The 205,344-nt window shown below is 35.1% G+C and overlaps 3 protein-coding genes across 8 annotated transcripts; all 3 read left to right on the top strand.

Annotated features, from left to right (window-relative positions):
* The first annotated feature begins 231 nt into the window (after nucleotides 1-231).
* On the top strand, nucleotides 232-111,803 carry N (neurogenic locus Notch protein). The gene is made up of 10 exons (XM_073977964.1): nucleotides 232-1,527; nucleotides 35,349-35,424; nucleotides 54,301-54,569; nucleotides 58,315-58,519; nucleotides 72,293-72,423; nucleotides 102,120-102,282; nucleotides 102,354-108,315; nucleotides 108,391-108,640; nucleotides 108,713-109,183; nucleotides 110,733-111,803. The coding sequence occupies exons 1-10, from the start codon at nucleotides 1,410-1,412 to the stop codon at nucleotides 111,071-111,073; spliced, it is 7,986 nt and encodes a 2,661-aa protein (XP_073834065.1). The 5' UTR covers nucleotides 232-1,409; the 3' UTR covers nucleotides 111,074-111,803.
* Nucleotides 111,804-118,835: 7,032 nt separating this feature from the next.
* On the top strand, nucleotides 118,836-119,421 carry LOC141397397 (UPF0729 protein GD16342). The gene has a single exon (XM_073973544.1). The coding sequence runs from the start codon at nucleotides 118,965-118,967 to the stop codon at nucleotides 119,235-119,237; it is 273 nt and encodes a 90-aa protein (XP_073829645.1). The 5' UTR covers nucleotides 118,836-118,964; the 3' UTR covers nucleotides 119,238-119,421.
* Nucleotides 119,422-121,201: 1,780 nt separating this feature from the next.
* On the top strand, nucleotides 121,202-182,605 carry Rip11 (Rab11 interacting protein). 6 transcript variants are annotated; one of them, XR_012411829.1, is made up of 7 exons: nucleotides 121,202-121,850; nucleotides 169,746-169,890; nucleotides 169,953-171,793; nucleotides 172,338-172,486; nucleotides 172,551-172,711; nucleotides 177,981-178,147; nucleotides 181,818-182,605. XR_012411829.1 is itself a non-coding variant. In XM_073977961.1 (6 exons), the coding sequence occupies exons 1-6, from the start codon at nucleotides 121,820-121,822 to the stop codon at nucleotides 181,822-181,824; spliced, it is 2,334 nt and encodes a 777-aa protein (XP_073834062.1). In that variant the 5' UTR covers nucleotides 121,202-121,819; the 3' UTR covers nucleotides 181,825-182,605. The 6 variants fall into 6 exon arrangements, 3 of the variants coding, with proteins under 3 accessions (XP_073834062.1, XP_073834061.1, XP_073834064.1); XR_012411828.1 differs by having other exon boundaries at nucleotides 169,953-171,805; XR_012411830.1 differs by having other exon boundaries at nucleotides 121,390-121,850; nucleotides 169,953-170,593.
* Nucleotides 182,606-205,344: the final 22,739 nt, after the last annotated feature.

Raw genomic sequence — 205,344 nt, 5'->3', positions numbered from 1 at the left:
TTGGCAATACTACAAACCAATCTGGCAGCCACCCAGCCACATAGTTGTATTTTTCTCAGACGGTTACTCACAGCCAAGTACTTGGCAAAGAGAGTAACCAGATAAATATCAAAGCACACCACCAACAATACGATCGAGAGAATTCACTGGTACGGTGGGAGAGTGAGAGTAAAAAAACAAGGCACAAATTTCCTTCAAATTTATTTAAAACTTCAAAACGAACGGATGTACGAGAAACGCGCGCACGAATTGCAAAAAACAACAACAACAAGCAGCGCAGCATAAAAAAGCATAGCTGGGAAAACGAATGAACGCTTGCGCCGTGTAGAAAAGAAACAAGGAATTTAAGAATAAAAAAGATATTTATTGTGGAATAAATTAAAGGAAAAATTACAATACGAAAACATAAACCGTGGAAAGTGTTGTGGAAAATACAAAAAAGAGACGGGATAGATAATTGGTATATGGAAATTGCAAATTAAAAAAAATATGTGGCGGTTTCTAAACAATTTCAATTCGAATTTTAAGTTTTGTTAAACGAAATCGAAGTAAATAGAAATAACAAAAATACAAAAACAAAATGTTGAAATAAAAAACAAAATAAATTGTTGTAATTTGTTAACAAAAAAAAACGGAAAACTGTCGGGGAATTAAAGGAAGAAGAAGAGAGTACTGTGAAACCACCAACAACTAATGGAAGTTGTTTGAGCCGTAAAGAGAGAAAAAGAGAGCTCAGGGGGAGAACGACGAAACCAAACCTGAAACCTGAAGAATTGACCATAATTTCGAAAAAGTGGTTTATATCGTACATCGTTCGTTGTTGTCTGTCGTGTCGAAGAATCTTTTGCGCTGTGCTCTTTGCTTACAACAAAATAATTGCCGTCTTGTTGTACTATAAGTTCGGTTTTGTGTGTGAGAACCAAGAAAAAAATTACACAAATTAAACTTTAATTATTAAAGTGAACATAAAACAAAAATAACTGCGACAAAGAAATCAAAAGAAAACTAAAGATATGTGGCTAGTGGCCACTTTCAAGGAACGACTTAAAGTCGTTGAAAATTTCATGTGAATTGGAAAATATCGAAACAAAAGAAAAGAATTGTGGAATTGTGTGGCGAAATTTAAGGATTAGAGAAACGTTTTTTGGAGAATAGAACAAATATGATAAATAATTAAGTAAATTGGAAAAAAGTGCAACAAATTGTTCTTAAAAAATTATTAAAAATATTAATAAAAAAATTGCAAAAAAATAATACAAAATCGTTTAAGCCTTAAACTAAGCTTAACGCTTCTTCTATCCGTGGGTTAGTTTAAAAGATTCCATTGGATACAGAGCGGCGGCGAACGGCTATTAACTCCTGTTGTTTCTTTCACTCTACACCCAAAGCAGCCACAAAACTGGATTATAATGTGGCTACTGGTTAAAAACCACACCTTTGCAAAGTCTGATATATTTTGGATAAAATATTTAACATTATGGTGCCTCCTGATACCCTCCCTACTGATACAAGGAATTGCCGAAGCGGGTAAGTAATGGAAATTTTCCTGATTTTATTTTTATTTAAATTTTTGGTTAAGGAATTGCTAAGTGTATCTCTTCTTCTTCGTTTTCTTGCTATTTTTTGTCATTCCTTGAAAGAAAAAAAAATCACATTTAATTGTTCTCCATTTTGAAAATGCAATACATAGGTATGCCTGTATGTGTGTATTTGTATCTTGCTTTGAAATCAAATCCATAAGATACTTTTTTTTTGCTCAAGTCTCCTCAATCGTCCAAGAAACAAACCAAGATACACACGGATACACGTATGTGTGCACACAACTACAAAGATAATTTACTGTTTTTATTGGTTTTGTTTTTCTTGCAACTGCCACAACAAGTCTTTAAGAAGAAATACTCAAACTCACAACAACAACGGCTTCACACAAGTCTTGAAAATCCCTACACACCGCAGTATAGGCCGCCGCGCCACTGCTCGTGTTGTTGTTGTTGCTGTGCTCAATGATCATTGTAATTCCTTTGTATGTCTCTTTTGGTGTGTTGCCGTATGTCTCTCTGTTACTTGTTTCGTTTTCTTCCTTTTGCTTTTTCTGTTCTTTTTCAAGTACGGCTGGAATGGATGGCCGTTTGTTCGTTAGCCAAGACACTAACCACCACCACCCAAAGCATGGCATAGGTAATGGATGGACGGATACCTAAAACATGCAAGAAGGGAAAACCAACCCGATTATAAATCGTTGTCTTCGTTGTTGTTGTTGCCATAACTCTATTTGGTTAAAACACAAGAGACGACTTGAGTTTTTTTTAATTCCCTGCCTGCCAGCCTGTGATAGATGTGTATCCGTGTGTGTGTGTATGTGTATTTGTGAGGAGTGTAATTTTGTTGTTGTTTCCTTTCGTTTATTTTCCATCATATTTCCTTTGAACCCTGTTTTTGTGCCACCACTGCTGCTCTTTTTTTAAAAGCCGAGATCATCATGGCTGTTAAAAGAGAGTTGTGTTGTGTTCTGTGGAAATGACAGGGACTGCTGAGAGAGGGTTAATGAGGATGTCACTATATGAGAGAGTTTTACCATGAAATTTGTTGGAATTTAAAGTTGTTTAAGAAGGATATTTGATTGTTTTTATGATGAAAATTTTAGGTTATTATCAAAAAAAAAAAATGACTTAAATGTGGTTTAGGGCCACCTCTCGTATTGGGCTGATATTTTAACTATAGGCAGTTCTTGTTATTCTGATCATAACGATATATAGTTTTCCGGGCGGAAGTCCATAGTTTCCGAAATATGGGTGTAGACTTTTTTTGGAAATTTGTAACTTTATCAGTTTCTATGTTATTTAGGGGCACTTATTGGATCGGCATGAAATTTGTACACATTTTTCACAGATTTCAAGCGATTCTAAGCATTCAAAATGTCGAAGAATTCTTAAAATTTCGAAAGCTATTACGTGTCAAATGACGAAGATCTACGCAGATTGAACAGAACAAGAGAACCCTCTTAAGTCACATAAAAAAGAAGAAAATTTTCATATCTTGGACATATAATTTTATTATTTATTATGGCATGTTTATTTGCATCTTGTAATAAAACTTAGCCTATTCACAAAGATTATTTGTATATATTTTCCATTGATTTCTGTCTCGAGCTATTGTTCTAAGTTCGCTAAAAGATTTAGATGTTTCTTGAGTCACTGATCTGCGCCAAGTAGATTTAGGGCGTCCTCTTTTTCTTTTTCCCTGTGGATTCCACTCCAGAGCTGCATGAGTTACATCGTTAATGTCCTTTCGTAACGTATGTCCAATACACCTGCATTTTCTGCGTTTTATCTCACGTTCTATTTCAATTTGGTTCGTCACTTGCAATAATCGCTCATTACCTATAGTTCGTGGCCACCATATTCTTAGAATTCTACGTAGGCACCTTTTGACGAAGCACTGTAGTTTGTGAGCTATCGCCTTTGTTAAATACCAGGTCTCGCGTCCATAGATAAGAACCGATTTCACACACGCATTGAAAATTCTGATTTTGGTGGGCTGTTTAATTTTTTTGCAGCTCCACACACGACGCAATCGAGCAAAGGAGATTTTTGCTTTCCGCAGACGGTTGTCAATATCCGCTAGTGTTCCTCCGACGTCGTCAACAGCACTGCCTAGATATTCGAATTTGCGAACATCTTCCATCTCTACGTTGCCTATAGTCAGCGTGTTATCGTTGTTATCGTTAATGCGCATACTTTTTGTTTTGGTTGTGTTAAGTTTTAGGCCAACTTTCTTAGCCTCGTTAGCAAGTAAGGTAACTTGTGTTTGCATATCCTGGTATCTATTTGCTAGTAACACGATATTATCAGCGTATGCCAGCTCGCAAAGTTTTCCACTTAGTGTCCAATTAATTCCCATATTCGCTTGGTTAACTACTTGGGATAAAGCGCAACCTTGTTTTACACCGCTGATCGTTGGAAATGTATCGCTGAGTTGTCCTTCGTGCACAACTCTGCATAGTCCTCCGTCATAGCTATTTTTAATAATGTTAATAATTTTTCTAGGGATGTCTTTGAATTCTAGCGCTTTCCATATACATTATCTTTTCATTGCATCAAATGCTTTCTCAAAGTCTACAAATGTTAGATACAGACTTGAGTAAAGTTCGACGGGCTGCTCTATGAGAATTCGTATACTGTTGATATGGTCTGTGCAAATCTTGTTTGCTCTAAATCCAGCTTGGGTGTGTAAGATATTGTCGTTAAGCGACTCTTTTATTTGGCATAGTAATAATCTATTAAAAATGTTTGTTACGGACGGAATAATTGACATATCGCGCCAATTGTTCCTGTTCTTTAAATCTCCCTTTTTAGGTATTTTTATTACTAAATCTTTTGAAGGAGGGGCAGGAACAGCTGTGCCACCTTTTGTGGATCGACCTTATAACATTCTGTAGGTATTGCATCTGCTCCGGCCGTTTTACCGGATTTTTGAGTCGATATTGCGTCCACAATTTCATCGAATGTGGGTGGTTCGGTAGAAATATCTAATCTTGGGCTTAGTGGATAGAATATTTTTAGTTCCTCCTCAATTTCATCGTGCATAACATTTAGTGTTCGTTCAAAATGTTGCTTCCACGCAATCATTTGCTCATTTTTATTTGTCAATAGAGTGCCGTTGTCGTCTACAATCATATTGGAACTTCTGGTCTTGGTTCCACTTAGTTGATTTATGATTTTAAAAACATCCTTAGAATTTCCCTTTGCAGCAGCCTTTTCCGCATCTTTCCCGGGGTCGTCCATATACGTATTTTTATCAGCTCTGGTTTGTTTCTTGATTAATTTGTTTTGCCTCTCGTAATGTCTTTTAAATATCTCATATATTGCATCATTATTCTCTTCTGTGGCTAGCATTTTCCGCTTTACTTCCCGCCGATTTTCTATTAGTTTCCAACTCTCTTCTGCTCGGATTTGCTGTATCCAAGGGTCGATTCGCATGCATTCCTTAGGTCATTTTTTAGCCTTTGCCATATCTCGTCGTTGGTGCTGTCATCATAATTGATATTTATTTCCTCCACTTTTCTTCGCAGTTCATTTCTCGTTGCATCATTTTGAAGCTTGTCAGTATCAAATCTTCTTCTTTCTATAAATGTCGCAAGTGTCATAATGTTTCCCAATAAAATATTAAAAAATATGTATGTGTATAATTATGAAGTTAGCTGTAAGAAAATAAGATTAGAAAATGAATTGAAATAAAACTTTAGTTGTGTTGAATACTTAACCGCCAATTGCAAGCGTCTTCTTCTCAGCCGTTCGAAATTCCCAAAACTAAATAAAAATAGATAAAAGTTATAAATAAATTAAATTTGTATTTTTTCTATACTTCCCTTAAATTCAAGTAGAAGCTGTTGGTGCCGAAACCCTGGACTAATAAACCAAAATTTGTTATTTTGTTGCACTTAACCGGATTAACCCAGTGGGTTTGGGTTTCAAATGTCAATTCCATAGCGCAAACGTCAAATAGAGTATGTGTACTTCAAAGAAGCTTTCCTGGACCACTTCTTTTTATATACATATGTACATCCGATATGCCAATACCTTATGTGTATATTTAGACTTTTAATGAAAATAAAGACTACATATTTAGGTATTTCAACTTTTTATCGGACGTTTCCTTGGGATTTTTCAAAATCATCAGGGATAAAGTTTTTTCAATAAATAATCTTTCGTCAGTTTTCACATTTAAATATTGTCAAAATATCCCACACAAACCAAACATTTTTATAAATAATATTGAAATGCTTCTTTTGTTTTGGTTGAAGTTTCAATGTCATTTGATTGCTTTTAAGTCTGGAGCATTACCCCAATGGCTTAAACTTCATCATTACTTTCTGTTACAGAGAGTAATGTTTTTCAAAACGAACTGACAGTGTTGCAAAATTTTACTGATCATGATTTCGTGCCGGCGAAGGGATTATTAATTGGCTTTTCAATGATGCCTTTGGATTTGAAATGACGCCTTTCTAAGCAAAACCCGAACTCTTTAAGTGTCTAGTATTCTCAAAAAAATGAGAATATCACTCACTTTTCAGCTTTCCTAAAAAACATTAGAACAAAAATATTTGCAAACTATAAGCAAGTATCAACTAAAAACTCGAGCTCTGTAAGTTAAAAAAAAAAACTCACCACTGTTGCATGTGAGTGATTGTTGTTGGAATTTATTTCAAATTCCCCTGTGCATGCCATCCCCTGTAAACTACAAGTAAACTACTTTTATATAAACAAATTATATAAGCCATATGGACATATGGCATTCAATTATGGGGATGTGTAAATCGACCCGATATTAAAAAGTTAAAAAAATAAAATCCTACGCTCCATGGTACGAAAATCTGATCTGTACAGAGATCTTCCTATAAACTTGTCACAGACGAAATAGAACTACGAGCTCAGACGTATGCTATCAAACTTCGTCACCATACAAACCCAGATATGACAGGTATCTGTCATGGAACTGTAGAAGGTTTACAAGAAGAACTTCTATGGATTTAGTCGCTTAAGTCTAGAAAGCTTGATCCTTAATTACTGAATTCCATACTCCCATAACTCTCACAATTTACAAACCCAAACAGGTTAAATTTGCTTTAATTGGGAAAAATAACTGTCTGTTTGGGTCGGATGGACGAATTAAGGTATGGCGTATAGCATAAACTTAAAATTGCAACCGTAAAGCACGGTGGAGGATAACATCACATCTCAAGTATAGGAACCCTGAAAAATGCCTTGCATGAAGATTGGGGAATAATACAGATTTCTTGCACCGAAAATTTAGTTAAATCTATGCCAAAAAGGCTCAAAGCTGTAAATGAGAACAAAGGACATCATATCAAGTACTAAACACCTAAGAAATCCTTTTTTTTGAATTTTAGTGTGGATACTTTTCACAGTGAGGTAGAAATCGATGTTGTTTAACAATTTTTATTTTTTTAAATTTACTGAAATTTACCCGAATTTGCTAATTTTATTTTATTAATTTTAAGTTAAGACACTAATGTAAAAGTATAAAAAAGGACAAAAACATTTTCATTAATTTATTCTTAGCAATCGCAATTTTAATGAAAGAAACTGAAGTGGATATTTTTGACTGTGACTCACTGTAATTTATTGTAACACTTTTGGGCTGTTCATTCGCCTTGGAAATATTTATGTTTTGCTGTTCCAAGTCGAAGTCTTTAGCACTTTAATATGTTTTAGGTTGATTCTAATTGTATCTCTTTGGTTGTGAATAGCTGAATAGAACATTTTTAAACATTAACTACTCTGAAAAGATCTTTTCCAATTGATTTTAGTGCAACCAATAGAACATAACTCTCTCACAATGCTTCAAAAAAATTTCTATTATTTTTTCTTGATAACGGAAAGTTTTGTAACAGCAAGAGCCAAAAACGATTTCTTAGAATCAATATTGAAAGCGTTTTGTAAAGCATTTTAAAATAAATTTTCTCATGTTCCTCAAATATTTTATTACCCCAAATACTTGTAAATTCGGCGATTTATTTTATTTGTTGTTTCGCTTTGTATAAATTCTTGCCACCGACTTTTCGATTCCAAAAAGAATAAAAAACAATCAAATCTACTGTTGTTGTGTCCCAAAGTTAACATTGTATTTTCTAATTAAAATCTTATTTTGGGCGAGTAATAAATTTCAAAGACAAACTGGCCGTTAATTTAATTATCACTTAAATGCTAAAGAAATAACTAACTTACTTAACTTACTTAACTTCCAAGATTCCAAGATTCCAGATTCCAAGAAAATATTCTTGAAGAAATCTCAGGGAAACAAAACAAACTAACAAATCATGACAAAATGCAGTAACAAGAAAAACAAACAACAAACTTACAACTTCCATAACAAGTATATATGACATTTCATTACTATTGTTGTTGTTGTTCTAATTCAAAAAGCCAATAAAAATAACATAGAAATACAGGGGAACCGAACAGAAAAATTTCCTCACATGAAAATGGAATGTTTTTCTTTCTTTGCAAGAATAACCAAAGTCAAGCTCGAAGCTTCATACATTTCAGTAAAAGAGTTGCTTAACAAAATGAATAAATAAACATTATTTGTAATTGTGTGTGTGTGTGACGATCTAAGCCATGTGTACCAATAACTCACGCACAATACAGGCCCATTTGTATTAGAAAAAGATGACGGACGGACCTCAACACACACACAAGTTATAAGAAACATTGTAAGGACAGACAATCTTGGTAGAGGGTCGTTCGACTGACTGTTCATTTGACTTGGCCAGTCAGCCATCCAGCCATCATTTAACAAAAGCCAAACCTACCTACCAACGTACAAACTCGTACTTCGTTCGTCTTTCTTTTATAACATTTATGATGCCGCCGCCTCAGCCAAACAAAACCTTTTTAATGTTTGGCCTTTTTTAACGTCTTTTTACTACTTCTTCTCCTTTGTTTTTTCTACTTCTCCTTCTTCTTCATTTACTTTGACTTTGTCTTCTTTTTGGTGGTGAACAATATTTTGTTTATTCCTCGTCATTATTATGATCGGACGGACCAACCAACATTGCCGGGTTTGTCATCTACATCTTTTGGCTTATTTCTTGCTTTTTTCACATGTACACAAAAAAGCAAATAAACGTAGAATTGTCGTTGGGAGGAAGGAAAAAAATATAACCATATCACCGATCATATCGGCGGATATTTACCAACAATTAACCATTATACAAGACATGGTCAACAAATATGAAACGAAAATCGTGTGTGTTATTTAGAGTAGGCATGCCTTAGAAATTCACTTTTTTCCTTTGCATCTAAGCGGCAAAAATAGGTAAATATTGAAACAATATCAATTCAAAAGAGGTACTATTCAAATGAATTCCATATAATACCGAGAAGGAAAACCGGGCCTCATCGACCAACAACCCGACATATTTTATGTTTTCCTTTAAACTTATGATTAAGTTCGAAGTAGGACTATAACGGTCCACTGTTGGAAGTCATAGAAGAGTTCTTACGACAAAAAAACGTGATAAATAAACTTTTGTCAACCATCATTCTTCAGCGAATATCCCAAGTAGTCGAAACCATCCTTCGTAAAGAGCAAGCAGGATTTAGACCGGGGAGATCATGTGTGGACAATATAAACACTGTTCGAATCCTAATAGAGCAATCTATTGAATATAACAACAGTCTCTAACTCCTGTTTGTGGACTTTGAACGCGCGTTTGATACTGTGTCCCGACCCCAGGGTCACAGAAAACCTGGCAAGCCTAGAAACACATGGGTTCGTATGGTTAGAAACGAATGTCAATCTCGTAACATGACATGGAACCAAATAAAGGTCCTAGCAAATGACCGACCAAGATGGAGAGAGTTTGTTGACGCCCTATGTTCAGTATGAACTTTTGAATTATTCTTTTTTCTTGTTTTAAACTATTGTTCGTAGTATAAGACATTAAATCAAATAATTTCAAATAAAGGAATAAAAAAACGCAATAAAAACTCTGGAAAGATTGTAGGCCTGTTTCATTACCTATGCTGACAAGTGAACATTTCGAACCAGGTAAAGAGTTCTCTATTTAATTAATTTCTCGTTGGAATCGAGCTTAATGACCTCAATTGCCTTACATACAAGCCGTAGCAGCCATAGTGTATGTTATGTTGGGAACAAGACCTTGGATTCCTTTCAAGAACCTTATATAACACACCAAATGAAGGTATTACCCGAGAGAAAAGAGTTTTCGCTACACTTCTGGGACAATAAATCATGGAATATTAGAAATAAATTGGCTCAAAAAAGAGAGGTCCAGAAATATAACTGTATCAAGGCTAAGCCAAAGATAAATCATGGTAGCAACATCTACAACTGAAGCAGAAATTGTTGCAGCTTCTGAAGCAACAAAAGATGTAATTTAGATACAACGCTTATATTCCTAATCGATTGCACTAAATACTAGAGTTGGGCAATCTAGTTCCCGGAGCGGATCGATCTTTCCAGTTCCTTTTCCCAAAAGGAACTAGTTCCTTAATATAGTTCCATAGTTCCGAGAGCGATATAGTTCAATGAATATTTCTCTTTCCTCGTTCTTTCTGTCCCTTCGTTTCAAATAGTTCCGAGAGCAATATATTTCCATGAATCTTTTTCTTTCATCGTTCTTTCCGTTTCCTGTATTCTAAATAGTTACGAGATCGAAATAGTTTAACAAATGTTTCTCTATCATCGCTCTTTTTCATTGTTGGTGAATGAATTGACATAAAAATAAGTAGATTGCTGCGATGTAAAGTGCATGCGATTTACGTTTATTTTACAATGTGGCCGCATCTGAATAAGGAGTGTGGAATTAAAGTAAGAAAGGAATTATATGCACGAGAGGAACTATATGTACTAAAGGAACTATATTAACACAAGAACTTGATATAGTTCCAATAGTTCCTTGTCCGGAATAGTTCCTTGGAACTAGTTCGTTCCGGAACTACACAACACTACTAAATGTCATTCCAGTGTTATATGTCGATAATTTTGCCGCAGTATGTTTGGCTCAAATCTTGAATATCACAAACGAGCAAAGCATATCAATAATAAACATTTATTTATGCGAGAAAAAAGATAAGCTTTATGTTATACAAATACCTACCCAGAATCAATTAGATGATTTTTGGGAAATGACATCAGATCTTCTCGAAAAGTTATTTAAGATGTAGGACTACTAATTCTGACACCTTCCGTAGAAATTTCAAAATTTTAACCTTTGAAACAGAAAACAGCAAATTTATAAAATCACATTGAAAAGAAAAAGTTCACGTCTTTCACTGTATTTTACAATGCCGCAAATCATTAATTCAACGTCCTGGAATCCCGATCAGCGCAGAACAGAAAAATAATGTATAAAATCAGATCGAAAAGTAAAAGTTCGCATCTTTCACTGTATTTTACAACTTCGCAAACGTTCCGGAATCCCCTACAATACAGAAGAGGAGAATAAGGAACTTGGAAGATTACTTAGAGAGACAAAAAACTTCAGATGCAAAAAAAATCTTCGATCATTCAGCTCAACTCCAAGGAGAAATTAATATAACAAATGATTTCAGATTGGAAATTAAAAAAAGTTCTCATCTTTCACTGTATTTTATAATGTCGCAAATTATGTCAATATCGTTGTTAATTCTATATCTAAAACGGATATGCAAATAAAGAAGAGGAATCTTCTGGCATTCAGGTAATTTCGAAAGAGAAAAACAACTAACGAAATATATCGGTTACAACCAACTACTTGCACAACTTTCTAATTTGAATTTTCCCCAACAAAATATTCAATTTTTAGCGGATTTCTCGGTACAAAAGAATAGTAAGAGAGAATAGAGATAAGTTGAAACGACAGAAATACAAAACTCACGGGGAATTTAATATACAGTTGAACCTCGATTATCCGTGAATCGATTATCCGGGAACCTCCATTATCCGTGATAGAAAAGAAATGTTGGATTTTTTTCCATTTCTTCTATTTTTCGTTATAAACTTCATTGCCCGGGAGTACAAACACACTTTCCAATTAATTTGGTTAAGCAAATAAAAGGTAAACAAATGAAAACTGGAAATTCTCCCGTATTACACAATTTGTGTATTTATGGTATCATAAAAACCATGGGACAAAGTCAATTCAGATGAATCTGGTGATGATGATATTATGTATCCTTCTAAAGTTTGGTGGATTACCGTAAAAAATTTAATAAAAATTGCAGATTTTCATATTATTGTACAATATTATGCCATTTTTACTTAAAAATATGTTCAAAAACTGCATAAAAGCATTGCTCCATTATCCGGGAAAATCGATTATCCGTAATGCCTTCGGTCCCGACCATCACGGATAATCGAGGTCCGACTGTAATTAATACAGAGCTTATAATGTTAACATCTCTACGATTTTTTTCTTAAGAAACTTGCATTTTCGGTTGTGTTGAAAACCCCTCACTGATAAAAACTTAAATTTCGATATAATAATTGGTCCTAGCTCAATGAAATTTTACACAAAGATAGCTGACAATATTGTTTAATTTTTAAGATTATTTTCGTATTTTGTTTTCTTAACTTATAGTTATTTGATTCAAAGTGACAACTACTGGGACATGCCGACATTAGGAGCACTTACCCTATGAAGTCATTTTGAAATTGAGTGCATTAAAATAATTTTAAAATATTGCATGGCAGCAGCCCAAGGCTACCAAAGGTTGTTTACAACTGTAGAATTTGTAAACTTCCTCAAAATCTCATATACATATGTACATATGTACGTACATTTTTGTCTCGAATAAATTAAAATGAATGTCATTTGCAATGACATGGAATTTATCTTCACACCTTTTTTGTAAGCAAATGAAAAATGTAACACCTCTCTGTAATATAACTGTATTAAATTTTTTTCACAACATACAACCTGTCTTACAATAAAATTTACATATAACCATATAGCACATAAAAAAATGTCACATGTTGTGCAAAAACCTAACAAACATGTCAACGAAAAAAAAATCGGCCATACAATGTCGGCTTCTTCATCGTTTTGAGCCAAAACATCCTTATAAATCATTATTTTTAGGCTTTTTTTTGTAATTTGAGATCATTTTAATGATGGTGGAAGGGGAGAGGATAAGAGGAGTAACGATCTTTATATTTCTTATTTGTTGACATGGCAAATTTCTTAGCCAAAGAAAAAAATCACTACCCAAAAAACACACAGCTTAATTTGGGCCACTCTTTTTTTACACACAAAAAGTAAGGATGGCTGATCAACAAAAAAGATTGGCTGTAAAAGTATCAAATGTCACCGTAATGGTAAAACACTTGCCACCATATGTTTTCAAAAAAGCAAGTTGTTTTTAATAACATCATTTGTTGTTGCTGTTTTTATTGGCTGCTGCTGGCTGGTTATGTGGTAGCTGTTTAAAAATTTTGTACTTGATTGCCTTTTTGTGGTAATAATTAATTGCTTATTATATTTTTTGAGCAAATACCAGTATTCGACAACTACAAACAAAGATCGATCATCTTATAATGCTTAAGATTAAGAAAATGTGTCAATGTATAATAACAACATGTTGAAATAATTTTATTTTCCATTAATTAAACGGGAGAAATTTAAAATGTTTTCCTCTTAGACAGCTGATGCTTTGGTACATAGAGGTACCCTTTTTGAATAATAAATTTCAATAAAAATGTCTTTGCCACAACAACAACACTCACATACACATCAAAAAAGAAGTAAAGAAAGTCTCCTAAGGATGCCTGCGAAAGAAGCAGGAAATTATCTTCTAATTTTAACTTGAAGGTCATAACTATTTAATATTTTTTTCCATAACCCCTAAACCATGCATGAAATATAACAACAACAACAGCAGCAACACCAAATAATGCATGTGCATAAGGATATTATTTTAACAGGAAACTACATTTCACAAAAACAAACACACATGTACACTCGCATTTGCCCTGACGAGAAAAACAAGGCAATTTGATACACTCTCCTCTATAGGTAAATTTCCGTAAAGAATACTTAAAATTGTAAGGGGATATACCCACATTACTGCACACAATCACTCACAAACTGTGTGTCTCCCATACCTATAACACAGACACACAAAAATATTACACTCTGTTCCTTTTAGTTGTGTTGTTGCTGTTCTTGTTTTATTTTTGTAACCGTCAAAAAAAAAACAAGCCATACTTTAACTCACCTCACTTAACTGCATGCAGCGACCGACGGCGGCGCACATGTACACAAAGGCGGCTTAGTAGTATTCTCATTTATTCTCCCCGAAAATTTTTGTACACATGAGCACCACACTCACAATAATGTGTGATAGATACACACGCACACTCACACACGGAGAGGAAGAGACACAGATACTCGGTTGAGTAGAGTGGGCACTTAACAGGCAAAAAATAAACAACATAAAAATGCTTACATATGCATTACACACAATCGTTTGTTCGTTTGTTTCCCGAATAAACACAACAGCTGTCGTTTTTCCTGAAATACAGTAACGGCAACAACAACATCAAGGATAATGAAAATGTATATAATTCGTTTTTCGGGAAATAGATAAGGACCTTTGCATTAGTAATTTGGATTGTTATTTAAGTGTTATGTTATTTTCAAGTGAGAGAGAGGGGGTGGGGAGTTTTTGAACAGAGGGAAATAGTGGTGGTGCTAATGCAGTTTGTTGGTTCATGTTGTTGTTTTTGTTGAGGTTAATAGAGGTAGGCTTAAAACAGCAAATGTTTGGAGGAAAATAAAAAAACGAATGTGCACGAATAACGGAACAATCTTGTAATGACATAAAATATCAAAGAGAGCGGGGAGAACATATGGATAGATCTCTGAGAGTAGCAATTGAAGTCAATTGAAAAAAATACAATTTTTAATGTAAAAAGGGATAAAATAAATTCAGAAATTAGAACTAAAAATGCAAAGGAAACTGTTTCTGTAAATTATGGCTAAAAATACAGAAATTTATGAAATTTTTAAGGAAAGCAATTAAAAATGTTATGGGGATGGAAGAGGTGATACGAGTATGTGAAATGAACTTACCTATATGAATAATAGGATAGAATAATAGAAAAAAATTTCAATGACAAGCTACCCAGCAAACCAATCGTACAGATATAGTAACGAAATCGGTATGAGATTCTGAAGCTACGTCCGATGTCGGATCCGAAATCGTAACGATTTCTTAACGAAAGTTGTATAAAGTGGTTGACAAAATTTCGGAACGAAATGTAGAGAAATCGGATCAAATTCGGTCTGATTTCGCAACGAAATTGGATGAAAATCCTTGGGAAATTCGGAAGGGAAATGTATTTCCGACATTCGCTCCGAAATCGCAATGAAATCGATACAAAATCTAAACGATTTCTCCTTCCAAAAAAGCGTGTTGTAATCGGAACGAAATCTGTAGTGCTTTTCTCTAACTCATTTTTTGAGTTAGCGACAAAAATCGATAAAATTAAAACGCAAAATTATGAATGAAAAGTTTAAATAAAAGTAGACAACACTCTTGCTATCGGTAATACTTCCTTTTGGTCGCTAACTTAGCGAATAATAACGTTAATTACCGAAATTATAAGCATTTTAATTTTACCGACATTTGTCGTTAACTCAAAAAATGAGTTAGAGAATCGCACTACTGAACGATTTTGCTTCCGAAAGTGCTGGGTACATATGAGAGAAACTTATGAATGTGTGAGATAGATCATATTGTGGCATGGGAATTGACTTGAGGCATAGGAGGAATATCTATTAGTTTTTTTTATCGGAAAGGGATAAATACTAAAAAAATACTTTTTAAATATTAACTCATTTGGCGCCGAGATTTTTTTTGCGAGAAAACTTAAAATTTTATATGAAATTCATATTTTTGGAATTTCTGAAAAAATTTCTAACACCTTCTGACTATAGAATACCTTCCAGAGATCTTCTGTCTATCTATAGAAGATAGTTCAAAGGTCGTCTGTCTAAAAAAGATCTTTCAAAGGTCGACTGTCTAAAGAAGACCTTTCAAAGATATTCCGTCTATAGAAGACCAGGTCTTCTGTCTATTGAACAACTTTCTAAGACCTTATAACTATAGAATACCTTCCAGAGATCTTCTGTCTATCTGTAGAAGATAGTTCAAAGGTCATTTGTCTAAAGAAGACCTTTCAAAGGTCTTCTGTCTATAGATGACCTTTCTAAGGAATTCGGTCTAACATTTGTGTACCATACTGGCGCTGCATAGCTTACCATAGACCGGTCTATTGCTTTGTAATAGGTTAGCAACCAAAGTTCTGCGGTCAGCGACTTGAAAACCTTGTTCCTACTTCTGATCTCTTCACAAATAGCTTTGGCTTGCGTGGACGACTTCAACATGATGTCGAAAGATACACCCAATATGATTCCCAGTACTAACTACCCCAAGTTTAATACTGGTAATCAGGACACCAGTGACCAATATGTTCAGTAGGCCGGGAAGGGGGCGGCTTATTTCAGCCGTTCAGCTGGTGAACAGTGTGGTAGTGGTTTTAGCTGTGGATATTTTCATATCCCTCAGATGGAAGAAATGCACTAAGCCAGCTTCGAAGACATTTAAACTATCACATATGTCATCGTCGGTGGGACCCGACGCCAAAATCGCACAATCATCCGCTTATGTTACGTTCAATATACATGGAGGGTGCAGAATTTCTGAATGGTTGAGGTTAAGCAGTTCCGTAGATATCACCACGTCTTGGGGAACTTCCTTTTTCACTCAACGGGTTTTGGACTTCTTATTTCTGGAGCCCACATATATAGTGGATTATTAAATGTTTCAAACACGGTTTAAGGAAAGTTTTCCTTCCCTATATCCTCGATCAGGTTGGCATGATTGACGGTCTAGAAGTCCTTCGAAACGGTCTGTTTTAGTTCAATCCCCTACTGATATGTGTGGATATGGCGTATAATGCTGTTGTGGTGCTATGTATTTTCGGAATCCATGCTGATCTGGTGTATCATGGGGAGTAGAAGTGCCTCTAGAGTCTTTGTTACTTGCGCCAAGACGGAGATCGACCTGTACGATTAACCTCAGCTGGCATTATTGCCTGGCTACAGTAGCGGAACCTCCCTGGCGCCTGTTATGGGTGGCAAACGATAGATTGAGGACACTTATTAAATGACGTCAACGATTTCCCTTGTGCAGGATTGATAAATTTTCAGGACGCTGAACAATTAGGTGTGATGTTAGATGCTGCGATTGTTGTTGTTGGGGAGACTGCTGGGGTGTCTCTATTCGAGTTCGAGACACACTGGGATTAAATCTGGCGAAGCAAGCAATAACAAAACTCTTATCGCAGTAGTCCTGGAGCCAACTAAGACCAGAACAGTGTAGCTATCGGAAAAGATCCGGGGTTCTTCTCTATCCCTAAATATACCAAAAAGAGTTCGGAGCTACCATGCTAAATAAAATAGCCGCTCCCATGCTGAAAAAATATACCAACACAAACACATAATTGTTGAGGTAACGGAATATGACCCAAGACTCCTTTGAGTGAATCCTGGGTATGGAACCTGTCTCCGTGGGATAAAGGCGGCAGTTGGATCACATGACCAGGGGACCTTCTCCCAAAAGACCAAAGTGGGTAATCATTGTTTGTTTTTGCATGTTTTCTTGTCATTCTATAGCTGTGGGTTTTATTGCAAAAATAGATTCTCATTAATTATTATCTCGGCTATGCGAATAACTTCAATAACTCCAAATAGCTTCTATTACCCGACCATATTTCCATGTTCCATGCCATTGTGGTTACAGATTACAACATTTGTGTAACTTTAGCCATAGCCATATGTAAATTGATCCAAAAACAATAATTATTTCTCACATTCAGCAACTCATGACAAAAAAAGAAGATGGAAAACCAGAAGAAGTCATAGATGAAATTTGCAATAATTATAGAAAAATATTCTCATCAAATGACAGTTGGCTGAGTGGTTGACTGGCTTGACTATCACATCAATGAGATTAATTAGTATTCATTAGACATGGATGCGCAGAGCTCCATGAGAACTTCGCAAAAACTAAAGTGCATTCAGACAAGATTTCAGACCATTTTTCAAACCACATGCTCTGGTGAACCAAGTAAAGCATCACTTACTCAATATGTGTAATATTTCAAAACATTGAAACACCATAAGAAGAGTGTTGTTTGTTTTTATTTACAAAATTCACTAACCCTTGATGAACTATTTTTGTTTTTCGTTTCATTTAACCAGTATGAATGATATTTGCAAAGAAGTGTCAATTATTGTTATTATTGCTGTTGTTGTTGTTGTGGTTGTGCTAAACCGGAAGCCCTCTAACTGCTGATGTCTATGGATTCAATTGAATGTGGAACCATTACACCATCATCAACAGCATCAGCATAGCCGCCACCACTTGTAGTTTGGTTTGGTTTAGTTGCTCTTGTTGCTGTACCATCACAACAATAACAGCAACACCAAGAACAGATCATTGATCTGTTGTTGTTGTTGTGCAATAACAATACCTTCCACTTCATTTTGAGTACTTCTGTATTGCCAGACCAGCCATCATTTTTATAGTCGTAGAGGCAGGCAGACAGATCCCGACCGTCATTGTCATTACATATTATTGTTATTATGGAACAGCATCCCTGTTTTGTTGTTGTTGGTTTTATCCTATACACGCACACTTTTGTAATAGCCAATATATTATTTACATATGAGTGCATTTTTACATATGGATGGATGGGCAGAAAAAAAGTACAGATGACAAGTGAGATACTTAGCAACAGCATAGCGTTGAGTGGCTACGGTGGTGGAGGAGTCGGCGTTTCATTCTTTTGCAAGTGTTATAGAAATATGTTTTTTTTTGCTTGCCATAGGCGGTTTATTTTGAGTTTTTGAAAAAAATACGAGGGCCATTGGACTTTTAAGGACCGGAAATGCTATTTTAAATTAAGAGAAAATCTTCTTATTTAAAGCACTCCAGAGGCCTGAGGTTTTCTGTAATGAAGACTAGAGACCTTCTCTATGGAGAACCTAGAAGACCAGATGTCCTTTCTGCAGAAATCCAGAGATCTTCTCTATAGAAGACCACAGGTCTTCTTTATAGAATACTACAGGTCTTCTCTATAGAAGACTACAGGTCTTCTCTATAGAAGACCACAGGTCTTCTCTATAGACGAGTACAGGTCTTTTCTGTAGAAGACCACAGGTCTTCTCTGTAGATGACCCATGTCTTTCCTGTAAAAGACAACAGGTCTTTTCAGGTTTTTTTCTGTAATGAAGATTAGAGACCTTCTCTATGGAGAACCAAAAATTCTTCTCCCTAGAAGACCAGATATCTTTCCTGCAGAAATCCAGAGATCTTCTTTATAGAAGACCACAGGTCTTCTCTGTAGAAGACCACATGTCTTCTCTCTATAGGACCACATGTCTTCTCTATAGAAGACCACAGGTCTTCTCTACAGAAGGTCACAGGTCTTCTCTATAGAAGATTACAGGTCTTCTCTATAGAAGACCACAGATCTTCTCCATAGAAGACCAGAGGCCTTGTTTTTAGAAGACAAGAGGTATTCTCCATAGAAAACCAGAGGTCTTCTTCACATAATGGTCGTCCTTATGGAAGACAAAAGGTCTTCATTGAAGAATTGAGGTCTCCTTTATAAAAGACCGGAATTCTTTTTTATAGAACACCAAAGTTCTGCATTATAGAAGACTAGAGGAAGTCTTCTGTATAAAAGACCAGAGGACTTCTTTGCGGATCTTCTTTGTAGAAAACCATATGTCTTTTTTCGTTTTAGAAGACCAGAGGTCTTCTCTATAGGAGACCAGAGGCCTTCTTTTTAGAGGGTCAGAGGTTTTCTTTATAGAAAAGAAGAGGTCTTTTTTATAAAAATCCAGATGTCTTTATAGTAGACCTGAGGTCTTATTCTTAGATGAACAGAGATATTCTTCATAGAAGACCAGAGGTCTTCCTTATAGAATACCAGAGGTCTTCCTTATAGAATACCAGAGGTCTTCTTCCTAGAAGACCAGAGGTCTTCCTTATAGAATACCAGAGGTCTTCTTCCTAAAAGACCAGAGGTCTTCTTTCATAGAATCTGAGGTTTTTTCATAGATGACCAGAGGTCTTCTGTATAGGCAACCAGAGGTGTTCCTTATAGAATCCCAGAGGTCTTTTTTGTTTCTTCATAGAAGACCAGAGACTTCCTTAAAGATGATCAGATGTCTTTTTTATAGAAGCCTATAGGTCTTTTTCATACAAGACCTGAGGTATTCTTCTAAGAAGACCAGAGGTCCTCTTTATAAGGGCTAGAAGTCTCTATATAGACGACCAGAGGTCTTCTTTGTAGATTGTCAGATGTTTTCTTTATAGAAAAGCAGATGTCTTCTTTATAACAGATAAAAGGTCTTTTTTTATAGAAAACCAGATGTCTTCTGCCTTCGGGTTTCTTCTTAGAAGTGCAGATGTCTTCTTTATATAAGACCAGAGGTCTTTTTATAGAAAAGCGAGGTCAGAGGTTTTCTTTATAGAAAACTTAAAGTGTTCTTTATAAAGGCTAGAGGTCTCTTTTATAGAAGACCAGTGGTCTTCTTTATAGAAAATCGGGGTCGTCTTTATATAAAACCGAGGTTTTCTTTATATATAGACCAGAGGCTTTCGTTATAGAAGACCAGAGGTCTTCTTTACCGGTAAGAGGTTTTCTTTATAGAAAACCAGAGGTCTTTGTAGCAGATCAGAGGCCTTTTTTATAGAAGACCAGGGGTCTTTTGTATAAAACCGAAGTCTTCTTTATAGAAAGCCTCTTTTATAGAAGACCAATGGTCTTCTTTATAGAAAATCTGGGTCTTCTTTATAGAAACCCCGAGGTTTTCTTTATAGACGACCAGAGGTCTTCTTTATAGGTCAGAGGTTTTCTTTATAGAAAACCAGAGGTCTTCTTTGTAGCAGACCCGAGGCCTTCTTTATAGAAGACCAGATGTCTTCCTTATAGAAGATCAGAGGTCTTCTTTATAGAAAGCCTAGGTTTTCTTTATAGAAGACCAGAGGTCTTTGTATAAGGTCAAAGGTTTTCTTTATATAAAACCTAAAGTTTTCTTTATAAAGGCTAGAGGTCTCTTTTATAGAAGACCAGAGTCTTCTTTATAGAAAACCGAGGTATTCTTTCTAGAAGACCAGAGGCCTTCTTTATATAAGACTAGGGCTCTTCCTTTTGGAAGACCAGAGGTTTTCTTTATAGAAAATCGAGGTCTTCTTTATAGAAGGTCAGAGGTTTCCTTTATAGAAAACCAGAGGTCTTCTTTGTAGCAGTCCAGAGGTCTTCTTTTTAGAAGACCAGATGCCTTCTTTATATAAGACCAGAAGTCTTCCTTATAAAAGACCAGAAAAAACCGAGGACCGGATGTCTTCTTTATAGAAGACCAGAGGTCTTATCCATAGAAGACCGTTGGTTTTCTTCATAGATGGCCATAGGTCTTCTTCATAAGAGAGAGACACCTTCTCATAGAAGATTAGGTGTGTTCTTCGTATAAGACCAGAGATCGATCTCCATCTTTACTAAAGACCACAAGTCTTCTTTATAGGGAACCTGACCATAGGTCTCCTTCATAGAATACCATAGGGCTCCTTCATAGAAGACCATAGGTCTCCTTCATAGAACACCACAGGTCTTTTTCGTCGACGAATTGGTCTGTTTTACTTTTTTACACCAGATGTTTAAAAGAACAGGTGTCTTCTGGTGGTCCAGAGGTCTTGTTCGTAGAAGACTCTTCGTGTTCCTGCGAATATTCTTCATAATAGATCAGCAGTCTTCTTCACAAAATATCAGATTTTTCTCTTTGTAAAATTGCAAAACAATTTTTGAGAGGACATCCTGGCGCAGTTAGGCTTCTTAGAGAAATTGCTGAGAAGACGGAAGTGAAGTTTTTGTTTTTTTTAGAAGAGCGGAAGATGCGATCGGAAAGGAGTTGAGGGGAGCTTTTATTGAAAAAATTGCGGTAGAAGAAGAGAAGGTAGCATATTTAGACGATCTGAAGGAAAAAAAATCGGAAATTAGTTTTCATAGACAAGGGAAGGAAGGATCAAAGGGGGATCTTATAGATGACCAAAAGGTCCCCTTATATATTATCAGATGATCTTCTTATATAATATCAAAACGATTTCTTATAGAAGACTGCAAGAACTTCATGTATAAAACCAAAAAGGGTTATTATTGAGAACCCAGAGGTATTCTCATAAAAAACAAAATGTCCTTCTTATAGATGATCACAAAATCTTCCTATAGAACTCAAAGGATTGTCGTATAGAACCCAAAATATCGGATGTGTCTTCAGTTTCGTCATATTTGCAACGTGTAGTTTTCAATACGTTCCTTTTTATAACTCCTCATTTTCCCAATCCTTTTCATTCCATCCCTCGTCGTTACATCAATTGATGATGTATAAAATATAAACAATATTTCTAAATTATTTAAATAAACAATAGTTTGCATTGTGTCATAAAGTGGAAGAGTTGTTCACCACCACCCTTTTTTGAGGCCCGACACAATGCCTTCCTCACTGTCTCTCCCTCACACTCTTCATCAGTACAAGTTGTCTGGTATTATGTTGTGGTTGAACTTTATTCCAGAGCGCAATATCAATGTACTTTATGTACGTGCAAAGCTTACGTAGAAACCGAAGACGAAGTAGAAACTGAAGAAGGGGGTGGTGGTTGTGATCAAGAGCCAAAACAAGCTAGCTTAGCTATGCTGCTATGTTTCCCACGAATATTTCTGCTTCATTGAAGTATAAACAACAACAACAACGAACGGCAACAAGAGCAAACTATGAAGTGGAGTGTTTTTGGGTTGGTGGTTGCTTTGGTGGAGTAGGAAGGAAGGCAATCTCATATCAATATTGGTTTGCGGGGCATTTTGTTGTTATTATTATTACAACAATTCAAGTGTTATGTTAGTTAGCTGGGCGCATTGTGCTTAACTGAATCTGAACTGAACTGTTCCAAACACCCGCTTGTTTTTGAGAAATATTAACAAGTAGTTTAGTTGTCCATCCGCCGCCTTCCGCCTGCCGTTTCCCTTCTCAACTCTTTTTCTTTGTAATCATCTTTTTTGTTGTTGTATCATTTGTTATTGTCTTTATGGGCTAAGCAAGCGCAACATTATTCAAGCCTGTGCGAGTACTTGAAGAATAATTGAGTTTTGTGTGGCGTTGGCGGTAAAGTGATAATGTCATAACCCGCTTTAATTTGGTTGTTGGTTTCGTTTTGCTATCAATATCATTCATCGTCAATGATATTGAGATTTTCTAAAAGGCGGAAGGGTTTTGAAAAGAAACCACTTGGAAAAAAAGAGAGAGGGTTGGGAAAAGTGGGGTTTATTGGTTTGCCTGCCTCTTTCAGAATGGGGGTGATAAGTCGGTGAATAAAGCTTCTTCTTCTTCTTCTTCTTTATGACTAAGCTAATGTATGGATTTGCAACTTTGTTTTGTGCCAATAATTGCTGCTGAACAAATTTTGATTTTTAATTGGGAGTCATTCCTTGCGATAATCTTGTGGTCAGGCTTCTTATCATATCTACTCTGCCTGTGCTCCTTCTCGTGTTAGCAATTTCTGATTAACTTGTGGCTTGATTAGCGGGGCTTGCATTTTCTCGAATCATGTTGGTGTTCAATTTCTAAAAAGAAATCTAACCTCCAAAACCCCAATTCCTTTTATTACTCCTCAAATCCCCACTGCAATCTCCAAACCACTTGATTCCAACTCTTGCTTGTGGGTTTCATTCTCATATCTAATTAATTATATTTCACATTAAAACCACCAATTGTTGCTGTTTTGTTTTTTGCACCGACCCCAAGGGACTAATTGAAATGTTTCAAAGTGTCCGGGTAGGTTATCGCTTTTTTGAGATATGAAAACAACAACAAATACATTAAAATGTGGTAAACATAATAAAATTAAATACAAAAATATGATTTTGTTTCAAGCATGTTTAAACATGTTTATAAATATTATTATTTATTTTAAAACATTTCATGATAGGCGGCAAGTCAAACACCCGTCACTTTTTCGTCTCCGAATAGTGGCAAGTAACCACAATTAGAAGGGGTCTGGCGGGACAAGTGTCTCATAATTAGAAATGAGAAATAACAATTTGTAGTTCTTTCTGTGATTCAGATTACCCATGTTGCAGCATGCCACCGCCGCCAGCCAGCCAGTAACGTCATAAAGTTTATCACAGTTTTATGTTTTGTTGCTGCTGCAGATGTCCGTCCTTCCAGCTAGCTTGCTGTCGTCGTCGTCGTTTAGCAGCTCTGATGATGATAAGAGCGTGAGAAATTTGTGGTTAAAATTCATTCCATTTTTCAATGTTTCACATTTGTTGTTGTTGTTGCTGCAGCTTTCTTAAATACATCCGAGATGCGATACCCGTTTGAAGAAAGAAAAGTGGAACTCTTTTTTTTTGTTTATTTGTGTTGTTGTTTTTGTTTCTGCTGTTCGACGAATTTTTGGGTGTGCTTCTGATAAAGTTTTGTTTTGTTTTTCTTCTGGGTTATGGTTCCCATATATTTTGTTGGTGTTGTTGTTGCTGCTTTTGCATCGCTATCCATAACAACAATCGATTAAAATGCAACAACCACAAAAACAACAACAATGAATTGGGTTTTGTGATCCAAAACAGCTGTTGAGCAGAGAAATTGTCACATAAAATACAGATAGGGGAGGTGCAGGAGATATTTCCAAAGATTTCATAGAAGTCTGAGAAGTATAAGCTTCCTAGGAGAAGGGAGTTTTTTTTTTTAAGAGAAGTTGCAGAAATGATCGAAAGCAAGTTTTCGCTTCTGTAGAAGATTACTACTAGACGCCTTAATGCTAAACTTTATGGGGGAAGTTAAAGGTGTATTTTTAGATGAGTTAGAACTCATGGGTTTTATAGACTTGCTGAAGGAAGTCTTTATAGACGGGCTGAACGATCTGAAGGGACAGAAATGTGGTGTTCTCACAACACTGGACTGGTTACAGGCGACCAACCAACGCCCCTTGCACCGTAGTGAGGTACCTATTGCGTTCAGGTGTTAGAAGAATGCAACACCATTCGAGTTCTACGAATTCTTTCCGCGATTTTGAGTAACCACAGCCGCCACGATACTCCCCGAAGTCCGAGACTGCATTCCCGAAGGAAAGTGCTACAAGGACCAGTGGGCTTGCCGCCACCCGTGGTCCCAGAATTAAGTCTCTGGTACAACCTCGTAACCATGAAATATACTACCAGTTGGTCCCCAAACGGAGCCGGGACTGGTGGCCCGGGATCTGAAGGGACCGAAAATTTGTCTTCATAGACAATCGGAACCCGCTAAAAATGCGTATAATTACTTATTCGTCATATCAGAAAACGCCATATCTCAGATTGGGAAAATACAGCAACAAACAGAGAGGAATGGAAATATTTTCTTAGTTCGGCTGATGAATCAAATGTTCTGTAAAAGGCCAGCTAAGTAAGTAAAACAATTGGATATTTAAAAGGCGATATAAGGCTGCATTTTATGGAGAACTTGAGGAAAATTTATTTATGGGCAGCACTTATAGATGTTATAGACTTGTAAGAATCTTTATAGTCTTTGTAGGCGGAGTTGAGCATTTATAAGTGAAGTAAAGAAAGTCTTTATAGACGACCAGTGGTGCGATTCTCTAACTAATTTTTTGAGTTACCGACAAAAATCGGTAACTTTAAAACGCAAAATTATGGTAGAACTTTACGACTACCTTCTTCTGGTCGCTAACTTACCGAATAATATCGTTAATTACCGACATTATAAGCATTTCAATTTTAACGATTTTTGTCGTTAACTCAAAAAATGAGTTAGAGAATCGCACTACAGAAGGGTTTCTTCATAGAAAAACTGAAGGTGTTTTTTATAGCCAATCTTAGTAGACAAAAGGGAGTCTTTATAGACTATAAACGGGGAGGTTATAAACTCCCAACTGCGAGATTCTAGAGATTTGAAAGCAGTCTTTATAGACTAAAACAATAGTGTCTTTATGAGTGACCAGATTGGACTGTTTATAGACGAATTGACTTGACCAAATATACCAAGGAACAGGACGGCTTCTTGTATAATAACAGGTTCGACCAAATGGTCATCACATAAAAGGTCAGAATAGGTCTTTATAGAAGATCATGCGGTAGAAAACCACAAGGTCTTTAAAAGTCCACAGGATGTTTTTAGAGAAATCAAGGAGGTCTTTCTATAAAACCAGAGGTCTTCTTCACAGAAAGGTCGTCTTTATGGAAGACAAATAGGTCTTCTTCATTCAAGAATTGAGGTCTCCTTTATAAAAGACCAGAGTTCTTCTTAATAGAACACCAGAGTTCTACATTATAGAAGATTAGAGGACGTCTTTTGTATAAAAGACCAGAGGTCTTCTTTATAAAAGACCAGAGGTCTTCTTTATAAAAGACCAAAGGTCTTTTTTTAAGAATATCGGAGGTCTTCTTTGCGGATCCTCTATATAGAAAACCAGAGTTATTTTTTCTTTTTAGAAAACCAGAGGTCGTCCCTATAGGAGACCAGAGGTCTTCTTTTTAGAAGGTCACAGATTTTATTTATAGAAAAGCGGAGGTCTTTTTTATAAAAATCCAGATGTCTTCTGTCTTCATATCAGACCTGAAGTCTTCTTCTTATAAGACCAGATGTACTATCCTTAGCAGATCAGAAGTCTTCTTAGAAGAGCGGAGGTCTTCTTCCTAGAAGACCAGAAGTCTTATTTCATAGAAACTGATCTTTTTTTTCATATCGGACCAGAGGTCTTTTGTATAGGGGACCACAGGTGTTCCTTATAGAATCCCAGAGGTCTTTTTCGTTTCTTCTTTGAAGACCAGAGACTTCCTTAAATAAGACCAGATGTCTTCGTTATAGAAGCCTAGATGTCTTCTTCATACAAGACCATAGGAAGGAAGGAACAGGACGGCTTCTTTTACAATAACAAGTTCGACCAATTGGCCATCACATAAAATGTCAGAAGAGGTCTTTATAGAAGATCATACGGTAGAAACCCACAAGGTCTTTAAAAATCCAAATGATGTTTTAGTGTAATCAAGGAGATTTTTCTATAAAAGTTCATAATAAATTCTTGTAACAAGTAAGAACAGCGTAAAGTTCGGCCGGGCCGAACTTGTTATACCCTCCACCACGAGCTGTAATACAAAATTTCAGCAATTTCGGTAAAACAAACGAACGGGGGTATTTCAAAACGTCGATCTATACCGACAAATATCTGACGGAAAGTTTTTAGACTCAAAGAAAATTCAATACCAAATTTCAGCCATTTTGGTGGAATATTGAAGCCACAATCTTAAAAATATCGAAAATCGGGAGGTACCTTTCCATGGGGGCTATACGAAAACCCCCAAACGATGTCTAAATACCAAAATTCAGCCTTTTCGGAAGAAAGTTGAGGCCACAACCTTCAAAATGCCGAAAATCGGGAGGTACCGTTCTATGGGGGCTATATGAAGGCATGGACCGATACCGACAACATTCTGGAGGAATGTTTTATATCCCCGTAGACGTAGACTAAGTACCAAACGTAGACGTAGACTAAGTACCAAATTTCAGCCATATCAGTGTGATAATGAAGCTAAAACCTTCAAAATACCGAAAATCGGGAGGTACCGTTCTATGGGGTCTATATAAAGGCATGGCCCGATACCGACAACATTTTGGCAGAAAGTTAAATACCCCCAACGAAGACTAAGTACCAAATTTCAGCCATTTCGGTGTGATAATGAATCTAAAACTTTCAAAATACCGAAAATCGGGAGGTACCGTTCTATGGGGACTATATGAAGGCGTGGACCGATACCGACAAAATTCTGGGGGAAAGTTGTATACCCTTAAAGAAGACTAAGTTCCAAATTTCAGCCATTTCGATGTGATAATGAAACTAATACCTTCAAAATACCGAAAATCGGGTGGTACCGTTCTATGGGGGCTGTATCAAAACGTGGACCGATATAGCCCATTTTCAATACCAACCATCCTGCAAGTAATAAAAACTTCTGTACCAAATATTGGATCTCTATCTTTAAAATTGCGAGCTTTATCTTGATTTCAACAGACAGACGAACGGACAGCCGGACATGGTTAAATCGACATAGAATTTTATGCTGATCAATAATATATATATACTTTATGCGGTCTCCGAAGAATATTTCGATGTGTTACAAACGGAATGACAAATTTAATTATACCCTCCATATGGTGGAGGGTATAAAAATGTCTTCCAATTTACCAATACCAAAGCATATTCTTAGAGATCTCAAGATGATCTTGCCATTCAAGACTGTCCTCTTATAGAGGATCAAAAGCACCACTCTTTAAGACTCAACATTTTTATACAACATCAAAAGAAGGTCTTCGACTAGATCATCTTGTAACAGACCCGGCGTTTGGATGGTCTTCCAGAAGACCAAAAGTCCCACTTGTAGAAACCCATGAGGTTTATTTTAAAATACCCGGAGCGAGCAGGAGGTCTTCTTATAAAATTTCAAAAGAAATTAATTATAAAATTTAGAAGGTCTTAAAAACCAAAGAGTTTTCTTAGAGAGCTTGTCTTGAAATTGAAGATCATCCTCTGATAGAGGACCAAAAGCAACTCCTAGAGACCCAAAATGTATATACAAGATCAAAATGCCTTCATCTAAAAGATCCTGAGGTATTAAGGAGATCATATTGTAAGAGAGCGGGCGTTTAGAAGGTCTTCTTAAAGAAGTCCAAAAGACCAAAGGTACTACTTCTAGAATCCCATGCGTTTAGATGGTCTTCCAGAAGACTTGTAGAAATCCATGAGGTTTGTTTTTGAATTCCCGGAGCGAGCAGGAGGTCTTCTTATAAAATTTCAAAAGAAAAGTTTTCTTAGGGAGCTTGTCTTGTAATTGAAGATCAGCCTCTTATAGAGCAACAAAAGCACCTCCTATAGAGACCCAAAATGTATATACAAGAGCAAAATTCCTTCATCTAAAAGATCCTGAGGTATTAAGGAGATCATATTGTAAGGGAGTGGGCGTTTAGAAGGTCTATTTAAAGAAGTCCAGAAGACCAAAGGTACTACTTCTAAAATCCCATGAGGGGTTATTATATACAACTACGGGATTTTCTTACCCAGGGAAAACAAATCGTCCATGTTGAAACCTTTAAAATCAATACCAAAAATGATAGACGCCCTAATAACAACTTAAAAGTAGTATTGTACACATTGTTGGGACAACAATATTTATTTTTGCAATACCTTTTTTTTCTAAATAGATTTCGAATATATTAATCCTTCTCTGCGTGATTGCCGGATATACTTGTTTTACTTTACTTTAAAATCTTAGTATAATTTTTTCTGTTCTTAAAGATTCAGACATATTTAGTTGGTCTTCCAGAAGACCAAACGTCCCACTTGAAGAAACCAGTGAGGTTTATTTTAAAATACCCGGAGCGAAATTGAAGATTATCCTGTTATAGAGGACCAAAAGCACCTCCTATAGAGACCCAAAATGTATATACAAGATCAAAATGCCTTCATCTAAAAGATTCTGAGGTATTAAGGAGATCAGGGCGGGCGATTAGAAGGTCTTTTTAAAGAAGTCCAGAAGATTAAATCTACTACTTCTAAAATCCCATGAGGGGTTATTATATACAACTACGGGATTTTCTTACCCCGGGAAAACAAATCGTCCATGTAGAAACCTTTGAAATCTTCTTATAGGGGAATAAACAACATTTCCATAGAATATCAGAAGCCAGAAGGGAGTGTAGTGATATCGGTTGTTACCGTTATTCACACCTACAGATCCCTGTAGATCCCAATAATCACATCTGTAAATCAATGTAATTATCAATCACTAGATCCCTATAGATCCCAATCATCAGCTGTTTCAATCATATGTTATTTATAACAACAAATACTGTTTATATTTAAGGATGATAGAAAAAAAGAAAACTAGGATTAAGAAAATAAGATTAGGAAAATACCGTTATGTATAATATATAAGGACTGAAATTTGTCGAATAAAATCGATCAAGTTTTTACTGCCGATATGTTGGCAACAAAAAAACACTTCCTTATCGTAGACCAGGAACCCTTTTTATTGAGAATCATGAGGTCTTTTTCTAAAATCCTAGGGTGTTGTCTAATATATGTAAGTCCAAAAGATCAATAACTCTTCTTACGGAACCAAAAGAGAGGACGACTAAAAGGTTTTCGTAGAGAAGACCAAACAACCTTCTTTCGAAAGTCCCCCACAGAGGTTCAAAAGGCCTTATTAATGAAGTCATGATGTCTTCATAGTATTAACGACTGAAGAATGTTTCTTATAGAAGAAACAAATATCTGATCATAGAAGACCAAAAAGTACGTATAGAAGAAGTATAAAATATATATTATTGCCTTAAACATAATTGTGTTGTCTAAGACAAGGCAAATGGTTAGTTACATTACCCTAATTTGCTCTCAAAAATAGATTTAAGCTGAAAACACATCCAACGTTTGAGTAAAGTTTTGTGTCATATCTGGTAGATGAATAAAAATCAAAGTGCTGCCAAGTTTAAATATTTCTCTATTCTTCTACAGAAATGACACAAAACTTTACTCAAACGTTGGATGTGTTTTCAGCTTCACTCTGACTTCTATTCTCCTTGTTCAACCTATGACTAGATGATTATATTTCGTTCTATATTTTCCTATCAAATTTCCGCGCTAAAATATTTTCCCACCCATTTTCCAAATTTCGATTCTTTTTAAGTGGTAATACAAATTAATTGTTGTTAAACAATTAAATTATTAAGAATTAAGCATATTAAGTTATTACACCGTCTATCTAATTGCCTATACATGTTCATGTCGGTTATATTTAAACGCTTTATGGCAAGCCAAAAAGCATGACGTTTACGTTTACACCTGTCATCATCAGGTATTTGCCGTGTAAATTAAACATTGTTACACTTCACAAAAAAAAAATGAATATAAAATCGTTACGATTTCAGGCATCAGCGATAGAGCGTTAAAACATCCAAGCACTGCATACACACACATATGTACGTATGAGTATCTGTGATAAATGGCCGCGGCCACCCACTTGGCTCAACAAAGTTGCTTGGATGAGTTTTGTTTGTAACTTATTTGGTGGAGCATAACAACACTTTGCTTTTCCATTGAGTGAAAAGTTAGAACATGTATGTATGTATGTATGTAGATATAAATACATACTTACAGGTATGCTAGGAAATATCTGTAATCAGATATGTGGCAGCAACTAATTCATAATATGCTGTTTAAGCATGTGTAACCCTCCAAAAAAAAGTAATGTGTTAAACTGATTTCCACTAAGCGTATCCATTCTAAATGGTAGCAGGTAATAATGTTTAACATTGTGGCAATTAAAAAAAACTATTTGAAACATCAAATCATCAGTTATACGGTTGATATGTTTGTCAGTACGTATTGCATTGTTGGGTGGTAATTGAATTAATTAGAAACTGTTTAGGACGTTGTGAAGAGGTTTGTTTCTTTACTTGTTTTAATGGTAAAAGAGAAAACTGTCAAAATTGCTCTCTCATGTCCAAACTTAGACCATGTTCCAAGATGGACCATATCGGTCCACTCCTTATGAGTTGCAAATTTTGCAAAAAATGGTGCGTACCATAACTCCCGAAAGGAGTAGCCGAATTGATCCAAACTGTGTAATATTTCTTCCAGACATACATATGTATGTATATCAGGTTTTGTCAATGGAAAATGTATATGAGAATTATATACACCCAATATTAAAAATTTCAGTATTTTTTGTTTTTTATTAGAAAAAAATTCTGAGTCGATTTATGCATGTCCGTCCGTCCGTCTGTCCATGTGTTTTTGTTCGCAACGTACAGTTCGAATTTTTTGTCCGATTCAGCTGAAAATTGGGGAATATAATTTTTTTAGCCACAGGAAGAACGCCATTGCTTTTGGTTCAGATTTGGATATAGTTCCCATATATATTTTCGGCCGATTTGACATAATTGCTGCACCAAACACGCTATATACCTCCGATTTTGATTAAATTTGGAAAGTGTGACTGAATTCGGTCTAGAAATAAGTATGCCAAATTATATCGAAATCGGTTCATAGTTGGATATAGCTCCCATATATATTTTCGACCGATTTGGCGTATTTGATGCACCAAAACGCGCTATATACGTCCGATTTTGATTAAATTTGGAAAGTGTGATCGAATTCGGTCTAAAAATAAGTATGCCAAACTATATCGAAATCGGTTCAGATTTGGATATAGCTCCCATATATATATTCGCCCGATTTGGCGTATTTGATGCACCAATCACGCTATATACGTCCGATTTTGATGAAATTTGGAATGTGTGACTGAATTCGGTCTAGAAATAAATGTGCCAAATTATATCAAAATCGGTTCAGATTTGGATATAGCCCCCATATGTATTTTCGCCCGATTTGACATATTTGCTGCACCAAACACGCTATATACGTCCGATTTTGATTAAATTTGGAATGTGTGACTGAATTCGGTCTAAAAATAAGTATGCCAAATTATATCGAAATCGGCGCAGAGTTGGATATAGCTCCCATATATATTTTCGCCCGATTTCACGTATTTGATGCACCAAACACGCTTTATACGTCCGATTTTGATGAAACTTGGAATGTGTGACAGAATTTTGTCTAGTAATAAGTGTACCATACTATATATATATATATATATATATATATATATATATATATATCGATATATATCTCGTATATATGTATATTATATATTCACAGTGGTGTAGGGTATCATATAGTCGGCCTCGCCAAACTATGATCCTTTCCTTACTCGTTTTAATATTAATTTTAATTAATATCTCGTTGTAGTCGAGCTTAAAGACCGATGATATTTTGCAAGTGAAAACGGGAAGCCGAAGGTTCGAACTAACACAACCACCATTATGTGAACGGTTTCGCCGTTGGTAGCGGCTCATCAGACATATCTGCTGTGGAGCGGCTTCCCTGTCATAGAACTTTTTCCCTTTGAAAAGCAATTTGTTTTTACAGTGGTGGATATTTGTCCACTCAATCTGTATGTATCGGGGTCTGTTGATATGGAGGAAGCCTTCCCTTGTCCTCTCAAAAAAATATTTACATTTTAAGGGCCAATTAGGGGAAAACCCCAGCTTGAGTTTAACTGATGTCAGGTGAAAAAAAACGAAACGCATTGAATTGTCAATAATAGCAAAATGTTATAATGGATGACATGCTTTCTTAGAAATTTGTTAATCAAAATTAACAAATAAATAAAAAGAAACAAAACAAAAATGCCCCAAAAAGATCTCTGGACAAACATGTGTCTGTCTGTCTGTCTCCACTACGCGGTCTATATACGAGAAAATATGTGGAACATTCAATTCCATTCAATGATAATCTATCTCAACAGCGATGGCAACAAAACAATGCCTGACAAACGATGACAACGTCAACAAAATGTCAAAACCTGTAATAAGAGAGATCTCACTCAATCAGCAGTGCAGTGCAGCAGAGCACATGACAATAATAAAGTCAGTCAGTCGTCAGGACAGACAGACACATGGTGTTAGTCTGACATAGTTTTGTAAGTTTTTGTGTACAAATCAAAGAGCAGTGGAGAAGAGAGTAGAGGTAAGTAAGCAGGTAGCCATGCAATGCAATCAAATCACAATTAAATGTTGCAGCACTTTATTACATATAAGATTTTGATTTACGAAAAAATAAAAAAAAAACTAATGCACTATATTTCAGTTTGCGAACAGTGTACACCTCCACCGCCCCTTTTTTCTCATTCCACTTGCTGGCTTTTAGGTTATGATTTTGCTTTTGCTTCTTTAAAAAGTTAAGTAAAGTTACTCACGCCATATGCTGATATATTTTCTCGTTGCCTCATATTTTTGCGTCATTACTTACAAAGTTACCAACTTACCTCTCAGGTTAGTTGTCTTTAGGAGCTAGCTACTTGCCCATAATTTTTATTTAATTCACAAATAAGTTTATGAATATTTATTAGTTGTTATTTCTAAATAAGATTGAATCAGATTTAATTTTTGCATTGTTTTATTTTGTTTTAGTATTATTTACTGTCATTGTTGTTGTTAGGTGTCAACAACAGAATGTGCTAATCTTTTCGATTTCGAAGTAAAAGTAAGATTTCGTTTCGAATAGCGTGGGATAAATTGAATGCTTTTTAATTATAATAAAATGGCAGTTTGGTATTTAAGACAAAGGAAATGGACTTACGTCACAAATAAATATGTAATACCCCATATATTAAGGCTCAAGACATGATAAGCTGCTTAACAATCAATCATTTTCAATGCCTTATCCTGGTGATAATATACATAGCTTAAACCGAAAAATATTAATCACAAAAAAATTTAAAAATAATCATTAATATCGCAAAAATTACACCTAAAAAGTAGTATTTTAAACATTGATTACTGCAACCATACATTTTGTGACTGTCAACATAATATGGTTGGGACAACAATATTTATTTTTACAATACCAAAAATGATTGCCGACATAATAACATCTTAATAATAGTATTGTAAACATTGTTTGCTTCAACCATACATTTTGTGACAATCAACATAATATGGTTGGGACCATAATATTTATTTTAACAATGCCAAAAATGATCGCCTCCATAATAACAACTAAAAAGTAGTATTGTAAACATTGTTTGCTGAAACCATACATTTTGTGACAGTAAACATAATATGATTGGAATAACAATATTTATTTTAACAATACCAAAAATGATTGTCGCCCTAATAACAACTTTAAAGTAGTATTGTAAACATTTTTGCTGCAACATACATTTTGTGACAGTCAATATAATATGGTTGGGACAACAATATTTATTTCTGCAATACCAAAAATTATCCCCGCCCTAATAACAACTTAAAAGTAGTATTGTAAACATTGTTTGCTGCAACCTTACATTTTGTGACAGTCAACATAATATGGTTGGGACCACAATATTTATTTTTACAATACCAAAAATAATCGCCGCCCTAATAACAACTAAAATGTAGTATTGTAAACATTGTTTGCTACAACTATACATCTTGTGACAGTCAACATAATATGGATGGGACAACAATATTTATTTTTACAATACCAAAAATGATTGCCGCCCTAATAACAACTTAACAGTATTATTGTAAACATTGTTTGCTGCAACCATACATTTTGTGACAGTTAATATAATATGGTTGGGACAACAATATTTATTTCTACAATACCAAAAATGATCCCCGCCTTAATAACAACTTAAAAGTAGTATTGTAATCATACTTTGCTGCAACCATACATTTTGTGACATTCAACATGATATAGTTGGGACAACAATATTTATTTTTGCAGTAGCTTTTTTGTTTTCAAAATAGATTTCGAATATATTAATCCTTTTCTGCGTTATTTGTCGGATATTCTTTTTTTCTTTACTTTAAAATCTTAGTATAAGTTTTTTTTTTCTGTTCGAAAAAGTTTCAGACATTTCTCTGGAAAAATGCAACATGGTCTGGAGCAAAGAGTGTCAAGTCACACATGAACCTTTAATGTTTCGTTTGAACTTTAAAGTACCCTTACCTGAGAAATTTTGTATACTTTTCGCCTTCTTATTTTTTTCTATTCTTGTCATGCGTTTTTTTTATTTCCCCCCAAAAAACTAACTACAATTATATCATTTTCATTTCTTCTTTCATTCTCACCTTCTTCTTTCTTCTGTTACAGGTTCAACATGTCTTACGGAGGGCTGCAGAAATGGCGGTACATGTATAACGCATAAAAATGGTGTTTCCACTTGCAAGTAAGTACAAATAACAACAACAACAAAATAAAAAAAAAATACAACACACAATTAAAACTACAACAAACATGAAGTTTTTATATTTAAGTGTTATTTTTGTTACGTGTGGCATATTTTTAATGTTCTACGCTTTAAACCGAACTATTTAAATGACTACGAGACGACGGCTTCACCTTAAAATTGTCGGCCGGGTTTTTTTCGGCTTTTTTGGGTGATAAGAAGAGCTCAACGTAATATTAATAAACCTTCTTTTGTTTTTATTTTTATTTTGTAAATTATGACACTTGTATTTTGACATCTCTACCATTTTTGGAGGTTTTTTTTTTAATTTTAATTTTTATCATTCCTCGTTTTTTCGTTGATAATTTCATGCCTTGTTTCTTTTTGCTTAATGACAAATACGTGTGAGGAATATATAATTTTCAAAAAAAAAAATAATAATCTATTTGACTTTATATGAAATTCAAAATTTTCATATTTCTCTTTTTATCGACAGCAGACAATCAGGTGACTCAACCGCCAAAAATATTGCTAAAATTATGACTTGAATATTTTTTTCTTTGTATGTTTTTTGGAAGGATTGAAGTGTGAAGGAGGAACAAAAAATTATCATTTTTTTCGAAATCATGAAATGATTTATAAATCACTTTTATATTGACAGTAGATGGATGGCAGAGATAAACGTTTATATTGACAAGAGAATAACTTAGGTGGTCGGTCGTGAGCAAAGTCTGAGAAATCGCTATTAAAGCCAGGAAACTGCTCGTGGATTTTTAAAAATATTTTTAAGGAAGCTACAAAGGCTCGTAGATTTTTTTTTAATATTTCCAAGGAACCTACAAAGGCTCGTGGATTTTTAAAAATATTTCCAAGCCACCTACAAAGGGTCGTGGAATTTTAAAAATATTTCCAAGCCACCTACAAAGGCTCGTGGAATTTTTAAAATATTTCCTAGGAACCTACAAAGGCTCGTGGATTTTTAAAAATATTTTTAAAGAGCCTACAAATGCTCGTAAATTTTTAAAAATATTTTTAAGGAGCCTACAAAGGCTCGTGGATTTTTAAAAATATTTTTTAAAGAGCCTACAAAGGCACGTGGATTTTTAAAAATATTTTTTAAAGAGCCTACAAAGGCTCGTAAATTTTTAAAAATATTTTTTAAAGAGCCTACAAAGGCTCGAAAATTTTTAAAAATATTTTTTAAAGAGCCTACAAAGGCTCGTAAATTTTTAAAAATATTTTTGAAAGAGCCTACAAAGGCTCGTAAATTTTTAAAAATATTTTTTAAAGAGCCTACAAAGGCTCGTAAATTTTTAAAAATATTTTTTAAAGAGCCTACAAAGGCTCGTAAATTTTTAAAAATATTGTTTAAAGAGCCTACAAAGGCTCGTAAATTTTTAAAAATATTTTTTAAAGAGCCTACAAAGGCTCGTAAATTTTTAAAAATATTTTTTAAAGAGCCTACAAAAGGCTCGTAAATTTTTAAAAATATTTTTTAAGGAGCCTACAAAGGCTCGTAATTTTTTTCGAAATCATGAAATGATTTATAAATCACTTTTATATTGACAGTAGATGGATGGCAGAGATAAACATTGATATTGACAAGAGAATAACTTAGGTGGTCGGTCGTGAGCAAAGTCTGAGAAATCGCTATTAAAGCCAGGAAAATGCTCGTGGATTTTTAAAAATATTTTTTAAAGAGCCTACAAAGGCTCGTGTATTTTTAAAAATATTTTTTAAGGAGCCTACAAAGGCTCGTAGATTTTTAAACATATTTCCAAGGAACCTACGAAGGCTTGTGGATTTTTAAAAATATTTTTTAAAGAGCCAACAAAGGCTCGTGAGTTTTTAAAAATATTTCCAAGGAACCTACAAAGGCTTGTGGATTTTTTGAAAATATTTCCAAGGAACCTACAAAGGCTTGTGGATTTTTAGAAAATATTTCCAAGGAACCTACAAAGGCTTGTGGATTTTTAAAAATATTTTCAAGAAACCTATGAAGACTCGTGGATTTTTAAAAATATTTTTAAGGAGCCTACAAAGGCTCGTGGATTTTTAAAAATATTTTTGAAAGAGTCTACAAAGGCTGGTGGATTTTTTAAAATTTTTCCAAGGAACCTACAAAGCCTCGTGGATTTTTAAAAATATTTCCAAGGTACCTACAAAGCCTCGTAGATTTTTAAAAATATTTTAAGGAGCCAACAAAGGCTCGTGGATTTTTAAAAATATTTCACAGGAAACTACAAAGGCTCGTGGATTTTTAAAAATATTTCCAAGGAACCTACAAGGGCTCGTGGATTTTTAAAAATATTTCCAAGGAATCTACAAGGGCTCGTGGATTTTTAAAAATATTTCCAAGGAACCTACAAGGGCTCGTAAATTTTTAAAATATTTCCAAGCAACCTACTAAGGCTCGTGGATTTTTAAAAATATTTCCAAGGAACCTACAAAGGATTGTGGATTTTTAGAAAATATTTCCAAGGAACCTACAAAGGCTTGTGGATTTTTAGAAAATATTTCCAAGGAACCTACAAAGGCTTGTGGATTTTTAGAAAATATTTCCAAGGAACCTACAAAGGCTTGTGGATTTTTAAAAATATTTTCAAGAAACCTACAAAGGCTCGTGGATTTTTAAAAATATTTTTAAGGAGCCTACAAAGGCTCGTGGATTTTTAAAAATATTTTTGAAAGAGTCTACAAAGGCTCGTGGATTTTTTAAAATATTTCCAAGGAACCTACAAAGCCTCGTGGATTTTTAAAAATATTTCCAAGGTACCTACAAAGCCTCGTAGATTTTTAAAAATATTTTAAGGAGCCAACAAAGGCTCGTGGATTTTTAAAAATATTTCACAGGAAACTACAAAGGCTCGTGGATTTTTAAAAATATTTCCAAGGAACCTACAAGGGCTCGTGGATTTTTAAAAATATTTCCAAGGAACCTACAAGGGCTCGTGGATTTTTAAAAATATTTCCAAGGAACCTACAAGGGCTCGTAAATTTTTAAAATATTTCCAAGCAACCTACTAAGGCTCGTGGATTTTTAAAAATATTTCCAAGGAACCTACAAAGGCTTGTGGATTTTAAAATAATATTTCCATGGAACCTACAAAGGCTTGTGGATTTTTAAAAATATTTCCAAGGAACCTACAAAGGTTTCCGGACTTTTAAAAAAATGTCCAAGGAACCTACAAAGCCTCGTAGATTTTTAAAAATATTTCCAAGGAACCTACAAAGGCTTCCGGACTTTTAAAAAAATGTCCAAGGAACCTACAAAGCCTCGTAGATTTTTAAAAATATTTTTTAGGAGCCAACAAAGGCTCGTGGATTTTTAAAAATATTTCCAAGGAACCTACAAAGGCTTGTGTATTTTTAAAATTATTTCCAGGGACCATACAAAGGCTTGTGGATTTTTAAAAATATTTCCAAGGAAACTACAAAGGATTGTGAATTTTTAAAAATATTTCCAAGGAACCTACAAAGGCTTGTGGATTTTTAAAAATATTTCCAAGGAACCTACAAAGGCTTGTGGATTTTTAAAAAATATTTCCAAGGAACCAACAAAGACATGTGGATTTTTAAAAAATATTTCCAAGGAACCTACAAAGACATGTGGATTTTTAAAAATATTTCCAAGGAACCTACAAAGGCTTGTGGATTTTTAAAAATATTTCCAAGGAACCTACAAAGGCTTGTGGATTTTTAAAAATATTTCCAAGGACCCTACAAATGCTGGTGGATTTTTAAAAAGTTATTTAATTTACTAAATTAAATAAAAAAAATTTGTACTGAATTCAAGGCCAAACCAACAACATTTCCTCCTCTAATTAGAGGTTAGAGATGACAAATTTCTTCCTTTTCTTCTCTCAATCCCCCATGACATTTGGAATATTAGTAACCCATATTTGTTTATTTTAAAATGAATTTTTTATTTTTCTTTATTTAAAATAGCCATTAAAATGCTCACGAAAAATATTTTATCTTTTAGAAAATTTCCCAAATAAAGGCAGATGTTAGGCAGAGCAGCAACAACACACCTGTAACAAATCAATGGAAAAAAGTATTCATTACAGAGACATCGACAGCGAGGCAGGTTCAGGTTTAGATGATTAGGTTTTTCACAAAAGAAACAAACACAAAAACAACAAAGAAAGTATAGCTAGCTAGAAAACAGGTAGTAAAATTAGAAACATAAAGGTGTTCTCTCCATGATGATGGCAGCAGGGAGGAAACATCATCGGCCAGGCATGTATGTATACGCTTAAATAGTTTATAATTTAGGATTAGTTATGTATCCAGAATCCCAACCAAAGAAAACATGGTCGTCATACTCATATTTCACAAGAAGAAAAATGCAGCAGCAACAACAATAGCAATAACAACAAATACATAATGGCCAAAGGTGCAGCATCATCAACATTAGTACGGCATCTATGCAACCAACAACAACAATGTTGTTGTTCTTCTTGCCTTCTGTGTCATTACTCTGTGAAAGAATCTCAAAAATGAAATGTTACAAATACAGCAACAACAACAACAGTAACATAAAGAATTAAAAATAGAAAGAAAGAAATGACAGCAACAACAACTTATTTAACACTAATTGATGACTTAACTGGAAATACAGCCATCATTGGAGGTACGGAGAGAGAGATCGAGAGATGGTCGAACGTAACGTAATATTAATGACAGTTCACATATATACAGATATGCATATATTTGTGTATGTATTTGTTTATAGTCCAAGCTTTGGTAACACCTTATAGTCTGGCCTGGTCAGGCAAGTCACCAGGTAATGCCATAAGCATTTCCGCTTTTTTACCAAACGCCGCTACCTCTTTTTCATGAGTCTGCGAGAGATGTGTCTTTTTGTCGGCATTGTCGATTATTTCCACATTCTGAGATAATGCATTGAAAACCAGATTACGCATTGATACAAATCAAAATAGTCAACCACGTACAGTGGAACCTTCAAAAAGAGAAAGAAAAAATATTTTTGGTTATTATTATTATTTCTAAAAATATTTCCAAGGCTCGTGGATTTTTAAAACTATTTCTACGCTACCTATAAAGACTCGCAGATTTTTTTAAAAATATTTCCAAGGAACCTACAAAGGCTCCTGGATTTTTAAAAAAAAAATCCTAAAGAACACACAAAGGCTTGTGGATTTTAAAAAAATATTCCTAAAGAACCCGCAAATGCTTGTGGAGTTTTAAAAATATTTCCAAGGAACCTACAAAGACTCGTGAATTTTTAAAAATATTTCCAAGAATCCAAAGGCTCGTGGATTTTAAGAATAATTCCAAGTATCCTACAAAGGCTCGTAGATTTGTAAAAATAATTCCAAGGAACCTACAAAGGCTCGTGGATTTTTAAAAATAATTCCAAGGAACCTACAAAGGCTCGTGGATTTTTAAAAATATTTCCAAGGAACATACAAAGGCTCGTGGATTTTTAAAAATAATTCCAAGGAACCTACAAAGGCTCGTGGATTTTTAAAAATAATTCCAAGGAACCTACAAAGGCTCGTGGATTTTTAAAAATAATTCCAAGGAACCTACAAAGGCTCGTGGATTTTTAAAAATAATTCCAAGAAACCTACAAAGGATCTTGGATTTTAAAATATATTCCTAAAGAACCCACAAACGCATGTGGATTTTTAAAGTAATTCCAAGGAACCTACAGAGGCTCATGGATTTTTAAAAAATATTACTAAAGAATCCACAAGGGCTTGTGGATTTAAAAAAAAAAATATTTCCAAGGAACCTACAGAGGCTCATGGATTTTTAAAAAATATTACTAAAGAACCCACAAGGGCTTGTGGATTTAAAAAAAAAATATTTCCAAGGAACCTACAAAGGCTCATGGATTTTTAAAAAAATATTCCTAAAGAACCCACAAACGCTTGTGGATCTTTTAAAGTAATTCCAAGGAACCTACAAAGGCTCGTGGATTTTTAAAAATATTTCCAAGGAACCTACAAAGGTTCGTGGATTTTTAAAAATAATTCCAAGGAATTATTTTAAAAATAATTCCAAGAAACCTACAAAAGCTCGTGGATTTTTAAAAATAGTTCCATAAATCCTACAAAGGTTCGTGGATTTTTAAAAATTATTCCAAGGAACCTACAAAGGCTCGTGGATTTTTAAAAATAATTCCAAGAAACCTACAAAGGCTCGAGGATTTTTAAAAATAATTCCAAGAAACCTACAAAGGCTCGTGGATTTTTAAAAATATTTCCAAGGAACCTACAAAGGCTCGTGGATTTTTAAAAATATTTCCAAGGAACCTACAAAGGCTCGTGGATTTTTAAAAATATTTCCAAGGAACCTACAAAGGCTCGTGGATTTTTAAAAATATCTCCAAGGAACCTACAAAGGCTCGTGGATTTTTAAAAACATTTCCAAGGAACCTACAAAGGCTCGTGGATATTTAAAAATATCTCCAAGGAACCTACAAAGGCTCGTGGATTTTTAAATATATTTCCAAGGAACCTACAAAGGCTCGTGGATTTTTAAAAATATTTCCATGGAACCTACAAAGGCTCTTGGATTTTTAAAAATATTTCCAAGGAACCTACAAAGGCTCGTGGATTTTTAAAAATATCTCCAAGGAACCTACATAGGCTCGTGGATTTTTAAATATATTTCCAAGGAACCTACAAAGGCTCGTGGATTTTTAAAAATATTTCCAAGGAACCTACAAAGGCTCGTGGATTTTTAAAAATATTTCCAAGGAACCTACAAAGGCTAGTGGATTTTTAAAAATATCTCCAAGGAACCTACAAAGGCTCGTGGATTTTTAAAAACATTTCCAAGGAACCTACAAAGGCTCGTGGATTTTTAAAAATATCTCCAAGGAACCTACAAAGGCTCGTGGATTTTTAAAAACATTTCCAAGGAACCTACAAAGGCTCGTGGATTTTTAAAAATATCTCCAAGGAACCTACAAAGGCTCGTGGATTTTTAAATATATTTCCAAGGAACCTACAAAGGCTCGTGGATTTTTAAAAATATTTCCAAGGAACCTACAAAGGCTCGTGGATTTTTAAATATATTTCCAAGGAAACTACAAAGGCTAGTGGATTTTTAAAAATATTTCCCAGGAACCTACAAAGGCTCGTGGATTTTTAAAAATATTTCCAAAGAACCTACAAAGGCTCGTGGATTTTTAAAAATATTTCCATGGAAACTACAAAGGCTAGTGGATTTTTAAAAATATTTCCCAGGAACCTACAAAGGCTCGTGGATTTTTAAAAATATTCCCAGGAACCTTTGTAGGTTGTAGGCTCGTGGATTTTTAGAGAGCCTATGGTCGGGGCAAACATATATTGAGGTGGAAATAGTGTATGGCAACTATGTACAAATCTAAATTATTCAAGAATCCATTTTAAACATTTACGATGTCGACCTATTTTGCTCACAAAATGTGTTTGCTCTCACTCTACTAACGGAGAGAAATCAACTGTAATATCCGCTTCATATAAGTATAAGTATCCGTTCATATAAGTATGTATGCCCACGATTCATTTAAAATAGGGTTTACTGTAGACAAGTTAATTAAAACAATGTTGCTGGTGATAAATTTCCAGCTTTAAGGTTCATAAATAACATTAGAAAATTGCTGTATATACATATCATAGTTTCCTCAATACTCCACAATACACCCACTCTCGTTTCGAAACTCTTTTCACCTTACACATGTATATCTAACATACCGCTTTACTTTGATTGATTGAAATATCTTCTATGACAAAACCCAAGACAAAAAAGCTTACTAATTTTTAAATTATAGTGTAAATTAAATTATAACCTTCTCTTATATGGCGGTTGGTTGCCGTTTATTCACATTTTCATTCACAAAAAACACCGCAGCACTTAACACACTTCGGTTAAGTGCTTCATTAATTTTTTTCTAGCAAGTTTTGATTTTGGCGGAAAGTAGTGGTCATTTGTTGTTGGTAACTTCTGTGATAAAGTAATAAAATTTGTTAAAAAAAAGAAACAAAAATGCCGCCACCACAACAAATTTTGTTTAATAAATTTTGGCATTTTTGTTTGCTGCAATTAAATACTCATAGAAGTCAACGCTGTTTCTTTTTCAATTTGACATTAAAAAGCCGCCAAATAAAGAAACACAAAAAAGAAGACATCTTCAAACAAAAATATGACAGTAATTACTTTGAAGAGTACCATAAGACAAATTGAGATTTTTTGCTACCTAATACCAAAAATGATTGATGGTATAATACCTATATGATACACACATACAAACAAAAAAAAAATAATTATGTTGTTTCTTTTGTGTTTGGGCCACCTTGCAAATTTTATTAGAATTTGTGAATAGAACATAAAGTTTATTTTGAGAATTTTAGATTATATCCAGATATCAATATTCAATACCTAGGACTACCTATGGTGAAAATACAAAGCCGATTCGAATATTTCCAAGGAACCTACAAAGGCTCGTAGATTTTTAAAAATATTTTCATGGAACCTACAAAGTCTCGGGGATTTTTAAACGTATTTTTATGGAGCATAAAAGGTTCGTGAATTTTTAAAAATATTTCCAAAGAACCTGCAAAGGCTCGTGGATTTATACAAATATTTCTAGCGAACCAACAGAGGCTTGTGGATTTTTAAAAATATTTCTAGCGAACCTACAATGGCTCGTGGATTTTTAAAAATATTTCTAGCGAACCTACAATGGCTCGTGGATTTTTAAAAATATTTCTAGCGAACCTACAATGGCTCGTGGATTTTTAAAAATATTTCTAGCGAACCTACAATGGCTCGTGGATTTTTAAAAATATTTCTAGCGAACCTACAATGGCTTGTGGATTTTTAAAAATATTTCTAGCGAACCTACAATGGCTCGTGGATTTTTAAAAATATTTCTAGCGAACCTACAATGGCTCGTGGATTTTTAAAAATATTTCTAGCGAACCTACAATGGCTCGTGGATTTTTAAAAATATTTCTAGCGAACCTACAATGGCTCGTGGATTTTTAAAAATATTTCTAGCGAACCTACAATGGCTCGTGGATTTTTAAAAATATTTCTAGCGAACCTACAATGGCTCGTGGATTTTTAAAAATATTTCTAGCGAACCTACAATGGCTCGTGGATTTTTAAAAATATTTCTAGCGAACCTACAATGGCTCGTGGATTTTTAAAAATATTTCTAGCGAACCTACAATGGCTCGTGGATTTTTAAAAATATTTCTAGCGAACCTACAATGGCTCGTGGATTTTTAAAAATATTTCTAGCGAACCTACAATGGCTCGTGGATTTTTAAAAATATTTCTAGCGAACCTACAATGGCTCGTGGATTTTTAAAAATATTTCTAGCGAACCTACAATGGCTCGTGGATTTTTAAAAATATTTCTAGCGAACCTACAATGGCTCGTGGATTTTTAAAAATATTTCTAGCGAACCTACAATGGCTCGTGGATTTTTAAAAATATTTCTAGCGAACCTACAATGGCTCGTGGATTTTTAAAAATATTTCTAGCGAACCTACAATGGCTCGTGGATTTTTAAAAATATTTCTAGCGAACCTACAATGGCTCGTGGATTTTTAAAAATATTTCTAGCGAACCTACAATGGCTCGTGGATTTTTAAAAATATTTCTAGCGAACCTACAATGGCTCGTGGATTTTTAAAAATATTTCTAGCGAACCTACAATGGCTCGTGGATTTTTAAAAATATTTCTAGCGAACCTACAATGGCTCGTGGATTTTTAAAAATATTTCTAGCGAACCTACAATGGCTCGTGGATTTTTAAAAATATTTCTAGCGAACCTACAATGGCTCGTGGATTTTTAAAAATATTTCTAGCGAAACTACAATGGCTCGTGGATTTTTAAAAATATTTTCAAGGAACCTACAAAGGCTCGTGGATTTTTAAAAATATTTTCAAGGAACCTACGAAGGCTCGTGGATTTTTAAAAATATTTTCAAGGAACCTACAAAGGCTCGTGGATTTTTAAAAATATTTTCAAGGAACCTACAAAGGCTCGTGGATTTTTAAAAATATTTCCAAGGAACCTACAAAGGCTCGTGGATTTTTAAAAATATTTCCAAGGAACCTACAAAGGCTCGTGGATTTTTAAAAATATTTCCAAGGAACCTACAAAGGCTCGTGGATTTTTAAAAATATTTCCAAGGAACCTACAAAGGCTCGTGGATTTTTAAAAATATTTCCAAGGAACCCAAGGAATCTATAGAATGGTAACAGATAATGTCTCCAAATTTTGGATGTATGAAGGAATTTGGTCTAGAAATAAATTTGCCAAATTATTTTGAAATCGGTTGAGATTTGGGTATAGTTCCCATATATATTTTCGGCCGATTTCATGCATTTTATGCATTAAACACACCATATGTATGTCCAATTCCAGGCCGCCCATAGTTCAAGCTGTGATGATTCATTTTCCTCAAAAGCTTAAAACCTTCATACGTAGTGAAAAAACGCTTATGTTAGTAAATTTGACTTTGTTTTTCCTTTTGCTTCTTATTCTCCACTTCTTGTGTTAATATCAGAGGATCATAAAATAACAAAAGGCACAACACAGGCAGAGAATAACATTGAAGAGAGTTACGACCGAATGCGAAATTGTAAAGATTTTTTGTGGCATGCCCGAGGGGAACAATGTCACAACTACATACCAAAAAACAGTTCCCTAGATTGATGATCAGCAGCATTGTTTGCAGCAGTTATTGTTCTGTTCTGTTCACTGGATATGTAAAAAGCAAAGAAGAGAGTAGTAGAATATCACTGTATGGGTATCTTTCCTGCCTATCTTTTTATATGATTTTTTCGCGAACTTGTTTTATTTTTTCATTGTTGTTGTTGTTGAGCTAATTGAAATTCTTCTCCATGCTCATCAACAAACCTCGAACCCTATATAAAAAACAACAACAAAATTGTTTATTTTTTCCTTTTGGATTTTTTATGTTTATTTTTTTGTTTGTTTGCAATTTTCGTTGATATGTAATCTTTTGTGCTGCTACATAACACGGACATGTTTTCTACTTTTCTTTCATTGTCCAAGAAAACTTTCCTTCTTCTACGTCTTTCTACATGCCCGGTGATTATGATACATTTGTTACGATAAGCAAAAATCGAAACTAAACTGTAATCAGCAACAAAGAAAAGAAACCGTTTCGGACACACACTTCTCCGACCAGATTTGTGTGTTTAATCCACCATGGTTTTGTTATTAAGTCTCTGTTAAGCTGTTATCTGATCCCTGTCAAATAATGGCATAGATATGCGATTTTTGTTTTTATGTTAATGGGTATTCTGACTTTTTGAATGAATTGAAATTTAGTTAGTTGTATGACAGTCACTGAAAGTTTTATGTGATTTCATGAAAGTGATTGAGAGGGATCAGCGGCTTCATGATACCTTTCTTCGAAAAAACACAGAAACCCTTTTGAAGAAATGTTTCGGATGTTAATTATACTCTACATACAGGGGGAAGAAATACTTCTCGAAATATAAAGGTTGACTTTTCGAAAATGTCAAGACCATGCACTGACCCAGTAACAGCTCTCAATACCACAACGATATATAATTTTCCTGAGTATGGAGATCACATCCCATGATATGGGTCTTGACATTATCGTAAATGATTTATTTTATCACCGTTTACGAATGGTAAAAAATTTCAATACGACCCGAATGGGGTCCAAAACGACACTTGTTTAAAAATCTTTGTGACAGTAGGAGTCCTCGAAACATTAGCGCCCCTTATATCTGGATAGTATGAATTATCACCCACATATATACAAATATCAAAGTGAATTGAGAAGGATCCGTCCTTAAACTGCAATTTAGTGAACATTTTTAATTAAAAAAAAAAACAGTTGGTCCAAACCGTTTAGAACTATATGCGGTAAAGAATCTAAAATAGATTCGAACAACCTTTTAACTGCAGGGTTAAACATTTGTAACATGCTTAAATATTTGAGAAGTATGCAGGATTTGACATTTCGGGAACATAAGCACACTTTTTGTATTTTGTGAATTTATTAAATAAACGAATTGATTTTGGCAAATTTCGAGTGCACCATAAACTAGTATAAACAAATATCTATCAAAAATATCAAATATCAATCAAGTGTGCGGCCTTTAACATTTCTTGAAGATAACCTCACTTTTTGTATTTCCTGAATTTAATGAATAAATGAATTGATATTGGCAAATTTTGAGTACGTTATAAATAGAAAATATCTATCAAAATTTGCATATCTTGCTGAAGCGGGAACATAACCTTACTTTTCGTATTTCGCGAATTTGATGAAGTAACGTATTGAAAATGGGAATCCTAGAGTATATCATAACTGCTAATTCAAAAATCTACTAAAATGTGCATTTCTTGGTCATATGTGCAGACTTTGAGATTTTGCGAACATAACCTCACTTTTTTGTATTTTGTAAATTTAAAGAAAAGACAAATTGATATTGGCAAACCTGGAGTAAATCATGAATTGCTGTTAGAAAATCTACCAAAATTTGCATATCTTGGTCAAGTGTGCAGACTTTGAGATTTCGTGAACATAACCTCACTTTTTGTATTTTGTGTATTTAACGAACTAATGAATTGATATTGGCATTTTTGGAGTACGTTACAAATAGTTAGACAAAAATTTACCATAAAATCCATATCTTGCTTAAGTGTGCAGAATTTGCGATATCGTGAACATAACCTCACTTTTTAATTTTTGGCCATTTAATGAATAAACGAATTCATAATAGGAAAACTCGAGTAGACCATATATGGCTATTCAAAAATCTATCAAAATTTTCATATCTTGCTCAAATGTGCAGACTTTGAGATTTAGTGAACATAACCTCACTTTCTGTATTTTGTGAATTTAGTGAATAAACGAATTGTTAATGGGAAAACTCGAGTATAACATAAATGCTTATTTAAAAATCTACTAAAAAGCGCATAACTTGTTGAAGTGTGCAGACTTTGAGATTTTGTGAACATAACCTCACTTTTTGTATTATGCGAATTTAATGAATAAACGAATTGATATTGGCAAACCAAGGGTAAACCATAAAAGTTAATTATAAAATCGACCAAAAATTTTATATTTTGCTCAAGTGTGCAGACTTTGAGATTTTGTGAACATAACCTCACTTTTTGTATTTTGTGAATTTAATGAATAAACGAACTGATAATGGGAAAACTCGAGTATAACACAAATGCTTATTTAAAAATCTACCAAAAAGTGCATATCCTGTTGAAGTGTGCTGACTTTGAGATTTTGAGAACATAACCTCACTTTTCGTATTATGCGAATTTAATCAATAGATGAATTGATATTGGCAAACCAAAAGTAAACCGTAAAAGTTTATTATAAAATCGACCAAAAATTTTATATTTTGCTCAAGTGTGCAGACTTTGAGATTTTGTGAACATAACCTCACTTTTTGTATTATGTGAATTTAATGAATAAACGAATTGATATTGGCAAACCAAGGTTAAACCATAAAAGTTAATTATAAAATCGACCAAAAATTTTATATTTTGATCAAGTGTGCAGACTTTGAGATTTTGTGAACATAACCTCACTTTTTGTATTATGTGAATTTAATGAATAGACGAATTGATATTGGCAAACCAAGGGTAAACCATAAAAGTTAATTATAACCTCATTTTTGTATTTTGTGAATTTAATGAATAGACGAATTGATATTGGCAAACCAAGGGTAAACTATAAAAGTTAATTATAAAATCGACCAAAAAAATTATATGTTGCTCTAGTGTGCGGACTTTGAGATTGTGTGAACATAACCTCACTTTTTGTATTTTGTGAATTTAATGAAGTAATGACTTGATATTAGCAAACTTAAAGTTCACAATAAAGAATTAGACAATTATCTACTTTGTGTATTTAATGAAGTAACGAAATGATATGGGAAAATTTAGAGTACCTAACAGATAGTTAGACAATAATCTGCCAAAAACTGCATATCTCTGACTTTGAGATTTTGAACATAACCTCACATTTTCCATTTCTTGAATTTAATAATTAAATAAATTGATAATGTCAAACTTTGAGTACAACATGAATGCCTATTTAAAAATTTACCAAAAAGATTATATCTTGCTCAAGTGTGCAGACTTTGAGATTTTGTGAACATAACCTCACATTTTGTATTTTGTGATTTTAGTGTCTTTATCTTCAAACCCACCCACAACCTCAAAATATCCATCACATATTTTGGTTTCAATATCAATAACTTGTAATACACTTTTGTTTCTAAATGGTTTAGGTTTCTCACATACGGAATCTATTTGTGAGAAATTATAACTAAAATGTCGTCACATATTTCCCATAGAATTGTAAGATTTATTGAACTTGTTGCGGTTTCCATAATCACGCAACCATCCTGCCCACCACAGCGCCATTTATTAATTGAGCTTTCTATAAATTTTTGTTGCACTGCGGTTTTCAGCGTTGCTCTTTAAAAAATATTACATTTAATTAATAATAGAATGTCAGAGAAGAATAGATGGTGGGTGGGGAGACATGATTTCCCATTCACCATACAATATAGAGAAGTTTGGAAATATTTCCCAAAAGTTGTTGCTGGCAAACAAACTGCTGTGATACGACTTTGTCGGTTGCTGTATCATTTTATCATGCATGGCGCTTTGTAAAGAGTTACGGTTTATGGTTCAAGATTAAAATCTTTGGTTTTTTATGCAACTCGATTTACAACTTTAAGTTTAGTGAATGTTTCTTTGTTTTTTTGTATTTTTCTTCTAATACCACTGATCGATCTCAATTCAAGCCACACCGCTTCCAATGACCGTAAGAGTGTCTAAATGTGTGCGTAAACTGCTAATGCATCTTATGCATAAACATAACTTAGAAATGCTTGGAAAAAAAAAGATGAAGTGAAAATAAATAGCGGGGCTTATGTTCTGTGTGTGTCTATCTCATGGAAAAACAAATTACTAGATTAACTCAAACATGTTGCAGTTGCAGTTAGTTGGCAGAGACGTGGCTAAGAGTAGCAAACACTTCTTTCTAATGACTCCTCCCTGTAGTAATGGTTGATGTCACAACATTTGATGGGTTATTTTAAATTTGTTGTCATTTGGCACCCCTCTCTCCAAATTAGCTACGCCACTTGGGCCTTGTCACTTTTATTAGTAGCCGCCTTTAAGTAGCTACAGTTATGTTGTCCGTCAGTGTGTGATAAGAAATCAAAGAAAAAAAAACAGGTATAAATCTTTAAAGTTGGAATTTACTTTAAGCCAACTGTTGTATAAGCCAGCCATCTAGCCATGATGCTAAGCAACCAAGAAATCTGAGGGGAGATTAAGTGTTTTACCTTTACTCGGTGTAATATTGATCTGTTTTTTTGTTAACAGATGTGAGGTGGCCGGCTGATGTTACATGTATGTATGTATGTATGTGTGTGTGTGTGTGTGCGTGTCTCTCCACCAATATCGATCAGAGTTTATGGTATTTTCTTGAGCGGATCTTTTCATAGCCTTCTTTTTTATGTTTCACTTTAGATTTTGTATGTTATCAGCAGCTTTTCGAAGTTGTCGTCCATCTAAAGAAGGAATGGCATGCAACACATTAACAAGACACCAAACACACACACACAAACACTCACATTTATGTGGTGAAATGAATAAAGAAACGAAAACTTGTCCAGAGATGGGCCCACGTTTTAGTCCAATCCAATGCATTCTGCGCCTGCGGTGATGATGATGAAGATGATGAGGGGAAGAGTTTTTTACCAACAAAAACTCACCTTCGTTATGGCCAACAACTCGATCGATCCAATCGTTCGATAGCTCGCTTGATGTTGATGATGATTTGCTACTGAATCTCAACAAAGCCTCAGCAACAACATTGTGTTAACTTGAAACAGAGGAGAACTCTCTGTTGTTGTTGTTGCAATAGTGTTTTAGTGCATTTGTATGTTTTGTGTATGGCACGCATGCTTCCATTGCTAGCTAGCCTGGCTGGCATACAAAATAAAACCAAAACTTACAAAAGTGCGTACGTAGGCAGAGTTGTTGTTGTTGGTTGTTGTTTTACTAGTTCCGAGGAAATCATACCAAAACGTTTTATAATTAGCGTTGATGATGTTTTCTCAGGAGTGAGTTATACTCCAAGTCCATGAAAGAAAATCCATTTTTTGTTGTTGTTTGTTTCTAGTGGCTTGACGAATTGCCGCGAAAGGCTTGCAACAACAACAACAATAACATTGGGTAGTTAGTTAGCAGTGATTGAAAATACATATTGACTTACACTCAAGCAAAAAAAAAAAAACATTATTTAAGGCTTTTAGGAAATGGACAACGGCAAAGACAACGTCGAGAATAGGATTAGCATTTTTTGAAACATAACCTCACTTTTGAAAAATTTGATAATGGTGATGATACAAATTGATATTGGCAATTCTGGAATACATCATGCATGATTTGTAATTAAAAAAATCTATCAAAAAATTCATAAGTTGATCAAGTGTGCAGGCTTTGAGATTTTGTGAAATGAATGGACATTCAAAAATCTATTAAAAATTGCATATCCTGGTGAAGTGTGCAGACTTCGAGATTTAGTGAACATAACCTCACTTTTTGTATTTTGAGAATTTAATGGAAAAACTAATTGATATGGGCAAATCTGGAATACATTATGAATGGCCATTCAAAAATCTATAAAAAATTTCATATTTTGGCCAAGTGTGCACGCTTTGAGATTTCGTGAACATAACCTCACTTTTTGTATTTTGTGAATTTAATAAAAAAACGAATTGATATTGGCAAACCTGGGGTATATCATGAATGATTCTTCAAAAACCTATCAAAAATTGCATATCTTGATCAAGTGTGCAGACTTTGATATTTCGTGAACATAACCTCACTTTTTGTATTTTGTAAATGTAATGAAAAAACTAATTGATATTGGCAAACTTGGAGTACATCATAAATGGCTATTGAAAAAGCTACTAAAAATTTTACATGTTGGTCAAGTGTGCAACGTTTGAGATTTCATGGTACATAACCTCACTTTTTGTATTTTGTAAATTTAATGAAACAACTAATTGATATTGGCAAACTTGGAGTACATCACGAATGGCTATGGAAAAAGCTATCAAAAATTGCATATGTTGGAAAAGTGTGCAGACTTTGAGATTTCATGGTACATAACCTCACTTTTTGTATTTTGTGAATTTAATGAAAAAACGAATTAATATTAGCAAACCTGGAGTACACCACGAATGGCTATTGAAAAAGCTATCAAAAATTGCATATCTTGATCAAGTGTGCAAACATTAAAATTTTGTGAACATAACCTCACTTTTTGTATTTTGAGAATTTAATGGAAAAACTAATTGATATGGGCAAACCTGGAATACATCATGAATAACCATTCAAAAATCTATTAAAAATTGCATATCCTGGTGAAGTGTGCAGACTTTGAGATTTAGTGAACATAACCTCACTTTTTGTATTTTGTGAATTTAATGAAAAAACGAATTGATATTAGCAAACTTGGAGTACATCACGAATAGCTATTGAAAAATCTATCAAAAATTGAACATCCTGGTGAAGTGTGCAGACTTTGAGATTTTGTGGACATAACCTCACTTTTTGTACTTTGTGCCATTTAATAAAAACACGAATTGATATGGGCAAACCACGAGTACACCATGATTGCCTATTCAAAAATTTATCAAAAATTGCAGATCTTGTTCAAGTGTTCAGACTTTGAGATTTCGTGAACATAACCTAACTTCCTTATTTTTTAAATATCATTGTAAAATGAATTGCTCTTACTTACCTATGGGTATCAGATAATTTGGCATACTAATGTCCATCAAAGAATACACATCTTGTTGAAGTGTGCAAACTTTGAGATATCGTGAACACAACCTTACTTTTAATATTTCCTCAATTTATTAAATAAGAATTGATTTAAAAAACAATGACAAATTGTTACCTACTATTTCCCCTATTTAATTTTATTTTTCAAAATTAAGTGCGCCACATTTAATTAACTAGGGAAACTTGATATTTAGTGATTATAACCTAACTTTTTATCACATAACCTTACATTTGTTTTTCGAATTGATTTCTTTTGATGTAAAGTGTAGAACAGATATTTTGTGTGAAATATTGTAACTCTTTTTGCCTGTGAATTATTAATTAATTTTATATTTATTATTTTATTATTTAATTTAAGTTTTTATATGAATTATTTTATTTGAGTGTACTATTTCCAAATGTCGTCTAGTATTACCGTATTATATACTTTACAACACTTTCTGTTAGTCAACTTAATGGACCAATATTGTCCAACATGCCAATGTGTGGAGGCATGTTTCCTTTGCAGCGCTGCGCTCTCTATCGGTTTCTTCCTCCTCTTTCTTTAAACTTCAAAAACTTGACTTTTCATTATGGAAAATGTTGTCGACAATGTATGTGGTGAATGCCAATTATAGTCTACCGTAGAGGGTTGGTTGGTTCGCTGGCAAGGTAGCTGACATCAGACAACATGAAGTCCAGCCAGCCAGCTACTAGCAAAGCTAACTAACTGATATCTAAGCTAACAGACAAACAAACTGATGACTCTGAGAAAATTATTTACCCACGCAATATTTATTGGAAATTTACACATTGCAAATGGAAGAAAGCAAAGAAAGTTATTCTTTGTTCAATTAGAAGCAAACTGCTGGTTCTTGGTATGATTTTTCCAATTTGCTGCTGTAGTTCTTAAGTTTTCATTTATAGTTTATGTTGTCAATTTAAGAAATGATTTACTAATGACTAATATTTCATTTTCTTTGCCATTTATGGCATTTTCTTTCCTTCTATTTACAGTTGCAATTCAAAATATGTTGGTGATTTTTGTGAATATCAAAATCCCTGTCTAACGGGACCGGGTCGCTGTCAAAATGGTGGCACCTGCCAGGTTTCATATCGTAACGAAAGTCTGGGCATTACTTGCATCTGTCCATTGGGTTTTGCTGAATCTTTGTGTGAAATCAAGCTGCCGAATGCCTGTGATTCATCACCGTGCCAGCATGGTGGTACGTGTAATTTGAAAACTCTGGATGACTACACGTGTGCTTGTGTCAATGGTTTTACAGGTAAGAAGAAGAGATTTAACAAATTTATAATATTTAAGGTAGGAAGTTAATGAATACATCTCTAGGTATGGTGTGGGCAATTGTAAATTCTGTCTAATGGGCAGACTTTGAGATTTCCTCAACATAACCTCACTTCTGAAGAATTTGAAGAATTTTATAAAAAAAATATATTGGGAAAATTCGACTATATGTGTAAAGGGAACCTAACCTCACTTTCTTCATTATTCAATTTTATTGTGAAACGAATTGATATTTATTAAGTACGACTTAATTCAGTTATGTTGAGTTTTCAAAAATATGGCTTTTTTTCGAAACGAGAATTTTTTAAAATGTTTTTTTTGTGAAACGCGGATTTTTTAAAAACATTGTTTATTTTTTTTTAATAAAAATAATTGCCTTTTGAAACGATATTTTTTTAAATATTGTTTTTTTTTTGAATTTTTAAAAAATTTTTTTTCGTTTTTATTTCTTCGAAATAAAGATTTTTAGATTTTTAAGCTTGGATTTTTTAATTTTTATTCGGAATTTGATTTTTTTACAAATATATTTTTTCGAAACGAGATTTTTGTTTTAAATATTTTTTTCGAAACCTGGATTTTTTTAAACATTTTTTTCCAAACTTAGATTTTTAATTTTTTTCTGAATCTTAGATTTTCTAAAAAAATTATTTCGAAACGTGGATTTTTTAAAAATGTTATTTCGAAACCTGGATTTTTTTAAAAATATTTTTTTCGAAACTTAGATTTTTAATTTTTTTGAAACGTTGATTTTTTAGAATATTTTTTTTTTCGAAACTTACATTTTTAATTTTTTTGAAACGTTGATTTTTTAGAATATTTTGTTTTCGAAACATGGATTTTTTGGAAATATTTTTTTTTTCGAAACGAAAAATCTTTGCAAATATTTTTTTCGAATCTAAGATTTTTTTATAATTTTGTTTTTCGAATAGTAGATTTTTCAAAATACTTTTTTCGAAACGTGGATTTTGTTAAAATATTTTTTTTTTTCAAAACGTTAATTTTTATATTTTTTAGAACTTCGATTTTCATAAAATAATTTGTTTTTTAAACGAGAATTTTTTTGAAACTTAGTTTTTTTAAATATTTTATTTCGAAACGTGGACTTTTTATAAAATTTTTTTCGAAGCGTAGATTTTTAAAATTTTTTCGAAACGTGTATATTTTAGAAATATTTTTTCGAAACGAGAATTTTTTACATATATTTTTTTAGTCTTTTTGAAACGAGATTTTTAAAAATATAGTTTTTTTTTGAAACTGGAGTTTTTTAAAAATATTTTTTCGAAACGCGTATTTTGTAAAACGTATTTTTTTCTAAACGTAGATTTTATTTTTTTTTCTAAATATAGATTTTTAATTTTTTTGGAGCTTAGATTTTCTGAAAATATTTTTTTTCGGAACTTTGCTTTTTTACGAATATCTTTTTCTAAATGAGAATTTTTTAAAAATAAAATTTTTCGAAACGATATTTTTTTAAAATTATTTTTTATTTCGAGCCCTTTTTAAACATTTTTTTTTGCGAAACGTAGATTTTTAATTTTTTTCGGAACATGGATTTAAAAAAAATCTGATCTTAGATTTTTTAAAAATATTTTTTTTCGAAACGTGGATTTTTTAAAAATATTTTTTTCGAAACGTGGTTTTTTTAAAAAATTTTTTTTCGAAACGTGGAGTTTTTAAAAATATTTTTTTCGAAACGTGGATTTTTTAAAAATATTTTTTCGAAACGTGGATTTTTTAAGTATATTATTTCAAAACGTGAATTTTTTAAAAATATTATTTCAAAACGTGAATTTTTTAAAAATATTATTTCGAAACGTGATTTTTTTAAAAATATTATTTCGAAACGTGGATTTTTTAAAAATATTATTTCGAAACGTGAATTTTTTAAAAATATTATTCTAAACGTGAATTTTTTAAAAATATTATTCGGAACGTGAATTTTTTAAAAATATTATTCGGAACGTGGATTTTTTAAAAATATTATTTCGAAACGTGGGTTTTTTTAAAAATATTATTTCGAAACGTGGATTTTTTAAAAATATTATTTCGAAACGTGGATTTTTTAAAAATTTTATTTCGAAACGTGGATTTTTTAAAAATATTATTTCGAAACGTGGATTTTTTAAAAATATTATTTCGAAACGTGGATTTTTTAAAAATATTATTTCGAAACGTGGATTTTTTAAAAATTTTATTTCGAAACGTGGATTTTTTAAAAATATTATTTCGAAACGTGGATTTTTTAAAAATATTATTTCGAAACGTGGATTTTTTAAAAATATTATTTCGAAACGTGGATTTTTTAAAAATATTATTTCGAAACGTGGATTTTTTAAAAATATTATTTCGAAACGTGGATGTTTTAAAAATATTATTTCGAAACGTGGATGTTTTAAAAATATTATATCGAAACGTGGATTTTTTAAAAATATTATTTCGAAACGTGGATTTCTTAGAAATATTTTTTTTTTTGAAACGTGGATTTCTTAGAAATATTTTTTTTTTTGAAACGAAAATGTTTTGCAAATATTTTTTTCGAAGCGTAGATTTTGTTAAAACATTTTTATTCGAAACGTACATTTAAAATTTTTTTCGGAACTTGAATTTTTTAAAGACGATTTTTTGAGGACATTGATTTTTAATAAAATGTTTGTTTTCTAAACGAAATTTTTTTTCGAATCTTAGATTTTTTAAAAATGTTATTTCGAAAAGTTTATTTTTTTTTAAACCTTTTTCGAAACGTAGATTTTTAAATTTTTTCGAAACGTTGATTTAATATTTTTTTCGAAACTAGAATTTTTTACAAATATTTTTTTGAAACATAGATTTTTTTGAGGACATTGATTTTTAAAAAAATGTTTGTTTTCTAAACGAAAATTTTTTTGAATCTTAGATAGAAATGTTACTTCAAAACTTTTATTTTTTTAAACTTTTTTCGAAACGTAGAATTTTAAATTTTTTTCGAAACTAGAATTTTTACAAATATTTTTTTTCGAAACGTACATTTTTGTTAAAATATTTTTTTCGAATATTTTTTTAAAATTTTTGTTTTTTTAAGGAGAATTTTTTATTTATTTTTTCGAAACGTGAATTTTGTAAAAATATTTTTTTTTCGAAACGTCGATTTTTTTCGAAATATATATTTCTATTTTATTTTTTTTTGGAACTTAAATTTTTTGAAAATATTTTATTTTCGGAACTTAGATTTTTTTACAACTACTTTTTTCTAAATAAGAATTTTTAAAAAATATATTTTTTCGAACAGCTTTTTTAAAAATATTTTTTTCGAAACCTGGATTTTTTTGATGACTTGTTCGAAACGTAGCTTTTAATTTTTTTTGAACTTGGATTTTTTTAAAGTGGAGCTTAGAATTTTTAAAAATATAATTTCAAAAATGAATTTTTTAAAATATTTTTTTCGAAACGAGAATTTTTACAAATATTTTTTTGGAAACGTAAATTTTTTTGAAATATTTTTTCGAAACGTAGATTTTTTTTAAAACATTATTATTCGAAACATACATATTAAAATTGTTTTCGGAACATGATTTTTTTAAAGAAATTTTTTGAGGACATTGATTTTTAAAAAATATTTGTTTTCTAAAGGAGAACTTTTTTCGAATCTTAGATTTTTTAAAAATGTTATTTAAACATTTCTTCCTCTTTTCTACACTCATTATTAATATTTTCTTTGTTTTCTTTCTCTTCTTCTTTTACAAATTTAGGCAAGCATTGTGAAACGAAAAATATCTGTGCCACCTCTCCCTGTCACAATGGTGGCACATGTACATCGATTGCTGGTGTCAGTAACTTCAAGTGTATATGCCCTGCAGGATTTAGGGGCCCAACATGCAGTGATGATGTCGAAGAATGCAACAATAATCCCTGCAAGCATGGCGGAACCTGTGTCAATACTCATGGCTCATATCAGTAAGTAGTTAACCAAGTTGTAAACATACTACATATGTAAGAAGCATCATAAGTCCATAATGGGTAACAAGCGGACACTTTTGCCCTAAAGCCCAGAAAGACAGACAGAAAGAAACAAGATTTAAATATCAATTTTTGGAGTTAAACGTTACGAGCTTGAATTTTTGTAGATCAAAAGAAGATGGTAGTCGCTGAAATTAATGGCTGTTTAAAAACCATTTATCTTCTTGTATTGAATCTCTCGTGTTTAATAACATTTACATATGAATAGCCTTAAAAATGAATTGATGATGATGACAAAAAAGAGATCAGCAGCTCTGGGGAGTAGGGCGGGGTGAAATAGATTTTGTTATAATTTTTTATTGAAATTGAAAAGTCGAAATGTTTAACAAATTGACAAGACTAATTTATGGCGGCACACTCACTTAGATGGCGATTTCTTCTTTGTTCATTGGTCCAATCGCTCGTTTTTTTTTTTTTTTTTTGCCAAAACAAATAATCAAATGACAGGCTAATTTATTTTATTTATTTAAATTTGATTGTGAACAACTAATTAGAATAAATAAAACATTTAATATAAATCAAATTCAAATGTGGACGGACGATCAGCGCTTTTGTTTAGACATTTGTTTTAATTTTCTAAAACCAAAATATTGATTCATCAAACGCGAAACAAAAATGACAACAACAATAACAATGGCCCTTGAAACTGGCTCTGATTTGCTCAATGTTTTCATTTAGTCATTTAAACACGCTCAAACATGCCTAGATTTTTTTTGTTGGTCTGATTTGAAATGTTGCTTTAAATTCTCACATTGATTTCAAACCTCGGTTTCCGGTCGTGGTATTTGTTTTTTGCTGGGTGTTATAAAACACATGTACCACCTTTGCGCCGCCTGGCCTGTAGAAATAGTAACGTTATCAGCAACAACAAAACAACGAAATTTGCATTTTTAATTTTCAAATATTGAAATTTATACAAAATGATAAAGAAAAGTGTACACATAAATTTCAAGTGAATTTGTAGCGTCTTCATACGTCAGGCAAAGCAAACAAAGCTTGTTCGTTTGCTGTGGCTTCGGTTGTTTTGCGGTCAAACTTTGAAAAAGTCCCATTGGGGTGGTGCTTCGACTTGACATATAGAAAAAGAAAACACAACACATCACAGACAATTCCTAATGTCGGGCTCATCAATGCTGCTGTTGTTTGACTGACTTGCGATATTAGTTCGCCAGCAGAGCGAGCTATCCATCCATTCAGTCGTAAAATGTTGAATTTATTCTACAGTAGCTGATTTCAAATGACGAACTTAATGGCAACAATTGACATTTTTATAACTGTGGACAAATTTTTGTTGTTAAATAGAAATTTATTTGAATGTAAATAACAATAACAACAACATGTGATCTAAAAAAGATTTAGTTAACTTACGCATAGAATTTGTGTAAAACTTCGGGCCTGACTATAAAAAGTAGGTCCCATATTCAATCGAGCTAATTTGAAACGGGACGCAGTTATTAATGTGAAAGAAGCCTCCCTTGTCTCTCCAGGGATGTTTGTGGGAACATATGTTTTTATGTATGTGTTTTTGTCATTTTTAATCCTATGTGCACTTCAAAATCAGTCATTTCGATATGTCCGTAATATATTTTGTGTATAATTTGATAATAATAATAATAAAAAAGAGTCACTGAATAGTACGTTTATATATAACTGGATTTAACAAACCCACTGGGTTTCAAATGTCAATTCCATTGCTTATATTTCAAATAAATCCTCATAAAGAAGGTTAACCCTGCAAAAGGCTATAATATAAACATGGTCTTAGTCAATTAATTAGTTCAGTTAAAAATCAAGCTTTCAAGAGGGCTGAAGGGATTATCTTGGGCAAACGGGTAATTCATGGGCGAACTAGTCCTGTTGAACGATTAACTAATTAGGTCTTTCGATTTAGTTCCTTGCAAGGACAATTAAAAGTCTTATTGCAGAAGTATAGTAAAAAATAATTTAAAAAAATAAATAATAAGCAAAAACTAAACATTGGAAAAATTTTCTGACATAACACCTTTGATATTTTTTTCGAAAACTAATATATTTTATTCGAAAACGAAAAGTTTTGAACAGTTCTTGTAAATTTGAATCTTTCAAGGTTTTTTTTTTTTTTTTGAAAACGTGGATCTTTTAATTTGATAAAGTGGATTTTTTTAATAAAAATTGTTTTATTATTTTTTTTTTTTTTTTGTTTTTAGAAGAATATTTGTTATTTTCTTTCGATAACGAAGATTTAATAAACAAAAGGTTCTATTTTTTGTATTTGAAAAGCCTGTTATTATTATTTTTATTTTTAAAGTAGGTTTTTTTTTTTGAAAATGTGGATTTTTTTAATAACGTTTTTGAAAACGAAAGTTTTATTCGAAAACGAGGATCTTAAAGATCTTTCTGAAAACGTGGATCTTTCAATTTTGATGTGATTTTTCGAAAACGTTGGTTTTTGAAAGTACTTCTTCGAAAAAATATTTTTTACTTACATATATTCTCGAATACGTAATTTTTTATATATTTTTTATATATTATAATTTTTATATATTTTTCCCAACATGTAATTTTTATACCCTACACCACTATGTGGTAAGGGGTATTATGTGTTAGTGCATTTGTATGTAACATACAAAAGGAAGCGAGATAGACCCATAGTTCCTTCTAGGGATATACATAGAATCACTTTCTGAGTCGATTTATGCATGTCCGTCCGTCCGTCCGTTCGCAACATACAGGTCGCATTTGTTGACCGATTTCGCTGAAAATTGGGGAATACCATTTTTTTAGCCGTCGGAAGATCAAGGTCGAAGATGGGCTATATCGGTCCAAGTTTTGGTATAGCCCCCATATAACGGTACCTCCCGATTTAAGGTATTTTAGGGATCTTAGCCACATTTTTTGCCCAAACTAGCTGAAATTTTACATTTGAGGTTCTCAATGGCCGCGAAATTGCTCCACTAAAAATTGTCAAGATAGGTCCACGGTTCGGTATAGTCCCCATATAACGATACCTCCCGATTTAAGGTATTTTAGGGATCTTAGCCACATTTTTTGCTTGAACTAGCTGAAATTTTACATATGTGGTTCCAAGTGGCCACGAAATTTCGCCACTTAAAATTGTTAAGATAGGTCCATGTTTTTTTGTAGCCCCCATATAACGGTACCTCCCGATTTTAGGTATTTTAACGATTTTCCCCAAATATGGCTCCAATTTGCGTATTGGGATGTATACTAATTATTCCATTTTTACATATTTCGACTGGTGTAGGGTATTACATAGTCGGCCCGCCCGACTTTGGTCTTTTCCTACTGGTTTATTCTTGTTTTTGTTTTAACGTCGATTTTTAGTTTTCAAAGGCTGGATTAAAAAAAAATACTTATTATGGAAATGCGGATTTTTTTATTTCTGATTATTCGATAACTTATCTTTTTCTTTTCGAAAACGTTGATTTTTGAAGGTACTTTTTCGATAAAGTATTTTTTATGTATTTTCTTGAAGACGAAATTTTTTTATTCTTATTTTCCAAAAAACGTCAATTTTTATTTTTAAAGTCTGGATTTAAAAAATAATTAATTTTCGAAAACGTGCATTTTTTAAAAATATTTTTTCGAAAACGTGATTTTTTTAAATTTTTTTTCGACAACTTTGTTTTTTAATATTTCTTTTCAAAAACGTGAGTTTTATTATTATACCCTATACCACAATGTGGAAAAGGGTATAATAAGTTTGTTTTCCCAAAAATTCATGTAACGCCGCGAAATATTCGTCGTAGACCCCTCATGTGGTATACCAAACTTCATATCTCGACGAGATAAAGCGATTTAGCGATGTGTGTCCGTCCGTCCGTCTGTCCGTCCATTAAAAATTGTAATCAAGCTAGAGGCCGCAATTATGGACCGATTGTCACGAAATTTAGTATGGTGGTCGGGTTTGGACCAGAATAGAACTGATTAGTTTTTGGCGATGATCGTGAAATGTTAAAGGGATGAAATGGACCAAAAACAAAATTTTTGCTCGATTTTGTAGCCGCTCTGTAGGTCGCAATAATAGTCCGATCGGCGCGAAATTTTAAACGTAGTTTTGGTTTGAGATGAAGAAGTAGCGTGCAAGTCAATGGTATGATCGGATAATATTTAGCGGGTTAAATTGATCAAAACTTTTGTGTGAAAATTGGTAAATTATCAAAAGCTAGCCCGGAAAGCTAGTGCACAGGGATAGTGGTATAGGGTATCACATGGTCGGCCCCGTCCGACTATAGTCTGTTCTTACTTGTTTTTTTTTTTTTTTTGAAACATTTTTTATATTTTTTTTAAAAATCCGTTAATATATATAGAAAATGTTCTAAAAAAGTGATTTTTTTATTTTTTTTTTCTTTTTAATATTTTACAAATATATATTTTTTAAAACAGTGGATTGGAAAACAAAATCTTTTTGAAAAATCTGGATTTTTAAAAATAGTTATTTTGAAAACGCTTATTTTTTTAATTCCGTTTTTCCAAAATATGGATTTTTTAATATTTTTAATTTGAAAACCTGAATTTTTAAATATTTTTGTTCGAAAACATGGATTTTTTAAAAACTATTTCCCCTGGATTTTGTGTTTAAATATTTTTTTCGAACACTCGGACCTTTTTATTTTAAACAAATATTTTATTCCAATTTGGATTTTTAAAACCCTGATTTTTAAAAATAGTTGTTATTTTCAATTAAACCATTTCTTTTTTTCGAAATTGTGGATTCAGTTTCAGAAAATTAAATGAAACGTGGACTTTTAAAATATGTTTTTAAACATGGACTTTTTAAAATATTTTTTTAAACGTGGATTTTTTAAAATATTTTTTTAACGTGGATTTTTTATTTTTAAACTTAAATATTTAAACGCGTTTTTTAAATATTTTTTAAACTTAAAAATTTAAACGTGTTTTTAAACGTGGATTTTTTAAAAATATTTTTTAAACTTGGAAATTTAAGAAAATGTTTTTAACGTGGATTTTTTAAAATACTTTTTTAAACGTGGATTTTTTAAACGCAAATTTTAAAAATATTTTTAAAACTTGGAAATTTAAGAAAATGTTTTTAAACGTGGAATTTTAAAATACTTTTTTTAAACGTGGATTTTTTAAAAATATTTTTTAACATTAGAAATTTAAGAAAACGTTTTTAAACATCGATTTTTTAAAATATTTTTTTTAAACTTGGAAATTTAAATATTTTTTTAAATATTTTAAAATCCTTTTTTAAACTTGGAAATTTAAATATTTTTTTTTTAAATATTTTAAAATATTTTTTTTAAACGTGGATTTCTTTTTTAAAAATTTTAAACGCGTATTTTTTTAAAAATATTTCTTTAAACTTGGAAATTTAAGAATACGTTTTTAAACGTGGATTTTTTAAAAATATTTATTAAACTTGAAAATTAAAGAATATGTTTTTTAACGTGGATTTTTTAAAAAAATATTTTTTAAACTTTGAAATTTAGGAGAATGTTTTTTTTTTAAAAAAATATTTTTTATAAACTTGGAAATTTAAGAAAACCTTTTTAAACGTGGGTATTTTAAAAATATTTTTTAAATTTTTAAATTTAAGAAAATGTTTTCAAACGTGGATTTTTAAAAATATTTTTTGAAATTTAAGAAAATGTTTTCAAACGTGGATTATTTAAAAATATTTTTTGAAATTTAAGAAAATGTTTTCAAACGTGGATTATTTAAAAATATTTTTTTTAAATTTGGAAATTAAAGAAAATGTTTTCAAACGTGGATGTTTTAAAAATAATTTTTCGAAAACGTAGATTAAAAAACGAAAACGTGGATTTTTCAGAAATAATTGTGCGAAAAAGTCAATATTTTAGATTCACTTTGGCAGTTTTGTTGTGATGTGTGTTTACTTTTTATTTTTAAAGTAAGACCCAGCTTAATCACAGATTTGTTGTTTTCAAATTTTAAAAACAACAAGTTTTTTAAAGTGGGGTAGTTAAAATTGATTTACTTTAGGGAAGGTCAGAGAATACTAGTTTCGTCCAACGCCACTTGGACTCATCAGTTCCCTTAGTTCTTTGCATTGCAGCAAATAACTCTTCCCTAATTTTATGACGAAAAAAAGTCAATACTTTAACCAATATTTTTTCAAAAATGTGTATTTTTATAATATTTTTTCCGAAAATTTATTTTTTTCAAAATTATTTTCAAAAATTTGAATTTTTTTCAAAATATTTTTTTGAAAATTTGAATTTTTTAAAGATATTTTTTCAAAAATATTAATATTCTAAAAATATGTATATTTTTTAGAAATGTGAATTTTTTAAAAATATTTTTTTCGAAAATGTCAATATTTTAAAAAAATTTTTTTTCGAAACTTTGATTTTTTTAAAAATATTTTTTTTATTATTGTTTCTTGTTGGTATATCAGGATTTTTACGAATATTTTATCCATATACTAAAAGATCCCAAATGGTGGATATTTTACGAATATTTTTCAAGGACTCAAATAACCAATATTATTGTGGGTGTTTTTTTTTAATTTTTTTGGAAATATTTTTCGAAAATATTAATATTCTAAAAAATAGCTTCGTTCCCGTACTTTTTGATAGTAAAACTCGTAAAAGAGAGAACTGCAAAAAATTTGTTCTCAAACACAACTATTTTGAAATAGTTCGGGAACGGAAAAATGGAAAATACGTCAAAAAAACTGGAACAAATGTCAAAGTCGGCGTATCAGCCAATCAGACGCCGGCAACCATGTTACTATTTTTTTTACTCGCCCAAATTTGTCGTGTAAAATGTTTTTAAAGAGAGCTTCATTCAGCGCCATTTTTGTTTAAAGAGAAGTGAACATTTTACAACTTTTTTGTGTACGGGAACGCTTTTTCGGGTAAAATGTGTAAAAGTCGTAAAAATTGTAAAAACTTTTTAGTTCTGGAACAAAGCTAATATGATTTCTTTTCGAAAGTGTGAATTTGAAATATATTTTCTGGTAACCCTATTTTTCAATGCTTTATTACAAATACTAAGGCAGCTTTTTTCCACCTTTATTTTATTTGTTCTTCTGTATCAGAAGATTTTATTATTAAGGCGAAGGTCATTTTTAGAGTGATATTTGAATTAATTCTCTTTCGAGTTGAGCTATTTAGACCTAATAGGTACATTGAAAAATTAGGAATCCACCGAAGTCCCACACATTCAACCACTATGCTACGTTTTACGGGTGGTTAGACCGATCATCAGGCATATTGAATGGTGTTTTTTAGTGGGTGGACGAAGGCTAAGCTTGGAGACTAGCATTTATATCACAAATCATTCGAAATTTGTATATTCAAATTATTTATTTATTTTAATGTTAGTCATTTAATTCCAAACCTTTCCTATAATCCGACTAATATTTTTTCGAAAATTATTATTATATTCATTTTTCTAAAAATATTTTTTTTTTCGAAAATTTGGATTTTTTTAAAAAATATTTTTTTTTTTTTAATATTTTTGTGGTATATCAGGATTTTTACGAATATTTTATCCATATACTAAAAGATCTAAAATGGTGGATATTTTACGAATATTTTTCATAGGCTCAAAATTTTTTTTTCGGTAATGGAGATTTTTTTCTAAAATGTGTTTTTTAAAAACATTTTTTCCAAAATTTGAATTTTTTAAAAATATAAATTTTCTAAAAATATTTGTTTTCGAAAATTTGGATTTTTTTACAAATATTTTTCTGGTATATCAGGATTTTTACTAATATTTTATCCATATACTAAAAGATCCCAAATGGTGGATATTTTACGAATATTTTTCAAGGACCCAAATAACCAATATTATCGTGGGTGTTTTTTTCTTCGAGAATTGAGAATTTTTTAAAAATATTTTTCGAAAATATTAATATTCTAAAAATATTTTTTTTTCGAAAGTGTGAATTTTTTAAATTTTTTTTTTCGAAAAAGTCAATTGGTCTATTCCAGAACTGCAAGAACCTACTTATTTTTACTATTTTTTCCGATAACATAAAGGATAAAATGTTATCGTAGTAAAAAATAGTAGCTTCCTGCAGGTTCTGGAACAGAGCAAATATTTTACAGCAAAATATTTTTTCGAAAATGTTGTTAACTGCTATTATTCCGGTATAAAATATTCAATTTTCATTAAAAAAATGTATACGTATCTATCGCAAATTATGCAAACAATTTTGATTATCACAAACATAACCTTATTTTTTCAAATTGTAGGTGGTCCTACAATAAACTCCTTCTCATTTGCCACACTATTTCCACTTGGAGAATATATTCTCCCCTCATGTTGTGCAAATTAAATTATGAAAAAGAAAACATTAACATTTGAAAATTATTACGATTGTTTTTGGCACATTATGTTTGTACAGTTTTGATTTGTAATTCTTTCGTTGTTGAACTTAAAACAAAAACCTAATCAAATCAATACAATATTATATTAATATTATTGAAACTCCATAGGTTGCTGGTCATGTAGCACTCCAAAAAATCAACTCTTAACACTTAATACGATTGGCTACACTTTAGTTTTTTTGTGTTTTTTTTTTTTTTCATTTTTTTCGAAGACAACGAACGCAAAAATATGATCGCACATAATAAAAAAGCCATTTAAATTTAAGAAGAGGAGGTATTATGGAGTATGAAAGTGAGGAGATGAGTGAGTGCTTTGGGAAGACGCATAATGATATATTGATATTTAATGATTGATGTTACATGGTGTACGAGTATGGTTGAAAATACTACCAATTTATCGAATCAAATACGAATACTGTTTTTTAATAACTTTGCCTTCCGTCGTTGTTGTTTGTGTCTCATAAGAAGTGGTATTACCAAAATTTATGAGAGTTATTTTTGTTGTTGTTTTTGTTTAAACTTAATATGGCTAATGTTAGTTGTTAGACTCATCACACTCTTACATACTAACATATCGGCTTAATGACATCGAAAATCTGTCTATATTCATATTGAAAAATATATGAATTTGATGGATAGTCTAAGAAAGTGCGTTTTTTTTCTTTAACTAAAAAAACCATAGCCATTAATGTTGTTTTGTGCTTATTAAGTTATATTGAAGCGGATCAACTTTTATTATTATAATTTCCCTTATGTATATATTTTATTTTAATACTTTACGTATATGTTTTCACTAATTCAGTTAATATTACGCAACATATGTTTAAATATTTGAATTTAACAGCTAAAAATGCAACCATGTACATATTTTGTAAATAGTACTACTAATTACATCTTTGATCTTAGTACCATTTTGTGCAACTAATACTATTCGCGTCTCATCCTAAGCACTTAAGTAAATCGAAATTTCAATAAAATCGCTCTCATTCTTTAGCTAGAGTTGAAGGCTTAACATCAATACCACGCTTGCCCAAGTTGATGGACCTAGATGTTTTGCTGGAAATAATAGCTAAATGGAGAGTCAAGTAACATCTTAAATTAATTTTGTTGTTTTGTCCTTTATTGACGCCCAACTCGTGGCCATGTAACACGACCACTCTATCATCAACAGCCGAGGACAACAACAACATTGAATGCGAAGCGTACGTATCTGGTGAAGATCAGTTGGCAACGTTTACAAAACTTATCCAGGCAATGCGTTATGATGGCAATCCCATGCGTTTTGTACTAGGCGATCCCAGAAACATAGAGATGTCTCTGTTGTGTATCAGTTTTGAACAACATCCATCGACAATCATCCGGATTACGCAGCAAATTTGTGGATTGGCGTAAACAAGAACGTCAACTCCTTCGATCAAGCAAAGGCATTGATCAAAAACACATTTACGTACAAGTATGAATGCAAGCAGCAAAGACGACGCAGGCACATTCATCTGTATGAAAATGAGGGTTGAAAAACAACATTGTGATGATGTACTACAACAACCACACACAAAACAGCAAGAAGAAAACGCACAAGCAAGAACAACAACAACGTTCCCACCCGTCAGCTCAAAATGTGCGTAATCTGCTGATAAAATCAACGCTTGCTTAGCAGCCAGAAGATTCGCAGTTGTTATTCAAGATTCTGTTGACTGCCAACCGATGACCTTAACATATCATAGCTTTTTCCGACGAGTTTTACCAGGTTGTTTGGAGAACCAACAATTCGTGGAGCAAAATAACTCTAGAAGGAGATTATGAGGAGTTTTACCAGCTTGTTTGGAGAACCAACAAGACTTGCGCAGCTTTACTCCAGGGGGAGATTTCGATGACAGTCCGTTACATAGTTTGGACATGTAACAACAACGCCATCTACACACCATTATTGCAGTATTATTGAGGACATACCCGATTCAATAACCCATAATAATAATGCAGTTTACCGCAGCAGATTCAACAACTCATTGTTTCTGATGCTTAATCGGGACGATTGGAGCATCAGAAGGGGGAGACTGAAGCGGATCAACTTTTATTATTATAATTTCCCTTATGTATATATTTTATTTTAATACTTTACGTATATGTTTTCACTAATTCAGTTAATATTACGCAACATATGTTTAAATATTTGAATTTAACAGCTAAAAATGCAACCATGTACATATTTTGTAAATAGTACTACTAATTACATCTTTGATCTTAGTACCATTTTGTGCAACTAATACTATTCGCGTCTCATCCTAAGCACTTAAGTAAATCGAAATTTCAATAAAATCGCTCTCATTCTTTAGCTAGAGTTGAAGGCTTAACATCAATACCACGCTTGCCCAAGTTGATGGACTCAGATGTTTTGCTGAAAATAATAGCTAAATGGAGAGTCAATTACAATTTTAAATTAATTTTTGTTGTTTTGTTCTTCTTTAATATAAGGTTTTTAAAATGATTATTGTTGTGTTGTGTTTTTTTTTTTTTGTATTTTTGAGTAAATATAGGTTTTCTGGTTTTAATTATAGTTAATTTATAAAATTAATTATGCCCTGGAGGTAGTTTATGGGATCAAATGTAATTTGTGATTTGTACAATATTTAACTCAGGACATATAATTCTCATACACCTTGTTTCTTTTGTGATCTTGGGGAATTGATGGAGGCATTTTAGGGCTCCGATATAATTTGTGAATAATATTTAACTGAGGAAAAATAATTCTCAGACACTTTGTATCTTGAGTGATCTTGAAAAAATGTTTATATAGATTAATACTTAATAGTTGTTATTTTGAAAATGCTGATTTTTTTAATTCCGTTTTTCAAAAATATGGATTTTGTTAATAATTTTTATTCGAAAACGTGAATTTTTAAATATTTTTGTTCGAAAACGGTGATTTTTTAAGAACTTTTTCCCCTGGATTTTTTCTCTAAATATTTTTTTTCGAACACGCGGACCTTTCTATTTTAAACAAATATTTTATTCCAATTTGGATTTTTAAAACCCTGATTTTTAAAAATAGTTATTTTCAATTAAAAAATTTCTTTTTTTTCGAAAATGTGGATTCAGTTTCAAAAAATGAAATGTTTTTAAACGTGGATTTTTTAAAATATTTTTTAAACGTGGATTTTTTTAAATATTTTTTAAACGTGGATTTTTTAATATTTTTTAAACGTGGATTTTTTAAAATATTTTATAAACGTGGATTTTTTAAGATATTTTTTAAACGTAGATTTTTTAAAATATTTTTTAAACGTGGATTTTTAAAATATTTTTTTAACGTGGATTTTTTAAAAATATTTTTTAAACTTGGAAATTTAAGAAAATATTTTTTAAACTTGGATTTTTTAAAAATATTTTTAAACGTGGATTTTTTAAAAATATTTTTTAAACTTGGAAATTTAAGAAAATATTTTTAAACGTGGATTTTTTAAAAATATTTTTAAACGTGGATTTTTTAAAAATATTTTTTAAACTTGGAAATTTAAGAAAATATTTTTAAACGTGGATCTGCTCGAATAATTATTATACCCTCCACCATATGGAGGGTATAATTAAATTTGTCATTCCGTTTGTAACACATCGAAATATTCGTCGGAGACCCTATAAAGTACATATATTATTGATCAGCATAAAATTCAATGTCGATTTAACCATGTCCGTCCGTCCGTCTGTCTGTTGAAATCAAGATACAGCTCGCAATTTTAAAGATAGAGAGTCAATATTTGGTACAGAAGTTTTTATTTTTATTTTTAATTGTAGGATGGTTGGTATTGAAAATGGGCTATATCGGTCCACGTTTTGATATAGCCCCATAGAACGGTACCACCCGATTTTCGGTATTTTGAAGGTATTAGCTTTATTATCACACCGAAATGACTGAAATTTGGCACTTAGTCTTCTTATAGGGTATCAAACTTTCTCCCAAAATTTTGTCGGTATCGGTTCACGCCTTCATATAGCCCACATAGAACGGTACCTCCCGATTTTCGGTATTTTGAAGGTTTTAGCTTCAGTATCACACCGAAATGACTGAAATTTGGCACTTAGTCTTCTTTTAGGGTATCAAACTTTCCCCCAGAATTTTGTCGGTATCGGTCCACACCTTCATATAGCCCCCATAGAACGGTACCTCCCGATTTTCGGTATTTTGAAGGTTTTAGCTTCATTATCACACCGATATGGCTGAAATTTTGCACTTAGTCTTCTTTAAGGGTATAAAACTTTACCCCAGAATTTTGTCGGTATCGGTCCACGCCTTCATATAGCCCATAGAATGGTACCTCCCGATTTTCGGTATTTTGAAGGTTTTAGCTACATTATCACACCGATATGGCTGTAATTTTGCAATTAATCTTCTTTAAGGGTATACAACTTTACCCCAGAAATTTGTCGGTATCGGTCCACGCCTTCATATAGCCCCCATAGAACGGTACCTCCCGATTTTCGGTATTTTTAAGGTTTTAGCTTCATTATCACACCGATATGACTGAAATTTGGTACTTAGTCTACGTTTGGGGAGTATAAAACTTTCCCCCAGAGTTTTGTCGGTATCGGTCCATGCCTTCATATAGCCCCCATAGAACGCTATTTCAAATTTTCGGTATTTTGAACGTTGCGGCCTCAATATTGCACCGAAATGGCTGAAGTTTGGTGTCCTCAACTTTCCTCCGAAATGGCTGAAATTTGGTATTTAGACATCGTTGGGGGTTCTCAACTTTCCTTTTTAAATTTGTCGTAAAGGTCCACGCCTTCATATAGTCCGCATAGAATGGTACCTCCCGATTTTCGGTATTTTGAAGATTGTGGCCTCAATTTTCCTCCGAAATGGCTGAAATTTGGTATTTAGACTTGGTTGGGGATACTTAAAATTTGTCGGTATAGGTCCACGCCTTCATATAGACCCCATGGAAAGGTACCTCCCGATTTTCGGTATTTTGAATATTGTGGCTTCAATATTCCACCAAAATGGCTGAAATTAGGTATTGAATTTTCTTTGCGTTTAAAATTGAATTGAAACTAATTTTTCCATTTTACTTCAGTACATTTCGTGGTGGAGGGTATACAAGTTCGGCCCGGCCGAACTTAACGCCGTTCTTACTTGTTTTATAATTATTTTTCATGCCCTTTATTGGACTTTAAAAGGACGGTTGCTATTTTTTTGTTACTTATTAACCTTCAATTATCATATTAAACAAGCTTTGCATTTTTATATTGTTATGTTATCCCTTTAATATTTTTTTCTATTTTATTTTTAAATTCCAATCGAAAATTTCCTCATTAATTTTTTTACCAAAACATTTTATTGACCAGTTTTTAGTAAAGAAAAAAATTACCTTCCTTATTTTATTTTTAGATGCATATGTCCAGCTGGTTATACTGGTAAAAATTGTGAATCAAAATATGTACCATGCTCACCATCACCGTGTCAAAATGGTGGCACATGTCGATCAAGTGGTTTAACATATGAATGCAAGTGTCCAGAAGGTGAGTAGCCAAGCGCATTTTTTAACACTCCTTTTATACAGACACCTTAAATTTAAGAGGAGGGAATGGTAAGGGGAGTGTTCCATCTGAACCAACCATGGTATGCAACACGTTCCATGACAAGGAACAACCTGTGTGTGAGCGCGCAAAAAAAAAAACTGTGGGAAATTTATGCCAATGATTTCTTATGGTTTATTATCATCAACGAAAGGAAATTGCTGTATTTAAATTGCTCTTTACCAAGTTTCTTTCATCATCATCAGCGACAGCAGCAGCAGTAACAGCAATTGGAGTTTGTGACTCCTTTTCCTTTTGCCTACATACTTGATTTGGCTTGGTCACATCAGCAGATCTAAATGCTGTTGTTGTTTTATGGAAATCAGTTTTTTCTCTGCTAAAATTCATTCATTTGTGGTGTAATTTTTTTCCTTCTTTACTTTGGAAAGAAGGTGATTTGTTTTTTTTTTTTTAATCATGTTATGGTTATGATTGTAATATTTATGACAAGTTGTTGTTGTTGTGGTTTTATTCCACCAAAGAGATCGGTTTAAGCTTTTTACCAGATTTGCCATTTAAATGTCATTTACACGTTTCCAATAAAAATAATTATTTTATTGGTAAATAATAATTTACAATATTTTACAACAAAGAACAAAAAAAAATGGTCATTAGTTTTTGAGTTAAAAAAGTCACATTATTTTGTAACACAGACATGGCACAAATTTAGGAGGGTTATAATGAATAAAATTTCCCTGTGGGTTTTGTTTTTCCGCCGTTGCAACTTAAGGGAGAAAGTGAAAAAATTCACGGAGAATTGCCGTTCATGACAACCCTCATTAAATATGGCAAAAGTGTGTTGGAAATAAAATCCTTGCGTCACCTTTATCAGTTACTTTGTTCCAATATAAATTGAACACTTCTAGGAAATCTTCCGCCTGTATATCTACGTCCCTGGCCGCCCTATCAATCAATTATTGGTCCTTGTAACACCATCATCACTTTGTTACTCCTTCAAGAAAACCTTCCATACCTCCTCTGTATCTACGTCCCTGACCCCATCACGTTTCTCATTGGCCCCAGGTAACATTAATAATCATTACCCCCAAAATGAGTAGGCAGCAGCCTGTCACAGAAAAAAAGACACCGAAACCTGCCAAACTAGGCCGCAGATTAAACTAAATTGAAAAATGATTTACAATTGCATGTTTCTGATTGCTTTAATGCGGGATTTTGATGTGTACTCAAGCAGAGGTCCCATCCCATATCAATACTTGTTTTTGTAAATTTCATATATTTTTATTCCCTTTTTTCTCTTCGCGAAGATGCAACAACAAGGGTTAATTAAGGGTCTTGTTGTACATATTTTGTTAAACTTATATTTATTTTAGCCACGCAAATAAGGCTAATTTTGGAAAGAAAGTGAAGGTAAATAAATGATGTTGTCCGTTTTAAATCAGCAAAAAAGTGAGGTTGGGGAAGATGATGAAAAACATACGTAATCAAACTAACTAGGCGTTTACACACAGAAAGTATTGGCAAGACAATAGTAAAGTTACAAACCATTTTCACCAATACATTCATACTTTTCTCTATACATATTTAAAAATTTATTAATGTACTCGTATTTGTGAAAAAAGTTTGTATTTTTGCTATTGTCTTGCCAATACTGGCATTTGTAAACGCCGGGTAAGACAGGTCTGGGTGGAAAAGATTGGTTCAAAGTCTTCGAACAAAACTGAATTTCAATTTAATAGTCTCTTGATCACCCTGAATTTGAATCATATGAAAAAATTCAGTCTAAATTCGTAAGCAGTATGAATTAAAAAAGTTTGTTTTTGTACCCCAAGTTTGAGGGTTAAGTTTTATGGGTATATATCATAGTGACCTATTTCTTTTGTTCTGGGACTTATAATAAAATTTACCATAGAATATTTTTTCTTTGACACCAATCCCCCAAAATGAAGGATTATGACAGAATTCGACCAAAACCCAAAAAGTGTGGCAATAACCAAAGTAAATCTTTATTTATATATTCCTAAATTTGCACTGATATTTTTCTTCATATGTATTAGGGCTAGCGATTTCTTTTAGTCTGTGACATGTAGTGAAATTTAGTGTAGAATATTTTCTCAATTGACACCACCACCCTAATACTGAATTTTATACGATAAATCGGCAAAAATTCGGAAATAGTAATAATTTCACTTAAAAAGCATTTTTTGTTCCTATATCCCATTTTTAAGGTTAAATTTTAGAGTTTTACATCACCGGTGCAGGTTTCTGTTGTTCGGTGACCTATAGTAAAATTTTGTGTAGAATATTTCCTTCATTGGCACCAGTACCTTAATCCGGAATCTTCTACGAAAAATCGGCAAAAAATCGGAAATAGTGATAATTTCACTTAAAAAATCATTTTTTTTCTATATCCCATTTTTAAGGCTTAACTTTAGAGTTTTACATAACCGGTACAGGTTTCTGTTGTTCGGTGGCCTATAGTAAAATTGGGTGTAGAATATTTCCTCCATTGACACCAATACCTTAATCCGGAATCTTCTACGAAAAATCGGCAAAAAGTCGGAAATAGTGATCATTTCACTTAAAATTTTTTTTTTGTTTCTATATCCCATTTTAAGGCTAAATTTTAGAGTTCTACATCCCAACTACAGGTTCCTTTTGTTCAGTGTCCTATAGTAAAATTGGGTGTAGAATATTTCCTCCATTGACACCAATACCTTAATCCGGAATCTTCTACGAAAAATCGGAAAAAGTCGGAAATAGTAATAATTTCACTTAAAAAACATTTTTTGTTCCTATATCCCATTTTTAGGGCTAAATTTTAGAGTTTTACATCACAGGTACAGTTTTCTGTTGTTCGATGACCTAAAGTGAAATTGGGTGGAGAATATTTCCTTCATTGACATCAATACCTTAATGCGGAATCTTCAACGAAAAATCGGCAAAAAGTCGGAAATAGTGATAATTTCATAATTTTGTTCCTATATCCCATTTTAAGGCTAAATTTTAGAATTTTACATCACAGCTACAGGTTTCTTTTGTTCAGTGACCTATAGTAAAATTGATTGTAGAATGTTTCATCCATTGACAACAATACCTTAATCCGGCATCTTCTAAGAAAAATCGGCAAAAATTCGGAAATATTAATAATTTCAATTTGAATAACTTTCTATATATTCTCAAATTTGCCCTACCATTTGCATGATATATATTATAGCTAGCGATTTCTTTTTGTCTGTGACTTGTAGTGAAATTTAGTGTAGAATATTTTCTCCATTGACACCACCATCCTAATCCTGAATTTTATACGAAAAATCAGCAAAAATTCGGAAATAGTAATAATTTCACTTAATAACATTCTTTGTTGTTATGCCCCATTTTCAAGGCAAAATTTTAGAATTTTACATCTGAGTTACAGGTAAAATTAAGTGTAGAATATTTCCTCCATTGACCCCAATGTCTTAATCCGGAATCTTCAACGAAAAATCGGCAAAAATTCGGAAATAATTTCACTTAAAAACATGTTTTGTTCTTATACCCCATTTTTAATTTTTGAGTTCTACATCCCAACTACAAGTTTCTTTTGTTCGGTGGCCTATAGTAAAATTGGGTGTAGAATATTTCCTTCATTGACACCAGTGTCTTAACCCGGAATCTTGTACGACAAATCGGCAAAAAGTCGGAAATAGTGATAATTTCACTTAAAAAACATTTTTTGTTCCTATATCCCATTTTAAGGCTAACTTTTAGAATTTTACATCACAGCTACAGGTTTCTTTTGTTCAAGTGACCTATAGCAAAATTGGGTGTAGAATATTTCCTTCATTGGCACCAGTACCTTAATCCGGAATCTTGTACGAAAAATCGGCAAAAAGTCGGAAATAGTAATAATTTAATTTAAAAACATTTTTTGTTCTTATACCCCATTTTCAAGGCTAAATTTTAGAATTTTACATCTGAGCTACAGGTTTCTTTTGTTCAGTGACCTACAGTAAGATTGGGTGTAGAATATTTCGTGCATTGACACCAATACCTTAATGCGGATTCTTCAACGAAAAATCGGCAACATTTCGGAAATATTAAAAATTTTACTTAAAAACACTTTCTTGTTTTTATACCCCAATTTGTTTGGTTATATTTTAAAGTTATATATCATAGCTACATGTTGCTGTTGTTCGGTGACCTATAGTAAAATATGATAAACAATATTTCATACTTTGAGACCGACCTGCTTTAACAAACGATTGTAGTAGAATTTAATCAAGATACAAGAGGTGTGAAATTAACCAAATAAATCGTTTTTCTATATATTCCCAAATTTGCCCTAACATTTGCATGATATATATTATAGCTAGCGATTTCTTTTTGTCTGTGACATGCAGTGAAATTTAGTGTAGAATATTTTCTCCATTGACACCACCACTCCAAACCAGAATCTTATACGAAAAATCTGCAAAAATTCAGAAAAACTAATGATATATAACCTGGTACCTTTTTCGTACATCTGGCAACCCTCCTGATTTAATTATTCTAAAGGTAATATTTATTTTAGTTGATGGCAATCCATCCTAGTGAACTAAAGAAACTCATAAAACGTCTTAGTTTTCAGATAATCCCGATTTAAAACCAATAGGACCCTGTTTACATGTAATATGACCTGGTACTCCATTGGTCCATATGGTAACCCCCCTTGTACGGATATTCGATGCCAAATATTGTTGATATTTGTTAGTAGTTACTCCCTGTTAAAAATAAATTGTTCTGATTTTCAAGTATTTACGGAAAAAATGGGGTGTATTGGAACCTCCATTACATTTCGAAAACATTTATTTGACAACTTACATTACATGCAGTTATTGGTTTTCGTTATTTTATGTTGGACTACTTGGGTTAATTTTGTTTATTTATACATCCTATCTTGTCTTAAATAAGTCGTCCAACTAATTTTTGCAAGAAACCCGACATTTTTATCACAATTATCAGTAATGTTTTTATAAATTAATACAGAAAAATGTTAGTTTTCTTGGTTCGAAAACAATTATTTGACAAACTGTATTTCTTCCTTTGACTTTAACCCAAAAGGATCGTCCGTCCCACTGCTATTATAGATCCGTTTTTCATATTTACTTAATTTCCCTCCGTTCATGAATACCATTATTTCTGATTTTGATAAATGTACCTCCAAGCTCCACATTTTGCAATACATCCCCAATTTCTATATCCATATTCTGTAGTACTTTATATCATGTGCTAGTTTGCTTATAAAATATGTCACCGACAAACAACCCACCTTCGAAGTGATAGAAGGCATCCTTGTTTCAAGCCCTTAGCTGTTTCAAAATATTCGGAAAGTTATCTTCCATCCCACACTGCACACTTAGTTTTTGTATAAACTTTGTCTTCTCAGGCTAAAAGGTCAGTTTCAGTGAAAATAAAGATTATTTATTTCATTTTCTTATCCGACGTTTCGCTGGTATTTTCCAGCTTCTTCAGGGATAATATTTTATTAAATCTGGCAACGACAATATGAAGTAAACAGAATTATAATTACATTTTGCTTTTATAAATTTCTAAGAAAAGTTGCACTTACATTTAATCTTTCGTCAAGTTTTACATTTAATTTACTAAATTTGAAGGTTTTTTCTTACACAACACAACAAATAAAATAATAAATAATTGCAAAAATAATCAAAAAATCAATGTAAATATCACAGTTTTTCTTAATATTACGGATCACAGGCATTTGAATTACAACTAAAATATTGCTATTGTATAAATTGCATTGGTGTTGTCTTTGTCTTCTTTTCTATTTATTGCATATTCCGTTTTTTGTTGTATCCTTAGGCTCTATAATGTATATCTTTTATTCTCTACTCCCTCTTTATCCAAAATTCTGATGTTTGTAAAATCAGCTGAGTGATCTGTGTCAAAGCAGTGTTGTTTATTTTCTTCAGTTTTAGGTTAACTATAGATCGTTGAATAATTTTTCCGGAACTTTGTTTAGTTTAGACCCCCCCCCCTGAATAACGGTGGTGTGCACTAATCCTATGTTTGCTACTTATTTTTCGGATATTTCCCTTAGCAGTGAAAAAATTGGGCATGTGATTTATTTTTGTGGCTACTGCTATTTAAAATGTTGTAAAAAAACATCTGCAGCAAAACAGCATTTTGCAATGTATCAGAGCTTGAAATTGTCTTTAGATTATGCCTGTTTTGTGTAGGAATTCAGGAGAGAAAAAAGCGACTCGCTACAACACAGAGAGCCCTAGGGATTTTATTGTGTTTTACGTTTATTCATGCACTTTATTTTCCAGGCCATTTCCCACAACAAGTTTAGAGGGACAGAGAGACACAGATTTAGGGGAAAACAAGTAGCAGAAAAAAATTGTGACCACGACGTTTGTCATTAAATAGTTATAACACTAAGACGGGCAGGTTTAGTTTAATGGCTGCTGTTTTTCGATGCCAGCTACTGCTGTGATTATCTTTCACAAAGAAGTTCTAACTTGTCCTGACAATTGTCGTTAATGAAAGCTAGATTTGATTATTGGGCAAGCATCCATGGCAGCAACGGCGGCGGCCGCCTAATCACAGATAATTTGTCTCTAATAGTATCCGAATACCATTTGTTAAGATTGCCATTCACTTCTACTTGGTTTCTTTCTCTTATTCTTCTTTCCCCCCAACCTAATGATTGATGAATTTTCTCAGCATTATTGAGATATTATGATTTGCATTTCTCGATGACCCCAAAACTTCCTTTTTTCCCAGGAGTGGTATAACAAAAAACAAGTAACAGCAAAAATTGCATAAACACGAACCCAAATGATGTGAATCAATGAAATTATTAGGCCTATTTTGTTACTTCAATTTCTTGATTGAATTTCTCAAAATGAATGCTTGCTCGCTCTTCTTGATTTCATGGCAAAAGCTTTAAGATATTGCGTGTTGCGCATCCCGACCCGGGCACAATGAAAAATGCTAATTCAAACGTGATAACCTGAGGGTGTATACCGCAAAAATAGACAAGCTAAATAAATTAAGTTAGCATTGAAGAAGAAGGAAATATGAAAAGAGTAACCACAACAAAACAATAAGCATTTATGTGAGATGGTTATGTTCAACGATTCCTTTGAGCCTAAAAATAGTTTATTAAATCCAATATTTTTCTGCTAGCTTTGCTTTTCATTACAATTTATTATTCACTGAGCTTGTCCATGTTAGAGCCCTTTCGCATTGCCCCGCACTATTCATGTACCCTGTTTTATAATTACCCAATTAATGCCAACAAACATTTAATTTTCTAAATTGTGTTTTCTGCAAATGGCAGGAATTTTCTTTCTTTCCTTATTAAAGTGGCGCGCAGACTGCTGGCAATGACAGTTGGGTTATAAAACTGCCTGCATTACAGCCTTCTCCATATGCAGATGAATTGAATGGAATTCATTAAGACTGATGATGGTCATTGTCTATCTTAAAAGGGCATTTCCAGGGATTAGGGATGAGAATGAATGAAATGGGGAAATTCTGAAAATTGACATATTTATTTTCCATAATATATTTCCTTCTCTTTCTAGGAGTAAAAGTAAAAAATTGGAAGTTTCGGATGGTCAAAACCATGAATTTGGAATTCATGAAGAAAATAAATCAAATAGAAATTAGAATTTCAAGCAACAAAAGCTGTTATTGAAAACATTAAGCCTCTTGTAGAATTATATGTCATTTTAATTTTTTGAAATCCTCTCATTTGAATTGCCCCTATCATCACTTCGTTTATACCATTTGGAAGACATAATTTCTTCCAAATTGTCAATTTTTGGATAAGATGGAAGAAGCTGCCTTATACTAGGTGAATTTTTTAAAAAATTTGGGAAAGTTTTTCAAAAAAAAAAAAAAAAAAACATAATATTGAGAAAAATGCATGAAATCTTTATTTGAATCGATAGTACGGTCCATACAATTTAATGTTTGAAGATTATTTCATACAAATGTTGACCGTGACTGCGCCTCAAATGGTCCAGCCGCTTATTCCAATTTTGGCATACTCTTTCCAACATTTCGGCCGGTATTTCGTGAATAAATGCATCAATGTTGTCTTCCAATGCGTCAATTGAAGCGTGCATGTGTTTATAGACATGAGCTTTAACATAGCCCCACACAAAATAGTCTAAAGGCGTTAAATCGAACGATCTAGGCGGCTGAACACAATTTTTCGATAAAAAAAGTGGATCTTCGGCCAACTTTCCAAGAGCCCATTCACCAAAAATTCTACGTTGCGGTATGTCGTTCGGCTTCAATTCTTGTATTCTTGCAAGCGTTGTTTGTTTGTAAGACGATTCATTGTTAAATTATAGACCAAACTGAAGATGTTTGACAGTGAAACAAAACACGAAACGTGCGTCAGCTGTTTAAACCAAATGTGTTCTTCTTTGACACAGCGGTGCCGAAGTTTTTCGGCAATTTACCCGAATGCATAGAAAGAGCATACGAAAAAGAGATAATGTTTTGATTTGTTTTTGTTTTGTAGCGTGCGTGCATAAAAACACACTAACACACAGTCATAAGTTGCCAATATAATATAAAAATCACCCGTTATTTTATCCATCTCTTAGAAAATCATTATTTTACAGTAAAAAATGAATTAAAATAAAACAAGGCACAGTGGTGTTGATAATAAAGAAAACCACAAAGGACTTCGTTACCTCCAGATAGAAATTCGTCCCAGTTTCACTGATGGCACGCTGCTAGGCCCAATATGTGCCCTTGACCTTTCTTAAAAGATAGGCAATATGTCGAACGAATTCAAATTTACTATGTAAAAAAAACGCCTAGGTATTTAACCTGGTCTGAATAGCGGATAACTTGCCTGGCGCTGCAGTATAAAGATTTGTTCTTTCCGTTGAATGTTATCGCTTCAAACTTGTCAATATTTAAATGCATTCTCCAGATTTGGAAATATCCTCGATAGTATAGTGCTTAGTATCCCCGCCTGTCACGCTGGAGACCGGGGGTTCAATTCCCCGTCGTGGAGTGTATTAAAGTCAAAATTATGTTTGGGTGCCACCGTGGTGCAATGGTATGCACGCCCGCCTTGCACGCAGAAGGTCGGTGGTTCGATTCCCCGGCCAGGCAACATCAAACATTTCTCATTCATTTGGCAAAATACCCCTCAATAATTTTGGCGACATTTCCTGAGTATTTCAGCCTTGAAAAACTTCTCCACAAGTGGTGTCTTAAGACACGCCGTTCGGACTCGGCGATAAACAGTAGGTCCCATATCATTGAGCTAAATATTAATCGGGGTGCACTCATTGATATGAAAGAAGTCTCCCTTGTCACGTATGGGATGTTGTGGAACAATGTTTTTTTTTTTCAGATTTGGAAGTATCCAGATTTTAAACTATTCCTATAATCACTGCGTTTATATCTATTTAAAAGACATACCATTCTTCTAAATAGTCAGTTTTTGGGGGCAAGATGAAAAACCTTGCCAGCTTTTTGCTGCCATCTCGGACTTGGTACTTTGTTTTAACCTCTTCCATTCTCTATGTTCATTCCTAAACGGGCTCATAAATTCTCACACATAAGAATTACAATAATTTAATATTCCACGAGAATGTTTCATGTTGGAAAGAGGCTACTCCTTCATAATTTCCCCCTTTCCCTACCATACAATTAATGGCAATGCCTATTTTGTTATACCCTCAGCCTTTAGGCTAAGGAGGGTATATACACTTTGATACGATGAAAATGTGCCTCATCGAAATAATGGTTTTAGACCCCAAGTATGTTTGGACGAAATGTGTTTCAGACAATTTTGAGTCGATCTAGCCATGTCCGTCCGTCTGTCTGTCTGTCTGTCTGTCTGTCCTGCTGGCTGGAGCGCACGATAACTCTCGAACGGATGAACCGATTCGGTTCAAATTTTGGCTTTCGTAATATTGTGCCCAAACTTAGTTTAAGTTCGAAGATGAGCTACATCGGTCCACCCCTTCCGATACCTCCCCCACAAAAGTTCAAAAATGTTCGGAAAGTTTGTGCGCACGATAACTCTTGAAGGGAGTGACCGATTTGGTCCATACTTTGTATAGTGTAAACTTTCTACCAGAGTAATATGAGGTTCCAATATGGTCTCAATAGGTCCACTCCTTCGGGTACCTCCCACACAAAATTTCGGAAAAATTCAGTTTAGGGCCATCTCTCGAATCGCTTTGATTTTTGTTTTAGCAACTTGTATTCACTGCCCTCCATACGACGGTACAAGTTTAATCAGGGGCAAGTCCATACTTCCTGAGAAAATAGCATGAAAGTTGCAAAAAACCCCTATGACACCGTGTAAGGTGGTTGGAGCGCACGGTAACTCCCGAACGGATCTGCCGATTCGCTCCAATATAGGGTCTTAGTAATATTTTGTCCAAACATAGTTTAAGCTTGAAGATAAGCCATATCGGTCCACTCCTTCAGGTACCTCCCCCACAAAAGTTCAAAAATGTTCGGAAAAATTGTTCGTACGGTAACTCTTGAAGGGAGTGGCCGAATTGGTCTATACTTTACACATCCTAATATATCTACCAGATATAGATCAGGTTCAAATATGAACTATATTTGTCCACTCTATCCGGTACCTCCCACACAAAATTTCGGATAAGTTCACTTTAAGACCTGATATCGAATCAGTTTGATTTTTTTGAAGCAACTTGCATTCCCTGCCTCATTTACGATGTTAAAAGTTTTTTAGGGGCAAGTCCATACTTCTTGAGCAAACAGCCCGAAGAGTGTAAAAACCCCCTGTGGCACCATATGTTACGTCTAGAGATGTCGATCCATTCCTTTTAGTATCTCCTCCGCAAAACTTTTAATCCTAATCAACATTTTTGTCTGTTCAAACGCCCAAAATTTTTTAAACCTCCTAAAGACATATGTACGTATTTTGGGAAAAAAATTGTTTCAATATACACATGCTGAGGGTATATCTCTGTCGGCAAAGCCGACTGATACGTTTTTACTTGTTTTTATTTGTAAATTTTATTTTTTTTGCCATATTCATCAGTTCGTTTGTTGATCATGGCTGGTATGTATTTTATAGAATGGTTCTCTTCTTGGTTTCCATAACTCTCTTCTCCCCCCTCTCCTTTACCCAAAAAACCACAACAACAACAACTATCTATAATAATAGTTGTTTAAGTGACGTATGTTGTAGCTTCGTTTTGATTTCGATTAATGCCACACCACACAACAAACCGGTCGTGTAGACTGTGGGTCAAAAGGGGGGGGGAACACGGTGCGAAGTGTAAACCCAAGTAACTGCAACAGGAATGTTGATGATTTTCTTCAGTTAGTTGCTCTGAGTTAAGCTCTCCACTCAAAAGAGCAACTAGTATTGGAAGAGATCATGCAACCATTGCATGGTGATTTTGTTTGGTGACCAATATTTCATCCGCCATGTCCACCGGTGTGCCTGGTCGTGTAGACAAATCACCGCAGTCGTTGTTTAGAGATCCAATTATGTTCGGAGAACGGTTGTATATTCATTGACATTTTTTGGCATCTACGTACATATACTCACATCTGTGCTTAGTTAGAGACCTGAGCGAAAAGCGTTCCCCGAAACATTATCAATGTGGAATAAGAAGGTGTAAAGGGGAGTACACACTAACAGTCAAAACTGACAGTCAACGTACTTTTAGGACAATTTTCCGGCAAATAACAACTTTTATTTAGGTAAAAACGTTTGAAATACAATATTTACGGTATTATTTAGAGATTACAAAAGAAAATTTTCAGTTAGGCTTTGATATTCACGAAATAGACCTCGATGACTGTCAGTTTTGCTTGTCAATGTGTACTATACTTTACATCAAATCAAGTCCAACGCAAATTTGCTCACAATAATGCTTTACTGTGAATTGCTTGTTTACATTTTGTATGTGATTTTATTCACAATAACGCATTTTGACAACTGGTATGAAGATCAGCTGTTTTTGGCGCTACACCTTATTATTCCACCATGATTATTATGCACATCGCTGTTGTTTGGCTCTCCCTTTTCAAAATTGTGACTTTCATTTCCCCCACAAACTATCAACTCTCTTTTCTGTTTAAACATTCAATATTTATTCTTAAAACCACAGAAATGTTTGTGTCGGACATCAAAAACACAAATAACAAACGACGAACTACGATTGAACGAACGAACAACCGGTAATGTTGTTTATTGAACGCCCCAACAATAAAACAATGAAGAAAAAACCCCAACCAACAAACAAACATTGTGGACACAAGAACAGCAGCAACAACAACAAAGAAAAATCAAGTCAGTACCAAACCACCACACATTGAACAACAATTCATTTTTGTCTGTCCTCTGTGCTGTTACAATGCCAGTGTTGAACCTTTTTCTGAGATCGAGGAGTGGTCGCTGCACAGCAACAACATCAGCAGTAGAAGTCTGGCTGGCTGACTGCCTGAGAGTGGGGCTCCACCATAACTGGTCACACGTTCAATCACACACAGACATGCATACCTACCAACCAATTTATATTATTACAATAGACCCGGGCCAAACACATTAAGAACACACAGAACACAGTGTTCTTTGGAGAAATCCAATGGAACGGTGAAAACAAACAGACCCCCAATATATTGATGATTCACAGTGGGTTTTATAATAAAAAAACTATAGAAAAATGTTGTATTGTTGTCGGGCTATATTTGTTTTTAATTTGTCAGAACTCAGGACTTAACATCTTCAGAAAATCCTCTTTCATAAATTATTCTTTACAATTTTTCGTTCCCGTTTATTTAATGATATACTTATGGCCTCAATGAACTGTCTGCAAACTGATAATAAAATTGGACTTTAAGCAACAAAAGCTGTTCTTGAAAACATGGATCCTCTTGTATAATTATTGCCCGGAATTCGATATTCTGGAGGACATCTAAGTGATGCTAGAGAGGCACCTCCAAAAAAGTATCAAAGGTTGAAACATCTCACAGAAAATAATTGGTTTGCAACCAATAAACTACGGTTGATAATAAAGGAAACCACTGAGGATTACGTTAGTTCTCGATGGCTGAATATCTCCTGATAGAAAATCCCCTTCAAAATGACTATTCTATGAACGCTTGAAATATGAAGCGAAGCTATATTTAATGATATTTTTATTACGTCAATCAAATGTCTGCAAATTGCCTCAATAAATGTCTGCAAACCGATAATAAAATTGGACTTTAAGCAACAAAAGCTGTTCTTGAAAACATGGAGCCTCTTGTAGAATTATGGCACGGAATTCGATATTCTGGAAGACATCTAAGTGATGCTAGAGAGACACCTGCAAAAAAGTATCAAAAGTTGAAACATTTCACAGAAAATAATTAGTTTCCAACGAATAAATTAGGTTGATAAACAAGAAAACCACTGATGATTTCGATTACTGAATATCTCCTGAAAAAACTCCCCTTCAAAATGAATAATCTATGGACGCTTGAAATATGAAGCTTAGCTATATTTAATGATATTTTTATTACCTCAATCAAATGTCTGCAAACCGATATTAAAACATTAAACCTCCTATAGAACTATATGTAAACGAGGCAAATTATGATCATAAAAGTTTTTTTTTCCTTTTCATATTTAACCTTTTTTCTATTGCCATCCTTCTAAACATTCAGAAAAAATGTCTCGTCATTTCTATACCCAATTGGTCCCACTGTAGCCTAGTGTATTTTCTGTAAAGAGGCTACCTATAACTCTCTTATTCATCTTGTTCCCATGCTCTCCCCATTGCTTGAATGTTGTTGCATGATTGCATCCAATCCAGTTTTGTTTTTTTTTCATTCCACTTTGGTTATGTTCTATTAATCGATCAATGGCAAGCAAGTCTTGAATTCCCTTCCCCTGTTGTTGTCCCCCAAAACAAAACTGGAAGAAGCTGAACAAAATCTCTGGTCGGTCGCATAATATGCAGACATTGTCGGTTTGTTCGCCTAGCTAAACCTACAAAATTTCATAGATAATGGCATGCAAAAGGAAAATTGTAGTTTGGTGGGCAACTGTTTGCTGTAGAATACATAACTAGCCCTAGCTTTTGCTTGTTGTGATTACCATTGCTTCTGCCTGGTTGAAGATAAGTCAGTGTTTTGGGTCTGGAAAATGTTTCTTTAAACATCTGCTTTCAATATGTGTTGTTGTTTTGTTATGGTAAATTAGGGAGGAAGGCGGTGGAAACTAGAAAAATAGATGTGTGTATGGAAGGAAGGTGGTTGCTGTTGCATGACCATAAGACGAGATTTTCCAAAACATGTGGTGGCTCCTTGGCAGTATTATCGACACATGTAACTTGGACAAAAAACAGAAATCCCTAAACACACACGATTTTGACAATCTTGTCGTGTTGTTGTTGCTGCTGCTGTTTCATGCCTCATTTGCTGCCACTTGAGTAGCAAAACTACCAGCAGCAGCTAACTATTTCCACATGTGCGTTTGTAGTAGCACCTAAAAACATCATTGCCAACATTATTTCTAGTAACAGCACAATAAACCCAGTCACATAGTGACCTTCGCCACACAAAATAGCAACAGCAATACAGCACGAACAAAAACAGCAACAATAACCACGAATTATCATCATCACCAAAGGAAAGTAGTTTGAATGATTCTATTTTCTCTCTCTTCTTTGTATTTAGAATTCTATGAAATTCAAACAGTATGACTGACGGCTGCATTTGTTTTGTACCTAATTTTTTGCTATTTTTTTACTTGTCCACTCAGTCATATGATTGTGGGTTAAATTTGTTATTGCCGTTTTTTTACATGTGTCCCATTTCTTTTCATCACACACGAACAATAGGTAAATCATGCATAATCGAGATTGCCCGAATTACACATTTACCTATGCCAACTTGTTCTCTAATTAAACGACGTCCCGCCGCCTATTGAGGTTGCCGTGTAAACAAGTCACTCGTATTTTTAATTTCTATACTCTTTGTGTCAAATGCAAATATGGTTCTCAACAAACGAAACATATGATATGTAAACATCATTGCCCTCTCTATGTGACAAGTTGTTAAAGCTCTCAATTTGAAGAGAATGAAAATTTTTGCAAAGTCCCGGTCCACACTAGAGTAAATTTCATTAAAAAATTCATGAAATTAGGTGTACTTAGGCCGAATTCCCCATTACAGCATGATTTTACTCTACTATGGAACTCAATCTAGAGACTCACAATTTCATGTAAAAATTTCAGTGAAATTATTCTAGTGTGGCCCGGGACAAACCTATAATAAAATTGGATTTTAAGCAACAATAGCAGTTCTTGCAAACATTGAACATCTTGTAGAATTATGGACGGGAATTCGAGATTCTGGAAGACATCTAACCGATGCTAAAGACAGATATGCCTTTGCAGAGATCCTGAACATGTATGAAATTTTAAACTAATAATTAATTTGTGTAATATTGTCTTGGTCGCCTATGATTCGAAAAACGAATTGACAAATAAAGAATATAGAATTATTGGCAAACGAGCACATTACAAATAAAAGGGATTGCATTTTTAAAATGTGTAGCAAATTCAAGTTCCTATCAAAACTATTTTATAACATCTTTCAAAAAATTCATGACTGCATGGTACGACACATTTCGCAATAGAACATTTTCTTTAACAATGGAGACATATAGGAGATGAGTTCATTATCCAAATTTAGGACATTATCGGGATTTATTTTTATGAGAATACAAAAATAAATCCCCTTATTGACTGGATTTGTTTTCAATCCGCCACAATTCCTCCAATGATGTCTACCGATGTACGTTAACATGTAAACAAATCACAAGTCCGTTATTTAGAGAACTGTAGTTCTTTAACAACAATTTTTGGCACAATAGGTTCGTTGCATGGCACAATAATAAGGTACAGCGCCAAAAACAGCTGATTTTTAGACTAGTTGTCAAAATGCATTATTGTGAATAAAATCTCATACAAAATGTAAACAAGCAATTCATATCAATGCATTATTGTGATCAAATTTGACGTTTGGTATGATTTGATGTAACACCTTCTTATTCCACCATGGTTCGTTGTTTAGCACCAAAAATTTAGACTCAAATTATTCTTCTTTTACCCAAAGTCTGGTCTCTACTTTGGGAGAAAGAAGACATACATTTTGATGAAGAAAATGCAAATGGTCGTTCTGTAGACAACAGCTATGTTCCTTTACGTTCAAGAATCTTCAAGTTTTACCACTTCAGACACAATACAATTCATATGGAAGCAGTTTGCAACTTTTACTACTTTTGCCGTTTTTACCATTTTCAATAGTAAAGGAACAGCCCAAACAGTTGTTGTTCATAGAAAGTTATTTATAGTACGTTTACATTATACTATATCTAGAAAATATATACATATATAATATAATTTAGATTCATTGGATGTTTAATTTCTGTAGAATGTTAATTCGTTTCAAAATCAAGGTGTGTGGTACTTTCGACTTCTTCAAATTTTATAGAGGCTCACATGACCCTTGGTAAGTCATTTAAGTCTACTTCGCATTATTGTTATGACCGCTTCATTTAACGATATAGTTATCGCCTCAATCAATTACCTTCAAACCAATAATAAATAAGAACTTCAGTCACCAAAAGCTGTTCTTGAAAACATTAAGCCTCTTGTAGAATTAAATGTAAACGAATCAAATTGTAATCTATATCATAAAAACCCTATTTTGAAAAAATAATAACTTGGTTCCCGTATTTTTTACTAGTAAAACTCGTAAAAGAGAGAACTGTAAAAAAAATTATTCTCACATAAAAGTTTTTTGAAATAGTTCGGGAACGGAAACATCTAAAGAAAATACAGTCAAAAACCTGGAACAAATGTCAAAGTCAGCGTACAAGCCAATCAGACGCCGGCAACCACTTTACTATTTTATACACGCTCAAATTCTTCGAGTAAAAAGTTTTTAAAGAGGGCGTCATTCAGCGCCATTTTTGTTTAAAGAGAAGTGAACATTTTACAACTTTTTTTGTGTACGGGAACGCTTTTTTGGGTAAAATGTGTAAAAGTGGTAAAAATTGTAAAAACTTTTTAGTTCTGGAACAAAGCATATTGCATTCTTAAAGTAATAGTACGTTTACATATAACCATATTTAATAAACCCACTGTATTTCAAATGTCAATTCCATTGCGTGTATGTCAAATAAATCCTTATAAGGAAGGTTAACCCTGCAAAAATCTATAATATAAACAGGCTATTAACCAAACAGGTATGTATGTGATGGAAGCCGATTCGACTTGATTTCCAGTAAATAGAAATCATATATATTTCCAGTTTTAGTGAATATATTACTGAAGCTGTGATTGATTTTTAAAATATTATTCAAATAATGTACGTTTGTGAAGCAAAACTTTATGAAATTCGAGATTAGGTTTTTATCACATACCTGAAGTTTCTATAATAATTATTCTAAAACGTCTTTACGGACAATGCATGAATCTTTAGAACATCATGGACAGTTTTCGTTGAATAATACGAAAAATTTCCCAATATAACATTTCTTTTCACGATGGAGACGATTTAGATATAACATAATAATTGTTCCACAAACATCCCATACGGGACAAGGGAGACTTCTGTCATATGTATCAATGAGTGTACCCCGATTCATATTATCTCAATGATATGGGACCTACTGTTTATCGCATAGTCCGAACGGCGTGTCTTAAGACACCACTTTGTAGAGAAGTTTTACATGGCTGAAATACTCAGGAAATTTCGCCAACATTACTGAGGGGTATTTTGCCACCGCTGGTTCAATTAATTAAATTGAATAAATGGACAACGACTGGCTTGATAACATAACCAAAAAAGTGATGTTTATTTTTTTATTTTTTCCTGTGGTTTGATTAGATCAAAAGCAATGTGGAATAATTCAATTACGATGTTTGTTGTCTAGAAAGTCGGACATAGTCAACTCTATACCCCGTTTGCCCTTAACCGGATTAACCCTGTGGGTTTGGGTTAAACGTCAACTAAATCCTCATAAAGGATGTTAATCCGACAAAAAGCTCTAGTGCAAACGCCGTTCTAGTGATGTTTCAATCATTCTTTGATAAAGGCGTTCCGTGAAAAACAACTGATCATCGTAATACATTATTGTGAATGAAATGACATACAAAAGTTATTATGTTTGGCCAGTTTAACTTTCTTTATAAGGATTTTTTGACGTATACCCAATGGAAATGACATTTGAAATCCAGTCGATTTATTAAATCCGTAAATGTACTGTAAGGCTCTCACAAATAAAATAACAAGTCCCCAACTTTAGTAAATATGAAAGGCATAAAGAGAATCACTTTGTTTAAATGTTAATAAATGACAACTGACATAGCTATTTAGATGGTATTTTTGACTAAGAGTATGTTTACATTGTAGTGAATTTAGTAAATCTAGTGGAATTGCATATAAGTCATATAAATCCTTAAAAACTTTTAGACTTAAGTCACTTTGCCATTTCTCCAATATGCCTTGTACAAACATTGTACATACATGTATGTACATACGTTAAGTTATACCCGTTTATATTATAGCTTTTTGTCCTGTTAACCTTCTTTATGGGGATAGAATTGACATTTGAATCCCAGAGGGTTTATTAAATCCGGTTATATATAAATGTAGTATTAGTCTCTCATTTAAGAAGATACATTAAATTTATTTAGTTATTATGAATGGTTTTTTACTTCCACCATGCATGTACCAATATATTTCAATGAAAACACAAAAGATTTTTAAAGAAAGTGAAACAAAAATTCCTTTACCTAACAGCTGAACGAATTTGTTTACAAATAGATGTGTAAACATGCATAAATTTATGTCATAATAAAATGACAATTAATTAGGTAATTTTTTTGTTTTTGACCATAACTACCTATTCCTGTACCTGCCATTACCTTTGTTGTTACATTGTGAAGGAACGAACACCTAATGGATTTTTCTGAAAAAGTCTAATTGTCGGTTAATTGTGGTTAGTTCTTATTGTCAGCTTCTAAAGTGAAGAGTTCAACTCAGTTAAGAAATAAGAAAACCAAAGTATATTTTTTTAAAGAAACATAAAATGGAAATAAATCACAGACAAGTTTTGGAAAAATTGCAACGAATTTTTACTTCCGGTAAGTGAATGAAAAATACAGTGAAACTTTTCTATAACGTAGACGTTGGGAAGGAAAAGTTAAGGCGTTATTGAGAAACTATTTCGTGTGAGAGTTGCATTTTCGTCAATAAGACAATGTGTACGAGTTATAGTACGTTTACATATAATACCCCGTTTAGACTATGTTTGGTTTAGCAAATCCAGTCGATATAAGTTGTCCCTTTCATACAATATATGTCAAATAAATCGAGATAAGTGCATAGTCTTAACCAATTTAAACTTTATTTATTAAATCCAGTGGGTTCTAATACGCCAAGTTGCTATATGTAATAGTACGTTTACATATAGCCGGATTAAAAAAACCCACTAGGAAGAAATCCTCATAAAGAAGGTTAAACCGGCAAAAAGCTATAATATAAACAGGCTATTAGGTGTGTATTGCTCTATTTTTTAAATATTTAATTTTTTAAATTTGCATTATGGGTCAAAAGCTTGCCAAAAATTACAGAGATATCGCCAACAATTTGCAATCGTAGAAAATGTAGCTTACTTTTAGAATTTCTAGTTTGCCATTCGTTATAAGCTCACAAAAAAGTCAATGAAAATTTATGCAGAATTCTGAATTTTAGTTGATTTGACTTCTATTCTCATTCTCTACTTGAACCTAATAGTGCAAAAGTTGTGAATGCAATTTTTCATTTTCTGTTTTTTCTTCGTTTTTTTTTTTTGTGGTTAAATTAATTAAATTGAATATAATTGAAACAAATTGAACTGAATAAACTAACAGCCAGCTTCCAGTTGTCATACTCCCGCTCATTCCTCGTTCCCCCCTTTTTCGCATAAATTCGATGTGACAACTATGACCATCACCAGAAATTCATTCACATGTGAATGCATGCATGTCGTAGAACAGCAGCAGCAATAGTTCAACCCCATTACGGAACGATGATGATGTCTTGGCCTAACCTCACCTCCTCCAATGAACGCCATGCTACCAGGCGACCAATCTAATCTATGGTTGACCAATACTACTGCCTGCTGCATCAAAATACAACTTTCAACTGGACAACATTTTGCCAGGCAACCAACCAGTATGTATTAGTAGTATTCTAAACTATCTGAGGCAGCTGCACATGATTTGAATGTTCACTCACTCATCTTGCTTGCATACATCATATCTCAATGTTGGCGCGGGTGTCTTATTGGTTTGTTTAGGAGGTGACAAGGGGGGTAAGATGGAGATTTGATCTGAAACACTGGCCGGCTTTCTGTTACTGTACTGTGCTGGTGGTGGCTTGGGCTTACCCCCACCTCTCTCCATTATTTGCATTAATTAGAAAAGTTCATAACATGCATTTTGTGCATGTGTATGCAGTTTTTTGGAATTTAATTTTGCCAAGAGTATCAACATTTGCCAAAGCAGACTTACGATTTGTTTGTATGCCACATTGGCAGATGGACAGACAGATAAAGGCATAAATGGACAACGACTGGCTTGATAACATAACCAAAAAAAGTGACGTTTATTTTTTACTTTTTTCCTGTGGTTTGATTAGATAAAAAGCAATGTGGAATAATTCAATTATGATATTTTGCATTGAAAGTAGGGTGAGAGGGATCTTTTATAGGGGATTTAAAATGTTTGTTGTGTAAAAAGTCGGACATAGTCAACTCTAGTCTTGTTTCCATCACTCTTTGTTCCGTGAAAAACAGCTGATCATCATAATACATTATTGTGAATGAAATGGCATACAAAAGGTATCAGTTTTTTTTATTATTCGGACTTAGCGCATTATCTGGATTTATTTGCTAAATCCGGCCATAGTCAACCAGATTTAAACTAAATTATCCTCCTATTGACTGTGAAGTAAATGGTGAACAATTGATATCTGAGATGGGAAGTTTGAATTGTAAAATTTAAGATATAGCCTGTTTAAATTATAGTTTTTTTTTCGGTGTTAACCTATGCGGATTTATTTGAAGTTGAATTGACACTTACTTGAAACCCTGTCGGTCTAATAAATCCGGTTAAATATGTAAATGTACTATTATTTTCTCTTTTAAAAAGATAAGTCCATATTTACTTTAGGCAATTTCCCTTGCGGCAACTGTCAGTCAGCTGATGCATATGGTAACCTTTGGCTCTCAACACCCTCTCTCGGAGGGACATAGTCAACTCTAGTGTTGTTTCAATCACCCTTTGATAAAATGATAAAAGCGTTCCGTGAAAAAAACAGCTGATCATAATACATTATTGTGAATGAAATGACATACAAAAGTTATCCGTTTTTTACCAGTTTAACTTTCTTTATGAGGATTGTCTGACGTATACCCAATGGAGTTGACATTTGAAATCAAGTGGATTTATTAAATGCGGTTAAATGTAAATGTACTGTAAGGCTCTCACACATAAACTAACGAAGTCCCCAACATTAAACTTTAGTAAATATGAGAGGCATAAAGAGAATGAATGAATGACAACTGACATAGCTGTTTAGATGGTATTTCTGACTAAGAGTATGTTTACATTGTAGTGAATTTAGTAAATCTAGTGGAATTACATATAAGTCACATAAATCCTTAAAAACTTTTAGACTTAATTCACTTTGCAATTTCTCCAATATGCCTTGGAATCAAATGTACATGCGCCTGCCCAGAATGTGACTACGTTGTTGGTCTTGTTCTTCATATGCCATTATAAGTAGTTAGTCGCAATTTTTTAATTGCTGATCTGTGCGCATTTTATTGTATGATCATGATTATTTTTCTTTATTGTTTATATGCTCACAACTGCAGCGGATTGCATTACAGCTCCCTCCGCATAGTCTATTTTGCTTAAAAGAGACTCTGCTAGTGCAGTCATCATTGCACTTAACTCTTGTTTTAATTTAGGTGCGGTTTATGCAAGGCAAACTTGTCTAATGTGTTTTGTGTCTTTGCTGCAGCAGCAAAAGCCAACGAACGACACAAGCAAACACCGCCCTCTCATTATTTCAAAACGTTATCGATGAATTTCTAAAGATTTGCAATGTAATCTCATCAAACATCACCTGCTGGCTTGGCTGGCTGCTGCATTCAGCAAAATGCATCCGGATTTGCTACAGTGTAATTGTTTTTGTTTATTTGTAGTTTTTTTTCTAATTTTAATTTAAAATGAGAGTACTCTGTGAACTTGAGATTGTACATGGGTGGGCTTGGTGTCATTTGTTTAATTGTTATTTGATTTGTAATTGTTTTTTGAGATGTTTAAGGGGTTGAATAGCACATTTACATTAAGGCCAGAACAGAATCAATCGTCGCTTGCTTCCCAAATGCCAAATTATAAAGGAATGCCAGAGCCTCCTAAAGGAGAACGCAGGCGGAGTTGCAAAGAGGCTCTGGCATTCCTTTATAATTTGACATTTGGGGAAGCAAGCGACGATTGATTTTTTTTCTGGCCTTTAGAGCTTTTGGCCGGAGGATTTATTGGTCGTGTATGCAATGGAATTTACATTTGAAATATACTGGATTTACTCAATCCAGTACAATATAAACGTACTTTAACGTCATGTTTACATCAGAGGTCTTTACCGGGTTATAACCTCCTTTATGAAATTTAAATTCACTGCATTTTCTAAATCCTTTTATATGTAAACGTACTATTAATTTGCTATTTAATTTAGATTACTAGGCATTTACACCAGACAATTTGTCTTCAAATGCAACTCTGATTTGCTAACACATACATACATTTGTCGGATGTTTCCCAGCTGTCCATAATTGTTTTCACACATGGTATAAGTAAAGAGGTAGATTTAAATGAAAAAAATCTATAGAACCCTTGTTTTTCTTGAATTCCTAAAACTTCAAAATATGAGCAACAAGTGGGTTTGTTTACAATGCATTTTTTGAGCATTTTATAAAAAACGCGAAAAATGAATGAAGAATTAAGTTTTCTCCACATAATCGAGTTGTGAATATGATAAACTGATTGTTTCAATGCAAATCTCACCAATTTCTTCCATAAAAATGGTGTAAAAACAATTTTAAAAATCATTGAATTCGATTGTTTTTAAAATTGTTTGGCATATTATTCAAACACCACACACACATACACAGTTTGTTTATATTATGCCTGTCTGCGTACTCGATAATTTGTAATAATTATTACAAATGTTTCGAATTTTGACAGTTGTATAAAGGAAAAGTTGCTGAAAAAATTGTTTCAGCAACATTTAGTAAGTAAAAAGACACACCAATTGTTTTGAAGTTTTAGGCATACTCGAATGAAAAAATTTAAATTGACATAAAGCTTTGGCTAACCTTTCTTATTGAACCATGTTTTCACAGGCAGTCGGGTTAACAAATTTTTGACATTTTCGTAAAAATAAGTAAGATAATAATTGAAATGTGTTGAAAACAAAAGAACGTGAACAAAAACAATGTGTGAACGAAAAACAAAAAGAAATCGACAATTTTCATTAATAATTTTACAACTGTTTTTGCAGTTGTCTGGACGCCTACGTCACACAGGCAAGTTTTAGGTTATTGACGATCAATACATGTTCTCAACTGTCCTGTACATATAACAGGAGTTAATGAACCCACTGGGTTTCAAATGTCAATTGCATTAGGTATACGTCAAATAAATCATTATTTTTCGTGGCGATGTACCCTCTACACCAGACATGACCAAAAAGAGAAAGGAAAAAATGTAAATGTATTCAAAATATTGGCAACTTATATCAGTGTGTTAAGTATAGTACACATTGACAAGCAAAACTGACAGTCATCGAGGTCTATTTCGTGAATATCAAAGCCTAACTGAAATTTTTCTTTTGTAATCTCTAAATAATACCGTAAATATTGTATTTCAAACGTTTTTAGCTAAATAAAAGTTGTTATTTGCCGGAAAATTGTCCTAAAAGTACGTTGACTGTCAGTTTTGACTGTTAGTGTGTACTCCCCTTTAGTAAGTTTGTATTCACGCAAGCTACAAAACAATAACAAATCAAAACATTTGTTCTCTTTTGTACGCTCTTTCTGTGCATTCGGGTCGTGTGCATGTAAATCAGCGTCAGGCGATTAGGCGCCCGTGTGCGCTCATTTACCGTTTCCCTCTCCACACACACATTTCAACCCATTGAAAAAGCATGCACTCACACAATGACACCCCGTAAAGTATGCAATAGAAAAGTATGGTGCCTGACGCTGATGTAAATTGCCGAAAATCATCGGCACCGCCGTGTCAAATGTGCCCATGCTTGCTCTACACCTCTCATAAAAGAGAGTTCGCCAAATTTCCCTCTCTTTTCTACCCCTCTCTACCCTATCTTCCCCCTTTTCCTTTTACTGTCCCAGTTTCCAGTGAATTTAAATAAAAAAAATCATTGTGAAGAATGTTACTTAAACGGCATTTGCACTAGAGCTTTTTGCCGGGCTAATCTTCTTTATGAGGATTTATTAACCCACTGGGTTAATCCGGTTAAGTGCAAAAGAGGTATTAATTAGATTTTATTTATAAATATATTTTATGTTAATTTTAAACTTTTCGATAAATCTGTTTGATAATTTTTCTTATTTATGTATGTATTATCCATCACCACATTCCCCCATTTGACATTATCTTAAATCACTCATTTTCCCCCTTTGAAAGCTCTCATGTTATTCGAATTAGATTAGAGATTATCTTTTATCGCAATTAGTTCTCCTGTCTTGACGAGACATTAGTGAGTCTTTTGACCCCATTAAATTGTCCCATATTTATTTTTCTAGTTTCCATGTTTTTTGTCATCGATGATGGCATCTTAAATCATCGTATAGTCAATAACAGATGACAGACAACTATGACAGATAGGTAGTACCTATTACCTATATATACGAACGACGACACAACCACAACCTTTTTTCCATTGGCCATTAGCAATTACATACATACAAACATATTTACATAAAACACAACAATGACAATAATGGCCAAAAAAGTAGTAAGTACCTCCAACAACAACAACAATGACACATGTTTGCTTACTTGTTAGTTGTTGAGACGACGACGAGACCTAATCGCGAGCACCAGATCAATGATATCGACAAATGTGCTGCTCATGATGTACGACCGATGACGCTGCTGTGCTTAGTTTTCGTTTTGGGAATATTACATGGTGAATACAACAGCAACAACAACTGCGATCTAATAACATCTAGCTACAGAAAAAAGCAGCCCAGAGATACACACGTTCCGTTCATATGTTGTCAACTATTTCAAATTTTAATTGTTTAAATCTCGTTGTTGTTGTTGTTGTTTTTCCAATATACTATTATGGTTACTTGTACTCCATCCATTAGATCAATGTTTTAAGATATCTCATCTCTTCTCCTCTTTGCATGGTTGTAAGAAAATAAAGGTGTGTAAATGTGTGTGTATGTTTTCTTTGCGACATTATGGTAACATAGCAACAACAACAATATTAGTTGGTAATATTGTGACTGCAATGTTTCCCTGGTAGGGAATGAATGACCAGCCAAACAAACTAAGAAAGTCCAAATGGATTCCATCAGAGATGGAAAGCTTTAATGAATGTTCTAGGGGGCATTATTTTACTAATCTCAATTTACTTTATCCCATCTCTGGATTCTTGTCAATGAGCTACCGCCCGCAAGAAAAGGAAAGAACTATTATGCTGAATGTCGTTGCAATAAAAGATGGATTCGATTATATAAAACAACAACAAGAACATGCAATGAATGCATTTCGATTGGACAACAACACCATACTATAGTGTTGGCCGAGTTTACATATAAGACGTCACGGTAATTCTCAAAAAACCGGAATTATGTTATGTTGTTGAGATTATAGAATTGCGAAAAGAGAGTCAGTTAGAGAGAACCTGTATTTTATGACATTTCTCCTTTATTCCTTTATGAATAATAGCCTGTTATAAGGATTTAGGGCACAAGACCGTATTTTTGCCTCACACCATACCTTACTTAGTTCATCCCATGGCACAATAATAAAGTACAGCGCCAAAAACAGCTGATTTTCAGACTAGTTGTCAAAATGTATTATTGTGAATAAAATCTCATACAAAATGTAAACAAGCAATTCACAGTAATGCATTATTGTTATCAAATTTGACTTTTGGTATGATTTGATGTAACACCTTCTTATTCCACCATTGTTCATCCGACCCATGGTGGAATAATAAGGATTAACGCCAAAAACAGCTGATCTTCATACCAGTTGTCAAAAATCGTTATTGTGAATAAAATCTCATACAAAATGTAAACAAGCAGTTCACAGTAATACATTAGCTTCGTTCCCGTACTTTTTAATGGTAAAACTCGTAAAAGAGAGAACTGCACAAAATTTGTTCTTACACACAAGTTTTCTGAAGTAGTTCGGGAACGGAAAAATGGAAAATACGTCAAAAAACTGTAACAAATGTCAAAGTCGGCGTATCAGCCAATCAGACGCCGGCAACCATGTTACTATTTTTTTGCTCGCCCAAATTTGTCGTGTAAAAAGTTTTTAAAGAGAGCGTCATTCAGCGCCATTTTTGTTTAAAGAGAAGTGAACATTTTACAACTTTTTTGTGTACGGGAACGCTTTTTCGAGTAAAATGTGTAAAAGTCGTAAAAATTGTAAAAACTTTTTAGTTCTGGAACACAGCTATTATTGTGGGCAAATTTGACGTTTGACATGATTTGATGTAACACCTTCTTATTCCACCATGATCCGGCCCAAACAAGTTAAATTTGTTTTCATTGATAAAAATAATAGTCTATTTGGGCCGAATGGGTGTGGAGCAAATACGGTCTTGAACCCTAATCACACAATTCGAACTGTAAAACACGGAGGAGGATATGTTATGGTATACATGGGGTTGTATGAGTGCTTCCGGTGTAGGGAATCTTTTTTTATCGAAGGAATTGTGGATAAGATGTGTTATTTAAACATTCTGAAGGATATTTTGCAATGTAGCGCTGAAAAAATGGGATTCCGGACAACATTCCAATTTTATCAAGACCCCAATCACAAATAACACATTGTTCGAGAATCGATGCTATATAGGAATGGAATTGGCATTGACCCATTGGACGTACTCCTCAGGTAGGGTCCGGGAAGATATAGTGTCAATTAGAAAATCTGTGTATGAATATTTTATGATCTTTGTTCATCATTCTTTTACGAAAATAAAATCAAAATCAGGAAAATGTAAATAAAAATAAAAGAACGAAATATACAAAGAAGTTTTTAGAAGACAACAACAAAACTTCAAATTTTAGCCTCAAGAAAAGAAAAATCATTAGTAACACAAACGCACATTCATACATCCATAAGACCCCGTACTCCGTACAACATAAAAAACAAACCCACCCGAAGAGCAACATAAACAACAAACGACCGGTCAAACGAACAGCATCGTCGTTTGTATCTTGAATTTTTGTTGCCGTATTTTGAGTTCGTTTTTCTTTACAACGAAATAATACGACGAAGACAACAACAACGAATAAGAAAAAAGGTTGGTCGAACAACACCTTTAGATGGGGGGTTGGAATGGGGGGATATACACACCGTATGTGAGCTGTCGACTGCGCATGTGTAAACGACGACGGTGGTTTTGTTGTTATTGCTTTCTTGCCTGGCCTCCCTAACCATAACAGTTGGGCATAAAGCATAACAGCAACAACATACTAAAACATACAAGATATGAACCGTGGGAAAGAAGATCTCAAGACGACAAACTTCGTTGATTTGCTTGTTGTGTGGTTGTTGTTGTTTTTGTTGATGTATGTATGCTAGTGGTTTTATTCGTTTCGACAAGACAGCGTTGCCATTTCGTTTGGGGGGAAATTTTGGGAGGGAATTTCACTATGTGTGTTGTGTATTTTGAATGTAAACAAAAGAAATTTGAACATTTTGTTGGATTTATTTGCTATATTTACAGGAAAAGGGGAGTTATAAATTTTTAGAGATAGTGCATTTGAGGCATGGTGGAATAACAAAGTGTTACATCAAATCATAACAAACGTCAAAATTGTTCACAATAACGCATTGCTGTGAATTGCTTGTTTACCTTTTGTATGTGATTTTATTCACAATAATGCATTTTGACAACTAGTGTGATAATCAGCTGTTTTTCCCGTTGTACCTGTATTATTGTGCCATGATTTGAGGGATAGTGGTTATGTATAATAAAAATTAACATTTCTATATGAAAGTCAGCTTCTAAGGCATCACTAGTTATTAACATTCAGCTTAAAATTAGCAGTCAAGACCTGGATGTTCTGAAAATTCTGTTTATATCCGAAAAAATAAAAAAACTTCCTTTTCCCCAAATTTGCAAATACAAATTTGGCAACACTCTGCCTTTTTTGCCTTTGGCAAAAATCTACAAAACTCCGCACACAAAATTGAGTACAATTTTGGTGGTATGTACTCCAGTATGCCTCGGTGTATGTGTGTGTTTCGTATTTAAGGCTCTTTGGAACGATGATCATCGAATGTATCAGCAGTGGTCAATCCATGTGTTGTATCTACCGCCTGTTTACCTTAAAGTGCCCACAACTACTACTGTTCTTACTCACTTTGCTCGCCGTACGTTTTCTTGATACTACTGAGGATTTGTTTAACGAATAATTTGATATGTAGGCACTTATTGTTGTTGTTGTGTTTTTTTTTTTCGCTCATACTTTGCATTTATGTTGGTAAATTAAACCAATATCCCCCCTTTTCAATGATTTGAGTTATTTTTTCATGGTTGATGGTAATGGGTTATTAGGCCTATGGTTATTATTTGTTTTTTTTTTACAAAATTTTGCTGTGTAATTGGTCATCATCAATGATTTTATTTAATTTTCGTTATAAAAAGTTGTTTTTTTTATTTTAGTCAAAACTTAGCCTCACCTGACAAGGCCTAATTTTGATTATTTTGTCCTTAATTTCGGCTTTTGTAAATCATGTTTGGTTTTGTTGGTAACCAACAACATTATTATTACCAAATTATTTATAATTTCCTGTAAATTGGACTTTTTTTCATCGTTTTTCTTTTCATTTTGTAATAAATTTGGTTTGTCTTTTTACGTACTGAACTTTACTGAACATTTTTTCTTCAGTAAAGTTTTGACAATTGTATAATTGAAATGTTGCTAAACATTACTGAAGAAACAATGTTCAGTAAAGTTCAGTACGTAAAAGGACAAACCTATTATTACCAATAAATGTGATTCCTTTGTACATTTGCAATGTACTTTAATTGTTGTAATTTTTTTTTTTAATTTTGTATTGTATTGTATTTTTTATATTTTCCTTCAATTTATGTATCCATATAAGAGAAACATTCTTTGCTTATTCGTTTTTACTCTCTTTCTCGCTCGCCTGATCCATGTGTGTAAGAGATTTTATCTTTGCACATGATTTTTTTAGATAATTCTCTTTACTGAACACCTCTCTTAAAGAGTAGATCAAAAAAAGTGTTGCAAATGCCAATAAAACATAAACACGCTAAAAATATTCATATCGCTTATCTCCTCCTTTTTATTATTATCTTTCCAGGTTATCAAGGTAAAAACTGTGAACAAAATATTGATGATTGTCCTGGGCATTTGTGTCAAAATGGTGGCACTTGCATTGATGGAATTAACAGTTATCGCTGTGCCTGTCCACCCAATTATACCGGTGACAATTGTGAAAAGGATGTTGATGAATGTGCCATAAGGTAAGGACGAAACAGTTTTACCATAAATTCAACATTTATCTTAAAAACATTTCTTATGTTACTTCTTCCAGACCCTCGGTATGCCAAAACGGAGCCACATGCACCAATACCCAAGGCTCATATTCCTGCATTTGTGTTAATGGTTGGGCCGGTCCGGATTGCAGTGACAACATTGACGATTGTGCCAATGCTGCGTGTTTGTATGGAGCCACCTGTATCGATGGTGTTGGTTCATTCTATTGCCGTTGTTCGCCCGGCAAAACTGGCCTTCTCTGTCATTTAGATGATGCTTGTACCTCAAATCCATGCCACTCAGATGCTGTATGCGATACCAGTCCCATAAATGGTTCTTACACCTGTTCCTGTGCCACCGGCTACAAGGGCGTTGATTGTTCTGAGGATATTGATGAATGTGACCAGGGTTCACCATGTGAACATAATGGTGTTTGTGTCAACACTCCCGGATCTTTTCGCTGCAACTGTTCACAAGGTTTCACGGGACCACGTTGCGAAACGAACATCAATGAATGTGAGTCGCATCCATGTCAGAATGAAGGCAGCTGTCTCGATGATCCCGGTACCTTCCGTTGTGTCTGTATGCCAGGCTTTACTGGTACCCAATGTGAAATTGATATCAATGAATGCCAATCGAATCCCTGCCTGAATGGTGGTGTTTGCCACGACATGATCAATGGTTTCAAGTGTTCCTGTGCCATGGGTTTTACCGGTTCTAGATGTCAAATTAACATTGACGATTGTCAATCCCAGCCATGTCGTAATGGTGGTATATGTCATGATTCCATTGCTGGTTATACCTGTGAATGTCCTCCCGGTTATACGGGGTTGTCGTGTGAAATCAACATCAACGATTGTGACTCGAATCCTTGTCATCGTGGCAAATGCATCGATGGTGATAATCGTTTCACCTGTGTTTGTGATCCTGGCTTCACTGGCTATTTGTGCCAAACCCAAATCAATGAATGTGAATCGAATCCCTGTCAATATGGAGGTCACTGTGTGGATCGTGTGGGTTCGTATGTATGCCACTGCTTGCCGGGTACATCGGGTAAAGATTGTGAAATCAATGTCAACGAATGTCACAGTAATCCCTGCAACAATGGAGCCACCTGTATTGATGGCATCAACAAGTATACCTGCCAATGTGTGCCCGGCTTTACGGGTGTCCACTGTGAAGTGAATATCAATGAATGTGCCTCAAACCCATGTGCCAACAATGGTGTCTGCATGGATTTGGTAAATGGTTATAAATGTGAATGCCCTCGTGGCTTCTATGACTCGCGTTGCCTCAGTGATGTGGATGAATGTGCCTCAAATCCCTGTATCAATGGGGGTCGCTGTGAAGATGGTATCAATGAATTCATCTGTCACTGTCCTCCTGGCTACGGTGGCAAACGTTGTGAAATCGATATCGATGAATGCTCTTCGAATCCCTGCCAGCATGGTGGTTTCTGTGTCGATGAACTGAATGCCTTCAAGTGTCAATGTATGCCTGGCTACACAGGTCTAAAGTGTGAAACAAATATCGACGATTGCATCAATAACCCATGTGCCAATGGTGGCACCTGCATCGACAAGGTCAATGGCTATAAATGTGTTTGCAAAGTTCCCTATACCGGTGTCAACTGTGAGTCCAAATTGGATCCTTGTGCCACAAATCGTTGCCGCAATGATGCCAAATGTTCTCCATCCCCGAATTTCTTGGATTTCTCGTGCAGATGTAAACTGGGTTACACTGGCCGCTATTGTGATGAAGACATTGATGAGTGTAAGCTGTCTACTCCCTGTCGCAATGGAGCCACTTGTCACAATGTTCCTGGCTCGTACCGTTGTATATGTGCCAAAGGTTACGAGGGTCATGATTGCGCCATTAATACCGATGACTGTGCCAACTTCCCATGTCAAAACGGTGGTACTTGCCTGGATGGCATTGGCGATTACACCTGCCTGTGTGTAGATGGTTTCGATGGTAAACATTGTGAAACTGATATCAATGAATGTCTCAGTCTACCTTGTCAAAATGGTGCCACTTGCCGTCAATATGTCAATTCCTACACCTGTACCTGTCCTCTAGGCTTTTCGGGAATAAATTGTCAAACTAACGACGAAGATTGTACCGAGAGTTCATGTATGAATGGTGGCACTTGTATAGATGGCATCAATAGCTATAATTGTTCCTGCTTACCAGGCTACACTGGATCCAATTGCCAATATAAAATCAACAAATGTGATTCCCAGCCTTGTCAGAATGGTGCCACATGTCATGAGAATGGTGATGAATATACCTGTCACTGTTCCTTTGGCTATACCGGCAAACAGTGTACCGATTATGTGGATTGGTGTCACAAATCACCCTGTGAGAATGGAGCCACCTGTACCCAACATAAAAATCAATTCAGCTGCCGTTGTGCTCCCGGTTGGGCGGGTAAATTGTGTGATGTAGAAATGGTGTCGTGCAGTGATGCTGCCATTCGTAAAGGAGTTTCCCTGGAACAGTTGTGCAACAACGGAACATGTAAAGAACACGGCAACATACACAGGTGTATTTGCAAACAAGGCTACACTGGAAGTTATTGCCAACAGGAAATCAATGAATGTGAATCGCAGCCATGTTTGAATGGTGGTACTTGTCGCGATCTAATTGGCTCGTATGCCTGTAGCTGTCGCAAGGGATTCCAAGGCCAAAATTGTGAACTGAATATCGATGATTGCTCACCAAATCCTTGTCAGAATGGTGGTACCTGCCATGACTTGGTAAATGCCTTCAGCTGCAGTTGTCCTCCCGGTACTGCGGGTTTGATATGTGAGGTGAATGAAAATGACTGCCAACGTGGATCGTGTCATAACAACGGTACCTGCATCGATCGTGTGGGTGGATTTGAATGTGATTGTCCTCCTGGTTTTGTGGGTTCCCGTTGCGAAGGTGATATCAATGAATGTCTCTCCAATCCCTGCTCAAATGCCGGTACCCTGGATTGTGTCCAATTGGTGAATAATTATCACTGCAACTGTAAGCCAGGCTATATGGGTCGCCATTGTGAAAATAAGGTGGACTTCTGTGCCAATTCTCCGTGTCAAAATGGCGGTATATGCTCGCCCAAACAAGGTGGCCACCATTGCTTGTGTACCGAAGGTTTCTATGGTAAAAATTGTGAATTCTCCGGCCATGATTGCGACTCGAATCCTTGTCAAGCTGGAACCTGTGTCATTGATGATGGCGGTGGCTATCGTTGTGAATGTCCTCGCGGTACTGAGGGTAGACATTGCGAACGTGATACCATGGATGAATGTACGCCCAATCCCTGTCTGCAAGGAGCTGCCTGTGATAATCTACTGGGTGATTTTGTTTGCTTCTGTCCAGCCAAATGGAATGGCAAACGTTGTGAAAGCTATGATCCCAGTTATCCCGGCTGGGTAATGGATCCCTCACGTGGTTTGCAGAATAAATATTCGAAGGACTTGGCATATCAACGGGAGATGTGTGTAAAGCGTGGCTGTGAAGAAAAGAAAGGCAATCACATTTGTGATCCCGAGTGCAACACCTATGCCTGTAACTTTGATGGCAATGATTGTTCGCTGGGCATTAATCCATGGGTCAACTGTACCGCAAACATACAATGTTGGCAGGTCTTCATGGATGGTAAATGTAATGAGGAGTGTAACAATGCTGCATGTCTCTATGATGGTCGTGATTGTGAAAAGAAATTGCAGCCCTGTAATCCCATCTATGACGCCTACTGTTCCAAGCATTATGCCAATGGTTTCTGCGACTACGGTTGCAACAATGCCGAATGTAACTGGGATGGTTTGGATTGTGAAAGTGAAGCGGAGCCACCCAATTTAGCTGATGGTGCCATTTCTGTTGTGGTCCTAATGGATGTAAAACAATTCCGTGAACAACAAGTGGTCTTTCTGAGAGAAATGGGTCGTCATTTACGTACCACGGTGCGCATCAAAAAGGATCACCTGGGCAATGATATGATATTCTCCTGGAAGGGTACCCAACCCATTAATGACATTCAAAATACCGATTTCGGAAGGAAGAATAAGATTCTCTTCACCGAGAGGATTGGTCAGACTGGTATTCAGGTCTATTTGGAAATTGACAACCGCAAATGTACCGAATGTTTCTATCGTGCTGCTGAGGCTGCAGAGTTTTTGGCCGCTTCTGCTTCGAAATATACCTTGTCCTCGAAATTCCCCATCTACAGTGTTAGGGGTGTACAGAACCCAGGCGAAGATATGATTGAGACACCCACCAATGTGAAATATGTTACGCTGGGTATAATTCTGGTGGTCTTGGCCTTTGCCTTGTTTGGTGTTCTTGTGACGACCCAACGTAAGCGTGCTGCTGGTATCACCTGGTTCCCCGAAGGATTCCGTACACCCACCATTAATCCACAGCGCAGACGCCGTGATCCCACCGGCCAGGAAATGAGAAATTTGAATAAGAATCCTTCCATGGCCTGTATGAGCAACGATGTGAATATGAACTCCGGACATATGGGTCACGCGCCACAATGGTCCGATGATGAATCAGATATGCCACAACCGAAGAGATTGCGCAACGATCATGGTGGTTATGCCAGTGATCATACCATGGTGACCGATTATGAAGAGGCCGACAATCGGGTGTGGTCTCAAGCCCATTTGGATGTGGCCGATGTACGATCTTCGATTATGACCCCTCCAGCCCATCAGGATGGTAAACATGATGTTGATGTTCGTGGCCCATGTGGCATGACACCTCTAATGGTGGCTGCAGTGCGCGGCGGAGGCATTGACAATGGCGAAGACATTGAAAATTCTGATGATACCACAGCCCAAGTGATTTCCGATCTATTGGCTCAGGGTGCTGAGTTAAATGCCACCATGGATAAAACCGGAGAAACTTCGCTCCATCTGGCTGCCCGTTATGCAAGGGCGGATGCTGCCAAACGTTTACTTGATGCAGGAGCTGATGCCAATTGCCAAGACAACACAGGACGTACTCCCCTGCATGCTGCTGTTGCGGCTGATGCCATGGGTGTATTCCAAATACTGTTACGGAATCGCGCCACCAATCTCAATGCTCGCATGCACGATGGTACCACACCCTTGATCTTGGCTGCCCGTTTGGCCATAGAAGGTATGGTTGAAGATTTGATTACTGCCGATGCTGATATAAATGCTGCCGACAATTCGGGTAAAACGGCTCTTCACTGGGCCGCTGCTGTCAACAACACTGAAGCCGTTAACATACTCCTCATGCACCATGCCAATCGTGATGCCCAAGATGATAAAGACGAAACACCACTATTCTTGGCTGCCCGTGAAGGTTCCTATGAAGCCTGTAAGGCATTGCTGGATAACTTTGCCAATCGTGAAATTACCGATCACATGGATCGTTTGCCACGCGATGTCGCCTCCGAACGGCTACATCATGACATTGTACGCCTACTCGATGAACATGTACCACGCTCACCCCAAATGCTGGCCATGACACCACAAACAATGATTGCCTCACCGCCACCCGGTAGTCAGCCACAAATGATTACCCAGCCTACTGTGATCGCAGCCGGTAAAAACTCAAAGGCTGCACAAAATAAGGCAGCCAAAAAGGCCAAACTATTGGAGGGTAGCCCGGATAATTTGCTCGACAACGGTGGCAGTCTAAGACGTAAACCGAGTTCAAAAAAGGGTTTAGGCCACCAGCCGGCATCAAAAAAGGGGGCAAACAGCAACAACAATCAAGGCAACCTTACGGCATCACAGTTGCTGAATGGGCTGGCTGGTGGCCCGACGGCACAGGGCCCCGGTTCGGTGGAGAGCCATCAACAACAGCTGCTGGATGCAGCTCTCAGTTCAGTGGATTCACCGCCACCGACGGCGCTCACAAGTCAGCCGAGTCCCTACGATGCAACGTCGATGTATTCGAACGCCATGAACGGGGGCGGCGGCCCCAACAATCATCACAACGATCTGCTGGGGAGCAACAATGTGAAACACCCACCGAGCTATGAGGATTGTGTTAAGGTAAGTTAAGGGGAGAAAGGAGGTTGCTTCGAGATTATGAAAATGGAGTATAAATGTTTTTGTTTCTCTTTGCAGAATGCCCAATCCATGCAATCTTTGATACCCCAACAAAGCCATGACATGATTAAAATGGAAAATTATGGTTATTCCATGGGTTCGCCATTTCATCAGGACCTCATGAACGGCAATCAAAACAACAACAATGGTTTAAATGGCAACAATGTAATGGGTGGTCATGAACAGGGTTTGAGTCCACCCTATTCCAATCAATCGCCACCACATTCGGTGCAATCGAATATGGCATTGTCACCGCATGCCTATTTGGGTAAGATAACATAGTTTTTATTGCAAATGAAGTGGATTTTAATGTTCAACATTTTTTGTTTGTCTTTTTTAGGATCTCCTTCACCTGCCAAATCACGTCCCAGTTTACCCACATCACCCACCCATATCCAGGCCATGCGCCATGCCACCCAACAAAAGCAATTTTGTGGTAGTAATTTAAATACCCTGCTTGGTGGTGGCAACGGTAATGGTGTGGCAAGCGGTGCTTCCACATTACAAACACAGAATTCACCCAACAGCATGAATTTCCAAACGCCCAGCAGTCAAAATTCCCCTGTCAGTTTGGGTATTATTTCGCCAACAGGCAGTGATATGGGCATTATGATGGCCAACCAGCAGCAACAAATGCAGCAACAACAACAACAGCAGCAGCAACAACAAAACAAGAATAGTGCAATATTACAATCTATGCAACAACAACAACAGCAGCAGCAACAACAACAGCAAATGGGTAATAATAATGGAGGCGGTATAGATTTCAGTTCAGCAGGCTTGGACTTGAATAGTTTTTGTGGATCTCCAGGTAAGAATTGGAAATAATTAAGATATATATGTATTTACATACGTAAAGGGCTGGGAATATGATATGGGTTAAGGATTTTTTGGTTTAAGTATGGGGCAACATAACCTCAATTTTAGTTTGGCGGGAAAACTGAGCTGAGCAGAGAATTCGATTTAGAATAAAATAAAAAATCGAATATTGAGCGATAAAAATGTGAAGGACAGGGCGTACCACTTTCACTTTCTGAGTCGATTTATGCATGTTCGTCCGTCCGTTCGCAACGTACAGGTCGCATTTATTGTTCGATTTGGCTGAAAATTGGGGAAGATCATTTTTTTAGCCTAATGAAGAACGCTATTGCCTTTGGTGAAAATCGGTTCAGATTTGGATATGGCTCCCATATATATTTTCGGCCGATTTGAAGTATTTGATGCACCAAACACGCTGTATCTGTCCAATGTTGATGAAATTTGGAATGTGTTACGGAATTAGGTATATAGATAAATGTGCCAAATTATATCAAAATCGGTTCAGATTTGGATATAGCTCCCATATAAATTTTCGGCCGATTTTTGGTATTTGGTGCACGAAAGACGTTATATATGTCCGATCTCAATGAAATATGGAATGTGTGACGGAATTTGGTATAGGAATAAGTGTGCCAAATAATATTAAAATCGGTTCAGATTTGGATATAGCTCCCATATATATTTTTGGCCGATTTTTGGTATTTGATGCACTAAAAACGCTGTATCTGTCCAATGTTGATGAAATTTGGAATGTGTTACGGAATTAGGTCTATAGATAAATGTGCGAAATAATATCGAAATCGGTTCAGATTTGGATAAAGCTCCCACATATATTTTTGGCCGATTTTTGGTATTTGGTGCACGAAACCTATTATATATGTCCGATCTCAATGAAATATGGAATGTGTGACGGATTTTGGTCTAGAAATAAGTGTGCCAAATTGTATCGAAATCGGTTCGGATTTGGATATAGCTCCCATATATATTTTCGCCCGATTTAAGGTATTTGATGCACCAAAAACGCTGTATCTGTCCAATGTTGATGAAATTTGGAATGTGTTACGGAATTAGGTCTATAGATAAATGTGCCAAATAATATCGAAATCGGTTCAGATTTGGATAAGGCTCCCACATAAATTTTCGGCCGATTTTTGGTATTTGGTGCACGAAAGACGTTATATATGTCCGATCTCAATGAAATATGGAATGTGTGACGGAATTTGGTATAGAAATAAGTGTGTCAAATTTTATCGAAATCGGTTCGGATTTGGATACAGCTCCCATATATATTTTCGCCCGATTTAATGTATTTGATGCACCAAAGACGCTATGTATGTCTAATTTTGATGAAATTTTGAATGTGTGAGGGTGTTTGGTCTAGAAATATATGTGCCAAATTGTATCGTAATCTATTCACATTTGGATTTAGCTCCTGTATATATATTTTACCTATTCCTTTCCTTACTGTTTTTTTATTGTTTTATTATATATAATATTTTAATTAAATTTATTAATGCCTTTCCCTTTCCTCTTTTTTGCAGAGTCATTTCACTCGGGTCAAATGAATCCACCATCCATACAAAGTTCAATGTCAGCCTCATCACCGTCTACGGCAAATATGTTGTCACCATCATCACAGCACAATCAGGCCTTCTATCAGTACCTGACGCCGCCTAGCCAACATTCCGGCAGTCATACGCCACAACATATGGTACAAACATTGGATAGCTATCCAACGCCATCACCAGAATCTCCCGGCCACTGGTCATCATCATCACCGCGTTCCGATTGGTCAGAGGGTGTACAATCACCGGGTGCCAATAATCTCTATATATCGGGTGGTCACCAGGCCAATAAAGGTTCCGAGGCCATTTACATTTGACAATGAAAGTAAAAAAGAGAGTCTGAACTCCAAAAAAAAGCCCCTAATGAAGTTTACTCTCTCCCCTCACTCACGCTCTATAAACGAACAGTAGTAGTGGTTATCCGTTGATGATAACGGTTTTTCTGGAAATGCTAAATGCAAAGAGACTTATTTTAATTTTAGGTGAATATTTAAACGAAACAAAAAAGGCATATAAATAAATAAATTTAAAAATATTTAGAATTTAAGGCAAATAACAAAACAAAATATATGTATGTAGATTATTATGATATAGATAAGGCAACTTGGTTGCTCTGTTTCAAAAACAGAGTCCAAGGGCCAACATATGATGAGTTAAGTAACAAACAAACGAAAACAAGCCATAATTTGTAAGCTTAACAAACAATTGCATGACAAACCCGTTAGACAGGACGAAAACCCGTGATCCCGTTTTACACATTTACTGTGTATGTGGATCTTATCGACGAAGAAGAAGAAGAAGAACAATCAGCTTAAAACAATGAAACTCATTTGAGAATCTCTATGGAAAAACTCCTCGGATACAAGGAACAAATTTAATGCACCCACCATCTTTTTTTACAAGGATTTCAATCTTAAGCACCAACCATTTCGTTTCGTTTTTAGCCCAACGCGTCATTTGTATAAATTTTTGTTTTTATCATTTCGATAATTAAGCTTTAAATTAAAAAAAGACATTTAATTTCCTATTTAAACCCCACCCCACCCCAACAAACTGTAGAAGACAAATTTCTTAAAATTAGGAACCTTAAAATTTATTTTCGCTATTTTTATAAAAAAACACTCCCCCGTTCGTTAGTAAGCTTTTCATTTAGATTTTTGTTTAGTTTAATGTTAAACTAAGAATATTTGTTTTTAATTATTAAAAATCTCTATATAAGTAAATATTAATAAATAATATCATAATAAATAAAAAGACAAAAACAAAACTGAAAACTATTGCTTCCAACTCAAGAGGGTTTATATGGTAACTTAACCACTAAACCATTTACTTAGTTAAAATCGTATAAAACAAACAAGAATGCCAGTTAATAAAACAAAAAATAAACATAAATCCTAATAAATAATATTTTATAATATATATTTTTATATATTTTTTGTGTAAAAAGTATCTCAACAAAAACAGAAAAACCCTAAACATTTAAGTCTATTTTTACAAACAAATGTAAGATTGAAAAAACGAACGAGTAAAAAAACGCCTTTTATTTTGTAATTTTTTTGAAATACGTTGTATATTGGAAAATTTTAGTTTGTCTCATTTTTATAAGCCAATGCCAATTTTTGGTTTTGAATTCATTTTTACAATTTATTTTTTAAATTGTAATCTATATAACGAAATAAAATGGCCTCTAAACCAGCCCGCCAGCCACTTCCTATCCCCCACAACCATTCAAATAAGACATAACTTAAGAATAAAATAAAGAAAACAATTTAAAAATAGTTTTTTCCATTTTATAATAATAATTATTATTTTTAATTAATATTTAATTTTGATAATACATCTCTCTTTTTTAGTAAACTAAGTAATTTTTTTATATATACACACATGTTTTTGCATTTTTTTTCTTTTCTCACACTCAACAACCGCAACTAAACTATTTATACAAGAACACATTGTATTCCATCATCTGAAAGAAATAGAAATTGCAATTCCAAACCACAATATTCCTTCAACTTTTATTATGTGTTTTTTTTTTTTGTAATATCGTCCATCGTTAATTTTGTGTAAAATTCGTAAATGTTTTCCCCCTCCCCCCAATTTGTCTATTTTGCTTTATTATTCTTATTTTATATACATAATATACACATTTTTATACATATATACAATTTTAAAAACAAAAAAACTCGGTATAGTTGATCATTGCAATCGCTGTACTGTAAAAATAAAACAACAAAATACAATATTATAATTGTTAAAACAAAAAAACATGTTTGTTTTATTCCTTGTGTTTATTTGTGAGGTTACTTAGACAGGTTTCTACGGAGAGGGTCAAGAAGAACCACTCTTAAGAGTGCCGGGAAATGTTCTTTAAAAATGTAGGTAATTATTTAACCTGACCATAGGTATAGTATTTGGAACGAAGATGCCTAAGAATAAGCGTCAGCGGCAGTATACTGATCTTTGTTCCTGTATTCCAATTTCTGGTTAATGTAAGTTATGCGCAAAGAAAATTTCATACTAACAAACTTAATATTGGTCACTGAAAAAGTATCCGTTAAAGAGCAAATCACACAACTTCACTTTCAACAAATCTCCATCTGAATGACCTACCCAAATCCAAGTCGTAAGATCACCAATGAATGCCCATAATTTGAACAATCTCCCCACATTACCGGAAACCCATTCGTGTACCCAGTAGGAATATTTTCATGATTTTTCCCTGAGCCTTATAATGATTATGAGATTTATAATATGTGATATGATCACATTTTTTAAGGCAAAATACCACCAATTGTTCTTTTCTTCTTTTAGAGTGCCTACCTCTGCTGTAGAAAAATTTAAAAATAACGATAATTTAACCAACAATTTTGCATGAATAAAAAGTCGGACGAACATCCGAAATACTTAAGAAAAATGTGTAGATGACATTTTATTCTCGGTCAGTTGATTTGCTTAAAAAAGCTTTGAGAAAATGATCTTGGCGTTATGAGGCGTAACCGAGAAAATGTACTTAAATCAGCCATCAAGTTTGTTTTATTTCTGCTTATTTGATTTTTTCAATACCTTGCGGTTGGTACCGGCGCACTCTTCTATACAACTTCGGGTACCTCCCCACTTCCTCAGTATCTCATTTGGTTATTTGGGCGCAACGAATTTACAGGACTTTGCTATATACATTTTTTATACAATTCGTAAGGTCATCTTACTAAGGCACCAATAAACAAGAAACGTTGTTTGTGCTTTCTAGTAATTTGGAACAAAAGAAGAACTTCCTTCTTTGTTACATTTGTTTGTTTATTTTATTTATTTTAACAGTATCAGAATTCCATAGTCAAATATTTAAAAACATTGTTATCTCTAAATGCAGGTATTACTTCCATTTAAATTTATACCTAATATGCTGTTTATATTAGAGCTTTTTGCAGGGTTAACCTTCTTTATGAGGGTTTGTTTGAAATAATACTCTTGTGCCAGACACTGAAAATAACACATGAAAATATTTAAGCCTTTAGGAGAGGGCGGAGGTGAAGGAGCTCCCTTTCTCCCTTCTTACCCATAAGCTCAAAACATTTTCATGAAAATTTTCATAGTCTGGCACAAGACTAAGCAATGGAATTGACATTTAAAACCCAGTCGGTTTGTTAAATCCGGTTATATATAAACGGGGTATAAAATACCTAATATAGACATATTTTTCTAAATTATAATCATTATTACATTAATCTTCCTTTTTGTTATCTGAACTTCCTTCCGTAGTGACTGGTTTTGTTTCTGTTGTCGCTGTTGATTTGCCATCTTCAACTTTCTTCTTAGCTCCAGGATACGGACACACACCACCTTTACATTCAAACGGAAATTCAGGACCAGCTTTTATAATATTTCCTTGGGCGTCTTTCTTTTCCCAAGGATTCCAATAACGTAAAATAATGGGTTGGATGAATTTATGCCAGATATAAAGTAGAACGGGAATGATGAAGCATGGAACACAAACCATTTTGGATACTTTTTTTGTGACTTTAAGATAATTTATTTTAATTAGAATTTATACAAGTAGGAAAACCACGTAGTTTCTAGATTTTTTTACAAAATTAATTTATTAATTAAATATTCTAAACAGCTGTTTGTTGGTCAATAAACCAAAAGAACAAAGTGAGTTATCGATTTATTTGATATTTTTTCTGTAAATCGAAAAATCGGATGTGAAGTAGAGCTGGCAAAAAATCGATGGCACTATCGATAATATCGATTATTATTTAAAAATTTAATATCGATAGATAGTTTTGCCTATCGATATTATCGGAATAAAAATCCCTAACCTAAAATTCATTAAAATAAATAAAAATTTCGCTGCTTTTCGGTTATGTGTGTGTGAGATAGTAAGTCCGTAGTCACACGTACACTTTTTTCGGTAAAGTAAAATATATATTTTTTTATTTTTTATAAAATAAAATCAATTGTTTACTCTCCTTTACATTTCTGTGAACTACTTGTGCAAAATTTCAAAAAAATCATTGACATTTCCGTCATTTTCATCTCTAAATTAATGGTGATGACAACTCAACGATAATATCGATAGCAATCGATATTTTAAAACATTATATCGAAAATATCTAATGTTGGGAATATCGATGGTTTGCCAGCTCTACAGCAAAAGGTTTGCATCCGCGGATCTTCATATCAGTTTTCAAAATGCATTGTTGTGAATAAAATCACATACGAAATGTAAACAAGCAATTCACAGTAATGCATTATTGTGAGCAAATTTGACGTTTGGCGTGATTTGATGTAACACCTTCTTATTCCGCCATGGATGCAGTTGAATCACTACAATTGTACAGTACATTTGCAACTAGGATGCACTCCATTTTGCTTCCACAGCACACAACTAGGATGCACTCCATTTTCGATCCAAATCACAGCTTTTGATGTAGTGTTTTGGATTGAATTTTAATGCACTCTTCGGATTGCATTTTTAGTCAGTCTAAAGATGCTATAAAAATGCAAGCCATTGCGAAATATCCCAGAATAAATAAAATGCATTTATTATTTGTGTAAAACAATAATACAAAGAAATTTATTATATAAACACAAATTAAAAAAAGTTTCCATTAAATTCAATCACATTTAAGTTTACTTTCTACGTTCTCCATTTAATCCAAGCGCATCTGATTTTGCTTCATCATCCTAAATGTTTTTATGTTGCTTTCCCATCACTAGTTCAGTTTTCGACTTCCAACTGCACTTCACTCCATTAACAATTTCGGTCTCGTCAATTGCAGCAAAAATGTTCGGAACTTCAGTTTTTATTTATTTATTTTATAACAAACTCTCCGAAATGCATACACTCTGGTTTGTCTTTTGAAGAAATGTGTAGGGATCAACCAACTGTTTTTTTCTGTAGGGATCTCTACAGCAACTGCTAATAAAATGTATCGAACGGAGTGCATTTTTCATAACTCTGTGGGACTACATCGAAAGATGTTGTGAAATCATAACTCCAATTGCACAACTACCAAAATTTTTTTCTGGGGCAGAAATAGATGTACTCCAACGGCACGTGTACTGTACACTTGTAGTGATTCAATTGCATCCGCGGATGCAAACTTTTTGCTGGGCAGTTTTGAATGTCAGCTTTGTTGTTGCTTGCTATTGTGGCCGTTCATTTTTGTCGTTCATCACGCAACCGCAAAATATTTTGTGGTTGCTGGACGGTTGGACAGTTATCGATAATTGCAAAAAATCGTCATTCAAAACTAACAATTGGCCTGTTCCCGTACTTTATAAAGTGGTAAAAATTGTAAAAACTTTTTAGTTCTGGAACAGAGCTAATGTGTACTGTACTTCACATCCGATTTTTCGATTTACAGAAAAAATATCAAATAAATCGATAACTCACTTTGTTCTTTTGGTCCGTGTTTATGTCATGTTCACACGAGCGTTTCAATTACGTTGTTCGCCTGTCGAACGACGTACACGAATTAACCCGTTTCCACGACACCATTCGTAATTAACAGAAACATAAACAAAATTTCCTTCATTTTTGTTTCCTTGTTTTCACGAAAATTTGAACCGAAAACACATAAAATATAGATAAAATGAATAGGAAAAGCAATAGACTTTCCTCCAAATGTATCTTCAATATTTAACTACACAGATTTCATTCACTTTTTCCATAAATTCTGAATAATTTTGTATTTTCAATATATTTTTATATGTTTCTATTTTCATAATTAAAGAGAGAGAGACATGTAAAAACAATGTTTGTGTATACAGACTTTCAGTTATTTGTTTCCTTTTTGTTTCTGATCTTTTACGCGATTTTGAACTAATGGACAAGAAATGTGTGTGGAATTAAGAAGGAAACACAACCATCTTCCTTCTGCATCTATATAAAATGTTTAGTTCATTAATTTTTATTCATCTTTTTCATTTTTTCTAAAAATTTTTGTGTTTTCAACAAATTTTTCAATTTTGAATTTAGACATGTCATAATTAATTTTTTTCGATAAATTCTCTCATTTGTTAGGGATGGGACATATTTATTCGTCGTTCAGAGAGTATTTCTAATCGAACAACGTGGAAAAATCGTCGTTCGTTCATAGAATTTTGTGTGTGGAAATAAGTGATTTATTCGTAGTTATGGGTCGAACAACGAATAGAGAACGAACGACGTACCGTGGAAACGGGCTATTAGACACACGGGAAAGCAAATTCAGTTTTTAGTAGAGTTGTGCTTTCTAGTTCGTTTAGCTGATCGATCTTTTTAGTTCAGGTCTTTTGATTAAACTAGTTTGTTCTTTTAGTTCAGTAGTTCAGTTCGTCATTCAGCAAGCACTTTGCAATAAAAGTCTCTAAAATATTGCACATTACCATATAGTTGACCGAAGATCCTATAAACTGTTGATAATATGTTGGGAGAGTGTTTTTCTCGTTGGTAGAGTATACCCAGGACAGGGAATTCTGGCTCATCAACTATGTGTAGCGCATGATGACCTTTTGCTACCAGGAGGCGGTCTCCGGATGTTGAGAGCTTGTACTTGGCAATTCTACTCCAACCGCGTCAGATTCTATGTTCAGAGTCCTGTGTGTTTGCTGCCTTTTCACCACCAAAGGAATATGATGACGCTTTGTCTTCATGTGTCTGCTTAAATTGTCAATGTACTCTCCAGCAGTATTCAAGGATGTGGGGCAATACCTGCATGTCGCTCTTTTAGATTCATTTACCTTAAAATGCATCCAAATTCCACTATATTTTCAGTTTTCAGACATATTACTTTCTAATGCTAAGTTTACATTTACGAAATCCACTCGATTTCAACTGTCAATTCCATAGCTCAAACGTCAAATGAAATCTCATCTGGATTTCATTTGACGTTTAACCTATGGATTTGACAGTTGAAATCGAATGGATTTCGTAAGTGTAAACTAAGCATAAGAACAAATTTGCACTCTTCGATTGAGAAAAACTAGCAAAATTTAATTGTCTTACGCTGCGTTTACACATGACAGGACAGTTGAGGACATGTATTAATTGTCAAAAACCCAAAACTTGCCCGTATGATGTAGGCGTCTAGACGACTGCAAAAATAGTTGTCAATTTATGAATGAAAATCGTCGATTTGTTTTGTTTTCCGTTCACGTATTTTGTTTTGGTTCATGTTCTTTTGTTTTCAACACATTTCAATTATTATCTCACTTGTTTTACAAAAATGTCAAAAATTGGTTAACCCTACTGTCTGTGAAAAAAATGATGGACAGCTGACAAATGTATGTATGTGTTAGTAAATCAGAGTTTGAAGACAAATTGTATAGTGCAAACGCTGGTTGAAACAGCTGACATTTCTTTCGTTCTTTTACTGAACTATAAAGAACGACTTCGAGTGATCTAGTTCAGTCGTTCTTTGAGGTGAGTCGTTCAATTGAACTAGTTCGTTCGCGAACTACACAACTCTAGTTTTTAGGCAATAGGGGGTAGGAAAGAGTATTGAATAGCTCTTTCCTCTCCGCTCTCTCCCAAAAACTCAATTTACTTTCCCGAGAAATTTGTGTGTCTAAACACAGACTTGGTTTATTGACCAACAAACAGCTGTTTAGAATATTTAATTAATAAATTAATTTTGTAAAAAATCTAGAAACTACGTGGTTTTCCTACTTTTATAAATTCTAATTAAAATAAATTATCTTAAAGTCACAAAAAAAGTTTCCAAAATGGTTTGTGTTCCATGCTTCATCATTCCCGTTCTACTTTATATCTGGCATAAATTCATCCAACCCATTATTTTACGTTATTGGAATCCTTGGGAAAAGAAAGACGCCCAAGGAAATGTTATAAAAGCTGGTCCTGAATTTCCGTTTGAATGTAAAGGTGGTGTGTGTCCGTATCCTGGAGCTAAGAAGAAACTTGAAGATGGCAAATCAACAGCGACAACAGAAACAAAACCAGTCACTAGGGAAGGAAGTTCAGAAAACAAAAAGGATTAAATTTAAGTAATTAATAATGAATATAATTTAGAAAAAATGTGTCTATACTACTTTAGGTATAAATTTAAATGGAAGTAATAATTGCTGTTGGTACAAATGCATTTAGAGATAATGTTTTTAAATGTTTGACTTTGGAATGGTGATACTGTTAAAATAAATAAAATAAACAAACAAATGTAACAAAGAAGGAAGTTCTTCCTTTGTTCCAAATTACTAGAAAGCACAAACAACGTTTCTTGTTTATTGGTGCCTTAGTTGGTGACCTTACGCATTGTGTAAAAAATGTATGTATATAGCAAAGTCCTATAAATCCGTTACGTCCAAATAACCAAATGAGAGGTACCCGAAGTTGTATAGAAGAGTGCGCCGGTACCATCCGCAACGTATTGAAAAAAATTAAATAAGCACAAATAAAACAAACTTGATGGCTGATTTAACTACATTTTCTGGTACATTCACCACAAATGATTTCATGTTTTTCCAATCCTACGCCTCATAACGCCAAGATCATTTTCTCAAGCTTCATCCTAGCTGCGCGCTCCCTTGTAAAATTAATAAGTGAATTTATAGAAATACTGTACACTTGTAGTGATTCAAAGAACAAAGATGTCAATATTAGGTGTGTTCGTTTACTCAACAATTTGTACAAGTTCAGTAACTTCTTGCAATCGGCTAAGGCCTTTTGCATTGTACTGTAGAGTAAACGAACAACATCCAGTAACAATTTGTACAAATTTTGAGTAAACGAACACACATATTATAAGATAGGAAAAGTCAATTGTGAAAAATTAACTGTAGATGGAGTTAACCTCTGTTGCTATGATATCATAGCAACATTCTGTTAAACGAAAGCTGTTACTCATTGGAATATTGACAAGAAAGACATTAAAACTCAAATTTTACGGCGTTGACTTTTGTTTTTTTTTTATTAAATAAAAAATAAGAAATAGTGAAGAAATAAATTTCAGTCACAAAACACGACGTTAATGTTTTCTGCGCGAGAAATGGGAATCAAAAACGATTGGCATTGCTGTTATCAATTCCAGTGAGTTGTGTAGCCATCTGTAACCAAAATGTGTAACTATTAGCATATGTTTTTGGAAAATGCATTTGTTCGGGTCTTTATTGCTATACGTCTTTGTAAAGAATCATTGAGGAGAACAATAATCGTCATGATCTCCATTACAAAAAGTCGGATCCGATTCTACTTATCGACTAATCGAAAGTAACTCAGGAATCGGGAGAGGAAAACTCAAAATAAAACTCTCTTCCTCTCTTGTTTACAAATCAAATATTTCAATTTATTTTGTTCATTGTTCATTTTGATTTTTTCGAGTACGGTCTTCATTAGCTGCGACGGTCGGGTTTCTTTGCTTTTTGTTTGTTTAAGTTGTTGTTGGATTCTTCTATTCTTTGAAAAAGGTAAAATACCAATCAGAATGAACAGGGATGCAAACTTTTCGCTGGGAAAAGATGTACTCCAACGTCACATGTACTGTACACATGTATGCAAACTATTTGCTGGGTAGTTAGGGTTTTGTCAATAGAGGGCGGGCTATAATAAAGAACAAAGATGTCAATATTATAAGATAGGAAAAGTCAATTGTGAAAAATTAACTGTAGAGGGAGTTAACCTCTGTTGCTACGACATCATAGCAACATTCTGTTAAACGAAAACTGTTACTCATTGGAATATTGACAAGAAAAACATTAAAACTCAAATTTTACGGCGTTGACTTTTGTTTTTTTATTAAATAAAAAATAAAAAATAGTGAAGAAACAAAATTTAGCCACAAAACACAACGTTAATGTTTTCTGCCGCGAGAAATGGGAATCAAAAACGATTTGCATTGCTGTTATCAATTCCAGTGAGTTTTGTATCCATCTGAAACCAAAATGTGGAACTATTATCATATGTTTTTGGAAAATGCATTTGTTCGGGTCTTTATTTCTCTACGTCTTTGTAAAGAATCATTGAGGGGAACAAAAATCGGCCATGAAAAGTCGACTCTTCGATTATCTCCATTACAAAAAGTCGTATTCGATTCTACTAATCGATTAATCGGAAGTAACTCAGGAATCGGGAGAGGAAAAACCAAAACAAAACTCTCTTCCTCTCTTGTTTACAAATCAAATATTTCAATTTATTTTGTTCATTGTTCATTTTGATTTTTTCGAGTGCGGTCTTCGTTAGCTGTGACGGTCGGGTTTCTTTGCTTTTTGTTTGTTTAAGTTGTTGTATTCTTTTATTCTTTGAAAAAAAGGTAAAATAAAATACCAATCAGAAAGAGCAGGCGAGCGGAAAAAATTTGCATATAATATTTTTGAAAGTGGAAATGTTAACAAAAACATAATAAATTGTGTTGCCAAAAAGAAAAGAAAATTTTTGTTTTTAATATTTTGAGAATATCAATTGAAAAGAAGTGAAGAATAAGAAGCAGAAAAAACACGGTGAAAACCAATAACAAAAGTTACTGCTTTTAGTGGTTCATCAAGGTAAAAAATAAAAATTTAACGACGACGGCAAGGAGGGAGCACAAATAAAACAACGACAACAACAAAACCAATAGTTAGCAGCAAAAATGTGGAGCGCAACACATATAAAAGTGACAAGTAAGTGGAGAACAGTAAGGAATTTTTTATACAAAGTATTTCTCTGAGTGTTAACTCTTTTTTGTTGTTGTTTTTTACTCTGATTGGATTTATTTTTTTATTTTTCTTCGATCACGACCAACGAAATGTGACGACGATGGTGATGATGATGAGTTTTGCTATTCAATTATTAATAGGAATTTTTGAGTATGAGTGTGTGTTGGTGTTATTGTTTATTTTGTTAATTCAACAGCTCTTCTTATGGTAGTTTATTATTGACGAAATTCTTCTGAAATTAGCTGAACTAAGTAAAGTACAAAGTTGTGGCATAACAAATATCCATTAGTTAGCAGCTATTCACTCTTCCGTTCACAAATTTCAGCAAAAACCAAGGCAAGTGGAAGTGCTCGGCGGTGTTGGGTGGGTGGCAGGTATGGTTACATATTATTGTTGTTGGTTTACTCATTTTGTTAAATAATTTTATTATTATTGCTATTGTCATTAATTTTTAGAGCTCTCCAAGCGTAACCGCTCCTTACTCCGCAAACAAACCACCACTTGGAAATATTGCTTTTGAAAAAAACCTAACCACAGACCCCCTCTCCCCTATACGGACCGCTATTAGAAAAATCGCACCGCACCCATTAGTTGTTGGTAATATCATTTGCTATTTTTGCCTGGGTTTTACTTTATTGTTGATGTCTCTGCTTAACGCTAACGATGAGTTAGCCATGTTTACTGAATTTAGCCAAGCGCTGGTTATTGGAGGGTTGGGAGGTTGGTTGAAGGGCGGTAGTTGTTAGTAATAGTTTGTTTTGTTTACTTTTCCTCAGAAAATTATGCACATAATTGGAGAATGTAAAAGCTATCGGTGAGTGACATACAGCCCAGGCAAGCCATGTACAGCACGCCTCCATCCCCCCACATGTCTGTCGACATTTGCCATTTCTTTACAAAACAAATGCTGTCACGTTTGACGTTGAAAAGTTGTAAATATTATTAGGTGGCATGGGCTGTGAGAAAGATGAGGTGAAGGTGTTTACTTAGGGTTTTTATTTAGCTTTGCGTGTTTCTCTTATGTCTTCCATTTTCTTTGCAATAACATTAAGACATAAACAGCAAAAGAAGACGACAAGGCTAGAAAACAAGCAAGAATCTTTGTCATAACCCAAAAACATAAAGAAAAAACACAATTCTTTCAAAGACTCTCTATCTAACCTCGCCATTTGCTATTTTTAACTTCCAAAGACGGCGGACGCGAGGGTATTCAAGTGATTTAACACCGACTAGAGTAGGTATGAGTAATACCTACTACGAGCCAGCCAGCTAAACTTTTACTGCCATCAACAACAGCAACAGTCAACAGTGCTGATGATGATGACGGGTGAAGTCTCGAACGACCATCACCATCACTGCTGCTTCCCCCCCTCTGCTACTTAACAGAAAGCCAGCCAGCCATCCAGTGTGAAGTATTGGATGTCATTATTGCTGTTTTTTGTTTCTGCCTTATGCATATGAATGAATAACGTTTCTTTTGCTCGTAGCTTGGCATTGCTGCCCTCTCCAATAATACCCCAAACAAACAGACAAACACACACATAGACGTATTGCTATGATCCACAATTTATGTAAATTTCGTATTGAAAAAGAAACAGTTTGTTATATTTTGAAAATGTTTTTTAGAAAAAGCGGTGATTGCCGTCTGTTTTGCCATTGATGAAGTCATGAGAACTTTCAATCCATTTTCCAAAAAATTATGTTGTGGCGATAAGGCTAAATTCCAAATGTTCACTTAATTAGGCTGCCAGCTGGTTTATTGAGTAGAAACAGATGATCATCTGATTGAAATACAAATCTTTCGATGTATCAATTAAGATCAATAACTTTAAATGTATCTTTGAAGGATTTGGCAAGAGGGACGTAGCTAACACAAGAAAGGATGTGATGGATACTATGTGCTGCAGTGGGGCACTTAAGGATTTCCTTCTCTTTCATCTTTCGCCCGTCAAAGTGAAAATATTAAATCACATTGAATTGAAGTTACTATGATTCGAAGTTTTAGATGTCCGTCCTTCTGTCTGGCTGGTTGGTGCGCACGTTAACCCTCGGACCTCGGTTAGACCAACCGTAGCACATTGTAATATTTCATTCAGCAGTGCGATTCTCAAACGAAATTTTTGGTTACCACAAAAATCGGTAACATTAAACTACAAAATTAGGTACAAATTGAATACTCTACCAGCTGGCGGAAAAAATCTGATTTTTTTTTGTAAATTGTAACTTTTTTCTAAGTATCCGGCCTTCGGCCGGGGATTTAAGACTTTCTCCTATGGACAGGAGCCAATTTAGGGCACGGAAACAACATTTTGTTTTAATTTATATTTTTTCTTACTTTAACAAGGTAATTTTCGGAACTTCAGAGGCCCATATCTCGGGAAGTATGAACTCCCCCCAACAAACTTTATGTTTTTGTAATCAGGACGTAAAGATCTACCTGTGGTAGACATTTCAGATTTTTCCGCCAGCTGGTAGAGTATTCAATTTATGCCCAAAATTATTAATGAACAGTTCATATAAAAGTTGACCACACTGTTGCTATCGGTAAAACTTTACGACTACATTCTTTTGGTCGCTAACTTACCGAAAATGTCGTTAATTACCGAATTTATAAGTACTTTAATTTTTAAATATAAAATGCATATAATATCGGGTAGTCCATATTTATATTAGGCAATTGGAATGTGGAATATGGGCTATACCGGCCTACTCACTCCTTCCGTGTACAATATTCGCAAAAATGCAGTTCAAGGACATACCTCGGATAATTAAAAAAAAACAGCAGGTTGTCCTTGTGGCCACTATTATAACAGGAGAATTTTTTCTGAGGGCAAATCCATACTTCCTGAGATAATGACCCAAAGCTTTAAACCCCTGATGGCACCAACTGAAACCATTCTCTTAGAGATATCTTCGACCAGTGGTTGTCACCTCAAAATTTTTTCCGAATTCTTTTGGTCCGTTTCGAGATAGAAGTGTCAAAGATCTATTCCGTTTGCCAGATCTGTGTCAATATCAGTGAGATGTAAAGGATGTAGGGAATGGATGCACTTCCGAGGCTGCTCTGACCTTAGCCGTCTCCAGGACTTGCTGTTGAAGTTATGTCGTCGCTTTTGTTACACGACATCTCCCAGCTTGCCTGCAACTTAGTTGTTGGGATACAAGACACTTCCGCAGTCTCACAAAGAACAAAAAACGCCGCGAAATTGTCGACTTTATGAGTCGAAGAGCCATTATGGTTGAAAAGATCCAGGAAACAATGCGCATCTTTACCATGCAACATTGCGATGTTTACAACGTTTTGCGGAAAGATCGTACATGATTATACATTGTACATCCTTATACACCAGTCTGCTCCGTACAGACCTATCTCGCATGCGTTTGACTCTAGTGACCCAAAGTGCGGGATTACCAAGGTAGAGTTTCTTAATGCGTTTATACCGCCGATGTATAGTTGTATTCTGCGATATGCATGCTCGCCAGTTCGTATTTGAAGCACAATAACCCTCCGGTGCTAGGAGACTTCAATGAGCTTTGGCATTCCGGGCTAGACGATGACCCGTGGGATACAGTGCTGGTCGAGCAAATTAATATCATCACATTCTGCTCGGTTAACGAAAGCGTTCCTACGAAAGCGTTCCCACTTACTTACTTAGCTGGCCCATTACAGAACATTTGTTCCATAGGCCGAACTAAGAAAAGATCTCTAATTATCTCTGTTTCGTGCTTCGCTTTTTGGAATACCGCGCCTTGTCTCTCTTCATTCACTTTCTTGCGCCATCTATTCTTTGGCCTGCCAATTCTGCGTGCACCGCCATGTGGCTCGAATTTATACGCCTTTTCATCGCTCATTCTTATTATATGGCCTAGCAAACGCAAATCGCTGCATCTCGATACGTTTATCTATACTGATGTCGTTGTATAGCAGATACAGCTCGTGGTTCATACGACGTCGATATTCACCGTCAACGCAGATCGGTCGGTAGATCTTTCGAAGAATTTTTCTCTCAAACACGCCAAGCACTGCCTTATCTGCCCAGGCTTCGAAACCATACATCAGCACGGGTAGTACCAGTGTTTTGTAAAGCGTTATTTTTGTTTGACGAGTTGTGGCTTTGTTTTTGACGTGTTTACTTAAGCCAAGGTAGCATCTGTTGGCCAATACAATTCTTCTTTTTATTTCACAACTGATGTCGTTTGTTGTGTTTACGGCGGTGCCGAGGTATACGAAGTCCTTTAATACCTCAAAATTATAGGAACCAACTTCAACAGTTGGTCCGATCTCAATGGACGCATTGCGCGTCGATCAGCCTGGTCTTCTCGCCGTTTACCGCCAGACCAACTTTCGCAGATTCTGCTTCGACCTTCCTTAAGGTATCAGTTACTTCCTTTACTGATCATCCCATGATGTCTATGTCATCAGCATAAGCAAGTAACATGTGGCTATTGGTGTAAATTGTGCCATTTCTTTTGACATTTGTATCTCGTATTTTCTTTTCCAGCAAAATGTTGAATAGGTCACACGAAAGGCTGCCTCCTTGTCTGAAACCTCTTTTGGTACTGAACTGTTCAGAGAGGTTCTTTCCAATTTTAACTTACAAAGCCGAATGAGCTTTGCGGGAATACCAAATTCAGACATTGCATGGAATACCTTTTATCGGAGGGGACTGTCGAATGCTGCTTTATAATCGACAAAAAAGTGGTAGGTGTTGATCTGAATATCTTGGGTCTTCTTCAGGATTTGCCGCAGGGTAAATATCTGGTCAATGGTGGACTTGCCAGGTCTAAAGCCGCTTTGGTATGGTCCAATTATTTCGTTGACCATTGGCTTTAGTCGTTCGCACAACATCCCTGACACTATCTTATAGGCAATAGGGAGAAGACTTATGTCCCTATAGTTGGAGCATACAGTCTTGTATCTTTTCTTGTGAACGGGACATAGGATGCTCAGGTTCCAATCGTCGGGTACGCGTTCTTCCTGCCAGATGGTGCTAACTAGCTGATGCATACACCTTATCAGCGCGTCGTCTCCGGTTTTAAACAGCTCGGCTGGTAAGCCGGCTCCTGCTGCTATATTATTCTTCAACCGGTTGATTGTTGTTTTTACCTCATCTTGGCCGGGCGGTATACATTCTATACCATATTCTGCGATTGGATCTGTGGTATCATCGTCTTCGCTACTATTGGATACCAGCAGATTGGAGAAATGTTCCTTCCATATCCTGAGCACGCTATCTGTATCTGTTACCAGATCTCTACTAGAGCTCTGGTCTCTACAGGAGGATGTGCCAGTTCCAAAGCCATCAGTTTGATGTTTCACTCTATGGTAGAATTTTCGGACTTCATTCTGGCTCCTGTACATCTCGATTTTTTCACACTCTCGCTTTTCCATTTCTCCCTTTTTCTTGCGGAAAAGACGTTTCTCTTCTCTCCTTTCTCCCGATATCTCTCTCGTGCGCTACGCATTGCTACTGATTGTAAAGTAGCTCTATATGCCGCATTTTTCTCTTCGGTAGCAGCACGACACTCCTGGTCATACCATGAATTCCTTTGTGGAGGTCTCTGGTATCCAAGGATGGATTTTGCGGCTGCTTGCATGGAGTGGGTAATATTTTGCCATTGTGTTGTTATGTTATCGGGACAAGGAGTGCTCGCGATAAGCAATTGGGTTAGTTGAGTGGAATATGCTGTGGCTATCTGTTGTGTTTGCAGCCTATCGATGTCCAACTTCCGCGTTGTGTCTGTTCGTGCTTTATTTGCAACGTTTAGACGGGTACGTACTAGAGTTGGGTAATCTAGTTCATAGTTCCTTGTACCAGTTCCAAAACGTATGAGTAACATCATGAAATATAACGTGTGATAGTAAGTATACGCAGTTTGTTCAAAGAAAAATGGAACTGCGAAGTGAACTAGATAGTTCCATATAGTTCCTTTGGCACAACTCTAGTACGTACCTTTGCTGCAACAAGGTAGTGGTCCGAATCAATGTTTGCGCCTCGGAACGATCGTACATCCAACACGCTCGATGAATGTCTTCCATCTATCACAACGTGATCAATTTGATTTCATGTTTTCTGATCTGGAGACAGCCAGGTGCCCTTATGGATGTCCAGATGTTTAAATCTGGTGCTGCTAACTATCATATTTTTTGCCGCTGCGAAGTCTATCAGCGTCATGCCATTGTGAGATGTTTCATTGTGGAGACTGCATTTTCCGACTGTTGGGCCAAAGATATTTTCCTTTCCAATTTTGGCATTAAAATCGCCTAGAATAATTTTAATGTCATGGGCAGGACAACGGTCATATGTTTTTCTAAGCGCTCGTAAAATACACCTTTGTCTGTTCGTCCTTGTCTTCAGTGGGAGCATGAGCGCAAATAAAGCTGATGTTGAAGAATTTTGCTTTTATTCGAATTGTAGCAAGTCTTTCTTTCACGGGTGTGAAGCTGGAGACCAGTTGTTTTAATCTCCGACCAACTACAAATCCGTGACCAAACTCATGCTTTATGTCATGGCAGCTATAATACAGTGCGTCACCTTTAGGTGTTGTTGTGACGCCTTTCCCGTTCCATCGTATTTCCTGTATGACAGTAATGTCGGCCTTGTACTTTTCAAGTACATCTGCCACAGCGTAAACTGCACCTTCTCTATAAAGTGTGCGAACATTCCAGGTGCAGATTCGCAGATCATGGTCCTTAAAACGTTTGCGGGCGTCGTCAATTTTAGAGGGATTTGTTTTTCTTTTCGTTTGGGGAGGGTTACTAACCAGGCGCCCAAACCCAAGTTTTTAACGTTCTTATGTGTGAACGCGCGGCACATGTTAGCTCACTACCTTTAACGTGTGTTAAAGGCAGCTCCCCAGGTGGCACCACGGGGAGGTCAGTGTCCACTTGAGATGAAAGAGGGACCAAGGTAAATCCTGGACTTTGCCATGTTAAAACCGGTCAGGATCGTTCCTTGGTATCTTCCATCCCCTACGTCACCCATTTATTTGCATCTACTAGACCGAATTTGACCATTTTTCATGTATCAGAAAGCTGATTGTGGGCTGATTGTGTTCTCTGTCGAACAAAAAAAAAATATCCGTTCAAAAGATACAAAGTTTTGACCAGAAAAAAAACGATTCTTAATAACTGTGCTCCGTGAGCATCCCAGGCTTGATCTAGTGGACAGGCTTCCCTCACCTAGGCACGTCAGGTGAGAAAAATTTCCAAAAATACAAACGAGAACCTCTAGATCAACGAGGCTATTAGGTAGGCAAACTGATGCAGTTGCGTAGGCAGTATAAAGGTACAGAGTGAAGCACGTGTGGTTTGAGCCAAATTAAAATCAGGACGATACAGCCGCTTCATTTGTATTGGGCCCCAATTGATGGGACCGCACGACTCGCTGTATTTGTTTAGCTGCTTAGCGAAACATATCCACATCTCTCCTTTTTCTTTAAGGACACAGCCAGTCCTGGTTGCAAAATTTTTGAATCTGGACACAGAGGAACCAGAATCTGATAACTTAAATATATACGATCGAATAAATTTGCTTTGCTGCAATAACAACAACAAAAACCGGCAAATGTTCACTGTTTTCTTAACATATCGTCGGCTGTGTCTTTCTGTGGATGATATTGAACAAATGTTTTTGTTTATCGAAATTTATACACACACAATCCGATGATGAACTGAAAGCAAAAAATGAGCATATTGAACATTTCAAAAGTGTTGAAAAAACGGTATCAGTCATTAAAATGTGGAAGCAACAAACATAATTTCACATTACTATGAACTTCTGGGTGGTACTAGTTGGTATTCCATAAAATAGAAATTAAGAAATATGGGAAAGTAAAGTAGAGCACATTAAGATCAATGACAACAACTTGAGATAAACTTTAGAAACTTTAAAGCGAAATGAACATTTAGACAAATATAAAGCGGACGTCAATTGTTTTTCAATTTGGCACCCAACTCAGGAAAGAAGGATTTTTCTTTATATAGAGTTAGGATAAATGAGGGAGGGAATGCTTGTTAAAAAAAATGCAATTTCATTTGTAGTCTATGAATTTCCTCCTGAAAAACGTATAATAAGTTTCTACACATTCCTTTCCAGACCAGCTTAAGCAATTGACTTAAGAGGTTTTTAATAGCAGCAATTCGATTACCAGCTTATCAAAAGACAATAAACCTTACACAAAATGTCAATGTACGAATGATGATGAGAGACAGATATAGGAAAAAAAAAAGAAATAAGTAAAATCGACTTTTCGCTTCGAGAAATGTCTTGTGGACATCACAATTATTGCATTTGCAAAAAACGCAAAAAAAAAGAAAGAAGCAAACTATTGAATAATCCTATATTGTCAAGAGGAGTGCAGCACAAATACCTGTAGTATCAGTTATAGTAGCCAGCTACAGGTTGTTTGAATCGATGGCGATGATGATGGTGACAGCGGGGGTAGACAATACAAATCCATCTATTAAGCCATCCCCACCATATACGGAAGCAGAAACCTGTGATTTAATATTTTTCAGCATTTCTCAAAGATGTTGAAGAAACACAACAAAAAAGGTGGCCTGCTTTAAAAGGAAAATCAATAGCAAGAAGCAAAACAAAAACACAAAACAAAATTTGTAGCAACTAAGAAAACAGACAGACAGACAGAATGGAAAAAATTATCGTAAGGCAATTGACAATAGTCTTCTCTAAGAACAAAATCTAATGGATGAAATCAAGAATAATAGTGATGATGATGTTGGTTGATGACGGTGGTGGTGGTGGCGGTAGTGTGAGACAAGTATGTGATCGACCGAGCGTCCATCTTAATGCGTACTCATGGCAGGTGTTGTCTTACTGGTTTGATAGGTTACTCAAATGCCGCTGCTGTGCCTCAACTTGCGTTCAATACGTGCAACGTATTTTTTATTTGATTTTTCTTTAGTTTTGTAACAGGTTTTGTTTTCTTCTGAGGTTTTTTTTTCATTACTACTGAAAACTGGTGACAATCACCAAGGAATGAGTATACATTTATTTTCTTTGTAAAATAACAAACAGCTCAGAACTTTATATGAAAAACGTGAAAATATTTAAAATCAATGCAATCAAATGATTGTTAATTCAACTGTCCAATAAAGTTTGAATATTGAATATCAATGAATTGAAGTTGGTTTACACGATTTTGACACCAAAGAATCGCCCATAAAATGAGTCATGGGTATTCAATGAGGGCTAAACGAATTGTGTGCGTTATATATTATTGTATGTTATATATGTATTTATATGTAGCAATGCGACACTCCTGGCGGTAAGAAATTACGGAATGCATGAATTGGGCTAAACATTGGCCTTGTGCTGGAATGTTTTCGTCAAGTATGTAATTGTATAGGTTTGGAGGAACATGCTGTAACTGTTGTCTATTGTCATTGCAGTTTTCCCATCAGACAGATTTCGTAATTTATGCAAATATTCTATAAAGTTTGGTAAAAATAGAAGTTATTAAACTTGATCTTGGTCACTCGCATCTCATGCCTGATGAGCTGTATAACATTTACTGAAACGATCGTAGCAAAATGGTTGGGTGTGTGGGAATTTGCTGGACATAAGGAGTTGTTATAGCAGCACTTGCTTGATGAGTTGGCAGCCGCAGACCGAAACATGCGGAGGTCAACGGCTCAATCGCCGGTAAATAAAAACTGCTGTCGCGCGGGATTGAATACAACTGCTTAGGTTACTGTAGCGTAATTGAATTAATTAAAAATATCACAAATAATGACCTCCACCTTAATTAGGCAAGACTAATTTAGTTCCTAGATTAAGGTGTTATGATGTTATGTTAGATTAAGGACGTATATACACTTTGATACGATAAAAAATGTTCCCCAAAAAATATTTTAGACCCCAGATAAGCCAAAACCAAATCTTTTTCGACAATTTAGACCCAACACAGTATGTTCCGCCTGTCTCGCGAAGGAAGTTCGTTTTGTTTCAAACTCTGTACATCGTAATATTTTTATTTCCAAATTTAGATCAAGTTCCAAATTGAAGGTATTTCCCCTGCTGCTACCAAATAAGATAAGTGCTGAGCATTCTTCTTCTTTTCTGTTTAACTCATTGAGGAGCATAGAGCCTCTACGAAAAAAATCGGTAAAATTAAAACGCAAAATTATGAATGAAAAACTTAAATAAAAGTTGACACCACTCTTGCTATCGGTAGAACTTTGCGACGACTTTTTATTCGTCGTTAACTCACCGACAAACATCGTTAATTACCGAAATTATAAGCATTTCAATTTTACCGATTTTTGTCGGTCCAAAGATAGTCTATATCCGCCCACTCCTTCGGGAATCACCACGACAAAAGTTTTAAAAATTTTCGCTTAACTGCATTTTAAGGGAAGCCCATAAGAGATATGGCCCCAAAATTTCCCAAACATTATTTTATTCGGGATTTACACAATTTTGAGTCCGTCCGTCTGGCTGGTGCGCACAATAACTCTCGAACGGATCAACTGAGTAGTTTCAAAAGTTGTAACTCGTAATATTTTGTAATCGACGAGATGGACCGATATTTATTCATATCGGTCCATACCGTCGGTTACCTTCCCCACAAATAACAAATCTAATTTTTGCACTAAAATAGTACGCACGACAACTTGCAATTGGAGTAACCGTATTAATCCAAATTTTACATATCGGAATATTTCTTCCAAGTCTAGGTCAGTTTCAAATATGTACTATATATGTATTCCCATTTCTTCGGGTACTTCAACAAAAATTTTTTTCGAAAAATTACAGTTTCAGACCAGCTTTCAAGCTTCGTAGTGGAGTAACGGGAACTTGTTTACCAACATTTCTTATCAATATTACCTGCGATCGTGATGAGTTGATGCTATCATGTGGTTGTGATAACGGTTCCAATGCACCACAGAAAAGTGCGCCCACCAAAGAAAAGTGCAAACTATAAGGAGAGTATGCAGATTTCTTCATTAATTTTAAGGTACAGGTATTTAAATTAGTGGAATTACTTCCTTCGTGAGGTGTGGTCCTTTAATCTCGTGGAATGACCACCAAATGGTACAATCGTCCGTCAACTGTCTTGCTGGAATTAGGTTGGTCGTTCTTGAGGTTCCTTGCCGGATATTTTCAGTGATGGTACATGTCGCTGCCCGAACTGCCGACAATGGTGCTGCTAGGGGAAGCCAAGGAGATATTCCTTCCCGGGGTAGCTGGGAGCCCATTCGATTTGATATAGACCGGGCTGGAAGTCAACCAGTACCAGTTGTTGTTGTTGTAGCAGCATACAAACCTACGTAAAAGCATAGTTTGATGCTGGCTATCAGTCGCCGTGAGTAGTTAACACTGACCACTCGTTTGTATTGTTCTCCGGCTCGATGTATCGCTAATGTCGATTTAAGGTGTGGCTGCAGTTCCCTTTCAACGCCCGCCGGTAGTTCAACATCGCAAACATATTTAAAATCTGTCTCTACCCTCTATGGTATAACTATCGCGTTCCTTCCTTGGACTCTTCGACCTCTATCTTGGAAACTGGCTTGGTCGTTCTAAGAGTCCCTTCCAGTATACTTTCAATGTAACACATGTCGCTGCCCGGACTGCCGATGATGGTACTGATGGGACTTCGGCTTAATATAGACCGGATTGGAAGTTAACCAGCCCCAGCAACAGGTAGGTGTTGATTCGGACCCCAATCCTTAACCTGGCATGTCCAACACGACGGGCGTAAGAGTTTCGGGTCCAGCACAGGCTCGTTTCATGGATCTCGGTGGCGTTTGGGATTCATAGTTCTATGAAATGACAATGTCCGAACGGGTTCTGCGATTAGTCACCGGCGTCAGAGAGTATGTAATGCTTCCTTCATTTCCTCTGGCCTCCTCCTGCATAAACTGGATGATTCCACGGGGATTAGCTTGAAGGGTCGAAGCTGACAAGGCTTCGTAATCGGCCAGCGAATAACCTGTTTGAGAGTCGCCTTAGTTTTTGTTTTTTGTCATGTTGGTATGTTTGAATCTGTGAAAGATATGAAAGGAACAAAAATAGTTCGCAAGGTGAGATTTTAGCTCGCTGAGATGAGCTATTCTGGTCGAGTGTTTGTCCTGTCCTTACATCATAACTGTTATAAAGGAATTATAAAATCAATAACATATAACGGCCCATCATATTTTGTTGCGATATTGGCTGCAATTTCTTCGATGGTCTTAGCTTGTGGGTGTTTCTTCACCGTGAGATTGCCTCCCCAGTGCCAAGGTCCATTTCAATAATTGCAATATGTCTTACACTGCAACCATTCCAGGTCCGCCCACCTTCTTTAGGTACATCCACTTTGTTAGTGACCCCAACCGCTGGCCAAAACACTATTGTTTGGGGGTCAATCCGGTACGAAAGAACCCCCTGCCGTGAGATTGTTGCCTCCCCAGTGCCAAGGTCCGTTTCAATAATTGCAATATGTCTTGCACTGCAACCATTCCAGGTCCGTCCATTTTTTTAGGTCCACCCACTTTGCCAACGGCCGCAACTGGGGGTGAGAACGGTGCCGAAATGTTCCAAACGCCTGACCAACCTCGAGCATAGCCCTCAGAGAAGTTCCTAGAGGCAAAAATTAAGAAAATGATTAGAGATGAAATGAGTGTTATGAAAAAGACATTGGATATGATGAATGGTAATAACACTGCTTCAACACCAAGTAGTTCCAATGGTAGTTCCAATAGCAATAGGGATGTCCCCCAACAGCAACCAATAGAAACGTCAACTGGGGCAGCGTATACAGATCGTGTGCCGCCGGGAACCACAGGCAATAATGGTAATTACTATCCACCACCGTTCTTCAGCGAGATGATTAGAATCCGTGTAGACAAATTCGACATTAATTTTGATAATTCGCAGAAACTCACAGTGGAAGAGTTTATTTTTAGATTAGAGAGTCTTCAAGCCCAGTACGGAATCCCATGGGACGAAATCCTCAGGGATTTCCGGGTCTTAGTCTCTGGGCCTGTGCTGGAGTGGTTCTGGCAAACCTAAAAAATGCGAACCTTCACGTCTTGGATCCAATTAAAGGTCGCTTTGTTATGTCAGTACCGTAATAACAAATCCTCATATGCGAGATTTGGTTGAACGCAAGCAGTTGGCGAACGAGTCTATCGATACGTTTTTCACACAATGAACCAACTCAGGTCCAGATTGGTACACCCTATAACGGATCAAGATATGGTACACATAATAAAAGTCAATCTGAGGGAAAATATAAAAATTGTGATATACCTAATGTCCGTCGCCACGGTCGAAATGTTGCGCATTGAGTGCAAGGATGCAGAAAAGAACTTCCCTAGGCGTGATGCCAGACCCATCCAGCCTCCGCAGCGCTCCGGAAGACAGGAGAATGAAGTAATGCTTGAAGGGTACGAACCACAAGAGCCGAATTCACCAGAGAACATTGTGGATAACTTATCAGCTGTCCACATAAATCACCAGCAGAGTCGTGTTGTGTGCTGGAATTGTCGCAATGTAGGCCACGTGTTCATGGAATGTCCCTCCACAGAACGCAAGTTGTTTTGTTACAGGTGCGGGAAACCAAATACTACCACTCCCCATTGTTCGAATTGCCAGGCGGGAAACACGAAGAGGGGCGTGGAGAAGCAATCACGTCCATCAGACCCCATCGAGATCTAGACAAAATCACAGTAATTACGCGGCTGAATTCTGGAAATAAAGATCGTGTTAATGAAAAAACTGTTCCCAATGTTAAACATAACTATGCGAGATTACGTCATACAATACCACTGGAAGAAAGAGAGAAAAATTATGCCGAAGTTAGATCCAGAATAGTGGCTTCTGGGGATGAGTATACTGTACCGAAAGAGAAAAACAAAACGGGTTTTAGCTGATTCTATTGTTAGAGCTGATACAAATAGTAAAGATCCCCGAGTGTATGCCCTAATCCATCTGAATGGGAAATGCCTGAAGGGATTATTAGACAGTGGGGCCTCCGTAAGCGTGTTAGGTAAAGGATGTAGGGATGTTAGGTAAAGGATTGATGTTAAGCCAGTATTACATAATATAACGACGTGGGTTCGATTCCCCGGCCAGGCAACATCAAACATTTTCAATACCCCTCAGTAATGTTGGCGACATTTCCTGAGAATTTCAGCAAGGTAAAACTTCTCTACTTTTAGTGCCGTAAGATACCCCCTTTGAACTCGGCAATAAACAGTAGGTCCCAAATCATTAAGCTAACATGGATCGGGGTGCACACATTGATATGAGAGAAGTCTTTATAGTCCCTTCTGGGATGTTTGTGGAACAATCGTTATTATATTATAACCATTAATCAATGTCAAATTTACGCCACCATTGGCGGGTTAAAATTGCCAGCGCAATGTTGCATTTCATGAGTTCGACACTTCACATATTCCGGAGGCATTTCTTACATTTCAATCTTTTAAAAGTACTCTACAGTACTTTATAGTTTTTTTCGGATTTCACCACAAATACTCCCCACTCTATCCAAACAAAGAATACGTCAAACTAAAGCTCAAAACACCCGGCGATATCAACAAAATTTTATATTGAATTAACATTATTTTTTTCAATTTGTCACGTTTCACATGGTTATGAATGGCATAGTCATTACCTGTGATGTATTTCAGAAAATGTTCATTAAGTTTTGTATACATTGAGTAGGTGGTCACGTAATTAAATATGCAACATCTTGAAGTACGGTACGGTACATGCTGTTTTTGAAACATGTGGCAGTGTTGAAAGCTGATATGTATCGATTGCAGGATATTAGGATCAGCCTTTTCCATAGGAGGAATTCATTCCCCTGTTGTCTGTCATTGTTCCAGTTTTAAATTTGTTAAATTCCGTACAGCCACATTAAGGTACGTAAGTGTGTTTCCATCGATTCAAATATTTTGCCCTAAATTGAAGTAACACTAATTATATATCCAAAATCTTTTTCGTAACCCTGACAACAAAACAAAATTCTTATAGAAAAACGTTGTCTAGTTTGGCAATGTAAAGAAACCTGCTGTTGTTGTTTTTGTTGTAGAGTAGACTGTGTGTATCTGAAGCTTATTATTTTGCCATTGACACAGCCAGCCAGCCAGTTATTCGGTTTAAATTGAGCTTTGAAATGTGAATACAAAAGAGTTACTCTCATTTAGTACAAACAAGTACAAACATGTCTACATATGTATTCACGTACATCGGGACCGACCAAGCGACCTTGTCAAATGCCAGTGCTGTTATTGTCAATATAGTATGGATGCAATCATGATGATGATGACAATACAATGACAGTTCAGTGGCTGCATTTGATGGGGCAATAATATGCAAACAAACAAAAAACCAACAACAACAAATGTTCAATTTATTTCAAAACGAAAAACAATTCTTTGATGCAATGACATCAATTTTGCCAAGCCTAGCTGATGCTCTGAATATTTGCATTTTTGCATGATTTTGAGTTTAGTTGGTTAATTGGAAAATTCCTGTTTTCCATTCAGTTGGAATAACTGAACATCCATCCATGGCATGGCGCAGCAGAGCAACACAGCTGTGTATTTTCATTGCCCCAATGGAGTCACTTCGTTCGACATTGTTTATAGATTGCATAGCAAAACTTGTTGTTGCTGTCGTACAACATGTAAATGAAAAATTATTTAAAGCATTTACCTCATCCATCCATAAATACTCTTCAGCTTTTTTACCTCATATTCTTAAAGTTACCACATCTTGTTGGCCAATATAGTAGCTACAACTACACATACGATATATAAGGCATTTCAACAGAAGTACCCATTTCTAGAGTACATATTTATAATTGCGTTTATGTGGTTTTCTTGTTTCTTTTTTACTCCTCCTATATATAGACATCTGTCAGATATATACCAACAGCAAACATTGTGTTCTCTTCTTATTTTAGCATCCACCTTTTTTCACCGAGTTTTCTTTCTTTTCTATCAGCAATTACAATAATACTCAACAGTCAGTCTGGGGAGTACCACTGAGAACAAGTGTTTACACAAAATAATATGTATTTTTGCATGTCTTCTTGTCTATAAGCAGAAAACATTCATATGCCGCAATGGCAAGTGAATTTACTTGAATGTGTGTGAAAATAAAAACAACAGCGAATAGGATCATTAAACAGAATTATTTTACAGACACTGGTCATGGTATAACGGATGATTTGATGTGGTTTCAAAATTAGCGACACATTCAGGCGTATCGACCTGTAGTACTTCTCGTTTTTTGTCGGAAATTTACATGAACTTCTTCGAATGAATTTCTTTGTACGTACACACAGAAAAAAGGCCTCTCTAACATATTTCCCAAACATATTTTGCAGCAAACATATATTTGGGTCCTGCAAACAAATATATGTTTGGGCGCAAACAAATTATATGTTTGGATGTAAACAAATACGAACCCAAAAGCCACAAAAAAAAAAAACAAAAAAAAACAATGACATGCACCAGTGGGCGCTTTCTGAGAACAAGGGAGCGTAAATGTCAATGTACAAGACTCAAATGTATGTTCACTTCCTCTCAACAAGCACTAACAGGCGATTTCTAACATATATACACATTTATAAATGGTGGTGTTTTTTATTGAAGGGCATAGGAAAAAGAAGGCTACCTTGGTTAACAGCAACAATGCACGCAACACACGTGTTTTAGGCATACACATCACAAAACGTCTGCGTCTCCTATTACACCATGCACACAGCTCTTTATTATAAACCAACATTCCGCAGCCGCGAGAGCTCTGTTGTTACTCTCTTTGACAAAAATACTCTCTCCACCCATAAAAAATATGTTCTAACATAAACAAGTAAGAAAAGCGTTAAGTTCGGTCGGGCCGAACTTTTTATACCCTCCACCACAAATTTCAGCCATTTCGGTGGATTAATGTGGCCACAACCTTCAAAATACCGAAATTCGGAAGGTACCGTTCTATGGGGGCTATATGATGGCGTGGACCTATACCTACAAATTTCTGGGGGAAAGTTGTATACGCCTAATGAAGACTAAATACCAAATTTCAGCCATATCGGTGTGATAATGAGGCTAAAACGTTCAAAATATCGAAAATCGGGAGATATTGTATTATGGGGGCTATATCAACACGTGGACCTATATAAACATGTTATGGTAGAAATGTTTCTTAGCCTCTGGAAACACAAAATACAAAGTTACAACCGATTCTTTGGTCAAATGGGTCTAATACATTCAAAATATATTAAAATGACGCGTACTTTATATGGGGTCTTATGTGGGGACTATACCAAAACTTGGACCTATATAACCCAACTTTGGTAGGAATGTTTTCTGGCCTCTGAAGACACAAAATGCCAAATTACAACCAATTCTGTGGTCAAATGGGTCTAATACATTCAAAATATATTAAAATGACGCGTACTTTATATGGGGCCTTATATGGGGGCTATAGCAAAACGTGGACCTATATAACCCAACATTGGTAGGAATATTTTTTGGCCTCTGGAGACACAAAGTACCAAATTACAACCAATTCGGTGGTAAAATGGGCCGAATATCTTAAAAATTCCTTAAAACGACGACGCGTCACGCGTCATTTTGTATGGGGGCTATACGAAAGCGTGGACCTACATAGCCCGCTTTCAATACCAAAAGTCCTACGTAAATATAACATATTTTCCCAAAATTTCATCAACCTACGTCAATCCGTTCGGACGCTAGAGTGATTTCCACAGACGGACAGACGGACAGACAGACAGACGGACAGACGGACAGACGGACGGACATGGCTATATCGATGTAGAATTGCAGGCTGATCAAGAATATATATACTTTGTGGGGTCTACAATGATTATTTCGAGTAGTTACAAACGTAGTGACAAACTTAATATACCCCCATCCTATGGTGGAGGGTATAAAAATATGTTGGCACCCAAACATATAAAATTGAGATATGTTACAAAATGTTGCAAACATATATTTGTTTGGACTCTAACAGATAATGTTTGCATCCAAACATATATTTGTTTGCAATCAGTCCCAAACAAATATTTGTTTGGATCCAAACATATTTCTAACATATATTTTTCTGCGTGTTGGTTTTTGTTGTTGTAATAGGTCCCGCGAGGACATTTCAACCTTGTAAGCGTGTGAACTGAAGTCTTTATGCATAATGTTCATCAGTGACGAGCGTGAGAGGTGCCACAACCAAATCAAAAATGTCACTAACAATTCGCCTGTATCTGAGAATCGATACATTTCGAAGATGTTACCTCCCCCACTAAAGTTCAAAAACATTCCCATAAAATGATACGCGCCATATATCTTAAACGGAGCAGGCGATTTGGTCCAAACGCTGGATCTCGTAATTTTTTGTTCAAACTCGGATATGGCCGATAAGGCCGGTCTACTTCATAGGGTACATTATTCACAAAAATTTATTTAAGTGCAGTTTAAGGTCTGCTTGAAGATCCTTTGTAATTTTTACCGATGGTACTCCTTGTGTTGTTTAAAGCGCTATTATGTTTTTCATGGGCAAATCCATGTTTCCTGGTCCAAAAGCTCTAATATACGGTGACAATTTAAAATGACTAGTGGGCGCGATTAATATCGAAAGGAATGACAATATGAGATAAGACCCACTAGCCTGACTTTGCATAGGCACTGCCCTAATAAATAATTTTTAGGAATCTAGTAAAAAAGAATCTAGTAAGCTGTGCTGACAGAGACAAACCCTTAAGCTGAAAACAGATACAACGTTTGATTAAAGTTTTGTGTCGTTTTGGCCGTTTTTACACTGTTGGGCATGATGCCGAAAAAATTCAAATTCATTTGAAATATATGCCGACAAACAGATAAACGCTGGACTTTGGTATCGTCGTCGCCCTGTTGTTGTTGTTTTTTCTCGACGCCCAACGCAAAACTTTAATCAAACGTTGTATCTGTTTTCAGCTTTAGCCTCTTACAAAAAAAAAAAAAAAAAAAAAAAAATATGCCATATATAAAATATCCCGTATGATTTTGTATTACGACTTTGATTCAAAATACGTGGAATCAGCAATCTGCAGTTAACGTAATGTGATTCATATAGAAGACGAAATATTAAATTTCGTCAAACTAAATTTGGAAGAAAATTTTGAAAAAGTTTTAAGAGTTATCTTGCGGATAATGAAACTTTCATCTACCGACAGATCGAATGTATTTAGAGTCTTTTCAGAATTTTGTGACCTTTTTGAACATTTGAACTTTCAGACAAAAATGTGGATTAGGATTAAAGTTCAAAAGTGTTGCGGAGGAGGTACTTGAAGGAATAGACCGACATAGTCCATTATGAAAGGGGATCTTATTTTGGGAGTCTTATCTTTTCGATAGATATGGCACCCACTAGTCATTTCAGTGGGTCATCTTATAACATTTGGACCAGTAGGCCAAGAAGCATGAAAAACATAACATCGCTGTAAACAGGACCACAACGAATAGCATCGGTATACATTTCCAAAGGATTTTCGAACAGACCCTAAACTGCACTTAAATAACAATTTTGAACTTTTGCAGGGAAGGTACCTTAAGGAGAGGACCAGTATGGGTCTTTTTGGAAGTTCAACTAAATTTGGACAAAATATTAGAAGATCCAAAGTTTGGATCAAATTCGTTACCCCGTTCAAGAAAGTGTATCGAGCATACCATTTTAGTGACATTTTTTTAAATTTTGGGGGGAAGTATTGGAGGTGGTGGACCGGTATTTCCCATCTTCGAACTGAAACTAATAGTACGTTTATATATAACCGGATTTAACAAACCCACTGGGTTTCAAATGTCAATTCCATTGCTCATATTTCAAATAAATCCTATATTCGCTGAAATAAGGATTTTTTTACAGCTTTTGGGCTATTTTCTCAGGAAGTATTTACTTGCCACTGTAAAAAAAATTGTACCATCGTAAAGGGGGTCAGTGAATGCAATTTGCTTCAACAAAAATCAAAGTGATCCGAGAGCAGGTTTAAAGTAAAGAAGTGAACAAAACAAATATAGTCCATATTCGAACCTGATCTATATCTGGTAATTATATTAGGATGTGTAAAGTATGAACTAATTCGGTCACTCCCATCCAGAGTTATCGTGCGCACAATTTTCCGAACATTTTTGAACTTTTTTGGGGGAGTTACCTGAAGGGATGGACCGATATGGCATATCTTCGAACTTAAACTAAGTTTGCACAAGGTATTACGAATGCCACATTTTGGACCGAATCGGTAGATCCTTTCGAGAGTTATTTTGCGCTCCAACCACTACACACGGTGTCATAGGGGCTTTTTTGCACCTTTAAGGCTATTTTCTCACGAAGTACGGATTTGCCCCTGATGAAACTTGTACCGTCGTATGGGGGGCAGTGAATACAAGTTGCTACAACAAAAATCAAAGCGATTCGAGAGCTGGTCCTAAACTGAACTTTCCCAAAATTTTGTGTGGGAGCTACCCGAAGGAGTGGACAGATTGAGTGCATACTAGAACCTCATCTAAGTCTGGTAGAAATTTCAGGATGTGCAAAGCATGGACTAAATCGGTTACTCCCTTCAAGAGTTATCATGCGCTAAAATTTCCGAACATTTTCGAACTTTTGTGGGGGAGGTACCCGAAGGAGTGGACCGATATGGCCCATCTTCGAACTTAAACTAATTTTAGTCAAAATATTACGATACCCAATATTTGGTTCGAATCGGTTAATCCATTCGAGAGTTATCGTGCGCAATAGCCAGGCAGACAGACGGACGGACATTGCTAAATTGACTCCAAATTGTCTGAAACGGATTTCGTCCAAACATACTTGTGGTCTAAAACCATTATTTGGATGAGGCACATTTTGCCAGTATGAAAGTGTATATACCCTCGGTCAAAATTTGGCTTTCGTAATATTTGGTCCAAACTTAGTTTAAGTTTGAAGATGGGTTATATCGGTCCACTCCTTCCGGTACCTCCCCAACAAAAGTTCAAAAATGTTCGGAAAAGTGCGCACGATAATTCTTGAAGGGAGTGACCGATTTGGTCAATACATTACACACCCCAATATATCTACCAGATATAGATCAGGACTATATTTGTGCACTCCTCCCACACAAAATTTTCGATAAATTCACTTTAAGACCAGCTCCCGAATAACTTTGATTTTTGTTGAAGCAACTTGCATTCGTTGCCTCAATTACGGCAGTAAAATGTTTTTCAGGGGAAAGTCCATATTTCATGAGAAAACAGTCCGAAAGTTGTAAAAAACCCCTATGGTACCATATATAGTGGCTGGAGAGCTCGAACCGAATACTGCGTTCTTCCACTTTTTGGATATTGTAATATTTCTTGGAATATTAGATGAAATTCAAATGTGGTGCTTACAGGTCCACTCCTTCCAGTACCTCCCCCAAAAAGGTCGAAAATTTTGATTTGGTCCAAACTTTGGATCTCTAAATATTGTCTAAACTTAGTTATGTTAAAATTTGGGCTCTATCTGTCCAATCCTTGTGGTACCACCCACACAAATGTTCAACAGTTTTGTGTAGTTGGAGGATCCTTTGGACATTTTTACCGAAGGTTTTCCTAGTGGCCCTGTTTACAGCGATATTATGTTTTTCGTAGGCTAGTGTGATAAAAAACCCTATCTATCGATATTCACTCAAATTTTTGAGCTTTAATCCTATCCATACTTTTGTCCACTATTGCTTAAATTACATTGTGAACACAAATGTTGGGGCAGAGATAACGGAGATGAAAGCCCTTGGTGTGTGTATATTAAAAACCCCGTAGGACAGGTGCGCCGTGAGTCGAACTTCCGTGTTATGGCGTGATGAAGTTTTTGCAAGAGACCCTGTAAGCCATCATGAATTAGCAATATATCTCTCACGGCGGATCTGTCCTTCGGGGTTAATAATATACTCACCAAGGCCTTTCTTCCCCAGGAGGAATTTTCCGTGCCCCAGACTTTCACCTCCATTTTGTTGCACAGTGTTATCTAATCTAAAAAATGTGTTCAGCTAGGTGAAAGGGGGCTACATCAAAGAGTCAACCTATCTTTAAATTTTTTGGCGGAAAAGTTTTATAGCTGCAGGGAACTTCAAGAGTCAAATTAAGGGTAGTTTCATCAAAACAATGTAGACCCTCAAAAATGGACCCGTGTTGACGAATTTTAATAAAGAAATTTCGTGACCACTGAAAATTCCACGAAAATCGGGAGGTACAGTTATATGGGGGGATTTACCAAAACATGGACCTATATTGACGATTATTTTTGAATAGACAAAATTGTAGCTAAAATTCTCAAAATAAAGATCATTACAGCTAGTTCGGTTCAAAATTGCAGCTAAAATTCTCAAAATACCGAAAATCGGGAGATACCGTTATATGAGGGCTATACCAAAACATGGACCTATGTTGACGATGTTTGGTGGAGATGTTTCATTACCACTGAGAACCTCAAATGGCAAATTACAGCTAGTTCGGTTAAAAATTGTAACTAAAATGTTCAAAATACCGAAAATCGGGAGGTACGGTTATAAGGGGGCCATACCAAAACATGGACCTATGTTGACGATGTTTGGTGGAGATGTTTCATGAACAATGAGAACCTCAAATGTCAAATTGCAGATAGTTCGATTACAAATTGTGGCTAAAATTCTCAAAATACCGATAATCCGGAGGTACCGTTATATGGGGGCTATACCAAAACATGGACCTATGTTGACGATGTTTAGTGGAGATATTTCATGACCACTGAGAACCTCAAATGGCAAATTACAGCTAGTTCGGTTAAAAATTGTGGCTAAAATTCTTAAAATACCGAAAATCGGGAGGTACCGTTATATGGGGACTGTACCAACACATGGACCTATGCCCATATCCTTTGGGATATAAGTTTGTTGATCACTAGGAACCCTAAGTGCCAAATTATAGCTAATTCGGTCTGCAAATGTGGCGAAGAACGTCAAAATACCTCAAATCCGGAGGTACCGTTATATGGGGGCTATACCAAAGAGTGGACCGATATAGCCCATCTTCGAACTTGACCTGCCTATGGAAAAAAGACCCTCGGGTGCAAAATTTCAGCACTCTATCTCAATTATTGCGGACGCTAGAGTGATTACAACAGACGGACATGGCTAGATCGTCTTAGAATTTTATCCTGATCAAGAATATATACACTTTATAGGGTCGCAAATGATTAGTTCGATGTGTTACAAACGGAATGACAAACTTAATATACCCTCCATACTATGGTGGAGGGTATAAAAAGTTAAGTGTTTTGGAAACTTCCGTCTCTGTTATGAACGCATGTTAAATTTTGTTTCGATCTGGCAACACCTTCATATAGAAACAGGTATTCAAAAAAGACGCATCCGCAATTTTTTTACAATGGAAAAATTAGAAATGCGTACTGGCATTAAATATTTACATAAAAAAGGTTTATCGGGACAAGAAATTCATAATGATATGGTGAATGTGTTAGGTGAAAGTGCTCCTTCATATGCAACAATAAAAAATTGGGTTGCTGAATTCAAACGTGGTCGTACAAGCATTGAAGATGAACCACGTAGTGGACGTCCAAAAACAGCAACAACAACAGAAATTGTAGCCAAAGTGCCCGATATGGTATTAAATGATCGACGAATAAAAGTGCGTGAAATTGCTAATATCATGGGCATCTCAAGTGATCGAGTCCATTTAATTTTGCATGAAGAACTACAGATGAAAAAGCTTTCTGCAAGATGGGTGCCGCATTCGTTAACAGTCGATCAAAAACACATAAGATTGAACATTTCTCAAGCTTGTTTGGATCATTTTAAGCGAAATAAAATGGATTTTAAGCGTCGTTTCATAACTGTCGATGAGACATGGATCCACCACTATACTCCAGAGACAAAAGAACAATCCAAACAATGAACTGAAGCTGGAGGAAGTGCCCCAAAGAAGGCAAAAACAATTCAATCGGCTGGTAAGGTTATGGCAACGATTTTTTGGGACTTCAAAGGTATTTTATTGATTGACTATCTGCAAAAGGGTAAAACAATAAATTCAGAGTACTATTGCAACCTTTTGGATCAATTAAATGTACAAATTCGAGAAAAACGTCCTGGCTTACAACTCAAAAAAATAATTGTTCATCAAGACAACGCATCAGCGCACAAGAGTGTTTTAACAATGGCTAAAATCAACGAATTAAAGTACGAGTCGCTTGACCACCCACCTTATTCTCCTGATTTAGCTCCCAGTAACTTTTACTTGTTCCCAAATCTAAAAAAAAATCCTTGCTGGCAAGCGTTTTACCTCAAATGCAGATGAAATTACAGTTGTAAACCACTATTTTGAAGACCTTGAGGAAAACTATTGTAATCAAGGGATAGAATTGTTAGAAAAGCGTTCGACTAAGTGTATTGAAGTTTCAGGAGATTATATTGAAAAATAAAAATATTTTTGAAAAACTAACTATTCTCTTTCATTGATAGGCTAAGAAGTTTCCGAACCGCCCTCGTAGGTCATTGTGTATAACTAGTGTCACACCAAAAATTCGCTCAAAATCAAGTGGATTTTACAACTTTAAAACGAATAATTACTGTTTGTTTGGCAACTATTTTCCACTGCTTTACTCTTGGAACATTCGCTAATTCCTTGTAAACATGAAATTCTAAGGTCAGGTTTGTGGGATGTAATTACAAAGTAGAACTTCAATTCGATGGTTCTTTTGTGGCAAATTATAATGCCGTCACCCATGGCTGTATGCAAATATAAACATTTCTTTCTTGTAAAGACAATCTATTTTTGCCACAAATTAAGTGGGCAATTTCATCAGCACAGAATTTATTCAAAACGTAGAAAAAGTTGTTTCAACGTAATTGCCAGATGAGAACGCATAAAACAGAATGTTTTTATTTTTACTCTTCTCACAGCTAGGAATTTTTACGCTATTCTACTTTCAAAGAATTTATATTCGCTTTATTTATGTGATTCCTTTTTTTTTCAAAAAATATAAACATAAAGTTGAATGAACGTCCATTTCATATAGCATTTTGGCGTTTTTGCTGTTTGTTTTATTTGTTGCTGCAACGGAATTTGAAAGTTTTTTTCCCATAATTTTGTGTGTGTCCATCCATTTATTCGTGTGGTAATGTTGGTGGCATAGCTAATTTGGTCAGCAACATTTGGTGGTGATGTTGATGGTTGGTTGGCTTTTTTGTTTTTGTTTTGTTGTAATTATGGTGCTGCTCCAAACACATTTGTTACATGCAAATATGGGCATAACTATTTCTTCTTTTGATTATTAACCGGCTAAAAATAGCATAAAGTAACGATTTCATGATTACTATTTTAAATAATATGTTGCATTTTACATTTGATTACATTAAAAGAAAGCTATGACACAACAACACAAATTTATACCATAATAAGAAATATTGAACGCACAAAATTATTACAACATTTCAATTTCTAATTTATAACTAAATTTAAACATAAAAATGTGTTAGAATTTGATCTCCAGCAATTTGAAAAGGGGTCGAGGGTGACAAGTATAATGTAATCATGATTAAAACTTTGGACCTTAACATTACATTAAGATAATTGTAATGATGACTGTTACGGCTTAAATATAGTCTAGCAATGATTCAAATTGCCAAAAACATTAGCCTATTAGCTTCTTCATTGTACTCCTCCTCCTTCACAAGAGTCATTGTCATCACATTTAGACTGTTATGGCTCATCATATTTAGTTTTATTTTGTTTTTGTTAAAATTTTGTGGTCGGAAATTCCACATTAATGGTGTTTAACAAAAATGCATGAAAAACTTAATAAATTTTGTAACCACAATAAGCGCAAAAACAATAAAACGTACTAAACTTTTTTTCGTCATTATTCCTCTACTATTTCGTCTTCTTCTGTGTATTGTTTCACCATTAATCATCATCGTCGGTGTATATTTCAGTGTTTTTATCTTGCGAAAGAGTCGATTTGGCGACCAAAGTACTACATACACACATACTGGCAAATATATTTGTATAGTACTTGAAATGCTTTAAAAATAAATCAAAGTTGGAGTATTTGTCACATAAAAACATACTCAGCTGAGCTCATTGCTCATTGTGTATATTGACATAGATGAATAAAACAAAATAGACAACAGACAAGCAAACAACCCACACAGATACTATGTATATAATCCACAGAGAGATAGATAACATTACACCTGTCACGAATGTCTGCTAACATTTTGTTTTAATAAAAGAGGAGTTCACACCAAGGGTAGAGATACTCTTTCCTTTTAATTGGATTGGAAAAGTAATTTTGTAAGGAAGGCCGAAGCTCATTTAATAAATATGATTTTAAAAGATTCACAAAAGAGAATGTCGTCAATGTGCATGATATACACTACGTCACCTGAACTTTGCGGGAGGAAATCCATTTTCCGATAAACCGAACATCGAATACATTTTTGATTATTCAACTGACCTTCAAACTCTGCGTAAAAAAAAAACAAGTAAAAAAGTATCAGTCGGCTTTCCCGACAGAGATATACCCTCAGCCTGTGCAAATTGAAACAGTTTTTTAACAAAAAACTTATGTATTTATGGGTTTTCAAAATTTTGGTCGTATGAACCGACAAAAATCTTGATTAGGATTAAAGTTCAAACATTTTGCGGAAAATTTACTTAAAGGAATGGTCCGACATAGACCATGGGGGTGCCATTGGGGGTTTTTACACCCTTCGGACTGTTTTCTTAAGAAGTGTGGACTTGTCCCTGAAACAACTTTTACCATCGTAATTGAGGCAGCGAATGTAAATTGCTTCAACAAAAATCAAAATGATTCAATAGCAGGTCTTAAAGTGAACTTATCCGAAATTTTGTGTGGGAGGTACCGGATGGAGTGGAGAAATATAGTCCATATTCGAACCTGATCTGTATCTGGTAGATATTATGAGAATGTGTAAAGTATGGACCAAATCGGTCACTTCCATCAAGAGTTACCGTGCGCACAATTTTTCTGAACATTTTTGAACTTTTGTGGGCGAGGTACCTGAAGGAGTGGACCGATATGGCTTATCTACGAACTTAAACTAAGTTTGGAAACAATATTACGAAGGCCAAATTTTGGCCGGAATCGGCATATCCGTTCGAGAATTATCTTGCGCTTCCACCCATAAACATTGTGTCATAGGGTTTGTTTTTCAATTTTCAGGCTATTTACTCAGGAAGTATGGACTTGCCCCTGAGGAAACTTGTACCTTCGTATAGGGGACAGTGAATACAAGATGTTACAAAAAAAAAACCAAGGCGATTCGAGAGCAGGTCCTAAACTGAACTTTTCCGAAATTTTGTGTGGGAGGTACTCGAAGGTTTACCGATTGAGTCCATATTGGAACCTCATCTAAGTCTGGTAGAAATTTCATAATGTACAAAGTATGGACCAAATTGGTTACTCCCTTCAAGAGTTATCGTACGCACAAATTTTCCGAACATTTTCGAACTTTTGTGGGGGAGGTACCGGAAGGAGTGGTCCGATATACTCCATCTTTGAACTTGAACTAAGTTTTGACAAAATATTACGAAAGCCAAATTTTGGACCGAATCGTCAGATCGAGTGTTATCTTGCTCTCCAACCACTTCACACGGTGTCATAGGGTTTTTTGTACCTTTCAGGCTATTTTCTCAGGAAGTATGGACTTGCCCTAATGGAACTTACAGCGTATAGAGGACAGGGAATACAACTTGCGTAAACAAAAATCAAAGTGATTCGAGACCAGATCCTAACCTGAACTTTTCCGAAATTTTGTGTGGGAGGTACCTGAAGGTGTGGATCTATATGGCCCATCTTCGAACTTAAATCAAATCTGGACAAAATATTCCGATACCTAAAATTTGAACCGAATCGATTGATCCGTTCGAGAGTTATCGTGCGCACCAGCCAGCCAGAAAAACAGACAGACGGACGGACATCGCTAAATCGACTGCAAATTGTCTGAAACACATATCGTCCAAACATACTTGGGGTATAAAACCATTATTTCGATGAGTCACATTTTAGGTCGTATCAAAGTGTGTATACCCTCTTTAGCCTAAAGGCTGAGGGTATAAATATCACACCAGTACCATTTGCGGAATATTGTCCTGATAACAAAACGCGTATTTAATTCGATTCGGCGAAAAAAGTATCCGCACCGACTAAGAGTTGATTTTAGTTTTTTTAACAAACATTTATTTGTGTACATATGCTTTATTTATGTTAAAGTAAACGCTTAAAATATGGGGGTTTTACAAAATTTATGTGTTGTAGAATTTTCAGATATTGAAGATTATATTCAATTCCAATAATAAATACTTACTTACTTAGCTGGCCCATTTGTTCCATAAGCCGAACTAAGAAAAGATCTACAACACTCTCTGTTTATGGCTTCGCTTTCTGTAATACCGCGCCTTTTCATCTCTTCATCCACTTGTTTGCTCCATCTAAGCTTAGGCCTGCCAATTCTGCGTGCACCGCCATGTGGCACGTACTTATACGCCTTTTTAGCGGGTTCATTCGCTCATTCTTATGATATGACCAAGCCAACACAATCACTTCATCTCGATACGTTTAACTATATTGATGTCGTTGTATAGCAGATACAGCTCGTGCTTCATACGACGTCGATATTCACCGTCAACGCAGATTGGTCCATAGATCTTTCGAAGAATGTTTCTCTCAAACACACAAAACACTACCATGTCTGCTTGCGCAAGAACCCAGGCTTCGGAGCCATACATCAGCACGGGTAGTATCAGTGTTTTGTAGAGCGTTATTTTTGTTTGCGAGATGTGGCTTTATTCCTAAACTGCTTACTCAGCCCGAAGTAGCATCTGTTGGCCAACACTATTCTTCTTTGTATTTCACAACTGATGTTGTTGGTTGTGCCGAGATAGACGAAGTCCCTTACTACTTCAAAATTTTAGGAACCAACGTCAACAGTTGGCCCGATATTTATGGACGCATTGTGCGAGGACACCATTAACTTTGTCTTCTCGCCGTTTACTACCAGACCCACTTTAGCAGATTCCCTTTCGACTTTTTCAAAGGTATCAGTGACTTCCTTTACTGATCGACCTATGATGTGAATGTCACCGGCATAAGCAAGTAACATATGACTGTTTGTATCTCATATAACCTTTTCCAGCAGAATGTTGAAAAAAAGATCACACGAGAGGCCATCACCTTGTCTGAAACCTCTTTTGGTACCAAACTCTTCGGAGAGATTCCTTCCTATTTTAACTGATTATCGAGTATCAGTTTATGTCGAAGGCTGCTTTGTAATCAACAAAAAGGCGGTAAGTGTCGATCTGCATCTCTTGGGTCTTCTCCAGGATTTTCCGCAGGGTAAATATCTGGTCAACGGTGTATTTGCCAGGTATACAGCCGCATTGGTATGGCCCAATTATTTCGTTGGCCATGGGCTTTAGTCGTTCGCACAATATCCCTGACACTATCTTGTAGGATAGGGAGAAGACTTATGCCCCTATAATTTGAGCATACAGTCTTATCTCCTTCCTTGTGGACAGGGCACAGGATGCTCAGGTTCCAATTGTCGGGTACTCGTACTTCCTGCCAGATTGTGCTAACTAGCTGATGAATACACCTTATCAGCCTGTCGCCTCCGGTTCTGAACAGCTCGACTGGAAAGCCATCGGCATCTGCTGCCTTATTATTCTTCAGCCGATTTATTGCTGTCTTTACCTCATCTTGGCTGGGCGGTATACATTCAATACCATCTTCTGGGATTGGATCTGTGGTATCTTCGCCGTTTTCGCTACTATCGGATACCAACAGTTTGGAGAAATGTTCTTTCCATATCCTGAGCACACTATTTGTATCTGTTACCAGATTACCTTGCTGGTCTCTACAGGAGGATGTGCCTGTACCAAAGCCATCAGTTTGATGTTTCACTCTTTGGTAGAACTTTCGTACTTCATTCTGGCTCCTGTACACTCGATTTTTTCACACTTCCGTCTTTCCATTTCTCTCTTTTTCCTGCGGAAAAGACGTTTCTCCTCTCTCCTTTTCTCCCTATACCTCTCTCGTGCGCTACGCGTTGAGTAGGTTTAGGCTAAAAACGGTCAAACTTTCAAAAAAAAGTGTCAAATCGTGTCGGGCAACACTATGCCTTGGCCGAAAAATGTTTAGTTCCCCTCGCATTACCTTATCTCAGCGTAAATTTGGAGATATTTGTGGACACTTCCACTGCCACGCCCAATCAACACGGTCTACACAAAGAAATAAAAAAAATCAGTCGGTTTTGTCGACAGATATATAACTTCAGCCAGTGTTATTTGAAACGTTCAGATCAACAAGTAAGAAAGTATCAGTCAGCTGTGCCAGCAACGATATACCCTCAGCCTCCGACCTAAAGAAAAGAAGCAAACACAATACTTCTGACGTCTATAGGAACTTTTTGAGTTTTGGGTCAATTTCTCAGGAAGTATGGATTTAACTATGGCCTCATACTTAACATGTTGCCAAAAAATTAAAAACTATCCTAGACGAGTCCTTAAACTGCACTCTTTCCAAACTTTGTGAGGGAGGTACCCGAAAGAGTGGTCCGATGTAGTCAATATTCGGACATAATTCGAGGCTGTAAAAAATATTATGATGTACAACGTTTAGACCATATCGGTTTCTCCTTTCGAGGCTTATCTTACATACTACCCAGTTTAGTTAGTTAGTTAGTAGTAGTCTTTTTGCAGATTTTGGGCCGTTATCTCACGAAGTACGGACTTGCCCGGGAAAAAATTGCGCCGTCGAAACAGTGCCCGCAAGAAGATTTTTGAAAAAAGAATCAAAATCCAAGACGAGATCTTCTAATGCACCTTTTCCACATTTTGTGTGGGAGGTATTTCAAGGACGGGACAGATATAGTCCGTATTCCAACCTGATACACTACTGCACGAAATAATACAATGTGCAAATTTTAGACCAATCAGGAACTGCGAGAGTTATCTAGCGGATTTGCCATCTTAGTTGGTGTCGTCAGGGTTTCTTGAAGCTTTTTGGCCATTATCTCAGGAGGCAGAATCCCCCACCTAAAGGCTGAAGGTATAAAAATAAATATCACTGTCGTAGGTGGCAAAGGTAGATTTGGAAATGTGCAGAGTAAATTTTTAAGTGTTTGGGGGTAGGTATTATTAATTATTCCATTGACAGACCCCATCAACACAGTCTATAACAAAAGAAATTCCATCTCATATTGCAAGAATGCATCTTGGGCGGAGTTTTTGGAATATTCGGACCATTGTCGAGAGAAGTATAGAGAAAATTATAGCGTTGTAACAGAAACTACAAACACTACTAGAAACTTCAGTGCGAGAGGTGTAAGGAGTGGCCCTAGATATCCGGACATATCGGGGGCAATATCTCGATTCGAGAAACGACATAGTCCTTCATGGAACTGGATCTAATCTGCCCATCCGCTATTTTAGTTGGTCACCGTAGCATTTTTTTACAGCTTTTTGACCATTATCTCAGGACTGCAAGAACTACCTTCATTAAAAATTTCAAAACGATCCTCGAATAGCCCTTAAACTGCACAAAAGCGAAAATTTTGAACTTTTGGAGGGAGGTAATGGAAGTTGTTTTCATATATATGTAGTTTATTTTTGAACTTTATTTAAGTTTAAGACTAATGTGCAAAGTTGGGCAATGTATTTTAGTTGGTCACCCAAGGATTTTGTAGAGATTTTGGATCATTATTTTAGGATACAGTCCTCAGGGCGGCATTCCAGAAGGTTTGAATATTCCTTAACTGCGTGTTGCTAACATTTGCATACCACACTGGCGTCGCATAGCTTACAAAAGACCGACCTATTGCTTCGTAAGTAGAGGTTAACAAGATTTCTTTGTTAGCACCCAAGGTACCGCCGGCCAGAGACTTGATGCACCGGTAAAATCTTCGTCTCCTCATGAAGATGGTCCACTGGTGTCAAGATTAGGTACCCTGTTGTAGTTCTCAGGGCGGCATTTTGATAGGTTTGAATATTCCACCCCTACGTGTCGTTAACATTTGCATACCACACTGGTGCCGCATAACTTAACCTGTTGCTTTGTAAGAGGTTTCTTTGTCAGCACCCAAAGTACTGTCGGCAGTAACTTGAGGAATTTGTTTCTACTTCTGATCTTGTCACGCATAGCAGTCACTTGCGAGAACAATTTAAACACGCTATCAAACGTTACCACCACTATCTCCGGACAGATAGTGGTTGGAATCAGGACAGTAGATTTAGCGGAGTATATTTTCCTATTCCTCCGATGGAAGAACTGTCTGTTATGTACATTTTTAACCTATCGCATATATCATGGCCGACAGGACCCAGACTAGGCTTTTAATTGCACTCTTTACAAGGAGAAGAGAAGAAGGGAGAAGTCCGATTTAGTCAATATTCGGATATAATCCGAGTCTGTAAGAAATTATACGATGTTAAATATTTGGACCAAACTTTCTCCCTTCGAGGGTTATAACTGAACGATATACATTACGATATCTATGCCGTATGGAAGTGCTCTATGTCCTCGAACTACTTGACATAGTAGAAGGTAGGAAATGCATTTGGTTTAGCTCTCGGATATGGCGTGTGATGCTGTTCTGGCATTGTCCATTTTTCGGAATCCATGCTTATGTTAGGCAACTGGAAAACAACTTCTCATCATGGAGAGGAATAGAGTCTCTACAATCTTTGGTACTAGCGATAAGAGGGAGATCGGTCTGTAAGATTCGGGTTTAGTAGCTGGACCACCCTGCCAATTTCCTAGGCTTCTGGAAAATATGGGTAGCTAACGATAGATTGAGGACACTTGCAAAATACTCAACCTTCCGTTTCTTAAGCATTACGATTGAGATTCCGTGAGCCCAACGCTTTGGGTGATTTCGTAAATTGTGGCGGCACCTTATCGCCTGGGGGTGGGTCTTATACGGCATAGCAAAATCCGCTTCGCCCTAACACTAACGGGGTGCTTATAAATTGGCAGTTTAAATAACATCCTCACCTCTTCGGGTTTTCACGCTCACCCCGCCGTTCTATGATCCTTTTTCCCGGATTCGATAGTGAATTAGCGGTTGTCCACAATTTACTTAATCCAATGTTGCATTGCTTCAGGTGGCCAGGTAACCACTATTTCCGCTTATGATCGCCTACTAGTCTATTGACTTCAATAGTAAGTCCCTTAACTCTTGGGTCCTCAGGTCCATACGACGAAGTTTATCACGTTAATTTGCTATTCCCGTCGCCTGTACTGGGAAATTTTGTGGGTCTACATTCAGGTATTCAACCAACAGGTACATAACGAGCTGCGGCAGCTGTGATGATATCTGGGAAAATTCTTCCAGATGCCCTGAGAATCTGGAGCTGTGATTTGTAAATTACCTGAATCAGGGATTATGAAGTCGTGTGGTCTGTTAACGGAGACGGGCTGCCAGGACACATTATTTATCAGGCCGAATGCAATAATGGTTATGCCTGACGTGGTGTAGCAATATCTTATCATCGTATTAGTGTAATTGTTCACCGTGCAAAATGTGGAGCTATCAATTACTGCAGATTGTCTTGTGGTCTGTGGCACAGCGGTATTACTGTTGTCTATCCATATCAAGGACTATGGATTTTATTCGTTTAGGTCCTCATAAGCACTGAAGGTGAATATTAACTATGAATCTTTGCTGAAAAATCACATCAATCCAATGCCAGCCAAATATTTTTATCGCACCTCACCATATGCCTAGCTCATTTTATATTGTCATAAAGAAACTATATGATTGCAACAACAATATATATGTTTACATATAACAAATATCTGCTCAAAATATTTTTAAAACCCTACTCTGCGTACACTTATTTTGTTAAAAGCTGTAAACACAAATGCCTTCATGTGAACCCCGCTTTTTTCATCTAATGTAATTAAGTAATAAAAATGCTGTGTTATTTTTTCCAGCATATTAAGGTTTGGCTTGATCTGTTTTTCTCTGTGTTAGTTAGATCCGACTGCCTGACTACTACCCCCATTGATCTTGATCTTTGCAGTTTTTGCAAGTGACATTATTTGTTTCCATTTTTTCAGTTGTTGTTTTTATTCCATCTCTCTTATTTTGTGTTTTGTGAAAATTACAATTAAAAAATAAAGAGCAAATGAACGATGAACGTGGTGATACAATTGAAGCCAGATATCTACCCATATATTTGTACATACAGACATACATGCAATTGAACATGACATGAAAACTGAAAACCGGTGACAATTGACTTTGTTTGGAATGCCAAGTTTTTCTTTTTTTGAAAATGTTGGTGGCACAAAGGTGGAGTGATGGCGAAGCATACTGGATGGAATTTAGTTGTTGTTTTTGTTGTTAATGATAATGTTTTTGTTGTACCCCATCACCTTTGAATTAATGGACTACTATCTTCAAGTTTAATGACTACTTTTTATTTTAAAGATAAGTTTATGGCCTTATTTAGCCGGGTCATTATATTAAATTATTAACAATTAAAAGTGTTTAGTTTTTTTTTTTAAGATTATAGGTTTTTTTCTTTGTGTAATTTCTATGGGTTTACAACTTTCACCTTAATTTTGGAAAATGTTGTTAAATGTTTTGCATATTCCTCCTGGTGAAAGAGTTCATCAGGTGATTTCAATTCGTGTAATAGGGTGATTTTTTACGAGGGTGGTTCTTATAAGAAAAAAAAGACCTAAAATTTGTTTTTCTGGAGTACAAATGCTTGTCAAAAACGAGACCCTATGGTTTCCTGAATTGAAATTCCGCAAACAAGTTGCCAACAGGCTTTAAGGTGTATTGAATTTTTTCAACTTGCAATTTCCTAATATTTATTTAATTATCTTGAAATGCCATTAGTCATGATTTTCAATAGTAGTTCAATTCGTTATGTTTACTTTTACTTACCTTATCGTAATTTTATTATTTTGTTCATTTGTTCACCTATTAATGATTAGCATGCGGTAGTGAAGTATTAAAGTAAACAATTTTAAGTACTATTTTTTAGGCTACAAACATAGTTTTTTTTGTACCTAAGTGGTCTTGGAATAATAGATAACAAACATGTAAGAAAGAATCAGTCAGCTGTGCTGACGGAGATATACCCTCAGACTCTGTTCAAAAGAGAAACAAACACAAGTTGTGTTCCTTTACATGCCTGAGGTTACCATTTTTACCATTTTTAATCTTCAAAGCGTTCCTTAACACCAAAAAGTGGTAAAAATGGTAGCAATTTTTAAGAAAGAGAACAAACATTTGCGTTCTCTTTTACCACAGGCTACCAGACAAATTTCTTCGGGTAAAAATGGTACAAATGATTTTTCGACATTTGACGATTAAAACCAAACAAATGTGCCTTCGTAAAGTGTGCAGCAAGGACAACCTACTTAAACAAGTAAAAAAGTATCAGTCGACATTGCCGACAGAGATATTACCCTCAGACTGTGTGGATCGAAATACTTTTTTTTTCAAAAAAAAAAAAAAACTTACGTATTTAGGGGGGTTTTCAAAACAATATGGATAGGATTAAAGCGTGACTAAATTCGGTCTAGAAATAAATGTGCCAATTATATCGAAATCGGTTCAGATTTGGATGTAGCTCCCATATATATTTTGGGCCGATTTGACATATTTGCTGCACCAAACACGCTATATACGTCCGATTCTGATGAAATTTTGATCGTGTGACTGAATTCGGTCTAGAAATAAGTGTGCCAAATTATATCGAAATCGGTTCAGATTTGGATATGATGGATTTGGATGAAATGTGGAATGTGTGACTGAATTTGGTCTAGAAATAAATGTGTTAAATTATATCGAAATCGGTTCAGATTTAGATATACATAGCTCCCATATATATTTTCGGCCGAGTTGACGTATTTGGTGCAACAAAGGCGCTATATATGTCCGATTTCAATGATATTTGGAATGTGTGACTGAATTCGGTCTGGAAATAAATGTGCCAAATTATATCGAAATCGGTTAAGATTTGGATATAGCCCCCATATATATTTTACATATTCACAGTGGTGTAGGGTATCATATAGTCGGCCCGACTTTGATCCTTTCCTTACTGGTTTTAAACTGAGTTTCGACAATATTTAGAGTACCATTTTAGCGAATATTTTCGAACTTTTGTAGGGGAGGTATCGGAAGGTCCACTCCTTCCACCTTCGAATTTCATCTAACATTCCAGTCACTACATATGGGCTTTTTTCTCAAGAAGTATGGACTTGCCCCTGAAAAACTTTTACTGTCGTAATTGAGGCAGCGAATGCAAGTTGCTTCAACAAAAATTAAAGTGATCCGAGAGCAGGTCTAAAGTGAATTTATCCAAAAATGAGTGTGGGAGGTACACGACGTAGTGGACAAAAATAGTCCATATTCGAACCTGTCCTATGTATATCTGGTAGATATTTTAGGATGTGTAAAGTATGGACCAAATCTGACACTCCCATCAATAGTTTCCGTAAGATCAATTTTTCCGAAAGTATAGACCAAATCGGTTACTCCCTTCAAGAGTTATCGTACGTACAAATTTCCAAACATTTTCGAACTTTTGTGGGGGAGGTACCGGAAGGAGTGGACCGATATAACCCATCTTCGAACTTTAACTAAGTTTGAACAAAATATTACGAAAGCCAAATTTTGGATCGAATCGATTGATCCGTTCGAGAGTTATCGTGCGCTACAGCCAGCCAGACAGACAGACATACAGAGGGACGGACATTGCTCAATAGACTCCAAATTGTCTGAAACACATTTCGTCCAAACATACTTGGGGTCTAAAACCATTATTTCGATGAGGCACATTTTGCCCGTATGAAAGTGTATATAACATACCCTCGTTAGCATAAATGCTGAGGGTATAAAAACTGCGTTTTGTGTTTTTGTAAGTTCTGTAACGAATACACAAAAAACAAAATGTTGTCTTTTTCTGAACAAAAACAGGTAAATGCACAAAACGACCACGGAAACCCTACAAAATATATTAATTGTCTATGAGAGCCGTACATAAAATTTTCTGAGCGACATTTTTGCAGAACATTTTGAAGCTGAAAAACGTCATCTTGTGGTACATACTTTTATAGCGGCTCTTAAAACAAAGGACGAAAAGAACATTGAAGGAAGCGAGTTAAAAGGTCGAAGTGCTCTACGAACATAATCCTCATTCGATTTGACTGCAGACATCTCATCTCAAAAATAAGCTAAAGCAACAGTGAAAAAAGATATAACGCTAACTCCTGATGCATTACAGGGTCTCTAGCAAAAACTTCATCACGCCATAACGCGGAAGTTCGACTCACGTCGGATCTGTCCTTTGGGATTCTTAATATGCTCACCAAGGGCTTTCATCTCCAAAAGGAATTATCTCTGCCCCAAAAATTTGTATTCACAGTGTATTTAACCTATCACAACCGAGACCAAGATCGTACAATCATTCGCATGCCGTCTGGATAGTGGGGAATTACGGAAAGGTGGATGTTAAAGATTTCCGGAGATGTCACCTCGGCTTGGGGAACTCCTTTTTGCACTCTGCGGGTAATAGACTTCTTATTTATGCTTCGTACAAACGACTGGCGCCACACAATAGTTAGTTGATTATTCAACGTTCCTAACTCGACCGGAGGGAAGTCTTCTCTATGTCTTCGAACAGCTTGGCATGGCCTTCGATATACCAAGAGCGACGATGACTGTCCGGTCGCATGAACTTATCTGGTTCAGTCATCGGCTGATATGATGAACCTCATCATGGGAAAGAGTAGTGCCCCTAAAATCTATGCTACTGCTGGCATCCTTGCCTGTCGTTAGTGTGTAGACTGTGTTGGGCCTGTCAATGGAATAATTAGGCTCACTGTTTATGATTCCACACCATTCTGAACCACTGTGCGCTGGAAACTTCCAAAACATATTTTCACCTACAAATAATGGATATGTTAATACGACATTTAAGTCCAACATTGAATTCATTAACATACACTTTTGGTTTGAGGATATTGCAAGTTTTGATAAAGTATTGTACTATTAAATTAATTATAAATTATTTAATTATTATTAAATTATAGATTATTTAAATTATAAGTTATTTTTATTTTTGACGTTTATTATTTACCACATATACATAACCACAACAATTCATAAATAGGCCAACTGAGCTTAACCTTTGCTACAGAAGTACTTAGACATGAAATACCTTTGTAATGCATTGAGTATTTTTTTCCCTATCAATTATAATTGATTTTGAAATTCCCTTTACACCTCGACCAGTCAGTCGTCAATCGTTTATTCGGACATTTAGTTTGCTATTCATTCAATACACAAACGAACCAAAAGGCATTTATCGTTCTTATCTCTAGCACGGGTTTATCGGAGATTTTAAAATAAACAAATTATTATTCACACCATTCGACAATCGCCTCGTCATATAGCAGCAGCAAGCTAGGCAGTGAGGCAGTAACTTTCGACGTCAAAATCACCTAACGTTAGCGTCAAAGTTGTTTAAATTTATACATTCATATATGTAGCTCCTACCTACCTACATACTCGTATAATAAGTAAACACTTTTGTTACTTTCCATTGTGTTTTGATTTCTGATTACTTTATGGTGGCTTTCTTATTTTTTGTTGCTATTGTTGCTGCTATTTCTCGACCAAGTTTTGTTGTTTTCTATAAGGTAACAATTTGTTTTCTTCTGTTTTGTGTTGCTCGAGACATGTAAAGTGGCACAGTGCCGGTTCTTTGCAATTGATTGATCGTCATAGCATCAAATGTCTTGCTTCTTTTTTTCCGTTTTGTTGTGTTTTGCAATTTTTTTTATTTTTGTTGTATTTGAAATTGTGTCGTGTATTTTGTACATTTTGTCTTTGGTAATTGTGGTGCAAAAGTCTTTGCGAATTTGTTTTGATTTTGTACTTTATTATTTTTCAAATACCCTACAGCAGGTTTAATAAGTTTTAAATTAGAGATGGGCGCGTGCCTAAATTAGGCACGAACATGGAACAAAATTTTTATACACATTCACGGACAAACGCGGCGAATTCCGAGAAGGCATGAACACGCAATACTAACGGCACGACACGCGCCCACTTCTAGTTAGAGTTGTATAGTTCATGAACGAACTAGTTCAATTGAACGATTCATTGAAAAGAGCGTATGAACTAGATCAGTCGATATAGTTCATTATAGTTCACTGAACTATAATCAGTCGGTGACCGTACGATCAACGAACGATTCACAATCTAGTTCAACATGTCGTTCACAAATACATAAAGTGACGGCGTCGTCTATGTTAAGGGATGCCTTCGTAATGTGATCAGTTTGTTTTGGATAGAAAAAAAGGAAAAACATAAAAAAGAAACACACACGCACAAAGCTTTTTCACAATGACAATGTCTACACACACAACATAAGATTTTTTGCCAGCCACCTAAATGAAAGAAGTTTTTTTTTTCTAAAATTAATTAATCTTTCTTTAAGAATGCAATAAAACTATGTAAATATAATGTTTTTGTTATGGAGTAGTTAAATTATATTAGTCTTTTGTTTGTTTGTATTTGGTTTATGTATGTATGCGTTTTCATCAAACGACCGATTAAGAGGCGGAGAACGATTTTTATCCGAATGATTGAACTGGATAGTGAACTATGAACTAGATTACTGACCTAGTTCAGTTTAAAGAGCTGAGCAATTGAACTAGATCTTTCAAATGAACTAGATTGTACAACTCTACTTCTAGTTCAAATGTTTGTAACATAGAGACATTGTCGTCTCTGCAAAATCCTTCGTATTTAACGAATTCTCAGCTGAAACACTTTCATTCGCACAACATGACCTATCCCACCTAAACTTTGTAGTTTTTTACGTTTTATTGTCCCCGTATAGTAGCTCGTGTAGTTCGCGGTTTATATGTACAAACCCGGTGATCTTCACTAACATCATATTATTGACTAACTATAACATTGTTTTCCATTTCTTTGTTTCTTTAGCTTCGAATTAAATGGACAGAGAAAGATCTGCGATAAATAAAACACTCAACACATGTGTTTGGGGAACTTCTTCAGTTTTTTTTTGTTTTATTTATTGAAGTCATCAATTCGATACAATCGGTTGCTTTGTCGCTTTCATTCAAATTTCTTTCTAATTCAAATGTTCGCTGGAAAGCCAATTGAGATTTACGACAGGCATGCAGTAGCAATTTTTGTGGAAGTGGCAATTGTTGCGATAGATGGATGGATGGGTAGAGTAGCAATCGGCTGACATGGTTGTTAATGATGATGATCAAATATTCAGATCGTTTGGCACTTTTGATTTGTTATGCTCTTTTCGATTCGTGACATATGGTGGGCAAACTTTCATTGAATTGAAACTTTACTTTGTAAAGGTTATGAACCTTTCAATGATTTCATTTTGTTTTTTCCTAAACTTTTAATCTCACACATTTCCGCAAAAGTTTTCAAAGTTTGTGTGCTCTGCTTGTTTTGTCCTTGAATTTCTCAACAAGCATGCTAACGACATACCACATCATCTCTACGAACTAACCTCCTCTACATCAACATTTTTAATACAATACTTAGTTTTTGGAACTTTATTTTATCGTGGGATATCTAAAAAGCGCAATTTATGGTACATATTTCTTCTTATAAATGAGCTCGAGTTTTTTTGCTAATTGTGGGTGGCATTTATCAAACAGCAGCTTTGATTTTTTGAACGTTTTAAGGAAACTTGCGTAACCAAAATGTATTTTTTATGTTATTTAAATCTTCAGACAGTACTTTTTGTTCTCTCTTATTATCGAGTGTAGTATGAAGAGTAAAATTATAGCGTTATTAAATAGACAACAAAGTCTGTAAACAGAAAAACCTGAATATAATTCAATTTGCTGAGGGAAGAGTTTCAAGAAGTGGCCCTAAATACCGGTGCACTTGTATTGACTCAGGAAGTATTGGCTTTCCCTAATAAAATAATATGTTGTTGTAGTCATGTTTGTTGAACTCGATTTCATATGTGGCCTACAAATGGCTCAGTAATGTTGAACTGGTACGCAGTAGGAACCCTAAAGGTGTGAACCGACGTTGTCCAACTTGTAACCGGATCTAATTTTGGGAGTCATTCCTTTCGACAATTATACCAAACAGCCATTTATTTGGTCATCTTCAGATTTTTTAGGATGTTTTTCATTATATCAGAAAGCATGGACTTGCACACAAGAATATTATATGGCTGTAATTAGAATTGGAGGGACTTCGATGTAAAATTTCGAAACAATCATCGAGGAATTCTAAAACTGTGCTCAATGGAGTTTCCATCTTTCAACTTGATTAAAGTGAAAAGGTTGGATCTATGATAATCTCTCCTTTCGATAGCTATCATGGCTCCCAGCCATTTAATTTGGTCACCGTAGTATTTTTAGGGTTTATAGGATCATCGAAATTTTTGAACTTTTTGAGTGGGTCGCTGTAAACAATGCAATAAGGTGAACCTTCGGTAAAAATTTCAAAACGATCCTCGAACAGGCCTTAATCTACACTAAAGCGAACATTTGTAACTTTTGTAAGGGAGGTATACCTGATGGTGTTGTCCGAAATAGAGTTTCCCGATAGAAATGTGTATCGTTTTCAGTTAGCTGGTTTCTGGTTCTGCAACCTGCGTCCATACATAATCAGTGGGCAGGTGAGTTGGTTTAGCTGTGCACATACAGGACATGTGTTGGCACGGTGCCCTTAAAACAAATTTAAATGGAATTTTTTGCGGATTCTGAAACTACAATGTTCATATTGGAGAAAAATCAAAAAACAAAAAAATCGCCGGAGCGCTTTTTAAATAAATCGCGATTTAAGTTGACATTTTTAGGGGTTTTTTAGGTTTTCAGGATTTTGTTTGGAAACCACAATTCGTATCGAAATAGTACTTTGGAAAATGTTGTAGCTATGGAAATTCTCTATAAGATTGACCTTTACGATGTTTTCGTAAGTTTTAGCGTTATTGAGATATAGACCTTCAAATTGGGACAATTCACTGACTGTATCGTCTCCTTATAAATAAATGCCATGGCTGCAATTTCCCAACTTAATCTTATATATCTCAAAAATTGTACAACCTTGGAAAAAATACGAAAGCCAATCTCATATAGAATTTTCACAGCTATAAGACTTGCTCTAGTCCCTTTTCGATCAGACCTACCGTTTTCAAGCAAATCGTGAAAACCTAACAAAAAAAAAACCTAAAAATGTGGCGGGAACTTCTATATCTCAAAAATGGTAAAACTTAGGAACAAGTCATAATGGACAATCCTCTAGAGAAATATTTGAATTAATTCTCTTTCGAGTTGAGCTATTTAGACCTAATAGGTACATTGAAAAATTAGGAATCCACCGAAGTCCCACACATTCAACCACTATGCTACGTTTCACGGGTGGTTAGACCGATCATCAGGCATATTGAATGGTGTTTTTTAGTGGGTGGACGAAGGCTAAGCTTGGAGACTAGCATTTATATCACAAATCATTCGAAATTTGTCTATTCGAATTATTTATTTATTTTAATGTTATGTCATGTTCATACCAGCATTTGAATCACGTCGTTCGTTCTCATAATTACGTACACGAATTAACCCGTTCATACGACATGGTACACAATTCATAGCAACATGATTCATATTTTCATGATTTTGTTCACTGATTTTAAAGAAAGTGTCAACCAAAATACGGGTAAAATTATTTTATATGAACTGAAAAAATATTTATCCTTCTTTCAGATATCTATTTAATATTAAATTCTATTATTTTCATTCATGTTTTCCATTTTTTCTCACAATTTTGGTGTTTTCAGTATATTTTCAAATTTTTCTATTTCAATAATTTACGAGAGAGAGACCTGCCAACATATCTTTTTGGTATACAGACATTCCGGCAGGTATTTGATTTTTGTTTCTAAATTTGTACGCAATTTGAAACGATGGACAAGAAATGCAACTGCAATGGAAGAGAAAACAAAATGTGCTATGATTTGAAAGTATACTAGTCGTTAAACTGTTTACTTTTTATTCATGTTTTGCAGTTTTTCCAAAAATGTTTGGGTTTTTAATGAATTTTAAATTTTATATTTTTTTCTGTCATAATTAATTTATTTCGATAAATTCTCTCATTTGTTAGAGATGGGACATATTTTATCGTCGTTCTGAGAGTAATTTAAATTGAACAATGTACAAAAATCGTTGTTCGTTCTCAAAAATTTGTATGGGAAATGAAGTAATTGTATCGTAATTTGGGGTCGAACAACGAATAGAGAGCGAATTACCGCTAGTCTGAACATGGCATTAGTCATTTAATTCCAAACCTTTCCTATAGTCCGACTTGGCTGGTAACCCTATTTTTCAATGCTTTATTACAAATACTAAGGCAGCTTTTTCCACTTTTATTTTATTTGTTCTTCTGTATCAGAAGATTTTGATCATCAATATTTGTCATCGGAATCTTTGACAAGTTAATGGTGGCTTAGAACGCTAAGACGCCTGCAACCGTGTCACTTGGTTGTTGGAGTCCCAGGTTCGAATCCCAGCCTGGCTCATGCTGAAATCATTTTTTTTTTGTTTTCCTTATTAAGGCGAAGGTCATTTTTAGAGTGATATTTGAATTAATTCTCTTTCTAGAGAATTTTCATATCTACAACATTTTCTTTAGCCCCATTTCGATAGGTCTTGCGGTTTCCAAGCAAAATCGCGAAAGCCTAAAAAACCCCTAAAAATGTGAATTTTTATCGCGATTTATTTAAAAATCCCTCCAGCGATTTTTTCTTGTTTTTGGATTTTTCTCATCTATGGACATAATCCGCAAAAAATTTCCCTGGTGTAAGCGGTTTTCATTTAAAGTCAGTTAAGGTGCCCTCTGTACAACATTGTAATATATAGAGGCGATACAGTCAATCCATTGTCCTAATTTGAACTTCTATATCTCAATAACGGTAAAAACTACGAAGTCACTATAAAAGTCAATCATGTAGAGAATTTTCATAGCTACAACATTTTCCTTAGTCCCATTTTGATGCGATTTGCGGTTTCTAAGCAAAATCGTAAAAACCTAAAACTCCCCTAAAAATGTCAGCTTAAATCGCGATTTTTTTTTTCTTTTTTTGATTTTTCTCATATATGAACATTGTAGTTTCAAAATCCGCAAAAACTTCCCAGGTGTAAGCACCTTCTATTTTTCTATATTTTGCCTTGGCATCTAGCGTTTTTTTTGCTACGATGGATAGGCCTGTTTCCGGATACGGTATTCACACTATACGTTTGAACTACTGTGCAATTGCTTCATATTTTTTTCATTTTTTGATATTCCTCAGATGGAAGAACTGTACTAAGTCAGCCAGCTTTCTATGTATTTAACATATCAATTGTCATCGACAATTGGTCCCGATGCCAAGATCGTACAATCATCCGCATACATTACGATCTCTATGCTGTCTGGAGGGTGTGGAATTTCAGAAAGGTAGATGTTAAACAGTTCCGGAGGTATCAATCTGCCTTGCCTGCCTACTTCTTATATCTGATTTCCACAAACGACTTACTCCCACAAATATAGTTCATTAGCCAACGAAAATCTTGACATGGTTGACGGTATCGAAGACCTTCGATAGGTCAAGAGCCACCATAACTTTTCGGTCGCACTGCCTGTTCAGTCCTTGATTAATATGTCTGGATATGACATGTATGATGTTGTAGTACCTCTTCTCATCATAGGCAGGTGTAGTGCCTCTAGAATCTTCGCTACTGGCGACAGGAGAGAAATAGGCCTGTATAATTCGCCTCTGCTGACATCCTTGCCTTGGGGGCCACCGTGGTGCAATGGTTAGCAGCACGTCCGTCTTGCACTCAGAGGGTCTGCGGTTCGAATCCCAGGCCAAGCAACATCAAATTTTCAATGGTGGCAAAATTCCCCCTCAGTAATGCTGGTGACATTTCCTGAGTATTTAAGCCATGAAAAACTTTTCTACAAGTGGTGCCGTAAGACACGCCGTTCGGACTCGGCAATAACAAGTAGGTCCCATATCATTGAGCCAATATGAATCGGCGTGTACTCATTGATAAGTCTCCCTTGTACCTTCGGGGATGTTGTGGGAATGTACGACATCGTTGCCTGGTATGTACGACATCGTTGCCTGACATAAGGTAAACATTTTACTTTTAATAGAGGCCCTGAGGATAACTTACCGCAAAAATTTTCAAATCGATCCGAGCCATGTCCTTATGTCGATTTTCTTTTTTAAATTTAAAATTTTGTGTGAAAGTTACCCCAAAGAGTGAACCGATATAGTCAATGTTCCAATGTTCCAGGAAGAAATATTACGATTAAAGGGCCAAAGACGGGTTTGTGTTCGTGTGCTCATTCGCGTGGTCATTCTACTTGGTGCCGACAAGGGTTGTTAGAGATTTTGGGCCATTATCTCATTGAGGTGAAAGGTACCTAAACAAGTTAAAAAGTATCAGTCGGCTTTGCCGAAAGAGATATACCCTCAGCCTGTGTATATCGAAACAATTTTTTCCAAAACTACTTATGTATTTAGTGGGTTTTAAAAATTTTGGGCGTTTGAACCGACAAAAATGTTGATTATGATTAAAGAGCAAAAGTTTTGCGGAGGAGATACTAAAAGGAATGGATCGAAATTGTCCATTATGGAAATGGATATCCAGCCACTACATTTGGTGCCTATGGGGTGTTGCCCCTGAAAAAAACTTTTACTATCGTAATTGAGGCAGCGAATGCAAGTTGCTTCAACAAAAATCAAATTGATTCGATATCAGGTCTTAAAGTGAACTTATCCGAAATTTTGTGTGGGAGGTACCGGATGGAGTGGACCAATATAGTCCATATGTGAACCTGATCTATATCTGGTAGATTTATTTTTATTTTTCCGAACATTTTTGAACTTTTGTGGGGGAGGTACCTGAAGGAGTGGACCGATATAGCTTATCTTCGAACTTAAGCTAAGTTTGGGCAAAATATTACGAAAGCCAAAATTTGAACCGAATCGGTTCATCCGTTCGAGAGTTATCGTGCGCTCCAGGCAGACAGACAGACAGACAGACGGAAATTGCTCAATCGACTCCAAATTGTCTAAAGCACATTTCGTCCAAATATACTCGGGGTCTAAAACCATTATTTCGATGAGGCACATTTTGCCCGTATGAAAGTGTATATACCCTCCTCGTTAGCATAAATGCTGAGGGTATAAATATAAAACTAATTTTATACAGTTCCAGTAGTTTTTTCTGGTGATTTTCTTTTTGTGATGGAAATTCCATTCCTAATGGATTTCGACCGTACACTTCCTTATGTACAGGAGATTTGATGAATTTCCAAAAAAGACCGCCGTGTATGGTAACTTAGTGATGATACACGGAATATTTTATAATTGGAACATCTACCTTTGTGGCCTGACGTCGATTATGAATCATTCACAACCACAAAAAACATATGTATGTATTAGATTAACATTTGTATTGATTATAAACTCTAATTGAGAACTGATTATATCATAAATGTGCTAATATAGAACGTTGTATCTTATCGTTTCCATTTATCTATATTTTTATTACTTAGTGTGCAAATAATCTGAATGAAAAATTTAAATTCTAAAAAATCAAAAAAGTTATCGTGCGAAATAAGAAAAAAATAATCACATAATAAATTTGTTTAGTTAAAGGTTGGATGAGAAGGTGTGAAAAAACTTTGTTTAATTTGAAATTTTATTACCCAAGATGTTATTGTTGTTATTTATTTAAATATATTACTTCGCTGAAAAGTTCAAATAAAATAATATTTACTTCCCTCATATCAATGAGTACAGCCCTATACTATCTATATGTAGCTGAATGGCATACACACTTAGATACATATGTTTCCAAAAATCTCCGAATGAATATGGAAATCTTCTCTCATATCAATGAGTGCATCCTATTACTATTAGCTCAATAATATCGGAACTTCTTCTTGTGCCTTGAGCATAGCACTGCACTACAAAGTCTAACCACTACAGCATAGGGTTTTAAAAACATGCCTTGTAATAACCATTTTCTTATATCACACTATTTCCATCTTTCTTTAAATTCAACTTACAAACGAAATAAAACTAATTTGTCTAATGTTGTTTTCATTTAAAATTCAAATAGTTTATTATCATCTGTCATCTTTAGAATATTAGTATAAGCGTTTTTACCACGCAAGTTTCCATTTTGCAAATTTTCCTTCAGAGTAAAACAAAAAATTGTAATTTTTCATGACCAATTGTTGTTGGTTTTGTTTGATGATTGATATGGACATTGCATGGCAACCCTGGGTGGAAATTGTAACATTAACAAAGTCATGCAATATTCTTTAATTAAGCATAACGTAGCTTATTTTTGACAAAAATTGCGCAATGTTTACACTACCCCAACAGGTATGGCTCTCAATGTCTCACTAAAATATTTTCAAATCCAAAATGAATTAGGAAGTTCATTCTGTATACTCTAATGTGCAAATCTTCAACGTATACGTTGACGTTTTTACGTCGTCAAACAACTCTGATCGATGGTACCAATGATACCTAAACCGGCTGCAGCGCTGATATTTTAGGTCTCTAAACTTTCCATACTTTTGCTGTGGTTCCTAAACATTTCTTTGTAGGAACAGCCGTTTGGTTATACTGCCAATAGTCGGTCGTCAGAGCCTAATGCGCTTAGAATAGTCAAAACATTCAGAGATCTACTAGGTTCATATTATTTTAAATTTTTAAAATGTTCTTCAAAAATTAAAATTTTCGTTTTTGTTTCTTCCATTTTCCAGTACAATCTGCCAAGGGTTTACTATGCAAGGGCAAAAACAACACAAACAACTGCTATGTCACGATAGCAATGGGCAAAGAGAAATACCAGACATCGATAAAGGAAAAGGCTGAAAGCAATGTTACATGGAATGAAGAATGTGAACTGTAAGTACTGCCACCAAATTTTGCTTTTTTCGATTTTATCTCTTACATCTCTTTTGTTTTAGGAAAATTCCCGATCAAGGTAACCGCGCTGAATTGGTATTAACATGTCTGCATCACAACAGTTTGGGCATCGATGAATTTCTGGGTCAAGTAACGCTGCCCCTCAACGACATGGATCCCTATGATCGCCCACGAACCAGATCATACAAACTAGAAAGTAAACCGGGCAAAGAGAAGAAGAACAAAGAACGTGGTGAACTGTTTGCCATGATTTCATTCACTGTCAAATCGGGATCCCTAACCGATTTGAGTAAAAAAGAGAAACACAAGTCTTCCATTGGACAGCTGGCATCTTCGGTGGGTGGTAGTTTACTCTCAATTGGCCAAATTGAAAAGCGTAAAGGTATCAAGAAAATTGCCAAAAAGTTCGGTTCCAAACTACATTTGCCCACCGGCAGTAAAAAGAAGAACAAAGATGGTGATGGTGAAGATGGCATGTCTTATACCGGCTCGTTCGCCAGTATTGGAACGCCAAATCGTATACGCGTGGTGGACAGTGAAGACGAAGATGAATTCCAATTCGATAAACTATCACAAAAGAGTTCGGTTAGTTCGTTGAATTTACGTGATGGCGGTTTGCAGACACCCGCCTCAAATTATGCTGCGAAAAATCCTTCCCCTCTTATGGGTTCGACGGGCAAAGGTAAGGATCACCATCTACGATATGATGGATCAGACAACCTCAGTGTGGATCCGGAATTGGAAGAAATTGAAAATGAATTTAGCATTAGAGCTCGTACATTACCGCCTCCCTCAAAACCTCCACGCACACCTCAAATGGATATCAGCGTCAATGGCAGTGGTGGTGGTAGTGGAGCTGGTGATATCAGAATTAATGGCAAACACAACAATTCCGAATTGGACGAATGGGAATCGAAATTGTATGGACGCAGTGCTGATAGTGGTAATTCGGATTCATTAAAACGTCGGTCATGGGAACCTGTAGCTGTTCCTTTGTCTTCCTCAACTACTGTGGCTGAGGAAACAGTGGTGATGGCATCGGCCAATGAATCAATGAGTAAATCATTTTTGCCTCCCCTAAGAGAAGCCCACACTCCAGAAACATTGAGTGACAGTTCCAGTTCCAGCAGTGATTCTGAACCCGAAGAGGAACCACCAAAATTACCCGAAAAACCCAAAACACCAGAAGTTCCTAAAAAACAACCAGAAGAGGAGGTTAAACCCAAAAAACCAACTGATCTCAAATTTCTTACTGCCACCAATGAATCCATGAATGAGGCAATTTTGCGTAAAGATTCTCTAACCTCTCCGGAGGAGGAGAAAAATGAATTTGCCAAATTCAATGCTTCATTTGCCAAATTCGAACAAAGGCACAGTTCCAAGGTATTCGATATTGAGGAGGAAACCAATAACTTTTTGGCAAATGAATCCTTGGCATCGGTCAAGCAACGTTCCTCACCACCACAACCCAAACCCCGACCAAGAAGTTCTGCTTCATTGGAAAAAGAAAAGGAACAACTCAGGGCAAAAGAGCAAGAGGAGGAAAAGATACGTTTGCAAAAAAGAGCTGAAGAAGATGCTAAACTTGAGGCTGAAATTAAGGCCAACGAAAAACGCTTGCGTGAAGAGGAAGAAGCTTTACAAAAAGAAATTGAAGAACGTGAAGAGGAAAAACGTAGGGAGGCCAAACGCCGTGAAGAAGATTTACGTATTTTAAATTTCTCAAAACGCCTGCTAACACCAGAAGAATCTAATGAGAAGAAACACACAGTCGATGCCAAGCCTAAAGAACAAAAAGAAGAAGTGAAGAAAAAGGAAAAAACCGAGATTAAAGAACGTCCTTCATTCAACCTCAACAGCAACAACTACAACAATAATCGAGGTGAGGAGCGAGGTGAGAGAGTAGTCGGCGTTTGTGATGAAATGGATTTTGTGTTTGTGGAACCACCAAAAGCTTTTGTTAGTAAAGCCTCACAAAGAAACTTAGAATCAAAAAAACTAAATAATCTCTCCCCCACATTTCCCATTCCCACTGGAGCAGTTGTCTATCCAAACAAAACAATTTTTGTTGTTTATTATGTTTTCTTTTGTCTTTTATGCTTAAGTTGTTGGTATTTCATAATGTATTATGTCCTGCATTCGTTCTTTGCTAGTTCCTTCAAATGAGATTAATATATTAAACAACCACCAATCGATCCTTCACCCTGTAAAGAATGTCCTTTAATTCTTATTTGACAGAAGTAACAAAAAACTGCACCCCACCACAAACACAAACATTCATAACACTCATACGCATGATTATTCTTAAAGTAGTGACGTTGGTTTTTAGATAGTTAAGTGCTTTATGGGTTTCCAGTTTTAACAATTTAATTAAGAAACTCCTAATAACAATTGTTTGCCTTATCTTTTTCCATTTATGTATCTAGAAAAACAATCTGTAAGTACTGCTTCTACACCTAGTCCCAAAACAAATGAACGCATTATTATTGGTCATGAAAAGTCTTCTACACAGGCTGAGAGACGTGCCGAGATATCAGCAGCACTGGCCAAGAAATACGAAGGCAAATCAAGAGAGGTACGTTGTTGTTTTCTTCTCTCTCTAAATTTGAAATGATTGCTAATTTTCGTATTTCCCACAGGAACTTATGTTAATTGCCAATGGCATGGAAAATGAAGCCCTGCTGCAACGTCAACGTGTCAAAGAATTAGAAGATTATTTAGACAATTTACTTTTACGAGTTATGGAGACCCAACCGAAATTATTACAAAATCCCTACTCACGCACCACATCAGCCAAGAGGTAAGTTGTTGTTCGAATATGGGTTAATGTTTTTGTTTAGATTTATAGAATGCATGCTATCATATCCCCAAACTATTTCATTTTCTTAAAGTAGATTCTGCATTACGTGGTCGATTATGGATAGCAACCCAACTCCAGTTGTGTTGGCCACAGCAATGTTTATATTAGAAATTTAAATTTCGTATAGAAATTTATACTTTTTTACAATTAAATTTATAGCTGAAGATTAAAACACTGATTTTGAAAGAATTTGACAAAAAAAAATTCTGTGGTTTCACTCATTTTAATTGTATGATTTTCTCTTCTGGCAACGCAATTACAGCTGAGTTGCTACCCATAATCGTCCCCTAAATCTATAACTGCTTGTTGTTTTCCCCCTTTTAAATATTTTAAGTCAAGTAGAAATATATAAAAATTGTTGCAGGTAAGATTTGCCTTTGTCTGGTGCATGTTGTAATAACGCTCATCTTTCTCGCTTCAAAGCAAAAATCTTAACTACTTTTCCTGGAAAAACAAATGTATCAATTTTAAAATGTTGAATGTTGGCCATTTCTCATATTCACATACGAGTATGATCCCTATTCTTAAAAAATTCAGGCGTTTTTATAGAAGTGGGAATAGATAAGGAAAGATACATACATATATAAGAGAATATTGTGTAAATTTATGCAGGGTGATGACGAAGAGTGGATTGAATATCATTCACACAGATGAGTGGATGATGTTATACAAAAATTATTCTGGGAGTACATTTATGAAATCAAAAGTACGTCACTTACCTAACCTCCATTCCTATGACAAAAGATTGACGGCAGCGTGCAAAACATTAGCCTCGGTACAGGTTCTCGTGACACACTGAACCTTTTCAACTTCCAGCCAAACATAATCAACTAAATCGAAAGGCTTTGTGGTCACAGTTCGTGGATGCATCCACATTCCTAGACCTGTAGATTGAAGTAGAAACTCATTAGACAAAACACGTAATAATTAATGATTCGGCTTTTAATACCCTCTGTCTATAACTGTATCTCAGGCAGTCATTCCTTTCGATTGTCGTGGCAAGCAGGCGTTTTAGTTAGTCATCATAGGATTTTTAGAACTTTTTGGACTATTATGTTAGGAAGCATGGCTTTGCTAACGAATAACATTAAATCACTGTAAACAGGACCACAGGAAGTAAATTCTAAAAAATCCATGAGAAGTTCTTAAACTGCATTTAACAGAAAAGTTTCAGCTTTTATGAGGGAGGTACCCGAAGTTGTTGGCCGATATAAACCTTCTTGAAACTTGATGTTAATTTGGAAAAAAACTACGGCGTACAAAGTTTAGGTCAAGTCGTATATTCAATTTGTAAGTTATTGTGCTCATCAGTAATTTTAGTTGGTACAGGTTGGGATTTTTTTGGAGAATTTCGGATATTTTCTCTGAAAGTAAGGACATGCCCACGAAAAATATGAATCGTCGTAATAGGGGGCGCGAGGACAATTTAAATCAATCCGCGACATGGAAACCGATATGCAAAGTTTAGACCAAATCGTTTACTTTCTTCTAGCGAATGTTGAAATTTTGTGGTGTAGGTACCGGAAGGAGCGTTAGTCTGGAGTAAATTATAAATCGAAAGTCAAGTTCGTACCCAATACGAATTGAGGAAGTATGGACATTCCCACGAAAAATATGAATCGTCGTAATAGGGGACAAGAGGACAACATGCTGAACAACTTAAATTCAACCTAGACATGGGAACCGATATGCAAAGTTTAGTCCAAATCTGTTACTCCCTTCCCGAGTTATCCTGTGCACCATTCTAGCGAAAAATTTTGAAATGTTGTAATGGAGATACTCAAAGGATTGTTAGCCTGGTGCAAATTATAAATCTAAAGTCAAACTTGTGCTTTCAATTCGTGGTCAATAGGAACTGAGACGGCTACATCCGGATCTTAATTTGGCTAGAACCGTTCGTGGTTGTCTCCGCAGCTGGCGTTCATCTACTCCGATGGATGCGGCGGTAGTACGACATCCGCACTGTACTTTTGTACAGCAACTGCATCAGTGTGAATGCTATTTAAACCTACCTAATATGCTCGTTGGTCTCTCGGCTGTCGGCTAGGCTCTCGTTTCTTTGGCCCTCTCTCTCTAGATCAGGGGTGATCAGACAGTATACTCAGCGATCCCACTGAGTTGTCTTTGCATTTGTTTTTCTCCCTCACATGCACTATGCGTGAACAAAAACAAACGAAAAACATCATTTGGTTGTTGCTTTTTTCACACATACACTCACACATGCATTTATTTTGTTTGTATTCTTATGGTCGGCGCTGCTCTAGATCATTAAAATCTCTGGTGAGGTGCCTGGGGAAGTGGAGCCTGTCATCCAGATTACACAACTGCAAGTAGGAAACACCCGGTAACACCATCGACAACATCATGTTGTGCTGATGCACCGGTAAAATCTTCGTCTCCTCATGATGAATGGTCCTTCTGACAGGTTGGAATATTCTTCCACTGCGAAGCGCTAACATTTGCATACCACACTGACGTCGCAAAGTTTACCGCAGACCGGCTTTGTAAGAGGTCAGAAAGTTCCTATTTCCGATATTGTCACAAAAAGCTGTTGTTGTTGTGTTGTAGCTGCTTGAAACCTACCTAGAATCATAGGTAGGTACAGAATCAAAACGCTGTGGCTTGCGCGGGCGATTTAAACATGCTATCGAACGTTTCACGCAATATCATGGTGTAATTAGTGGTCGTAATGAGGATACCATCAACCAATATGTTCAGGTGGAGCCTCATATCATTTCAGGTGGTAGACAGTGTGGCAGTGGATTTAGCGGCGGATATTTTCATATTACTCTGATGGAAGTACTGCACGATTTAGATATTTATGTCGTCTGGAGAGTGTGGAATTTCATAAAGGTAGTGGTTATACAGTTTCGGAGGTATCAAACCGCCTTAGGGAATTCCCTGTTTCATTCTACGTGTCTTCGAGCTCTTGTTTTTGAATTCTACAAACGACTGGCATACACACATATAGCTGATTATTCAACGTTTCAAACACATGGAGGGAAGTTGGAGGAAGTCGTCTGTATGTCCTCGAACCATGAATGATCGGTCGCACGGCGTGCTCTGGTTAGGTCCTCAACTGACATATGTGGATATGGCGTGTAATGCGGTTGTGGTGCTGTGCCTTTTCCGGTATCCATGCTGATGTTAAGCAACTAGGAAACAGTTTCTCATCGATACTGGCGGCAGGCGAGAAACCGGCATGATACGGCATACTTGCCTTTGGCTTCAGTAGCCGAACCAACCTGCCAACTTTTCAGGCATCTTGTACAACATGGAAGTCTAACGATAAATTGAGCACACTTGTCAAATGCTCAACTCCGGGTCCATCCAGTTGCTTAAGCATTGCCATTGAAATTCCGTGTGAGTTCGCGTTCGGATGTCATCTGCAACATCGCTCAAGGTTAATTGTGTTGGTACCTGAGAGCTGAGAGCGTTCTTATAGGCGTAGCGCACTCCTCTTCGCCCTATTACCATCGGGGTCCCGCACAGTGTTTCAGAATCGTTTTTTTTTTCTATTCATTTCTTTGTATTTTTTGAACGGTTTTTCATATTTTTTTAGAAATCAATAGCTATTTTTTGGCCACTAAAAAATAGATAAAAATAGCTACTCTCTGGTTACTTCAAGTCGTAACTACTTATTTATCTATTTTTGTGACCAAAAAAATAACTACTGATTTATAGTGACATGCCCTTGTTAAAATAATGAGTTAGTAATCAATTTGTAATGAGTCAATAACCAAAAACGAAAAAATTCGGTTTAGTAGTTGCAGAGGAATTCAAGGGCAAAATTATAATTTTGTTGTCCCGATAAAAAAAATCTATTTTTTTAAATAAAATTATTTAAAAAACAAGTAAAAAAGTATCAGTCGGCTTTGCCGACAGAGATATACCCTCAGCCTGTATATATTGAAACAATTTTTTTTTTCAAAAAACGTATGTATGTACTTAGGAGTTTTTATAAATTTTGGGAAATTGAACCGACAAAAATGTTCATTAGGATTAGGGATCAAAAGTTTTGCGGAGGAGATACTAAAAGGAATGGATCTACATTGACCATTATGGAAGTGGATCTTCAGCCACTACATATGGTGTCATATGGGGTTTTTACACACTTCGGGATGTTTACTCAAGAAGTATGAACTTGCCCCTGAAAAAACGTTTACCATCGTAATTGAGGCAGCGAATGCAAGTTGCTTCAAAAAATCGAAGTGATTCGATGTCAGGTCTTAAAGTGAACTTATCCGAAATTTTGTGTGGGAGGTACCGGATGGATTGCACAAATATAGTCCATATTTGAACCTGATCTATATCTAGTAGATATATTAGGATGTGTAAAGTATGGACCAATTCGGCCACTTCCTTTAAGAGTTATCGCACGATAATAAATTTTCCTAACATTTTTGAACTTTTGTGGGGGAGGTACCTGAAGAAGTTGACCGATATGGCTTTTTCAAAATTAGACTATGTTTGGACAAAATATTACTAAGGCCAAATTTTGGACCGAATCGGCAGATCCGTTCTAGAGTTATTTTGCGCTCCAACCACATCACACGGTGTCATAGGGGTTTTTTACAACTTTCAGGCTATTTTCTCAGGAAGTATGGACTTGCCCCTAATGAAACTTGTACCGTCGTATGGAGGGCAGTGAATACAAAAATCACAGTGATTCGAGAGGTGGCCCTAAACTGAACTTTTCCGAAATTTTGTGTGGGAGGTACAATTTTTCCGAACATTTTTGAACTTTTGTGGGGGAGGTACCTGAAGGAGTGGACTGATATGGCCCATCTTCGAACTTGATTTACGTGGTAGCTATAACCTTCAAAGCCTCAATTAATCGGCACATTTTCACATCTCCATAAGTTCCCTTACTCTTGGGTCTTCAGGGTTCGAACGACAAAAGTCATTTTCTCAAACAGAGTGGTTTAGGGTATCTTTTCTTACTTACTACAATTTTTAACGGTTGTTTGTGGTATTCTTCTCATTATAGGGCTTCTCATGAAATATTGATAAATTCATAAATTTAAATTTTGACCTTTCATCTTTCTCATGTAGACTGCACCCATTCAAAAGCTTTCTTCATATTTTCATCATGCACAAACAATTTCATTTACATATTTGTTGTTGTACGCTGTCTTTATTTGTAACATTGTTATAAATTAATTTTTTGTTTTGTTTTTTATTGAATTAACATTAATTTTTAATTTAGTTTTAAAAATTACATCAATATGAATGATTTTTTGTAAGAAAACGCTAAAATGAAAAAAAGCTTAAAATACATACTCTTACAACTACAACAACAACCACTACTACTACTCCACAATGCATGAAACAGAGAATTTTTGAGAAGATCTCTATCGCAAAAATGAGGCACAAGTAAGATATCCTTCCCCATATAAATAATAAATAATTTTTTATGTGTTTTTTTAATTAACATATTTTATATATATTTTTGTATAAAGTCGTAAATAACACGCTGACAAAAATTTTTGGCAATTAACAAATGTGAATGATATTTATGTAACTTAATATACAATTTTAATTAAACAAGTAAAAAAGGATCAGTCGACTTTGCCGACAGAGATATACCCTCAGCCTGTGTGAATGGAAACACATTTTTCCCAAAAAACGTATATATTTAAGGGGGTTTCGAAATGTTCGCCGTATGAACCGACAAAAATATGGAATTGGATAGAAGCTCAAAAGTTTTGCGGGAAAGGTATCTAAAGGAATGGGCCGACATATTCCATTTTGGGTGTCATTCCCCTCAGTTGGTCGCCATATAATTCTGAGGTTTTGGACCATTATATCAGGACTTGACTATGAAAAACATAATATCGCTGTAAACAGGATCACTAGGTAAAAATTTTCAAGGAATCCTCAAACGGACCCTCAACCGGGTTGCTCTCTTTATGAGATATCGCGCGTACCATTTTACCGAGTTTTTTTCCAATTTTTTGTACAAGCACTACCTTCGAATTTCGATTTCATCTAATATTTGGTTCGAGAATTGTCGTGCTCTCCAGTCACTACATATGGTGCCATAGAGGGGTTTTAAACCTTTCGGGCTGTTTACTTAAGAAGTGTGGACTTGCCCCTGAGCAGGTCTTAAAGTAAACTTATCCAAAATTTTGTGTGGGAGGTACCGAAGGAGTGGACAAATATAGACCATATTCGAACCTGATATATATTTGGTAGATATATTAGGATGTGTAAAGTATCGACCAAATCGTTCACTCCCCCCGTCAAGGGATATCATGCACACACTTTTTCCGAAAATTTATGGACTTACCTGAGGGAGTGGACTGATATGGCTTACCTTCGATCTTAAACTAAGTTTGGACAAAATATTACAAACACCAAATTTTGGACCAAATCGGCAGATCCGTTCGAGAGTTATCTTGCGCTCCAACCACTACATACGGTGTCATGGGGTTTTTATACCTTTCAGGCTATTTTCTCAGGGAGTATGGACTTGCCCCTGATAAAATCTGTACCGTTGTATATGGGACAGCGATTCTAGAGCAGGTCCTGAACTTTTCCGAAATTTTGTGTGGGAGGTACTCGAAGGAGTTTACCGATTGAGTCCATATTGGAACCTCATCTAAGTCTAGTAGAAATTTCAGGATGTGCAACGTGGTGACTAAATCGGTTGCTCCCTTCAAGAGTTATCGTGCGCACAAATTTTCCGAACTTTTCCGAAGTTTTGTGGGGGAGGTACCGGAAGGAGTGGACCGATATAACTTCGAACTTAAACTAAGTTTGGACAAAATATTACGAATGCCAAATTTTGGACCAAATCGGTTCATCCGTTTGAGAGTTATCGTGCACACCAGCCAGACAAACAGACGGACGGACATTACTTAATCGCCTCCAAAATTGTCTGAAACGGATTTCGTCCAAACATACTTGGGGTCTAAAACCATTATTTCGTTAGCATAAATGCTGAGGGTATAACAAATAATGCGATATTAAAGAAGCTGGAAGAAACTACTATTTATACCCTCAGCTTTTAGGCTAAAGAGGGTATTTACACTTTGATACGACCAAAAATGTGCCTCATCGAAATAATGGTTTTAGACCCCAAGTATGTTTGTACGATATCCGTTTCAGACAATTTTGAGTAGATCTAGCAATGTCCGTCCGTCTGTCTGTCTGTCTGGCAGGCTGGTGCGCACGATAACTCTCGAACGGATCAATCGATTCGGTTCAAATTTTTGGTATCGAAATATTTTGTCCAGATTCGATTTAAGTTCGAAGATGGGCCATATAGGTCCACTCCTTCAGGTACCTCCCCCACAAAAGTTCGAAAATGTTCGGAAAATTTGTGCGCACGATAACTCTCGAAGCGAATAACCGATTTGGTCCATACTTAGCACATCGTGTAATTTCTACCAAACTTAGATGAGGTTCCAATATGGACTCAATCGCTCTACTCCTTCGGGTACCTCCCACACAAAATTTCGGAAAAGTTCAGTTTAGGACCTGGTCTCGAATCGCTCTGATTTTTGTTTACGCAAGTTGTGTTCGCTGTCCTCTATACGACGCTGTAAGTTTCATTAGGGGCAAGTCCATACTTCCTGAGAAAATAGCCTGAAAGTCACAAAAACCCTATGACACCGTGTGTAGTGGTTGGAACGCAAGATAACTCTCGAACGGATCTGCCGATTCGGTCCAAAATTTGGCTTTCGTACTATTTTGTCCAAACTTATTTCAAGTTCAAAGATGGATTATATATGTCCACTCCTTCCGGTACCTCACCCACAAAAGTTCGAAAATGTTCGGAAAATTTGTGCGTACGATAACTCTTGAAGGGAGCAACCGATTTGGTCCATACTCTGCCGATTCAGTCCAAAATGTGACCTTCGTAATATTTTGTGCAAACTTAGTTCAAGTTTGAAAATAAGCCCTACCGGTCCAGTCCTTCTGGTACCTCCCCCACAAAAGTTCAAAAATGTTCGGAAAAATTTTTCGCACTATAACTCTTGATGGGAGAGACCGATTGATCCATACTTTACACATTCTCATAATATTTACCAGATATAGATCAGGTTCGAATATGGACTATATTTGTCCAATCCATCCCGTACCTCCCACACAAAACTTTGGATAAGTTCACTTTAAGACCTGCTATTGAATCACTTTGATTTTTGTTGAAGCAACTTACATTCGCTGCCTTAATTGCGATGGAAAAAGTTGTTTCAGGGGCAAGTCCATACTTCTTGAGAAAACAGCCCGAAGGGTGTAAAAACCCCTATGGCACCCCCATGATCTATGTCGGTCCATTCCTTTAAGTACCTTTTCCGCAAAATTTTTGAACTTTAATCTTAATCAACATTTTTGTCTGTTCATTTAACCAAAATTTTGAAACCCCGTAAAAAGTGTTTCAATTTGCACAGGCTGAGGGTATATCTCTGTCGGCAAAGCCGACTGATACTTTTTTACTTGTTTTGATTTTTTTTTCGACAAATTAATGTAGGAAACATTTTAAAAATTAAAAAAAAAAAATAGGTTCTGAAACACAGCATTATTCTTCCAACGATCATATTTCAAATTTTGAATAATATTAGCCAATTTTCTGTCTTAAAATTACGATCGGCGTTTATCAGTTATATGCCTGAAGTAGATTCATCAACGACTTCAGATCCAATATCGTTAAAATGGTCTAAAATGCATTTTTCCAAGAGGAGGTTAAAATCACTCAAACAATCTTCTGAGAATTCAGATTTTAAGATATAATTTAAGAAAAGAACACCGATAATAAATAAATATTTTCTTTCATCTGTAAAACATATCAGTTTAGAGATGAATATGTATATTAATCATAGTACTAGCTGAATTTGTATTCCAATCAGTAAAAAATATTTAATGGCTATTCAAGAAAAAAAAGTTATGCATTTATCAATCACGCAGCTTAATTGTATAAAATTAAATGTCCCTTGTTTATTACGCTATTTTATAAATACTACATGTTAATATTATAACCAAGAACTTTGAATTAGGTAAATCTCTAATATATATTTGCTTTTCTACTCTTCTTTTACAGTGGTTGAAAACATTAAAGAAACACTAGTCCAAGTGTGTTTCGTAACAATATCCGCTCCATTTTCAACATCCACATACTCCACTCAACTTTGATGTGTTTGGAGAAAGAGAAAAACATCACGCAATAGAAGGAAATTCTGCAGAAATATTTCAAACATTCTTTCCTTTGTTGCCCGCCCTCATCACCGTAACCATCATCACAAGTTGCCTTTGAAAGTGCAAAACAACAAAAAAAATGGAATTCAAGTGCTTTTATTGTAATTTTGTTGAGATCTTTGATATTTTTTCTTAAATTTAAAAAAAAAACAACAACAACTATGCCTAAACAAAAAATAACTAAATATTTTGCATACAAAAACACATACACACACCATCTGCAAAAGAGAAGGGAGTATGTTATGATATTTACTTATGCAAATAATTATTACTTATACAAATTAATAGAAATAAATATACAATTTAGTTTTTATATTAACATTTTATTAATATTACTACAAACATACTTACATATATGAAACAAATCAAGTCGTCCTTTTATCCAAAAACCCACAATATTAACATTAATTGTTGTATTATTTTTTATATTTATAACACAAAGTATTGAAATTACAAATGCAAAACCAAGCAACCCTATCACATGGATAAATGTAAAAAAAGTCTTGCATTTCGTATCTTTATTTTATAAAATAACAAAATTAACTTGAACAATGGAAAAAAGATCAGTTAATTTACTTTAGTTTATAAGTTTTAAAAAATTTATTATTTATTTTTAGAAAAAAAGAAAAGAAATTATTGCAAAATCTGCAACATCCATATGTAATTTTGTTCCATGTTTACTATTTTCGTTTGTTTCATTGTAACTAGAACAAACAAGTATTTCTTCCCTCTTAATTATCCAAACTTTTTTTAATTATTTTTTACCACTTAACTAACATCTCTGTACATTTGTTATCCCTTTTTGTTTTGTCTTCTTAAACTTTTTAACTTTGTTGTGGTTTGTCGTCACATTGATTCTGTTTTAAATTTTGTGTATAATTTTTATTTTATATATATAATTATTTTTTATTATTAATAATGTACTGTTAACTTAAAACCAATTATTTTTAAATAAATAAACAAAAGAATTTGTATTTAATCAAAGTATTATGTGGATTTTATTGACAAATTTGATTTCTCATTTATACTCTTAACCAAGGCACATTTATATAAGGTAGATACAACAAGTTACAAATTTACAAAAATAAAATTGTTGTTATTGAAAATTAAATGTCAAAGAATATATTGAATAAAAGGGTCGTTCATAACATTTTCTCAGGAAAACCAGAAAACATCTTGAAAATCCTCTAAAATAGAACAAATTTCAATCAGAATGTAAATATAAAGCATTCAGAACTGTCATAGGTCGTTTTTATTACACGTTTAGGATGAAAAGAAGTACTTTTATGGTATAGGGATACGTAAAACCGATTTCGGTTAATCGATTAATCGGTTATTAGCCGTAAAATCTCTAAAAAATCGTAGTCGACTATTGACTGTGCGAAAACCGTATAACCGATTATTCTTAATCGACTTTCGAAAGTCGGAGTCAACTATTATTCGTAGTGGACCATTGTCGTAGTCTATTATTATTCGTAGTCGACTATTAATCGTGGACGACTACTAGTCGTACGAGTAGTTGACTATTGGGTGTGCTAAAACCGCGTAATGTAGATACTTTTTTGTACATACCCAGCAAAAAAAGTCATTACCAAGTAATGACTTTATTCAGTAAATTTTGGCAGTTGTAACTACTTACTAATTGACCGTAAAAGTCATTATTTTTACATGGGGATGTCATAGGAAGGAAGTACTTCCTTAAATGTGTACACAAAGTACATATTTAACCACTTACCCGTAGTCGAAAAGGACGCTAAAAGCACATGTTCTATTTTTAGATCAATTGAGGTGAAAATATATTCAAATTCAACACTGCACACTTTTTGTTTTTTCTTTTTCTTTTATTTCGGTTCCTTCTAGTTTCGAACACACGAACTTCTGATTTGTAGTCAAACACACTACACACTAGGCCACTCGTACAAATAGTAAGGGTTGTTTAAAAACATTCATGTACATCAACATTTCTTCGTAATTTTGTCAACAAAAAACTCCATGCTGACGGTGAGCTTTGAACACACAAACCTAGGATTTGTAGTCAGACACACTAGCCCTGTGCCACCGTACTTATTCCTTTGTTAGTAAGTAGTAAGTAATGATGTAACTAGTTATATGTTAACTGTTATATATGTACTGTCTGATAATGCGGAGGGTAATGAGTACTCATTACCTGGTAATGCAGAAAGTAATGACATGTGCCTACCAAATTTTTGCTGGGTATGTACATCACAGATTGCATCAACGAAAATGGTCGATTATATTCGATTATGATCGGTTTTCCGCTGTTAACGAATAATCGAAACTCGACTTTTAGTACTTAGACTTTATAATGGACTAACCGAAAAATCGAGTTTTAAGTTTTTCACGAAAACCGTATAATCGAAAAACCGATTATTGCATTTCACTGCGTATCCCTATTATGGTAGAAAATTTCGAAGTTTCAAATTTCATGAGTAGACCCTATTATATTTTAAAACCCAAATATACAAAAAAAAAGTAAAAATACAGCTGATTGTCACTTCTACCTTCTATAAATGTGCCTTGCTCTCTCTTACCTTTTCAGACAGAGTAATGGGTATTTCACACGATATGCTTTTTACATATGGGTTGTCACTTTTTATATACAAAATGTATATGCAAAATGACAACACATTCTGATGCAAAAAATTCTATCGTGTTGGGGTTCATGGATAACGAAAATACCTTTGGTTTCTTTGGGTCACTTCGTTTTTTGTTTTTATTTGCACAAATACAGTAACCTAGCCCATAGGGTCATGAGTGGTTCCAAAAACATCTATACATTAACTCAGACCAGAGGGAGGCTTGGGGGTTCTCGAACATGGCTAAATATTAGGTACCCCACGTTGACGAACTTTGGTAAAATACAAGAAACTACGAGTCTATTTGCCGATACATACGTATATTCTTTCAGATAGAATAATCATATATCCTGCTTCATTTCACATATACTAAATACTAGTTCCGAACTTTTCCTATTTATAAATCTACCTTCGAATTATTTCTGAGATCTATTATCATTCGAATGGCAGCTAACGTATACAATTAATTTTTTCTTCACTCTGATAAAAATTACAGATAAGGCCCGAAACTTTTCAGCCTTTACTTAAAGACATGCCAAAATTTGCAAATCAAAAATATTTGTCAATTTTGAATCAGGTGTGATAATAGATGGCGCTATAAACACAACATTGCCATTGTTACCCTGTTTCTTTTCAATGTGTTTTAAAATGTTGCAATTTTAAAGCATACTTTTAGGTGCAAATTTAAGATCCCTTATAATTGCAATTAAAATAAAAAATATGATTTTATAAAATTAAATAAAATATGTTTGTATATTTATTAAGACAGAGATATACCCTCAGCCTATGTGAATTGAAACTTTCATCTAGAGGAATGGACCGACATAGTCCATTATGGAAGTGGATCTTATTTTGGGATATATCGCCCACTAGTCATTTCAGTGGGTCATCGTATAAAGTTTTGACCAGTATGCCAGGAAGCATGGACTTGTCCACGGAAGACATAATACCGTTGTAAGCAGGGCAACAACGAACAGCATCGGCATACATTTCCAAAGGATCTTCTAACAGAATGTTGAACTTTTGTGGAGGAGGTTCCCTAAGGTACCTCCATTTTAGAAGTAAAACTAAATTTGGACAACATATTAGGATATCCAAAGTTTGGACCAAATCTGGTCAAGATATATCGTGCATACCATTTAAGTGACATTTTTAAATATTCGGGGGAACTACCGGAAGTTATGGGCCTGTATTGCCTATCTTCGAACAGAAAAATATCTGGAAGGCCAAATTTTAGACCAAATCAGTTAGTTCGAGAGTTATCGTGCTCTCCAACCACTACATATGGTGCCATATGTACACCTTTCGGGCTGTTTTCTAAAGAAGTATGGACTTGCCCCTGAAAAAACGTTTACCATCGTAATGGAGACAGAGAATGCAAGTTGCTTCAAAAAAAATCAAAGTGATTCGAGAGCAGGTCTTAAAGTGAACTTATCCGTAATTTTGTGTGATACGTACCCGAAGGAGTGGACAAACATAATCCATATTCGAACCTGATCTACATCTGGTAGACATAATATGATGTGTTAAGTATGGACTAAATCGGTCACTCCCTTCAAGAGTTATCGTGCGAACAATTTTTCCGAACATTTTTGAACTTTTGTGGGGGAGGTACCTGAAGGAGTGGGCCGATATGGCTTATGATGGAACTTAAACTATGTTTGGACATTATATTACGAAGGCCAAATTTTGGACCAAATAGGTTGATCAGTTCGAGAGTTGTCTTGTGCTCCAACCACTACACACGGTGTCATAGGGGTTTTTGTATCTTTCAGGCTATTTTCTCAGGAAGTATGGACTTGCCCTTAATGAGACATGTACTGTCGTAAGCGGGCAGTGAATACAAGTTGCTACAACAAAAATCAAAGAGATTCGAGAACAGGTACTAACCTGAACTTTGCCGAAATTTTGTGTGGGAGGTACCCGAAAGAGTAGACCGATTGAATCCATACTAGAAGCTCATATAAGCCTGGTAGAAATTTCACGATGTGCAAAGTCGGTTACTCTCTTCAGGAGTTATAGTGCGTACAAATTTTCCGAACATTTCCGATTTTTTGTGGGGGAGGTACCGGAAGGAGTGGACCGATATAACCCATCTTCGAACTTAAACTAAGTTTGTGCAAAATATTACGAACGCCAAATTTTGGACAAAATCGGTTCACCCGTTCGAGAGTTATCGTGCGCACCAGACAGACGGACATTGCTAAATCGACTCCAAATTGTCTGAAACACATTTCGTCCAAACATACTTGGGGTCTAAAACCATTATTTCGATGAGGCACATTTTGCCCGTATGAAAGTGTATATACCCTAGTTAGCATAAATGCTGAGAGTATAAAAATGTATCTGTAGATTTTGCCGATAGACAATACTCTCGGCCTGTGACAGAAAAGAAAAAGGCATACCCAATATAACTGTCTCCCCCAAAGAATTATATTGATTTTAAATCAAGGTTTTGTTCTTAATATTGCTTATTGCTATATATAGACTTCTTGGACTAAATCCGTTTTAGACAATTTTCTTTTTTATTTTCGTATTGTTGAAGCCTCAGTTCGTCTCAATCAAACCCTGCAAAATTTGAAGGAAGAGGTTTCGTGCGATGACGTGATTTAATGGCATGTCTTGCATTGGTTCAAGCGAAGAAGTGAAAGATCCGATCTTTTCATCAGCATTTGAACCAATGCAAAGGAAGTCGTGAAAGATCCGATCTTTTCATCAGCATTTGAACCCATTCCATCGATCCAATAGAGATGAAGTTTGTGTTTTTATTTATACACATTTTTCTAAATATATAAGATTAAGAATTTACAATTCGGAGACTCGAAATCACAACCAACGTTGTTTAAACTCTCTTCGTAATGATAATGTCATTGCAAAGGGTAAAATGACATACCAAAGCATTGGTGAAAATGACATGTCAAAGCATTGGTGTAAACGGCATGCTTTGGATCCAAAAATGAATAGCATCTTTTGGGGTCCACGCTCATATAAAATTCATCGATGAAGATGCTAAAAAGATGAAATGCCAGATCACTTGCTGGGAACTAATGCATTAATTTTCGATTTCCTCCATTAGTGTTATTTTTTAATTCGGTGTTCACTTCGCTTTGTACACAAATCGGTGTACCGACATCTAGTGGTGAATAGTTTTACAATTGATAAGTCACCATAGTCGCCTTTGCTATTGGGTTAAGCGGAGCTAACAACCTTATCACCATACATGCTCATTCACAATAAAATTAAATTAATATTGCCACATTATTTAAAGAAAAAAACAATTAAAAAATCAACAAGAAAAAAATACCAAAAATAATATTAAATTGTATTTTTAAACCGACCAAAAATTAATAATTAATTTATAGTGTAGTGTATTGAATGGAAATAATGCTGAAAATGCGTATTTTTTAGTTATTGCAAGGTTTTTGTTACATGTTCTTAACTAGGCGTTTACACACAGACAGTATTGGCAAGACAATAGCAAAGTTACAAACCATTTTCACCAACACATTCATACTTTTCTCTATACATATTTAAAAATGTATAAATGTATTTGTGAAAAAGGTTTGTATTTTTGCTATTGTCTTGCCAATACTGGCATTTGTAAACGCAGGGTTATTAGTGATAGGTCTGCACGATTACCCAACAATTTGTACAAACTTTTACAAAATGCTGTTCGATAACAAACTGGGAAGTAAAAGAAAGCTAATTGAGAGAGAATTTTTGCATGCAACATTTTTTTGTAAGAATTTGCAAGTTGGATCAGCTGATTTAAATTCAAATGTTTTGTGACGGACTTTGTCCTTCTTGTTGATAACATAAACATTTGGTTATTAAAAAATAAAAATTTAAAAAGAGAAGAAATTATGATTTAGGCTAGAAAGGGTATATGGTAAAATTCAAATTTCCTTTACAATTCCATCGAGAAAAAATTTAAAAAAATTTTGACAAGCACATTCACGATTTTTGTTACATGGGTTCAGAAAAAAATCGTGGTTTCAAATATGTTCGCGTTCACAAAATTGGATGCTGCGCCCAAAAGTTATGGGGGGTTTTATTCCCTTATAAAGAAAAAATATTTAAAAATGCCCTTTGTGTTGTAATACCAAAATGTATATATAAATCGGTAACAACATTTAATATCTATTCGTAGACGCCTAAATATTAGCTAAATTTATTTTCATTTTCGCGGAAAATCAAAAAATAATGAAGGAATCTTGGAGTAAATTTTATTTATTCTTATTCAGAGTCCATAAAAATCTCTAAAAAATTAATTAAAAATACGTACAGAATCTAGACAATGTGCAGAAAAATGTGAGACCAAAATTTTATTGATTAGGATTTTAAATTGCATATTGCAGCTACAACAAAAGACAAAAGTTTATTGTTGGAACATTATTTCAAGAATATATTGTTTGGTTTAATACGAAAAATTTGAGAACATGTTTTGGAGTTATTCTACTATTTCGCTAAATTTCCTAACAAAACCTGAATTATTTTGCTAAAACCTCTTCAAGGAAAATAGTTTATCATCGTGAAAGTATATTTGCATAGTGTGATAAGCAATAGAATTAGAAAATAAAGAGTGATATAGATATTACAATCAAAGAAAAAACATAAAAGTTAAAAACCGTATAACGCGCGAAATAGTTAAAATCAGTTGAGGCGCATGTGCTTTTCGCATAGAGCGAGTGCATCTCTGTCAATATGTTTGCATTTTTCCATGTTTCATTTAACCGCCAAAGTGTGCCATCAGTTGCATCTTACTACACCAAAATGCTTCATGTGGGTAAAAATAACGCGATGTTCATATGATTATAAGGCGCATCCGATTTCAGTGACCCCCTGTTAAAAATACGTCAATAAGACAAATTTTATACAGATTCGTCAAGAACCGCGGATGTGCTACCTGATTCTATTTTTGGTTAAATACGAATACTACTCCCGAATCCCTGAAATTCATGACACACCTTTTTGACAAATTTTATAATCGTGTATAAAGGATTCCATTTATGTAAAAAAAATTTAAGGCAATCGCGGTTAAGTATGCGGATTAGTCAAAATAAAATTTTCCTATTTTCAGGGTATCTATATCAGCGGTTTTAGTGGATGGATTCGATTGCGGTAGGGCTCATTGAATCCGGCGCGGAAAAAACTAAAATCACGCGGTGTTCAAGGGTACCTGAGTCACAGTTGTAAATTTTTAAGCCAAAAAATAGGTTTTTAAAGAAAAATTACGCACCAAAAATTCGACTTTGGACTCCTATTACTAGGGAGCTGTGGGGAGCACACTCATGAGATATACATCAAACGACGTGGAATCACGAGTTCTACAATCCAGTAAACAGATTAGGTCATTATCTGGTTGCGCCCTCCAATTATAAGAAAAATTCAAAAAACCCCGATTTCAAAACTTCAGAATGTCAGCATCGATTTTAGGGGGATGCACTGTATATATCGAGAAGTCGCACATTAGAATCATGTTGCCCAAGGGGTATTCTTCAATTCTTTCTTTGAGCTCAGGTCTGAATTTTCCCTGGTTTGACCAGAAATCAAGAAAAAACACCAAAAAGCTTGCTAACTTCAACACATTTTTACCCATTTTTTTATATTACCACCAACGCAGCTTCCACGAAAATTATTTGTTATGGTCCATATTATGAGATCGTGGCTAAAACACTTCAGTTAATATAAATATATTCATATTTTATAAAATATATTGACAGTTCGCGACTTATTAAATAATGAACCTCAACTTCAACGATTGTAAAACATTTTTGAATATTACCATATACACTTTGATACGACCAAAAAAGTGCCTCATCAATTACTGTTTTAGACCCCAATTATGTTTTTGCGAAATTAGTTTCAGACAATTTGGAGTCGATTTAGCAATGTCCGTCCGTCTGTCTTTCTGGCTGGTGCGCACGATAACTCTCGAACGATCAACCGATTCGAACCAAATTTTGGGTATCGTAATATTTTGTTCAAACTTAGTTTAAGTTCGAAGATGGGCCATATCGGTCCACTATTTCGGGTACCTCCACACAAAACTTCAAAATGTGTCTATAAAATGGTGTGAACGATAACTCTCGAAGGGAGCAATAGATTTGGTCCAAACTTTACACATCGTATTACTCTTTCCAGATGTAGATCGAGTTCGAATATGGACTATATCGGCCCACTAAATCGGGTACCTCCCACACAAAATTCGGATAAGGTGAAGTTTAAGAGCTCCTCTCGGATCGTTTTGAAATTTTTTTCAGTAGATTTTCATTGCGGTTTCTCTTTTTTCTTGTGCAATTTCATACTTCCTGAAATATTGGCCTAAAAGCTCCAAGATGTCACCAACCAAAATGGCAAATCCGCCAGATAATTCCCGCATTCAGTTGAGTTTCTGATTGGTGCAGACTTTGCACATCGTATTATTTCATCCAGTCATGTATCAGGTTGGAGTATGGACTATATCGGTTCACTCCTTCGGTTACCTCCCACACAAAATTTGGAAAAAGTGAAGTTTAAGAGCTCCTCTCGCATCGTTTTGATTCTTTTTCGTTTGGATTCTTTTTTCTAGCAGCCTCATTTACAACGGAACAATTTTTTCCGAAGTAAGTCAATACTTCCTGAGATAATGGCCCAAAAGCATTGATGCTCAGAAAAGTTGGTGTATTAGTAGTGGTAAGATACTCTTTCCATTACTAAACAATGGCAAATCAAAAATAAAGAGAGAATACGTGTGGTTTGTTTATACTTTTAAGTATGAGGGCTAGTATCGCTGCCCAAAAGTTCCAAAACCCTGCCGGCTCATACACATATGGCTATTGTGCACAATAACTCTAAAACTTAGTGAACAATTTCTTCCAAACTTAGTTTTTTTTTGTTTGGTCGGTCGCTGAGGGTATATCTCCGTCAGCACAGCTGGCTGATACTTTCTTACTTGTTTTTTATCAGCTATCTAATAAAAAGAAAAAAAAATGTATATTTAAAATCAATTTTTATCAACGAGTGTACTCTTCGATTTTCTTGATTTGTTTTTGTATGAAACTAAGAGTAATTACAAAACTTATTTTTTTTTAAACATTTGTTTTGTTGTTTTATTCAGGAATTTATCTTGAACATCTTAAAAACTTCTTCATTTAGCGATTTGAAGAATGGTTTAGCAATTAGTGTACCATCATTAGTGGGTATTACTAAATGACGATTTTTTGTACCCGCGATAGATTTCATATTTCAAATTCAAATTTTCTTCGTATAAAAAAAGAAAATATCACTTTAATATTTTGTTGATTATTCGACTCCGATGTCGAGCCTTATAATTCCTGAGCTGTAGTTATTTGATCATCAATTTAGATTATTGTCCATTTTCAAAATCGAAAAATTACACAGTTTTTGAGATGTTTAAGATAAATTCCTAAATAAAAACAAAACAAATGTTAAAAAATCTAATTTTTTTATTTATTTATAAAAAACAAATAATACAAAAAATATGTTTTCTATTTAGGGTAATATTAAAAGTATTTCCTTGCATATAGTTTTTTTTAAAGAATTCGACTTTTTCAATGCGCGATATCTTTGGAACTGTTAGTAAAAAAAATCTGAAAATATACTAAAACGTTTGCTGCAAAAATAAAGGAAAACAAGTAAGAAAAGCGTTTAGTTCGGTGGGGCCGAACTTTTTATTCCCTCCACCACAAATTTCAGCCATTTTGGTGGATTAATGTGGCCACAACCTTCAAAATACCGAAATGCGGAAGGTACCGTTCTATGGGGGCTATATGATGGCAAATTTCTGGGGGAAAGTTTTATACGCCTAAAGAAGACCAAATACCAAATTTCAGCCATATCGGTGCGAAAATGAGGCTAAAACGTTCAAAATATCGAAAATCGGGAGATATTGTATTATGAGGGCTATATCAACACGTGGACCTATATAAACATTTTATGGTAGAAATGTTTCTTAGCCTCTGGAAACACAAAATACAAAGTTACAACCGATTCTTTGGTCAAATGGGTCTAATACATTCAAAATATATTAAAATGACGCGTACTTTATAAGGGGTCTTATGTGGGGACTATACCAAAACGTGGACCTATATAACCCAACTTTGGCAGGAATATTTTCTGGCCTCTGAAGACACAAAATACCAAATTACAACCAATTCTGTGGTCAAATGGGTATAATACATTCAAAATATATTAAAATGACGCGTACTTTATATGGAGCCTTATATGGGGGCCTCTGGAGACACAAAGTACCAAATTACAACCAATTCGGTGGTAAAATGGGCCAAATATCTTAAAAATTCCTTAAAACGACGACGCGTCACGCGTCATTTTGTATGAGGGCTATACGAAAGCGTGGACCTACATTGCCCGCTTTCAATACCAAAAGTCCTACGTAAATATAACATACTAGCAAATACCCGCTACTTCGTATGCGGAAAGGGCATAAAATATATATGAACTCTGTTCTGTTGTATTAAAACCTATTTTAAATACCAACATTTAATCGATTTAATTCCTTTAATTCCAAAAAAAATATATGTGCCGTATCGCACCCCTAACAGCTACCATATTTTTTATTTCGGATTTCCAAAACTACGACCTCATATCACAGACATACACCAACAGGGACTCATATTGCAAATTTCAGACTTGACTTCTGGTTTTACTCCTTCACTTACTCCCAATACGAATTTTCAAACACTTAACTTTCTCTACCCCCTTCACAACAACAATAACGCACATTCACAATTCAAGGTTCTAGCTTCAGCGGTTTCGCCAAGAACCCGAATAGGTTCGAAAATTTTTCGAAATATATCCCCATATAATGGTACCCCACGACTTAGTGTTTTTAAAAATAGAACAAATCTATACTGTCCAACGTTCTTTACATTTGGACCTCGAATACTCAGAGGATATAAAAGCTTTATATAAAAAATGTCTACTTCAATCCAGTTTTATTAGAAGAGGTATTTTGAACACTTAGAGCATTTTGAAGATTTTATGCACATTTTCCAACCGAACTCCGAACTTTATCTCCAAGTTCAGAGTGATCTTCATAACAAATATTTTTCCATTTCGTATTTTTTGTCCAAATTATATAATCCAAGCTTTGTTCCTACACCCAACACCAAATTTAGTACCATTTAGTAATTTTCGTTCACCTATAGTAGGTATTTCTCAATTTAACCGTTTACACAATACCAAACTGGTTTTGGTACCAACATGTTTCCAAACTTTTCGTACACATAATTAAAGGTTTCAAAGCTTACTTCCTTATACTCAACATATATCCCGACCGCAATTCACTTTTCCAGTTTTATATGTTCCGCTGAAAGCAATTATATTACTATTTAGTACTTTTTGTATAAATAAGTGTGAATTTTCAAAACTTCATCCCTACCTTCACTCTAAACAACAATTGCTAATACCGAATTTCAAATTTAAAAATTCCACCCTTTTACAAAATCACAAATTGTACAAAATTCTGTACCATATAACAAATACCAAAAGGTACCAAATTTTGTACCATTTGCCACTTATCTTACACGGCTTTCCAAAAACTACTTGCATAACTCACTTCTTTCGTTCACTTAAATCCAAATTATAGCCAATGTACTTTCATTTAGCACTTTTTCATAAGTACGAATTTCCAAGGTAACCGCAATCCTCAAGATTCCAGCTCAATCCGTTCACTTAAATCCAAATTGTACTAAATTTATTACCATTTAGTACTTTTCGTACACTAATAGATCGACTTTCCAAAAACCTTTCATTGTTACCTTTCATCAGTGACCTTCATTCCAAATTTCAGTATTCCAGTTCTATCCGTTCACCCAAATTCAAATTTTACAAAATCTAGTACTTTTCGTGCACTCACAGTTCGAATTTCCAAAAACTTTTCTTTGTTACTCTCCACCAGTGACCCTCATTCCAAATTTTAGGATTCCAGCTCAATCCGTTCACTCAAATCCAAATTGTACTAAATTTAGTACCATTTAGTACTTTTCATACCCTTATAGGTAGACTTTACAAAAACCTTTGATTGTTACTTTTCATCAGTGACCTTCATTCCAAATGTCAGTATTCCAGCTCTATCCGTTCACCCAAATCCAAATTGTACTTAATTTATTACCATTTAGTACTTTTCGTACCCTTATAGTTCGAATTTCCAAAAACCTTTCAACGTTATTCTTCATCATCAACTCTCATTTCAAATTTCAGGATTCCATCTTTATCCGTTTACCGAAATCCAAATTGTACTAAATTTAGTACTATTTAGCACTTTTGGTACCCTTATATTCGAATTTCCAAAAACCTTTCATCGTTATTCTTCATCAGCGACTCTCATTTCAAATTTCAGGATTCCACCTCTATCCATTCACCCAAATCCAAATTGTACTAAATTTAGTACTTTTCGTGCACATACAGTTCGAATTTCCAAAAAGTTTTCTTTGTTACTCTCCATCAGTGGCCCTCATTCAAAATTTCAGGATTCCAGCTCAATCCGTTTACCGAAATCCAAATTGTACTAAATTTAGTACCATTTAGTACTTTTCGTACCCCTATAGTTCGAATTTCCAAAAACCTTTCAACGTTATCCTTCATCATTGACTCTCATTTCAAATTTCAGGATTCCATCTTTATCCGTTTACCGAAATCCAAATTGTACTAAATATAGTACTATTTAGTTCTTTTCGTACCCTTATAGTTCGAATTTCCAAAAACCTTTCATCGTTATTCTTCATCAGCGACTCTCATTTCAAATTTCAGGATTCCACCTCTATCCATTCATCCAAATCCAAATTGTACTAAATTTAGTACTTTTCGTGCACATACAGTTCGAATTTCCAAAAACTTTTCTTTGTTACTCTCCATCAGTTGCCCTCATTCAAAATTTCAGGATTCCAGCTCAATCCGTTCACCGAAATCCAAATTGTACTAAATTTAGTACCATTTAGTACTTTTCATGCCCTTATAGTTCGAATTTCCAAAAACCTTTCATCGTTATTCTTCATCAGCGACTCTCATATCAAATTTCAGGATTCCATCTCTATCCGTTTACCGAAATCCAAATTGTACTAAATTTAGTACCATTTAGTACTTTTCGTACCCTTATAGTTCGAATTTCCAAAAACTTTTCATCATTACTCTTCATCAGAGAACTTCATTCCAAATTTCAAGATTCCTGCTGTATCTGTTCACCCAAATCTCAATTGTACTAAATTTAGTACCCTTTTGTACTTTTCGTACACTTATAGTTCGAATTCCCAAAAACCCTTTGGTACATCTTTTTAGCTCTCCATCAGTTACCCTCATTCCAAATTTCAGAATTCTAGCTCTTACCGTTTGCCTAATACAAAGGGTACCATATTTAGTACCTTTTAGTACTTTTCGTACACTTCTAGGTCGAATTTCCAAAAACCCAGCCTTATCTCACACCTACACCCCAACAGCAACCTACACCCAAAATTGCAACTTTCTAGCTTCAGCGGTTTCGTCTGGGCGCTGATGAATCAGGGAAAATCTATATATATAAAAGAGTAGTGAGGTGAGTGACTACCTCACTACTCTTTTATATATATAGATTTTCCCAAAATTTCATCAACCTACGTCAATCCGTTCGGACGCTGGAGTGATTTCCACAGACGGACAGACGGACGGACATGGCTATATCGATGTAGAATTCCACGCTGATCAAGAATATATATACTTTGTGGGGTCTACAATGATTATTTCGAGTAGTTGCAAACGTAGTGACAAACTTAATATACCCCCATCCTATGGTGGAGGGTATAAAAACACTTTTTGAAAAGTTTTCGATTTTACTCAGAAATCCCTATTTATTAGTCTGAACCGTTAAATGAGGTTACTTAAATGAGGATACTTTCTTCAAAGATGAGATGTGCGATTCCACTTATGTATTCTACAATTACACTGTGATAGAAAAGTGGACAAAATTTTGTGCAGGATTTCTGATGCACAAATTCGGTTTTGTGGGAGTCCATAGAAGACGAAAATACCTTTGGTTTCTTTGGGTCACTTCGGTTTTTCATTTTATAACGGTAAATGTAGTGAAAAATGGGCTTTCTTGAATTTTCAACTTTAAACGGACATTACTTCTTTTTTCCACAACCAATTTGCACACACTGTCTTTCATTATCAAGGGGAGAGTAATGCCTTTCGAACAAGCCATAGATTTTTAAAATCGGTTAACAAATGGCTAAGTAATAGTGGTTTAAGTGTGACAAAAACGCATTCCCTGTGCTCTAGGCTGCGTAAACGACACCTAACGGTACAATTATTTACTGTTAGCAAGTAGGAAATTTAGTTGGCTTTCCAAAATGGGATAACCCAAATAAATCGGTTGAAAAATTAATGCGCTATGGCATTTTTTGTGTTTCAACTTTTTGGTTTTTTTTCATATTTTCCTTTATAAAACATTGATACCTTGTGCGCCCATTTTTCACTACATTTACCGTTATAAAATGAAAAACCGAAGTGACCCAAAGCAACCAAAGGTATTTTCGTATTCTGTGGACTCCCATAAAACCGAATTTATGCATTAGAACCCCTGCAAATTTTCACTGTAGCACTGTGTTATTATTGCTAATCTATATATATAAAAGAGCAATGAGGTGAGGTATTCACTGACTGATTCATCAGCGCCCAGACGAAACCGCTGAAGCTAGAAAGTTGAAATTTTGGGTGTAGGTTGCTGTTGGTGTGTAGGGGTGAGATAAGGCTGGGTTTTTGGAAATTCGACCTAGAAGTGTACGAAAAGTACCAAAAGGTACTAAATATGGTACCCTTTGTATTAGGCAAACGGGAAGAGCTAGAATTCTGAAATTTGGAATGAGGGTCACTGATGGAAAATTAGAAAGATGTACCAAAGGGTTTTTGGAAATTCGACGTCTAAGTGTACTAAAAGTTACCAAATTTAGTACCAACTGTATATTTTGATCGGGTATAGCTAGAATCTTGAAATTTGGTATGGAAAACAAGGTTGGAAAGTGTTGTTTAAAAACGGAAATGGTTTGGGGAATACGCACTCGTACGAAAAGTACTAAATAGTACTAAATTTAGTACAATTTGTATTTGGGAGAACGGATAGAGCTGGAAACCTGAAATTTGGAATTCAGACTACTGTTGAAAACTAAATGTGAGTCGTTTTGGAAAATCGTACATATGTGTACGAAAAGTACTAAATGGTACTAAATATGGTACCCTTTGTATTAGGCAAACGGTAAGAGCTAGAATTCTGAAATTTGGAATGAGGGTAACTGATGGAGACCTAGAAAGGTGTACCAAAGGGTTTTTGGAAATTGGAAGTACAAGTGTACGAAAGGTACTAAAATTTACTAAATTTAGTACCAATTGTATATTTTGAATGGATACAGCTAGAATCTTGAAATTTGGTATGGGAATCAAGGTTGGGTGGTGGTGTTGATATAAGGAAATGGTTTTGGAATTTCGTACTAAATGGTACTAAATTTAGTACAATATGGATTTGGGTAAACAGATGTAGCTGGAAACCTAAAATTTGGAATTAAGATTACTCTTAGTTTGTAGGATTAAGGTAGTTTCGGAAAATCGTACTTATGAGTACGTAAAGTACTAAATGGTACTAAGCCGGGTACAATTTGGATTTGGGTGGACAGAGGCAGGTGGAATACTAAAATTTGAAATTAAGATTACTGTTGGATTGTAGTATCGATGAAGTTTTAGTTATTAGTACTTATGGGTACGAAAAGTACTAAATTTGGCCAATTTAGATTTGGGTGAACGGAGACACGTGGAATGCAGAAATTTAGAATTAAGATTACTGTTGGATTGTAGGTAGAGGAAGTTTTGGATATTTGTACTTATGGGTAGGAAAAGTACGAAATGGTACTAAATTTGGTGCAATTTGGATTTGGGTGAACGGAGACACGTGGAATGCAGAAATTTGGAAATAAGATTACTGTTGGGTTGTCGGATTGAGGAAGTTTTAGATATTAATACTTATGTGTACGAAAAGTTCGAAATGGTACTAAATTTGGTACAATTTGGATTTGGATGAACGGGGCACTGTTGGATTGTAGGATAGAGGAAGTTTTGGATAATTGTACTTACGGGTACGAAAAATACTAAATGGTACTAAATTTAGAACAATTTGGATTTGAGTGAAAGGATAGATACCTGATTTGGGATCAGGTTACTGTTGAAGTGTAGGATTAAAATATGGAGGTTTGGGAACTCGTACTATGTCTACTAAATGGTACTAAATTTAGGAAAAAGTGGATTTGGGGGAACGGATAGAGCTGGAATTCTGAAATTTGGAGTTAGGGTCATTGATGAAGAATAACAAAGAATTACAGTAGGGTTTTTGAAAATTCGAACTAAAAGTGTACGAAAGGTACTAAATTTAGTACAATTTGGATTTGGGTAAACGAATAGCTGGAACCGTGATGGAGATAAACTACGATATACCAAAAGTCGAAAAGTACTAAATGGTACTTAATTTAGTACAATTTGGATTTGTGTGATTGAATAGAGCTGGAATCCTGAAATTTAGAATGAGGATCACTGATGAAGATTAACAAAGATGGACCAAAGTCGAAAATTACTAAATAGTACTAAATTTAGTACAATTTGGATTTGGGTTAACGGATAGAGCTGGAATCCTGACATTTGGAAAGAGGGTCTCTGATGAAAAGCAACAAATATGTTTTTGTACATTCAAACCATAAGTTTACGAAAAGTACTAAATTTAGGACATATTGAATTTAAGCTGGAATCCTGAAGTTTGGAATTAGGGTTACTAATGAAGAGTAAGAAAGATGTTCCAAAGGGTTTTTGGAAATTCGAATCATAAGTTTACGAAGTGCAATTGAGTTTGAGAGAACGGATAGATAAAGCTCGAATAGTAAATTGCGATTGGGATATAGTTGGGATATAAATAGGTTCTTGTTTGAAACTTAAACCTATGTGTAGGAAAAGTATTACATTTGGAACCACTTTGGTATTGTATAAACGGTTGGATTTGAATTCCAAATTTTTCTATAAGGGTCAATGTTTTTGTTTAGGTAAGGAGTTTTTAAATGCGTACAAAATCTGAAATTATGTAAGGACGTCGCTGAGATAAAGTCCTATGTTTGAAAAATGAATATTGTTCCATTGATTTTATGTTCACCGAAGGCGGTTTCTAAATAATGTACTGAAATCAAGTAGTCAAACCTCAAGTATCTTTTCAACAAAAAGTTTTTTTTTTGTTTTAAACGTTTTAGGACGTTAATTCAAGAACCACGTCTATGCGACAATTTTATGTTGTCAGGGGGAACAAAGAGGCCTAAAAAATGCATAAAAATTACAGTCACATAGGTATATGTCAAGGCATGCACAAAAATACAGCTACTTCGCATGCAAAATATGCATACAATCTTCAAAATGCTCTAACTCATCAAAATGTCCGTCCTAATAAATGTGAGAGAATTCAAGGTCAAAATTTAAAACATAAAAATGGGATACTATAGGTATGTTATATTTCTAAAATTCCCAAAGTCGATATGTAGATATAGAAAACGTGGATTTCTATGGCCATTTTGAAACCGAAAATTACGGGCCTATTCGAGTTCGAAACAGCTGAAAGTAGAACCTTGAATTTTGAATGTACGCTATTGTTGTGAAAGGTTAAGATAAAATTTACATTTTGAAATATTTTTTTCATATAAAATTTATTTTATAATATTTATATTTTATTCCCTTTCCGCATACGAAGTAGCGGGTATTTGCTAGTGGTAGAATATGTGGAATCGAAGTTCATGTATTTTTATTAAACATGTATAAAATTGAAGTACATGTACATATTTACGCAAACGCCCACTCGTAATCTGGGGAATTAAGGAGAGGTTTTGTAGGAAAACCACAATGAATTATCTTCGCTTATGAAAAATCCCTAAAAGGATATACCTGCGCGATCACCTGTTTGTTTGTGATTTACCACCACACAGGCATACAAGAATGTTGTGCGGCATTTTACGTACAAATTGCCATCGTGTTGTAAGTGAACAAAAATTATTATACAAAACAATGTCTGTATGGATTGGGTTCGAAGCGAACTCAAGTGGGTATGCGCAACAAATCGTTCAAACATAGATAAGAACAATAGATACGATCATTGGCATGTGCGAACAATGGTTGCTTTAAACAATGTGATATAAACATGCTACAGCAATGGCATTCTCTAACGCATTTTTTGGTTACCGACAAAAATTGGTAAAATTAAAATAATAATAATTTTGGTAATTAAAGAAATTTTTCGCTAAGTAAGCAACCAAAATAAAGTTGTCGCTAAGGTCTACCGATAGCAACAGTGTTGTAAATTTTTATTTTCACTTTTTATTCATAATTTGGGATTTTAATTTTACCGATTTTAATCAGTAACCAAAAATGCGTTGGAGAATCTCACTACTGGTCTTAAAAAAACACATTGTAAAGAGAGAATAGCGGAATTTTTTGAAAACTTAGAACAAAAATTCGATATTTCTATTTTTTAAACGAAAACGTAAATACTAAGGCAAACTGCGAAACACCTTTGCTTTGTTTCAGAACCTGCAAGAAGCTACTATTTGTTACTACGATAGCAGTTTTCCCTTTATGTTATCGCAAAAAATAGTAAAAATTAGTAGATTCTTGCAGTTCTGGAACAGACCATTTGTAATTATTGACCTAGATACACTTTCTAATATACCGTAATAATACCTACCATAACACTGTGCAACATTTTTCAAGTAATCTTGTGCAATCAATTTGATCTGAGGATTTTTTAAAGGACCTAAACGACAAAAACTCCTAGTTAGGTTTTGTTGTGTCAGATCAAGCTTGGATTTTATGGCATCATCTAAACATGGTTAAATAATGACTTTTTGAAGCAATTCGGCGCTATATCTCTGAAACCAATGCGAATCTTCTTCTAACCTTTGAGGCAAATTTGTAGATAAAGGCAAGAATAAAATATTTGGAAAAAATAATGAACTGGAAAAATTACTTTCATTGCCTCAAATTTTATAATTACACATATCTAAAAATTCCATAATTTGTATTCATTTCGCACCATAACAAACTGTCAAATTTTTCTTAATGTTTTCTAAAAAAATATTTCCTGGAATGTAATACACAAGTCTTCCGAACATGCCATTATTGCAAAATGCCTCTAGCTCATACCGACCAAAATTCCAGAAATTATGTGAAATTTTCCATATTTTATAGATTTGGATGACCTACATGGAGTTTTTCTTTTGTGGCCTGTTCGATAGATAATGTCTTCTACTTTAGGGCTAAAATATTTTGATGGTTGTGGCCTCAATATCCCTATGAAACGGCTGAAATTTGGTATTAAGTCTTCCTTGGGGGTATAAAACAATCCAACTGAAATGTTTCGGTATAGGTCCACATATTCATATAGCCCCCATAGAACGGTACTTTTCGATTTCCGGTATTTGGAAGGTTGTGGCTGTGGTTATACATTTCTCTATTTTATTGACTTTTCTGAAGAGAATTTTAAACAGAACATGTAAAAAAGTGTCAGTCGGCTTTGCCGACAGATATTTACCCTCAGCCAATGTGAAGTGAAACTTGCACCTACGGACAGATCGAATGTATTTAAGGTCTCTTTAGAATTTGGTGGCCCTTTTTAGACATTTGAACTTGCCGACAAAAATGTGGATTCGGAATTAACTGCACTAAGACACAAATGTTCTCAGTGATGTTGGCGACATTTCAGAGTATTTCAGCCATGTAAAACTTCTCTACAAGTGGTGTTTTAAGACAAGCCGTTCGGACTCGGCAATAAACAGTAGGTCCCATATCATTGAGCTAATATGAATCGGCCTGCACTCATTGATATGAGAGAAGTCTCCCTTGTCCCGTATGGTATGTTTGTGGCACAATTATAGGACACAAATGTTGAACTTTTGGCGGAGGTACCCTTAGGGAGGACCGATATGTGCCATTTTAGATGTTAAACTAAATCTTGACAAAATATTAGGAGATCCAAAGTTTTGACCAAATTGCTTGCCCCATTCATTAGCATTTTAGTGACATTTTTTAAATATTGGAGAGAAGTACCGGAAGTTGGTGACCGGTATTGCCCATGAAACTAAGTTTGGATATAATATGACGAAGACCAAATGTTGGACCAAATCAGTTGAACAGTTCGAGAGTTATCGTTCTCTCCGACCGCCACATATGGTGACATAGGAGGTTTTTGCACCTTTCGGGATGTTTTCCCAAGAAATATGGACTCGCCCCTGAAAAAACGTTTACCGCCTGATGGAGGTAGCGAATGCAAATAGCTTTAACACAAATCAAACTTATTCGACAGCAGGTCTTAAAGTGAACTTATTCGAAATTTTGTGTGAGAGGTACCAGAAGGAGAAGACAAATATAGTCCATTTTCGAACCTGATCGATATCTGAAATCGTTCACTTCCTTCAAGATTTATCGTGGGCACAAATTTTCCGAACATTTTGCATCTTTCAGACTATTTTCTCAGGAAATACGGACTTGCCCCTAATGAAACTTGTACCGTCGTATGGGGGGCAGTGAATACAAGTTGTTGCAAAAAACTCTAAGCGATTCGAGAGCAGGTCCTAATCTGAACTTATCTGAAATTTTGTATGGGAGGTACCCGAAGGAGTGAACCGATTGAGTCCATATTGGAACTTTATTTCACGATGTGCAAAGTATGGACCAAATAGGTAACTTCCTTCCGATATAGCCCATCTTCGAACTTAAACTAAGTTTGGGCAAAATATTACGAAAGCCAAATTTTTGACCAAATCGGTTGACCTATCCGAGAGTTATCGTGCACTCCAACCAGCCAGACAGACGGACGGACATGGCTAAATCAACTCCAAATTGTCTGAAACACATTTCGTCCAAACATACATGTGGTCTAAAACCATTATTTCGATGAGGCACATTTTGCTGAGGGTAAAAAATTGTACACACAAACATTTTTGCACCTATTATTGAAATATTTGTTGCATAAGAAAATATGTAAAATGCATAAAATTTGCATATGCAAGTATTATTTTCTGCATATGCAAAATGTATGGATTTTACATAATTTTGCATATGTCATATGTTTCGATTGCAATTTAATAAGAAGCCAAAAATATGCCTAGTCCCACAATTTGACATGAATCGGACCAAAAATAAGGGTTGCATAAAATTCCACTGTGTAGTTATCAGTAAACATCATACGTATACTAATGCGGCCCATTAAAAAGTTATGAAATAAATGTGGAAAAATTCCAAAGTTTTAAATATCTTGGAGCTGTAATCAACGACGAATGGGACATTTCTTAAGAAATAACCTGCAGGATTAAAATGGCTAGAGACACATTCTTTAAATATAAAAAAGTTTTTACAAGCCTATAGCCGGACGGAGCCAACCATGGGATACCCTACACCACTATCCCTGGACAATCGCTCTCCACGGAACTTCTTTTCAATGATTGTGAAAATTTTATTATCAAATATCAGAGATGTAAAAAAAAAGTTATCTAGCATGACAAAGACATTTTTGTAGCAGGAAAGGAAAATTTAGTTCACACAAACTAAAATGTAATGAAACCCACTTACTCGTATGTAGTACTACTACTTCCGTTGTTTAACCGATACGTTATTGAAATTTTTACCAATTTCACACAAAAGTTACAGTCCATTTAACCCGCTAAGTATTATCTGATCTTCACGTTGGTTTGTACGCTTCTTCTTCATCATAAACTCAAACTTTGTTTAAAATTTTGCGGGTTATTATTTTGACCTACAGAGCCGCTACAAAATTGGTTAAAATTTTGTTTTTGGTCCATTTCATCCCCTGAACATTTCACGATCATCACCAAAAACTAATCATTTCTATTCTGGCCAGAACCCAATCTCCTTAAGCTTGTTTACAATTTTTTAATGGACGGACACACATCGCTAAATCGCTATATCTCGTCGAGATATGAATTTTGGCATACCAAATAAGGAGTCTAGGACGAATATTTCGTGGTTTTACATAAACTTTTGGAGAGACAATATGTAGCATGGGATAAAAATGTGGTTCTCCACACAGAACCCATTATATATTAGGCAGTAGGCCAGTTATCTTGCAAACACTTTATTGCAATTTACATCAGAGGAAAGGAATTAAAATATCGACCAAAAATAAAAAAAATTATATTTTTCATACAAAAGTAATGGTCCATTTCACCCGCTAAAGAATATCAGATCATCATTCATAGGTAGGCATATTTTTTAATTGTAGGCATATTTTTCCACCTATGTATACTCTTACCCGGTGCAAAATTTCGTGACTATTGATGTATAATTACGACTTGTAGCGAGTTTACTATTACACTACAAACAAATAACGGAATATATTAGGCTGTAACTCTCTTATCTGATCATGCACACCAACATAATTGGCATAAATTGAAAGTTCAAGCGTTCCACTTTTAAGTATATCTCACTTGTCCGGAATGTCACTTCCAGGAATTAAGATATAGGCTGTATATAAAAAATTTTCACAATGTTCACACAAAAGTTTTGGTCCATTTAACCGTGTAATTTTATCCGATCGCCATCTCAAATTGCAAACGCGTTGATCGGACTATTATTGAGACCTACAGAGCCGCTAGAAAATTGGATAAATATTATGTTTTTGGTCCATTTCACCCGATAAATATTTCACGATCATCACCAATTAAAATAGCGATATATTCTGTTTGATTACAATTTATA

Source organism: Musca autumnalis, unplaced genomic scaffold, assembly GCF_047663935.1.
Source record: "Musca autumnalis isolate F117 unplaced genomic scaffold, ASM4766393v1 scaffold_3, whole genome shotgun sequence".
Lineage (NCBI taxonomy): Eukaryota > Metazoa > Arthropoda > Insecta > Diptera > Muscidae > Musca > Musca autumnalis.
Note: the sequence above shows the minus strand (reverse complement) of the source record. Positions and strands in the feature narration are given on the sequence as shown.

Bases quoted from the DNA above. Each gene is read 5' to 3' on its own strand.
- LOC141397397 (XM_073973544.1), top strand. From the start codon at position 118,965: ATGGTTTGTGTTCCATGCTTCATCATTCCCGTTCTACTTTATATCTGG.
- Rip11 (XM_073977960.1), top strand. From the start codon at position 121,820: ATGTGGAGCGCAACACATATAAAAGTGACAA. The intron at 169,891-169,952 runs GTAAGTACTGCC...CTTTTGTTTTAG, and splicing joins TGGAATGAAGAATGTGAACT to GAAAATTCCCGATCAAGGTA. The intron at 171,806-172,337 runs GTGAGAGAGTAG...TTATGTATCTAG, and splicing joins TAATCGAGGTGAGGAGCGAG to AAAAACAATCTGTAAGTACT.
- N (XM_073977964.1), top strand. From the start codon at position 1,410: ATGTGGCTACTGGTTAAAAACCACACCTTTGCAAAGTCTGATATATTT. The intron at 72,424-102,119 runs GTGAGTAGCCAA...TTATCTTTCCAG, and splicing joins TGAATGCAAGTGTCCAGAAG to GTTATCAAGGTAAAAACTGT. The intron at 108,316-108,390 runs GTAAGTTAAGGG...TTCTCTTTGCAG, and splicing joins GCTATGAGGATTGTGTTAAG to AATGCCCAATCCATGCAATC.